The sequence below is a fragment of the Saimiri boliviensis genome, chromosome 7, assembly GCF_048565385.1.
Source record: "Saimiri boliviensis isolate mSaiBol1 chromosome 7, mSaiBol1.pri, whole genome shotgun sequence".
NCBI classification, from domain to species: Eukaryota; Metazoa; Chordata; class Mammalia; order Primates; family Cebidae; genus Saimiri; species Saimiri boliviensis.
Genome location: NC_133455.1, coordinates 31,172,901 through 31,461,258, shown reverse-complemented (window position 1 = coordinate 31,461,258; position 288,358 = coordinate 31,172,901). Strand labels below are relative to the sequence as shown.

The window sequence follows — 288,358 nt, the reverse complement described above, 5'->3', positions numbered from 1 at the left end:
CCTCAACCTCCCTAAGTGCTAGGATTACAGGTAGGTATGAGCCACCACTCTCTTTCTTTCCCTTTCTTTCTTTTATTTTTTATTTTTTGAGATGAGTCTTCTTGCTCTGTCACCCAGGCTGGTGTGCAGTGGTGCGATCTTGGCTCACTGCAGCCTCTGCCTCCTGGATTCAAGTGATTCTCCTGTCTCAGCCTCCTGGATAGCTGGAATTGCAGGTGCATGCCACCATGTCCAGCTAATTTTTGTCTTTAATAGAGATGGGGTTTCCCCATGTTGGCCAGGTGGGTCTTGAACTCCTGACCTCAGGTAATCTACCCACCTCAGCCTCCCAAAATCCTATGATTACAGGTGTAAGCCACTGTGCCCAGCCAACTTCAGGTCTTATTTTTCATATCTTTCTTTTTGCCTGGTTTTCTGGAATATTTCCTAAAATTTGTCATATAGCACTTATATTGAGTGTCAGAGAAAAACTAATAAATGTAGGCCTGGCATCACAGGGAGTTATCTGAAAATCATCACACGTCTGATTGGTGATCAATGTTCTTTAAACTTTGGGAATTGTTGCCTTTCCTAATATGGCAAAGACCTTCATTTCTTTTTCTTTATTTAAATTATAGATTCAAGGGGTGCAAGTTTAGCTTTGTTACATGAGTGTATTGCATATAATGCTGGGATTTGAGCTTCTAGCAAACCCATCACACCAATAGTGAATATGGTACCCAATGGGTCATTTTTCAGACCTTGCCTCACTCCCATTCTCCCCACTTTTGGAGTCTCCAGTGTCTGTTATTTTCTTTCTTTCTTTTTTCTTGTCACACAGCCAGGAGTGCAGCGGCACTATCTCGGCTCACTACAATCTCCACCTTCCAGGTTCAAGCAATTCTCATGCAGTCATCTCTTGATGCATGCAGGTTGATTCCATATCTTTGCTATTGTGAATAGTGCTACAATAAACATGCCAGTGGAGGTTTCCCTTTGATATTAGGTTGGTACAAACGTTTTTTTTTTAATTAATTTTGCACCAACATAATATATTGATTTATTTTGCTTTGAGTGGATATGTGGGAGTAGGATTGCTGGGTTGAATGGTAATTCTATTTTTAGTTTTTTGAGAAATTTCCATACTACTGTTTTCTGCAGTGGCTGTACGAGCTTACATTCCCACCAGTAATATACAAGAGTTTCCTTTTCTCCTCATCCTTGCCAACATCTGCTACTTTTGTCTTTTTAATAAAAGCCACTCTGACTGGTATAAGATTCTATCTCATTGTTGTTTTGATTTACATTTCTCTAATGATTAACGATGTTGAACATTTTTTCAGATGTTTGTTGGCTGCTTGTATCCTCTTTTGGTAAGTACCTGGTCTTATGCTTTGCCCACTTTATTATTATTGATTTTTTTTTTTTTTTTTTTTTTTTTGAGATGGAGTTTTGCTTTTGTTGCCCAGGCTGGAGTGCAATGGCACAATTTCAGCTCACTGCAGCCTCTGCCTCCTGGGTTCAAGCAATTCTCCTGCCTCAGCCTCCTGAGTGGCTGAGATTACAGGTGCCTGCCTAATTTTTTGAATTTTTAGTAGAGGCAGGGTTTCACCATCTTGGCTAGGCTGGTCTTGAACTCCCGGCCTCAGGTAATCTACCTACCTTGGCCTCCCAAAGTGCTGGGACTACAGGTGTGAGCCACTGCACCTGGCCCCACTTTTTTCTTTTTTTCTTTTAAATAGAGATGGCATCTCCCTATGTTGTTCAGGCTGGTCTCAAATTCATGAGCTCAAGGAATCCTCCATTATAGACAACTTGGCCTCCATTACAGACATAAGCCTCCATGCCTGGCCATTTGCTTACTTTTTAATGGGTTTTTTTTTCTTGTTGATTTAGTTAAGTTTCTTATAGATTCTGGATATTAGTCTTTTGTCAGATGCATGGTTTCCAAATATTTTCTCCCAGTCTGAAGGTTGTCTGTTTACTGTGTTCATTGTTTCTTTTGCTAAGCAGAATCTCTTTTCTATTCCTGCACACTCATCTTGAAGGTTTTTTCTACTCCTGCAAATTCATTCTGAATGTTGAGTTTTGCTGTGGGTCTAAGCAGTACCCACGGGTGCTACTGGAAAATCTTATTCTTGAGAAAGAAAGAGGTCAGGAATGGTCACTCACGTTTGTAATCCCAGCACTTTGGGAGGCCAACGTGGATGGATGGCTTGAGCTCAGGAGTTTAAGACCAGCCTGAGCAACATTGTGAAAACCTCTCTACAAAATATACAAAAATTATCCAGGCATGGTGGTGTATGCCTGTAATCCCAGATACTCAGGGGACTGAGGCGTAAGAATCTCTTCAACCTGGGAGGCAAAGGTTGCAGTGAGCTGAGATGCTGCCACTGCATTCCAGCCTGGGCAACAGAGCAACAGAGCGAGACTTTGTCTCAAAACAAAGAAAAAATAAAGAAAGAAAGAATCTAACATAGACTCAGAAAATGGGAAGAAGGAATGTAAAGAGAGTAGATTTTAAAAAAAGATGAATACATGAGTCAAAATACTTTGGATTAAAAAAAAAAACAGAAATTGTACTCAATGAGATAAACAACATTTTTTGCTCATGTAATTTTCAAATCCATCTATCCATTTATTTACCATCTTAACAATACTTACCAAGTACCTACGATTTTCCAGGCCCTGTTTTAGGCTCTTGAGATACATTAGTATACAAAACAAACCAAGATCCCTTCCCTTGTTTGAGCTAATAGTAGAAATACATTTTTTAATTTGACTTTCATATTTCCTGAATGTACATAGTGCACTAATTGTAGACACTTCAACATCTACTCTCCATCTTTGTTTATGGTTTGAAATGTGAATTTGAAGACCCACTAATTACCTCTGCATACCTTTGGTTGTTTAAAAAAAAAGATTAATTATTCTGGAAGCTTGATTTGTATACCACTGGAGGGAGAAAAGGGAGATTAATTCCATCTAAAAGTTCATGACTTTACTATCCTAGGCAAAAAGAGCAAAACTGGGGGAATCACATTACCTGATTTCAAATTATACTACAGAGCTGTAATAAACAAAACAGCATAGTACTGGCATAAAAACAGACACATAGACCAGTGGAACAGAATAGAGAAGCCAGAAATAAATTCATACATCTACAGTGGACTCATTTTTGCCGAAGGTGCCAAGGACATACATAGGGGAAAGGACAGTCTCTTCAATAAATGGTGCTGGAGAAACTGCATAGCCATATGTAAAAGAATGAAACTAGACCCCATCTCTTGCCACATACAAAAATCAAATCAAAATGGATTAAAGACTTAAATCTATAACATGAAACTACTAAAAGAAGATACTGGAAAAACTCTCCAGGACATTGGAGTGAGCAAAAGCTTCTCAAACAACCCCCCACACGAATAGACAGCCAAAACAAAAATGGACAAATGGAATCACATCAAATTGTAAAAACTTCCACCTTTATAATGAAGTGGAAGTAGACAGGATTTGTTATTCGCCCTGCATCCTGATACTAAGAGTGCAAACTAAAGCAAGGGTGGCATCATTATGATTGGGTAAGTGATGTGGTTGATGTGGCAAAGCATAATCTCACGAAGCAGTCCCTGATCAACTTCTTATTTAAAGAACAATAGTCCATGCCAGTCCTAGGGCTGATCGATTTGCACAGCAGCCCCTGCCCCCTGCCCCCCACCCTGGCTGTGATTTATGCATGGCCAAAAGCACATCAGCTAATTCTCTTTGAGCCTAAATGTCTCCCCAGCCTGCCATTTGAAGATGGCTTATGGGCAAAAAGCTCATCTCTGGAATGCTGAAAGAGCTAAATATTTGCCTAGTGGGTGCTGTACCAAAGGCGGCCCTAGCTTTTTCACTTTGATGGTTGCTTCAAGGTAGGATTTTACACAGCTATCTGCTGTATACTTAACCAACGAGACAGACTTGTCAGCCTCAAAAAGGCAGGCCAATTTACACATTCTCTTCACCTCATCAGAATCAATTCTCTATTTCTGATTCCTAAGTCTAATTCTTCCATATTACTCCTCTAAGTTCTGACTGGAGAAGGCTCAAAGAGCTTCAGATAAAATTCAAATTAATATTAAAGCATGGGATTATCTCAGCTCAATTTGAGGAGATCCTTTTTTTTTTTTTTTTTTTTTTAGCAGCTGGTGCTGTGTTTTCATTTGTATATGAAAGTATTCAGTAGAAAATGTCAACCCCACAAATCTAGGGGCAGGGCATAACGTAGATTTAACCAATCGGGAGATATTTCTTATGCCTTCTCTAAGTAACTCACAGATGCCTGACAGCTGCAGCTGTTTGAGCTCCTGCAACGGCACTGCTCTATGACTCAGAGGAATGTTTATGCCAGAGAATGCTGCCACTGCAATACTACCCCTGAGATGCCCCAGGAGAAAATAATTTGGAGCAATGAGTAGGAAAGGCAGGTCTCTGGGAAAATTTAGTCGAACTCAGATCCATAGTTAAATGTAATTAATTAGCAGAATGTGAAGAGGTGGAAAATGCATGGGCTTTGGAGTCAGAAAGACCCAGCCATGACTCTCTGCTCTGGGCACTTTGTATTTAGTTAGTCCATCATTTGTCCACTCTCTCTCATTCCACTAATATTTATTAAGGATCTACTATGGGCCAGACACTGTGCTAGGTGCTTGAGATATGATGATAAGCAGAATCGTCTATGTAATTCGTGGGACCAGTGCAAAAGAAAAATGCAGAACCTCTTGTTCAAAAATCATTACCAGTTTCGAGATGGCAATGGCAGACCATGAAACCAAGCATGTGGCCCTTCTAAGTATAGGGCCCTGTGGGACTGCAGCATATGTCCATGAAGCTGGCCCTGAAGATAAACCTCAGGAAAGAAGAGACTTTGTCTTCATGGAGCTGAGTTTCTGTGGAAGAATTTATTAATCACACTAATCAATGCAAAATTATGACTATGACAAGGGCTGTGAGGACAAGGAGCCTCACAGCATGCTTATGTGAGAGAAGTTAGATCAGTCAAAAAGACCAGGAAAGGCTTCTCCTTAAGAGTGATGCTCGGGATGAGATTTGGAGGATGAATAGGAGCTAACCAGGCAGAAACGAGAGCTAATCTTTGAGGGACTTCATCATTCCAAAGCCCACGGACAGGGGTAAGCCTGCAAAGGAGAAAGAGGAGAAAATGTTTGCGTAGGAAGAAAACCAGGAGAGGGTCATGGAAGGCAAGGGAGGATCGCACTTTGAGAAGCACAGAAGATCCACTCACGTGACCCTGGCAAGTGGATCTCACATACAACACAGAGATACACTCCTACAGGCTTAGTGGAATTCCTGGCATATAGGTCATTTTTGTTTTTATTTTCATTTATTTATTTTATTTTATTTTATATTTTTTGAGACAGGGTCTCACTCTGTCACCCAGGCTGGAGTGCAGTGGCACAATCTCGGCTCACTGCAACCTCCGCCTCCTGAGCTCAAGCGATCCTCCCACCTCAGCCTCCCAAGTAGCTGAGACTACAGGCACACATCATCACACCCAGCTACTTTTTGTATTTTTAGTAGAGATGGGGTTTCACCATGTTGCCCAGGCTGGTCTTGAACTCTTGACCTCAAGGTGATCTCGCCTTGGCATCCGAAAGTGCTGGGATTACAGGCGTGAGCCATCATGCCTGGTCCACATAGGTCATTTTTATTTCTTCCTGGTAATTGTCCTTACTTGAAAGCAAGCTCATCTTTTCCCAACCAGATGATCCAATTCTCAATCTTGGTTCGTATTTCAGAGAGGGAAGTTGAGGCACAGAGAAGCCAAGTCAAAGGTGAAAAAGCTAGGGCTGGCTTTGGTGCAGTACACACGGGACATTCCAGAGATGAGCTTCCTAGCAGGTGGGTAATGATGTTCAAGAGGCACGTGAAGCCACCCAACACCTGCCTTATCACCACGCGCTCTCATTCACTGCACATCCGCCCTGTCCATTCTTCCAGCTCCAGGATGTTGCAGTCTTTTCCACCTGTGGCCTTGGCAGTGCTGTTTCCTCTGCCTGGAGCATTTTTCTTCATGCCCACCCCACATGCTTGACCTTTCTCGATGTTTCCTCATTCTTCTGATTTATTTTAATTCTTCCTTGCCCCATCTAGCTCAAACCAAAATAGATGCTCTGTTTTTCTCTTTAAGTTATCACAAATATAATATGCAATTAAATTACAAATATAAAATGTCATTATTCTTGGTCAGGCATGGTGGCTCACACCTGTAATTCCAGCACTTCAAGAGACCAAGGCGGGCAGATCACTTGATGCCAGGAGTTTGAGATCAGCCTGGCCAACGTGGTGAAACCCTCTCTCTACCAAAAATATAAAAATTAGCCAGGCGTAGTGGCACATGCCTGCAGTCCCAGATAGGAGGCTGAGGCACAAGAATCTTTTGAACCTGAGAGGCAGAGGTTACAGTGAGTCAAGATCATGCCACTGCCCTCCAACCTGGGCAATAGAACAAGACTGTCTCAAAAAAAAAAAAGTCATTATTGTTATAGGTCCTGATTTTTCTTGATACCATTTATCCTACTTATGCATCTACTTGCTAATGAAGGTGCATCGTTTCACTGTGGACTCCCGGCAGGCAGGTACCGTGTCTGTACTCCCACTGCACACCCCTCACCTGGCACACTGAAGTTACGAAATGAGTGAACACAGAGACATGGTCACCACAAAGTCAAGGAAGCCCCAACGATATTCCAGTCTAAGTCTGACTCAGAGAGGAAGATGTTCATGAAGATTAGTGAAGCCTCCATTTATGATAACTTCTGCAGGGGCATCTCAGTTCCACAGATCTCCTAGCAATAGCAACCCACATACGAAAAGGGAAGTTTTCTGCATCTTACATGCAGCCTCTTCATTGAGGTAATGTAATGTGGGGGTGGATGGGTAGATGTGGAGGAGTGTGTGTGTGTAGGGAGAAGAACTTACAATCCATCAAACAGGACACAGTGTCAAGATCAGCACTGTGCTCTGCGATCCCCTGTAACTTACAATTTACCCATCATTCAAGATGAATGCCTGATGAAAGGTGGAAATGGGTAGGGCTGGTATAGGGAATGTAAACACCTGAGACTTAGAAACACGTGGTTGTTCAAGAGTGGTCAGCTTACAGAAATTCATAGCAAATTCTTTTTTTTTTTTTTTTGAGTCAGGGTTTTGCTCTGTTGCCCAGGCTGAAGTGCAGTGGTACAATCATCACTCACCGCAGCCTCAAACTCTTGGGCTCAAGCAATCCTCCTGCCTCAGCTCCCAAGACTACAGATGCACACCACCACGCCTGGCCAAGTTTTTAATTTTTTTTTTTTTGTAGAGATGGGGCCTCTCCATGTTGCCCAGGCTGGTCTCAAATTTCTGGCCTTAAGCAATCCTTTTACCTCAGCCCCTCAAAGTTTTGGGATTACAGATGTAAGCCACCATGCCCAGCCCATGTCAGATTTCTAACAAAGAATGGGAAAAGGAGCAGATTCCAAGTTTTCCACCCCTCTGAGTTCATGCCGACACTGTGTGAGTATTAGGCCTCTTTAGGAATAATACTAAAGAAACAGAAGCTGTTTTTTGCAACCTGCACTCATTGATGCTCTTCAACAAATTTGGAAGTACAGGAATTGGAAATCATGTGGCTAAGATCACGTGGGCAAGGACCCTGGGCATCTGCTTCACTGGTGTGGATTCAGCAGTTCACAAAGTTCCTGGCTAAAAGTAGAGGTTCAGTAGATATTCCTGAGGAAGCATGAACAAGGAGATGGGGAAGTAAGACAGAGAAGGGAAAGAAGCCAATACAGGGTGTGTTTCTGAGCAACTGAGACAATCTTACTGGAGGCTCTGGGAGGCCATATCACACACATCTCAAAACTCTCTCTCTCCCCGAGCAGGGTGGAAGCTAGGGCATTATACTTCATCTCCAATCCACCTGTCCTTCAAGGGCCAAGAAATGAACCTTGGGTGGAGAGTCAGTAAGATCCTGGAGGCCACATACTGGCATGGTCAGTGCCAGGGGACATGGGTGGGGCACCAACAGGGTCTGCCATAGAGGAAGAGAAAAGCAGAGCAAAGGGCAAGAATGAATGAGTTGAGTGTGTGTGCGTGTGTGTGTGTGTGTGTGCATGTGTGTAGAGTAGTGAGATCCATTAAAAAACCGTTTTAAACAATAAATAGAAAAACCTCACAATTAACTCTATATAACTCTTATCTCCATCTGAAACAAGCACTTTTAGATTTATGAATTTATAAAGATTGTTTTTTCTCTTGCATGGATTTTCAAATAGAGCAACACATTACAAAGTGTTTATGAATAAAAATAGTTTTATAGTAGGTATTTTCCTCGAAGGGCTAATAAACATATTCAGCCTCCTTGGTGATCGGGGAAATCCATATCAAAACAATGATTGACTCTTGACCAGGCGCGGTGGATCATGCCTCTAATCTCTGAATTTTGGGAGGCCAAGGTGGGTGGATCACTTTAGGCCAGGAGTTTGAGATTAGCCTGGCCAAAATGGTGAAACCCCTGTCTCTACTAAAAATACAAAAATTAGCCGGGCATGGTGGCACATACCTGTAATCGCAGCTACTTAGGAGGCTGAGGCAGGAGAATCACTTGAAACCAGGAAATGGAGGTTGCAGTGAGCTGAGATGATGCCACTGCACTCCAGCCTGGGAGACGGAGTGAGTCACCATCTCAAAAAGATACAAAAATTTTTTTTAAAAGAGAGAAATAATGATTCTTAGCAGTGGATCACTAAAAGCAAAACAATACAAGACAAACAAACAAAAAATAAGATACCAGCCAGGCACAGTGGCTCATGCCTGTTATCTTAGCACCTTGGGAGCCTGAGGCAGGTGGGTCACCTGAGGTCAAGAGTTCAAAACCAGCCTGGCCAACATGGTGAAACCCTGTCTCTACTAAAAATACAAAAAATTAGCCAGGCACAGTGTTGCACTCCTATAATCCCAGCTACTCAGGGTGTGTTGAAGCAGGACAATCACATGAACCTGGGAGGCAGAAGTTGCAGTGAGGTGAGATTGTGCTATTGCATTCCAGCCTGGGTGTCAGAGTGAGACTCCATCTCAATAATAATAACAATAAGAAGAAGAAGATACCACTTTGGGAGGGAAATATTGGGGGAAATATTTAAAATATTAATAACATTTTAAGTAATTGTATTATATTGAAAGCAAATCCAAGAAACAAAAATGTTTAGCCTACTCTTTGACAATAAAAGTAATGTTTTGTGGTAGGCTTTATACAAGTGTTTATTATGTCTCCCCTATGTACTCTATAGACACATACACACATACACCCCTCCCAGAATAGCCCCACATTCTCCAGGCTACTCATCAAGCTTGCAGCTGGCAGTTGCGGTCTTACCAAAATACAGTCTTCTGGGATGTCTTGCCAGAAAGAGTAAGGCTGGGGTTGGCTGAGGCAGTTGGAACAGATTCACTCAAGTCAGAGGTCCAAGAGCAGGGAACACACAGACACTGTGTACCTGTGCAGGAAAACTATATCAGCCTGGTGACAAATAAACAAAAACCCTAGAGGCCCAGGTCCTTAGCAGAGCAGATGAGTCCCTTCAAAAGTGGCTCAGCTTCTCTGTTAACCACCCAGGACCCTACCCTTTGCTCTGGCCAAATCAGCCCTCTCACCAGTCCCTGCACACACCATGATGTACACACCTACATGCCTGTGCCCTGGCTGCTTTCTCTCCTCCACATCCCCCCAGCCTCACCTGGAAAACTTGCCTGATCATCCTATTTTCCCCTTCCCATAGGAGGTGGAATCATTGTCCACTCAGCACAGCATTGTATACGTTTTTCCTCCAGAGCACCTACCACCCTGCCCTGGAACCATTGGGTTTCCTATGATGACCCTAGAAACTAGACCATCACTCCTACCCATTGTTGTTTCTTTTTCACCCAGCACAGTAATTGATAAATAGCAGACATTCAAAACCTATTGGTTGGCAAAAACTGCACAGTACATGAAAAATGAAAACACAGGGGAAAAAAAATCACTTAGTGACATCGTGGGATAATTGAATCCGGTATCTCAGTAATACACAACCAACTTTAACAGAATTAAGTATAAGCCTAGGTCATGCTCAGATGTCACCCAGAGGGTTCTAGTTACAAGAAAGATAAAAAGAACTATGATAATAATTTTGCCTAATTTTATCTCTCCTTTCCATGAGCTCAAACCTAGTAATATACACGATTTTGATGTTAATTTTCTTCTTTCTTCCCTTTTTATGCTTTACTTTCTCTCCAGGTTATTCATAAATGAATTGACTGTGTATTTAACTATAAATTTTTATTAAGCCCCTAGCATTTGATTAGCCCTGTTAATTACAGAAATTACATTGTAATTATAATAATTCTGCTGGTGCATGATAGAGCCAAGATTCTAATTTGAGGATTATAGAAATTGCATTGTAATTTGTAATTTCTTTATTTTTTCAGATGGAGTCAACCACGTTGGAATGCAGTGGTGTGGTCTCGGCTTAGTATAACCTCTGCCTCCTGGGTTCAAGTGATTCACCTGCCTCAGCCTCCCAAGTAGCTAGAATTACAGGCACAGACCACCACGCCAGGCTAACTTTTGTATTTTTAGTAGAGATGAGGTTTCAAGTTGGCCAGGTGGGTCTTGAACTCCTGACCTCAGGTGTTCTGCCCATCTTTGCCTCCCAATGTTCTGGGATTACAGACATGAGTCGGCCGACCTTGTAATTTCTGTAACACTCAGATTTAGAATCTTGGCTCCATCACTTAACAGCTGAATGAACTTTCAGGAAAATGCTTGACCTCTCTGGCCCACAGTTTCCTTATCTATAAAATGAGCATGCATTTAATGATACCTTCATCAGGGGTTTATTGTGAGGATTAAATAAAGCTGCTGAGCATTGCCATCAGCATGAAAACATTCTCTAGAATCTTCTATGTAAAAACAAAACAAAGCCTGTCTTGAGTGTGCCTTTGAGCTGCCTCTCCTTTACCCATGACTGTGTCTTGAGTCACTGGAAGCTGATACCTCCACTTCCTCAGTCTCTCCTCAAGTCACTCCAGTTTCCTTTCCTTTCCTCCCGTCCACTAGGACCCACGAAAGTCACCGGTGACGTCCATCATGCCAAATTCAGCGGTCATTTCTCAGGTGTTGTTCTTATCCCTCGATAGCTTTTCGCACCTTTGGCCTTCTTTCTTTTAAAATCTTTCTTCTCTTCAGCTTCCCTGCCATCATATTCTACCTGTTTTCTTTTTAGCTCGAAAGCCTCTACTCCTCAGCGCCCTTTTACCACCTATGGTCTGCCTGTAAATTTGGAGTCTCAGAGTTTGTTCCTGGGCCTGCTCTATCCTGTAGCAGAATTTTAGGACATCTCATCTGGACCCATGGTTCAGTTGATATTCTTTCAAATCAATACCTCCTGCCCTGAACTCTTCCCTGGATGAACTCTAGATTCATATAGCCTCTACCTACTTAATCTCTCCACATGGATGTCTGTACCAGGCATCTCAAACCGCATGGCCAAAACAGAACTTTTTACTTTTTTTTCCCCCTAAATCTGTTCCCTTTTCTGTCTCCGCCATCTCAATAAATGGCAATATGACACATCCAGAGAATTATGCTAAAAATTTATGAGATCCTTGTTTTCTTCTTTTCCCCAACCTCCCTACATTAATTCATCAGCAAACCCTGTCAATTTTAATCTCCAAAGCATATCCCAAATCTATACACATCTCTCCCCTTGTCACCAGTATCATTCAGGCCAGCTAGACAAATGTAAAACCTTAACTGATCTCCCTGATTCTACTACCACCTGCCCCATAAACCCAATCTCCTCACAGCAACTAGAAAGTTTTTTTAAAAAAGTAAACAAACCAAAAAACCAAGGTCTTGCCTAATCTGGAATAAAGTAGCATAATCATGGCTCACTGCAGCCTCAACCTCCCAGGTTCAAGCAATCCTCTCACCTCAGCCTCCCCGGTAGCTGGTTTTTTTTTTTTTTTTTTTTTTTTTTTGGTAGAGATGGGATTTCACCATGTTGCCCAGGCTGGTCTCAAACTCTTGAGCTCAAGCCATGTTTCTACCTTGGCCTCCCAAAATTCCAGAATTACAGACATGAACTACCGCACCAAGCCCAGAGAGTCTTAAAAAAAAAAAAATTCCATTTGTCTCAGTTTGTGCTTTTATGACAGATTTCCATAAAACGGTGGCTTACAAGCAACATAAATTTATTTCTCACAGTTCTGACGGTGGAGAAGTTCAAGATCAAGGTGCTTGGCCAATCCAGTATTAGGTGAAAATCCAATTCCTGGTTTTACAGATGGCCATCTTCTTGAATCTTCACATGTTGGAGCACAGGAGAGCAAGCTCTGCTGTCTCTTGACATAAGGGCACTAATCCCATTCATGAGGCTCTATCCTCATGACCTAATCACCCGTGAAAGACACACCTCCTAACACCATTGCACTGGAGATTAGGATTTCAAAATATGAATTTTGGGGAGACATAAACATTCAGTTCGTAACACTACTCCTCTCCTTAAAACCTTCCCATGACTTTACCTTACACTTAGAATAGACTCCAAAATCTTTCCTGAACTTCAGAGTACTGCAGGATCTAACCTCCGCCCATCACTCCAACCTCATTCTGTAACTCCCTGTCTTCCACTAAACTCCAGTCACACCAACTTCCTCCAGTAACTCAAACTTGTTCCCATTTAGGGACTTGGCATTATCTGTTCCCTCTTCCTCTGCCAGAAGCAGTCTTCTATTTGATCTTTGCCTAGAGGTGTAAAGTGTGAAAAAGATGTAACAATAATAAATCCAGAAGGTGGAGGTTCCATACATACCCATCTCTGCACAGAGTTGCATTTAAAGAAGCAAAAGTTGGCCAGGAGCGGTGGCTCACGCCTGCAACATCAGCACTTTGGGAGGCTGAGGCAGGCAAATCACTTGAGGCCAGGAATTCATTTGAGACCAGCCTGGCCAACACAGCGAAACCCCATCTCTTCTGAAAATACAAAAATTAGCTGGGCGTGATGGCACACACCTGTAGTCCCAGCTGCTTGGGAGGCTGAGGCATAAGAATCACTTGAACCTGGGAGGCGGAGGTTGCAGTGAGCTGAGATTGCATCACTGCACTCCAGCCTGGGTGACAGAATGAGACTCTGTTTCAAAAACAAAACAAAACAAGAAGCAAAAGTCAACAGAAAAAAATTATAAAAGGCTTCCACTTTTGGTTACATCTCTCAAAGAAATTTCAAAAGAACCCAAATGCGGACGGGTGTGGTGGCACATGCCTGTAATCCCAGCACTTTGGGAGGCCAAGGCGGGTGGATCACAGGGTCAGGAGTTCAAGATCAGCCTGGTCAACATGGTGAAGCCGTGTCTCAAAAAAAAAAAAAAAAAAAAAAAAGTAAAATTTTAAAAAAAAGAACCCAAATGCATATTTCACTGCAGCACTTATTAAAATCCTCTCTTCTGTCTAATCTGCTTTCTTTGCACTCTGCAGTTGCAAACCTTTCTCCAGCAACTCCAAATCTCTCTCTAACATTCATTCCCAGAATGTTTTCCTATCACTCTAGCTCCTGCCACCTCCTTCCCCAACTTCTTCTTTAGGCTAACCTAGCTTTCCTTCCATAAGCAAGAATGGAAAGAGGTTTGAGTGCAGGGCGAATTCCCTTTGACAGGCCAGAGAGGAAAGGAAACTATGGATACTTGTACTTGGCTTCTTCTTGGGTCCCGTCGCAAGGATGTTTGGCAACCTATAGGAAAGAATGTGTCATAGTCAAATGAAGGGGAGACAACCAAATTAGGAGTGGAAAGTCACATGAAAGGAATAGCAGCAGGTGGGTTTGCCAGGGTGGAGGGGAGGAAGGGATGACTCCACAACCTGATTGTAACTTAAAATACCATCTCTATTCTATCGATATGTCTGTTAGATGTTACGCAGGTGGTAGAATTTTCACAGTGGCAAAATTAATTCTTTCCATGATTATAAGGTTACTTGATATCTTTGGAGCAAATGTTATTGTTTACATTTTTAAGGGTCACATGTGAAAATGAATTACTGGATAATCAAATTGAGAACAAACACATTACCAGATTTTGCTCAAAATGCATGAACAAACTTATTGTTGTGAGGGGCAGATAAGGTGAGAGACCAGGGTGTTAGAGACTTGTTTTCTCTGAGGTTTAGGATATAGGTGTGCAGCCTGACAATCTAGAGTCAAATCTCACCTCCACCTTACTTCCAAGCTCTGTGACCTTGGGCAAACTACTTAAAAGTTTTTTTCTGAATTTCCTATCCAGAAAATGAGAACATTAATAGTACCACATACGATTGCTGTACTTGAAAAATTATTGTACTAGTGATATTATTACATTAGCCTTGAGATGAAGAGTTAAGAATGGTTTCCTTCTTATATTAAACCTTTTGATGATATAGAGCTTAAGCATTTTAATTAAATCTAAATGGGGTGAGGCAAAAACCAAACCAAAACAAAACAAAGGGGTTGGGAGAAATTTTCATGTGACTGAGTTGTTAATAGCTGGGATAACAGAATCATAATATATTACAAGCAAAGAGGGCACTGCAGATTTTTGGCCAGGTATTCACTGAAACCATTAGCACTTCATATGTCAGAAGTTAAAACCTAACCTCATGAGTGAGGCCGTTTGAGCCTATATTTATAACTGCTCTGAAAGTCTGGTGCTGAGATGAAAGATCCTTACTCATTTGGGATCTTAGTCAAGTTCAGGCAAATGGAAGGAAAGGGAAGAAGACTCTAGTTAACTGGTGCTAATCTAAGACAGGACTTGAGATCGATGTCTTAACTTGCCACAGATATGTTTTCCAGAGTGACTACCAAGTAATGTTGAACTTGGAGGGAGGTATTGTCCAACAAATTATAGTGTGGCTTTTTTTTTTTTTTAAGAATGCTTTTTCTCTTATTATTTTAAATTTATTCTGCTGTCTCTGTCATGGAAAGGCTTGAAGGCTTGAATGTTCCTGAATTGCTTATCTGCAAGGAAAACTGGCTTTGGGCATGTGTTCTTGATAATGCTAGTTTTCCTTTTGCTCTGAGGACAAAGTCGGCTAAAACCAAGTGTAACTGGAGTTATTAAGATTTTTTTTACTGTACCTGTCACCGGCTAACTCAGATGCCCACTCCAAGCATGTCACTAGTCCTGTCTTATGTTCCCTTAGGCAGACCATTATAAATGCCACAGAAAAACAGGGCTATACATGAGTTTTGGAACACTGAGGCTTTTAAAGAGAAAGGCAAAACAAGAGAATGAAGAGACCCGCATTCACCTGCCTTTTGGTTGGGGTTTCACAGTTGCATCAGACTCTGGGCACTTGAAACCCTTCACTGTCATCTGCAATAGGATAAGGCAAGGAGAGGTTCTTTGTTCAGGGTTCAAGTTGTCTCTCGTGACCATCCCAAAATAACTCTGAAGTGTAATACAGTAGGGCCTCACATAACTAAACCCACAAGTCTCGGACCTGTCATCATTGTCAACCCAGTTATTCTCTCCTTCCCTCTTAGGCAAGCAAGGCACTTGGATAATTTTTTCTGTCAACACTCAAAGTTGCATAAACCTCTTATTTTTACTTTTCTAAACCCACTGGGAGTCTCCTTGCCAGTTATAGGGAAATGCACAGAAGGTGGGCGTATCAAGCTTCTTCCAAATAAGCTTTCCTAGTGGCTTATGCTGTTCTTCACTTGGATTTGAACCCGATCAGGCCAATCTTCCCAGCTGCTTTCCTTTCACCAAAGGATCTTAGTTTTGTAATTTGTCAGACTTTGCAAGAATCATGATATTCTCAATCAGTCCTTTATTCACAGGCATGTGTGCCACTGTTCAGTGTGTATTTATTCCATTAGCCAAGTTATTGCGCTGAGTTGAACTTTAAAGAAATCTGATCGTTTCCTTGGTCTCTATTTTGGAAGATGTTAGAGCTTTATCCTTGGTGACAGCATGTAAACAATATTTAAACAAGACTAACAAAGAGAAAGTGTTGAGATAGGAAGGTAAAACTGCAAATGTTTGTTTCGAGTGACATCAAGATGCAGCAGAGGAGATAAAACAGGACGTTTTTAAATGCGGCAGTTTCTAGAGTTACAGCAACACAGAAAACAGCACATCAAATAGATGTGTATAGAATGGTGTGAAATTGACATAGAAAGGAAGGAAATACACCACTGACATTGAATGCATGGGTAATGGAATTTCAGATAATTTATTTTTTTCTTTTCTATATTGCATGGGATTTTTAAATTTCTATAGCTTTTCTATATCTTACCTACATCTACATTTTTTTTTTTTTTTTGAGATGGAGTCTTTCACCATCACCCAGGCTGGAGTGCAATGGCACAATCTCAGCTCAATACAACCTCTGCCTCCTGGGTTCACGCGATTCTCCTATCTCAGCCTCCTGAGTAGCTGGGATTACAGGCGCACACCACCACACCTGGCTAATTTTTTTGTATTTTTAGTTGAGACAGGGTTTCACCATGCTGGCCATACTGGTCTCGAACTCCTGACTTCCTTATCCATCTGCCTCAGCCTCCCAAACTGCTGGGATTACAGGCATGAGCCACCATACCTGGCTTTACATCTATATAATTTTACATAATCTTTGCTATCTTTTGCAAGTGCTTTTTGTAGAATAAATTCCTAGAAGAAGTGTTTGTATAAAGTTTTTAAAAGAGCATAAGCCATTTTTACTTAAGAAATATATAAAATTTAAATAATATTACATAGATACAACTTTCAAAACTTTTCATTTTCCTTTTAAAATTACTTTTTTCAGTTTCTTTTTATCCTGGTCACAAATGGTACATGGTATAAAAAATAAAAACTGTTACTACAGTAAGTAATCCTCTATATTATTATTAACTGTAGTAATAATTTTATGGTTTCTATTATAATACTGGATATCATAATACTGTTATATTATGGGATGGTATTATAATGTGTTCTGCAATTTGCTAATTTCCCTCGATGTATCTCAAACATATTACTCCATGTCAATATGTATAATTCTTATCATTTTGATGGTTATATGTTCCTTTGTTTAGGAGAGGAGAGTTCCTTTTTTTTTTTTTTGAGATGGAGTTTTGCTCTTGTTACCCAGGCTGGAGTGCAATGGCGCGATCTCGGCTCACCGCAACCTCCGCCTCCTGGGTTCAGGCAATTCTCCTGCCTCAGCCTCCTGAGTAACTGCGATTACAGGCACGTGCCACCATGCCCAGCTAATTTTTTGTATTTTTAGTAGAGACGGGGTTTCACCATGTTGATCAGGATGGTCTCGATCTCTTGACCTCGTGATCCACCCGCCTTGGCCTCCCAAAGTGCTGGGATTACAGGCTTGAGCCACCGCGCCCGGCTAGGAGAGGAGAGTTCTTTTTCTTTTTTTTAAATAATTAATTTTAATTTTAATTTTTTTTTAAGAAAGGGGCTCACTCTGTTGCCCAGGCTGGAGTGTGGTGGTGCTATCACAGCTCACTGTAGCCTCAAGATCCCAGGCTCAAATGATCCTCCTACCTCAGCCTCCCAGGTAGCTGGGGCAACAGGCATGTGCCAGCTCACCCAGCTAATTTTCATATTTCTTTGTAGAAAAGGGATATCACCATGTTATCGAGGCTGGTCTTGAATTCCTGAGCTCAAGAGATCCTCCTGCCTTGGCCTTTTAAAGTGCTGGGATTACAGGCGTGAGCCACCATGCCCACACATATGCTCCTTTGTATGTGCCATTTTAATGTATAGCAAATATGTATAATATATTTAATCAGACTCTCATTACTGAACTTAATTTTGGCTTTTTTTAAAAAGTAATTGCTAACAGTATCACAATGAACATCTTTTTACATAACTTTACCACTTTGTGCACAGAGATTTGTAAAGTAAATTTTAGAAATGGAAATGGAAGTTTCCAAATCAGGCTGGAGAATGGGTTAAACCTTTCCAACTTATCATGACCACATGATAGTTTGCACATCCTATAAATATCTGTATATCTTGCAGACTGCGTTGTCTGAAGAGACTGTGTTTTGTTGGAAAAATGCAAAGTATGATTTATTTTCAGTTTCTTCACCAGTAGATGGCACCTAGTCTTCCTTTATGGTGCACTGAGATCCCCCCTAACTTCATTGCATTCCCTACATGTCACTGAGCCTGCACTAACACGGCAATGACTACATCACATACAAATGCTCCTCTCTCATTCCCCTTATCCCATGTTTGTATTGTTCTAGTTCCAGGATGCTGATACTTTAAGCCCGAGGCTCTAACTTGAGCAGGAAGAGTTTATTTTGGGATGAAGAATCTTCCCCCATAGGAGGGCCTCTCAACCAGTGTCTCTCTTTCTCTGTCTGTAGAAACCGGGAAATTCTAGAGGAGAAGATCGGTTTTCTGGATCCGCAGAATTACTTCTTTCTCTTAAAAATATCAGACTCACATGTTGACTGAATTAAATCAGTTCACAGAGGGGATTGCGGAGTTGCAAGGACATTAAAGTTTTGCATTGAGAGTGGCTTTAGTCAATTATATTAAGAAAATGACCCTTGACTATGTGAAGTCGATGGGATGAATATATGTATAATGTCCATTTCATTACAACTATAAATGTGCATATTTAAAATGGTCATGGAGGAAGGAAGGAACTGCAAAATAAGTGACAAAAATGTGATGACACATCAGTTTGTTTTGTGTTGTGCTCTTTGTGCAGGTGTCAGTTTTCTTTAAAAAATAATCAGAAAGGCTGAGTGTAAGAGTTTAATATTCTTTATTTTTTATCTTATTTATTAATTTTTGAGACAGGGTCTAGCTTTGTTACCCAGGCTGGAGTGCAGTGGTTCAATCATAGCTCACTGCAGCCTCAACCTTCTGGGCACAAGCAAAGCCCCTGCCTCAGCTTCCCAAGTAGTTGGGATTAAAAGTGCATGCCACTATGTCCAGCTAATTTTTTTTTTTTTTTTTTTAATGCAGAGACAGTACATGCTATGTTGCTCAGGCTGGTCCTGAATTCCCAGGCTCAAGTGATCCTCCCACTTCAGCCTCCCAAAGGGCTGGGATTACAGGCATGAGCTATCACACCCAGCCTGCCCTTTCTATAAATATGGTTATATCCTGACAGAGTTCTTGTCTCAAAGAACAATTCAAGCATGTGAGAGGTTTTCTCGGAGCAGATAAGAAAGATGAGCTTTTGGGTTTGGTAGGAAAGGAAAAAATAACAAATGTATATACATTTGGCCAATTATGCCATGTAGCACTGTGAAAATTCTTTGGGTCCTCTGAGGAAGATTTTATGCTAACACATATGGGATTTGCGTATCATCACCATAGCCTGCAAAAGTATAGTTCTTTTTTAAAAAAAAAAACAGATCTGGCCAGGCACAGTGGCTCACACGTGAAATTCCAACACTTTGGGAGGCCGAGGAGGGCAGATTACTTGAGGTCAAGAGTTCGAGATCAGCCTGGTCAATGTGGTGAAACCCTGTGTCTACAAAAATTAGCCGGGCGTGGTGATGTGTGCCTGTCTGTAATCCCAGCCACACGGGAGGCTGAGGCAGGAGAATTGCTTGAACTTGGGACGTGAGTTTTCACTACTCCAGCCTGGGCAACAGAGAGAGACTCCATCTCAAAAAAAAAAAAAAAAAAAAAAAATTCCTATCTTCTTTCCCTTTCAACCAGAAACAGCATTTAATGCTAGAGTATTATAGCAGAATATTTAATAAACATTAGGTGATATGAACCAATAAAACACAAAATGTCTTTATTTTTATTCTCATTTGGGTTGACCCTGTGCCCCAAAAACATTATGATATTGATATTGGGGGAAAAAATAAGTGGTGAATTTTCCATTTAAGAAGTTAAATAATACAGGATTATTTGCTGTCTTATTTATGCAAACACTTTTTTAATGGTTTTTTTTTTTCATGTTTTCTTTTTTAGTTACAACTTTGGGTTTTAAAAAATCTGCTTGTTCAGTCTGTCTTATAAAATACCAAAATTTCATCTTATTCTACCTTGAGATTTTAAATGAAAGACATATGATAACTTTGGTAGGAAATGGGAAATAAAACTGATTTTTGGATGACTTATAAACAGAATATGATACAATGCTCAGCTTGGTATTAGGCTGTTTAAAAATAACCATAAAACTGTTCCGTGCAGAATTCCTTTTACATCAGCTTTCTTGGTGTATTTAATGATCATAGTTTTAGATCATTAGCTACTTGACAAACAAGCTGAAGTGTCAACGAGCAGCTACATTGAAGAATAGGCCTTTTGAAATTATAAAGTTATTGAGTTTGATGGTGTTATATTTATAGTGGCCTTTCGGAAATACCCCTATTGCATAAAGCATCTGTGGGAATCATTCCTCTGGACCAATCAGCTACAGCTATTCAGTTCTTAAAAGTCTAAAATGGATAAAGGATTTAATAGACATTTCTCCAAAGGAGACATAAAAATGGCCAACAGGTATTTGAAAAGGTGCTCAACATCACTAATCAAAACCACTATATTATCTCAAACCAGTTAGGATGGGCTATCATAAAAAAGAAAACAAATGTTCGTGAGGATGTGTAGGAAAGGGAACCCTTTTACACTGCTAGTGGGAATACAGATTGGTGCAGCGATGTAAAAAACAGAATAAAGGTTCCTAAAGAAACAAAAAATAGTACTACCACATGACCTAGCAATCCCCCTTTTGGGTATGTACCCCCAGAAAATAAAATCACCACCCCGTAAAGACATCCGCACTGCCATGTTTATTGTAGCATTATTCACAATAGTAAAAAAGACAAACGACCTAAGAGTCCTTCGACAAATGAATGGGTAAAAACACTGCAGTAAATCTATACAGGGTGATATGATTCAGCCTTAAAGAAAGAAAGATATCCTGCCATTTGCCATAACATGGATGAATCTGGAGTGAAATTCCAGATGCTAATTAAAATAAACCAGACACAGAAAAAAAAATTTTTAAGCATATAGGAAGATAAGAGAATAAGCACTGTTATCGGGGAAGGACAGTGGTTACCGACGGAGTAAGGGAAGAAATAGGGACATGTAGGTCAAAGGGTATGAAGCTGCAAATGTGTAGGCTAATAAGTCAAGAGAGCTAATGTGCAATATGTGGAATATAGTTAATAACGTTGTATTTAGGATTTTTGCTAAATGAGCAGATGTTACCTGCTCTTGCCACACACACAAAAATGGGTAATTACGTGAGATGATGGATATGTTAATTTGCTTCACTATGTAACCATTTTACTATCTATATGTATCTTATGACATCATGTTGTATACCTTAAATACATAGAATAAAATTTATTTCTTAAAAAAATCCGTCTGTTGAGACCTGTGGTTGCAACTCTGGGCGGCATGTTTTCTCCAGTTTAGGAGAATATTTATTTAAAAATAGTGTGCCAGAGCCCCACCCCACCCCACGCCAATTCAATCAGAATATGGGCTTGGGCAAGGCGGTAAAGCCTCAACATGGGTGTTTAGTAAGTTTCCCTGGAGATTCTGACGTGTAACAGGGTTGCAAATGACCTGTCTCATTTTAAAAGAAATTTCCCATTTTGTATTCCATGAGCAACTTCAGAGCATCTGGTTCAAATCTGAGGTTTTTTTCCTTCTCTTCCTCAGGAGAGGGCAACTGGACTGTGTAATGATATAAACAAGACAGCTGAGAAGAAAAGAGTCTGGCATGTAAAAGTCTGAAGATACCCACTCAAATTAATTAAAGAAAGTAAACTCTTCTTGCCAAGAGTGCCTTGCTGCTATTGTGTAAGACGTCATCCTTGCCAGTGCTTTTTTTCTCCTTTCAGAGCCAGTTTCTTAAGAAAAGACGAAGCAGGGCATTTGGCTTTCTCCAGTCTCCAGCCCCATCACCCATTTCTCGAGCCCTAATGATGGTCTGAGCCATTGAAACTTCCACACAGAGGGCATTTGCCATCAAATGGAGTTCTCCTACTTTAGGAACTGGGCAGCTCTCATGGCTGAGCATGGGAAATGGTGCACTGCAGGGCTAAGGAGTGGGCATTGGAGACAGACAACCCAGGTTCAGATTCTGATTACTTCTGAAACATTTATATATTGGGGCAAATTACCCAATTTCTCTGAAACATGTTTTTGCCATCTATGAAAACATGATGTTAATTTTTCAGTGCTGTTGTACGGATACAATGGAATTATGTATGCAGAATGGAAGCATTAAATAATATATGCAAAATGCTCAGGAGAGCACTGGACTCATTGTAAGTAGCCAAGAAATAATAGACGCTACTATTTTAACTATCTTTAGCCTCCTCCACTTAACTGAATGACAAAATTAACCACCTCCCTTTACTCTCTCTAAAAAAATACACTGACTGATGTGTCTAGCATTCTGGACTACTCTTAAGTGTACTGGCTTTCTTCTACCAGTTGAGTCAGTTATAGGCTTATCAAGAGTATTATTTGTTCCCAAACCTGTTTATGCTAGTTATTTTTGTTGCTGGAATTTAATTAAATACTAAGTAAACAGATGAAATATGAATGTCAAGAGTTGTTTCTACAAAAACTAGGTCGAGACCGGGCGCAGTCGTTCACACCTGTAATCTCAGCACTTCGGGTGGCTGAGGCGGGTGGATCACTTGAGGTCAGACATTCAAGATCAACCTGGCCAACATGATGAAACATCATCTCTACTAAAAATATAAAAATTAGCCGGGCATGGTGGCAGGCACCTGTAATCCCAGCTACAAGGAAGGCTGAGACAGGAGAGTTGCTTGAACCTGTGAGGTGGAGGTTGCAGTAAGCTGAGATCATGCCAGCCTGGATGACAAGAATGAAACTCCACCTTAGGAAAAAGAACAGAAAAGAAAAGTAGATTGGATGCATAAATGTATTCAAACTGCAAAAGTAAATGTCAAAGTAGGTGTGATAAAACAACCAGCTGTAACAGATGTTTTTGATTAGCCCACTATCTTATCATATTGAATAAAAGGGCTTTGACGAAATTATTCTTTTCCGAAGATTTCAGACTAAGAGAAAGAGAGAAAATGTGATTTTGTTTCCATAGGACAATCTGTCTCCAGTCATAACTGGCATGGGATGGACAAGAAGATTTTTTCCTTGCTTTGGTAATTTTAGTACCAAAAAGTTTAAATACAAGAATAATATTATGACACTGTATTCTCTGATTATAATGATTCATCATCCATCTTCAACAACTATCAACTCATAGCCAATTTTGTTTAATTTGTAATCTGCCAAGTTCCCCGCTTCTCATATTATTTTGAAGAAAATATTACATTATGAAAATTGCTTTTTTATACTTAAAATAATTAATTTGTTGTTCCAATTTAAAATGCTGGTAAAGTGTAACATAAATGTGGAAAAGTGTGTGTATATGAGTATAGTTTGATTAATTCTTACAAACACAATAACTGATGTAACCAGCATCTAGAGAAACAGAATATTATAACTTAAAATAGCTAAAGTTAGCTTTGCCCATTTTGTTCTTCATAAGATAGAATCATACAGTATGTTCTTTCTGTGTCTGGCAACTTTTCCTTAGCATTAGTTTTGTGAGATTCATCCATGTCATTCATTCTCATTGATATTTAATATTCTTTTATGGGAATACACCACAGTTTATCCATAATATGACATGATAAAATTGTATTGTTTTCAGTTATTGATATCATGAATAATGCTGTTATTTGTCTTATCATGAGCATAAGAATGTATTTCTATTCGGTATAAACCCGGAAGTAGAACTGCTATGTCACATTGAGGTTTTTGTAAATGCTGTCAAGAATTTTTTCAAGTTGGTTGTCCTAGTTTCAGTTTAAAAATATTTGCTCTGTGTTGTTAGCCTGAAAGGTTCAGACAGCCCATCCACATAGCCCTTAGGATTAGAAGGATCTGTGTGGAAAAGTTCTTAATCCCACATAGGAAGGTGTAAGAGGTGTCATGGTATCTTTGATACCATCTCTGGACCTTCTCCCTCTTCAGGATCTCTCTGGAAAAAAATTAGAATTCCCTTATTAGGATTATAGAACAGACCCAAACTTCGTGAGACATGGCCAAGGTCCTGTGTGGAGGGCTCAAGATGACATGCAAAGTGTAGAATATTTAACATGCTATTGGAGATTTAGGTCATTTACACAGAAATCATTTGGATATGACTCTGTAGATCTTCTACTTGAAAAAGTATGCTTGGAAATATGTCTACTTCTCAAATATCTGTGAATTCTATCTATTCTCAAATATCTGTGAATCAAAGTCAACTGCAAACCAGTTTGCTCATTTGCTTGCGTTTTGTGTTTCTTCAGCTCTTAAGATATGTGCCTAGGTTTTGGGGAGGAAGGCAGCAAATCACACTGCCATGTGTGTACCTTTGCAACAATCTTGCATGTTCTTCACATGTACCCCAAAACATAAAATACAATTAAAAAAAAAAGATATGTGCCTAGGTTTGTCATTTACAGCAAAGACTTTTCAACTTGACAGAATTTGAGTATACAGAAATTGTTTTCCATTAAAATTGAAACACCTTAAACTCAGTGGGGGCCTAAGATATGAAAATGCTTTTCTATTTTGCTTGATGAACACTAAGGACAATAGAACTTTCAGGAATACCTTAAATGACACCTATGATTTCTTCATACTTGTGGTCCTAACTCATAAAATCATTCTATTGATACATCTTTGAAAATTAAAACACTAAGACTCTTATTTGTGGTCCCTTCCCCTCCATAATCAATAGATTTATGCTCCGAAAGCCCACTGCAGCCTTTGCTAACTGATCACTACGCTTTCCTTAGCCCAAGCATAATCCAGAATCCTTAAAGTCGTGTTGCAGGAGATCTGGGAAAAACTTTGTTACATTATTTGCCGTGCTAAGGGAGTAATAATCAACTCAGGTTGAAAGAAATATATTTTCAAAGGAAAGATGTCCACCTACGTTTATTTGAGGAAGTATAGTTTAATTGTTAAGGCCATGGATTCTGGAAAACATACCTCTTTTCAAATACTGGTTCTATCTCTTACTAACTGTGTGAGATTTGAAAAATTATTTAACTTCCTTGGACCTCAGTTTCCTCATCTTAAAATGAAGAAAACAATGGTATCCATCTCATAGTGTTTTATGAGTATTATATAAGGTACTACATGAAAAATGCTTAGCAGGATGCTGAGGACACTGTAAATGTTTACTAAATGATGATGATCAGCCCAGCATGTGGCTCATGCCTGTAATCTAAGTAGTGTGGGAGGCTGAGCCAGGCAGATCACTTGAGCCCAGGAGTTCAAAACCAGTCTGGGCAACATAGTGAGACCCCCATCTCTATAAATAAATAAACAAAGAAACGAAGTAATTTTTATTGTCTTAAAATCAAATTTTTTAAAATTTAAACTTTTATTTTAGGTTCAACAGTATATGCGAAGGTTTGTTACATAGATAGACTTGTGTCGTGGGGGTTCGTTGTATAGATTATTTCATCACCCAGGTATTAAGCCTGGTACTCAATAGTTATCTTTGTTGCTCCTCTCCCTCCTCCCACTCCACCCGCAAGATGACCCCAGTATATGTTGTTTCCTTCCTTCTTCTTCCTTTTTTTTTTTTTTTTTTTTTTTTTTGAGACAGAGTCTTGCTCTGTTGCCCAGGCAGGAGTGCAGTGGTGTGATCTTGGCTGATTGCAACCCCTGCCTCTCAGTTCAAGCAATTCTTCTGCCTCAGCCTCCCAAGTAGCTGGGATTACAGGCACCCACCACCAAACCCAGCTAATTTTTTTTTTTGCATTTTTAGCAAAGACGGGGTTCTACCATGTTGACCAGGCTGGTTTCAAACTCCTGACCTCAGGTGATCTGCCTGCCTCAGCCACCCAAAGTGCTGGGATTACAGGTATGCGCCACCGCACCTTGCCTGTTGTTCCATTCTTTGTGTTCATAAGTTCTCATCATTTAGCTCCCACTTACAAGTGAGAATATGTAGTATTTGGTTTTCTGTTTCTGTGTTAGTTTGCTAAAGTTCATGGCCTCCAGTTCTATCCATGCTGCTGCAAAAGATATGATCTCTTCTTTTTCATGGCTGCATAGTATTCTATGGTGTAAATGTATCATGTTTATCCAGTTCATCACTTATGGGCATTTAGGTTGATTCCACGTCTTTGCTATTGTGAATAGTGCTGCAGCAAACACTCATGTGTGTGTGTCTTTATGGTAGAATGATTTATATTCCTCTGGGTGTATGCCCACTATGGGATTGCTGGGTCAAACGGTAGTTCCACTTTTAGCTTTTTGAGGAATCACCATACTGCTTTCCACAATGGTCGAATTTACACTCCTACCAAAGGTGTTCCCTTTTCTCCACAATCTTGCCAGCATATTATTTTTTGACTTTTTAGTGATAGTTGTTTTGACTGGTGGTATTAATTTGCATTTCAGAGATGATCAGTGATCTTGAGCTTTATTTCATATGCTTGTTGGCCGTATGTTCATCTTCTTTTGCAAAGTGTCTGTTCATGTCCTTTGCCCACTTTTTAATGCGGAAGTTTGTTTTCTTTTGTAAATTTGTTTAAGTTTCTTATAGATGCTGAATATTAGACCTTTGTCAGATGCATAGTTGGCAAATAATACATAGATTAAAATGATGATTTCCTTGAATATTCTGGAAGACAGCTGAGGGAGGAAGAACACCTTCAACCATGAGGCAAAATAAGAGCACTGTAGGACAGCAGCAACAGCCAGGGCAGCTGGGCAGGCCTGGGGTCTGCAGAACAAAGGCACAGGGCAGAAAATAAATCAGAGCCCCAGAATCGCATCGTGCAGGCTACAAATAGCAGCTGCAGCTGCAGACCAAGGGCTGGTCTTTACATGTCCATGGTGCAAAAGGACTCCTGGTGAGAAACTGATCTTTTCCGTCACACCCACACAGAGTCGGCAATCACACTAGAGTAAACTCTGAATACTAAGGAGACATTTTTAGTACAGAATAGCAAACTGCTTGATAATACAGACTGGATGGGAGATGGAGCATGGTGAATTCTATATACTGATTAGATGATTCTGCATGTACCATACATAATTCTGGATCCTTAGGCTGCCAATAACATCTCCTTCCATCTGTAGAACACTTACCATGTTCAGACACTGTGTCAAGGACTTCACATGTATTAGTTCATTTAATCCTCCCATGCTTCTGTGAGACAGATATGATTATTGTCCCAATCTAGATCTTAGAGGAGGGCTAGCAAGGGTTAGAGAAACTAAGGCTCAGAGAGGTTAAATAATTTGCCCAAGATCACAAGATTCTGGGTGGAGAGCTGCAGTATAAACCAACTCTGTCTGAATCCATCATCTTATCTCTTAAACACTTTGCTGTGCTGCCTTGCAATTATGATGATATCTTACTCACAAATTATTTTATGTGCTTATTTCTTATTGCCTCAAATAGTCCCCTGTGGGGAGGGGCAGGGTGCTGCACTCACTTGTTTTGTATCTCCAAGATTTCAACACATAGCAGAAGGTGAGCAGATACTTACTGATACATTCTGAACAAAGTTATGATGGGATAGGAGAGGGGGACGAATTGGCCAGGTCCCAGTGATATAACCTCAAGGTCACTTAAAAAACTCTCAACCCAGCTACAAATTATGTTTACTGTAAATCGTGAACCAGAACGATGATTAAGACAAGATCCTGGCTCAAGAACACAATAGTTTAGACTAGGTATTGCAAATTCAACTGTTCATCTGGCTAGGCAGTTAACGTGAACAAGTGAAGGAACTCCAGAAGCAAACTAGGATGCCCCCTATTGAGTTCCAGCTTATTGTTTCTACCCAAATTCAATACTGCTAGGAGAAGCCAGAAATTTATATTTTATATAACTTTCATATCTTTATGTGAAACAAGTGTGTGGGTCAAATAAAACTTATTTGCAAACTGGATTTAGCTCATTGGCTACTAACTTGAGACCTCTGTTTTAAACAATACATGTACACGTAAAGACAATAGAAGGTAGACAAGATTAATTAATGGACAAGGAGGATACATAAAGTTTCCAGGGATGTCAGAGACTATTTTCAGCTAGAGCATTAGAGAAGACTTTGTGAAGAAAGTCACCTTTGAGTTTCTTCTACTAAAGTGAATCAGCTTTGCAATGACTGTGATAGGAGGGAATGCTATTCAGCTGTAAGCAATGACAGGCGCAAAGACCCACAGGTGGAAAGTCTTGAGTCAAGCTCAGGGAACTCTGAATTACACTGAACTTTGATTTTTATGTTTTGTTTTGTTTTGTTTTTTTGGTTTCTTACTAAAGGCAAATGTATTGTAACATGATTTACGTTCATCAGAATTAGGAAAATGTTTGGTTTTTCCAGTAAGCACTATAAGCAAAGAGTAGAAGATAATGAAGGATGAAACTTGTTAGGGTCTATCAATTAAAGGAGATTTTAAAGCAAAGGAACTGTCACTACTTGTAGCCTACTGCATGGTGTGTGATAGGACATGAAGCTTAAAAGAACATCTGAGTCTTGGAAGGGATCCAGCAAAGGCACCAGGACTAATTTGGGAGATGAAGGGTATGTCTTATGAGGAGAGGCTTAGAGGGCTTAGCATGCTTTAGCTTTAAAATAAGGTGGGTGAGCAGAGTTCTATTGATAGCCTGCAAGTCTTCCAGTATGAACTTGTATTTGGTGTGAGATGAAACCCTAAGTTACACAAAGGAATTTCAAGATGGCAGTTTTCTTTCTTTTTCAAGAATGATGAGCCCAGGAACTTTTTATGCAAAAAGTTTTAAAAGATGAAATGTATTTTGATAAAGGATTTGGGGGAATAATTTCAGTTCATTATCATACATTCACTCATGTGCTGAATTTAAGAATCGATTATCCATAATTTCAATTTATATCATAGTAGATAGAAATATCATTGTCCTGGTAGCTGCAAGTGAACATAAATCAAATTCACACACACACACAAACACACACACACACACACACACTCTTGTACAGAGAGAGAGAGGGAGAGAACTCAGCCATTACTTAGCACAACCATGCTAAAATTCACAAATTCATCAAATCTTTGTTTTGTTTTGTTTTGTTTTGTTGAGATGAAGTCTCGCTCTGTCACCCAGGCCAGAGTGCAGCGGCACAATCTTGGCTCACTGCAACCTCCACCTCCTGAGTTTAAGAAATTCTCCTGCCTCAGCTTCCCAAGTAGCGGAATTACAGGTGTGCGCTATCATGCCCAGCTAATTTTTATATTTTTAGTAGAGACCAGGTTTTGCCAATGTTGGCCAGGCTGGTCTCCAACTCCTGAACTCAGGTGATCTGCCTGCCTCGGCCTCCAGAGGCAGTGCTGGGATTACAGGCGTGAGCCACATTCCCCAAATCTTTACCACTTGTAATTTCTTGTGTCATACAGAATGAGACAGCTCACGGGAGGGAGAACTGGTGGCCCTAAGAACATGGGTAATAATTCTATGGAGTCATCCTTCACACTTTAAATTACTTGACAACCTGCTTTGTTTTAGATTTTGACTACTTTTATTTTGGCTCCTGGATCTCTGCTTTTCATGACTTAGTTAAAACTCAAAAAGCCCCACAAAATATGCATAGGAAAAAACTGAAAAGACATATAACAATTTTAGTGATTATTAGTATCTCTAATATTTAATATATAGAAAATCAGGTTCAGAAGTAGAGGTTCAGGATCAAGGTCAGATGTGAGTCCTGAGAGTCATTCACACACTAATAGCTGAGAATGTGAGAGGGGATTAGCTCACTGAGGGAGAGGATGCACACAGACAGCAGAGAGCCAAGAGATGAATCTTGGGGAAAGTCTCCTGCAAGGGCCCAGGCAAATGAAGAGAGGGACAGTAAGGGACAGTTGGGGTCTATGCACTGCAATTTAGATCCAGGAGCCCCTTCCTCCTGGTCACCATCTTCTTCCAGATAGACATTGTATTAGTCTATTCTCATGCTGCTAATAAAGATATACCCAAGATTGGGTAACATTATTTATTTATTTGTTGTTGTCTCCAGATTTCTCTCTCTCTCTCTCTTTCTCTCTCTCTCTCTCTCTCTCTCCATATATAAATATATATATATATATATATATATATATATATATTGCATTTTTAGGTTCTGGGTACATGTAAAGAACATGTAGGATTGTTGCATAGGTACATACGTGGCAATGTGGTTTGCTCCCTCCATCCCCATCACCTATATCTGGCCTTTCTCCCAATGTTATCCCTCCCCAAATCCCTGCCCCCCCACTGTCCCTCCCCTACTCCTCTCCCTACAGACCTCAGTGTGTGATGCTCCCCTCCCTGTGTCCATATGTTCTCATTGTTCAACACCCACCTATGAGCGAGAACATGTGGTGTTTGATTTTCTGTTCTTGTGTCAGTTTGCTGAGAATAATGGTTTCCAGGTTCATCTATGTCCCTACAAATGACACAAACTCATTGTTTTTTATGGCTGCATAGTATTCTATGGTGTATATGTCCCACATTTTCCTTGTCCAGTCTATCATTGGTGGGCATTTGGGTTGTTTCCAAGTGTTTGCTATTGTAAACAGTGCTGCAATGAACATACATGTGCATGTGTCCTTATAATAGAACAATTTATAATCCTTTGGATATACACCCAGTAATGGGATTGCTGGGTCAAATGGAATTTCTATTTCTAGGTCCCTGAGGAATCGCTGCACTGTCTTCCACAATTTAACTAATTTACACTCCCACCAACAGTGTAAAGTGTTCCTATTTCTCCGCATTCTCTCCAGCATCTGTTGTCTCCAGATTTTTTAATCATTGCCATTCTAATTGGTGTGAGATGGTATCTCAGTGCAGTTTTGATTTGCATTTCTCTAATGACCAGTGGTGATGAGCATTTTTTCGTATGTTTGTTGGCTTCATATATGTCTTCTTTTGAAAATTGTCTGTTCATATCCTTAGCCCACTTTTGAATGGGTTTGTTTATTTTTTTTCTTGTAAATCTGTTTTAGTTCTTTGTAGATTTTGGATATAAGTCCTTTGTCAGATGGGTAGATTGCAAAAATTTTTCCCAAGTCTGTTGGTTCCCGGTTCACTCTAATGATTGTTTCTTTTGCTGTGCAGAAGCTCTGGAGTTTAATTAGATCCCATTCATCTATTTTGGCTTTTGTTGCCAATGCTTTTGGTGTTTTAGTCAGGAAGTCCTTGCCTATGCCTGTGTCCTGAATGGTTTTGCCTAGGTTTTCTTCTAAGGTTTTCATGGTGTTAGGTCTTATGTTTAAGTCTTTAATCCATCTGGAGTTAATTTTAGTGTAAGGTGTCAGGAAGGGGTCCAGTTTCTGCTTTCTGCATGTGGCTAGCCCGTTTTCCCAACACCATTTATTAAACAGGGAATCCTTTCCCCATTGCTTGTTTTTGTCAGGTTTGTCAAAGATCAGATGGTTGTAGATGTGTGGTGTTGCCTGCGAGGCCTCTGTTCTGTTCCATTGGTCTATAGCTCTGTTTTGGTGCCGGTACCATGCTGTTTCGATTATTGTAAGCTTGTAGTATAATTTGAAGTCAGGTAGCGTGATGCCTCCAGCTTTGTTCTTTTTGCTTAGAATTGACTTGTCTATGTGGGCTCTCTTTTGGTTCCATATGAACTTTAAGGTGGTTTTTTCCAGTTCTGTGAAGAAGGTCATTGGTAGCTTGATGGGGCTAGCATTGAATCTATAGATTACTTTGGGCAGTATGGCCATTTTCACAATATTGATTCTTCCTAACAATTAGCATGGAATGTTTTTCCATCTGTTTGTGTCCTCTCTTACTTCCTTGAGCAATGGTTTGTAGTTCTCCTTGAGGAGGAGGTCCTTCACATCCTTTGTTAGTTGTATTCCTAGGTATTTTATTTTCTTTGTAGCAATTGTCCATGGCAGTTGATTTGGCTCTCTTTAAGTCTGTTATTGGTGTATAGGAATGCTTGTAATTTTTGCACATTGATTTTGTATCCTGACTTTGCTGAAGTTGCTTATCAGTTTAATAGGATTTGGGGCTGAGATGATAGGGTCTTCAAAATATACAGTCATGTCATCTGCAAATAGGGACAATTTGACTTCCTCCTTTCCTAATTGAATACACTTTATTTCGTTTTCTTGCCTGATTGCTCTGGCTAGAACTTCCAATACTATATTGAATAGGAGTGGTGAGAGAGGGCATCCTTGTCTAGTGCCAGATTTCAAAGGGAATACTTCCAGTTTTTGCCCATTCAGTATAATAATGACTGTGGGTTTGTCATAAATAGCTTTTATTATTTTGAGATACGTTCCGTTGATACCTAGTTTATTGAGAGTTTTTAGCATAAAGGCTGTTGAATTTTGTTGAAGGCTTTCTCTGCATCTATTGAGATAATCATGTGGTTTTTGTCTTTGGTTCTGTTTATGTGGTGAATTGCGTATGTTGAACTAGACTTGCATCCCCGGAATGAAGCCTACTTGATCATGATGGATAAGCTTTTTGACGTGCTGTTGCAATTGGTTTGCCAGTATTTTATTGAAGATTTCTACATGTATGTTCATTATAAATATTGGCCCAAAGTTTCCTTTCCTCATTGAGTCTCTGCAGGGTTTTGGTATCAGGATGATCTTGGTCTCATAAAAAGATTTGGGGAGGATTCCCTCCTTTTGGATTGTTTGGAATAGTTTCAGGAGTGGTACCAGCTCCTCTTTGTATGTCTGGTAGAATTCGGCTGTGAACCCATCTGGAGCTGGGTTTTTTTTCTATTGGTAAGCTATTAATTGCTGTCTCAACTTCAGCCCTTGTTATTGGTCTATTCAGGGTTTCGACTTCTTCGTGGTTTAGGCTTGGGAGGGTGTAAGTGTCCAGGAAGTTATCCATTTCTTCCAGGTTTACCGGTTTATGTGCATAGAGTTGTTTGTAGTAATCTCTGATGGCGGTTTGTATTTCTGTGCAATCTGTGGTGATATCCCCGCTATCGTTTTTTATTGCAGCTATTTGATTATTCTTTCTTTTCTTTTTTATTAATCTGGCTAGTGATCTATTTTATTGATCTTTTCAAAAAAAACCAGCTCCTGTATTTATTGAGTTTTTGAAGGTTTTTTTGTGTCTCTATCTCCTTCAGTTCTGCTCTGATCTTAGCTACTTCTTGTCTTCTTCTAGCATTTAAGTTTTTTTTATCTTGCTCCTCTAGCTCTTTCAATTTTGATGATAGGGTGTCAATTTTAGATCTTTCCTTGCTTCTCATGTGGGCATTTATTGCTATAAACTTTTCTCTAGACACTGCTTTAAATGTGTCCCAGAGATTCTGGTATGTTGTGTCTTTGTTCTCATTGGTTTCAAAGAACACCTTTATTTCTGCCTTCATTTCATTGTTTATCCAGTCAACATTCAGGAGCCAGTTGTTCAGTTTCCATGAAGTTGTTTCTGAATTCTGAGTTCTAATTTGATTGCACTGTGGTCTGAGAGACTGTTATGATTTCCATTCTTTTACATTTGCTGAGGAGTGATTTATTTCCAATTATGTGGTCAATTTTAGAGTAGGTGTGATGTGGTGCTAAGAAGAATGTATATTCTGTGGATTTGGGGTGGAGAGTTCTGTAAATGTCTATTAGGTTTGCTCGGTCCAGGTCTGAGTTCATGTCCTGGATATCCTTGTTAATTTTCTGTCTCATTGATCTGTCTAATATTGACAGTGGAGTGTTAAAGTCTCCCACTATTATTGCGTGGGAGTCTAAGTCTCTTTGTAGGTCATTAAGAACTTACTTTATGTATCTCAGTGCTCCTGTATTAGGCATGTATATATTTAGGATTGTTAGCTCTTCCTGTTGCATTGATCCTTTTACCATTATGTAATGCCCTTCTTTGTCTCTTTTGATCTTTGTTTAAAGTCTATTTTATCAGAGACTAGGATTGCAACTCCTGCTTTTTTTTGCTCTCCATTTGCTTGGTAGAACTTCCTCCATCCCTTTATTTTGAGCCTATGTGTATCTTTGCATGTGAGATGGGTTTCCTGGATACAGCACACTGATGGGTTTTGACTTTTATCCAATTTGCCAGTCTGTCTTTTGACTGGGGCATTTAGCCCATTCACATTTAAGGTTAATATTGTTATGTGTGAATTTGATCCTGATATTTTGATGCTAGGTAGTTGTTTTGCCCATTAATTGATACAGTTTCTTCATTGCGTTGATGCTCTTTACCATTTGGTACCTTTTTGGAGTGGCTGGTACTAGTTGTTCCTTTCTATGTTTAGTGCTTCTTTCAGGAGCTCTTGTAAAGCAGGCCTGGTGGTAATGAAATCTCTGAGCAGTTGCTTGTTCATAAAGGATTTTATTTATCCTTTGCTTATGAAGCTTAGTTTGGCTGGATATGAAATTCTAGGTTGAAAGTTCTTTTCTTTAAGAATGTTGAATATTGGCCCCCACTCTCTTCTGGCTTGTAGGGTTTCTGCTGAGAGATTTGCTGTGAGTCTGATGGGCTTCCCTTTGTGGGTAAACTGACCTTTCTCTCTGGCTGCCCTTAGCATTTTTTTCCTTCATTTCAACCCTGGTGAATCTGACTATTATGTGCCTTAGGGTTGCTTTTCTTGAGGAATACCTTTCTGGTGTTCTCTGTATTTCCTGGACTTGAATGTTGGCCTGCCTTGCTAGGTTGGGGAAGTTCTCCTGGATAATATCCTGAAGAATGTTTTCCAGCTTGGATTCATTCTCTCCATCACATTCAGGCACACCTATCAAATGTAGATTAGGTCTTTTCACATAATCCCATATTTCTTGGAGGCTTTGTCCATTTCTTTTTACTCTTTTTTCTCTAATCTTGCCTTCTCATTTTATTTCATTTAGTTGATCTTCAATCTCTGATATCCTTTCTTCTGCTTGGTTGATTTAGCTATTGAAACTTGTGTATGCTTCGCAAAGTTCTCATATTGTGTTTTTCAGCTCCATCAGTTCATTTATATTCCTCTCTAAGCTGTTTATTCTCATTAGCATTTCGTCAAACTGTTTTTCAAGGTTCTTAGTTTCTTTGCATTGGGCTAGAACATGATCTTTTAGCTCAGAAAGCTTGTTATTACCCACCTTCTGAAGCCTGTTTCTGTCAATTCATCAGACTGATTCTCCATCCAGCCTTATTCCCTTGCTGGCAAGGAGTTGTGGTCTCTTGGAGGAGGAGAGGCATTCCGGTTTTGGGTGTTTTCATCCTTTTTGCACTGGTTTCTTCCCATCTTTGTGGATTTATCTACCTGTGGTCTTTGTGGTTGGTGATTTTCAGATGGAGTCTCTGAGTGGACATCCTTTTTGTTGCTGATAAAGTTATTTTTCTCTGTTTCTTAGTTTTCCTTCTAACAGTCAGGCCCCCTCTGTTGTAGGACTGCTGGAGGTCCACTCCAGACCCTGCTTACCTGGGGATCACCTGCAGTGGCTGCAGAACAGTAAAGGTTGCTGCCAGTTTCTTCTTCTGTTATCTTTGTCCCAGAAGGATACCTGCCAGATGTCAGCCTGAGCTCTCCTTTATGAGGTGTCTCTTTGGTTATATGGGGGTTGGGGAGCTGCTTAAGGGGACAGTCTGTCCTTTATAGGAGCGCAAGTGCTGAACTGTGAGCTCCATTGTTCTTTGCAGAGCTGCTGGGCAGGTATGTTTAAGTCTGCTGCAGTGGAACTCATAACCGCCTTTTTTTCCCGGGTGCTCTGTCCCAGGAAGGTGGGGCTTTATTTATAAGTATCTGTCATTCTGCTGCCTTTTTTGAGAGATGCTCTACCCAGCCTAGTCACAATCTGCCAGCAGAGGCATTGCTGAGCTGCTGGGGGCTCTGCCCAGCTGCTGCGTGAACTTCCTTGCAGTTTTGTTTATAGTAGTATAGTTAGAACTGCCTCAGTAATGGCAGTCTGCCTTAATAATGGCAGACTATCTCTCTAATGGCAGACTGCCTCAGTCATGGTGGACTGCCTTGGTAATGGCAGACGCCCTTCCCCCCACAGAGTTGGACCATCCTGAGTACAGCTGTACTTGCTGTGAAACTCTAAATCCAGAGTATTTCAGATTGCTGGTCTTTGTGGGGGTGGGACCAGCCAAGCCAGATCACCTGGCTCCCTGTTTCAGCCCCCTTTTCTTCAGTTGAACGGATAACTCTGGCTCCCAGGCGTTCCAGTTGCCAGTTGAAACGGCGCCCGGATTTGTGTGAGTTTTTGTGCAGAGACCCACTATGCTAGCTGAAACAGTCACACAGGAGATTTGTGGTGCTTTTCCACCTAGGAATCTCCTGGTCTGTGGGCAGTAAAAATTCGTTTGGAAATGCGGTGATTACCCACCCTCTGTGTTTTCGCTGGGAACTGCAATCCAGAGCTGTTCCTATTCGGCCATCTTGGATCCCTAATCCAAGAGTGGGGAACTTATAAGGGAAAGAGGTTTAATGGACTCAGAGTTCCACATGGCTGAGGAGGCCTCACAATCATGGCAGAAGGCAAAGGAGAAACAAAATCACATACATTTACATAGAGAGCGTGTGCAAGGGAACTCCCCTTTATAAAACCATCAGATCTCTTGAGACCTTTTTTTTTTTTAATTGCATTTTAGGTTTTGGGGTACATGTGATGAACATGCAAGATTGTTGCATAGGTACACACATGGCAGTGTGGTTTGCTGCCTTCTGTCCCCTCACCTGTATCTGTCATTTCTCCCCATGCTATCTCTTCCCACCTCCCCACCCCCCACCCCTCCCCCATTTCCCCCCAACGGACCCCAGTGTGTAGTGCTCCCCTCCCTGTGTTTATGTGTTCTCATTGTTCAACACCCGCCTATGAGTGAGAATATACGGTGTTTGATTTTCTGCTCTTGTGTCCGTTTGCTGAGAATGATGGTTTCCAGGTTCATCCATGTCCCTACAAAGGACGTGAACTCATTGTTTTTGATGGCTGCATAATATTCCACGGTGTATATGTACCACATTTTCCCTATCCAGTCTATCATCGTTGGGCATTTGGGTTGGTTCCAGGTCTTTGCTATTGTAAACAGTGTTGCAATGAACATTCGTGTGCACGTGTCCTTGTAGTAGAATGATTTATAATCCTTTGGATATATACCCAGTAATGGGATTGCTGGGTCAAATGGGATTTCTATTTTTAGGTCCTTGAGGAATCGCCACACTGTCTTCCACAATGGTTGAATTAATTTACATTCCCACCAACAGTGTAAAAGTGTTCCTATTTCTCCACATCCTCTCCAGCATCTGTTGTTTCCCGATTTTTTAATGATCACCATTCTAACTGGTGTGAGATGGTATCTCAATGTGGTTTTGATTTGCATTTCTCTGATGACCAGTGATGATGAGCATTTTTTCATATGTTTGTTGGCCTCCTGTATGTCTTCTTTTGTAAAGTATCTGTTCATATCCTTCACCCATTTTTGAATGGGCTTATTTGTTTTTTTCTTGTAGATCTGCTTTAGTTCTTTGTAAATTCTGGATATCAGCCCCTTGTCAGATGGGTAGGCTGCAAAAATTTTTTCCCATTCTGTTGGTTGCCGATTCACTCTACTGACTGTTTCTTTTGCCGTGCAGAAGCTGTGGAGTTTGATTAGGTCCCATTTGTCTATTTTGGCTTTTGTTGCCATTGCTTTTGGCGTTTTGGTCATGAAGTCCTTGCCTACACCTATGTCCTGAATGGTTTTGCCTAGATTTTCTTCTAAGGTTTTTATGGTAGTAGGTCTGATGTTTAAGTCTTTAATCCATCTGGAGTTAATTTTGGTGTAAGGTGTCAGGAAGGGGTCCTGTTTCTGCTTTCTGCACATGGCTAGCCAGTTTTCCCAATACCATTTATTAAACAGGGAGTCCTTTCCCCATTGCTTGTTTTTGTCAGGTTTGTCAGAGATCAGATGGTTGTGGGTATGTTGTATTTCCTCTGAGGCCTCTGTTCTGTTCCATTGGTCTATATCTCTGTTTTGGTACCAGTACCATGCTGTTTTGATTACTGTAGCCTTGTAGTATAGTTTGAAGTCTGGTAGTGTGATGCCTCCTGCTTTGTTCTTTTTGCTTAGAATTGACTTGGCTATGCGGGCTCTCTTTTGGTTCCATATGAAGTTTAAGGTGTTTTTTTCCTGTTCTGTGAAGAAGGTCATTGGTAGCATGATGGGAATAGCATTGAATCTGTAAATTACTTTGGGCAGTATGGCCATTTTCACGATGTTGATTCTTCCTAACTATGAACATGGAATGTTTCTCCATCTGTTTGTATCCTCTCTTATTTCATTGAGCAATGGCTTGTAGTTCTCCTTGAAGAGGTCCTTTACGTTCCTTGTTAGTTGTATTCCTAGGTACTTTATTCTCTTTGTAGCAATTGTGAATGGCAGTTCGTTCTTGATTTGGCTCTCTTGAAGTCTATTACTGGTGTATAGGAATGCTTGTGATTTTTGCACGTTGATTTTGTATCCTGAGACTTTGCTGAAGTTGTTTATCAGTTTCAGGAGATTTTGGGCTGAGATGATGGGGTCTTCCAGATATACAATCATGTCATCTGCAAATAGAGACAATTTGATTTCCTCCTTTCCAATTTGGATACCCTTTATTTCTTTTTCTTGCCTGATTGCTCTGGCTAGAACTTCCAGTACTATATTGAATAGGAGTGGTGAGAGAGGGCATCCTTGTCTAGTGCCAGATTTCAAAGGGAATGCTTCCAGTTTTTGCCCATTCAGTATGATATTGGCTGTTGGTTTGTCGTAAATAGCTTTTATTGTTTTGAGATACATTCCATCAATACCTAGTTTATTGAGGGTTTTTAGCATAAAGGGTTGTTGAATTTTGTCGAAAGCCTTCTCTGCATCAATTGAGATAATCATGTGGTTTTTGTCTTTGGTTCTGTTTATGTGATGAATTACGTTTATGGACTTGCGTATGTTGAACCAGCCTTGCATCCCCGGGATGAATCCTACTTGATCATGGTGGATGAGCTTTTTGATATGCTGTTGCAATCGGTTTGCCAGTATTTTATTGAAGATTTTTGCATCTATGTTCATCATGGATATTGGCCTGAAATTTTCTTTTCTTGTTGAGTCTCTGCCGGGTTTTGGTATCAGGATGATGTTTGTCTCGTAAAATGATTTGGGAAGGATTCCCTCTTTTTGGATTGTCTGGAATAGTTTCAGAAGGAATGGTATCAGCTCCTCTTTGTATGTCTGGTAGAATTCGGCTGTGAACCCATCTGGACCTGGGCTTTTTTTGGGTGGTAGGCTCTTTATTGCTGCCTCGACTTCAGACCATGTTATTGGTCTATTCAGGGTTTCGGCTTCTTCCAGGTTTAGGCTTGGGAGGATGCAGGTGTCCAGGAATTTATCCATTTCTTCCAGGTTTACTAGTTTATGTGCATAGAGTTGTTTGTAATAATCTCTGATGATGGTTTGGATTTCTGTGGAATCTGTGGTGATATCCCCTTTATCATTTTTTATTGCATCAATTTGGTTATTCTCTCTTTTCTTTTTTATTAATCTGGATAGTGGTCTGTCTATTTTGTTGATCTTTTCAAAAAACCAGCTCCTGGATTTATTGATTTTTTGAAGAGTTTTTTGTGTCTCTATTTCCTTCAGTTCTGCTCTGATCTTAGTTATTTCCTGTCTTCTGCTAGGTTTTGAGTTTTTTTTTATCTTGCTCCTCTAGCTCTTTCAATTTTGATGATAGGGTGTCAATTTTAGATCTCTCCTTTCTTCTCATGTGGGCACTCATTGCTATATATTTTCCTCTAGAGACTGCTTTAAATGTGTCCCAGAGATTCTGGTATGTTGTGTCTTCGTTCTCATTGGTTTCGAAGAACATCTTTATTTCTGCCTTCATTTCATTGTTTATCCAGTCAACATTCAAGAGCAAGTTGTTCAGTTTCCATGAAGCTGTGCAGTTCTGAGTTAGTTTCTGCATTCTGAGTTCTAACTCGATTGCACTGTGGTCTGAGAGACTGTTTGTTATGATTTCTGTTCTTTTGCATTTGCTGAGGAGTGATTTATTGCCAATTATGTGGTCAATTTTAGAGTAGGTGTGATGTGGTGCTGAGAAGAATGTATATTCTGTGGATTTGGGGTGGAGAGTTCTGTAAATGTCTATTAGGTTTGCTTGTTCCAGGTCTGTATTCAGGTCCTGGATATCCTTGTTGATTTTCTGTCTGGTTGATCTGTCTAATATTGACAATGGGGTGTTAAAGTCCCCCACTATTATTGTGTGGGAGTCTAAGTCTCTTTGTAAGTCATTAAGAACTTGCCTTATGTATCTGGGTGCTCCTGTATTGGGTGCGTATATATTTAGGATCGTTAGCTCTTCTTGTTGCAGTGATCCTTTTACCATTATGTAATGTCCTTCTTTGTCTCTTTTGATCTTTGTTGCTTTAAAGTCTATTTTATCAGAGATGAGAATTGCAACTCCTGCCTTTTTTTGCTCTCCATTTGCTTGGTAGATCTTCCTCCATCCCTTTATTTTGAGCCTTTGTGTATCCTTGCATGTAAGATGGGTTTCCTGGATACAGCACACTGATGGGTTTTGGCTTTTTATCCAATTTGCCAGTCTGTGTCTTTTGATTGGGGCATTTAGTCCATTGACATTTAGGGATAGTATTGTTATGTGTGAATTTGATGCTGTCATTTTGATGCTACCTGGCTGTTTTGTTGGTTAGTTGATGCAGATTCTTGATTGTGTTGATGCTTTTTTACCATTTGGTGTGTTTTTGGAGTGGCTGGTACTGGTTGTTCCTTTATATGTGTAGAGTCTCTTTCAGGAGTTCTTGTAGAGCAGGTTTGGTGGTGATGAAATCTCTGAGTGCTTGCTTGTTCACAAAGGATTTTATTTTTCCTTCACTTATGAAGCTTAGTTTGGCTGGATAGGAGATTCTGGGTTGAAAGTTCTTTTCTTTAAGGATGTTGAATATTGGCCCCCAATCTCTTCTGGCTTGTAGGGTTTCTGCTGAGAGATCTGCTGTGAGTCTAATGGGCTTCCCTTTGTGGGTAACCCGACCTTTCTCTCTGGCTGCCCTTAGCATTTTCTCTTTCATTTCAACCCTGGTGAATCTGACGATTATGTGCCTTGGGGTTGCTCTTCTTGAGGAATATCTTTGTGGTGTTCTCTGTATTTCCTGGATTTGAATATTGGTCTGCCTTGCTAGGTTGGGGAAGTTTTCCTGGATAGTATCCTGAAGAGTATTTTCCAGCTTGGATTCATTCTCTTCATCACATTCAGGTACACCTATCAGACGTAGATTAGGTCTTTTCACATAGTCCCACATTTCTTGAAGATTTTGTTCATTCCTTTTTGCACTTTTTTCTCTGTTCTTGCCTTCTCTTTTTATTTCATTGAGTTGATCTTCGACCTCTGATATCCTTTCTTCTGCTTGGTCAATTCGGCTGTTGAAGCTTGTGCATGCTTCACGAAGTTCTCGTGTTGCGTTTTTCAGCTCCATCAATTCACTTATACTCCTCTCTATGCTGTCCATTCTCGTCAGCAGTTCGTCCAATCTTTTTTCAAGGTTCCTATTTTCTTTGCGTTCGGTTAGAACATGTTCTTTTAGCTCACTGTAGTTTCTTACTACCCACCTTCTGAAGTCTGATTCTGTCATTTCATCACCCTCCTTCTCCATCCGGTCTGGTTCCCTTGCTGGTGAGGAGTTGTGATCCCTTTTAGGAGGAGAGGTGTTCTGGTTTTGGGAGTTTTCATCCTTTTTGCGCTGGTTTCTCCCCATTTTTGTGGGTTTATCCACCTGTTGTCTGTCTCTGTCCCAGGGAGTTGGAGCTTTATGAGTTTCCCTTGCACTACTGCCTTTTTTGATTTTTCTTTCAGGTCTGACCTGCCCAGCTAGCAGCACGCCTAGCCACTGCCTGCCTGCAGGGGCTTTGCTGAGCTGCTGTGGGCTCCGCCCAGCTGCCCTGAGCTCTTCCCTGCAGTCCTTTTTATATGGGCGTAGTTAGAACTGTCTCAGCAATGGTGGCCCCGCCTCTGTTATGGCGGACTCTCTGTTGTGGCAGGTTGCCTCGGCAATGGCAGCCTGCCTCCATAGCGGTGGAGAGTCTCAGTAATGGCGGAAGCCCCTCCCCCACCGAGCCGGACCGTCCTGGTTCAGCTGTGCTTGGTTTGAAGGGCTCAACCCAGAGGGTTTCCAATTACTGTTTTTGTTTTCGTTGTTATTGGGGGTGGAGGGGTGGGACCAACCGAGCCTGATCACCTGGCTCCCTGACTCAGAGTCTTTTCTTTTAAGTTGAACGACCCGGCGTTCCGGTCGCTTGTTGAAAAGGCGCTGGGATCTCCCGTGCTGCAACTCAAGGAGTCGGCTCGGACTGCGGCGCCAGCTCCTGGCAGATGTTTTGCCTAGGAATCTCCTGGCCTGACTCGCTATTTCAGATGAATGGGCAACTCTGCCGTCTCAGGGCTCTGCTCGCCAGCTAAGAGGGCTCCCAGACCAGTGGCTTTTGTACGGAGAACCGCAGCAATGGGGAGTGGTCACAGCAGCCGTGCGGGCGGAATCAGCCCCGCGAGGGCCAAAACAGCCGCACCGTCTGGGACAGCAACGCTGGCGACCCCTCTGCCTGGGTATCTCCTGGTCTGTGGGCAATAAGAGTTCGTCTGGAAATGCGGCATCCACTCACCCTCTGCACTTTCACTGGGAGCTGAAGTCCTGAGCTGTTCTTAGGCGGCCATCTTCCCAGCATTCCAATCCTCGAGACCTTTTTTTTGTTGTTTTGTTTTGAGACAGAGTTTCGCTCTTGTTACCCAGGCTGGAGTGCAATGGTGCGATCTCAGCTCACCGCAACCTCCGCCTCCTGGGTTCAAGCAATTCTCCTTCCTCAGCCTCCCGAGTAGCAGGGACTACAGGCATGCGCCACCATGCCCAGCTAATTTTTGTATTTTTAATAGAGATAGGGTTTCACCTTGTTGACCAGGATGGTCTTGATCTCTTGACCTCATGATCCACCCGCCTCGGCCTCCCAAAGTGCTGGGATTATAGGCATGAGCCACTGCACCCAGCCTAGATCTCTTGAGACTTATTCAGTGTCATGAGAACAGCACAGGAAAGACCCATGACCATGATTCAATTACCTCCTACTGGGTCCCTCCCACTACATTTAGGGATTATGGGAACTATAATTCAAGATGAGATTTGGGGGGTGACACAGCCAAACCATATCAGTTGTCTGAACAGAAGTGTTAAGCTATTTTGTTCACATATTTCCTGCTATGAACTGAACTATATTCCCTCCCCAAATTATTATATTGAAGCCCTGCCCTCCAATGTGATGGTATTGGAAATGGGGCCTTTGGGAGGTAATTAGGTTTAAGAGGTCATGAGAGTCTGGCCCTCATGTTGGAATTAATGCCCTTTGAGGAAGATACCCTAGAGTGCTTGCTTCCTGTTTCTCTCCACCGTGGTGAGGACTTAGTGAGAAGGCAGAGGTCTACCGGCCAGGAAATGGACCTTCACCAGAACCCGAACATGATAGCACCCTGATCTCAGACTTCCAGCCTCCAGAACTGTGAAAACTAAATTTGTGTTGTTTAAGCCTCCCAGTCTATGCTATTTTGTTATGACATCCCACACTGAATAATAACACCTAAAATTTTGGAGGTAATTTTTCACACACTTCCAAATTAATATTCAAAATTTTCTAAAACAAGTTTAAATAGTTGCAAAGGCTATAATTTCCAACATTCTATAAAAGTTGATATTAAAAATCAAAATACAACTATATGTATTTTAAATCTCTCCCATGCAATAAAAATGTCACAGTAATTTTTTGCCTTAAAAGTTAAAAAAGCTTTTCATATTATATTTCTCTGTTTCAAAAGATAAACAAATAAAAATTTTAAAAACCTTTGTTCTGTGACTGCAAGGATTTAAAGTATTTTTTAAATGTATTTGACATTAAGTTATTGATATGAATATTATTTTTACACAATCCATTAAGGCAACATAAAAGATGACACTGACTGATAAATCACTAAGAAGAACAAAATAATATTTTATTAGAAATGTATCCTTGAGGCAGAAAATGATTTTTTCCAAACAGTTTATTTATTCACGGTCGAATATTACTTATTGTCAGAAAGCTACAGAGTTCAGTATCAATAGCAGACAAAATAGATTTTATTTCAAGAGATGAAAACAACAATATAAAATGAGTCAATCAAAAATGTGTAATAATTATAAACACATACACACCAAACAGCAGTGCCCAAAATACATAAAGCAAACATTGACAGGATTGAAGGGAGAAATAGACCACTTTACAATAACAGTTAAGGACTTCAACACCCCACTTTCAATAATCTATAAAATATCTAGACAGAAGATCAGCAAGAAAATAGAGAACTTCAACAACATGATAAACCAACTAGCCTTACCAGACATACGTAGAATTCTCTACTCAACAGCATCAGAATACACAATCTTCTCAGTGCACATTGAACACTCTTCAGGGTAGATGATATGTTAGATCAGAAAACAAGTCTCAATACATTTCTAAAAATTTCAATCATACATATCTTCTCTGACTACAATGGAATAAAGCTAGGAATCAATAACAGAAGAAAAACTATAAAATTCACAAATATATGGAAATCAAGCCACATGCTCTTAAGCAACCAAAAGGTCAAAAAAGAAATCACCAGGAAAATCAGAAAATACTAAGAAATGAATGAAAACAAAATTACAACATACCAAAAGTAAAAAGCATACTGTATGGAATCTGGTGAAAACAGTGTGAAGGGGAAAATGTATAGCAATAAACACCTACATTAAAAAAGAATGATCTCAAATTAATAACTGTACACCTTAAGAAACTAGAAAAAAAATAGCAAAATCAATCCAAATCTCGCATAAAGAAATAATAAAGAAGATTAGGGCAGACATAAATGAAATAGAGAATAGAAGAACAATAGTCAATAAAACTAAAAGTTAGTTCTTTGAAAAGTTCAACAAAAGTGACCTACCTTTAGCTAAACTAACAAAGAATAAGAGAAGAGGCACATAGGTAAACTCAGAAATAAACGCGGGCACATTACTGATCTTATAGAAATAAATAGGATTATAAGAGAATGCTGTGAACAAAAGTATAATAAAAAATAGCATACCCTAGAAGAAATGCAAAAATTCCCAGAAATATTCAAATTATCAAAACAGACTCAAGAAGAAATAGAAAATCTGAACAGCTATAACAAGTAAAGAGGTGGTATCAATAATCAAAACTTCCCCCCAAAAAAAGAACCAGATGGCCACTGGTGAATTCTACTAAACACTTTGATTCATAAAATTTTAAATTCTGATAAAGCCAAATTTATTGATTTTTCTTTTGTTGCTCATGCTTTTGTTGTCATATATAAGAATCCATTGCCAAATGCAAGATCCTGAACATTTGCCCCTATGTTTCCTTCTAAAATTTTTACGATTTTAGCTCTTATAAGTTAGGTTGTTGGTGTATCTTGAATGAATCTTTGTAATCAAGTTCTGGCCTATGGGATGTAGTAGATGTGTGTGGTACTTCAAACAAGTCTCTTTAAAATGAAGAAAGTGAGGGATTTTTTTTTCTTCTTTTCGGCTGCCTGGAATAGGAATGTAATGGCTAGAGTATCTGCAGCTATTTTAGACTTTGAGGTTTACCAGGAGGATGGTAGAGCAGGAAGAAGTAGTCTGGTTTCCTGGAGATACTGTGAAGCCACTGTATGACTCTAAGCCCTTTGCTTTTGGACTTGCTTTATGTGAGGCAGAAATAGTTCTATCTTGATTCAACTGCTAGTATTTTGTGGTTTTGTGTTGTATTTAAACAAACCTGATCCTCAATAATAAAATAAGGAAAATCCAATAAAGCATTTAGCAAAAGAAACAAAAACCTGTTGACCATCCCTGTCTTTCCTGAGAGTACAGCTAAGGCATCTGCAACCTTCTAGATGAATGTATAAGATCTGAAATAGGGGTTATGTATTCCTAAAACAATATAGCCCTAGGAAAATTACCAATGTCTACTTATTATCCTAATTTAAAATTTTACCTTAACTACCTGATACACTGTGCAATCATTTGTCCTAGAATTTGTCTGTACTTCCAATTCCCATAATCATGTTTTGCCTTTTCATAATTAATTCCTTTATTACCAAAAACTTCCCCAGGTCATAAAATACTTTCTATGTGGATTGCAATATTTCCTGGCATATGTTCATGTCAGTAAGATGATCAGTGTATTAAAAAACCCAATGGGGTTTCTGCAGAAGCCAGTGATGGCATGGCACCTCTTTTGTGGCATGTGTGAAATCTGCCCTTCGCTATAAACATTCTTATGCAACATGACACTCTGCCCTATGTCCATCTCATATGTGGTATTCAGTGTGCTGGGAATGCTGAAAAAACAACTCTCTCTTAGAAATTTCCCAAATAGAATCACAATGTTAAACCTATCAGGAGCCTCCAAGATCATTTTTTTAAGCCCCTCATTTTACACAAAAAGAAACTGAGGCCCAGAAAGTCCACCTGATTTTCTTAAAGCAACTAAGATGGTTAATGATAGATCCAGAAATAGAACCCAAGGGACTGACTTCAGATTCTAGGTTCTCTCATTTGTTTCATCTATTAATTGATATTCCTAGAGCAGACTTAGCAGCAAAGGAACATTTTTTAAAAGTACAACGATGTGCTCAGTATGTGGTTAAGGAGAGGCTTTCTTTATAAAAAGTGTTCATTACCATCTTGACTGGCTTCCTCCCCCTCCCTGCCACATAACTAAACCATGATGCTATTAAGTTCTAAGTCGAGTTTCCACCCTTATATGAAAAGTCAGCTTGGCACAGAGTTTGGTAGAGCTAAGTCTGACCAGCTGCACTCTCAGCCACAAGGGAAATTAGACGAGACAGTGTGGCTGCTTCAATACAAATCAATCAAAGCTTTTTTGAAAATTATCTCGAAAATACACACCAATAAAGGCATGTGGGTGGTTGTGTTTTCATATAAACTCAGGTTAGTCCTAGTGCATGTGAACAAAGAAAGTAAGCCGTCTTCTTCAGGTTAACGACTTGGTAGTTCCTATTTCTCTATAAGTTCCATGAACATTTTGTGAGAAAGTGACTGCATCTACTACAGTGTTTCAACATCTTAAGTTAGATTTGTGTGCCCTCTATTTACCATCTGGAATCAAAACAATAGCTACTAGTCTATTTGACTTTCTTTGCCCAGGACCCATATATTTTTATTTTATTTTTACTTTTTGTAGAGACAGGGTCTTGCTTTGTTGCCCAGGCTGGTCTGAAACTCCTGGCTTCAAGTGATCTTCCCACCTTGGCCTCCCAAAGTGCTGGGATTACAGGCCCAAGCCACCCAGCCTCCATATATATTTTTAAGTGTATAATTCAGTGGTTTTTAATATATTTACAAAGTTGTACAACCATCACCACTAACTCACCCCAGAACATTTTTACCGTGACCAAAAGAAACCCCATATCCACTGGCAGTCACTCCCAATTCTACCTCCCTCAGGCCCCTGGCAAACACTGATATACTTTCTCACCACATGAATTTGCCTATCCTGGACATTTCATATAAGTGGAATTGTACAATGTGTGACATTTATTTATTTTGAGATGGAGTTTCACTCTTGTTGCCCAGACTGGAGTGCAATGGCTCAGTCTTAGCTCACTGCAACCTCTGCCTCCCGGGTTCAAGCGATTCTCCTACCTCAGCCTCCCGAGTAGCTAGGATTACAAGCGCCTGCCAGCGCTTTCTTTCACTTAGTGTAACGTTCTTGAGCTTCATCCATGTTGTAGCATGCATCACCGCCTCATTCTTTTATATGTCCTATAATTTTGAAAAATGATGTTTTTGAAAAAAAAAAAAGGCAAATGCAGAGTATCCCTTAAAAGAAATATTTGCTATTCTTAGAGAAGAACATGAGACAAGCTATTCAACATAGAGATTTGGCTTGAAAAACTAATACTGACATATCACTAAGAAATAAGAAAAAAAATGAAATAATTAAGGACTGATTAAAATGTAAAGCTAATTGGAGCATTAACATGATTACCTGAATACAGAGACTTTTCTGTCTAATCTTAGTGAAAATTGAGGTATCAGTTGGATTGGCATATTAATGATTTTTGATTTGATTTTTTTTTTATCATCCAGCAAACTTTTTGCACTCCTGAGTCAGCACATGCATCTGTCAGAGAGAGAAGAGCAAGACAGAGCACGAGGCTGCAGCTGAATTTAGAAAGTTAGAGGTGTTCTCATCAGCCACATGAGATGGGCAGGAGATTCCTTCCAGTAGGCGAGAGAGCAGAGTGCAGACAACAGATGTGAGAAAGGTCCCCATAGCTGTCAAGTTCCTGCATCTTTGTGCTGAAGAAAGGGAGGTGCCATCATGATTGATGTTCAGAGGCAGTATAAAAGCACTGGGTTTCTCCCCAACTGCTTGTCACATTGACCTGCACTGTCTCTCGCCTGCCTGTGGGGTTTCTGTCAACTAGTCGTGGAGGGGAGAAAACTCTTTAAAGAATAACATCTTATTGTGGCCATGCCAGAACCCACTAAGAAAGAGGGTAAGACTTATCCGGAAATCTTTTTGTTGTACTCTTTAATAAAGTGTGTTTATTTTGGTATTTATCTTCAAACAAATAACCGATTTCTTAAATAGATGAGAAAATAATCAAATCACTATGATTTAAGGAAAAGATCTTTTAGAGTAAACAGATCAGCGGAAAGTTACAGAGAGAGTATAATGAATTGAAAAGTTTCTGATAGTTTCTAAACAGAATTTAGAAGCTATTGGACACGATAGTTTCTAAAGGAATGTTGAGTAAAATTATCAACTGATAATTCTATCATTCAATTGTAAAGAATCCTTAAAGCATAATTTAAGGATGTTAATTGCTGACAGTAAACAGATTAGATTTTCATGAGATTTTCTTGGTTTAATCACAACTCTTTTCAGCATGTATTTGCAATTTGCAGAGAGTTGAAAACTTAAAATATTTTCTCAAATGATCAAGATTCCAAAAAAGAATCTGTGACATTATTTTCAGATTTGCTACATTTTTTTGAATGGAAAGATATTTAAAATATACAGTGAAGGTTTTTGTTGTTGTTGTTCTTATCAATGCCTTTGGAAGCTCATTATTAAATTCTTGCATTAAAAAAAAAAAACCAAACACCTAGTAAAAAAGGATGTCTCTGAATATCATGAAAAGATTGTTCTTTCATGAGTTTTATTGTAGAGAATTTCATAATATGTAGCCTTTTAAGAATAGTTAAGCTGAAAGTATAAACATATCCTTCCTTAGAAGGATAAACATATCCTATCCTTAGAAGAAGAAATATTTTCTCTAACAAAGTTTCTCCTTTCTATAAAAACCAATTAGTATATTAAAACTACTAATTGGTAACAGAAGTAAATTGGAATTAGTAATAATGAAAATAAATAATTAAAAAGTACAAATTAATAGTATGCATACATTGAGTTTTTTAATAATATCTTTTAAAAATATTATTTCATTTATATTAGTCTTCATTAGTGCTTACTGAATCTTTGTTTTTTCCTTCTGCAAATAAAAAGAAAAAGAAAGCAGGAAACATAAAAATAGTCATACTTTTCATTTTTTAATTCTTAAAAATGCTTTAACCATTATTTTGAGGAATCTTGAAAAAGATGTTACATGTTGAACGCAAAGTTGAAATACTAACCAAATTATCAAAAGTCTTTTAAATATATTTTCTTTATATAATTAAGTAACCAGTGTTGACAGGCTGTGGTGATCAGTTTACAGGTTGGCCTTACTTAGTGGCAGAGGGCATTGATGGATGAAGTCTTCCACTCAAAATAACCACACCAAACGCATGCATTAATATGGGAACTTAATCCTGACTGTCAGGCAGAGAGTCCAACCCCTGCTGAAGTATCTTATTTGTAATGCAAATGATTTACGTGTGTATTAAGTGTCCTTTTTATCTGCTCTGACACTTTAACCTCTCCGAAGTGTACCCAGATGAAATGCATTCTACCATGTTTCCAAACTGGAAAAAGAATATTGTTTTAATTATCTTGAATTTAGTGAATGATTTTGCATTTGTTGTTTTAAAGCCTAATTGAAAATGAGAAGAAAGCTGAAAAACCAATAAATAAGGTGACAGGCCTTAAGAGCCAATAAAACTAATTAAATTATTCTGATTGCTAGAGGCGATGAAGTTTACTTTTCATTTGACAACTGAGTCTGATTCACTGTGCTTTTACAAGGAATGAAATTGTAGAACTGCAAAGAGTAAAATACATCTTTAACTTCGGCCCCCAAGCCCCCAATACATATATATATATATATTTTTCCTGAATAAATCAGCAAGGATACTAAAGACTCCGTGATCTTCTTTTGCTATAAAAGCACGTTACTATTCTGTGCAGGAGTGCCTCTACCCAGGACAGTAATTTTACACCCACAAATTCTTTGGTTAGTTTAAATTTGGATGATGGGGAGTGGGGCAAAATGAGTTACTGATATATTTAAAATCCACTGAGGAAGTACAGAGATTTTTTTGGTTCCCTTACCAGCAGAACTGATTATTAAAGGAACTGTACCTTGAAGAGCTTTCCTTAGTGAAATAATTGCATTTTCATATTGTTTACATCAAAAGAGTAAGGGGTAGGGCAAGTCATGAACTATTCTGGTCCTTTCTTCTTCTCCTAACTGTGATTTCATTTTCACTGGGATTAGTTTGATTGCATAGAAGCATCCCTCTGAAAAACAAAACATGGCCTTGAACCAGTGCTTCTGAGTCATTTCAAACTCTGCAGAAACCCTCCCAAAGAACAGGCTCCTCCAGCCCATATGGGTCTTCTGAACTCTTCCCACAGCTTAGAAAGCCATGCCCAGGAAGGACATGACCACTTGCTGTGAATCTTGGTAGGACACATGGGCTGGTTTGGCCCTCCTAGGATCCAGGAGGATCTAGCGACTCCTCAAAAGAGGCTGAGTTTTCAGCACCTAAAGGTACAAAAAATGTCTCACTCAATTACCTCCCAACCTATCATTTTCTTCTTGGATCTTAGGAGTTTTCTTCTTGGATCTTGGGAAAGCTGGTTCTTCTAAGGAGGAGGAGGAAGGACAGATGTAACTTTGGATCTCGAGGAGGAAGTTCAATGGAAGTCATTAGTCAACAGTTCTTGTTTAGACTCTTGGAAATATGCTGGGTGTCTCAGTGACCCCTTTTGGAGAAAGCAAGTATTATTCTTAAGGAGTAACCACTTTCATATATTATGCATTCTTTGGAAACTATGTTATTTGTACTGTCAGTTCCAGATAAAAAAAACTTACCTTATCCCACTTTGGATTCTTGCAGACCCTAAGGCCTAGCACACATAAGTTATTCTGATAAAATTGGGAGGATGTTGTAGGAAGCTTCAGATTTGTGGGGATCTCCCAGGATGCCTTTAATACGTTCATTTTTGTAACAGTTATTAATTGAGTACAAGTAAGTGCCCTTCAGTTAATTGTCCCTCGTTCCTAGTGTGTAAAGAAATCAGAAATCACCTTTTTTTTTTTTTTTTTTTTTCAAGATAGTATCTCACTCTGTGACACAGGCTGGAGTACAATGGCGTAATCTCCACTCACTGCAACCTCTGCCTCCCAGGTTCAAGTGATTCTTTTGCCTCAGCCTCCTGAGTAGCTGGGATTACAGGTGCCCACCACCTTCCCTGGCTACTTTTTATATTTTTAGTAGATACGGAGTTTTGCCATGTTGGCCAGGCTGGTCTCAAACTGCTGACCTCAGGTGATTTGCTCACCTTGGCCTCCCAAAGTACTGGGATTATAGGCGTGAGCCACTGTGCCTGGCCAAGAAATCACCTTTCACTGGAAATTTCACTTTTCCAGTCAAAAATAAGTTTTATCGACATAAAACTAGACAATTGCCATAGCCTTTCTTCTGTGGCAGAATATCTGTTCATTAAAAAAATACCATGAATGGCTGTTAAACACATAAATATAATTTTTCTCAGAATTTTACCTCTGGATTATGTAATGATTAAAACCATAAAGCCTAGTTCTTTTACATCCTGGAACAACTGCTAACTGTCAGATTCTTTTTTTTGTCACCCAGGCTGGAGTGCAGTAGTGCAATCATGGCTCACTGCAAACTCTGCCTTCCAGGCTCAACCGATCCTCCCACCTCAACCTCCCCAGTAGCTGTGACTTCAGATGCATGCCATTATGCCCAGCTAATTTTTATATTTTTAGTAGAGATGGGGGTCTCACTATGTCGTCCAGGCTGGTCTTGAACTCCTGGGCTCAAAAGATCCACTGGTCTCTGCCTTCTAAAGTGCTGAGACTACAGGTGTGAGCCACTGTGCCTGGCCTATTACTGTCAGATTCTATAAAACCCAGAAAAATTCTCTTCTAAAACACTGAGTTGAGGTCTTAACATGAATTTCACATTTGTTTCTGATTTATCAGACACTATCATATTTAATGTACTTTACTTGTCCAAAAAGGCAGAAGTTCCTCTTTGGTGCCTGTGTGTCACTCAAAAAAAATCTCAGGAGAGTCACAGTCATTTTCTCATTTTCCATGTAAGATCCCTTCTTGAAAACTCAAACATATGGCCAAACACAGGTTCCTTTATGACCATAATTTTAAGGTGCCATTCTGATAACTTCAGGAATCAAAGGCATGGCTTTGTTGCTATAGATATTCTTTGGCTGTATCAGCATACAATATTCATCTTAGCTATCTTGGTCTACATTTTAGTAGGAATAGATGGGATCATGGTTCTAAAAAAAAAAAAAAAAAAAAAAAAAAAAAAGAACAGCTTTTTTTGTGGGGTGAGGGGCGGTGGTCCGTAAGGGTTTTTGACATTTCTGTATCTTTTTTGCCTTGGGTCTCTAGAGATTTCATGACATTTAAAGTTCTGCTGAGCCCAAAACCTACCTGAATGTAGAGCAGCGTTCATCACCTCTTGCCTATTTCTAAGCATTTGTCAGGGCTTAGTCATCCATCAGAAAAGGAGCTCCCTTGATGGGAAACCTCCTTCTCATATTTATTCTTTGACCTTCAGTTTCTACCTGCATGAGAGCGAATGGCCTATTTCAAAACACCAAAATAAATTTGTCTTTGGAAAGTCATCTTGTATATAAATATCATCCTTACCTCAAATTGGAGAAAAGTTAATAATTTATGCAGAAAAGGTAAGAGAAAGGAATACGGAAGGAGGAAGGAGATATTTTATCAAGGGCAATTGCTTCCCTTTTGACTTCAACTGGTTCATCAAGGACAAGTTGAAGATTTGGATGGAAAATAAAGAAGCTATATGAATGAATGCCATCATATTTTTCTCTCCTGAAAAAAGCCGTCACGCTATGCTGAAGATTCATGGCATATATTTGAGCTCTGTGTTGTTAAGAGGGAATACTGTAGGGCAAATGCATGCTAGAGGGGCTTAATACTTGGCAGAATCCTTCTTTTTCAGTAGCCTGCTTTTATGACTGCTCCGACTGCACCTGTTAGGAAGATAAATAAAGGACTGGCCAATTCTTTCCTCTGAAGCGCCCTAAATATAACGCTTTAAAAAGACTTTGGAAAAACAAGTTGTATCCTTACTTCTCACCCAGCAAATCTAAAGAAATTCCCTCTTGTTCCCAGGCCTTTCAAACAGTGAGGTCAGGGGTCAGGGAGTTTGTGGAATGATAAAGGTGGAAGTTAGGCTCACAAGCTGGTCTGGGAACCCAGGAGAGTGGAAAACATGAAGCACTTACAATCCTTTATGCTCTCAACGACTCACTTTATTTTAGCCATGAGACACAGCCTTGAAACTCTTTTTTGAGGCTCTGTATACACACACAATTATTTACAGAAATTTCAAAGTATCCCTGAATCAAATATGAATGTTGAAGTCAATTACCCAGGCTGAAGTTGCTTTTAAAAAATGCTTGGACATAAAAGCAAATAAATAAATGGTCTCTTTAAAAACTTGAATAAATACAAAATGATGTTTTTGCAATACTTTTGTAAACAAATAAATTTTATGTGGTCATGAGAGGAGATTGCCATGAAATTATCACTATTGTTTTTCCAGCCCAAGGAAGCTTTTTTGTTACTTTTGTTTACAATTATTGCAATTGTTTTATTTAAAAATTCTTTTTAGGATGTTTACGGACACATAGAAAAATTTTTATTATAATTAATAATGACTATTTTAATCTTCACTGCTCCTGAATTAGTCTATGAAAACTATATTAAGAGACACAAAATACTCTTGGTAGCCAATATCTTCTGGGGTAATTCTAAACTTCATCTCTGACATACTTAAGTGTGTTAGATGACAAAGAACAGGATTAAAGTTCTAGCAATCAAAAATAAGTACGGAAATTTCAATTTCATGTGTGTACCTGAGAGCATGAGGCCACGTCCTCTTTGTTCTTATTCCATGTTAGTGCTTGATGGAAACAGATGTCTTTTCTGGAATCCCTGGTTTGTTCAGAGTACTGCATCCTGGGGAAACTCAATAAATACACAGAAAAGTAGTAGCTGAATTACAGTGTTCTGAGTTAGGTTAATCATGCAGTAGCTATTGTTTATTCAAAAGGGGTTTCCTAATATTTGAGAGCATAGCAATTAAGGAAAATGAAACTGTGAAAAAGAAGAAAAGACTCTGTCACCTAGTTTCCTACATGTATGCAAATTATGTCATAACCAGATAAGAAGGGGGCTTCTGTCTCTGCAGCTTTTTACAAAGACGTCCCCCAAAATCAAAATGATGATACTGTTTTGTCATAATTCTATTCTGTGTGGATAGGCTAAGTTTTAATTTACAAAGAGTACATTTGTTTTAGACAGCCCAAAGGTAGACCACAGGCCAAATTTCAGGATGTTCCCATTCATGGGACAGAGTATTATAGGCTTTAATGTACAGTTCCAGAATAAACTTTTAGGTCCCATCAGATTGGGGTGTGAATTGATTGATTTGGCAGAGGCAAAGACCAGGATCATTCAATCTCACACTTATTTCTCTTTCTAAAATGAGTTCACAAGAAGCTATCTGTAATCTGACTTTCATTATGCCTTTCAAGTCTAAATCCACTTTGATAAGACTTGCCCTTTTATACTCCCTTAGGAATTCTTTTTAGGCCAATTTGGCACATCAGGGCAGCATCTAAAATTACGTTAACAATATGTCAGATGTTAGATCTTATGATCTTGCTCTATTCATTTTTTGATGTGTATTTAGCTATTTTGTCTAAATATCATTCTTTTCTAAAATTGTCCAAATCTTTCTCTAAATAATTTCAGATCTCTTTATAAATTACTCAATTACAGTATAATACTCTTTATAAATTACTTTGCTTGCAACCGGTAATAGAATTTGCCTTCCAAAAATTTTCATGAATGTTAGAAGAGAATGCTCTGCTTATGACTAAAAATTCGTCCACTTATGCAATTCTACATTTTGTCATGTTTAGAGTTAGATGCCTTTAGAATTGTTATGCAGGTAGTAGGTATTTTGGCTTTTTCTTTATGCATCTTAAATTATACTCATTATTAAACATGGTGAGATAAACAAATTATACTATTCATAGAACATTCTAGACAGCTCAAATTCCAGCTGCACCATAAACTGAATTACTTATACTTTGTATGCCTCTATTTTCTCCTTTGTATGTAAATAAAACGGTATCAACTCACTGGATCTCAGTAAGAATTAACTGAAATAAATCAGGTAAAGGGCTTATTTTATCTTATTTTTTATTTGAGTCAGAGTCTCACTCTGTCGCCCAGGCCAGAATGCAGTGTTGTGATCTCAGCTCACTGCAACCTCTGCCTCCTGGGTTCAAGCAATTCTCCTACCTCAGCCTCCTGAGTAGCTGAGTTACAGGTGCCTGCCACCACACCTGGCTAATTTTTGTGTTTTTTTTTTCTTTTTTTTTTTTTTTTTTTTTTTGGTAGAGATAGGGTTTCACCATGTTGGCCAGGCTGGTCTCAAACTCCTGACCTCCAGTGATCTGCCTGCCTCGGCCTCCCAAAGTGCTGGGATTATAGGCATGAGCCACCACGCCTGGACAGGTAACATGCTTAGAACAGGGCCTAACATATGGAAAGATCTCAAGCATTTTCCTCCTAAAGCAGTAAACTCAGAAATCTTGTCTGGCATAAGGTATTAAATGCCTCATATTTCATTTAAACTTTGATGACATTTCCCTCAATAGAAGGGATGTAACAACCACTGCTCACCTCCTCACCTAGTGTAATATTTATAATACATGCCAAGAAAGCTGCTATGATAGTCAGAACCATCATTGCTACTACCATATTTCCTTCTTTTACTTGTAGTGAAACATCTTCACTTTCACCCATAGAAGCTCAGATCAAATATAAGGTCTGTACTCCATGACGTCTGTTGTGTTCTTACCGAAATGAGCCATGTCCAGTTTGGGGGTCTCTAGTTGTCAGCATAAGGTGATAACAGTTGGGTTGTTTCTTCACTGTTCCATTGCGGGGGCATGGCCTCTCCCACTTAAAGAGTTGCCTTACACAGTTAACAATAACTGTTATCTGTCACCAAGAGTTATAAGGCTTAAATCTGTGGGACATTAAGATTTCTCTCCCTATCAGGGGTGCTCTTTGGTGGGTAGGGTCTTCCTCAGCCCGCGATTTTCCTGAGATAACTACATAAAGAACTCTCCATGACCACATATGAATGTGGTGGGTGACTGATTGAGTGCCACTGTGTTTACTGCAGTGGAATTTTATTTTTATGGCCCCACCTGGCATCAGGACTCTTCTTCTATTTTTAAAAAGTCACCCAGGCTCGGCGCGGTGGCTCATGCCTTTGATCCTAGCGCTTTGGGAGGCAGAGGCGGGCAGATTCCCTGAGCTCTGGAGTTCAAGACCAGCCTGGGCAACACAGCGAAACCCTGTCTCTACTAAAATACAAAAAATTAGCCAGGCATGGTGGCAGGTGCCTGTAGTCCCAGCTACTTGGGAGGCTGAGGCAGGAGAACTGCTTGAACCCGGGAGGTGGAGGTTGCAGTGAGCTGAGATCATGCCACTGCACTCCAATCTAGGTGACACAGCACGACTCTGTCTCAAAAAAAAAAAAAAAAAAGTCACCCAATGTGAGGCATGAGGCTTGGAGCAAAGCCTTTAAGAGATTTATCCTATAACCTGATAGCCACATAAATAAGTGATACATGGTCAGGTACAGTGGCTCATGCCTGTAATCCCAGCACTTTGGGAGGCCAAGGCCAGAGACTTCCTTGAGCCAGGAGTTCGAGGCAAGCCTGAGCAACATGGTGAAACCTTGTCTCTACAAAAAATACAAAAATTATCCGGGTGTGGTGGTGCACACCTGTAGTCCCAGCTACTTGGGAGGCTGAGGCAGGAGGATCGCTTGAGCCCAGAAGATCAAGGCTCCAGTGAGCCATGATCATGCCACTGCACTCCTGCTTGAGTAGCAGAGCAAGACTCTGTCTCAAAATAAGTGATGCAAGATCCCCAGAAAAGGCACCGTAAAGTAGGAAATTGTTAACAGTTCAGATCACTTTTGCAATAATTTCCTTTTGACCTATCCTAAAATTTTAAACTCCTTCAATTTGAATAAAGCTTCCCCTGCAAAACATACCCTCATCTATGCCATTCCAACCCCACGTGATTCGTTAAAACATGATGAGTAATGAGGAAGTCAAGTCCTCACATCTTAGCAATTTTCCCCCAGCCCCATGTTATCAATGAGAAGCTCTTTGTTGCTATGTAGTAAGGACCATATTTTAATCTTCTTCCTGTGTGAAATGACATCCTGAGTTGAAACCTGCGTAATTAGAAGGACAAAAGAATGAATTGACTAGGGGAGGGAAAAAAAAACCCCGTAGATTCAGGGAAATTCCAAAAGTTGAACCAATGAGTCATTGAAAATTTACATAACCAACGTACAATTAGACTTCATCTATTCAGAACCTTAGAGTATAGTATAGTCTTCGGCAACTTTTGACCACAGTAAATAAATACAGATTAAATTGATTGAATCATTCTGAAGAGCTGGATTCTCTGCACAGCTAAAGGTTAATTTTGTTATATAACCTCAGAACCTTATTTTTTTCAACCAGTTTGAATAGAAACATTCTTAAAATGTAATACATTACTCCCTGCTTTAAAAAATAACAGTGGATATAATTTGTCTTAAATTATAGATATCAGTTATTAGTAGCATGTGACACCCTGAGAGCCCAAATTGTTTGCTTTTTTGTTAAATGGGTTCATATTGATTTGTATTTTGAATTTCTGCCCAATTTTTCATAGCTTTCCTACTTTATCCCTCACTAGAAGTGTGCTGTCTTCTTTAGTACTCTTGTCAGTCAGCATATGAAGTTGTTCCCCTCACTCCCCTTTGTCTTTTTTATATACTCCATTCCAGGTAGTTCATCTGGCTGAGTAGGGTTTAGCACCATCTAAGGCACAACATTTAAGAAGGCACTCACTTTCTGGCTCATGAAAATGCAGGGTCAGCACCTTAAGCGAGTGCCTCCTTAAATTTTGCTCCTCAGACACCCTGCTTACCTTTCCCAAGTCCCAGCCCCTGGGCTTATTGAGGAGGTAGGGCCTTCTTCCAGGAGGAAAACACAGAAACTCTTAGTGCATGGAAGTAGGAGCTTGAGATAAATGCATTTAGCTCTTCAAATGCCCTTTGATTTGGGTGGTCAGAAGCCGTTAGGTAAGTTGCTAGATAGCTGAATTCTACATAGGGGGAGGTGTTACTAGATACTACTGCCCTTTTGTCTCTATTACGGTGCACTTAGGAAAATAAGTTATTGCCCTCAAAATCAATATGTGGTTTTTATTTTGACTGACTCATTCATTTTATCAAAGCTGCAGATGTATATGATGCATATGACATGAGTTTGTTTTAAAAATAACATGCACAAAATCTTTTTCCAAAGAGATTTGCAATAAATTCAAAACCAGTAGTTCAAAACTTTTGGTCTCAGATCCATTTTCACCCTTAATAATTATTGAATAAACTAAAAAGCATTTGTTTATGTGCATAAGTAGTGTATTATACACACTAATTTTAATTTTTAATACAGTAAATATTATATTAGTGTGTCATAATATTTCCTTCAACATAAGGGATATGTTTTGCTTTTTTGAGAAGTAAATATTATATTAGTGTGTCATATAATATTTACTGTATTTAAAGTTAAAATTGGCCAGGTGCAGTGGCTCACGCCTGTAATCCCAGCACTCAGGGAGGCTGAGGCAGGCGTATCACCTGAGGTCAGGAGTTCGAGGCCAGCCTGGCCAACATGGTGAAACCCTGTCTCTACTAAAAATACAAAAAAATTAGTTCGGCATGGTGGTGGATGCCTGTAATTCCAGCTACTTAAGAAGCTGAGGCAGGAGAATCTCTTGAACCTGGGAAGCAGAGGTTGCAGTGAGCCAAGATTACACCATTGCGCTCCAGCCTGGGCAACAAGAACAAAAGTCCATTAAAAAAAATAAAATTGATAATGTTCAAAACACAAGAACACAACCAGGCATGGTGGCTTATGCCTGTGATCCAAGCACTTTGAAAGGCTGAGATGGGCCAATCACTGAGCCCAGGAGTTCAAGACGAGCCTGGGCAACACGGCGAAATCTCATCTCTACTAAAAATACAAAAACTAGTCCAACATGGTGCATGCCTGTAGACCCAGCTACTCAGGAGGCTGAGCTGGGAGGATCATCTGAGCCTCTGGAGATTGAGGCAGCAGTGAGCCAAGATCATACCACGACACTCCAGCCTGGGTGATGGAATGAAATCCTTTTTCTCAAAAAAGACACACACACACACACACACACACAAATACACAAACAATTCTATTAGCTGTCAGAACATTGATATCATTACACATTAGGTACTCTCTGGAAAACTGGACTATTTGTTAAAGAATATGAGTGAAAAAGGCAAATAATGTCTTAGCATTACTATTATGAAAATCATTTTGACCTGGTAGACTCCCTACCTAGGGATCTCCTAAAGATCCCAGACCATACTTTGAGAACCATGATTGTAAATCAATTTAGAATTACTTTTGTGTATGTGTGTAGAGAAAGGGTCTGACTACATTGCCCAGTCTGGTCTTGAACTCCTGAGATCTCCACCCACCCCAGGTGGGATTACAGGCATGAGCCACCACGCCCAGCCTACCTCTTTAAAAAGTCTGTAATTCTCTTACATCCCAAAGTATAAAATATCGAGACCCATAATGCCTATAATGAATAGAGTGGGGAACAAATTAAACAAGTAACTTTGAAAATGTTGGATTAAACGTTGATTTATGCTCACATTCTGCATCTTGGATACATAAGCAATTTGGGCAATAAAAATACACTGTCATTTATATTTGCTGATTTTGGGGGGTACACTTTTTATTTTGAGATGGGTCTCTCTCTGTCACTCAGGCTGGAGTGCAGTGGTGCAATCCTGGCTCACTGCAACCTTTGCCTACCCAGCACAAACAATTCTCCCATCTCAGCCTCCAAAGTAGCTGGAACCACAGGCACGCATCACCATGCCCAAAAAATTGTTTGTATTTTTGGTAGAAACACAGTTTTGCCATGTTGCCCAGGCTGGCTGTGATCAGATCAAGTGATCTGATCCACCCCTCAAAGTGCTGAGATTACAGGCAAGAGCCACCACACCTGGACATGGGGTACAATTATGATTAACAGAATCAAACATTTCTAAGCATTATGAACGTCTCCATGACAGAAATATTCTATGCTATGGCAGCTTCCACTGTGCTCATGTCTGGGCAGATGAGGTGCAGGTTGCAGTATGCATATAGTGTCAGATCCCACCACCAAGAGGGGAGACGCCTGACAGTGTTGATTACATATTTAATATAAAAAGAAAAGATAATTTGCTATACCACCAAAAGTGACAGTACAGGAGTTGGCCAGGTGAAACCTTCCTTATTCATCATGGTGTTTAAAAAAACATAAAGCCTTCACATGTTTCATTTCAGAGCTAGAATTTTACTTTGATAATAAGATATAATAATTAAGAATAGCATACAATTTTCTCCTATGCCTCAAATTTCCAAAGCACGGTTTTAGAATATTTTTATTTTTTTAAAATTTCCTCCAAGAAAGTGATGGAAAGCTACAAAAACAGATGTAGAATCATAACATTTAATGATAATTGTTATTGTGTGTTCTTTTTTATACCTATGTAATATATTCATGTGATATCATTGTGCTCTCCATGCTATAAAAAAGCTAAATTAAACTGCACCTAAGGGCAGATAAGACAGTTTAAGAAGGTCAAATAATATAATATTTGAGACAGCCCACAGGAAGGAGAGAACCAATTGTTTATTTATTTATTTATTTATTTATTTTTAGTGTAGACATGCAGACATCTAAATAGAGACAGGTTAACGAATTTTAAGACGTAAGATTTCTTTTTCCCCTTTAAGTTACTGGCCATAAAATCCTTGACCATTGAAAACAGAAATGGACTCCACTGAGAGGGCCAGACCATTTATGGAGTCACTGGGTTCCCAGTGTTTCCGCAGCAGCACAAAAGCCACATAATGGGGCTGTCTATTTCATAGCTGCCACCAGCGCCCGTCAATTAGAAAGCCCTGGCACAGGCTGTGCAGGCATGCCATTGGTGGCATACCTGTGCTTTTTACAGTAGGTGACCATAGGAAAAATCCACCATAAATAGATCCACCCCTTTGAAAGCATTTCAGTGCTGCAGAGGGAGAGAAAGTCTATATTTGTTAATTAGAAAGGATCAAGGAACAGCCGCCCTTGTCTAGGAAAGAAGGGGCTAACCTCAGTTGTTGGTTCACGATCTAGTTCATTTTTAGGTTGTCCATTAAAATATTTCCTTGGGCCTATTTTTTTTTTCAAAAAGTATTCTTGCTTTTTCTTTTTATTCAAAAAGTTTTAAAACATGCTTCTTTAGTCCCCCCTGTTGGCATGTTTGCTAATAAAGATGCCGTGTGGGAGGACAGAGAGAGGAGAACAAAAAAACAACGGTATTTATGCAGCAGGAACGTTCCACAGAACTTTGCCCTTTGGCTTTTGAATAAGCAGAAGCACAGCAGGACTTCACCTCAATAAATACCCATTTGCTTGTTTAAGATTTAGAGAGTTTATCAAAGGTAGGTCCCTCCTGACCATTGGGACACAGCTAACCTAGTTGACAACAGTTGGCGCGATTGAGTGAGTGTTATTTGCTAAGAAACTGGCGTGACAGGTTCCTCAACACAAATTTGCTTTGCTGTCCTTGGGAGCCCCGATTTTAAAAGAGGGCGATTCCTTAGAAAGGCTAGGGGTGTAATATTCCCGAGAGCCAAAACTCTAGCCCTGATTGCTCTCCTGCCCTTGTTAAGAAATGGAAGACATGTGTTGACAGTAAGAAGAAGTCTAAATGATGGAGTTTGGGTGAATGCCTCTGGAGCCTTAGCCAGTGGGAGGGAAACCAATGAAAGACATAGTGTTCCCTGTGGGTAACACAGACCAAGAAAGCTGTCCACGGACTGCCAGGGGAAGGTTATGGATTTCTTGGCAGCAAGGAGAAGGGGCTTTTGTGCAGGGAGGAACAGCCTGCCAGTCAACTATATTTATGGAGCACCTGCTGTGTGGAATCTGAAAAGGAGAAGGAGAAGGGCCTTGTCCTCAAGAAGCTTGTGATCAAAGGGAGAAGAAAAGTCCCCATCTACTGTAAACCCTTTAGCATTCCCACTCACATTTGAAAAGGGAGAGGAACGGGTGATATTTAGTGGGTGTGCTGAGCCTTGTTACCGAAGTAGGGTGTAGACCAGCAGTATCACCTAAGAGCCTTTTAGAAATCTTTTTATTTTTAAAATTAAAAAAAAAATTTCTGGAGAGGGGGTCTTGCTCTGTCACCCTGGCTAGAGTACAGTGGCACAATCTTGGCTCACTGCAGCCTCCACCTCATGGGGTCAAGTGATCCTCCCACCTCAGCCTCCCAAGTCGCTGGGACTACAGGGAAGCACCAGCTAATTAAAAAAAATTTTTTTAAAAAGATGGGATTTCATTATGTTGCCCAGGTAAGTCTCAAACACCTGGGCTCAAGCAATCCTCCCAGCTTGACCTCCCAAGCTACTATGCAGCCTTGAAATGCAGAATCATGAACCTTTCTACTGCAGACCCCAAGAGTCAGAATCTGCAGTTTGATCAGATCCCTAAGTAATTAATATACATACTTCAGTTTGAGACATTCTAAAGGATTTCTGGAAGTAGTGAGTCTTGAATGTTTTAAGAGAGCAGATTGACTTAGTTCAGAGGCTCAATTGATACTAAAGGGAAACTCAGTTACCTGTGAGTTTCTTAAACACTGGTATCTTACCGCATTGTAACCACTTTTATAACCCCTTTGACCTTGTTAAATCTATAATGGGAGTTCAAGGTGGCAAGGGTGCTCCTGCCGATGGTCCCTATTCAGTGAGCTACTGTGGAAATTACTGTTAATGAATGAATGTTATAGAGGCAGCCAATGAATTTTAGGAACACGTAAATGATTTTTAGAGAAGTGGGCAAAGCAGGGCACGGCAGAACCTGTCAGAGACAAACATATGAGTTAGAGTGAGAGAGATGGATGAGCACTTCCTTCCAGGTAAATGGGGACACCCTGGGGGCTCTGAGATTTACCTGCAATACTTCATTTTCCATTTAAGTCATGTGCTGCTTGGCCTTTACCACTCCTTGGTTTCCCAGTTTCTAGATTAAAGACAACTGGAATTCTCTGTTTCAAATGCTCTGAAAAGGACTGAGGTTCTATTTTCTATTATCATTTCTGTCTCATCATGATTGATTGATTGAATCGTTGATTGATCTACTTATCTGCAGTATACAAAGTATAATGCGTATAAATTGCATCCACCTCAATTACTATTCCCACTTCACAATAGGGGTATGAGGGACCCACCTCTTCTGTTCAGTCCCCAGATGTTTCATCAGTCCCCACCCCAAATGCAAACATGTTTTAACACATGCAGCCCACAGACCTAGAAATAAGACATATCCTTAGTAGGCAGCATGTAGAGGAAGACATAAGTGTCTTTTTCATAGGTGTGTCAGAGTAAAAATGATGATCATAATGATAAAAACCACAAAAAGATAAAGCCTGTGTGACATTTGCCATGTTCTCTGCCCGTTAATGCATTCATTCCTGCCAATGACCCCTGAGTTAGACTGTGCCATTATTTCCATTTCATATTTAAGGAAATTGATGTGCACTCCACTCCTACAAATACGGAGGGCAACATCCATATGAAGTTATGTGGCCTTGAGATTAAGACCAATCAATTCAGAGGGGAAAATGGTGTACTTGCTCTGAGAAGCCCATCAGCCCTCTTCTGCCTTGGTCAACATAAGTAGCAGGGAAAGGAAGTGCAGACCCGGGCTGCAGAGCCCAGGCTCTGAGTCAAGCAAGCCTGGAGTAGAGCCTGGCTCCACCCTTCCTGGGCTGTGGGATCTCAAAGAGCCTCAGTTCCCACTTGCAAAATGGAGATAATCATAGTACTGATTTCATAGAGTTGTAAGGATTATAAGGATTCATATCCACTAGGTCCTACATGCAGTGGATCCTAATAAGGGGTTGCAATTTATTTACTCCTTTGCAGGTGATAAAGTAATGGGGTTTCTGTGATTTTGAGAAGGAAAATTTCTGGATCTGCCTATTTACCAGGCCTGTACACATTTTCCTTGCATACATTTGCTACTTCCTGCAACCATCCTACGACGGTCCTAGCATTAATGTCCTATAATGTTTCTGCCATTCTCTCTGATACAGTCGGCTATTCATGACCAATGTCTTGTGGATTCAGTGGAAGTTGAATTAAGTCCTTTAAATTGTCATTTTGATTTCTTGTCTGTTACATAGCCCAAGAGGGCTATAGACAAAATGGAAATGGAGACTGTGCATTCAGGGAACATTTATAGTTTCAGTGCCCAAGATGAGCCTCTTTTACTTATTTGATTATAATTCACCATTGGCCTTAGTTAGATTTTAAGCAACTATGGTTACTTTTTAAAAAATGGAAACTGGTTACATAGATGATGGACAAGTATGATCAATTTAATAGTTCATATCCAACCACCAAAAGAAGATCAATTTAATAGTTCATATCCAACCTCCTTAATTCTCTTGTATCATTTCTCTATGTGTTTTATGTGTTTTCAGCAATAAAAGGAGATACCAGGGAGATAAGAAAGGAAGGAAGGATCCCTGGCTTTGTTTAGATGGGGAGAAACATAAACATAAATATACAGAGACTATCAGAAAATAATTAAGTCATCGTGAAAACAGAATGTGTTATGATGTGGTCCAGAATGCAAAACAGTAAGGAGGAAGAACAGAATAACATAATCAGCTCTGAGAGTCTTGAGGAAAATGTTGGCAATGAAGATAAAGATTGCCAAATGATAATAACGGTAACAGTTAATTCTGTGAATTATAGAGCTCTTTCTACATGGCAGGAACTACCCTATGTATTGTACATAGGATTGGTACCGTAAGAGGTTATTTATTTTGTTATTCTTATTTCACTGAAGAATCTGAGGCTGTTAGAGATTAAGGAATCGTCCATGTTTGCACAAAGAATAAGGCATAGAGTCAGGATTCCAACCTAAGTCTGACTCCATCACATGTTCAGAAAAAGCAGGAAGTCTGCTGGGGAGAACAGTGGCAGAAAGGTCAGAAGGTGAACAGAAATGGCTCTAGAATGGAAGGGCCATTGGAACGAAGTAAAAGGGGAGAGAAGGAAGTGACCACCAACAACGACTTTGAATGCAAACCTGGGGAGTGTAGACCTAACCAAATAGTAATAGAAACCTTTCAAGTAGAATAATGGGATGAAACATGGTTGTAGGATAAATAAACTCTGCAGCTGTGAGGAAAGGAGACTGGAGGGATGATAAATTTTTCTGTAGTCAGAGCCAGGAAGAAGTCCTCGGGCAGGGCATGGCAATGGCCCAGTCTGAAAGATAGAGTGTCAAAGAAATTGGCCTCTTGCTCTCAGTATTCTGATATCTGTGTGCTGCAACAACTTATTCAAAGCCAAGAGGGCAATATTGGATTTCCATTTCTGCATTCAGATCTCTGAAAATAAAATGCTTTGACTGACAGTTTTGTGCTTTGGTTGATGATTACACAGGTGATTCTTTCCATGACATAGTGAAGAAACAAAAACATTTCTGACAATGCCATCCAAGGGACATTTGTGTTTTCACTGTATCTGCAAATTATATCACATCCTGCCATGTTTTCTTCTGCCTATCTATATAAGGTTACTTTTTTTGTCCTTTGATTATATATATATTTTCTTCCTCACTAGTAAATAGTAATATACTTATTTATGACCATCTGAATAAAAAGTTTTCTTTTGTTTTGTTTTGTTTTTGAGATGGAGTCTCACTCTGTTGCCCAGGCTGGAGTGCAGTGGCTCGATCACAGCTCACTGCAACCTCCGCCTCCCAGGTTCAAGCAATTCTCCTGCCTCAGCCTCCTGAGTAGCTGGGATTACAGGCGCGTGCCACCACATCCGGCTAATTTTTGCATTTTTAGTACAGACAGGGTTTCACCATGTTGGTCAGGCTGATCTCGAACTCCTGACCTTGTGATCCGCCCATCTCAGCCTCCCAAAGTGCTGGGATTACAGCCGTGAGCCACTGCACCTGGCCTAAAAAGTTTTTTAAAAACACATTGGAGTGTATACCAGTCACAAAATGAGAGATGGAAAAAGACATTCTTGCATCCTGGCAGGCCTGCATTACTCTTTTCTTGATTTCTGTTATGGTGAAATCCATTCATTTTCCTATGCCCATTCCAGCCTCCCTTGACTAGAACAGGGCAGTTGGCCTACACACAGTGCTCGTTCCGCCAAACTGCTCGTTTTGAGCCTCATTCTCCCTACTCAACGAGAGTCACTTATAGAAAAAAAAAATATGGAAATCCCATACACTGACAATGGCTCTCAGGATTCCACAATGTCCCTATAATACGAAAACTTTGCTATCTTTATATTTTATTTAGTAATCAAGCAGAAAATAATTTTAAAAGTGATCACCTTCATTAACTGCTTCTTCTTGTCCTGGAGATGAAGCAGCTGGTTCATGAGTGGGTGATACTCACATGTCACTAATTCCCAGTTCTGAGCATCCACAGATATTTGGCATGGGAAATGCTATGCTTTTTGTTCATGAGGATGCCTGTAGCTACTTGGAAATAGTATATTCTTTAACAGAAGTTTCTTTGTCAGACTTCATAGCCAGCGTGCTCTGTAGTAACCAGACATCCAAAGCTGAGTAAACCAAAACCTCAAAACCAGAGCTTGGAAAATTTTGAATAAGTGTAGGTGGGAATACTCCAAATACATATGCTTCCAGAAATGACTGCGAGAGGGCCTAATTCTGTTTCACAGTAAATTGCACCTTCCTTGTAAAATAACAACAACAAAGTGCTGCAAAGCCAGAGGACTTTGAGGTCATCTTGGTTCAGAAAGTGTCTCATGCAGCTGAACAGTGTTGGAGACGCAGGGGTGCTCTTGCTTTCTGGGAAAAGGGGTCTCATTTCTGCACTGACCTTACCTTAGACTCTATGGGATATGCTCGCCATATACTTGCTACCCACTGTGTTTCACTTCATCATAACAGTAGTCCTGCCCATGTATGATTGGTGTTCCAGCCATTTCTCTAGAGGCAGGAAAACAGGCTCAGCACAGTTAAATGCCCAGCCTGCCTCTGGAGGGGGTAACTAAATGGCAAGGACACTTGGATCCCCATTCTACCTTTATCTTTCCATCACTACACCATGCCACCTCCTGGAAATCTATATATAATACCACGCACAAATGGCAGCGTGTCTTGGGCCTCTTGATGCAGCAGGGTGTGTGTGTGTGTGTATGAAAGAGAGAGAGAGAGAGAGAGAGAGAGAGAGAGAGAGAGAGAGAGAGAGGTGTTTTCCTGCTCTATCCTTCTTGTGAGTACACAGAGGTGAGATGGGGCTGTGGGAAACAGTTCTTCTCTGTAAATGAGCCTAACGCTTCCATGATTCTTTCCATTTCTAGAAAATGAAGTACCAACCCCAGCCCCGCCCCCAGAAGGTAAGTAAAAACACTGGTTCACACACATTTGCGCTGCAAATACAGAACATCCATCCCAGCATGATTTGGCCTCCAGGGGTGCTGTGAGCTGTGAGCGTTAACCTAACTTCTACTGAGAAGCTGGATAGTGACCATTGTGATAAGTTGGTATTAACAAAAATAATACATTGTGTTTATACAATCCTCTTGTGTTAATCTAATTTGGATGGCACTTCATATATACTGGGGGAGAAATCTTATGAAACCTTTCAAGTTATGTAGAAGTTATTATGTCCTAATTTTACAGTGTGGAGGCTGAGCCTCCATCCAAGGGGCTGAAGAATTTGTAAGGCTTTTTCTCATATAATAAAGATCAAACAAACCCACATCTTCTTTATGAGAGTGGGGAGTGGATCCATCTCTACCCTGGAAGATCAGCTGTCCCTTCTCAACTTGAAATATGTCACTATTTGAGCACCTCCAGAAACTCCCTAGGGACTTTCCAGAAAGGTTTGGTGGCCTCTGAGGTTCAATATGGGACGAACTTCTTGAGTTCTTAGTACCATATTGTCCACCAGCTGGCAACAGAAAACGAGTACAGAGATCCAGTGAGACCCTTGGCAGGCAGGGCAGTCCCCTGTGACACACAATACGTGAAGCTTGCTTTTATGTCCACGTATACCTGAAGAAGAGAAGAGGACTGGAAGACTGAAAGCTCAACATAGCTTAAATTCCCAACCTGTCTCTTCGGAGTCATTTATCTGCCAAATAGCCCCAAGAAGGAAGCAAACAAAATCATGTGCATTTTCCTATAAAGACTCCAAAGTGGCCTCTCTCATCCCTCTTTCTTCTCGAAAAGGGTGAGAAACTGAATAATTCTATAATTATTCACTAGGTATTTACCCTGTACACAACTCTGACCTAACCCTTCAGAAGGATTCAGAAATACCTACCATACACATATAGATAGCTAGGTGCAAGCATATTATACCAGATGCAGTGGGGAACTCTACACAAAAAACATTTTCCCGTATTCAAGTTTGTTTGCAGCCAAGTGGAAACTAGAATACAGCCTGGGGAACAATGAAATAAAATGCAACCACAACGTTAAAACATTAGGCAATATTATAAGACCACCATCCCCCACCCCTTCACCAAGCAGTATGTGATTATTTGTGGGTTGCTTAAACTGGCATGTGGTATGAAGCCAGCAGGCCACTGCAAACCTGGTCCAGCTTAGGTGAAAGCAGTAAGGTCTCAGTTCCTAATCATCTTTTCACACAAAAACTGATGATGCAATTATAAAGCTTTCCTCCCTGGAAGTCATTTTTTCTTTTTTCTTTCTTTTCTTTCTCTTTTTTGAGACAGGGTCTTGCTCTGGAGTGCTGTGGCACCATCACAGCTCACCACAGCCTCAAATTCCTGGGCTCAAGCAGAGAGTGCTTTTCAGGAGGGCAGTTTGAGAAATCTATCTGCTCACAAGAGGTCCTTTGTCTAGCTAAGAATACATCACACACTCAAACCCTAAAGAGTATAGAAAGGTATTACTATGTGCCAAAACAAACAAAACTGGCTCAGAGCCACATGAGTTCCAACAGGGGCAAGCTCAGATTTATTTCCTTTAGATGTTGATCTTGAAACTAGTGTAGATGTTGACATGCTTCTTAGGATCTTCCTCTTCCTTGGTATGTTTTCTCCTTGCCCGTAACAAATCTACTTTGACCAGCATTGATTACACTGAGAACCTACTACTGGCTATTACAAGCAGACCTTTCCCTTCTGTTTTTCAGATTAGTTGCTGCCACTGAGCCTCTATTGTTTCCTTTTTATGCCATATTTCATATTCATTGCACAATATTGACTTCCTCTTGCTCAAATGTCTCCTTCCAAACTCTGCTAAAATTGTCCTTCTTAGTTAACTGAGATTCGAATCTCTATTTATCAGCCCAAAAAAAGAGAATTCGTTATTGAAACAATTCTTTTCTTACATATACCACAAGTCAGATACCATTTGCAGATCTAAACTAACATGATTCCAAACACAGAGAAATGCAAACTAGATGGTCTCAACTGATAGAATCTGATGTTACTGCTCGTGTTTTGCATTTATTGCCACTAAACCCAATCCAGAAGAGTCACATGGACACTGAAACATTTTCTTTGAAACAACACACACTGCACACAATTACATAGTTAGAATCATTACATGGGGCAAACTGACTTTTCCTTAAAAAGTCAGTCCCTTGTTGAGGTCTAAAATAAAGTGGCTCACATTTTTTTTGCTCAATTCTACTCCAGCATGTTATATAACATGATCCAAGCATAGCTGAGTGTATTTTAACAAAATCTGTATTGAGTGTTCTTATGTGTACTTTTCCAAAAATGATGAGATTGTTTTTCACTAAAAGTTTAGTGTGACTCTAAATTATAATTTCTAAACTTATAATTCGTGTAGAGCACGAGTATTCAGTATCATTTATGATCTGTTCTGTTGTCGTTTATTTCTTCCCTCCCCCTCTCTACCTCGTTGCTCATCACACAATAAAATGCTTTAAGACACTTTAAAAAATATGCTTGTACTTTCTACACAGAACCAAGTAAAGAGAAGGAGGCCAGAACTACACCAGCAAAAGGTGAGTTGGAGGGAGGGAGAGTGAGGCTGAATTCAACAAGCTTAGAAGCAGAAAGAGGTCAGTAATGACGCTGTGGTGGTCCCATAGAATTTCTCTGCATTATCTTTCATCAATGTGGTTTAGAGATCTGCCTTTGCATCTTATCTGCAAGACCAGTATAATGACAAATGGTGCATTGCTAAGTTTCCATTACACGTATTTCTAAAAGAAAAACAACAATGATAAAAATATCACAAGCATTTGTTGAGATGCCAGAAAATTAATTGGTAGTTTCCAAGTTTCAGTGTGCATGCTAAGAAAAAGACGTGTTTGTTATCTTCTTGGGAGTATATTAATTGGGAAAATTATCTGAATTAACTAGATTTTTTAATATAGAATATTTTCATGTTATTGTGTGAACTGTTCCAGGTTTCGCTAGTAATTTTGAAGGCTAGCATCTCACTTTGTAACACTGACTATGTATTTGTGTAGATTTATGTAATGATTTACACAGATTCACAGTATAACATTAAGCAAACATTATGCTGCTCCTTCTTGAATTGGAAACTAATTTATTCCTATAATATTATCTTATTTTTACTTTATATAGAGATAGTCTCATTTTAGAAAATAATTTTGCTCATATACTTCTGTTACTCCATGAAATACTAATTCCTTTGTCTCACCATGGAGGAAATGATTATCATTACTGACCATCTGTCTTAAGCTAAGAAGCATTAGTCTTCCACGGGCGGAAGTTTTCATGAAGGTAGATTAGACAGTTTTGCTTTATATGTTTGTACTGTCGTTTTAAAAGTAAGCCTTTTATTTGTATAATGAATAACAAAGTCTAAATTTTGGAATCATTATTTTCTGACTGCAACAAGAAGTTTCTCTTTTTCATGGACACTGCTCAAAAGCATGTTAAGTATCCCTTTGTTCTTGCTGTATCATATTTATCATATTTCATCATCTAATTTCTATGATATTCTTGTCTCCTACATTAACAAAATACTTTTTTCTTTCAGTACATTGGATTACTTTTCTTCAGCTAACTTGAACTTATGCTCTCATAATGAATGCATAATGTTAGTATACTCACTTTGTCCTTGACCTTCAGTGGCTCCCATGGAGAGTAACATGAATACTAATCCTGGCCACGTGGGCCCCAGTTTGAAGGTTATTTGCTTATGGAATGCAGACAGTGCAGCCTCCTAGAACTCCTTCCATGGGATGGTTTCAAGGAGGTTTGGACATCCTGGCTGAAATTATTGTAACATTATTCTCTACAAAGCCATGGCATACACCTCTGTTTCCAAATTTAGAGAGGTGTTTGGGCCAGGCTGCAAGGCTCAACAAACAGAGCAAATGATGTAATCCCAGAAAGCAAGCTGTCAAAGTTTAAACAAAGCCAGTGCCTGACCCTTAATCTCGAAAGTCACCATATTATACTTGTATGTTTAAATGAGAAAATGCCTTTCCTTAAAGCCAACCACCCAACTAACCAATAAAAACTATTTTATTTATGGAGAATACAGCATGAAAGAGCAAGGCTAGATGATGCGGGCATTTTGAAATTAGTAGCATTTTTCTGACATTTGCAGAAGATAAGCAAGACCATGATCACATGCAGTCACATGCCCAGGTAGATAAACTGCCACGTGTGTGTGTATATGTACATATACAGGCAAATACCTGTATGTGTATGTATTTGTCTTACATGCCTAGGAAGCAAATCAATTCAGAATAGAAAGTCACATCCCTAAATAAAGAAGGAAATGGATGGAAGTTTATTATAAATATACAATCCTCTTCAACTATTACCCACTTTCATCAAGAACAGAGAAATTGCAAATAAAATACTTAAGCAAAAAGTGGACAAAAAGTATTAATTACTTCTACACGTATATTCCTGGTTGAGAAAGGAGCACTGCACAGGCATAAACAGGATTGATGGGTGCAACGTACTATTTCTCCAGCGTGAACTAGAACTCCCCTGCTCTCCCTCCCTCCTCCAACTACCAGTGTATCTTAATTATTTTTAATCATTCAATTCAGGTTTCACTCCTTTGTACACCTTTCCCCTGACCACCCTGGCTCACTTTTAACTCCCCTTCTTTCTCCTGATTTCTCTTGGACCTATAGCCTCCTTCATTTAATCACTCGTGTCACCATGTAATCACGCATTAATGGTTGACTCCTTTCCCTAACAGGTTGTAAGCCTCTTGACATTGGCCCCCTCATCTTATTCCCTCCAGCATCTGGCAGAGAGCTGCACATAGTAATCATCTAATAAAATACTTGCAAAATGAATGAGCAGTTGAATGGCATACCTGGTGACCATTCAGTGGTAATCTGGATAGATTTTTTTTTCCCATTCAACATGTGTGCTGGGTAGGACGAACATCCCATGTACATTCGTAGTCACTGAGGGTCTGGAATGAGACACTGCTGCAGAACAGATGGATGATTTCCACTGTAAGACCAACTTGCCTAAAGCTACTGAAAGTGGTCATGGCTGGATTTTAGTACATTTTCAGCACTTTAACTGGTCCTCTATTTAATTAGTTGACATATATTCAATTAACTGCTCCAAATCTGTCCCTTTTAGGAATATTATTCATCACAATGCAGCCTTAACATCATTCCCAGATTGATTGAATCATTCTGCAACAGCTTAGAAACTTTCTAAAAATGTTTTTTGAAGCCACAGAGAGTTGTTTGATTCTGATGTTAATCTTAGAAGTAGTGTTTGTGGTTAGATTTGCCTGACTTTTTCAGATTTACTAAAAGTCTCTGTCTGGAAAGCAGCCGATTTCTCAGCAAAGGGTTTTATTATTGGTTGTTTGATGCTTGCTTGTTTGCATGTGGCTATCTATCCAGCTATCTTGTTCCTTAATACTGACCACTTTGTCCTGGGACCTGGGCAAAGTCTCCTGAAACCGAAACAAGAGAGATGACAATAAAGAAATGTGTTTAGCCAAACAGCAATAGCAGAAATTAGATGTGCAAATCCCTTTCAGGGTAATCATACTAGGAGGCAATGCCCTTATAAAAATAATGCTGCCCTGGCTTAGAATTCTTTCACAATAATTATATGTAGCAAATCAATGGAATGCTAAGTATAGGTTCTTTTCTGTATGTTCAGTGGGGTCAAAGATCCACCTTTTATTCTAGCACATATTTATTCAGCAAGATTTGCTGAGTATTGGTTACATGCCAGGTACAGATCTGGGCACTGGTTCCTGTCCTCCTGGAGCCAAGTTACACTTTAGGGGAAGAACAACCATCGACAGAGGAAGGCAGATTTAAGTTTTGGAAGCAGACAAGAGTCACAGAGGGCCATGTGTAGAGAATAACGTGGGTGATCAAGTGGGATCATACTTTTTTTTCCATCAACTAAGATCCAACATCCTATGTCTGAACATAGGGTAATTAGAGTAGGTTTCTGCTGTGCCTCAACAGCTGGCCCTGTGGAAACCTCTGAAACTGGTTTTGTGGCTGGTCCCAAAAGTGACAGCAGCATTAGAAACAGGGACCACTTTAAAGACCATTACTCATTTCCATGCCTAAGTACTGATATTTTGTTTTTACATCGTATTAGTTTAGAGTCTGTATCTTTTTTTTTTTTTTGTAAGCTCAATTGGTAAAGTTACTGACTTTTTTATTACTGCTTTTGATAATCACTAAAAGGTAAATAAAAACTTATTTTCTTTTCCCAGGCATTCACCATATAAACTATCGTGAATGAACCCTATGTGTATTAAATATCTTACATAACCTGAGATGAAGTCTTCCTTTCGTATGAATGTGATTGGCAGATGAGGAAGTGAATCAGAAGCAGCTCCAACACACTTTCTCCTGAGATTTTAAGTTAAAAGAATTTATTTTTTTTTAATTTAGGTTATTTTAAATCTGCAGTAATATTACTCTGGCGCTTTTTACTAGCATGCTAAAGTATTTTTGTACAATTTACCTTTAGGTGTCAGACAATCAACCATCTACTAAAATTTCTCCAGGCTTGATCTTTGTATTCTAATTACATCACTTCTTTGTAATGAACTTTGTTAAAAATTAGTATCACCACACTTTTCGATTAGAAGACACAGCCATTATGAGGCAAGATTGATTTGGGGAAGAAAAAATTCATTAAATGAACCTATTTATTGTAGGATAAATCATGGTTTTATAAGCATCAAAGTGTGAAGGCATGTATCATCTCATTAAGGAAATGCAATAAATTAACCGAATGCCTCAAAACATAATGAATTAATGTTAGCTATTGTTATTGTCTCCCATATTTTATTGCTGTTGTTATTTTGGTCACAAACACCAGTATGTACTACAACTGATTACTCTGCTTGAGGAATTCATGAATTTGTCTCAATCAAACAAGGTATTGTATCAGCATTTAACTATTTGTTTACAAATCACATATATTTGAATTTTATACGCTTTTGGTCTTTATTCTTAAATCGCAACAATTTTCTCAAGTTCATATTGCTTGAATAATTTTAAAAGGCAATTTAAAATCAGCCATAGGTAGGAGTTATTTTATGCTCAATAGAGTTTGGATAATTACAAGAATTTACACATTCTACTATCTCTGGAGGTTTTTATTCAGTTACAAGTCTCTCACTCTCATTCCGAAGTATTTATGTGTACTCCCCTAAAATCCCAGGCTTGTAATATAAGACTGGATTCTTTCCCTACTTTCTAGGAGTTCTTCTCTGGGAACTTCAGTTGTTTAAATAATCATTTTTACTGTCTTACAAATGCTATTTTCCCATGACTTACAGATGAATAAAATTCTGCTTTGGTAAATTGTTCTTCTAGGTTGCTAGGGGAGATAGCCCTCCTGCTCTGAGTCTGTGGTTTCCCTGTATGTCATATTCCAAAAAGTCAAAATCTGATGTTTATGTATTCATCATCACCACTTTTAAATAGAAAAACAATGAAATATGACTTACATACTATATTTTTTGTTTCGTTTGAAAATGTTGTTTGTAAGATGCTACATCTTTCATATACATATTGTTGAACTGGACACAACCAGAAAGATCTGGATATTTCATTTGCCTCCTAGCAATAGAACCTAGTTTCTACGGCAAATAAGAACAGCCAAACATTTCAGTCTCATCTAACTCAACCAAATCCAACCAGGCAATTTTTTGAGAATTTAAGGTCAGAATCCCAACATCTTAACTACATTTCCCAATGTAAAACAAAGTGCCAGGACCAAAGCAACTTTTAAAAGAAAGGAAATTGACTGGGTGAGATGGCTCACGCCTGTAATTCCAGCATTTGGGGAGGCAGAGGTGGGCAGATTGCTTGAGCTCAGGAGTTTGAGACCAGCTTGGCCAACATGGTGAAACCCCATCTCTACTAAAAATACAAAAATTAGCAGAGCGTGGTGGCAAGCACCTGTATTTCCAGCTACTTGGGAGACTGAGGCAGAATTGCTTGAACCTGGGAGGTGGAGGTTGCAGTGAGTCAAGATGGCGCCACTGCACTCCAGCCTGGGCGACAGAGCTAGACTCAGTCTAAAAAAGAAATAATTAATTAATAAAAATAAAAGAAAGGAAACAGTAAACTTTGCTCATGTTGATTATGTTTTCTAGCACTTCCTCAAATTCAAAAATTTATGTGCAATAAATCAAAGCTTGCCAATTGAAAAGTCATTGCTCTTTGCAATTACTGCTGGGTGATCTAGAGGAAGACTTTCATGATGCTGTAAAGCACTGCATTAATATGTGTTCCTTCGTAGTCTAAAATGATTGTGCATGTCTTCCAAATAGTCTTAACATTTAGCAGACTTTAAAACTACTCGCCTTTCAAATTTTTGCTGAAAAACTGCTGGCTGAGCATGGTACCTCCTCAAGCCTGTAAACCCAGCACTTTGGGAAGCTGAGGCAGGAGGATTGCTTGAGCTCAGAAGTTTGGCCTGTCCAATATGGTGAAACTCTGTTTCTACTAAAAATACAAAAATTAGCTAGGTGTGGTTGCACATGTCCATAGTCCCAGCTATTCAGGAGGCTGAGGCACAAAAATTGCTTGAACCTGGGAGGTAGAGGTTGCAGTGAGCTGAGATTGCACCACTGCACTCCAGCCTGGGCAACAGATGGAGACTCTGTCTCAAAAAACAAACAAAAAAATCCAGACTGCCATCATTACATAGTCTATGCATGTAATGAACCATCACATGTACCTCATAAATATATATATTATTATGTATCAATCAATTTTTTAAAAACAAGATTGGCATTAGGAGAAATACCTAATGTAGATGATGGGCTGATGGATGCAGCCAAGCACCACGGGCATGTGCATATGTAAATAACAAACCTGCCCGTTCCACACATGTACCCCAGAACTTCAAGTATAATAGTCATTTAAAAAATGAAAAACAGAACTAAAAAAAAAAGACAATTTTCCTTCACTTTAATTTCATGAAACTATGGAAATACTCTTCTCAATCATTTCATGTTCTAAATCATTAACTCAAGGTTTCATTACGCTCGGCACACGAACAAAAAGTAAACCACCACAAAACCTTTATAAAGTGTTCATTCGACCCAAAATGTTTCAAGCTTCTAGTTTACATATAATAAAGAAAGCTCCTTTCTAGGATATGATTGAATTTTAACTTCATTTCTGTTAATTCTTACAGGACTTTAAATCAAGATTCTTATACACTTCAGTAAGTAAAAGCCTTTGAATAGGTGACAAGAATAAAGTACTAAATACTGAATTAAACTTATGGCAAATAATAATATTGGAAAATTACAAGGTATTTTATTTTATTTTATTTTATTTTATTTTATTTATTTATTTTTGAGACGGAGTTTCGCTCTTGTTACCCAGGCTGGAGTGCAATGGCGCAACCTCAGCTCACCGCAACCTCCGCCTCCTGGGTTCAAGCATTTCTCCTGCCTCAGCCTCCTGAGTAGCTGGGATTACAGGCACATGCCACCATGCCCAGCTAATTTTTTGTATTTTCAGTAGAGACGGGGTTTCACCATGTTGACCAGGATGGTCTCGATCTCTTGACCTTGTGATCCACCTGCCTCGGCCTCTCAAAGTTCTGGGATTACAGGCTTGAGCCACCATGCCCGGCCAAGGTATTTTATTTTTGATAATGTAAAATTTTAAATATTTCACAGTCTCCTGAAATACAGAATTCTTTAATAGCTCAGAAATACCTACGCTGGGCAAATGCACAATTTTGTGGAATGTGAATATATGTACATTATTTCAGAAGAAAAAATTCAAAATGAACTAAGTTTGGGAGGTGCTAATGACCATATCATTTCTTATCACCCCCATTTCCAGGACATATTATTTGCACATTCAGAGCTTTCAGATGTCCTGCAGTAAACACGTGAACACAAAACAGTAATATACAAGCATTTAACTCCAGCCTAACATTTTTCAAGCCTCTTTGACCACAGAGAGCTTCCTGTTAAAAATCTAAAATCCCACATTACCCAGTGAATCACCAATTGGATTCTGAAGTAATGATATTAATATATCGTATTAATACATTATAAATACATAATATTAGTTATTTTATTAAAAAGTAATAAAACATATCCCTGGGCCAGGCGTGGTGGCTCATGCCTGTAATCCCAGCACTTTGGGAGGCTAAGGTGGATGGATCACAAGGTCAGGAGTTCGAGACCAGCCTGTCAAAGATGGTGAAACCCCATCTCTACTAAAAATACAAAAATTAACCAGACGCAGTGGTGGGTGCCTGCAAACCCAGCTACTTGGGAGGCTGAGGCAGGAGAATCGCTTGAACCTGGGAGGTGGAGGTCGCAGTGAGCCAAGATCACGCCACTGTACTCTAGCCTGGGTGACAGGGCACGACTCAGTCTCACAGAAAAAAAAAGAAAAGAAAAAAACCATATCTCTGTTTGACAATTTGGGACAAAACATTTCAGGCCAGTAGGCAATACTTGTAGTAAATATTCTAACATTATATTAAAATGTACTATTTTATGTCTTTTTGTCAGTTTTTCTTTAAAGCACTTTTTAACATTCCTGTGCATGTGTTTTGCGTAGCCTATTTTTTACAGCCATATACATTTACATTTTGAAATCCACATTCTAGTTTGCTTTTGTTTTTCTATTTAGAGTCAGGGTCTTATCGTGTCATCGAGGCTGGAGTACAGTGGCACATGATCATGGCTCACTGCAGCCTCCAACTCCTTGACTTCAAGTAACCCTTTGGCCTCAGCTTCCCAAGTGGTTGAGACTACAGGCACACACCACCAAGCCTGGCTAATTTAAAAGATTATTATTATTATTATTTTGCAGAGAGTCTTGTTATGTTGCCCAGGCTGTAAATTCACAAATATTCTACTATTTTAAGTATAAAGATTTTATTATTTATAAAAACACTAGTTTATGCTTTGGGAAGAGCAGAGCAGAGGTTCAGATCACACCAAATGCCTTTTTAAGGATGTAAAATGTAAACTTTGGCTGTTCACAGACCTCAGTGATGTGAGTACTGTTGCTCAGGAGTAACAAGTTACTAAAATGCAGAAGGAATGGGTAGTATTTCTTGCTTCTCATGATGAATGTTTCTGTATGTTAATGGCTTGTTGGGTAACTACTAAGGTACTAGAACTGATAAATGTGTACAGGGTCCTTTGCAATAAAGCTGGTTATGACTTGATCCAGGTGTTTAACAATTGGGGCTGGTAAGTCCATACATCATTGGGATAGAATGTGGGCTTTTTCAAGGATGAAGATATAAGTCTTAACCACAGTGTAACTTATAGTTTCCTTTAAAAAAAATTTAAAAATTTTAAGAAAGTAAACCTGGCAGCTATAGAATATACTATGTGCATTTATAATAGCTGTATTATATATTATAGTGTTAACATTTTAAAATTAAATTGTTTTACATTCACAAATGATGGGGAGTCTTATCATTAAGGTGTGTGTAATTTAGAGTCCAGCTGGTTTTATTCTAACTGGACTGTACTTGTTTTCATAGTGGTAAAATGCTACTCACACTTATACCTTGCGTAAGTCCTCATTCTACCACATATTAACCCTCTAGCTGAGAATACAAACACTAACTGGGGAGATGGGCTGTAGAATAAAACACAAGTTATTCACACCAGCATCATCTGTTACTAACATTCTTATTTAGTTAGCGCAGCTTTTCATTGTGCTGCGATTGATCTCATAACTAGGTTGAGTTTTCCTCCTCTGCTAACAGGAAACAAGAACTAATGCCAAAGTTCTTTTTCTTATGGCATTTGTATCATGAAAAGCACAAAGCTCCTGCCCACTGAACCTTTGCCAATTATGACAGTGCTGGGTTAGGTTGCATCTGGTTACCGTCCTGGAAAAAATCACCTTTATAGAGATAGTCTTCCAAGCGGTTTTAAAATTTGTCCTTCTACTGAAGTTTGTAGGTCAATTATGTATGCTGACTAAATTGTTTATCCAAAACAAATAAATCAAATGTGGACTTTGAAGTTCAGATGTTTTCCAAAGGGGAAATATTCTGCACATAAACACTAAAAGACATATTTTGAATTTCATAAATGCACATGGGTAAATATTAATTATACAGCATTGTCCAACACCAATATTATGTTAAAAAAGCTTATAAAGTTAATTGATTTATATTAATTTATCTTGACTTTTGTTTCTTAGATACTGAAGAGCAATTAATCACAATGTTTTCTGGGTGGAAATGAGTTCTCAGACAGTACATATATAGGCTTTTATGTCTGTGTCCAAACGAATGTGATATATGAATAATGTCTGTCATTCACTTTAGTTACAAAATCAGGACTTGAAAACCACCTCCATTATTGATTTCATCAAGGTTTGATTTTTAGCATTCATTTTTTTCCTGACCTAAAACAGTCACATAAAACACTTGCAGTGTTCCATTTTTAAATCTACGCTTCCATTTGGATTACATTACTTTATCAACTTTTTATTTATTTGTTTTTCTTTCTTTGCCTGAAATACTCAGGTTTAACTTTTCAGGTACCACGTCTTCTAAGGCTTGCTCAGCAGTTGAAAGTGTATTGTGTGGTTTCTCCTCTTCTTTTTCAGATTTCTCTTTTCTCAGGTTACTTGGGATGAAGTCCTTTTCTCCTTGACTTTTTACTCCTATTTCTTGTTTCAGATGAAGAGGAAGTCTCCCCGCCTAGCGCCTTGCCTCCAGGTTAGGATAATTTCTACCCTTCTCCCTGCTTTTAAATTATGCACTGAAAGTAAAGGAAAAGAAAAGGCAGAGAGCCTCCTCGCTGAGTCAGTACACAGCAGGGGAACCAGGTTTTGCCTGTGCTGGCACCAAGAAGGAAATGTTAGCTTTAATGACAGGTTTTTGTTTTACATGAGAAACTTCTTAGAGACATTCTTTGAGAAATAAATAAGATTGGTAAATCTTGGGTATAAATGCTAGGAGTCAACATATTTGTCTTCCATTTCTCACTCCATAACCATCCTTTTCCCCTGTTCTTTAAACTTAGGTATTTGAATTTTAAAATTTTTCTTTTCTTTTCTTTTCTTTTCTTTTTTTTTTTCTTTTTTTCTTTTTTTTTTTTTTGAGACTGAGTCTCACTCTGTTGCCCATGCTGGAGTGCAGTGGGGCGATCTTGGCTCACTACAACCTGCGCCTCCCAAGTTCAAGTGATTCTCGTGCCTCAGTCTCCAGAGTAGCTGGGATTACAGGTGCACGCCACCATGCTGGGCTAATTTTTATATTTTTAGTAGAAACATGGTTTCACCATGTTGGCCAGGCTGGTCTTGAACTCCTGACCTCAAATGATCCACCTGCCTTGGCTTCCCAAAGTGCTGGGATTCCAGGCATGAGCCACCATGCCTGGCCGGGATTTTTAAATGTTTCTATCATTTTAAAATAAGACATACACTTTTATAGATGCTTTCATAGTTGAGCTCTACCGATTTTCCATCCAAGCCAACTTATAGGGTTTTTTTCCTTCCTATCACCAGAGGAGACAGGGTTTAGGGGACTCCAAGAAGGTTGAAGTCAGCACTCAATTTTTATCACTTTTCCACCCCTCTACATCACCCAAATTACACTTTCCTTTCAGGTTTGGGTAGTCGGGCTCTGGAGAGAAAAGATTCAGGTGAGCACAAGCCCAGACAAGGCATCCTGACCTCATCCTAATACAATCACTAATGACCTCATTTCTTGAAGCTGTATTGACTCTAATCCTTGTCTTATTCAGTTTGCAGTTTGTATAGCAATCTTTCATTACGTTTCCTCTTACAAGAAAACTAATGTATTGAGAAACAATTAATTTTGCATGATATACACTCATTCAAGGATCTAGCCACATAGACCACAGGTTTGTTCTATCATTTTTAATAATTAGCAAATACACAGAGCTCAATCTTCATAACTTTGGGTGCCAAAGTAAGATGATAATTCACATTCTTATAGAACTTTAAACACAGATAATAAAACACTTTCAAATGCATCCTGTCAGCTGTAGCTCCTGTTCTGTGAAGTTATTCATTCATTCAATAAATTTTCACTGAGGACTTAATATGATCCTATAATGGGCCTCTTACGGCCAACTACTCCTAGAGGCACTGCAGGTATAGAAGTGAACAAAACAATAGAAACACTTATCCTCACGTTGTAGATGTGAAAGATCACTTTTGTTCCTATTAATATCACAAACACAAACAACATAAAATTTTAACATTAACTTGGGTGTTTAAAAATGTGTAATCATATGACTGTGATAGTCACATGATTGTGAAAATGCTTAACTTCACTGTGAAAATGGTCTACTACAGATAGAAATATCAAGCATGACTGGTACATGAAAAATAAGGTAATTAAATGTGCATTTTCCTTCTTTTCAAGAAACATTAACAAGCAGAGAGTTGGCAACCTATGCATTTTTTTTTCCAGTTATTAAGTGGCTGAACCTGAACTCTGCATTCGGCTCAGAGACAGAGGATATCTCTACAGTTCTCTCTACTATCCTAGAATTGGAATTGATTACAGAGTAAACTAAGCACCAGAGTGCAAACTAGAAGATGCAAAAGAAACTCTATTTCCAGCTTGTCTCACTTCATGGGAAAGCCTGAAACCGTTTCTTTTTCTTTCCAGTTCTCTGTTTTGTTTTGTTTCCCCTTGCAGCACAATGCTAGTATCCTTGCAATTTGTAGCACAGGTCATGATCTATTACTTCCTTGTCAAACTATGGCCACATCTGTATAACCCTAATAAAACTCTCTTACAAAAGCAAGGAATTTAGAAATACCAGGCCAGGCTTGGCTCTCTGACCCATCAGTTTACTCTCCAGTGGACCCATCCCTTTAGTCTTTTCCAATGTAGTTGTATCAATGTGGCCTTGTAGTCAGTCACCTAGAAAAACACCAAGAGTACTGCTTTAATACACTGACCACCATTGTTTACCTGTTAAGGGACAGGCAGGATGGAGAAACAAAGGAACTATGGCCACTAACAAAGAGAGAATAACAGCTTACTTGGAAAATTCCACTATAGCTAGGAATTACAAAATGCTCTTTGCCCCATCATGGAAGAGATACCCCTGAAGAATGGGAATCAGTTCCCCTCTACTGATGGCTGCTGGGGGTGGAAAGAATGATGTTGTATTTATCTAGGTTTAATATACAAAGAAAAGCTACAGCGTTGGTGAGAACAACAAATCCAGGTAAGACTGCCTAAGAAAAGCCTGGCCCTGAAATGATCCTTTTCCTCCTTTCTGCTCATCAGAATGGTCCCTTGGTGAATCACCTGCTGGGGAGGAACAAGACAAGCAGAATGCCAACTCCCAAGTGTCCGTCTTGTTTGTTGAAAAACCTCAAGGAGGAACAGTGAAAGTTGGTGAGTGCCTAGCATTCAATCCTACCTTTTTTAAAAAAATTAAGGTGAGCCAGGCATGGTGCCTCACTCCTGTAATCCCAGAACTTTAGGAGGCCAAGGCAGGTACATCACTTGAGTTCAAGAGTTCGAGACCAGCCTGGACAACATGGTGAAACCCAGTCTCTACTAAAAAGACAAAAATTAGCCGGGTGTGATGGCAGATGCCCGTAATCTCAGTGATGGGAGGTGGAAGTTGCAGTGAACTGTGATTATGCCACTGTACTCCAGCTTAGGCAACAGAGCAAGACTCTGTTTCAAAAAAAAAAAAAAAAATTGAGGTGAAATTCACTTATAACATTAACCATTTTAAAGTAAACAATTCAGTGGCTATTAGTACATTTGCAATGTTGTACACCCACCACTTCTATCTACTTCTAAAACATTTTCATCACCCAAAAAGACCCTATATCCCATTAAGCAGTTATTCCTTATTGCCCTCTCCCCCTGGGCCCTGGAAACCATTAATCTGCTTTGTCTCTTTGGATATTTCATATTAATGGAACCAGATAATGCAAGACCTTTTGTGTCTCGCTTCTTTCACTTAGCATAATGTTTCCAAAGTTCATCCACATTGTAGCATGTATCAGTATTTCATTCCTTTTCATGGCTAGATAATATTCTACCCTTTACAACCTGAAAAAATGAGTCACAGCTATGATTTCAGTAACCTTCAGCACATAGGAATCCAGTGCCTGGATCCCAGAGCCAGGTGGCTTGGGTTCCAATCTTGATCTGCTTCCTGCTAACTATTGCCCTTGGAAAGACAGTTTAACCTCTTTATGCCTTCGTTTGCCCATCTGTAAAATGGTGACAATAATGGGACCTAGCTGTCCTAGCTGTGAAGTACTTTGAACAGTGCCTGACACACCATAATGCTCTGAGCCAGTGTCTGCTGTCATTATCACAACTCACTCCATAAGGTGATTCCAAATCTACACACGTGCTAGGTCATAGTTCATAATACCTGAGACAGCTGATCAGACAAATAGTCCAACTCCTCAAATATTCAAATTCAAAAATATTGATTATATACCTCCTGCTTTAGGCATTGAATAAAACATGTGATCACTCAGAATTTATAGTCTGAGAGGAGCAGACAACAAAATTAAACAAATAGTCACAAATGCCAAGTGCTATGAAGAAAGGATGATGAGCTGGAGGAGAATGTGAGGGTTGAAGAATTTTAACCAATAAATATCTATAAGGGATATAGTATGATCTGAACTAGTCTTTGACACTTATCAATATTGTACAAATGAGTACATGGCTAACTATATTCCAGAATTACTTCTTTCCAGGCTAGAATGTCAAAATACAGGGCATGTGAACAGAAATGTTGGTTCCCTTCGTGTTCCTGTAAGACACTGAAATGCTGGGCTGGCAGCTGGACTACAGTGTCATGTCCTCAGGGTCTAAATCACTCCATACAAACAGATTGGCAGGTGTACTTCAAGATCAGTCTGATTTAGTCACATTCCTATAATTTCAGCCTTCTCATCACCTTGCCTAATAAAAAGAGTGAAAAAATCAAATTTTTTCATTTTATTTCACATATATATCCATATGTATGAAAAATTTCATATATATATCATATGTATCCATATATATGAAATAAATCTAAATATAAAATTATCCATATATAAAAATTACTTCCACTGGTTTCCCTATTACTTTTTCTACTCTATAAACCCCCAAAGCAGAACAAGTTGGAATAGCCTAAGGACCTCTAGAGCATTCATAAAAAATCAGGACCAATTCATTGCACAATTCCAAGGGCACCACTCACACCATATTCTGCAGTGCAGTCCCGTGTCAACGTCTTCCAGTTGAAAGCAAAACAAATGACACTTCTTAAAGACCAAGCTGAATCACCTGTACTTCTTCTAGGTGAAAATATCACCTTCATAGCCAAAGTCAAGGCTGAAGATCTTCTGAGAAAACCCACTGTCAAATGGTTCAAAGGAAAATGGATGGATCTGGCCAGCAAAGCTGGGAAGCACCTTCAGCTGAAGGAAACCTTCGAGAGGCAAACTCGGGTAAGGCCCTAAACTCCCAGCACAAGGGTTCAGCTAGCTCGTTCCTTCTGTGTGAGTAAATGATCATTTTCAGGTTCAGCTTTGAGAGACTTCAGTTCCAGAAAATTCTCTGGAGTACCATTCCTAGTGTCTACACTCTATTGCAATCACCCTACTGTGTCCAGGGGCTGCAGGACACATCTGCCCTCCTATACTGAGAACGTTGTACAGAATTCCCAGAGACAGACACAGCTTTAAGCCAATGCTGAGAAATTTGGAAAATAAACCGAAATATGTGTGTCTGGATGCGTTTCATTGCAGATGTACACATTTGAGATGCAGATCATCAAGGCCAAAGAAAACTATGCAGGAAATTACAGATGCGAGGTCACCTATAAGGATAAGTTTGACACCTGTTCATTTGATCTTGAAGTGCACGGTAAGAGAGCCTTCTTGCCTAGATAAATATAAATTTTTAATGGGGTGTGAGGAAATGGAGAAGTTCATTTCATACTACTACATTTTGGGGGAAGTTCTCCTTCAAAACTGTGTGTTTCTGTTTGTTGTAGACTCAGCAACCCTGCTGAATTAAATTGTAATGGGACAATTTATAATAAAAGTGGAATGGGGGGGATTTTATCACTAAATACCTCTTGTCCATGCTATCTATATTCCTTCAATCTCCCAGATAAAAGATGATATCAGTTTTTGCTGCTACAGAATGTATGTTTCATGGGGTCCACTTTCCCAGTCAGGTTTGGGGATAAGGTAATACGCTATGAGAGCTCAGGATACCCAGCTGTAAGGGAGAATTTCTCTTACAAAGACTAATGTCAGATATGGCAGTTCTTCATCCATATGTTCTGTGTACAAGAAGAGTAAAGACAGAAGGTCTAAATGCATACATTTAGGTTGGGAAAAAAACCTCACTTGTATAAGTATACAAAGGAAAAGTTTATTTGGCAGCAAATATTATAAACTTAAGGTGAATGTCAAGTGTGATGTAGTTGCAAAAGACAAAGCAAATGTAATTTTATTTTATTTTATTTATTTTGAGACAGAGTCTCACTCTGTCACTCAGGCTAGAGGGTAGTGGCATAGTCATGGTTCATTGCAACTTTCGCCTCCTGGGTTCAAGCAATTCTCGTGCCTCAGCCTCCCAAATAGCTGGGACACCCGGTTAATTTGGGGGCGGGGGTGGTATTTTTAGGAGAGATGGTGTTTCACCATGCTGGCCAGGCTGGTCTCAAACTCCTGTCCTCAAGTGATCCACCCACCTTGGCCTCCCAAAGGGCTGAGATTACAGGCGTGAGCCACTGTGCCTGGCCATGAATGTAATTTTAAACTGGGCTAATCCAAGTGCTATAGGATCTAAGTTTAGAAAATTATACTTCTCTCTACAACATGCTACATGTTCTACATTTGGAGTGATGTCTTTAGCTGTGGGCACTATACCTCTGTCTGATCCCCTTCTGAAGTAGGGTAAACAGGAAAAGGAAGAATCCAAAAACCACACTCTACCCAGCTTGAGCGTGTGGGCGAAGGAAGTCAGGCATACATGGCTTGCTGCAAAGAGGGGAAGGTCTGTCACACAGAACAAGGAAAACAAAGAAAATGCCCTTTTCCATGCACAAGAAGCATTTAGTTTATAATCAAAAGGCAGAAATGATGAGGAGGTGAATTTTGTCTTAACGTTAGGATGAGCTCTTTGGTTAAAGCTATGTAGAAAGGCTGTGAGTCTCACTCAGAGTGATGTCAAGCAGAGGCTGGATGGCCATGGGTCGGCTGCTGTGGATACTTCTGTATTAGGGAATCTGGAGTCCTGGGCGGCACTACACCCTGGCTGGGCATCTCTAGAAGATCATCTGGAGGGCTTTTTAAGAACACTGATTTCTGGATGCTCCTCCCTGATCTCTGGCAGAGAGGATTAAGAAACTGATACATTTTTAAGTCCCTCAGGTGATTCTAGTGAGAAGGCAAGTAGAATGACACCTGGAGAAGGTGATCCCTAGGTCCCTTAATTGGTTATTCATAAGAGAGGGTGAGGTATGATGAGGCCTTGGCAGCACAGCCATTCAGGAGAAAAGCATCCCCCCTTCACCTGACATTCTTCCATCTAAAGAATTCTCACAGCCTGTAAAGGAACTGGATACAAACTACCTTCTAAATGGGTATTTATGTTACTGTTTTCTTTCCTTTCAAAGAATCTACTGGGACTACTCCAAGCATTGACATCAGATCTGCTTTCAAGAGAAGGTAACTCCAAAAGGAAAATCTAGTTAGCTTTTGTATAACACAGAGGTGGAGGACTTTCAAAAACACTTCCCTTCCCCTGTATTCCATATCCCAAATACGAACAACCCTTTTCACCACAGTCAAACGCACCAGGTATTTAAAAGTTCATGTTCTAGAAAAACCATGGGTTTAAGGCCCAATCAAGCATATACTGACCTTTTTTTTTTTTAGAATATTCTTGTTATAATGAATTTCCTATTTATGAGGTTTCACAGTTACCCTCGAAAAACACTTTCAATTTATTCATATGTGGCTTCTTCCTTAATGCATGGGCAAAAGAGATATGCAAAGAGACTCATTTCATTGGTTAAGTAATAGCAGAAAACTGTTATTTATATTGCCTTTCATCCAGAAATCACTTAGGGAGCTACAGAATCATGTGTCCAAGAAAACCACAACTACGTAGCTACTTACTGAAGTTAGTACCATATAATATTGGATTATCCTAAATGAAACTGGCATTAAGAACACTACAGAAAGGCCAAATGTAGATATCTATTTAATATATTTTTGCAATTATCAAGGCTAAAAAATCAGGGGAGGTCAAGGAAAAAATTTTTAAAAACTTTTGGTCTCTGAGAAATATAACCAGCCCCTTCCTGTCATTATGTTATTCTCTATAGTTAATTATTCCATAATATAAATTCTTTAATGAGAGCAAATGTTTTGTTCTTTCTAAGACTGAATCCATATACAGTTTCATTAAATAAGGAAAGTCACTCCAAACTATTATAAAACAATAATTTAGCCTATTAATGAGGCATATTTTCCTCTTCTATTACAAATAAATCAAAACTTTAATTACTTTTAAGAGTATTAGATTTTTTTAATTTAAAAAAAAAGTCGTTAGGCCGGGCGCGGTGGCTCAAGCCTGTAATCCCAGCACTTTGGGAGGCTGAGGCGGGTGGATCACGAGGTCGAGAGATCGAGACCATCCTGGTCAACATGGTGAAACCCCGTCTCTACTAAAAATACAAAAAATTAGCTGGGCATGGTGGCGCTTGCCTGTAATCCCAGCTACTCAGGAGGCTGAGACAGGAGAATTGCCTGAGCCCAGGAGGCGGAGGTTGCGGTGAGCCGAGGTCGCGCCATTGCACTCCAGCCTGGGTAACAAGAGCGAAACTCCGTCTCAAAAAAAAAAAAAAAACAAAAAAAAAAAAAAACAAAAAGTCGTAACTTTCAAATCCTATTACTTTCCTTCCACTTTCCCTTCATCCCATGCTTAATAGGCGCATAGGTCTAAAACTATGCTCATACTGTTTACAGGTATATTTTAAGAGAGGGAGACATGATCTACTAAGTTTCCAGCTTTAAAAGAACATAAATGTATTTACTTCCAAAGGCCTGCAAATACCCGCAGAAATTTTGAAAACACATTATTGAGTTTCTTATGACTTACATGTTATACACACTGTTTTTAAACCCACAGACTCTTTCCTTAGAAACCATAACTAACATTTGTAAAGAGCAGGAAACAAAATCTTCATTAAAAAAATAAACATGTAAGTAATTATATAGTACCATTTAAATGTTAACTCTATAGCTTCTAGTTAGAGTTTATATGACATCACAATGGTGGCTGCATGCCTAATTTAAGATGCATTTCTCTATGGGAAAGCACTTTTTAAAAACTGCTCGTAAAAGTTTCATTAACAATTTAAGACAATTTTTTAAAAAACCCATTTAAGAAGCTGTAAATATTAATAAGAATATTAGAATGATAATTATCACCCTTTAAGAGAGAAAGGAATGCATCTTTTAAAAAGTTCCGTGTTAGCTCCTTTTTTATTGTTGCCATGTTTGTATCACATTATCTGATTCATCTGTTTATGGACACAAAGAGGTTACCTTTGAATATAAGGCTTTGTACTTATATATCTGACATTGGTACACTTCGTCCTCCAAGCCAATCTCTGTCTCCCATGAATAACAGAGATAAGCAAAAGTTCTTTGCTTTTCACAGAGGTATGTTTAGAGCCCCCAACTTGCAAAAACAAAGTGCTTTGTATTGCTTGGCTTAAGTGCATTTGTGTTACCTGGTTTTAACACAAATCCAAGCAGTTTTATATATGCAATCTACAAAAATGTGTCTTCTGAAATCACAGAGTAACACAAGCTCCTCGTTTACTTTTCCACAAGTACATACTCCAAAAACGTAACATGTCACTTGTGTGAAAAGAAATAGTTTGTGTTGATTTAGTCCTTGTGTGCTGGTACAAAATTGCATATACGTTATATGTAGAGTGCTTGGGGGAAATGATTGTGTATGTCTTTGCATTAAACCCAGATTTGCTTTTCTTTTGTTAATGACAGTGGAGAAGGTCAAGAGGATGCAGGGGAACTTGACTTTAGTGGTCTCCTGAAACGTAGGTGAGAACCAAGTGATGGAGTGAGACAGTGTGGCCTGGAAGTCTTTCAGACACCCACTCGCAGAAGTCAAGTTTAAAGTGAATGTTTTTCAAAGAACTTTTCATTTTCGAAAATGTGTTTTGCTTATAGAATATAACAGAGTTGACTAAGAAAGAGAGAAACAGCTGCATGCTAATCTTTTAAAGACTTTAACGGATGCTTTTAAACTTTCTTTTTAAATGTTTCATGACTCTTTACCTATTTTTTGAAATGGGGATGAAGAGATTTGAAAACTAAGACTATGACTCCTTCTCATGACTGAATAAATACGTCTTCATTCTCTTACCTTTGATATTTGATCAAAAAATCAGTTTTACAATTTTGGTAGAAGTCTGAAGACATATACACATTGTAAGAGACAGACCCACTTTAATATATTATTTATGAGGTGCTGTATTTCTGCAAGTCTAAGATACCACTGATTTGAAGATATACCAGTACTTTATAAATCACTAAGCAATAAAAAATTATTCCAAATACACGCCATTGATTATAAGATACATTGTCATTTGAGAGGTCTTCAAAATGCCTCAAAAATGTGTTTTAGAAGTGATAAATGGAAACAAAAGTTTAGTATTATCACACACTCACATTTCCTTTTCATTGTTCTCTCCTGCAATAAAATTCATAGAATTTCATTATGGATACTTAGAACATAACCATTTTATGGGATTTCTCCCCATATATATTTCTATAACTGCTATACTCTTTATGAGGATTGCCAGTGTATATATACTATATTATATGCATGTTATAGATATCTAGATATTTACCATGGTGCAGAGGCAACAAAAGAAACACTTTTTTTCCGGGATTATGTTTTATCTAGCAAATTTGTAAATAAACAGGGTAAAACTATAATTCCAAATTAATTGTATATAATATCAGTTTTCATTTAGCTTTCTAGGTTTTAAAAATTACTTTTAGTGCGTTCTATGGTTATTAAAAGACTACAAGTACAAATGTGCTTCATAGCAAATTACAAACACTTGAAATAAACTAGGATTGTGTTTAGTCACTGTTCAGTCAGATAGCTTTTTCAAGTCCCTGTGAATGAAAAATTTATCCCTACCCCCAACATGTAGGTTGAGAACAGAAATATTATATTAACGGTGTGACTTATTAATTACTGAGGGATATTAGCCCATAAATAGACCCATTAGTCTCAATAACCCATTAGTCTCAATAGTATTGATTAATTCCCCAAATGCATTTAAAGCGATAGTACATGAAGTGCGTTTAAGTGAGCCTCCCATTTCCTCACTCTACAGGTAAGAAACCAAGGTCCAGAGATAAGAAGTGACTTAACCCAAGTCACACAGGAGTTAGAGGCAGGCCAGGACCCAAATCCAAGTTTCCCTTTTATGAGACAGCTCATTTCCTGCAACTCCATATTAAAGATATCACTCTGAATCTGCCTTAGAAGCTAGTGCTTCAGTTTATAATACAAATTGACACTTTAGGATGACAAGGGAGCTTTTTATTCTCCCTGCAATCATTTACTCAATCAAGAAAATACTAAACACGGTCTTTGTGTAGAATATAAAGCTAGTGATGTGAAGAAAAGAAATCCAGTGCCTGGCACATAGAAAACAAAAGATACACATTTGTAGCAGGAAAAACAGGCAAAAACATGGGCTTGAGTCTCAACTCTACCATTTATTAATTATGTGACTTGTTCAAATATTTGACCCCTGTGAGACTTGGTTTTCACATCTGTAAATGTGAAGAATAAATGCTACTTAATAAAATTATTGTACAAATTAAATTAAGTGTAAGTTTGGCTCGCAGTAGGTGGCAAATAAGTATTTACTTCCTCTAATGAAATGTGTCATTTTCTCTCAAATAGCTGATATTCATAAGGACACAAAATACACACACACACATACACACACACACACACACACACAACAAAAATATGATACAGTACATTAGGCACCATGCTCTGATTACAAAGGAAAAAGAAAAAATAACAGATTTTCAACCAGTAATTCCAGAATAAAAGAAATCTAATTACATGGTCAAAATGACAAAATTTTAAAATCACTTAATGGGCAGCCAACTTGTCTCCAGTTCTCATTTTCTTTTATCCCTTACTTAAGATTTTCATTCATAATTAGATTGTTGTTAATATATGGCTACGTTATGTTTATTTAGTATACTATACTAATCCACTAATGTAACTTTAGAAGTCATTGTGTTTTCCTACTAATTTGTGAGTTGCATGTGTTTTCATTATGGTAATGACACATGGTTACCGTTTCTACTCTTCCAAGTGTGTGTGCCAAAATCCCCATCAGAAAAAAAAAATTATCACAACCTACATCTTTGTACAATGAAAGATCTTCCTGCTCCGAACAAAGCAGCTTACTTCAAATAGACATTAGCTAAATCAGAGTAAATGTTTTGGGAAGCATCCTGTTACAGGATTTGACCTGTATAATACTTGTAAGTTGTTTTCTACATAAAATTTCTATAACTGCTATACTCTTCACTAGGATCGCTAAGTTACTGAAATTTTGATGTAGATGAAAGTACCATGAGCATTATACAGGTCTATCACCAGGCTTGGAAAAGAATCAGAAGTGCCTATAAAACTTGGATTTTTTTCCTCACTGTAACTTAACATAGCCATGCGTGCAGACAGGGTCATGTGCAGCCACCATGGTAAGTAACTAAAGATATGTTCCAGGTGCATTAAGGAAATGCTGAAGGTGAGCGCCTTGACCTCACATTTCAGTACAAGATAGATGCTTCTCTTTACAATTTGAGATATAATTAAGTAATGTGAAGACAAAAAGGAAGGAATAGGCAAAAGGTCAGTGGTGTTCTTGCATTAAATTTGATAAGACTAAGCATGTGATAGAGTGGAGTATAACTTGGCATTTTAATGAAAAAAATGGTGAGGACGTTTGGTTTTATAAATCTACCAATAAAACTGACTCAGGACATCACACTAAAAATTTCCATGTTTGTTACTGGTTTCTTTCACATAAATATTCACCTCACGGATCTAGGTAGGGCTCAGTGTTTGACTTGTGACTCTTGTTAGCTATTTTAATTATATCTAGCTTGATATCTTTAAATTCTTCTGCCAAAGTCAGGAGGACACTTGATATGTAATGTATATGTGCAATTCTTTATGGTTCAAATACAAATTTAACATAATCAAGTATGGCATAATTTTATAGTCTGGGGACTATATTTAGGCTGGAATGTGACAAAAATAGAGCATTAATAAACACCCCAGAGAAAATATATACATATAAACATACATATACATCTTTTTTGTGTTTTTCTTTGAGACAGGGTGTCACTTTGTTAACCAGGCTGGAGTGCAGTGGTGCAACCTTGGCTCACTGCAGCCTCGACCTCCTGGGCTCAAGCAATCCTCCCGCTTCAGCCCCACAAGTAGCTGAGACGGCAGGCATATGCCACCATGACCAGCTAATTTTTGTATTTTTTTGTAGATATAAGGTTTCACCATGTTGCCCAGGCTGGTTTCAAACTCCTGAGCCCAAATAATCTTCCCACCTCAACCTCCTAAAAGTGCTGGCTATAATCCCACGTTATAGCTAGTGGATTGAGGTGGATTGAGCCACCTCACCCAGCCTATACACATACATTGTAACCGCAATTCTCCTAGACTTCCTACTAAAATATTTAAAGGATGTATTGAAATGTTTACTGTTTGCAGCAAGTAGGTTTAGTGGATCTGGCAAATTATTACCAATATTCCAATTTCAGGACAATTTTCTTAAGCTTTTCAATTTTCCTATGTTAATAAAGTACATAGCTATCATTTCAGTGAGATAAAGATAATGCTTGTGTCTTGAGTTTTTAAGAGGCATATCGTGCTAATGGTGTTGTCCAGTCCTTCCCATCAAGATTACTAGAGAGACCAGTGATCTTTCACTTCCCTCTGATTTCCAGGAGATCTGCCTCAATGTCCCCCTAATCCACTGGGCAAAAAGACTTACATGACAATGTAAAATGGAAGATAGATATTTAGATTATCATCCTTGCCTAATGCCACCCTAAGCTCAGTTAATGTTTATAATCTCCTCCCCTCCCCTGTATATTTTATCCATGATTACAACCCAGTATTTCCTTCTCAAAGTATATATGAGTATAAAAATGACACTCTGGGTGGCATGGTGGACAGCCACTTTTTCCATGTTAGCCAGGCTGGTCTGGAACTCCTGACCTCAAGTGAGGTGGGCAGCTCACTTGAGGTCAGGAGTTCCAGACCAGCCTGGCTAACATGGCAAAATCCCGTCTCTGCTAAAAATACAACAATTAGCTGGATGTGGTGGCACACACCTGCAATCCTAGCTACTCAGGAGGCTGAGGCAGGGGAATTGTTAGAACCCAGGAACAGAGGTGACAGTGAGCCGAGATCACACTACTGCATTCCAGCTTGGGCAACAGAGTAAGACTCCATCTCAAAAACAAAAAAAGAAGGAGAAGAAGAAGGCACTCCAAAACAGGTATAATAAATATGACAGTGCAAACCTATGTAACCCATCATTTCCTAACATGATAGCATGAATTCATTTTCACATTAATATATAAGATGTATTGACCAGTTTTCCAGAAAATCATATCCAAACCAGCATTACTCATGGTAAGTAGTCATTGTAACATTTCCAAACTAACCTGATAAAAATAGTCATGTAAACTTAAACAAAATCAGGATTATTTAGCCAGTGAAGGAAACAAATTTGCCTACATTAAGTGTCTTTTCCAAAAGAGTGTTTATTTCTGAGTTTTGTTTTTATTTTAAGCTTTTAAAAGAAAAAAATATAAGATTCAAGATTTACACATCTTCCTTTCTTTTAAACTACTCACGGTAGTTTCAAATTTTTGTGTTTCTTAAAAAAAAAAAAAAACATAAAAAATCATTAATGTACATAGTACTAATATGGTAGGGAAAATGCTATTTGCAAAATCCAAAGGTTTAAAATAATGTATTTGTACTGTCTCCATATTTAGCTAGGGTGTGTACATCAAAGAAAACAGAGAGATCATTTTTATTTCATAGGCCAAATCTAAACCTTTTAGTTCTAATTCAATTTTCAATAATTCAATATCCATATCCTAGATGAAAACTTAAGTTTCTCAAAATCCCATTTTCTAATTAGACTTTAAAGTTAAAAATAAGTAAAATATGTTTTAGGCTATTTCCTAATATCCTCTACTCCCCCTAAAATTGTTTGTATTAACTAGGAAAACAAAAGGTGTTACTATAAGGGCACACATTTGATCTTCTACCACCTGAAACTTTCCCTAAGACTTCCAGCAAGGCAAGACTTAACTTCTGGGCTTCAAGTACTAAAGTTTTAAACACAGGTTTTCACACTGAATTGAAAGAGCAGAATCATACCTCGACCTTCCTTGTCTTTAAGGGCCAGTGCAGCTACTAACTAGACCATGATTCTCCCCGGTTAGGGAAGTGAAGCAACAGGAGGAAGAACCCGAGGTGGACGTGTGGGAGCTGCTGAAGAACGCGAATCCCAGTGAATACGAGAAGATCGCCTTCCAGTATGGAATCACCGACCTGCGCGGCATGCTCAAGCGGCTCAAGCGCATGCGCAGGGTGGAAAAGAAGAGCGCAGGTGAGCGCGCCCGAGGGGCTTGGCAGCCGGGCCGTGGGGCGTGGCAGCGCGTCCGAGAGGCGTGGCAGGGTTCCAAAGACGACCTTGAACTCCAGACAGTTGTTCCTCCAGTCTCCCGCGAGGTTGGGAGTGGCGCTGGGTAGGAGTGAGGGGGTTACGCTTGTCTTGGCGGACAGATTCATGGTCCACGTACAACATAGAAAGGAATAGTAAATTACCCTCACTATTACTGGGAATTTCTCAGCCGCCCTCTTTCTCCAGCCTCCCCGTCCCCACTCGCTGTCAAATTCTTGATTTTTACTTAAGCAGAGTGGACTCGTTCACCATCGTTTTCTTCCACCCATTTAATGGCGTGTGGAGAGTTCACTTTCTCACACCCAATATGGTTACCAGAATGTTTTGTAAAACAACTAAGCAGTTCCGTGGGGGTCTGAAATGGGTCCAGTTTATTGTAGTCTGAAATACCTTTTTAAAAATGGAAAGAAAAAAAAAGAGAGAGAGAAAGGAATACATTTTACACTGACCATTAGCTCTTAGAAGCTTCCTATACTCTGTCATTACTGCTTATGGGTTTTATGACACATCAGGTTAGCAATATATCAATTATTGTTTATTATTTTGTTTATAATGTTCAAATAGAATTTAAAGATATTTACCACCACTTTTTAAAAATCTGCCTTTTGGGAGGCCGAGGCGGGTGGATCACAAGGTCAAGAGATCGAGACCATCCTGGTCAACATGGTGAAACCCTGTCTCTACTAAATATACAAAAAATTAGCTGGGCGTGGTGGGTGTGCCTGTAATCCCAGCTACTTAGGAGGCTGAGGCAGGAGAATTGCCTGAACTCAGGAGGTGGAGGTTGTGGTGAGCCGAGATTGTGCCATTGCACTCCAGCCTGGGTAACAAGAGCAAAACTCCGTCTCAAAAAAAAAAAAAAAAAAAAAAAAAAAAAAAAAAAAAAAAAAAAAAAAAAATCTGCCTTTTATTTCCGAACTTCCTGGAAACTGATTGAGAAATGGCCCCAGATAAATGTGGAAGGGTTTTGTTTGGTTTATGTAGTTCAGCCATTCCCGCTATCCCAAAGCTCCTGAAGTCGTATTTTTGAGAGGTGTGTGAATGCTACAGGGAAGAGCCAGCTGACATCTCTTTTCCCCAAGCTAAACTTTGTTATACTTACCACTTAGCTCTGAATTTATCTCTTAAGGTGTGTGATAGATAGGGTTTTTAAAAGCTAGGGTTTATTTTATCTTATTAAAATATAAGAAAGTGAGCTTGCCTAAACAATAGTATAATAAGATTAGAATGATGGAAATACAAGCATGACAACATGCAGCATTTCTCATTTGTATTTTCCAAACTGCTAAATGAGAATTATTATCTTTTTAAAAGCAGGGGGAAACATGTATTAAATTAAAAAAAGAAGTTTACTACCTTTATTTAGGATCCTTCAAAGACAACTTTTTTTTTTTTTTTAATTGCTGTGTTCTATGTTACTTAAAATATTTGGAAATCCTGCGTTTCTAAATATATGTGCAAGGAGTGTTTTTTAAAAGCCACTATTTGGGTAAGTTACCACAATATAAAAATTGGTAAACCTACTGTTTCAATTAGTCAAAGGCATTCAATTTAATACGAATCACTGAATTTATCTTCTAAATTCTATGATTTAAGAAACTATCTGTGACATAGAAGTAGTGCAAAAATAAGACCAATGTCACTAATAGTAATTGTGCTGGAAGAATAAGCATGTTATTTTATTTTTATTTTTATTTTTTTGAAACAGGATCCCACTCTGTCACCCAGCCTGGAGTGCAGTGGTGTGATCTTGGCTCACTGAAACTTCTGCCTCCCGGGTTCAAGCGATTCTCATACCTCAGCCTCCCGAGTAGCTGGGATTACAGGCATACACTACCACACCCCGATAATTTTTGTATCTTTAGTAGAGACAGGGTTTCCCCATGTTGACCAGGCTGGTCTCGATCGATCACCTGGCCTAAGTGATCTGCTCACCTCGACCTCCCAAAGTGATGGGATTACAGTCGTGAGCCCCCATGCCCAGCCCTAGCATGTTTTTAAAGTTCACTTTCATTTAAACGCTTCATAAAGTTCACTTTTCATTTCACTTTCATTTCATTATAGTGTACATTCCCTAAAGAATTAGGTCATTTTTAAAGCTTCTTCAACGATTCTTTTCCTATGTTTCTTCGAGAAACATGTGGATTATTTTTTCAATTTTTAAACCATCTTATTGAATCTAAGTCAACACAATATTCTAAATATAAAGGATAATTTGAAATGTTTCTGATTTTTTTCTTCTCTGAGATTCATTCTCTCATTTGTTTTTAGGTTCACCTACATGTATTGACTATCTAAATTCGTAGCATATGTATACATATATTAACATACTTTTGCTTTTTCTATTCTATCAGCTTTCGCAAAAATTCTTGATCCTGCATATCAGGTTGACAAAGGAGGCAGAGTGAGGTTTGTTGTGGAGCTGGCAGATCCAAAGCTGGAGGTGAAATGGTTTAAAAATGGTCAAGAAATTCGACCTAGTACAAAGTAAGTGGGCTTTGCAAAAATCAGTGATAGCTATACAGTAAATAAGTCAAATAGTAGTTTGATTTAATTTTCTGAGAATAAAAGGATTTTTAATTATATTTTTATAATACAAAATCATATGGGGGAGAGTAAACATTTAAGTCACATTTTATGTATTATGGAACTATTGTGGTTCATATAAACTAAACTTTATTTAGTGTTTAATTTTATAAAACTATTTTAAGTGTTTTCCACTTATGGTTTTGTGTTGCTACAGGTTAAATGTGATTATTTCAGAGTATTGCCAAATTTCTCCCAATTTTTAAAAATAAAATTGAAAAATAACTTGCAATCCATATTTCATATGCCACCTGAGAATCACATCTTAGATGACTTTTGCTTTTCCAAAATAACAACTATATTTAATAATAGATGAATACCTTCTATTTTCAATTCAGGTACTGTTTTGAGCACTTGCAATATTGCATCTAAAACGAACTCTTTAATGTTGAGATACAACAAAATGCAGGTCTAAGCCTGTGTTTTATTATTTCTTGGCCCTCTCGCAAATGGAGACAGACTAAAGACAGTCTAATCCCTGACGTCTGATGGTTTCTCCAGTTTATTATAAAACTACTTTACAGAGATTTTCCTCAGCCTGAGAGATTTTCAACTCCAATATATTTTTTTAAGTTAACAGGAGCCACGTGTACATTTATAAAAGACGTTAATCCCGGAAAGCTGTTACTTCTGGAGTACAATTAGGTGGTTTCCAATTTCTTAATGTGGTCATGCCAATAGAGTGACTTTGTGATGATAGCATTTATATCTGGCGTAAAAAAATCTCTTGAAGACGGTCTGAATTTACCAAAAACAATTTCTATTGGTTATCTTTATGTAGAAAGTATTTTTAAATATCTTGTTCTTAAAGGCTTCAATTTGAGAAATTCTCAAACCAGATTTTTTTTTCTGGTCTATTTCAATTCCATAATGTGCTCCTCCGTAATACAGATCACAGAGACTTCTAGTTTTTTGTTTCCAAATCCTCGCATTCATTCTTAGTAGATGGTAACTGTATGATAGCACCAGTTCTAAGGCTCATTTAAGAGAACATCACCTTCTATAGAACTGCTGTGTCTATTTATGATCAAAATCACATTATTGCTTAAATTGTATAATCATTTATTCACCCAAGGAAATCTACTATATCACTGTGATAGGCAATGAATAGATTTTATTCATATATCATATATGATCATTTATTCATATTCATATATCAATGAATAAGATCAAGTCTCTATCCACCTGTAAAGTACATGAATTGGCCAGTTAAAGAATGCACAGAGTTAAAAAATCTCTCTAACACCCTCAGCCAACTCTATTTTCCAACAGTGGGTTAAAAAATTAAATAGGCAAGTACTGATTTTTATTTGAAATATGTGAGCACTGATTTTTATTTGAAATGAAAACCTTATGTAAAATAAAATTATAATGGAAACTAAATAGTATATATAAATATCCATGTATATTATGTATTATGAAGATAAAAATTGGTTTTTTTGTTTGATGTTAAACTATGTAAGATATGATACCTAAAGAGCAGATCAAAATTTTATCCCTGCTGGGCATGATGGCTCATGCCTGTAATCCCAACACTTCAGGAGGCTGAGGCAGGAACACTTAAATCCAGGAGTTTGAGACCAGCCTGGGCAAGATGGTGAGACTCAGTCTCTACAAAAAAAATAAATTAGCTGGGCCTAGTGGCCCACACCTGTGGTCCCAGCACATGGGAGGCTGAGGCAGGAGGATCACATGAGCCCAGAAGGTCAAGGCTGCAGTTAGCTAGCTGAATGAATACAGTTTGCACCACTGTATTCATGCCTGTGCAACAGAGCAAGACCCTGTCACAAGATAAAAAAATAATAGATCCCTGACTTTCAAACATTACCAAATTATAAACCAAATTTGCTGGCAATAAAGAATAAAATCACATTCGCAAACTCTGTTTATTTTCCTCCTATTCGAAACAGATACATCTTTGAACACAAAGGATGCCAGAGAATCATGTTTATCAATAACTGTCAGATGACAGATGATTCGGAGTATTACGTGACAGCTGGCGATGAGAAATGTTCAACTGAGCTCTTCGTAAGAGGTAAAAATGAAATTTCTTACTGTGGTCACCAGGAGCTGTTGGCTCCTTCTCCCAGGGATAATGATCAAAGTGAAAGTAACTGAGACTCCTCTACACTGGCAGCTATTGTGGATCCTAAGAGTCTTCTGGTTTGTTGAAGACTAGAACAGCAAAGGGGAGAAAGAAAACCTGTTGAGTACAAATGCCTCATGGTTTTGACTCAAGCCAAGCACTATTTTGCAAATATAATTATTCTAGTTATAGCTTTGAAACCCAACAGATTTTACTAGATAATCTTTGTTTCACATACTTAGTTGATTACAAATAGGTTTCTTCTGAAACCAGCTTCATTAATAAGTGATTGGCCCCAAGCACACTGAAAATCATTAGGTACTAAGACATTGTGAAAAGAGCTGGAGGGTGTGAATGAAGCCATGTTTTACTTATTTTCTTTACGAGGCCTTCTGATTACAGACAATTCTGAAATCTCTATCATCTATCTGGAACTAGGATCAAAGATTTGAGTTTTGTATATTCTCCTTCATCAGAAATGTCTAGCACTTAGTATCTTCTTTGCTAAAAGAATAATATTTGATATATGTTTTGTTTGTTCTTGAGAACAATAATTTATTTGACTTGAAGAATTATGAAAAAATTGGAAAAATTTACCCAGGGTTCCTAGCTATTTATTTTGTCAAGAACAGACATTTTAAGAAAAAAACTCACAGCCAGGCACAGTGGCTCATGTCTGTAATACCAGCACTTTGGGAGGCTGAGGCAGGTGATCACTTGAGGTCAGGAGTTCGAGACCAGCCTGGCTAACATAGTGATATCCCGTTTCTACTAAAAATACAAAAATTATCCAGGTGTGGTGGCATGCACCTGTAATCCCAGCTACTCGGGAGGCTGAGGCAGGAGAATCACTTGAACCCAGGAGGTGGAGGTCGTATTGAGCCAAGATCATGCCACTACACCCCAGCCTGCGCGACAGAGCGAGACTCTGTCTCAAAACAATAACAAAAACACAAAACTCACTGTTAGCACCATGTCAACTATAGATGTTGCTTTCTTACCATTGGTTTTTCATCTGTTAACAAATCAGGGCTCATGGGATAGGCTTTGGATATTTAATGATTCTGATTTCCCCTTTTTGTGTACTAGAACCTCCAATTATGGTGACCAAACAGCTGGAAGATACAACCGCTTATTGTGGGGAAAGAGTGGAATTAGAATGTGAGGTGTCTGAAGATGATGCCAATGTAAAATGGTAAATAGCCTTAATGAAGTCTGTCCATTTTTAATGGACAAAATTTGTACCTTCATAGTTTATAGAACAGGAAGTATGAATAGCTTTTAAACCTTTGAAAAGAATCTCCACCTCATTAGTAGAGATGACTAAAAGTATACTAAGATTCTGGGATTTTTCCACTTGTGAGACTGAAAAAAAAAACAACAGAAACCTATGTGGGTAAGCGTAGGGAAATGCGCACTTACTATTAAGTAGATGACTCAAGTTTACCCAAGTATGTATTTTTTAATTTAACCCCTAGTCATTTTATTTTCATAGTACCTCAGGGGGAAAAATTTACACTGAGAATCCCCAATTGCTTTTAGAAATAAGAGTTTATTTGTTTTGCTCAGGTGGAGAGTGTTTTCTCAGTTTCCTTGTGAGTAACCTTAAAATTAAAAACTAGAAATTTTAAATCTTAAAGTGAAATGTTATGTTGAAAGGTATAGTAAATTGCAAAGCAGTATTTGTAGTAATTGTTAACAGTGTAGATTGTCCATTCTACTAGAGAATCATAGTTATCTTTAAAATGCATTAAGTGATATTCTTACTAGCGTGCTTCAAGAGCCTAAATGTGGGTAATAGCCACTCTTAGCAGTTGCACCTGATTCATTTTGAGTGCGAACAGGTGGCTCATGTTCTTTTAGCACAATTTTGTAGACAATATTTGTTACATTATGAATCTATTGATGGATACAGAGATTGATTCATACATTTTTTAATTTAACAAAGAGTTCTTGGGTGTCTCATATCGGCCAGAAATTTTTCAGGACATTGCAATAAACAAGGATGACAAGGTATTTTTCCTGAAGGATTATAAACCTTTTCTATATTTCATTTTAATTCAGGTTTAAGAATGGTGAAGAGATTATCCCTGGTCCAAAATCAAGATACCGAATTAGAGTCGAGGGTAAAAAACACATCTTGGTCATAGAAGGAGCAACAAAGGCTGACTCGGCAGAATATTCAGCAATGACAACAGGAGGACAATCATCTTGTAAACTTAGTGTTGACTGTAAGTAAGACTTCTTTAGATGTCTTCTAAGTGGGCTTACTAATGATGTGGTGTTTAGAAAAGTTTCAATATATTTGATTTCTACTTACAATGATTTTAAGTATGTAAAATGTATTTCATTCTAGCTAAGTGTGTGTATCAGATCAATCAGGGTGTTTGAGGAAGGAACCACAAGTGAATTTAATAGTAGAGTACCAATATTAAGAAGGATGTATAAAAATCACCTTCCAGAGGCTGGGCGTGGTGGCTCACACCTGTAATCCAAGCACTTTGGAGGCCAAGGCGGGTGGATCACCTGAGGTCGGGAGTTCAAGACCAGTCTGACCAACATGGTGAAACCCCATCTAAAAAAAAAAAAAAAAAATCACCTGCCCGAAAAAGTTATAATCCCAAGACCACATAAATAGGGGGTAAATACTTAGATATGATATCATATCCTGATAATGTTTGCTATCTATTTATCAAATAAACATTCAAAACTCTGTGATTACATTTAGTCTGAGAAGAAAGTAATTTAAACCAAGGAGACTCAATTGAGAAGATTGTAAGAGCTAATTTGCTAGTAGACTTCAGAGGCATGAGAGAATTCATGTACTTCCCTCAATGCCCTCTACTACTAGTCAGTTAGCAATGGCAAAATCTCTTCCAGTTTGCCATAAAAATTAAAACAGCAAATATCACAAAAAGAACAGAAATCTTACTTCCTTATTTGTTGCTTAGTCCAGTTGCAGTTCATATAATCATTGAATTATTCAGGAGCAATCCCAATACATTCCTTATTCTTTATGGAACTGTGGCCATTTTAGTTTAACATCAAGAAGTCTTTCAGCCATAAACAGATCCTTATCTGACGTGTATCCATTTAAAGCAATTACAACCAGTTCTGCTATGATGTAACGTGCATTTCTAAAAGTAATTATGCTGTGCAAAGTCATGGAATAAAAACCACAGGGTTTACAGGGGAAATGGGATTATGAGTACAACACTCAAGAATTTTGTATTAGTCAGTTCTCATGCTGTTAATAAAGACATACCCAAAACTGGGTAATTTATAAAGGAAAGAAATTCAATTGACTGACAGGTCTGCATGGCTGGGGAGGCCTCAGGAAACTTATAATCATGGCAGAAGGGAAAGCAAACATGTCCTTCTTAACATGGCAGCAGCAAGGAGAAGTGCTGAGCAAAAGGAGGAAAAGTCCCTTATAAAACCGTCAGATCTCACGAGAACTCACTCATTATCACAAGAACAGCAGGGTGGGGGTAACCGGCCCCATGATTCAATCACCTTTCACCAGGTCCCTCCCATGACACATAAGGATTATGGGAACTACAATTCAAGATGAGATTTGGATGGGGGTACAGCCAAACCATATCAGTCAGTGACATCTTTTAAATATAAAACTTAATTAAAAGTAGTAGCACAGTTGTACACGTGCTAAATGGTTAATAAATATGATACATATGGTACTTAACATTGAAAAAGACCCGAAATTTGCTTATGGAAGTAGTGCTGGAAGTGTTATGGCTTGTGAGCTATTGCGAAGCAGTAGAAAGAGGATTACTCAAAATCAAATGGGTAGTTGTAACTTCAGCTGTAAATGGGTGTGGCTTATATCACATGGGAGGAACTGAGATAGCTGATAGATGTTTGAGGTATGAGTCTGTGGATTTTGTGCATTCCTTACTGGCTTATTTCAGCTAGATGCAGTTTTCTGCACTCACCTAGTTTTTCTGAGGAATAAAATTGTTCATAATCAAATGTGAAATTATCCCCTAATAAATTAATTGCATTGGTACAACTTCTCACTTTCGAAACAAGCATAGTAACAGATCTCACTATACCATTGTGAAATGCCACCATCTTGGCCTGTCGGAAGTTTGGGCTTGGCATTTGTGTTGATCTATCATTTCTATAGTGAAACCTCTGAAGATTTTGACACCTCTGACTGATCAGACTGTAAATCTTGGAAAAGAAATCTGCCTGAAGTGTGAAATCTCTGAAAACATAACAGGAAAATGGACTAAAAATGGCCTACCTGTTCAGGAGAGTGATCGTCTAAAGGTGGTTCACAAGGGAAGGTAAGCAAGCCAGGTGACCTGCAAGTGAGGTTTGGTCCCATCTCTACTTTCTCCATCTTCTAAATTACGTATTTGGTGAGGATGTTTGAAGGGTAGCCACAGGGAGATCATCAAATAGATCAGATTTGGTGATCCTATATGATCACCAAATAAGTGATCAGATATGATCACCTACAATCTGATCCAAATCAAATCATCCACATCTGAAACTATCACACATACTAGCAAGAAGGTGTGATTTCTCTGTTGTACAGCATGTCCTACTCCTAATCCTGTATCTGTACCTCACATTACGGTGCTTTGTCTAATCCATTGACTCTTTTTCCATCTAAACATGAAGTTAGAGGCCAGGCACCATAGCTCATGTCTGTAATCTCAACAGTTTGGGAGGCTGAGGCAGACAGATCACTTGAGCTTGGGAGTTCAAGAGTTCCTGGGCTACATGGCAAACCTTTTCTCTACAAAAAACACAAAAATTAGCCAGGCATAGTGGCATGTACCTATAGTCCCAACTACTTGGGAGGTGGAAGGATGGCTTGAGCCCAGTAGGGGGAGGTTGAAGTGAGCTATGATGCCACTGGACTCCAGCCTGGAGAACAGAATGAGACCCTGTCTCTAATATAAAGAATAAACATGATGTTAGAGGAAAAATATGAATTCTAATTGAGGACCTTATCTAATGGATTAACTGTCTCTAACCCATAAGTGTCACAATGCTTTCCCATAAATCTTTGTGTAGGAGACATAATATCCTAGAATCTGGCAAAGATCTAAGGCAAGAGTTTAATTCTAAATTCATGGACTTTTAGGATATCATAAATGGTTCTTTAGGAAGACCCGTAACTCCTGTGAAATTGTGAGAAAATTCTGTGCATACAAAAATACATACTTTTTACATAGAAAGGATTCATAGCGTCCATTAGATATTCACTGGTTTGTGACCCCAATAAAGTTAAGAACTTTTGTTCTTAGGGTTTGGCATATAAAACCATAATCAAGGTTATTCTTGGCAATCTCTTGAATCTTAAAGTATAGCATTACTGATATGTTCTATTTTAGCCTTTTTAAAGCAACGAGATGAAAAAAGAATAGACTCTAAATACACAATAAACAGATTATATTTGTGGAGATAATTCCATGTAGTCCAAAATAAAGATTTAATTTAATTTAGAACAATAAATAGGATAATTAAGGCTTTTTTTTTTTTTTTTTTTTTTTTTTTTTTTTTTTTTTTTTGAGACGGAGTTTCGCTCTTGTTACCCAGGCTGGAGTGCAATGGCACGATCTCGGCTCACCGCAACCTCCGCCTCCCAGGTTCAGGCAATTCTCCTGCCTCAGCCTCCCGAGTAGCTGGGATTACAGGCACGTGCCACCATGCCCAGCTAATTTTTTGTATGTTTAGTAGAGACGGGGTTTCACCATGTTGACCAGGATGGTCTCGATCTCTTGACCTCGTGATCCACCCGCCTCGGCCTCCCAAAGTGCTGGGATTACAGGCTTGAGCCACTGCGCCCGGCCTATCCTTTCTCCTTTTCTCTCTCTTTCTTTCTCTCCCCTCTTTCTCTCTTTCTCCCTCTCCCTCCCCCTCTCTCCTGCATTAAAGAAGTTAATCAGATAAAGGCCAAGTGTCTTTTCAGTTTAGGTCATATATAATTTAAATCTTTTTAGTCTTAGAAATTCGTTTTCCTTGTTTCCTTAGAATCCACAAGTTAGTGATAGCCAATGCCCTCACTGAAGATGAAGGTGATTATGTATTTGCACCTGATGCCTACAGTGTTACTCTGCCTGCCAAAGTTCATGTTATTGGTGAGTAAATAAGTCATTGCATAGTTGTGTTCTTTTTTGTTTGCTTTTGCTTCTCATGGAGTTATAATATATTCAAAACTAAATGACATGTAAGGAAAAATACATCAATTGATATTAATCACCAATCAGAATGATTGGTGATTAATACCAACACCTTACAATAAAATTGTTTTGCAAGGTTCCAGGCACCAACTATCTTGACCCCTCCTATATTCTTTTTGATAAGATAAAATAGTGATTACTACCATGATACTATCCAAACATTAGTTGGAGATATTCACACAGAAATGACTGTCTGATAACAAAGACCATGCTTAATATTCTAGATCCTCCTAAGATCATCCTGGATGGTCTTGATGCTGACAATACAGTGACAGTGATTGCAGGAAGCAAGCTTCGTCTTGAGATCCCTATCAGCGGAGAACCACCTCCTAAAGCCATTTGGAGCCGGGCAGATAAGGTTTGTTTTATGCATGCACACACTCACATGAACACACACATATGCATAGACACTGCCTGTCCTACCCCTTGCCCTCCATTAGTCGGATGAAGGGAGAAAATGAATAAATGTACAGCAGTACAGTACAGATGTAATTTCTTTGAAAAAGAAAGATGACTGGTTTTCAGGCAAATCTGATCATTAATTTACTTCTCAAATTTCTATTATATAGCAAAGCATATTTTTATGCACAGTGAACAAAGCCTCATTTTTATTCTAATGGTAATTGGGGAGATGAAAAAGAAATAGACAATGAATTACTAAATAAATAAATGAACAAAGATACATTGAATAGCAATGAATACCAGAAGATAATAAAAGAGAATGATATGATAGCAAGTGACTGCATAGTCAATGGCAGCCTCTGTGAAGAACAAGGAACTCATTATGTGAAGATCAAAGAGAAGAGATTTCCAGGTGGAGGCAAATTACAAGTGACAAAGCCAAGGGGAGAGAATGAGCCTGATGTGTTGGAGGAACAGAAGGAAAGCCAGCAGGGCAGGGGCAAAGTGAATGATGGGGAGAAAGACAAGTGAGAGTGGAATGGTAGAGTAGTGCCAGCTCAAGTGTGACCCTGTGGCTTTCTACAAAAATAAAAACAAAAACAAAGTTTTGCATGTAAAAAGAAGACATGAGACTGGGCACCGTGGCTCACGCCTATAATCCCAGCACTTTGGGAGGCCGAGGTGGGCAGATCACCTGATGTCGGGAGTTCCAGACCAGGCTGAGCCTACATGGTGAAGCCTTGTCTCTACTAAAAATACAAAAATATTAGCCAGATATGGTGGTGCATGCCTATAATGCTGGCTACTTGGGAGGCTGAGGCAGGAGAATCGCTTGAACCCAGGAGATGGAGGTTGCAGGGAGCCGAGATCACGCCACTGCACTCCAGCTGGGCAACAGAGTGAGACTCTATCTCAAAAAAAAAAAAAACCTTAAAAATATAAAATAAAAAACAGAATGAGACTTCTACTTTCAGCCAGAATTGAATAACAGGGACTAGATTTACCTACTCACTTCAAATAACTCCCAAAATAGACATACTATATGAACAATGGTTTTCAAGACATTGGACATCAGATAGTGAAAGACAGTGACTATGAAATATGATAAACAAATGAAGTGAGCCCTATAATTGCCTCAAGTTTATTGCCATAGAAGAGTATCCAGGCAGTGGCACAAGGAAGAAAACCCTGGACAGAACCCAGTGCACTCCCTAAATTTAGAACTCCCATTGTACAAGGAGACCAAGGCAGCTGGAGTTCATAAGATACTATATACACTGGAGGAGAGGGCAGAGCAAGTGCCCCCTGGAGCTCTGCGGAGGATCTCAAGTATTCAGCAAAGATCAGTGCACATTTATGAGGAAATTACCTAAGATCTAAGAAAGAACCATCTGAAAGGATTAAAGAGGACTGACACAGACACAAGGCCAGTAGTAGTGCCTGTTCCCCTAGCTAGATGTGAAAACCTCATCACTCACAGTACATTGAGTAGAGTACTCAGGAAGGGCTTGCCTGGATGGCAGGAACAATTAACCCTAGACTGAGCACTGTCATGGACCCACCTAAAAGTCATAAAAACATTCAATCAATTTCCAAACAATTTAATTGCATTTCAGACCAAAACTGAAGATTTATATAGGAATACAAAAATATCAACCACCCAACATGGCAAAATTAGCAATATCTTACCATCAAGTCAAACATTATGGTAGAGAAATAAGCAGGAAAACACAGCTCGAAATGAGGAGAAAAGTCAGTTACAGCAAACTCAGAACTCACATGTAAATTAGATTTAGCAGTCAAGCATATGCAAATAATTGTTTTAACTGTATATTCCGTATGTTCAAAAAGTTAGGTAGAGAAATGTTGGTCTCTCCATCTGAATTAAACAGAGAAAGTTAAGTGAAAAAAGTGTTCAAGTGGAAAAACATAAAAAGATCCAAATCAAATCACCTACAGATGAAAACAATAAAATGTCTCAGATAAAAAATATGGTAGATGGAATTAACGGCTAATTAGACATTGCAGGTGAATTTGAAGACATAGCAATAGAAATGATCCAAAACGAAAAACAAGAGAAAAAGTCAAAAAAAATTTAAAGAATCAGATTTCCAATTTTCATTCTGGCATGTAATTGGCTCAGAAGTTGCCACTCTATCTAAACAACAACCAAAAAGCTGGACAAACTGAAAAATCAGCAACTCCTCTTACATATGTCAAATAAGTGAGGATACAGGGCAAACTGCTGAAATATGAGAGTGAAGTCACACATTGAAAGTTTTCAGAGTGAAAACCCATCAACTTAGAATTCTATACCCTCTGAAATTATCTTTCAATTATCTTTCAAAAGTGAAGGAGAAATAAAGACTTTCACAGACAAACAAAAATTTAGGAAATTTGTTGCCAATGGATCTGTCTTGCAAAAAGCGTTAAAAGATGCACCCAACAACAGAGCCTCAAAATATATGAGACAAAACTGATAGAATGGCAATGAAAAATAAATGCATCCACTATTATAGTTAGAGACTTTGACATTCCTCTATCAGAAGTAGAGATTCAGCAGACAGAGAATCAGTAAGGGCGTAGCTGAACTCAACAGCACTATCAATCAATTGTACATAACTAACATCTATAGACTACTTCATCCAATAGCAGCAGATTACACAGTCTTTTCAAGCACACATAGCATATTCACCAAAATAGACCACATTCTAAGCCATAAAAACACCTTAATAAATTTTTAAAAATAGAAATCATACAATATCTGCTTTCAGAGACAATGGAATTAAACCAAAAATAAATAAATTACAGAAGTGAAACTAAAAATAGATGAATAACAGAAAAATAGCTGAAAATCCCTCAAATTCTTGAAGATTAAACAACATACTTCAAAAAAGACATCTTAAAAGAAAATTTAAAATATATTGAATTAAATGAAAACGAAAATACAACATATCAAAATTTTTAGGACGCAGTAAAAGCAGTGTTTAGAGGGTAATTAAGGCCGGGCACGGTGGATCACGAGGTCAAGAGATCGATAACATCCTGGTCAACATGGTGAAACCCCGTCTCTACTAAAAATACAAAAATTAGCTGGGCATAGTGGCGCATGCCTGTAGTCCCAGCTACTCGGGAGGCTGAGGCAGGAGAATTGCTTGAACCCAGGAGGCGGAGGTTGCAGTGAGCCGAGATCGCGCCATTGCACTCCAGCCTGGGTAACAAGAGCGAAACTCCATCTCAAAAAAAAAAAAAAAAAAAGAATGAAAGAGGGAAATTTATAGCAATGACTGAATATATTTCCTAAAAATAGGAAAGACATAAAACTAGTAATCAAAGTTTCCATCTTAGAAAACAAGAGAAATAAGAGTAAATTAAATTCAAAGTAAACAGATAAAAGACATGATGCAAATTAGAGCAGAAATAAATGAAATTTAAAACAGGAAATTAATAGAGAAAATTAACAAAAGTTGGTTCTTTGTAAATATCAATAAAATGTATAAGCCTCTAGCCAGGCTAACTAGGAAAAGAAGAGTCAAGACTAATTAACAGAAATGAAAGAGGGACATTACTACAAATCCCATTAACATTAAAAAGATAGTTAAGGGATATTATGAACAACTCTATGCCCATAAATTTCACACTCTAGTTGAAATAGACCTCCCCTTGAAAGATACAATCTTCCAAAATTCACACAAGAAGAAACAGGCAATCAGAAAAGGATTATATCTCTTAAACAAATTGAATCAATAATTAATAACCTTCTAAAACAGCAGGTAACAGGTTGCAATGAGTTTGTTGGTAAATTCTACCAAACATTTAAGGAAGAATTTGTGCCTTAATCTCTTTCAGAATACTTCCTAATTCAATCTATGAGATCAGCTTTATCCTAATACCAAAATCAGAAAATTTCAGACCAATATCTCTCATAAACATAGATGCAAAAATCCCAAATAAAACATTAGCAAATCAAACCTAACAATGTATAAAAAGAATTCTACACCAAAACCAAGTGGAACTTATTCTAGGTATGCAAGGCTAGCTCAAAATTTGAAAATCAATTAATGTAATCCACCACATCAACAGGCTAAAGGAGAAAAATCACATGATTCCATCAATGGATGAATAAAGAATCTTTGAAAAAATGCATGATGAGGACTCTAAGTAAAATAGAAATAGAGGGAAATTTCTTCAATTTGATTTTTTAAAATCTACCCCAAAAAAAACAAAAACAAAAAAAACCAACAGCTAAAGTTACACTTAACAATGAGAAACCTGACACTTTCTCACCAACATCAGAAATAAAGCAAGAGTGTTCCCCTCTCATTACTGCTTTTTAACATTGTATTGGAAGGCTTAGCTAATGCAATAAAAGAAGAAAAGAAGGTACGCAGATTGGGAAGGAAGAAATAAAATGGTCTTAGTTCACAGATAACATGTCTGTCTATGTAGAAAATCTAAAAGAATAGATACAAAAAATTCCTAAAATTAATAATTTATAGCAAGGTTGCAGGATAATACAATGTCCCCATACAAAAGCCAATTGTTTTCCTTTATACTAGCAGTAAACAAGTGGAATTTAAAATTAAAAACATATTACCGTTTATATTCATACCCCCCAAAATAAAATACTTAGGTATAAATCTAATAGGTATAAAATCTATACGAGGAAAACTATAAGACTCTGAAGAAAGAAATCAAAGAAAAAATAAATAAGAGATACTCCATGTTCGTTGATAGGAAGATGAAATATTGTCAAGATGTCCCAACTTAATCTAGAGATTCAATGCAATTCCAATCAAAATCCAAGCATGTTATTTTATGGATATCAACAAACTGATTCCGAATTTTATATGGAGAGATGAAACACCCAGAATAGCCAACTCAATATTGAAGGATAAGAACAAACTCAGAGCACTGATAATACCCAATTCCATGACTTATTATAAAGCTTCCATAATTGAGACAGCATGATATTGACAAAAGTACAGAAAAATTGAACAGTAGAACAAAATACAAAGCCCAGAAATAGACTCACATAAGTAGAGTCAACTGGTCTTTGACAAAAGAACCAAAGGCAATACAATGAAGCAAAGATAGTCTTTTCAACAAATAATTCTGGAACAACTGAAAATGAATGCCAATACAGACTGTATACCCTTCACAAGAATGAACTGAAAGTGGATCATAGACCTAAAAGTAAAATGTTAAACTATAAAATTCCTAGAAGATGGCATAGGTGAAAACCTAGATGACCTTGATTATGGTGATGATCCTTTAGATACAACACCAAAGGCACAATTAGTGGAAAATACAACTGATAAGCTGAACTTCATTAAAATTAAAATCATCTGCTCTGCAAAAGACAATGTCAAGAGAATAAGGAAAGCCATAGACTTGGAAAATAGTTACGGAAGACACACCTGATAAAGAATCATTATACAAAATATACAAAAAACTCTTAAAACTCAGCAATAAGAAAATGAACAACCTGATTAAAAATGGGCAAAAACCTGAAAAAAACACCTCTCACCAAAGAAGATATATAAATGAAAAGTAAGCATATGAAAAGATATTCAACATTATATGTTATTAGGGAATTACAAATTAAAGCAACAATGTCATTCATGTATTAGAATGGCCAAAATTCAAAACACCGAGAACATCAAATGCTTGGAAGGATGTGAAACAACAGGAACTCTCATTCATTGCTGATGGGAATGCAAAATAATACCGCTGTTTTGGGAAACAGTCTGACAGTTTATTACAAAACTAAACACACTCTTACCATACAATTCAGCAATTGTGCTCCTTGGTATTTACTCAGATGAGTTGAAAACTTGTGCCCACACAAAACCCTGCACACAAATGTTTATAGCAGTGTTTTTTAGAATTGCCAAGACCTAGAAGCAACCAAGCTATCTTTCAGTAGGTGAATGAATACATAAAATGCAGTACATCCAGATAATGGAATACTATTCAGCACTAAAAAGAAATAAGCTATGAAGCCAAGAAAAGACATGAAGGAGCCTTAAACACATATTACTAAGTGAAAGAAGACTGTCAGAAAAGATTACAGACTCCCTAATTCCAACTACATGGCATTCTGGAAAAAGCAAAATTATGGAGGCAGTAAAACAATGAGTGGTTGCCAGGGGCTAGGGGGAAGAGAGGGATGAATAGGTGAAGCACAGAGGATTTTTAGAGCAGTGAAGTCTTCTGTATGATACTGTAATTGTGCATACATGTCATACATGTGTCAAAGCCCATAGAATGTGCAATGCCAAAAGTGAACTCTAATGGAAACTATGAATTTTGGGTGATAATAATGTGTCAACATGGGTTCATCAGTTGTAACAAATGTACACCATGGTGAAGGATGTTAATAATGGGAGAGGTTATGCATTGTAGGGATGTGTGACAGATGGAAACTCTCTGTACTTTCCACTCAATTTTGTTGTGAACCTAAAATTGCTTTAAAAAATAAAGTTTATTAATGAAAACAAAAAAAGTTGGGGAAGGAGTATTTCCTCCTCTTCCATTTTCTGGGAACAAAAAAGAGTATCACTGAGCTATGGAGAACTTCAAACAGGCAAATATATGTCCCCAGTGACAGGACAGAACTGGAGTCCCCAAGAAGGACAAAAAAATATTTAACTAACAATGGCCACAAAGTTTCCAAATTTGGTAAAAACTATGAACGTACAGATGCAAAAAGCTCACTAAACCCTAAGCACAAGAAGCATTTAAAAAGCTACACCAAGACCCATCACAAATCAAATACTCAAAATGAGTGGTTAAGAAAAACATTAAAAGCAGATAGAGAAAAATGTCACATTAAATAAAGAGGAACAAAGGCAAAGACGGCAGCATATTTCTCTGTAAGTATGACAAATGAGAAAACAGTAGCAACATCTTTAAAGTACTGAAAGAAAAAAACTGTCAACCTAGGATTCTATACTCAATAGAAATAAATTTAAGAAATGAAGGCAAAGTAAAATTATTTTCAGATATAAAAGAATTGAGAGAATTTATCACTAGCTGACCTGCACTACAAGAAATGTTAAAGGGAATCCTTAAAGTTAGAAGGAAAGTGATGCCAGCTGGAAATATTTTCACAAAGGAACAAAGAACACCAGAAATAGTAACTACATGGATAAACATAGAAGATGTTTTTCTTAGTATTTAAGTATCTTAAAAAGAAAACTGTTTAAACAAAAATTATGACAAAAATTATGACAAAAACCCTATGTATTATAGGGTTTTTAACATAGGTATACATAAAATTTATGACAACAAATATACAAGTTCAGTAGGGAAGAAATAGAAGAATTAGGAAAGGTAAAAATAGAACTGAGCTACTGTAAATTTATTCTATAGCTACATCTTGACTTTTGACAGAGTTACATCAAATAAACCCATAATAAGTTGAAAATATCATAAGTCGAAAAGGCAGCTGGGTGCAGTGGCTAACACCTATAATCCCAGCACTTTGGGAGGTTGAAGCAGGCAGATCACCTGAGGCCAGGAGTTCAAGATCAGCCTGGCCAACAGATGGGTGAAATCCCATCTCTACCAAAAATACAAAAAAATTAGCCTGGTGTGGTGGTGCACACCTGTAGTCCCAGCTATTGGGAGGCTGAGGTGGGAGAATTCTTGAACCTAGGAGGCGGAGGTTGCATTGAGCCAAGACCCTGCCACTGCACTCCAGCCTGAGTGACAGAGCAAGGCCTCATTTCAAAACAGAAAAAAAAAAAAAGCATTTAATACACCTAACCTACTGAACATCGTAGCTTAGCCTGGCCTACCTAAACATGCTCAAAACACTTACATTAGCCTACAGTCAGACAAATCACCAAATCACCTAGCAACACAGTATATTACAGAGATCAGTTGTTCACCATCATGATCATATGGCTAACTGGGAGCTGAGGCTCTCTGCTGTCACCCACTATCATGAAAGTATCATACTGCATATCGCTAACCTGAAAAAAGATCAATATCCAGAATTCAAAGTACGATTTCTACTGAATGCATATTGCTTTCAAACCATCACAAAGTCAAAAAATTGTATGTTAAAATCATTGTAAGTCAGGGATTGTTTGTAATATACATGAAGTATTATATCACTTGAATGTAGATTGTGAAAAGTTAAAGAAGTTTGCTACAAACCCTAAAGAAGCCACTAAAAAAAAAAAAACAAAAACAAAAAAAACAAAAAAACAACAACAACAAAAAACAAAGAGTTACAGCTAACAAATCAACAAAGAAAATAAAATGGAATCATAAAAATATTTAACCCAAAAGAAGGTAGAAAAAGGGGCACAAAGAACAGATGGGACAAGTTGGAAATAAATAGCAATAAGATAGAATTTCAAAGAGAAATCAATGAATTTGAGGTTTCAATATTCTTCTCTTAATAGTTAATAGAAGAAGAAGACAGAAAATCAGTAAGAATTAGAAGACTTGAACAATACTACAAGCCATTTTGAACTGATTGACATTTATAGAACTCTCCACTGCACAAAACAAAATGGGTATTATTTTAAATTGCACATGGAAAATTTAACAAGATAGACCATATTCTGAACCAAAAATAATTTTCAATAAATATAAAAAGATTTAAGACATGCAACATATGTTTTCTGGCCACAATGGAATTAATTAGAAATCAATAATAGATCAGTGATGAGATCTTTAGTCAAAAAAAAAAAAAAGAAATCAATAATAGATATCTGGAAAATTCCCAAATATTTGGAATCTAAACAACACATGTCTAAGTACCTCATGGATCAAAGACAATATACGGTAAATTAGAAAATATTTATGACACATCCCATAATAGACTTGCAGAATACTGCTAAATCAGTACTGAATTTCTCCATAACAATTAAAATAAATTTGTAATTAAAAACACTTGTGAAGAAAATTTTAGGTCTAGGTGACTTTACTAGACAGTTCTAACATTTATCAAGAAACAATACCAAATTCTACAAAAACTCTACCACAAAATTGAAAAAGAGAGACTATTTACCAACTCATTCTTTAAGACCAGTGTTACCCTTATAGTAAAACCTGACACAGACATTTCAGGAAGAGAAAACGACAAACTAGTATCATTCTTGAACATGGATTTAAAATTTCTAAGCAAAATTTAGCAAATCAAATCCAACAATATGTAAAAAGAATATATCATAACAAAGGAAGGTTTATCTCAGAAATCCAAAAGTTGGTTTAATATTTGAAAATAAATTAATATGTCATGATATTAACAAGCAGAAAAAAAATACAGCCCTCTCAATAGACACAGCAAAAACATTCAGCAAAATCCAGGATCTGTTCCTAATATAAATCTCTGAACAAACTCAGAAGTAAAAAGATCCTCCTTAACATGATAAAAGTCACCCATGAAAAATTTACAACTACTATCCTACTTAATAGTACAAAACTGAATGATTTTCCTCTAAGATCAGAAAGAAGAGAGATATATCCACTCTCACTGCTTCTATTCGACATCATACTTAAGCTTCTAGCCAGAGCAACCAGACAAGAAAAAGAAATAAAAGACATTCCTATTCAAAAGGGAGAACTAAAACTGTCTTTATTTGCAAATGGCATGATTACCAACGTAAAAAATCCAGTGTAACAGCAACAATTAAAAAACTACCATAACAAGTGTTCATAATAGCTTTATTTGTAATATCCAAAAGCTGAAAATAACTCAAATATCCATAAACAGGTGAATGGATAAGTAAATTGTAATATATTTATACAAAGGACTACTACTCAGCAATAAAAAGAAATGAATTGCTGATATACACAAAAACATGGATGAATCTTAAAATAATTATGCTAAGTGAAAGAAGGTATACTAAAAAAAGTATTTTTCATGTCATTTTTAAAAAACCTTAAAAATGACAATGCCAAGTTCTGACAAGGACATGAAACAATGAAATGTACATACGTCACTTTTCCAAAGTAGATGTACCAGCAAAACAGTAATCCTTTTTGGAAAATAGTTTGGTGGTTTTTATAAAGTTGAATATGTTCTTACTATACATTTCTATGATGCTATATCTAGTTTTTCACCCAAGAAAAATGAAGACATGTCCACACAAAAACCTGTATATGATGTTTTAGCACCTTTGTTCGTACTTGTCAAAACCCAGAAACAACCCAAAAAGTCCAATTGTACAAACATACAGTTGGTACATACATGAACTAACTACACATGGAATATACAATGGAATACTACTCAGCAATAAAAAGGAATGTACTAGTTATACATGCAGCAACAAGGAGGGATCTAAAAAGTATCATGCTAAGAAAAAAGCCAAATGCAAAAAGCTACATACTGTTGGATTCCAGTTATAGGGCATTTGGGAAAAAGAAAAACTAAGGACAGGTATTAGACCAGTGGTGCCAGGGAGCAGAGTGTAGGGTATAATTTAATTGCCAAGGAGCTTGGAGCCATGATTGAAGGTGATGGAAATGGTTTCTATCTTGAGTGTGGTGGTAATTATACAATTGCATAAATCTGTCAAAATTCGTAGAAGTATACTGCTAAAAAGTGTGAATTTTGCTCTATGTAAATTACAATGTACAAGCAAACCAGCAAAACAAAATACAAAAAACTGAAGAGGATAGTGTAACACAACTCTATATAATTTTTTTTCTCACATTAAAAAGAAAGGAGATGGATTTGCTTTGGGGGTGAGAAAAAGGAGAAATAAATAAAAACAAAAGAGAACATCCATTATAATCTTACTTTAGAATTTGGCTAATATAGGGAAATTTTGTTCTATTACAAAATAGAAGAATTAGGACAATTATTTCAGGTATTCTTACTGTGATCACAATCTTAGGCTATTGAAGACTTATGAGTCCTAATACAGACACAAAAGAGAAGAGAGTTTACCTAGTAGTTAGTGGCAAATAACCCAGATTCTAAATTACTTTGACCTTCTCTGTTTTTCCTCTTTGTGTATTGGCTATTGATTGTCTTATAGAATATACAACTTGGGAATCAGAAAAATGTAATCCTGCTTTAAACTTAAGATTTAAGAAAGAAGAAAAAGCGAAAAATAGAAGAAGAAAATAAATGAAAGAAAATATAATAGGAGGCTCAACCTCACTCTATCTTTACTTTGGGAATTAGATGTTCATTCTTACATGTTTTTACTAGAAGAAGAAAATGGAAAATTGGCCTTGCAGCTTTCTTCAATCCTCTTCAGTATTTTAAAATTTTCCAAACATCTAAGAAAATGAAGAAGTCATTATTTAGTTTCTGATAGGAGTTTGAGGGTTTCTACTTTCACACACAGGGACTCCTCTCCTAGAATGACACTTCTGCACTTGTATTTTTAGTCCTCCAATTTTCTCTTGGAAAAGTTGGTGGCTAGCGGGCTTTGGGATCAAATCCCAATTCTGCTACTTCCTAGCTGTGTGACCTTGAGCAAGTTAAGTCTCAGTTTCTTTATGTGTAAGATGCTATAATAATACCTTGTCATTAGAGTTGGGGGAGAATTAAACTGAGAAAAATATATATTAGGCCTGAACACTATATAGTTACAATATATAGTCTGCTAAATACACTATATAATCTATACACTATATCATCTGTTAAATTGCTCAATTTATAAGACATTCTGAATAGCCATTGTTGTTGTATAAATCATGCCACATTTTGTTTCTCTCCTTCTTAGGCTATAATGGAGGGCAGTGGTCGAATAAGGGCAGAATCTTACCCCGATAGCAGCACTCTGGTCATTGATGTAGCTGAAAGGGATGACTCTGGTGTTTACCACATCAATCTGAAAAACGAAGCTGGAGAGGCACATGCAAGCATCAAGATTAAAGTTGTGGGTAAGTCCTCCAGGTAAACAAACTTCTGGAATCCAGCTCACATGTCGAGATTCAGAGTAGACTTTCCTTCTTTGTCCTTCCCTTCCGTTTCCTTCCTTTTTCTTTCCTTTGTCTACTTTTTTCTTGCCTAGAGGACTTCTCATTGGAGGAAGAGTAGCTAAGGTGAGCCATTAGGGGTTACTGACAATTAGCTCTCCAAAGTCATATTCCCTTTTGGTGCCCTTTAAACATCACCGAAACATAACTACTAAATAACGTCTCATGTCACAGTCATTACAGAGAGGTAAGATCTGCTTTGGTCCTTAGACAACTATCTAAGTGCATTTTTCCTAAGCCCAAAACTAAGAAAAATGAGTCTAGCAGATGACTACTGTTCCAAGGTCTGATGTTCTCCTCTTCTCACTTTAGTTTATCCTTAAATGACATATTTCAAATTGACCAAAAACTAAGGTCATTTTTATCAGACACCGAACTATATTTGCAAGATATTGTGACTTGTCATTTCTGACTTGGATTTCTACCAGCCAACATCTTGAGTATTTCAACTGATGTAAAATTTCTTAATACAGTTCTATTGGAAGTTCATGTTGTGCTTAAAAACAACAACAACCATGTTCAACATTTAGACAATAATTTCTTGGTTAACATTTTCAAGGTAAGGACTGAGAGTCTTAGGTTTCATCTGGGGCTTATTCTGTAATGTTGGGACATGGTTTAAGGGATTTGGAGACATTGTTATTTTTATTTGAGGCAAGGGGCAGGCTCATCTTCCCTTATGCCATATTGAGCAAAAAGTTTTGCCCAAATTAGTTACTAACTTGTATTAATCTGTTTTCACGCTGCTAATAAAGACCTATTAGAGACAGGGAAATTTATGAAGAAAAAGAGGTTTAAGGGACTCACAATTACTTGTGGCTGGGGAGGCCTCACAATCACAGTGAAAGGTAAAAGGCATGGCTTGCATGGCAGCAGACAAGAGAGAGAGAATGAGAACCAAGCCAAAGGGGTTTCCCCTTATAAAACCATCAAATCTCATGAGATTTATTCACTACCATGAGAACACTATGTGGGAAATTGCCCCCCTGATTCAATTCTCTCCCACCAAGTCCCTCTCACAACACATGGGAATTACGGGAGCTACAATTCAAGATGAGATTTGGGTGGAGAAACAGCTAAACCACATTATTCCACCCCTGGCCCCTCCCAAATCTCATATCCTCACATTTCGAAACCAATCATGCCTTCCCAACAGTCCCCCAAAGCCTTAACTCATTTCAGCATTAACTCAAAAGGCCATAGTCCAAAGTTTCATCCAAGACAAGGCAAGTCCTTTCCAACAATGACACTGTAAAAGCGAAAGGAAGTTAGTTACTTCCTGGATACAATAGGGGTGCAGGCATTGGATAAATACCCCCATTCAAAATGGGAGAAATGGTCCAAAATGAAGGGGCTAAAGGCTCTGTGCAAGCCTGAAATCCAGTGGGGCAGTCAAATCCTAAAGCTCCAAAATGATCTCCTTTGACTCCATGTCTCACATCTAGGTAATGCTAATGTAAGAGGTGGGTTCTCATGGTCTTGCGCAGCTCCACTCCTGTGGCTTTGCAGGGTGCTGCTTCCCTCCTGGCTGCTTTCACAGGTGTTGAGTGTCTGCAGCTTTTCCAGGTGCATGGTGCAAATTATTGGTGGATCTACCATTCTGTGGTCTGGAGGATGGTGGCCCTCCTTCACATAGCTCCACTAGGCAGTGCCCCAGTGGGGACTCTATGTGGGGGCTTCAACCCCACATTTCTCTTTCACACTGCCCTAGTAGAGGTTCCCCACAAGGGCTCCTTCCCTGCAGCAAACATCTGCCTGGACATCCAGGCATTGCCATACATCCTTTGAAATCTAGGGAGAGGTTCCCAAACCTCAATTCTTGACTTCTCTGTACTCACAGGCTCAACACCAGGTGGAAGCTGAGAAGGCTTAGGGCTTGCACCATCCGAAGTCATAGCCTAGCCCATTTTATCCATGGCTAAAGTGGCTGGGATGCAGGGCACCAAGTCCCTAGGCTGCACCCAGCAGGGGACTCTGGGCCTGGCCCAGAAAACCACATTTTTCCTCCTAGGCCTTGGGACCTGTGATGGGAGGGGCTGCTGCAAAGCTCTCTCACAGGTCCTGGGGACATTTTCCCCATTGTCTTGGGGATTAACATTTGGTTCCTCCTTACTTATGCAAATTTCTGCAGCCTGCTTGAATTTCTCTTCAGAAAATGAGCTTTTCTTTTCTATTGCATCTTCAGTCTGCAAATTTTCTAAACTTTTATGCTCTGTTTCCCTTTAACTGAATGCTTTTAACAGCACCCAAATCACCTCTTAAATGCTTTGCTGCTTAGAAATTTCTTCTACCAGACATTTGTTCTACCAGTCTCTTTGTTAAAACATAGTAAGAGTCACCTTTACTCCAGTTCCCAAGAAGTTCCTCATCTTCATCTGAGACCACCTCAGCATCGATTTCATTGTCCATATCATTATCAGCATTTTGGTCAAAGCCATTTAACAAGTCTCTAGGAAATTCCAAACTTACCCATATTTTCCTGTCTTCTTCTGAGTCCTCCAAAGTGTTCCAATCTCTGCCTATTACCCAGTTCCAAAGTCACTTCCACATTTTGGGGTGTCTTTACAGCCGTGCCCCACTCTACCAGTACCAATTTACTGGATTAGTCTGTTTTAATGATGCTGGTAAAGATAACCCCAAGACTGGGTAATTTATAAAGAAAAAGGAGTTTAATGGACTCACAGTTCCTTGTAACTGGGGAGGCCTCACAGTCATGGTGGAATGTGAAAGCCATGTCTTACGTGGCAGCAGACAAGAGAGAAACAATGAGAACCAAGCCAAAGTGGTTTCCCCTTACAAAACCATCAGATCCCTTGAGACTCACTCACCACCACGAGAACAGTATGGGAGAAACTGCCACTATGATACAGTTCTCTCCCACTGGGTCCCTCACACAACATGTGGGAGTTATGGGAGCTACAATTCAAGATTAGATTTGGGTGGGGACACAGCCAAACCATATCATAAGTGTAATTCAATAAACACGGAAAAGTACTGACATAACAGTTTCTATGATTATCACCAAGCAACATATTTTTCTCTTTTTTTGTACTCCCTCTTCCTTATTTTATCCAATTTTTTGTTTACTACAGACCTCCCTGATCCTCCAGTGGCACCAAATGTGACGGAAGTGGGAGATGACTGGTGTATCATGAACTGGGAGCCTCCTGCCTACGATGGAGGGTCTCCAATCCTAGGTGACTACATGTTGGTTAGTCTGTGTAACTGCTAGTACAGTTGTGTCCTCTTTACACAGCTTAGTACAGAGCACATTTTAAAATATTACATTTAGAAGAAAACCTATTTCACTGTGAGTTCATGCATTCAAAATGAAATATGTATGTTGAGATGCTCTGCAATTACTTGAGATTTAAACAGCTCTGATGAGTATCATCTGATTTCTGGTTTTCTTTTTTGTTTGTTTGTTTGACATTTATACACACTAATTTTGAAGTAACTATAAGCCTAATTTCCACTATCTTAGCCAGTGAATGTCTGATTCTACAGGATTTTGACTATGAAGAAATTTCTTTTAGAATTAAATGCTTAGGCTGAGTGTGGTGGCTCACACCTGTAATCCTAGCATTTTGGGAGGCCTAGGTGGGCAGATCACTTGAAGCCAGGAATTCGAGACCAGCCTGGTCAACAAGGTGAAACCCCACTTCTACTAAAAACACAAAAATTAGCCGGGCATGGTTGTGTGCACCTGTAGTCCCAGCTACTTGCTACTCAGGAGGCTGATTTGGGAGGATGACTTGAGCCTGGGGGCATGGAGGTTGCAGTGAGCCAAGATGACGCCACTGCACTCCAGCCTGGGCAACAGAGTGAGAATCTGTCTCAAAAAAAAAAAAAAAAAAAAAAAAGATTTAAATGTTTAGAAAAATTTGCTTCCCCTATGGCATGAGAGTTTTTTCTCTTTGCTAACAATGAGACTCACAAAACGGGTCATTTCCACCTTCTTCTCTTCCTTGCTGGGACTCAGAATCAACTACATTGGCTCTGAATACACTGTTTACTTATAGTGACTAAGCTGCTATGGCTGACTTATCTGTGATCCATTTTTCTTCTCTTTGTGGTACAATTTTAATTTTTCAGTCCCATTATTTTTATCTGTATTTTATAATAATATTTGTATTCTCTTGTAATAGGTAGGTTAAAAATATTTACATACATGCATGACTATTTTACGTAGATTGCTAACAAAAGGCAAAATTTTAAGGACTTCTAATATCTGACAAAGTTTAATTTAGGAGACCTAGATGTAGGGCTTTTGTGTCTATTTTTGTTTGTATCTCAGTTGATTTTATCACAGTTCCTGCACTATAGCTGTGTAGTTAATAGTCTTCATTTTGCATACCTGCAGGATATTTTATTGAGAGGAAGAAGAAACAAAGCTCCAGGTGGATGAGGCTGAATTTTGATCTCTGCAAAGAAACAACTTTTGAGCCCAAGAAGATGATTGAAGGTGTAGCCTACGAGGTCCGCATCTTTGCAGTCAATGCCATCGGCATCTCCAAGCCCAGTATGCCCTCCAAGCCTTTTGTTCCTTTGGGTAAGTCAAGAGAAATGAGTCTTTGTCATAGAAATCAATGTCCCAGAGTATGACTGCTTTCTCTCTGATCCCTAACTGAAACAGGCCTAGATACTTCTTAGAGTGGTAGGTGGGCAGGAGCTTGGAAACACGGACAGTTTTATGTCTAAGAAATTAAAAAGTAGATTTGGTCAAGTTGAATAACTTCATTACCAGAATTCCAGTGCCAACTATGGGTGGCTCTGGTTGCCATTACCCACTGAAAACATGTTGCTGATTCCATGGACACATGACTACCCTCCATTTGCCCTTCTGAAGGTATTAGGCTATTAATATAACCCAACTTCTTAGTGTAAACAGCTGTCACTAAAACAAATTGAGATTAGTTCAACAGGCCACACTTGGAAACTGGTTTCTTTGCTTTATGGTCACATTTTAAATGTTACCTGTTGAATCAAAAAAGTTAATTCGGTGAAGGCAAAAAAAAAAAAAAAAAAAAAAAGAAAACCATATCTCCATTATTTTATGACAATGAGGTATTTTTTTCAATGGAAAGAAAATGTAATACAAGAGTTTGGAAATTAGAGAAGAACAGGAAAATTATTCTAGATTATTAGATCCTTGACTTCTTCAACTTCCTTGGGTCTTCTAGCTTCCACACCAGTTTCTCGATTTGGAAAAAACACCTGAAAGCATTTCCAAAATTCTCACATTGATCAGATCTTTGCCTTGCATACAACCATGCTCAAGGTGTCTTAACTGAATTTCATTAAGATGTAGGGCTTTTGTGTCTATTTTCATTTGTATCTCAGTTGATTTTTACCACGGTTCCTGTACTAGAAGCTGTGTTGTTGATAGTTTATTCTTTTCTGTCTCTTTTATCTTTAAGCTGTAACAAGCCCTCCTACTCTTCTGGCTGTGGACTCTGTCACTGACACGACTGTCACGATGAAGTGGCGCCCCCCAGACCAGATCGGTGCGGCAGGTTTAGATGGCTATGTGCTAGAGTATTGCTTTGAAGGAAGTAAGTACAACCAGTACACAAAATGAATACTGTCGATAGGTGAGATACGTCCCTCCCCTGTCTTTTGCCTCTCTTTCTTGAGAGTGCATCACCTTCCTACTGAAAATAAGATTAAGCCAATATTGTCCTTCTGAGATGTGTAAAAACTAAACCCTTTTTTAATTCTTGGTGCTTATAAATTAATATCTCAAATATACCTTGGCCAGGCTGCCAGATTAGATGCCATAATAGAACTAAGACATGGGAAGACGAGATAGTAACAAAACGTCAGGGACTTCCACTTATTGAACTTGTGGAGTTGAATTGCACCACAGGGAAATAAAAGTCTAGTTACAATGAAGCCAGTTGGAAATTCTAAAACCTATACTGAGCCAAAGTTAACTATCAAAAGAGTGGCCTATTCTGGATAATAAAAAGAGACTACATATTTGGCTAGTGATCATAACCTGACTTCATCTAAAAATAAGAAGAATTAAGAACCGCTCTTAGTTTTAAAGGAAGCAGCATTAAATCCTAGAGCATATAAGAAATAAGTTCAATATGTAGCAGTAACTTTTCTCAGGGGTTGGGGATACAAAAATGTAATCAGTTGGCCGGGGTGGCTGACACCTGTAATTCCAGCACTTTGAGAGGCGAAGGTGGGCAGATCACGAGGTCAGGAGTTCTAGAGCAGCCTGACCAATATAGTGAAACCCCATCTCTACTAAAAAAATTACAAAAATTAGCTGGGCGTGGTGGCACGCTCCTGTAGTCCTAGCTACTGGGGAGATGGAGGCAGGAGAATCACTTGAACCCAGGAGGCAGAGGTTGCAGTGAGCCAAGATCATGCCACTGCACTCCAGCCTGGGCAACAAAGAGAGAGACTCCGTCTCAAAAAAAAAAAATGTAATCAGTTAAATTTAGGAGGGGAACAGAAACAAGGCCATAAATTTTTTAAATCACTGACAGAGATAATAGAAAAATTAAAAAATGACAGAAGAAAATATGGGCCAGAATTATCTGAAAAACAAAAGAATGTGAAATTTACCGAAATCTGTTGTGTTTCTCGGTTTCTTATTTGCGGTAACTAGAAAGAAATGACATTTGAAAATGGCTCTGGACTTGGGCTCCATTCTAGACAATGGTAGGTAAACAATCAACCAGGAAACTTTTTCACATTCCTCAAATAGTAGCCCAAGACTTCACCTCCAAGAAAAATCTTTGGACACCAAACTTTAATATGGATTCTCCAAATGAAGGAAGGAGGTTATGGGGCACATTTGGGAAATCAGGAATGTGAGCACAAATGCACCTCCCCTGGAGGAAACTCACTATGGAGAAGAAACTTCCTATGAAGAGAAAACTGCTGAAAAAGAAATCCCAGGCCCTTGGATTGGGGCACCTGTGGAAATGCTCACCTTTGTTCTGAAGGGAAGAAGACAAAAGAGACCATGAAGTATCCGGATACCCCTCTATCCCTCTAGCACCGTACTCCACACACAGAGTCCTACGCTTGGTTTCTCCAGGATTTGAAAACCACTAACCAAAACCAGTGGAAACATTGTCAGAAACTTCCCAGGGTTAACCCAGCAAGGGAGGGGGGTAGTGTCACTAATACAACAAGTACATTCTTGAGCACTTCAGTTTATTTGTTTTCCATTTTCCCCTTCATTTAAAAAAATCATGAGCACTCCATTCTTTTTTTTTTTTTTTTGTATTGTCCAGCCAGCAGAATATCCCAATCTTATGTGTGATGTGGCTTTTGAACACGAACCTTTTGTTTATGTACGAATCGAGCAAATTCTTTACTCTTTTCTTTCTGATAGGTTTAAAAAGTAAGAAGATACAGCAAAATGATAAATGGCTGTCATTTTGATGTTACCCACCTTAGATAAAATACAACAAAGTGTATTTTACATAATTTTGCGTGTGGTCTGTGTAGATACATATGTATATCCGCGTATACATATGTATATGTACACAGTCATTATTATGTATATATTTTGCCCAGTAACATTTTGGAACAAGCTTTCTATGGAAGTTCTCTCATAACGTGTATCTCTTTCTTCTTGCAGTCTTTTCTTATTTTCTTTATGTGGCTGCCGACCCTTCATTCTCTTTTAATGGCTGTTGTTCTCCAGACTAATTTTCTATAGTGTTTAATGCTTTTAGAGACATCAGGTTTTATTCTGTAAGAGAATTCTTTGTTTGTTAAGATCGTGTGTTGTTTTGGATTCTGCCTTTCTCTTGTTTTTGTTTTATTATTTTTTTAATGCCTGCAGCGTTGTACTCTTCTTTGTTTTCTTTCTGCACTCTAGTTCTTTCCTTTCTTAAAAATTCTCCTCACGCGTTAAATAACTTACATATTCCTTCCCCATCCCCCGGGACACCATCTTCTTTGTCTATGTTTCCCTCAATTAAAGTGGTTTCAATGTGAAGAGATGGGCTACTTTTGTTCCCCTCTGGTCTTGTTTCGTCCTGTTTTCTCTTGAAATTGTCTCTTTTACTAGTTCTTCCTTCTTTTGTATATGTTTTCTCAGTCTCTTATTTTCACTTTCTCATCCACTGTCTCTCGAGTATGAAAATACCAACACAGAAGCTCCCAAGCTGACTGTTTGTTAAAAGATGTATCTCTTTTTCAACATAAGGAAATTTTATTCTCCACATGCCTTCCCAGCTGCCAGGATATTCTAGCTGCCTGCTCCTTCTCCTTGATACTCCTGGTAGGGTTAGAACAAGAGAGAGGCAAAGGTTGTAAGGGACAGCCAGTCCAGTCCCCAATGCCCCCACTCCTCTCCTAATACTGAGAAAGTCATCATCCCAAACCAGTGTTGTACGCCCAAGACCACCCTATGAGCCACCCATGTGGCATGCAGGGACCTGGGCAGGCTCAATGTGTTTTCTTGACACAGAGTTCATTGTCATGGGAACCAGGGCTGCCTCCTGAGCTGCTGGGGCAGCCTCCAATTCTGTTCAGAACTTGGACCCTGGTGAAACAGGACTGGCCTTATCCCAAGGGCCTGCACTCCCAGTCTCAAATGAGGGAGCCCCACTGTGGGAGCACCGTGTTTCCTGGGGACCCAGGAGAATCCTCCTCTGTTGGGGTGGCAGAGATGGGGACAAGGATAGACTGTCTCACTGTGAGCTGCTCCCTGGCAGATTCCAGGACCTGCTCCTCCGTTTTCTTCAGGATCTTGCTTTGTTCTTCTCTATCTCTTCTTTCCACCGCTGGAGGTGTCCCAGCCTCCCTTCTCCTCTTCTCTTCCCTTTTCTCTCCTCTTCTCTGTGGCAGGTGCCTCAGGACAGAAGCCGCAGTCTGCACAGAGCAGGCTGTGCTCTCCTGAGGAACCCCCCTAACACGTTTGGTCTCTTCCGTCACTGCTCTGAGGACAAATCTCTTTGCACACTTTGCATACTTTACTAACAGAGAATGCTGACTGCTGATACGATATTCTTCTGGTGTGAAAGTGGGTGTCTTTAATTAATTTTAATGACGGATTCTCAAAGGTACATCAGCAAAACAGTCTGATGAAAATGGGGAGGCTGCGTTTGATCTGCCAGGTAAAGTATGCTGTGAAGTTCTCAAACTTTCTTACTATATTATAATGTTTCTGGGAATGTTAGATGACCAAGCATGAAGTATACTCAACACACACACACACACACACTCATTCACATCCTTAGAGTTGGGGGAGAGGGAGCAGTGAGTTAATAATGTTAGATTGAAATTTTCTTTCTTCCTGTGGGCAAAATGCACACTAACTTTTAGATGCTGAAACATTTGTAAGCCCTGCTGGATTAAAATTCTCTTGATATTATACACAAAGCTACCAAAAAGTTTTTAAAAATTAGATTTTGGTTGCAAGGATAGAATTGTACCAACTCTTTATGAGGTATCAGCCCATAAAATGTGTTTTCTCTTTGTGATATAAGCTTTTTCTCTTCATGAATGTGAATAAACATGATCAGGTTTTCTATACCCATGTTAGTGTCTCACTATAATAAATCAACCAATATAAAAATATATTGTATGGCTGGACACGGTGGCTCATGCCTGTAATCCCAGCACTTTGGGAAACTGAGGCGGGCGAATCACCTGAGATCGGGAATTTGAGACCAGCCTGACCAACATGGAGAAACCCCAACTCTACTAAAAATAGCTGGGCGTGGTGGTGCATGCCTGTAATCCCATAATCCTAGCTACTCAGGAGGCTGAGGCAGGAGAATCACTTGAACCCAGGAGGTGGAGGTTGCGGTGAGCCAAGATCACACCACTGCACTCCAGCCTGGGTGACACAGACATCGTCTCAAAAAAAAAAAAAAAAAAAAAAAAAAGGAGGGGGCTGGGCACGATGGCTCACACCTGTAATCCCAGCACTGTGGGAGGCCGAGGTGGGTGGATTGCCTGAGCTCAAGAGTTTGAGACCAACCTAGGCAACATGATGAAACCCCATCTGTACTAAAAATACAAGATATTAGCCAGGTGTGGTGGCATGCACTTATAGTCCCAGCTACTCAGAAAGCTGAGGCAGGAGAACTGCTTGAACCTGGGAGGTGGAGGTTGCAGTGAGCTGAGATCTTGCCACTGCACTCCAGCCTGGGTGACAGAGAGACTCAGTCTCAAAAAAATATATATATATGTATATGTATATATATAATATGACTATAAAGGTCAGTGTCTCTCATTCATAAAGATAGCCTTTTCCTGTTTTTCTGAGCTTTAATGTGTACATATGGCTAGCTATCATTATTGCATGAATCATTATAAAACCAAATTGGAGTAAAACTGCTACAAAATTCTTGTGGAGAGTTACTATTATTCAGGATGCTTTCATGCTGAATAAGAAGTTTATCAGAAACAGCAGAATCTGATTGTTTATTTTTCCTATTATTTACATTAGCTATTTTAGGTTTTTTATTTAATATATGAAAAATGTCCACTCATGTAGTATGAGTCCAGACCAAAGTCATAATCTCTCTAAATGATTTATTATGAGTAAAACACTAATTTGGAGTTGACTGTAACGGTTAAGATCATTTTTTTCACTGAACAGTTTTCCTCCTTCTTTTCCTTTTCTTTTACGGACTTCAGCTGAGGACTGGATAGTTGCAAATACAGAGCTGATTGACAAGACGAAGTTCACCATCACAGGTCTGCCGACAGATGCAAGGATCTTTGTACGTGTGAAGGCTGTTAATGCAGCTGGTGCCAGTGAGCCCAAGTACTATTCTCAGCCCATTCTTGTGAAGGAAATCATAGGTAGGTGACAACGCTTTCAAAATTTAGACTCCCTTTTACATTGCTTACCTTTTTCTAATTTCAAACTTTTTTTTTTTTTTTTTTTTTTTTGAGATGCTCTGTTGCCCAGGCTGGAGTGCAATGGTGCGATCTCCACTCATTACAACCTCGGCCTCCCGAGTTCAAGCAATTCTCCTGCCTCAGCCTCCTGAGTAGCTGGGATTACAGGAGCCTGCCACCATGCCTGGCTAATTTTTGTATTTTTAGTAGAGACAGGGTTTCACCATGTTGACCACGATGGTCTCGATCTCTTGACCTTGTGATCTGCCTGCCTCGGCCTCCCAAAGTGCTGGGATTACAGGTGTGAGCCACCACGCCTGGCCCGAACTACTTTCTTTCTCAAAACCTCCTATTTTGTTGTTACTCCTTTGATATTTTGTTAATGCTTCCTATGAGTAAGAACTTAACAAAACAGCTCTCTTCAGGCAATGCAGGAGATCACCTTCAGGTTTCTCTTGGTACTCTGAGGACTGGTTAGTTAACCTCTCCTGGTTCCAGGAGCCAACTCTGGCCGGGCTGCCTAGTCACAGTGGAGATAGTGTGTTTTAATGCAACCATGCAAACAATCCCTGCAGCAACCATGTGCCTCCAACAGATCTGCAGGGTCAAAACCATTTTCATAATATGAATATATTATTTGTGCCTTTCAATATTTTGACATCTGCACTGATAGTATAAAAGTGAAGGTGAGTAAAACTGTTGCTACCTTAGCATGAACCAAGTCATTGCCATGGAACCATATTAGCCAACCTTGCCTTCCTCACCACCATGCACTCAACAGTTGAAATAAAAGGGCCAGTTTGGAAGTCTTCCTTTTTTTTTTTTTTTTGAACAGAGTTTCGATCTTGTTGCCCAGGCTAGAGTGCAATGGGACAATCTCGGCTCACTGCAACCTTTGCCTCCTGGGTTCAAGCGATTCTCCTGCCTCAGCCTTCAAATAGCTGGGATTACAGGCATGCACCACCATGCCTGGCTAATTTTTTTTTTTTTTTTTTGTATTTTTAGTATAGACAGGGTTTCACCATGTTGGTCAGGCTGGTCTCAAACCCCTGACCTCAAGTGATCCAGCTGTCTTGGCCTCCAAAGTGTTGAGATTTCAGTCTTGAGCCACGAAGCCTGGCCCATAGAATGTTCTTAATGAAGCATAAACGTAATTAATTTTGGCTGAGCACAATGGCTTATGCTTGTAATCCCAGCACTTTGGGAGGCCAAGATGGGCAGCTCACTTAAGCCCAGGAGTTCAAGACCAACCTGGGCCATGTGGCAAAATCACATCTCTACTAAAAATATAAAAATTAGCTGGGTGTGGTTTCGCATGCCTGTGGTCCCAGCTATTCAGAAGGCTGAGGTGGGAGAATCACTTGAACCCAGGAGGCAGAGGCTACAGTGAGCCAAGATCGTAACACTGCACTCCAGCCTGGATGACAGAGCAAGACCTTGTCTCAAACAAAACAAAACAAAACAAAAATAAGAGAAATAATAGTAACTTTCATCAAATCTTAGCCCTTGAGTATTTTTTTTTCTAGACTTGTGTGACAATGAAATGCAAAATATGTCTGAAGCACTTAAGCTGCTCACTGCAGTACAATGGTTGTCCCCAGGAAAAGCTCCATACAACTGAGTCGGAGGATGAATAGGTGACTTTTTTCATAGAAGCTCCACTTTTGCTTAAGGAAATAAGTCAGGAGAACTGCTTCAGCCCCGTGAGCCAATGAGCTTTTGACCCCCTGCTCCTGATGGATTTGCAGCAACATGCTCTAGTACCTTCATGGTATTTAATTAATGAGTTTTATTACACAGTTGGTCAGAGTTGCCGGCTGTGTAGTCCACCGTAGTTACACAGGGAGAAAGTTACTGTCAAACTCCAAGAGAGTCACCTAAATAGCTAGCTGAGTGCTAACATTTTGGGTTTTTTTGTTTTTGTTTTTGTTTTTGTTTTTTTCTGGTAAGGAAGAATGGGCAGTCCTCCTCACTAATGTGGTGCCTATAGATCTTTTGTGGAATGTTCACTGCAAATATACTCACTGTTAGAAACCATGAATAACTAGTCAGTCACTGTGGCTCATGCCTGCAATCCCAGCAGTTTGGGAGGCCAAGGTGGGCAGATCATCTAAGGTCACGAGTTTGAGATCTGCCTGTCCAACATGGCAAAACCCCATCTCTACTAAAAGTACAAAAATTAGCCAGGCTTGGTGGCATATGCCTGTAGTCTCAGCTACTTAGAGGCTGAGACACAAGAATCGCTTAGACCCAGGAGGCGGAGGTTGCAGAGAGCAATACCACTGCACTGCAGCCTGGCCGACAGAGACTTTGTCTGGAAAAAAAAAAGAAGCAATTATAAAAAGCATGCATAGTATGTGTAAGGCCCTAAGAGAAAATATGGTGTTTTTGGCTTGGTGCAGGGGCTCACACCTGTAATCCCAGCGCTTTGGGAGGCTGAGGTAGGTGGATCACGAAATCAGGAGTTTGAGACAAGCCTGGCAAATATGGTGAAACCCCATCTTGACTAAAAATACAAAAAATTAGCCAGGCATGGTGGCATGCACCTGTAGTCCAAGCTACTTGGGAGGCCGAGGCAGAAGAATTGCCTGAACCCTGGAGGTGAAGGTTGCAGTGAGCCGAGATCGCACCACTGCACTCCAGTCTGGGCAACAGAGTGAGACTCTGTCCAAAACAACAACAACAGAAAGTTGTAATAAAGCCAAGGATGTGAGGGATAAATTTTGCTGAGTCAAACTGTTAAAATATCTCTGCTTGAAAAAAAAATCTTTTTTGAACCAGTTACCATATATCGTCTGTTAGTGGCACATCTCAGATTTTATTGCAGAGATATGACTGCAAGGGTACACTGGTGAACACCATGGCATTTTGCTTCTGGAAGTCTATTTTCAGGACACCATACTGATTGCAAAATTGTGCTATTTTACCCTCACTCAGAACCTCCAAAGATTCGCATCCCAAGACACCTGAAGCAAACCTATATCCGCAGAGTTGGAGAAGCTGTCAATCTGGTTATACCTTTCCAGGTGAGAATTCAGGGGTGGCTCATTTTCTCTTTTCAGGGTGGGGTTTATAGGAATTCGGGAGATGTATTCTAGCATATAAGTTCATCATGATTCAGGATTTCCTCAGAGGAAGAGGAGATAAACAAAGAATGAAAGAGAGTTGGAGAATAATTTAGCAATCCCCTGCAATCAAAATAGAGAAATCTGGCCAGGTGTGGTGGCTCACACCTGTAATCCCAGCACTTTGGGAGGCTGAGGGAGGTGGATCATGAGGTCAGGAGATTGAGACCATCCTGGCCAACATGGCGAAACCCCATCTCTAAAAATAATAAAAAAATTAGTTGGGCGTGGTGGGACATGTCTATAGTTCCAGCTACTCCGGAGGCTGAGGCAGGGGAATTGCTTGAACCCATGAGACAGAGGTTGTAGTGAACTGAGATCGTGCCATTGCAGTCCAGTCTGGCAACAGAACAAGACTCCATCTCAAAGGAAGAAAAAGAGAGAGAAAACTATAGAAACCATTATAGATTTTCTTTCTGCATGAGACACATGAGTTACAGTCTTTTCTGAAGCTCAGGGACTACAATGGGCAGGGAAGAAAGAAACATCAAGAAGACACCAAATGAGGAAATGCTTGAAGATTCTTTTGGTCCTATGTATATTTGTAAAACTCATCATTTTAAGTGGAGCTCTCAGTGTAACATTCAGGAAAACAGTATGTGCTTAGTTCCCACAATGACCCCAAACCAAGATAATTTCAATAAGGGGACAACTGAAATCTGAAATCACGATGCCACTACCTGAAATATATGAACTATATTAAATCATTGTTCCAGCAAAAGAATCTGTTCTTCACAAAATTAACGAGTCTTCACTTACAATAGTCAATTTTGGTCTTATACAAATACATACACACACCCTGCACCTCCCAAATCTTACTCTCCAGCTCCCTATTCATATGACACTTCCAGACAGTGGAACAGTGACTTCCAGTCAATAGAACTTTTTTCAGTGATAGAAATGTTCTATATCAGCACTATCCAATATGGTAGCCACTAGCCACATGTGGCTATTGAGCACTTGAAATGGGTGACTAGGAGCTAGTGTGACTGGAGAAATACATTTTTAATTTTCTTTTATTTTAATTAATTTAAATTTATATAGCCCTGCGTCCCTTGTGGCTATTGTATCAGACAGTTTGGCTTTAGAATGTAGATCTCTACATACATTTGACACACACGCACGCACGCACGCACGCACGCACGCACGCACAGAGAGAACTCTGTTCAAACCCAGGCTCCCATGAAACCAAACTAAAGGGATAGCCAATTGAGGCCATCCTCATTGCACTCCGGGCGCAAACCTAAGGAGAGGCATTGTGTGCTACATCCCCCTGGCATGCAATCAGAATGGAAGCCAAGAAGGGAGTGAAGTGGAACACAGTCAAGGAGGAAGCGGGTAGCTTGGCAAGGTTCTTTGCCCTTTTCTTCTCCTGCAGCATCAAATAAAACCTTAAGTGGCGACAAGCAGGCACTGGGGACCCAGCCCCAACCCTGCACTGGGGCTGCTGAATCAGCTCTCAAGTCTCTACACTGTTCCTGCCACCACAGCTAATCCCAGTTCCCAGATCTTGGGGTCTGTGTGTTCAGCTTCTGTCACTGAGTCTGAGAGAGAAAAGAGCATGAGAACACGGACCTCACAGATCTGACATCCCAGAGACTCTCAGCCCCCAGGAAGGAATGATGAGACCAGAGTGTGACGTTTGTATATTTGTATAACCTCTAGAGTTTCCAAATATGTTCTCATTTGATCCTCAGAAATGTCCTGTGAGGCAGGAAGGCCAGATTTTTCCTTGCCTTACTTAAGAAGGGAAGAAACTGACAGAGAAGTTAAGTGACTTGCCCAACGTCACACTGCAAGTCAATGGTAGGGAAAAGAACAGAATCCATGGCCCTGTCACTTAATTCAGTGCTTTTTTTTTTTTTTTTTTTTCATTCCATATGTCATTAGAGAACCCACGATTTTCCCCAGTGGCTAAGAGCAAGTTGTATACTTACGGAAATAAGAGCTTGAACTGTTTTTCCCTGCCTTCAACAATGTTGTTCTCTGCTTCCTATGTGCAAGTCCAGCACCCTCAGCCACTCTTCAGGCTCTGGGAGCAGGGGTTGGTGTGTAACTCTACATCTCTTATTATAATCTAGCCACGTTCAGAGACCACAGGAAAGCTGTGCCTTAGCTGACAGAATTCATGCTTGGTTCCTGTCGGCCAGGGTGAGCCTGGGTGAAATTCCTTTGTAATAGAAATGAAAACTCGGACGGGGCGCAGTGGCTCACGCCTATAATCCCAGCACTTTGGGAGGCCGAGATGGGTGGATCACGAGGTCAAGAGATCGAGACCATCCTGGTCAACATGGTGAAACCCCGTCTCTACTAAAAATACAACAATTAGCTGGGCATGGTGGCGCACGCCTGTAGTCCCAGCTACTCGGGAGGCTGAGACAGGAGAATTGCTTGAACCCAGGAGACGGAGGATGCAGTGAGCCGAGATCGCGCCATTGCATTCCAGCCTGGGTAACAAGAGCGAAACTCCACCTCAAAAAAAAAGGAAATGAAAACTCAGGTTCATGAGTGGGATTGTGATTTCTTGAATTCTGCTTTTACAGTTTTGACAGCTAGAGGAAACAGAGATCAAATTCTAGACAAATCTAAAATGAGCAGCATGGGACAGTACAATAATAATCATTAACATTTAGATGATATTGGCTGGGCACGGTGGTTCACTCCTGTAATCCCAGCACTTTGGAAGGCTGAGGTGGGTGGATCACATGAGATCAGGAGTTCGAGACAATCCTGGCCAACATGACGAAACCCCTTTTCTACTAACAACTACAAAATTTAGCCAGGCCTGGTAGTAGGTGTCTGTAATTCCAGCTACTCAGGAGGCTGAGACAAGAGAATCCCTTGAACCCAGGAGGCAGAGGCTGCAGTGAGCCCAAGTTGTGCCACTGTACTCCAGTCTGGGCAACAAGAGCCAAACTCTGTCTAAACAAACAAAAAAAACTACTCAGATGTCACTAATTAAAGAAAAAACTTATGTATTGGGCAGAAGCTTTCTCAGGACTTCAATCTTTATAATTATATATATATTATAAATAAAGATAATATTTAGCTGGGCATGGTGGCGCGTGCCTGTAATCCCAGCTACTCAGGAGGCTGAGACAGGAGAATTGCCTGAACCCAGGAGGCGGAGGTTGCGGTGAGCCGAGATCGCGCCATTGCACTCCAGCCTGGGTAACAAGAGTGAAACTCCGTCTCAAAAAAAAAAAAAAAAAAAAAAAGATAATATTAGAATATTATCTTTAATCTTTATAAAGAACAGTAAAACTGAATTCTTTGATAATATTCTAATATTATCTTTATTATATAGAGATATATATATATATATAAATTAAATATACATTATTCCTGTTGAGGCATGGAAAGCTTAGTAAGTAACTTGCCAAAGGTCACACAGATGTTAAGAGGTCAGGAGCGAGATACAGATTCCAGAGTCCCAGAGACCATGCCCTTAACCATTATCCAGCGTTATGTAGGCTTTGGAGCCTAGGAGACCCAGCTGGGAGACCTGGTTCCAGTGCTTACTTAACTGCAAAACCTTGCACATTATTTAACTTCTCTATCCAAAATATCAGGATAATGATACTAAGCTTGATGTGAAGATTCAGGAAAATAATCAATGTTATATATCTAAGGTAGTGCCTTGCACATAGAATGCAGATTACAACTTTGCTGCTGTAACTGCTCACAACCAGACTGGAAGGGTGGTGTTTTCTAACCCTGTCTAGAATGGGTTAAGCCATTGTCATGCTCATAATGCCGGAGAAACATCTTGAGACAATGTTATTTACTCCCTCTACTTTTGCCATCTTTCTTTTTAGGGAAAACCAAGACCAGAATTAACTTGGAAGAAGGATGGTGCAGATATTGATAAGAATCAAATAAACATTCGCAACTCTGAGACTGATACAATCATATTTATTAGAAAAGCAGAGAGGAGCCATTCTGGGAAATATGATCTGCAAGTCAAAGTGGAAAAATTCACGGAGAGCGCATCGATTGACATCCAGATCGTTGGTAGGTTTGGGCAAAGGAGCCAGAACGTTCTGTCAAAGCAGAAAAGGGATAAATTCTCCCTGTCCCCAAGGCAAGAGCAGGAGTTTTGTTAGGCTGGCTCTACATAAAAGTCCTTTTTTTAGATTTGTTTTTAAAAATAGATAAATTAGGCCAGGCATGGTGGCTCATGATTATAATCTCAGCACTTTAGGAGGCCAAGGTAAGCAGATCATTTGAGGTCAGGAGTTTAAGACCAGCCTGGCCAATATTGTGAAACCCCATCTCTACTAAAAATAAAAAAATTAGCTGGATGTGGTAGTCCACACACCTGTAATCCCAGCTACTCTGGAAACTGAGGCAGGAGAATCACTTGAACCTAGGAGGTGGAGGTTGCAGTGTGCTGAGATCATACCACTGCACCCCAGCCTGGGTGACAGAGCAAGACTCTGTCAAAAAACAACAACAACAACAACAAAATACTGATAGAAGATTTGTTACTGTTTCAGAATGATTTCTCACCAACTAAAAGGACTAATCATGGGAGATTTAAGGCATATATGTTCAAGAAAATTGATGAATATAGTTTTTAATGAAATCCTTCTGTACTATTCTACAACCCAGCTCTCTCTTACTCTTAGTTTCTCATCTCCCTGATGATGAAATTATTTCTTATGTTGGATTCTTGCATTCTAGACATTATAGATTCTAGTCATAGTTTAATATGTTTCTTACCACACCTAAAATTTACTAATAAAATTTTCACGGAGAATGAAGAATTTTTATTAAATATTAATATAAGGAAGATGTACCTAATCAAAGTTGAACAGTAAAACACTGAATTTTTTGATCCTGTAGGAGTGGTTAGACACTTACGTGCCCAAAGAATAAATAAGGTTGGTTCTTACTTCTGTCCAGAGTCAGGGGAATAGAGGGAGGACCCCTTATGGATGGACCCCCATCACTTAAATTATTCTGTAATTTTTGCAATGTCAAGAAATACATTTAAGGCCAGGTGCGGTGGCTCACATCTGTAATACCAGCACTTTGGGAGGCTGAGGTGGGCAGATCACTTGAGGCCAGGAGTTTGAGACAAGCCTGGACAACATGGCAAAAACCTGTCTATACTAAAACTATAAAAATTACCTGGGCATTGTAGCACACACCTGTGGTCCCAGCTACATGGGAGACTGAGGCATGAAATCACTTGAACCTGGGAGGCGGAGGTTGCTGTGAGCCAAGTTGCACCACTGCACTCAGCCTGGGTGACAGAGCCAGACTCTATCTCAAAAAATAAAAATAAAAAATAAAAGAAATTTAAGAGCAGAGCTAGAAAAAGCCTTGTTTCCAATCATTGTTATCATTGTATTTCAGTAAATTTGCTGAAATTCAGTAAATTTGCTTCTCTAATCAGAGGGACAACTTCCTGTAACAGCCTTCTCACCCCTGCTTAGTTGAAAGGCCATTCCCTTTCAACTAAGCACTCCTTTCCCACTGGCTAGGCCTTTTTTAGTTTTGTTAAGTCAAAGGGAGTGTTGAGGCTTATCTATGTCCTTGGATCTGGCCTGGATCCATTCTACTGGAAGGCAGAGGGTCTCAGAAGCCCCCATGGTATGGTCTAGAAGAGTTATGCCTCCTGTAACACAGGAAAGGGCCTTTTAAAATATCCTTATGAAACAAAGTGTAGACTGGCAAAGAAAGTGACCTTGCAGTGACACCATGAATTTATCCTGTAGACCGTCCAGGTCCACCCCAAACTGTGAAGATTGAGGATGTCTGGGGAGAAAACGTCGCTCTCTCATGGACTCCACCAAAGGATGATGGAAATGCTGCTATCACAGGGTATACCATCCAGAAGGCTGACAAGAAGAGCATGGTAAGGTCTGGCTTTCTCTGATTCAGCAACAGCAAAAGCACATTTCAACAGAGGTAAAGAAGGAGGCACGAGGGCCTCGCTTGTGAGGGGCCCACTGGGGCTGTGGAGAAGTAACGTGATGTAGCAGAAAAGAAAAGACCTGTGGAGCCACGGAGTTGGACTTAAACCCCAGCATTGCTACTTAAGACCACACGTATAAGGATAATCACTTGGCCTCTTTGATCTCTATTTTCGTCATCTATAAAATGAGAGCGCAGATATGCACCTTGCTCGATTTTTACAAAACTAAGATGATATAAAGCAACTCATGCAATGCTCAGTAGAATTCACTTAAATTCCCACAGCCATTCATACCTTCCAGAAACATTGTTTTCATTATGTTTAACACATATTCTTTTTTTTTTTCATTCTTTTACTGTATGTTCAGTGCTATTCTAGCGACTAAATCAAATTTTAAAAAGCTCTTATTCTTGAGGCACTCACAATCTAAGCAAGAAGAAAGATATCAAACCAAGTGATAACACACTGTAATAAATATCCAAATAAATGTTTGCCTACCCTGCTTTGGGAATGAAGGAAGGCACAACTACATTTGTCTAGTGTCTCTAAAATATCCAAAATTTATAGAAAATGATGGCCCCTAAAATTTTCAATGAAAATATTTACATCTTAATGACGTGTCTTTTTGTCAGCAAGTGCATTTTCTTAACTAATGCTACTAAAAATATGTGGTGCAGTGTGGTTTTCTACTGCAAGATAAACTTTGAAACCACTGTATTTCTTGGTCTGATGAAAAAAATTGAAAAAAAAATTTAATGTGGCTATAACTTCTCATTCATCCATTCACTCAGTATTTAATAAGTGTTTTGTGCACAGTACTTACTCTATGCCAGGTACAATGGTAGGCAGTGGGAATAGGAGAAGTTAGAAGAAAAGTCAGGTTTTACATCCCAGAGTGCCTATTTCAGTGGGGTACGTAGACAGTAAACAAGTAAAATAGTAAATACAGAAGACGATTTAAGGTGGTAAGTGCTATGGGAAAAAATTAGGCAAGTTAAGGTGATAGAGTGTGACCAAAGGGATGGAGGTTGGATGGTGGAAAGGAAAACAGGTAGGGAGGAGGTGATATCTGAGCAGAGACTTGAAAGAATTAAAGTTGGCCAGGTGTGGTGGCTCATACCTGTAATCCTAACACCTTGGGAGGCTGAGGCAGATGGATTACTTGAGGTCAGGAGTTTGAGACCAGCCTGGCCAATATGGTGAAACCTGTCCCTACTAAATGTATAAAAATTAGCCAGATGTGGTGGTGTGCTACTTGGGAGACTGAGGCAGGAGAATTGCTTGAACCTGGAAGGCAGAGGTTGTGATAAGCTAAGATTGTGCCAATGCACGCCAGCCAAAATGGCAGAGCAAGACTCCATCGCAAAAAAAAAAGAACCAAAGTTAGTAATATCAGCTGGGAGCAGTAATCCCAGCACATTGGAAGGCTGAGGCAGGAGGATTGCTTAAACCCAGGAGTTTGAGATTGAGACCAGCCTGGACAACATAGGAAGACCTCTTCTCTACAAAAAATAAGTTATCTGGGTGTGGTAACACATGCCTGTAATCTCAGTTACTCGGGAGGCTGAGGTGAAAGGGTCCCGTGAGCCCGGGAGGTCAAGACTGTAGTGAATGAACCAAGATCATATCACTGCACTCCAGCCTGGGTGACAGAGCAAGACCCTGTCTCAAAAAGACCAAAATATGTAATAATACTAATGTTAAGTAAATGTACTTTATTCTACAAAAGATACCTAGACAGACAAATAGGTAGGTAGATAGGTAGATAAATAGATGACAGACACCTAAAGGTTATGAAAAAATATAAACATAGTAGTTGACAACTAGGGTATATGAATCTAATGTGTAAATGAAGATTAAATTACATAGTCAATTGCAAATAAGTTGTAAAATATTAAACAAATAAAATATACATGGTCCCAACACATTGTAACAATATATTGTTATTACTCTTCACGTAAATATGAGTGGTCTTTTTTTCTTTTTGTTAATAGAATATCCTTGTTATTTATTCCAGTCAACAGTTGGAAAAATTATATACTTTTAGGTGATTTTCCTCCAGTTATTTTTTTTTCTTTTAGGAATGGTTCACTGTCATTGAGCATTATCACCGAACCAATGCCACCATTACTGAACTGGTCATAGGGAATGAGTATTACTTCCGGGTCTTTTCTGAAAACATGTGCGGCCTCAGTGAGGATGCCACCATGACTAAAGAGAGTGCTGTGATCGCCAAGGACGGTGAGTTGGGAATGGACTGACATTTGAAAACCTTGGTTGACAGTGACTACACAGAGAACACTGGAAGAAAAGATGTGGTGAAAGGGAATAAAAAATGGTAAATGTACATTTTTAAATTATGGTCATTGAGTTCAAGTAAATTTTTAATTTTATGGGTTTAATTTAAGTGAAATTATATTATTATTGCATTTTTTAAAAATATAAGCTTTAATTTATTCCATCTTCTAGGCAGTGGATCTATAAATGGCTAATACTCCAGAGATAGGAAAAAGTAGACCTTTACTTCTAGAGTTTCTGTTACTTTTGTTCTTGGACACCTTCAGTGTAGCTACATATGGAATCCACTCTACAATAAAAGGAGAAACTGAATTCCATCCTTATCCTCCCATTTCATCGTAAACCACTCTTTATAAAACCTTCCTTGTGAATTTTCACATTAGAACAAATTTCTGATCAAAATACTCAGAAAGACACCAAAGTCTTCTCAATATCTGATTCAGTTTCAGATGGCCACTCTGGCTTTCTGTCCCTCGGATGATTGGCCATACATTTGTACCCCTCACTATGTTTGCCACGTGGCATATGCTCATCTTTTTCCATGTTTTTCTAAGTTTAGGGAAGTTTTAATAGTAAGTAAAGTATACCACCAATAATACATTCTCAAGCCAATTTACATACTCTAACATATTTGTAATGCTTGTTTTTAAGGTAAAATCTACAAAAATCCAGTGTATGAAGACTTTGATTTCTCAGAGGCACCCATGTTTACTCAGCCTTTGGTTAACACCTATGCCATAGCTGGTTACAATGCCACCCTGAACTGCAGTGTGAGAGGAAATCCTAAGGTACTATGTTCTTCTATGACATCGGTTAAAGTCCCTCCCTTGTATTTGCTGTGTTATAATGTAAGTAATAATATAAACAAACCTTCTAGCTGCTACTTGTGTCTTCCCAGGTTGGGGGATTAGAGGGTGGTAGTGGTGGTAGATAATTAGGCATACTACTCAGATGTAGTAGGAAAAAATGCTTACATTTCTTTACTAACTAAGGGATTCCTTCAAAAGAAAAAGCAAACCACCTATTTAAAAAGAACATCTCCTGTGTAAGGAGACAGAAGTCTAATAATATTATTTCACTTGGAAAATTAGGTGGTAATGTCAAGAGTTCTGTGATAGGTTAAAGTAAACAACAATTACACTATAATGTAAGACAGAATATAAATGTGCTTTGATAAGGGTGCACTGTGCTAAGAAGGGAACTATCACATCCAATTGAAGAGATTAGAAAGGTTTTAAGGTTTCATGTTGGCATTTGAAAAGAATAAGGAATTAATGAATCACCCATAGAGATATACATATCCCTGGGTGCACTGAGAGAAAGTACCCTAGAATAGGGAAAATTTGTGAACATTTTTTTTTTCTGTGTAGACCTTGATCAGAAATAGGGAGGTCGGCCAGGCGCAGTGACTGATGCCTGTAATATCAGCACTTTGGGAGGCTGATGGGCAGATAACTTGAGGTCAGGAGTTCGAGACCAGCCTGGGCAACATGGTCTCTACTAAAAATACAAAAATTAGCTAGGCATGGTGGCACACACCTGTAATCTCAGCTACTCAGGAGGCTGAGGCAGGAGAATCACTTGAACCTGGGAGGAAGAGGTTGCAGTGAGCCAAGGTAGCACCACTGCACTCCAACCTGTGTGACAAAGCAAAACTGGGTCTCAAAAAAAAAGAAAGAAAGAAAGTCAAAGGAAGAAGCCAGACTGAGGATGGGAGAGAGATGCTGAATTAATGTTTAATTGGAAGTGATGTTGGTACATCCAAGTGGGAATGATGAGGAAGAGATGGAAAGGTTCACCCAGAGCTTAGGAGAAAGGCCAGGGCTGTTACTTCTGGTTTGGGAGTCCCAGGCATGGAGATACTATATTCTACCCCTTGCCAAATATTTAGAACGGAATATCATTGAAGAGAGGATAGTGAGTGAAAAGCCAGTGACCAAGGTGTGAGCCTCAATGAACGCTCCCATTTGAAGGGCGGAAGGAGGAAGAAGACTGTGTGAAGGAGACAGAGGTTCCATCTCTAGGTTCTGAGCAAGACAGAATAATAGAAGAGGTGGAAGAGAGAATGCAGAGGGTGCATATTTACAAAAGAAGGGAGAAGATAATATGAGAATGAAGAGTCACTAATATCAAATGTAATTCACAGATCAAGGAGAATCAAGTCATCTTCCTGGGTGATTGGGTCATTACTGATCTTGCATTATCCGGTTGGAGTAGATCCATTGTCACTGGATAATGAATACAGACGTCAGAGGAAAGATTAAGTAATGAGGAGGCAGGTGCAGTTCATAAAGAATTTAAACAGAGTATCAGGAGAAGGAAGTGAGGAAAATCAAATAGTCATGACACCTAATGGGGATTCTCTGAAAAAATTCCCAGCAAATACGCACGTTCCACAATGAGTTAACATCATGAACCTATGATGAAATTGTTTTTTAATTTGCAAATATTTAATTGACAAATAAAGGTCATATACATTAAAGCCAAACAATATGATGATTTGATATGTGCACACATTGTGTAATGATTATTACAATCAAATTCATACATTCATCACCACCGATGCTGTACCTTCAATGCCAGAACTTGTTCATCCTGTAACTGAAAGTTTGTATTTGTGTAGATCAAATTGAAATGCAACTGAATCCATTTGAGAAGACTGCCATAGCATTGCCTCTGAACAAATGAGGCCTTGTCAGAACTGCTCATTTGCCTCTTTGCCAACCACTAAGTAGAGTTTAATGTGAGAAACAATGCCCAAGTAGAAGTCTATCCTCAGATGCACTTTCTTTTTAAGCCACGCTTTAAAATTCTGTCCCTGGCTCTTGACGGTCTGTTAATATGCCAAGTACAGATATGTTTTGACCTAATTTTCTTCGATTTGAACTTCAGCCTAAAATAACCTGGATGAAAAACAAAGTTGCTATTGTGGATGACCCAAGATACAGGATGTTCAGCAACCAGGGAGTCTGTACCCTGGAAATTCGCAAGCCCAGCCCCTATGATGGAGGCACTTACTGCTGCAAAGCAGTCAATGACCTTGGGACAGTGGAGATTGAATGCAAACTGGAGGTGAAAGGTATGACATCCAATATCTCATGTATAGACTAAAACTAAAGAAAATTGTTGAATTTTTGTTCTTAATGCAAAATCCAAACTGCTTGCCAAAATGCTGCAGCAAGGGTGGGAGACGGGGGTGGAGGCAAGGGAAGCAGGGAGGGAATTCAGGGAGACAAGACATTTTTACATTCTGCATTCACTTCACTTTATTTTTGGAAGACTACTTGATTATTTAAGTTAACTTATTTTTATCTTACATGATTCACGTTAACTAAGAGACTGTTAATTTCAGTGGAATGTTAGTACGTGTACAGCATGGTAAGAAAGAATATAGTCAACGGGCTATCACTTTGGTGGCATAATCCATCTATAAATAGAAGCCTAGTGTAAAACACCATCTATTGAAATGGCAATTGAGAAATGTGCACTATTTTTTATTTTATTTTTAATTAGTTTACTATTTTGTAAAGTTTATTATTTTCTGACATTTTTATAGTTTTGCTAATTAAGTGTTTGATATTACACATATAGAATATAGCATACACATATTATAACAGGATGCTTTTCAAAACTCTAAGTAGAGAACTTCCATTTATAGGTATACATTTCACTGACACTAGTTTTCAGAAGTGTGGCAACTAATGTAAACCAAGAAAACACATAAGGATTTATGTGGTTGAAAAGTCTCAGCATAACCTGCCATCTTAACCAATTTTCATATTAATCAACTACCATTTTTACACTGACATTTTTCTTTATAAGCAGAACCTATTCTGGGACACCATGAAAACCCCTTCAAAGAGTCACCATTGTGAGATAATACGTGACATGATCCTAGTGTGTTTTCTCTCATTCTTAACTGTATTATATTGCCATTCTGTAATAACCAAAAATCTTTTTTTCCAACATCTCTATAATGAAGAAATTATGATCTAAAACTCAGAAAGTAAATATCTATTTTAGAAAATCATAGTAAATGTCTGAGTATTTATGGTTTTTTTTTTTAAGAGTCTTTTAGACCTAAATCTAGTATAAATATGATGGAGAAACTTCTTCAACAAAATAACTTTCTCATATATGTGTATATAACATATTTTTTTAACTATTTTTTTTTTTAGACAGAGTCTCACTCTGTTGCTCGGGCTGGAGTGCAATGGTGCAATCTCAGCTCACTGCAACCTCTACCTCCTGGGTTCAAGCAATTCTTGTGCCTCAGCCTCCTAAGTAGCTGGGATTATAGGCATGCACCAGCACACCCAGCTAATTTTTGTATTTTCAGTAAAGACGGGGTTTTGTTATCTTGGTCAGGCTGGTCTCAAACTCCTGGCATCTGGCAATTCACCTGCCTTGGCCTCCCAAAATGCTGGGATTATAGGCATGAGCCACTGTGCCCAGCCACTTTCCTCTTACAACTTTTTTAAGCTATACTCTTTCTTTTATAATTCATAATTGAAAGAAAAAAGATTTTATTTTTTTCTCACAAATATAAGGCATATAATATTCTTAGAAAATTTCAAGCCTTACTATTGAGATAATCCTTACAAATTTAAACATTGTTTTTAACTGCTCTTTTGGCTTTAAATGATTAGTAAGGTCACAATTGCAAATCATCTGGTTTCTAAACTGCTAGCCTTATTAGTTCCATGGTATTGTTGATGCTTTTGTTTCAATATCCCCCCAAAAAACAAAAACTTTTTAAAAAAATACCACTTATTTATGCTTTGAAACTAGCTGAATGTTGTTAATGACATAAAATGATGCTTTAACAAATGGAACAATATTTGGGGTCCTCTTTAAAAGCGAATACTGTTGAATAGTATTATACATATACATGGTATATTCTTTTTAGTGATAATATAGTAAATTGTACAGTAATTGAATTTGATAAAAAGAATAACGTATTCTAGTACATAAGTTCATAATAAAGTATTCACTGTGATATATTGATAAAACCTTTTGGTCCTAAAAGTAAAGCTGAAATTATTATTTATCATCAGATTGTTATCTGATAATAGGTAACTTGAATCAAGTTAAGCTGTGAAAAAAGGTAAGAATGTCAATTGAGAATAAATAAATACTGGTACAAATATTCTGATTCTACAGTGATATATCAAGGAGTAAATACCCCTGGACAACCAGTCTTCCTGGAGGGGCAGCAACAGGTTTAAAAAGTTTATATCCCACTGGATATTCTACTTTCCGTTCCATTCCTCTTACATGAAAACGCACTTTGCATGTAAAGCTTGACTTTCTCATTTGCTTTTCACTGTATCTCTTAGCAGCTCATGGCATACAGTGTTTATGCCATGAACAAGGAAGGCCAAATTATTCAAGGATATTAAGTAATGTAGAAAGTAAATTTTGTCAGAAAACTACTTTCTATACCACTTGTCCCCATAAATAAAGCTGGAAAGCTACATTTGAAGATGATCTCATTTTATGTAATAAGACTATCAAAACTTGGAAATCAATATTTCTTTAATATTTTCATTTTGTAAACATAGAAAGGCTTTTTAAAAGATAGTTTACACCATAGTTTCCTTACATTCATAATGTGATTTAGAAAACTGAACATTTTAAGCATTTAAAAAAAATGTTCTGAGCATTTCTAATAAAGAGGATACAAAAATAGATCCAATATTTAGAGGCCGGGCATGGTGGCTCTCACCTGTAATCCCAGCACTTTGGGAGGCTGAGGTAGATGGATGGCTTGAGCCCAGGAGTTCAAGACCAGATTGGGCAACACGGCAAACTCCCATCTCTACAAAAAGTACAAAAATTAGCCAGCTGTGGTGGTGCATGCCTGTAGTCCTAGCTACTTGGAGAGCTGAGGCAGGAGGACTGCTCGGACACAGAAGGTCAAGGAGGCTTCAGTGAGCCGAGATCTCCAGCCTAGGTGACAAAATGAGACTTTGTCTTAAAAAAATAAAAAATAAAAAAATCGGGAAACTTACATATTTAAAATATTCCCATTACAAATTCACCAGTAGAATATCTGTAACCCATCTACCTGTTGAAGACTTTGGACATTTTCATGGGGACTCAAATTATTTCATAGTTTATGAACTTAAAAGGAAAGAAAATTCTAGGCTCTATTACAAAATGTATTAAGCAATAAATGAGTGCTATCATATATGTGTGATTCACTCCCATTTGGAATTGCAAATTAAGAGTTATTTGCAGCTGGGTACACAATCTAATGAAAACCCTAATGATATAGACCTATGCCTGAGTTTACAAAATTTGTTTTGTGAATTTCCAAAGATAATATCAGCTTTCAATAGGAAAAATGTAAGGTTCTTTCTTGAAAACTTTGTAGTTTGTATATAGAGTAGCTTTGTGACATAAGGTTAAGTTTTGTGTCTATTTAGATCAGTCATAGATATTTCATTCAGAATACAATATTATAGAATACACTAGTCTAATATTTGTACTTGATAATTTTGCCTTTTAGAATTTCAACATATATATATGTACACTAACACTTTGTCTATTGTCTATGTTTTTCTTTTGTTGAAAAACACAATATATATATGTTGTAGGGTTTTGGTTTTTGTTTTAAGCTAATGGTTTGGAAGCTCTCACCATAGATATTCACTATACAATCAGATTGGCTTTGCCACCTATTCAGGCAAAGTGGTTGTGCATATTAATAAATGTTTTACATATTAATGATCCTTTTGACGTGACTGGATCCTCACCCTTTATTTCATGTGCTTCTATTTTCCTACATCTTTCACATGACTAAGGATTAATGAAATCACCTCATCATAATCATGACCATAATTTCATCCAACAAGTACTCAACTTTGGTGTTAGCACTTTATTAATGCTTACAACTTCTCACTCTCCCTCTTTCTCTCTTTTCCTTAGTTGTTGCACAATAAGGATTTTTGAATGTATAATATCATCTAAGGTAAGCTTTCATATGGTTTTGGCATATGAAGCTTATGACTGTCATAAGCCATACCAAGCCTGTGGAGTATGGCATGATTTTCATTATGTAATCCAATGAAAATAGACTTATTTTAAATCGCTAACTTTGTAGTTTTAATTTGTATTTCACTATCCTGAAATTAACAGCTAGTACTTATCCATCACAGCAATCTCCTGTTGACATGAAGCAAGTTGTTGAATGCAGTAGAGCATGAATCAAAGCATTTAATGTAGACAAAAACGAGTGATACCCAAGCATCCTGAATTATTTGCATCAAGGAATGGACATGTACATAAGTGGCATCATTTCTACCAATATGTGACTTGAGTTGTTTTTTTTAAAAAAAGGAGAATGACTTTCTCAAATTTGCATTAAAGAAGTTTTTAAGAATGTTCAAATGGCATGCTGCTTTGTCTGGACGTGAATTTATTAGCAAGTAGTGAAGCACTTCACTAAAGGACCATGAATTTTTGTGGTTTCATGGATTCTCTCTTGAAGGGTACTTTTATTTTTTTAATATAATTCAGAAACTCAGAAGGTAGGTATGAAATATTGGTAGGTGTTTCTCTCACCTTCAGAAAGTATTGGACCAGTCTTATTATTATAATTTTAACAAAATATTTCCAATGTCCTTTTTGTGCTTTTGACATGCATAAATGGCCAAAGTTAAAGGGAGTAGTTTTTTTCTTTTCCAATGTGCTTGAATCAGAACTCTCTGTGCTTAATTATAAAGAACATTAACAAACTGGAAGCAGATCTTCCCACTGATCCATAATGTGATATGCATGTATTCTGCTATTCAGTCAGAACATTTAAATCATCTATGAGGAATCACAAAACCTCTCAAAGAGCAATAAATATTTTCCAACCACTTGGGAATTTAAATGAAGATTGAACAATAGTAGGGGGAAAACTGCTATGGGTCTGCTGGAAACTTGCTTTTCCTTCTAGATGCCAAGTGCTTTAAATTCTAAATGTACTAAAACCAGGAGAAGATTTCCAAGTAGAGACTGAATGAATCTTTGTAACTAACAGGAACATAATTAGCCACATTTCTAGCAGCTAGTCAAGAAGTATTGTTTCAGTGATTTTTCATGTAGATGGTTTTTATTTGTCTCTTTTCCTTTTTGTCCTTGCTAGGTGGGCTCTCCTTCTGCAGGCTCCTCTTGCAAGGCGTACCTCCAAACATAATTGATTCATATTTGCGAGACTTACACTCAAGCAATCCCGAGGAATACTGAGGGCCTGGCCACTGCCTCTCTGCACTCTGCTGCTTTGAAATCTGGTTGAAATGAGAACGCATTTTCTGTTTTTCCATCAGGCCCCTAAGTGTGGTCTTTTTCTTTCCTCCTTATGTTGAAGAGAAAAAATAAAAATGTTTGCCCAGATTGCTTAATTAAAAATTGCAAACAAAATCTCATTTGAGGTCAGCACTTTGGTCATTATGATCTGTGCTTTGTCATTGTATTATACTTGACAAAAATGCAAGCCATAGAATAAGCAAAAGCAGTCATTTTAGTTTAATAGTAGGCTATAAATGCTGTTTTCCCCCTCAGTGCCAAAAACGTAATACAATACACCATGATTGAATCTTGAAAACCCATCTTTCTCTTGATCCAATAGATTTTTCTAAGCAAAGCAGAGTTGTTTATTTCTGCTTCGAAGGACAAACCCAGGTCTGTCCTTCCTGAGTGTCTAGCAAGGCATCTTGGCCAGAGCTGCCAAAGCATCTGCCAGAACAGCTCGTCACAGTGACAGAGGGTGTTGCAGACAACAGACCTGTTATAGAGTTAGGGTTTGCTGATGGTGTCCATTCAATTTGATGAAAACCTTTTTAAAAAAAATCTACAGCCCTGCTTAACAACAGGATCTGTGCCCTTTTTTCTTATTTGAATTTAAAAGCCTTCTTAAAAGAAGGCTTAATGAATGTTCTCATCTGGATTAATATCAAAATAGAAAAAAAAAACACCAATTTTAAGAGGCATTGGAACAAGGTAATATGCCTTTAACCATTAATTTTTATAATAGATTCTGAAATACTATTCAGCTCAACAAATTAGTTATTGAATTCTGCACATACCACTGTAATGGATTAAGCTTGCAACTTGATAAATAAGTTACTTCAGGCTGGGTGCGGTGGCTCATGTCTGTAATCTCAGCACTTTGGGAGGTCAAGGCAGGCAGATCACTTGAGTGCAGGAGTTTAAGGCTAGCCTGGGCAAGATGGCAAAACCCTGTCTCAACAAAGAGTTAGCCAGGTGTGACAGTGCGTGCCTGTAGTCCCAGCTACTCAGAAGGATGATACATGAGAAGCACTTTAATCCTGGAGGTGGAGGTTGCAGTAAGCTGAGATCACACCACTATACTCCAGCCTGGACACAGAGCCAGTCCCTATCTTAAAAAAAAAAAAAAAAAAAAAAAAAAAAAAAAAAAGAGGTATTCATGCCTTCAAAGAATTTATAAGACTAGTACACAAAAGGGAACACATAAACAGGGCAGGATGCAGGTATAAGAAAGCACTTCAACAATGCAGAAGTTAGTGAGGTTTATGTAGTGTGGTTTATGTATTTGTTATTATCAATGTGGGTATCATACTAGACTGGAGTACAGGACTTACCGTATTACTTAATTTTCCTAAATCAAATTAAATGTAACTCTGAGTTCTCCACTAGCTAGGAAGATTGAGAAATTCACTCTGTCCTGTTTGGGGATTCAGATTCCAGAGTCAGCAGGAATCTTTCTTGGTGCCCAGAAAATGGAGAGAAGGAAAGGCCTCTGGTCTTCAATCTACAGTGGTGACTGTAGAGATGTCTATCATTGTATTACACTTTACAAAAAAGTCACCCATAGAATAAGCAAAAGCAGGCCAGGCGCGGTGGCTCAAGCCTGTAATCCCAGCACTTTGGGAGGCCGAGGTAGGTGGATCACGAGGTCAAGAGATGGAGACCATCCTGGTCAACATGGTGAAACCCCGTCTCTACTAAAAATACAAAAAATTAGCTGGGCATGGTGATGCACACCTGTAATCCCAGCTACTCAGGAGGCTGAGGCAGGAGAATTGCTTGAACCCAGGAGGCAGAAGTTGTGGTGAGCCAAGATCGCGCCATTGCACTCCAGCCTGGGTAACAAGAGCGAAACTCCGTCTCAAAAAAAAAAAAAAAAAAAAAAAAGAATAAGCAAAAGCAGTTATTTTAGTTTAATGGTCCAACCCTATATGGTTCACTCAAGGACAGGTGACTCTGAAACTTTCCTGACAATGGACCTGCAATCTTTCAGTCTTCAAGGCTATCGCTTGGCTATTATATTAGACAGGGTTCTTCGGAGAAACAACCAATTGGAGAGGAAGGAAACAAGAGAGACGGAAGGAAGGAAAGGTGAGGGAATGGAAAGGAAACGGAAAAGAGGAATGAAAAAGAAAAATCTAGAAAGAGATGAATTATAAGGTATTCGTCATGGAATTATGGAGGCTGAGAAATCCCATGATTTGCTGCCCACAAAACCTAGGAAGGCTGGAGGTGTAGTTGAAGGCCTGAGAGCCAGAGAGCTCAGAGTGGTGTCTCCCCTCAAGCCTCCTAAGATGGTGTGCTTCTGTCCCTCAATACTCAGCTGACCACCTGGGAGCTCCTTAGAAATGAAAACTCTCGACAGACTGGACAAAGAAAATGTACATATACACCATGGAATACTACACAGCCATAAAAAACGACAAGTTCACGTCCTTTGTAGTAACTTGGATGAATCTGGAAACCATCATTCTCAGCAAACTGACACAAGAACAGAAAACCAAACACCACATGTTCTCACTTATAGATGGGTGTTGAACAATGAGAACACGTGGACTCAGGGAGAGGAGCATCACACATTGGGGTCAGTTGGGGGGCTAGGGGAGGGACAGTGGGCAGTGGGGAGGGTGGGGAGGGATAACGTGGGGAGAAATGCTGGATATAGATGAAGGGGGAATGGGGGCAGCAAACCACCTGGTTATGTATGCGCCTATGCAACACCCCTGCATGATCTGTACCTGTACCCCAGAAACTATTGTACAATTAAAAAAAAATGAAAACTCTCGAGTCCAGCCCCAGATCCTTAAGTTCAGCGTCTGCATTGTAACAGGCTCCCCAGTGATTCGCGTGCTTGTTTATGTTGGAGAGGCCATGCCCCAAACTCTGTCTGTCTTGTTCCTTGCATGGTTATTATTTAGAGGCATTGTCTCTTAGCTGTCCCAGAGGAAAAACGTCCTGATAAATATATCCTTTCTCAGGTATTCCTGATAATGAACTAGCCTAATGTCTAGATGGAACTTGAACTGTTACTCCTAAAAGCCCTAACTCAAAAGCTAACTCACTGTGGGATTTTAGGCAAACTGGGTTCCTGAAAAAGGAGTCTTTGAGGAAGGATGTTTCCTCTAGTGTTTCTCAAATCATACCAGAGAAAGCATTTTAGAGCAGTAGGATATAAACTCCGAAAAAGATTATTAAAAAAAGATGATGATTAAAGGATGTAAACAAGATCCAATGCTAAGAAATGTGTCTCTGAAGGAAATCAATTTTCTTAACCCTAAATTGCTTTTGCAATTTCAGATAAAGGGCACAATTACAACATCTCAGGGATTGTATTGTGAAATTTTGTTTTCTGATCCTGTCCAGGAAATTACGCATTTTTAGAGAGGAGAGCAAAGGTTTTAGTCAATCTGTTATTGAATACTGCCTATCTATCCATGAATTTTGTAAAGTACCATAGTTCCATAAAATTTAGACTTTAGAGTCTCAAAGTACAAAACCATAAAAATACAAAACTCAAACAAGTGAAGCAAGTATTATACCATAAAACTATACTAACGACAAATACTCCAGCTTATAGGTCTAAAGCTCAGAATTCTAAACACACAGATAGCTTGATGCTTCATGATAAAATTCTATTGCAATGCAAGCCTAGACAAGTGATTTTTTTTTTTTTTTTTGAGACAGGTTCTCACTCTGTTGCCCAGGCTGGAGTGCAGTGGCATGATCTGGGCTCACTGCACCCTCCGTCTCCTGGGTTCAAGAGATTCTCCTGCCTCAGCTTCCTGAGTAGCTGGGATTGCAGGCGTGTGCCACCACGCATGGCTAATTTTTGTATTTTTAATAGATACTGGGCTTCACCATGTTGGCCAGGCTGGTCTCAAACTCCTGGCTTCAAGTGATCCACCTGGTTCAGCCTCTCAAAGTGCTGGGATTACAGGTGTGAGCCACCACACCTGGCCTTTAGCCAGGTGATTTCTTACTGCAACCCATTCTTTCTTTCAAACCAGTGAAAGTCCATGGACTTTTAACTGGTTATTTCATACACAACAGTACCTAATCTGCCTGTATGACACTGTTTAACATTTTTCTGGAAAATTGACCTAGAGATTGAGAATGTTAAGGAAGATTTTAAATATCACTAAAAGTTATGCAAAAGAACTAGTAGTAAAATCAAGAGCCTAAAGCAAATGTTCTTTCTTCTTTGGGAAAGGAATTCAATTTAGTTAAACCATCAAATAAACATTTATGCATCCCTATTGTGCTTTGGAAATGTGAGAAGTTACCATAGGAGGATGCTGTGTACAAGGGATTTTTGGTACTATTTTTGCAACTTCCTGTGTGTCTGTAATTATTTTTAAATAATTTTCTTTGAATTATGGACGTCTACCAGATGCCAGGCATTGAGGAACACACTCAGTGCAGGGACGGTCTGACACTTTATGAGCTGGGTGGGGAGGCTAATCAATACATGAGTAACTGAACAAAGATAGCCTGCATAACAGTGTACAAAGTGCTCTGGTTGTGTAGGAGCAGGAGGATTAAACTGGAAGAATCTGAGAGGTCATTTTCGAGAAGGTGGAATTTAAGCTGAGTCTTGAGTGATGGGCAGTGTGATAGGGATAATAAGGGATGGAGGGTACTCCCTAACAGGGAACGAATGAGAGTGGGTTTGGGGACTGCCAATGGGCTCAGGCAGCTGGAGCATGAGACAGGGAGAAGAATGGGGGAAGAGATATCAGGGAGGTAAGACTAGGAGGGTAGAGTGGGCCTTCAAATGCCAAGTGAGGGAGGTTGGACTTTCTCAAAGGCTTCTGAACAAGGGAATATATCTTACTTAGTTTTAGTAAATTTAGTGCAATAATTGTTGTCATAATATTTAGAATGGACTGGAATGGCACAAAACCAACATGATATATAGAAATTTGACTGTTCCATATTGATAAAAGTACCCACTGAAGTCCTACATTTAATACATGTAAGTTAATAGGTGGCATTTTACAGTCATTGGGAACATCAGCTCTGAAATCAGACTGCATGGGCTTGAATCCTGGCTTTACCGTTCCGCTAGCTGTGCAGTCATGGGTCCGTTTTTGGACCTCACCGTGCTTCAATGTCCTCTTCTGCAAAATAGGGAGAACAACGGTCTATTTCACAGAGTTTTTGTGAGGAGTAACTGGGATAACTCCTGATGTTTAGAACAGGGCTTAGCATAGGATAGAAACTCATCAATGTAAGCTACCAGTTTAAGTCAAGAAAAGGGGGAAACATTGTATATATCAATCACTACATAACAAACCGTGAACATGGAAGGGGGCCATGATGCAAGAAATAAAATTAGGAAATCTCTGATATACTTTTTTGACATTAGAGTATGTTAGAGGGCTAAGGTCAAAGAAATAAATATGCCTTAGTATGTCTTGAATTAATTTGAAATTTTCTAAAATTCAGCAAAGCAGCACAGGGAAAAATCACCTTAGAGAATGATGAGTACTTAAAAAAATGGTTTTTATATTTACACTTTCACTATTTTTAAATTATGACATTTCATATTTGTAGAATATACAAATATTTATGCCACCTATATCTATTTAGATGTATGTAGATATGGATGTACATATATGTAAATAGTATATATGTAGATATATATCATATATATGCTTGGCATAGGATAATCTATATATATGTAGATATATATAGATAGAGATGGCATAAATAATAGTAAAATGAACACATTACTACTACTCAGTTAAAAAACTGTGATTGAGACAGCTTGATGGCCCCCTGCAATACTCACTGCCTCACTTTTCAATAATAATAGAACTGTTTTTGGCCAATTGTGGTGGCTCACACCTGTAATCTCAGCACTTTGGGAGGCCAAGGCAGGATTATCATTTGAGATCAGGCATTTGAGACCAGCCTGGCCAACATGGTGAAAACCCAACCCTACTAAAAATACAAAAATTAGCTGGGTGTGGTGGTACGTACTTGTAGTCTCAGCTACTCAAGAAGCTGAGGCAGGTGAATCACTTGAACCTGGAAGGAGGTTGACGTGTGTTCAGATTGTGCCACTGCACTCCAGCCTGGGCGACAGGTCAAGACTCTGTCTCTAAATAAATAAATAACAGAAATTTTAGCTGGGCAGATGGCTGTCTGGCTAAAGATTGCATTTGCAGGCTCTTTTGCAGTTAGGCATAGTAGCCATGTGGCCAGGTTCTGGCCAGTGGAATGAGAGCAGAAGTGATGTGTGCAACCTTTGGTCATGGCCTTCAAAAGAAAGAAGCATAGCAGCCCCTTCTCTTTTTCTCTTTCGAATTTGTTGGGAGTCACGGCCAGCAACTTTTGACCACAAGGACACGGACATCCTAACGGTGGCAGACCAATAAAATGAAAGAAATCTGTGTCTGACATCATCGAGCTGCCATGCAGTCCTACCATGCCTATCCAGACATCGATATGGGAAAAATCCACTTTTATTTCCTTTAGGCTGCTGTATTTGCCTAGTTGCATTCTAAAACAATTACCTATACCTTTGAAACCTGCCATGTGCCCCTCTATAATTGCATTTCCCTTCCTCTCTATCAGGAGTAACCACTAGCAGGATTATACTTACAATTCTTTTTCTTTCCTCATAGCTTTGCCACATGGGAACTGTGAAATGCAGTTGCATGTTTTCGAACATTATATATGTAAAATAATACTGCATGCATTTTTGTCTATGACCTGCTGATATGGACGGAATGGTATCCTGCCCTTACTCCACCCCCATTCATATGTTGAAGCCCTAATCCTCCACAGTGTGATGGTATTTGGAGATGGAGCCTTTAGGATATTGGATATCACAAGGGTGGGGCCTTCATGGGGGATAAGTGCTTCTATAAGGACTTTATAAGGAGACACCAGAGAGCTTCCTCTCTCTCTCTCTCTGTGACATGTGAGAACATAGAAGGTGGCCATCTGCAAGCCAGGAAGAGATCCTCACTAAGAAACACACTTTGACTTTGGACTTCCCAGCCTATAGAACTGTGAGAAATAAAGTCCCATTGTCTAAGCTATTCAGTCTATGGTATTTTGTTATGACAACCCAAGCTGACGAATATATCTGCTTTTTTTTTCACTCAGTGTATGCTTGTGCAATTCATTCATGTTCATAAGTGTACCTATAGTTCGTTAATTTTTTTACTGCTATATTAAACTTGCTACATATTAAATTACTTGAAAATACCAGTTTACTTACCCATTCAGCATTAGCGGACATATAAGTTATTTACAGCTTTTGGTACAACAAAGGTGTCATGAATATTTTTATACCTATCTCCTACGATACCTGTGTAAGAATTTCTTTAGGATATATTCTCGGATCAGAATTGTGGTATCGGAGCATATACGTGTTCAACTTTATCAGAAAATACCAGGTTGTTTTTCAAGTGGTTGCAACCATCTGTTCTTCCTAGCTAACACTTCCACTCAGGTAGGGCACATTAATTAAGTTCTGGCCAATGAGATGTAGGATACAACAGTCCCCTTATCTCCAGGGGATATATTCCGAGACCCCCAATTGTTGCCTGAAACTATGGATAGTACAGCACTCTATATATACCATGTTGTTTCTATTGGATAACCAAGATGGCTAACAAATGACTAACGGATAGGTGGCATATATAGTGGGATACACTGGACAAACAGATGATGTATGTCCTGAGTGGGGAAGGGTGGGACTGTGTGAGATTTCATCACACTACTCAGAATGGCATGCAATTTAAAACTCATACATTGTTTATTTCTGGAAGTTTCCATTTAATATTTTTGGACTATGGTTGACTCTGGGTACTAAAACTGCAGTAAGTGAAACCAGGGACAAAGAGGGACTACGGAGAAGTACTGTTTGGGACTTTTGGAGAGGCACCCCAGTTTGCTCACCAGCCGGTGGTATCTACCTTTTTTTTCTCCTCTCCTCTTCCTACTTCCTGCTGCTTGAAATGCAAATAGGATGACTGGAGCTTCACCAGCCATTCTGAACCATGAGATGACCTTATAGATACAAGTCAGAGAGGATACTGGAGCAGAGAGACAGAAGAGCCTGAGTTCCTGATGACCATGGAAACATCTTACCAATCCTGGAGTGCCAATTCTGTATTTCTTTTATGTGAGAGAGAAACATTTTCTTTACATTACCGTGTTCCAGGGTTTCTGCTATAGAAACTGAACACAGCCCCGTTGATTATTTTTGTTTCTGATTGATTTTTAGGAGTTCTTTACATAATCTGGGTACTAGTCGTTGTGGGTTTTATTTGAAGGAAATGCCTTTCCCCAGTTTATGGCTTGCCTTTTCATTCTCTTTATGATGTCTTTTGATGTACATTAGAAATTATTTTTAATACAGTAAAATTTGCTAATCTGAAAAAGGATTTTTCCTTGGACAATTCATGACATTGGTAAATCAAAAAGTAGGTACTGTCAAGTTCACTGCACGTAAGCCGGCATCGTTAAAAGTGGATCTCCATCATTCCATTTCCTTTCCTGCATTTGTCAGCATCACTTTTCACATTAAAGGTGAGGAGACACATATTCCTAAAACATACATGCTTCGTCTGTAGACATCCTCATTGCTCTAAGGCAGTGGTTGCCACTTCTTTCCTTAAAGGGCCTAGTAGGACATATGCCAGGCTTTGCCAGCCGTATGGTCTCTGTCACAACTGAATTCTGCTGCCTCTGTAGCATGAAGGCAGCCAAACAACATGGAAGGAATAGACATGGCTTTATTTGAGGCACTGAACTTTGAATTTCATATAATTTCACATCACAAAATAGTATTCTTTTGATTTTTTCCCCATCATTTAAAAATGTAAAAACCGTACTTAGCTGGACGGCTGTAGGAAAACAGGTGGTGGTCTGGGCCTGGCCCACAGGGAGCAGTTTGTGGACCCCTGCTGCACTTGCTGACAGAGGTTGCGCCACGCAAGTGTCTTGGAAGCAATTTCTGGCTTGTCCTAGACCTTAGAAAGTGCGTACAGATCAGAACCATGAAGCGAAGAGCAAAGCAAGTGACGGGCCTGTCTCAGGTTGTGCAACAGAACATGTTTATGATAGATGTCCCCTGTCCAAGTGAGTGCATTGTGAGATAAGGGGCCAGTGACCCACCAATGCGTAGCAAGCCGGCCTGTTCTCCGGTGCAGGGGGAGGACACGCCTGGGTTCCTGCCCTCAATTCCAGGGAAGATCGTGTGTAAAAATACCCAATCCTGTTGGTATCCAATGCGCTGGAAAAAAAAAAAAATAGGTATTGGGGTTACAGCCATTCAGTCTCCTTGTTAGATAGTGTTTCTAAGCCCTGATTTTCAGTTTCAAAACCTTGGTCTCTGAATCCGCAGCGAGGGGGTCTCTAGAGCGAATACATGGCAGGGCCGCCTTCCTCCGCGCAGGAAGGGAGAATTGTGTTTACCAAGCAGGTGACACCAGACCTGCAAAACCGTGTTCCCACACGAAAACCCCCAGGCTCCGCGGGCAGCCAGCGTGGTCCTGCAGTGGCTGACCCAGGGCGACCGGAGTAGTGTTCCCACCTCTAGGAGAGGAGCCGGCCCTGTCGCGGCGCACCCTGCGAGAACACCCCATCAGGGCGTAATCCGACGCCCGCCCTGGGTGAACGAATCAGACCCCAGGGGCAGTGCGGCCGGGCCCTGGGGAGTCAGGGACCTCGATCGCCAAGAGCAAGCTGCCGTTGGCTGGCGCCGAGGGTGACCCGCGAGCGCCGCGCCCGCCTCCCCGCCCCCAGCCGGACCCCTCCCCGAGGCCCCGCCCCACCCGCGAGACGCACCCGCGGCCCCACCGCTGAGGGGGCGGGGGCCCGGGGACCCGGGACCCGGGCAGCTCGGCCTGACCTCGACCTCGCCGCTCGGGCCCGACCGGCGCAGGCCCGGGCCGCGAGCCCCTCCCTCCACCTCTCCCCGCCCCCAGCGCCCGGCGCGGGCTGCGCTAGGTGGCGTCGGCGGGTCCCCGCAGGCGGCCATGGCGGCAGGCGCCGGGGCCAAGCCCGCGCCGCGCTGGCTGAGGGCGCTGGGCGAGCCGCTGAGCGCCGCGCAGCTGCGGCGGCTGGAGGAGCACCGCTACAGCGCGGCGGGCGTCTCGCTGCTCGAGCCGCCGCTGCAGCTCTACTGGACCTGGCTGCTCCAGTGGATCCCGCTCTGGATGGCCCCCAACTCCATCACCCTGCTCGGGCTCGCCGTCAACATGCTCACCACGCTCGTGCTCATCTCCTACTGCCCCACGGCCACCGAGGAGGTAGGGCTGGCGGCTCGCCCGAGCCCGGCCCCAGATGCGCCGCGGGCGGGGCGCTGGGGAGAGGGCAGAGCCACGCGCGGCTGAGCCTCTCGCGGGCCCCGGAGGGGCGGACTGGCCGCTGCCCCGTGCGGTGTCCGCCCCGCGCCGCCTGGAGACTGTCACGCCGCTATCCCATTCCCGTGACCATCTCGAGCCTCCCCCGGGCAGCGGAGGGGTTGTCAAGGTCACTACCCCGGTCCTAAGTCCGCGCAGGGGCTGGAGGGCGCCTGCCCAGGCGCTACCCCATGCGGCGCCAACCTGTGGGATGGACCTGTGGTCGGGTGCTTTGCACACTGGGGACTGAACGCCTCCATCTCAGTCCTGCCCGGCACAGGGACTTGTACCAAGCCCGAGACGCTCTTTGAATACTTTCGTAACCTATTCGTTTCTGGAAGGTTGAGCTAGTGGTTCTGAAATGACTGGTAGCACTGATCAAAGATAAGTTACTTTTAAGAGGTAACTTCCTCTTTGCTTCATCGACTTTTTCAAGAAAAACAGACTGGAATGTATTCAAGGCGATATATATATATATATAATCTTAACCTAGGGATCAAAAAACCCCCAACATTTTATTAGCAATAATTATATATGACCTTTGCCCAAAATAAGGAGTAAATATGGGGTTTGGGCTGAGAGTGGAGGGTTAGGGGACAGAGTGGAGTTCATTCCCATCTATAGTTTATACTGCGTGGGATAAATATTACATGGCACATTTTGTGACAGTCTTTGTATTCTTTGCTCCAAATAGTGAAGTCCCTTTATAATCATTTAAGTATAGGCCTTGTGGAGGACTAATGGAGGTTAAGTTTGGATTAACGGAAATATTTCATGCCCTCCACGCATGCATCCATTTTGTTGTTGTTGTTGTTGTCTCTGATGACAGAGACAGGGTTTTGCTCTGTCATCCAGGCTGGAGTGCAGTGGCTCTATCTAGGCTCACCGCAACTTCTGCCTTCAGGGTTCAAACGATTCTTCTGCCTCAGCCTTCCCAAGTAGCTGGGATTATAGGCGAGGGCCACCATGGCCAACTAATTTTTCTATTTTTAGTTGATACGGGGGTTTCACCATGTTGGCCAGGCTCATGCATCCTTTTAAAAAAAATATTTGATTGAGCCTACATTTTAAAATATCTTGTCAATTGATCAATATGCTTATTATGTATTTCTTTTATTTTTTTCTTTTTCTTTTCTTTTTTTCTTTTTTTTTTTTTTTTTTGAGACAGAGGCTTGCTCTGTCGCCCAGGCTGTAGTGCTTTGTGGTGGTCTCAGCTCACTGCAACCTCTGCTTCCTGGGTTCAAGCAGTTCCCTTGCCTCAGCATCCTGAGTAGCTGGGACTACAGGTGATTGCCACCATGCCTGGCTAGTTTTTATATTTTTAGTAGAGATGGGGTTTCACCATGTTGGCCAGGCTGGTCTTGAACTCCTGACCTCAAGTGATCTGCCTGCCTCAGCCTCCCAAAATTCTGGGATTACAGATGTGAGCCACTGCACCAGGCTTATGTATTTTTTATAGACATTCCCATTGTCATTTGCCATTGGTATTCACTTACATATTACATATGAAAAAGTAAGCTGCTTTAGTTTTTGGTTGTTTTGCTGCCTGTTTCTGGAATTTCCCAGAGGGAGTGTATCAGAATGAAAGGATTGCTGGGTTGAAAGTGGAGGTCCTGGTTTCTAACTAGCTCTTCCACAACAGACCTGCTGGGTCTGTGTTCCCATATGTAAAATAGAAAATAATGCCTGCCAAAACAACTTGACAAGGATGCAGTGAGGACCAAATGCTATATAGGCAGATAAATGTAGAAGATTGTAATGTGCCTAACAAATTAAAAATATTACTCAACACATTAAAAATATTACTGTTGTTAGACAACATCCTGAAAACACATAATAAAGTTTAGTTTTGATAGGGTCCACATTCACAGCATTTGGATGTTTCTGATATTGGCCAGTTAAGTGTGGGACTCTTCAATGTTATTATTAACTTAAGCATTTGTTGAGCACTTAGAAAGAACAACGCATACAAAAAGTCAAGAGCTTCTGCTTAGGAAGGTAAAGGGAGGCTTGGTGGAAGAGGTACATTTATGATTCATTCGTTTTTAGGCTTAGCCTCATGGGAAAAAAAAGGGGTAGAGGGTGAGGATTGAAGGCATTTAAAAAATAAAGTGCAAAATCAAATAGCCCAGGAAGGGGAAATGAGAGTTAAAATAAAAACAAGAGTTTCTGAAATTATGTTTTTAGAACCTGCATATGCTTCTAAGTGACTGATGCAGGGGGGGAAATGCCATTACCAGATCCACATTGCTTGTTTGGTAAAAGCCCAGCAATAGTGTGAAGAGCATAGCAGTTTCTGGCTATTTTCCCTTAAGGTCATAGAACTAGTAAATGAGTGGATCAGGTAGGATTCAGATATAAGTTGGTATGACTTCAAAAATAAAAATATCTAATGTTTTATATAATACAAGTATATTAAGTGCTTTCACATCCATGGTTGCATTTGCATCTTGTATCAACCCAAAGAGATTGGCAGGTTTTCCCCTCCTGCAATGGCCTTCCTACCATCTCAGTGTTTCTTCTATTCATCTATCCTAAAGTCACAGTAGTATGTGTTTTCCTAAGAGGAAATTGAAGCCCAGAGATGTTAAGTGACTTTAACCTGGCTTGGGACTTGTTTTTTGATTCTCAGACATAAGAGTTCTTAGTGCTTTTTCAGATTTGACAGATTGCTTCCAGAAAGGGTCAGAAAAAATACATAAGGTTTTTGGATTTAGATGCTTGAGCTTATCTACACATATGGGCTTTAATACTGACTGCATTAATAATAACATTTGATACGTTTTTAACTACCATGCTAATTTCTAGAACATGACTGGGGATGAAGGGCAACTAACAGAAAAAAAGTTGTGATTTATATGTAGCTTCTGCAAACTGCTTTTCAAGTCATCATTTCCGTTAAGGAACTTTCTACTCCAGCCAAATTGAACTCTGTACTATAGCAAGGATTTCTCTCCTTCTTGTCCCTCTCTTTAAATAATTTGTCCCTCTGTTTAAATAACTCCTTTTTAAATAACTCCTATTTTAAACAGAGAATAAACCATTTCTTAAGGTTGCCCTTGTACTGCATATTACCTTTGTATTACATATGGAAGAGTTATTTTGGGGAGGAATAATAGGAAAAAAAAAAAAAAAGGAAATAACCTGTAGATTCCTACTCAGATTTTTTTTTTAATAGATTTGGTTTCTTTGAGATCTAGTATATTTCCTTTTTAATCACTCTTTTATTCCCTCTTTTTCTAAACCAGCTCAGCAACTTTTCAAGCATCGTTTATTAAGGCAGGACTCTTGTAAGGGAGTGACCTCTCTCATTAAAACAAAACATAAACTCTAGATTTCCAGGAGACAGAAGCAGGGAGGGACTTAGGGTCAGGCAAGCCAGGTCTCAAAATTTAAGGAGGCCTTTGCAGGACCATGAGAACGAATGCCTCCTTAACTTCTGCAGCCATTTGGTGCCTTCTTGCCTCACCCCCTAGACCCCGGCCATCTAGAAGGAACTTCTTCAGATATTGTGGAGGTAGCTTCCTTTGATTCCTATGGCTTCACTATGCTGAATTCCTAAAGAATAAAACTGTTTCTCCTTTCAAATTCTGGTTCAAATATGGATAAAACATGGCATTGTGGTATATAGAAAAAGCTTTAAATTTTCCTCCTGGTGTATTTGATTGGGGTATAAGGCTACAACCAGACCACTTGGGTTTTGTGAAGTTAAAGAACAGAACAGAAGCAACCCAGTACAATTGAAGTTGATGATAGATTTGGCCTCAGGAGAATTCTCTTCACACCCCTCTCTCTTTTTGTTCTCCTTAGCACAGTGATAGGCTGGCATTTTCAACAAGAACGAATTAAAGAAGAAAACCAAAATGATCCACATTAATATAAAAACAAAAGCCACCTTTCAAAGTACAGATTTCTTAAGTTATGAGAAAATCCTGTTGGCTCCGAAGTGCTGGTTTAACTGCATTTGTATGTGGTATCTGTCTGGTTTCCTTTGCCATAGCTAATAATCTGCCTAATTTCCTAAAAATGGGTGTGCTCTTCTCAAATGCTGGTTCCTCAACTGAGCCAAGACCAAAGGTCTGGATCGAAACCAGTAAACCCCTAGGGCTTTCCTGATTGGCATGGCAGAGAATGGTCTTACCATTTCTGACCACCAAGGCTCCTCTGGAGCCTCCCCAGGCCTCAGGTGGGAACTCTCCCTCTGTAAACAAGGAAATGCTCTGTGCATTACAGGCTCCCAGTGAACAATATCATAACCACATCATAGGCATACAGTGGGTTAGAGCAATTGCAGGAATGGAGCAACCAGTCATTTCTGCTTCTTATGTTTTCCAGAGTCAGTTAGCAGTCTATTAGAAACTCCATAAATTCTCTTTTGAAAATCATAGAATCTCTTGTGACCCCTGGAATAATGACAAAAAAATCTAGAGTCACCTGTCTGGGTACAAAGTCTACCTTTAACAGCACATTAGCATTTACATTTTTTCACATATGCACAATATGTCTTTTAATTTCCTTTCATCCTACCTCTTAGAAGTGCAGTTTCTATTTTTATGAAGAAAGAAGTCAATCAATGTTTTCATAATTGAAATCTTCTTGTTACCAGCTGACCTAATAGTTATTGGTTATCTAATTCCCTTCTGCATAGATGTCAATTCATCCAAGGCCATTTCAAGCAAAGAGGTTTTTGTTTTGTTTTCAGTATAAACATTCACTTAATGAACACTGTATAGTTCCAGTATTTTCTAGTTTGGGAATTTTTGCTTTTATATATTATCTATACTAGCTTTTATTTACTATTTTTCTTTATGTCAACTTTAAGCAACTCTCCTTTAAAATCTTAGACTCTTACTCTGACTTAATATTTATAAAATCATATATATGACGTGCTATTTTTCTTTCTTTCTTTTTTTTTTTTTTGAAACAGAGTTTCACTCTTGTTGCCCAGGCTAACATGCAAAGGCGCGATCTCAGCTCACTGCAACTTCTGCCTCCTGAGTTCAAGCGATTCTCCTGCTTCAGCAGCCCAAGCTGCTGGGATTACAGGTGTGCATGACCATGCCTGGCTAATTTTGTGTTTTTAGTAGAGATGGGGTTTCACTATGTTGGTCAGGCTGGGCTGGAAATCCTGACCTCAGGTGATCCACCCACGTTAGCCTCCCAAACTGCTGGCATTACATGTGTGAGTCACCACACCCAGCCTTATTTTTCAAAATACATTAAATTTTTTCAAAATATATTAAAATAAATATTCAAATGAAAACTTTACCTACAGATCACCTAAAATTATCTAATGGAGTATCAGTGATAACAGTAACAGTAACAAATACTGAGCTCCTTCCATATGCCCAGCACTTTTATAAACATTTTACATGCAATATTTTATTTAATTTTCACAATGAGAGAGGAACAATGATTATTCCCATTTTTCAAATAAAAAGACTAAGACACTGAAAATAATTCATCCAACTCACTTAGCCAGTAAGTAGCTGAGCAAATGTGGGTGCAAGCAGAATCTAGAGTCCTGTAGTCCTAGCTACTGAGGAGGCTAAGGTGGGAGGATTGCATGAGCCCAGGGGTCTGAGGTTATAGCATGTGCCTCTGCACTCCAGCCTGGGTGACAGAATGAGACCTTGTGTCTTTAAAAAAAAAAAAAAGAGTCTTTTCTATAATTGTACCGGTTTTGGAAAGGAACATCTGGAAGGAAGTTGTTCTGCTGTGCCTGGCCAAATAAATCCCAGCCTGTTTGCAGGGATAACAAGTTAGAAAGAAAGTGAGAAAATGCAAACTATTTAATATCTTCCAGCTAGAAATGGAGGTAGTGACCGAAGGGAAAGGAGAAGATAGGTCTGGCTCCTGAGGGCTTGGGAAGACTGGGAAAACTTGAAAAGATTTGGGAAGAATTGGAAAAGGAGTAAACCAGATATTGGAAGATCATTTCCTGTGGCTCACTGCCACTTGAAACTGAATTGTGTGAGGGGGAAAGTGCTTCTCAGCAGGTTTGATCTAATAGAGAGTTTTTGAGAATTCAGGTGAAGGGTTCCATTCAGTCTGTGTGGCCTGTGGCAGGATAAATCTCATCAAAGGGCAAGTCTGAACACCTGATCGAGTTCCTGGTCCCAGCCTAAGTGCTTGCCTTGATGTAAATTATCACTCATCCATATGTTTCACTTTCATCTTTAATAAAAAGAAAATGATAATAACTGCCCTGTCTCTGTCGATTTCTGTATGAAATAAAATAAGATATTAGAAATGCCCTTTGTCAACCAGGACTGTGGCCTATAATCTTAGCACTTTGGGAGGCTGAGGCAGGTGGATCACTTGAGGTCAGGAGTTGGGCCCTGGGGAATATGGCGAAATGCGGTCTAAATACAAAAATACAAAAATTTAGCCAGGCGTGGTGGTGCACGCCTATAACTCCAGTTACTTGGGAGGCTAAGGGGGAGAATTGCTTGGATTTAGGAGGTGGAGGTTGCAGTGAGCCAAGATCCTCCACTGCACTCCAGCCTGGGTAACAGAGCAAGACCCTGTCTCAAGAACAAAAAAAAGGAAAAAAAAAGGAAAGAAAAGAAATGCCCTTTGTTATACTGCTTAAGATCACATTACCTTTGCAATATTATCTCTTATAAATTATCTATTCCAGGAACATGGATATAGTTGCTGACTCCAGTAAACCTTTCACTTTCAGCCAGAAACCTTGGTTTCTCCCTGGACTTCCTCTCTTCCCTGTTTAAACTCCCAATCTCTCCCTGTTTAAACTGTAAATTTTAATGCCTCTAGTATCCTAATGAAGTAGTTTTAAATGGTGAACAGTCTTTATTTCCCTTTTCTAAATGAAGAGCAAGTTACAGTTTGGGGCAGAGTCACTTCCAGTTGTGGTGTAAGGGTTAATCAAATTTATTTCAGTATGAATTTATGTTAATACCTAACCATTAGACCTGCTTGCAGCTAGTTTCTCAGATCAGAGGTGAGAATTAAGCTTTTAATGTTGACTTTTAGAGTTCTTCTTGAGAAGCTCCAGATTTTCAGTATAAGGAGTTACATAGAGAAATGGAAGATCCCTCTGACATTTTGTCATTATGAATTTTAATAATTTCAGCTTCCAATTTTACATGTTTGACATGTAACTTTGCTTTTCTTTGATCATCAAAATTAAAAACAATTTCTCATAGTAGAAAAAATGGGTAAGAATTTGCTAGTTTGATATGGTCAATTAATTTTTGACAAGGGCACCAGTAAGACACAATGGGGAAAGGATAGTCTCTTCAATAAATGATGCTGGGAAAATGATTTCCATATGCCAAAAGAATGAAATTGAACCTTATGTTATACCATATATAAATATAAACTCAAAATGGATAAAATACCTAAATATAAGAACAAAAACTATAAAACTATACCAAAGGAAATGAAATCACCACCTTAAAAAGATATTTGCATTCCCATGTTCATTGTAGCATTATTCCCAATTTCCAAAATACAGAAACAGCCTAAGTGTTGACATATGAATGGATAAAGAAACAGAAACTTTTGTATACACAATGGAATATTATTGAGCCCTAAAAAAAGAAGCAAATCTTGCCAAATGCCACAATATGATTGAGCCTGGAAGACATTATGCTAAGTGAAACAAGCCAGACATAGAAAGAGAAATATTGTGTGATCTTGATCTCACTTATACATGGAATCTGAAAAAAAATTCAGAGATGGAGAATAAAACTGGTTATCAGGGGCAGAGGGGATAAAGGGAAAGAAATGGGAAGAGGCAGGTCAAAGGACACAACATTACAGCTTGGGAAGATGAGCCCGGTCTAGAGATCTAATGTACAACCTGAGGGGTATAGATTTAAAAAATTGAACTGTAAAATGAATAAATTTTAGCTGCTCTTGTCACAAAAACAAAAAAATGGGTAACTATGGATATGATGGATATGTTAATTTGCTGCATTATAATACCGTGTCTATCTAGCTACATATCACTTAACATCATGTTGTATACATAATAAAATGTATCTTTAAAAAAGAATTTACTAGTTTGAAAAGAGTTAACAGAATTGTTCTCTGCAAAACACTTTGGGATTCCTTCAAAAGATTCTAGGTGGGATGTGGTGTTTTTCATTTCTATACTGTCCTGATGATTGCTCAGTTTTCTGTTTACCCTTTCTTAAATTGTTTCATAGTTTCCAACATACACTTTTAAGAACATGCTCATTAGAATTGAATTTGATATTTTATTTATTTTATTTTTTGAAACAGAGTCTTGCTCTGTCACCCAGGCTGGAGTGCAGTGGCACTATCACTGCTCACTGCAGCCTTGACTTCCCCAGGCTAGGGCGATCCTCCCACTTCAGCTCCCTAAGTAGCTGGGACTACAAGCATACACCACTTTACTGGGCTAATTTTTATATTTCTGTAGAGATGGAGTTCACCATGTTGCCCAGCCTGGTGTTGAATTCCTGGGCTTAAGCAATCTGCCCAACCTTGGTCTCTCAAAGTGCTAGGATTATAGGTGTGAGCCACTGCACCTGACCTGTGATTTTTCTCCTTATTTGTTTTCATTGATTTGAATATGATGTGCCTTGGTGGACTTTTAAAAAGCATTTATTCTGTTTGGGGTTTGTTGAGCTTCTTGGACATGTGGGTTTATAGATTTAATCAACATTGGAAATGTTTCATCCTTTATTTATTTTTATATTTTTCATGCCTCATTCGCTCTTTTCTTTTAAGACTCCAGTTGCATATGTGCTAGACTGCTTTGTCCCACTGCTCGCTGATGCACAGTTCAATTATTTTTAGGTCTTTTTCTTTTGTCATTTTGGATAGTTTCCATTGGTAGTCTATTGGTACATGCTCACTGATCTTCTGTGATGTCTAATATGCTGTTAATATCACTCAGTTTATTTTACAATTCAAATATTGTATTTTTCATTTCTAGAGGTTTCACTTGAGTCTTTTCTTCCATTGCTGCTTATAATGTTCATGTTTTCCTCTACTTTCTTGAACGTGTGGAGCATATTTATAGTAATAATTTTGATGTCCTCATTTGCTAATTCTATTATTTCTGTTCATATTGATTCTGATTATATGGATTTTACTCCTAGTTGTTGATTATATTTTCCTACTTCTTTGCATTACTGGTAATTTTTTACTGAGTGCCAAACCTTGTGAATTTTACATTTGGAAATACTAGATTTTTTTCCCCTAAGACATGCTATGTGCCGGCTGCAGTTAAGTTGCCGGGAATTACTTGAATCCTTTTGAGGCTGGATTTTAAGTTTTGTTAGAGAGGCTGTCCAGAGAAGCCTTCAGTCTAGGGTTAATTTATGCCTGCTGCTTCTGAGAACTTTACCTAATGTCGCAAGTGTTAATGAGGCTTTCTGCTTTGCCTGGTGGGAACATGAATGTCCCAGCCTTGTATGAGCTTTGAGAATTGTCTGACCTGTATTGCAGTGCTTCTCTCCCTGGCCTTTGTTAGTTTTGTCTCATTCAGACACAGGTGAGTTCTCAGCCAAAGACTGAGAGATACCCTTCCGTAAAGACTCCACAACTTCTCTCTCTGTGCAACTCTGTCCTCACCGGCACTCTGCTTCACAAATCCTAACTGCCTTGTGCTTCCTGAACTTTGTGTTTTTCTTCAACACAGCAAGATTGCTGGACTCTGTTCTGGTCCCATTCCTGCACTATGGCCTGGAAACTGACTCTGGGAAGTTAGCTGGCGCAGTCGCAGGGCTTATCTCATTTGTTTCCCTTCTCTCAGGAATCACAAGCCTGCACTGCCTATAATGTCTGAAAACTGTTTTTTTCCTATATTTTATTGCCTTTCTAGTTATGTAAGGTGGGAGTAAATCTAGTCCCTGATACTCCATCGTGAATGGAAGCAGAGGTTGGCAACTGGCCCCTAAGGTCTTTTTTTACAGTAAAAATTTAATAAGTAATTTCAAATCTGTGGCATATATGCGTAGTATTATATTAAAACAGCCATGGATGTAGGAATCAAGATCAGGGGCCTAATCCTTGCTCAGTTGTTTAACTTTGTGCTTCTCACATTATGGACTTCTGTGACCCTCTACTTAGATGTCTTAAAGCAGTTAATTTGATTTCTGAATTTAATTCTCATCTGTAGAATGAGGGTTAGGAATGTTCTTTATAACACAAAGTGCAAAGCTTAGGTTGAGCTATTTTCAAAAAGCTTATCACTTAATAATCTTTATTTTATTTACATATTTTATAGGCACCATACTGGGCATACCTTTTATGTGCACTGGGACTTTTTATCTACCAGTCACTGGATGCTATTGATGGAAAACAAGCCAGAAGAACAAATTCTTGTTCTCCTTTAGGGGAACTCTTTGACCATGGTTGCGACTCTCTTTCCACAGGTAAATTATTGAAGATTTTTTTTTTAATGATACCTTAAAAACAAAATGAACTGAGCTGTTTGAATGGTCAGTTTTCTGGATGGATATACATTTGGAAGCAAATAATACAGTTGTTTAAAAAATATGTCCAAGAATTTATTTTGATAAGTGTACCTTATTTTAATGCCATGATTATTTCCTTAAAACACTATATTTGTAAACAGCCTAGGGCAATTATTTTATAAATTATTTTTAATTCTTAATGGTTCTTAAACTTTGTTTCTTTCAGTATTTATGGCAGTGGGAGCTTCAATTGCCGCTCGCTTAGGAACTCATCCTGACTGGTTGTTTTTCTGCTCATTTATTGGGATGTTTGTGTTTTATTGTGCTCATTGGCAGACTTATGTTTCAGGCGTGTTGAGATTTGGAAAGTAAGTATTTTTTTTAAGTTGTACATTTTAAAATATAATTGAATTCATTTTCACAATCTGTTATGTCATTCATCGATAATAAGGAAAACAAAGCTTCAATCAGTAATTTAAATTAATTCATTGGAGTATCTATAAATGTTATACCTTAAGTCTTTGAGGTATTCTGCATGTTATAGTTACATTATTTGATAATAATTTTATTTCTCTTCTCCCCTTCTCCAACTTAATCACTAGCCCAAGTTTACAATAGAGAGGAAAAAAAAGAAAATTAAGGGACCTGAATAATATAGAAAAGGGATATGCAGTACTTAAATAAGCATTTGATTCATATAATAAGATAATGCAGTATGGAGACTAAGGTCCTTTTTTGGTCGAATCTTCATGTGCACAAAAAGGGGACCCTCCTTTGACAACAGTCACCACCAACAGGTAATCGTGAGACTCTCAACTGTGGTAGACAATTGGTGAGACAAGGTAAAAGCACCTTGTGAATGCTAGTGCTAACCATTAGATAGTATTATCTGCCTCTGGTGCATCTTAGAGACCAGGAAATAGTACACAAAGCAGGAATGTTATTCTCTGTTCCTCTTTCTTATATAGCTCCCTCTCGATCTGATCCTTTTAAGAATTTTGTCATTTTTTGTCATCCTTTTAAGAACCAGCTCATTCTTGGCTTTGGCTTCTCATGTCTACTGATTCTTTTTAGCCCCACTTTATTGCTGAAAAGGAGAAACCGTAGCTTTGAAAAAAATCTCTAATGATAAATAACAGAAGAAGCTCAAAACTATGCATCATTAAGCAAAGGGCCAGGCTTCAGGCAGTTGATTCTAAATTATGGCATAATTGTATTTACCACCTATCGAGCACTTACATATTTCAGGCATTGTAAAAAGTGCTTCACATGCATTATCTTATTTATTCCTCACATTTACCCTGTAAGGTGGATATTATCTCCATCTAAAGACATTGGGGCATCCAGGCAGAGATGTAAAGTATGTGGACAGATATAAAAATCTGGAGCTCAGGAAAAAATGTAGATTGGCGATGAGGATTTAGAGGTCATTAGCATATAGAAGGTAGTTTTAAGTATAGATAAAATTCTTCACAGACTATAAAATTCCAGCTGGAATTCTGAAAGCACCATTTAAGATATAGATGAAGAGGCTGTCTAGGAAGGAGCATGAGAAGAGCGCCAGAAAGGTAGGAAAATCAGGAGAGAACATGGAATAGATAAAAGCACAGCAGAGCTTTTCAAGAAAGAGAGTATGATTAGCATCTAAAATACTGTAAAGAAGTTATGCAAGACAATTAATGAAATGTATCCCTTAGATTTGTATCCCTTAATTGAAATTGAAAATTGAGGGTCAATTTACCTTAACAATTTTAGTAGAATAATGGGGCCAAAAGCCAGACTACAGTGGGTTAAACAACAAATATGAAGAGGAGAAATTTACAAATGTTGACTAATTTTCAGTGAGTCTATTCATAGAGCATAGGAAAGAGAGTGACAGCTTCAGTGGAATGCAGACTAGAGGGACTGATGTTGGTTGGTTAGTGGTTTTTTGAGAAATTTAAGCATGTTAATTGGGGGAAAATGTCTATTGAAACTAAAAAACTATAATGACTATTTGTACCTCAATAAAGAAGACTATTGGAATTTTCACTACTTTTTAAGTGAAACTGACCTGGGAATATTTAAATTTACCTTAAATCGTATGGTTGTTTTTATTATAATTTTTCCTTATGTACAAGAGTAGTGAGTAATTGCTGTAAAAAAAAACTTCAGACATTTCAGGAGTACATAAAGTAGAAAATAAAAGTCTTCACCGGGCGCGGTGGCTCAAGCCTGTAATCCCAGCACTTTGGGAGGCTGAGGCGGGTGGATCACAAGGTCAAGAGATCGAGACCATCCTGGTCAACATGATCTCTACTAAAAATACAAAAAATTAGCTGGGCATGGTGGCGCGTGCCTGTAATCCCAGCTACTCAGGAGGCTGAGGCAGGAGAATTGCCTGAACCCAGGAGGCGGAGGTTGCGGTGAGCCGAGATCGCGCCATTGCACTCCAGCCTGGGTAACAAGAGCGAAACTCCGTCTCAAAAAAAAAAAAAAAAGAAAAGAAAAGTCTTCATAACTTAAGTGATAACTATTAGCAATTTGATGTATGGTATATGTTTTTCTCCCTACCTATACTGTTACCTATGAGTGGGCACAAATTGTTCTGTAACCTTTTTAACTTAACAGTGTAGTCAGCTGATAATTCAATAATGGAAATAAAGGTAAAAATAAACTAAGCTTATAGAGATTTTTACATCTTTGCTATTTAATACGTGATTAACCTCCATATTCAGGAATTTTATTTACAAATACCTTATCTATTCTTTGTCCTTCCTCTTTTAGAGTGGATGTAACTGAAATTCAGATAGCTTTAGTGATTGTCTTTGTATTGTCTGCATTTGGAGGAGCAACAATGTGGGACTATACGGTAAATGCGAATATTTAAATTTATATTTAAGTACTTTTAATGTATTTAGAAAAAAGTATTGCATTGTTAATTTTTTTCACAAATCCTTAGCATTGCATTTAATTTTTTTATTGGTCTATTTAATATTTTTTCCATGTCTTAACATTTTTTCTTTTATTTTATAATGTGTATTATCCTATATGCCTTATGGCATTTTCTCCTGTGCATGAATATAACAACCTCATTTCCCTAATACCAAATAAAACAAAAACAACAACAAAAAACCCACATTGGAATAACGTTTTCCAGGGTGAAATAAAATAAATATTTTTTTTTTTTTTTTTTTTTTTTTTTTGAGACGGAGTTTCGCTCTTGTTACCCAGGCTGGAGTGCAATGGCGCGATCTCGGCTCACTGCAACCTCCGCCTCCTGGGTTCAGGCAATTCTCCTGCCTCAGCCTCCTGAGTAGCTGGGATTACAGGCACGCGCCACCATGCCCAGCTAATTTTTTGTATTTTTAGTAGAGACGGGGTTTCACCATGTTGACCAGGATGGTCTCGATCTCTTGACCTCGTGATCCACCCGCCTCGGCCTCCCAAAGTGCTGGGATTACAGGCTTGAGCCACCGCGCCCGGCCAAAATAAATATTTTAAAAATAAATCCAATAAGATATTTTACATTTAAAACTTGTCCCTCAATATTAGGAAAGTAGTTAATTTGCATTTTTATAATCTACTTTGAGGTAAAGATTTCCATATTAAGGAATGTTTTTATTTTCTGCCCAGTTGGTGACCTCAGTATTTTCATAAAAGTTGGCTTTTGGGAGGCCACTGTCATAAATTTAAGCTTTTTGTTTTTTGCAAAAGAACATTTCTGAAGGAACAATTGTCCTGTTATCGCAACCTAAGTCCACCATACTGGCTAACTGACTCACATTTTCTGCTCATAGTGTTAAGAATAACAATAAAGGTATCAAGAGTCAACAACTAACAGTCATTCAATACTTATGTTCCTAAACACTTGCCATCAGTTTTATCTGCCCCTCAGAAGAATTCTATGAAATAGATATTATTATTATTCTGCTTTATAACTCAGTCTTAGGATAATTAAGTAATTTGTCCAAGGACACATGAGAAGTACTGGAGCTAGGAATTAAACAGTCTGATTTCAGACTGTATGTAATCACTAAGCTATCTAGTAAAAATAGTAAATGATACAGAACTAAACACACTTTTACCACATGATCAGCAGTCGCACTCCTTGTTATTTACCTAAATGATTTGAAAACTTAGGTCTACACAAAAACCTGTATGCAAATGTTTATAGCAGCTTTATTCATAATTGCCAAAACTTGAAAGCAACTAAGACATCCTTCAGTAGGTGAATGGATAAATGATGCTAAAAGGAAATGAGCTATCAAGCCATGAAAAGAAGTTATGCAAGGAACTTATGGAGTTCCAAGAAGTTATGGAGGAACCTTAAATGTTTATTACTAAGAGAAAGAAGCCAATCTGAAAAGGCTGCATATTGTGTGATTACAACTGTATGACATTCTTTAAAAATGCAAAATTATAGAGACAGTAAAAAGATAAAGAAGTTACCAGGGGTTGGAGGAGGAAGGGATGAATAGGTGAAGCACAGAGAATTTTTAGGGCGGTAAAACTATTTTGTATGATACTAAATAGTGGCTACATGTCATTATACATTTGTCATAGCACATAGAATGTACAACACCAAGATTGAACTCCAATGTAAACTATGAACTTTGGGTGATAATGATGTGTCAATCTAGGTTCACTAGTTGTAACAAATGTACCACTCTGGTGTAGGATGTTGGCAGGGGAAGGGGTGGCTCTATCCTTTTCCACTCAAATTCTGTTGCAAGCCTAAAACCACTCTTAATGGAGTTAAGTTAAAAAATTAACTCCATTAAAAAGACAGTATGAAGCCAGGAGTTCAAGACCAGCCTGGGCAACATAGCAAGACCTTGTCTCTACAGAAATTCTTTTAAATTTTAGCTGGGCATGGTAGCATGCACCTCTAATCCCAGCTACTTAGGAGGCTGAGGCAGGAGGGTTGATTGAGCCCAGGAATTTGAGGCTGCAGTGAGCCATGATCATGCCACTGACTACACTCCTGCCTGAGCAACAGAGCAAGACCCCTCCTCTTTTTTTTTTTTTAAGAGTTCCCTGTAGCATTTAGTATTGGAATTGCCAATTATCATTTGTCAATACGCTCCGAAATAGACCTTGGGGATGTTTTCAAGTAGTAGTGATACATTCCCCAGTACATTCATGTTCTCTCTCATCATGTAAGAATAAATAGAATCAAAGATATGCCACTATAGGCCCCTATAAGATACCAGAGGGAGGGTATGTGTTTTTTATAGTGACTGTTCAGGTTGTGCCCATAAGAACGTAAATGTATGGGTGGATCACCTGAGGTCAGGAGTTCAAGACCAGCCTGACCAACATGGCAAAATCTCATCTCTACTGAAAATACAAAAATTAGTTGGGTGTGGTGGTAGGCACCTGTAATCCCAGCTCAGGTAGGAGAATCACTTGAACCTAGGGGGCAGAGGTTGCAGTAAGCCGAGATCATGTCACTTCACTCCTGCCCTGGGCGACTCCATCTCAAAAAAAAAAAAAAAAAAAAGAAAGAAAAGAAATGTAGACCTAGAAGCAGTTTGACAACTCTAGTTATTAAGTCAGGCGTGGTTGTCTTAAATTTGGAACTGGATCTTAAAATTGTTTCACTCAATGTTTTGGCAGTATCATAGGAAGAAAACATACCTGCTTATTCTTACCAACAAGAATACTTGGTGTTGATTCAGGTTTTCTAAATTTAATTATTAACCTGTAGTTTCCACAAATTTTGGTATATTATTTCAGTCTGTTTTCTAAACATAGTAGCCTATAGCTTCTGGCAATTCATTGTTACTGTTTTTTAAATCCTTTGCTGCCTTTGGAAGTTTTCTTGAACAGCAATTGACCAACAGGTAAATATATTGCTAGAGATTTAATCCTGGATACTAACTACACAGATTTTTTGCATGCATACACATCATATTCGTTATATTTATGATGCAGATCATGGTGTCTCCATTTCCTGGGATGCTACTTTTTAGAAGCTACTAAATTCAAGTGAGCTATCCTTTTTCATGTTTAAGTCAGATGAAAGCTAGTGAGATTAAACATTTAATCATAGTTACAGATTCATTTTTCACTTATGAATAAAGCAGTTTCCAAAAAAGTCACTTTAGACTGTCCAAAGGTAGTCAGTTATCTCAAATGATTGCTCATGGTTACAGATCGAATTCCCTGTTCTTCTCTTTTCCCCCATCACTACTGCACTTGACTAGTCTGAAGAAAATAATAAAAATTTAGAAACTAAACAAATAAAAAATAAAAAAGTTTTTAAGTTATCACTTTGGACTATATTCCAGAAGTTAAGGTTTGATCACAAGAAAAGCGCAGCTTATTGTACAGGGCTTATCATTATGTTTCTTGATTATTTAATAAAAAAACAAAATTCTGTTGTCTTAATTATTTGTTTCTTTCTTCTACTCCTAAAGATTCCCATTCTAGAAATAAAATTGAAGATCCTTCCAGTTCTTGGAGTACTAGGTGGAGTAATATTTTCCTGTTCAAATTATTTCCATGTTATCCTCCATGGTGGTGTTGGCAAGAATGGATCCACTATAGCAGTAAGGCATTAATGTCATCATTCAGTATTAATTTTATATTATTTTTATATATAAAGTATTAATTTTATTATAAATTTTCCTATCACCAGCTTTAAGATTCAAATATGCCAAAGTTCAAGAATGAGGAAGGAAACTAAGTATCTTGAAGAATTCCATTTAGGCACATAAGTACAGTAGCAGTTTAAAAATAGTCTAGACTGATAAAATATTTTCCTCTTTCTACAGCCTTGCTCTACATAGACTTTTCTGACATCTGGTTTCATTACTGAACATAATTCGGAGTTGCCATTCGTTTTCCTGCATCTTATGCCTTGAACTAATAGGGGATAGGGGGAAGAGTAGGGAATGTATGAGTTTCTAATTGAAGGCAGGAAAGCAGCCAGAGGTCCATGGTTTCACATATAGGGTAATTTATTACTCATCACATAAATTTTATTGAAGTTTCACTGAAATATATTTAAAAGAACTATTGTAATATTTCAAAAGGTAAAATTGTTAACCTTAATTCTTAAGTGGATATACTTTGTGCTGTATTCTTTACACCTTGCTCATGCAAGTATTACATATAAACTTTTGTATTCATTTTTTTAAAAAAACTTCAGTACTTTTAAGCGGGAAAGAGTTGGGATTCCTGCCAACTTTTTAAACAAATACAACAGTTATGTTTTTAAAAAGTCTATTATCATTTTCAAGGTAGTTGAACAGAAGAAGACAAATAACTTATTCCAGTGATACCATCTTATACCAAAACATTGTTAGAATGCCTTTTTAGGGCATTAGATATAGCATTTTTAGAAAAAATGTCTCATTCTTTTAAAAGACTTGTAAATTGACTTTCAAGACAATCTCAAAGGGATCCTCATAATTCATAAATTATCAATATTTATGAATACATTTTATATACATAATTCAAAAACAAAGTATACAATTTGTCTAGAAATATAAGTTCTGATATATTTAGAAAAGTCATTTTTGGGGTGTTTTGTCAGTTGATCTCGATATAGTACTGTGCTCAGGAATACATTTTGCTTGACAGTAGTTGATAACATAGAACATAAGTTGGAACATAAGTTCCACTGAAGAAAACAAGATTTAGTATGATCATTGTCTACTCTAGAGAATATTTTCATAAAAAATAACTGTTAGATGTTTGAAGGATGACTTAAACACAAGTTAGAAAGTGGTTGGTTTCAAACTCTTAAACTGGTGTTTTTCTTTTTTAGTAGCAGATTTTTTTTCTTGAGTAAAATCTAAGAACCATAATATAAAGTGCTATTAGATTTTTATAATTTATTACTGTATAGTATCTTGTGAAAAAATTTTGTATTATGCTATTACTGTAACTTTATAGTAAGTTCTACCCTAAAACATGTACACTTAACAAACAAGAATAAAGCTGTTCTTGTGAACCCATTTAAATTGGTTATAGATTTAATAACCTCAATACCAAATTTATTTCAATATTTTGTTTAGGATAAGCAGTGCTGAAAGGATACTGATTCACATAGATAATTTGTACAGTTTTATGTAAAACTGTACAATCTAGATTATTACATTAAAGAACTTTGCAGTCTGAAAGCAATAAAAAAGGAGGTGGGGATGTTGGTGTAGAAAGAAACTAGGATAGGCTGGGCATGGTGGCTCACGCCTGTAATCCCAACACTTTGGGAAGCTGAGACCGGGAGGATTGCTTGAGCTCAGGAGTTCGAGATTGGCCTGGGCAACATGGGGAAACTCTGTTTCTACTAAAAACACAAATAATAGTAATAATAATAAGAAGAAAATAGGGGAAAGAAAGGAAACCTGGATAGAACTAAGCTCTTCTTAATCAGTGACATTTTGCAGAATTGGCAGAATAAGCTTTATTTCAGTATCTCCACAAAAATATGTTAATTTGGCAATCTACATGTGGATGGCCTTCAACATAGTAAAAGTTGAAGAATAAACTGCATTAATTTTAAGCCAGTTTAAAACGTGTGAATATCATACTGGAATTAGACTTCTGTGGCACTGTATTATGTCTTTCTCACCCTCAGGTTCTAGGAAAGCTTGAAAAGCACAACTAAGGTTTGCATACTCCTGTAGGCCATACACTGCATCACACACTGTTCTTTAGGTCTCTTGCACAAAATAGATGATTAGAAAATATCTGCATTGTAATAAATGCAGTTTTAAAATGTGATACTGATTTTCTGCTTTATCCCTTAGGGCACCAGTGTCTTGTCACCTGGACTTCACATAGGACTAATTATTATACTGGCAATAATGATCTATAAAAAGTCAGCAACTGATCTGTTTGAAAAACATCCTTGTCTTTATACCCTAATGTTTGGATGTGTTTTTGCTAAAGTCTCACAAAAATTAGTGGTAAGAAATTTTTATAATTCATGATATAAATAATGTACTTAGTCCTCAAACACAAAGCTGGAAATTATTTCATACAATGTATAGGTTTTCTTTTGTGGTGTCAAAATCGTAATAATTAGCTATTTGTGCTCCAAGCAAAACTGTGATAGGAGTTATGTTATATTCAGTTAAACTAATTGTTTAGCTGTAGTTATCATTTACAACTTTCTGTTAACAAGGAATTTAAACATTGGAAACTTTAATAAGCTCTCCAGTCATGAATTTGAGAAGGTGTAGAAAAGTATTTTTATATCAAATGTGAGATTAAAAGGTCTGTTTTAATACTGAATTAAAGTTATAATTAATTCTGTCTTAAAAATAAAAGCTAACACATTTAAAACTTAATAATAAAATTATTTTGTTTAATTTTTATAGATAGCTCACATGACCAAAAGTGAACTGCATCTTCAAGACACTGTCTTTTTGGGGCCAGGTCTTTTGTTTTTAGACCAGTACTTCAATAATTTTATAGACGAGTATGTTGTTCTATGGATAGCAATGGTAAGTATTCTGCATTTTATTTATTTTTTAACAAAGCTTAAGAACCGTTTCAGTGAGATACCAGTAGCCTTAAGATCTAGTCTATGCAGGACACAGTGGCTCACACCTGTAATCCCAGCACTTTGGGAGGCTGAGGCAGGTGGATCACTTGAGGTCAGGAGTTCAAGACCAACCTGGCCAACATGGTGAAACCCTATTTTTCTCTACCAAAAAATACAAAAATTAGCCAGGTGTGATGGTGCATGCCTGTAATCCCAGTTACTTGGGAGGCTGAGGCAGGAGAATCATTTGAACCCAAGAGGCAGAGTTTGCAGTGAGCTGTGATCACTCCACTGCACTCCAGCCTGGGTAAGAGCGAGACTCTGTCTCAAAAAAACAAATTAAAAAAATTAAAAAATTAAAAGATCTGGTCTATACAATATATACAATAAATGTTTCTGAGTATTTGAAATTACTTCTCATAAGCTGTGAATAATTTTATTTTGTGGGTAGAAATGGCCACATATCTATAGGCCAGGTTTCCAACAACCTAGATTCTTGGAAACACAACTGTGTACCTAAAAATAGCTGTATTTTTCTCCCCCCAAAAACCACTGCAAAAATGTCAAAAACCACTTTACTTTGCCCAAAGGACTTTCTGACTTTATTTAATCAGGCTTATTAGAATATTCCCACTTTACAGCAGGTAACAGGAAAATTAGATGGGGTTAGTACTAGCAAAGGTAGGCATTTTATTGCATTGAGAATTGTCAGCAATTTGAGGAATTGTCAAGAATTTGAGGAGACAAAACAGAATAGACAGTGCTACTAAGTACAGTATTCTGAGACCATTTTATGCCAAATGTAAGAAACTTTTATATGTGTATGGTCCTTGAAGATAGTGCATAATTTGTATTAATTATAACTCAGTCATAAATCAAATTAAATTCCCTTTGATTATATCCTGCTTAAGGATGTGGATAACGTATGTACTAATTTCTATTCAAAATGACTGTAAAATACAGAATATAGTGCTTGAGAGAGACACGTTAGCCATCCAAGGAAAAGAAAATCATTATTGTAACACTTCAATTACAAAGTTGGATAAATGGAGAATTATTACATTTTTTTTTATATTACTGAGACATATGTTTATGGTTGGTCTTTAATTAATGGTGGCTTTGAATAGTTTTGTTGTATTTCTATCTGTGGATCCCACTGGCCATCACCAAATTCAGAGTGATATATAAATATACAATAACAAAACCCACCAAAACCCTGCGGTGAATCTTTTGATAATTCAAATAATCTCACTATATTTGTTAAGATTTGGATATTTGCGGTGTCTCATGTCTGTAATCCCAGCACTTTGGGAGGCTGAGGCGGGTGGATCACCTGAGGTCAGGAGTTCAAGACCAGCCTGACCAATATGGAGAAACCCTGTTCCTACTAGACAAACAAAAATTAGCTGGGCAAAGTTACACATGCCTGTAGTCCCAGATACTTGGGAGGCTGAGGCAAGAGAATTGCCTGAACCTGGGAGGCGGAGGTTGTAGTGAGCCAAGATCGCACCATTGCACTCCAGCCTGGGCAACAAGAGCAAAACTGTGTCTCAAAAAAAAAAAAAATTGTATCTGTTCTGTGCATCAGTTACAGGAGTACATCTGATGATCTTTCACTAGGTTGTGTAGTATGTTCTTTCTGGAGTAAGTTAATAACAATATTCATTCATAGTCCATTCAAAAGTCTTCCATCCTTCCTATGGTAGCAATGAGGTGTACTTAATTCTTTGAGGGGGACAATGAACATTTTCAGGTAAAATTTTTTTTTAAAATGTTTAAAAACCCAAATACCTTTAATATCCACTATAAATATTTTTTAGGGCTCCAAAACAATCCAGTTTTAAAATAGGGGGTAATTAATCAAAATATCTTAAAACTCAGTATAAGTTTTCTTTTAGTGAACTTAGGTATGTATTACCAAGTGGAATTGTTGAATTAAAATATCAGATGTTAAAAAAAATCAAGCATCTGCCAGGAGCATGGCACACGCCTGTTAGCCCAGCACTTTGGGAGGCCGAGGCGGGTGGATCATGAGGTCAAGAGATTGTGACCATCCTGACCAACATGGTGAAACCCTGTCTCTACTAAAACATAAATTAGCTGGGCATGGTGGTGCGCACCTGTAGTCCCAGCTACTTGGGAGGCTAAGGCAGGAGAATTGCTTGAACCCAGGAGGTGGAGATTGCAGTGAGCCAAGGTTGCGCCCCTGCACTCCAGCCTGGCGCCTGGCGACAGAGTGAGACTCTGTCTCAGAAAAAAAAAAAAAAAATCAAGCATCTGTTGTAACAAGTAATTGGCCTGGTTCACACCCATGATGGAGACTGGTAAACTGAGGAAGTCAAATTCAATTTTTCTTTAAAACACTATGTGGATGACAAAAAAAAAAAAAAAAAAAAAGGCACACACACAATGTGGGGGTAAACATGGTGCTTTTCAAGTAAGTTTTTAAAGTAAATGATATTTTCCCTTCATGGATGAGAATTCCAAGGGCAGAGCTATGAGGCTCCTATTTCACCTACGTTTCATTTTCTGAAGAGAGGCATTTGACTGTTGACTCTGGGCAAAGTTTCTAAATAGAGGCCCTCTTTAAATTTTAACACACAATTTTGTATATGCCTCAAGTATAGTATCTTTTCTAGACCTTTTAACCTGTTACAACTTACCTCAAAGAAATAGAAATGTTTATGATGGAATTAGTTCATTATAAGATGGCTGATAGAAGGAAATTTGTGGCTTCATTGCACAGCAGAAAGTTGAAACAATGTCGAGTCAGGAGACTTGGGTTCTATTACTTTCTAGCTTCTGTATTTTAGTCGTCTTTTTTAGTAGTCTTTTTTTTACTTCTGAGCCTGTGTCTATAACTGTGAAATAACCTGTATTTTCCAGAAGACTACAGTGAGGTCCAAATATGAAATGTATTAATGTGCTTTAAAAGGTAGTATTTTTGGTGAAGAATTTTAGGTTACATTTTGATATCTGAGGGAAAAACAGAACTGTGCTACTTGAGAAAAGATCATAATCCATTTTATATTTTCTTTTTTACTTCTAAAGGTCATTTCTTCATTTGATATGGTGATATACTTTAGTGCTTTGTGCCTGCAAATTTCAAGACACCTTCATCTAAATATATTCAAGACTGCATGTCATCAAGCTCCTGAACAGGTTCACAAGCATATTGACTGACTAATAGCCCAAGGAAAAGAGGAGATGAAGTTAGGGGAATCTATGTGTGAAGGAAATCCCCCTGTGCAGGAGGCTAGTATACTATCAAATAAGGTTATATTTGAATGTAAAACATAAACCCTGCAGATTCCATTGTGTCTATTTCAGTTATGAAGCCCCCACTGTATTTTTTTTTTATCACAGCTGTTCTCAGAATGATACAGTCTACATATTAATTAGAAACTAAAGAAAGAAATTTCAATCCTGAGGACAAGAAAGTGAACCCCTGTAATTCTAAGTAGCAGTTTGTTTCTGAGACTTATCAGACACAGAGTTTTCATGGCCAAAGGATTACATAAATATTTAGAACATAAAGGATTTTAGCCATCTTGAGGGTGCTTACTTTGATTGCTAAAAACTGAAAAGTGAGCTCATAATACTGCTTAAGTACATTGATTATAATATTGTAATCATTGAGTCATGTGATGTTGTAAGAAATTTTTTTATACTAGTCATTTTTCAAAAGAGGCATGTTAATTAGTATGTTATAATGGAAAATACTTGCTTTAGTATACTAGAATTTAAAGGAGCTACAGGAATTTTAAAAATAAACTTTGTATTTAATAAAAGGAATTCGTTGTACCAATTCAGAAAAAACATATGAAGGTAACTTGTTCCTTGATATTTTCAGTTAAAATTTCATTGTCACCAAAAAGTGGATGTTAAATATTCCCTTTTATGAAAAATGAAACAGTAGCTAAAAGTTAGTTGACATGTAAGAAAATTAGTAACTTAGAAAAACATGGTAAAAAATATCTTCCCTTTAGAAAGCCAAAGTTATTTCAAGTACACAGACTCATTTGATGTGATAAGGGATAAAATAAGTAAAAGTTATTCAACCAATAAGTACATTAGGTACTGATTCTTATCTTTCCACTCTAATTTAAATGTATTTAGATTACTCATTATGACTACTACTAGAACTGTCACAAAGATCTGGGGATCCAAATCTTCAGATTCCCATCTGACCCTATTTTTAATTTCATATAATAGTTCAGTAGACTATATGCCATATGATGAAGTAATCAGAAAAAGGAGTTAATGAACATGTGTTACATTTGTTTTAGGCAAGAAAAAGGCATATTGAAGAAAACAGTAAAAGATGGTATTTCTTAAAAGCAAAAAATATATATTTATGTGAATTAAGTATACAGAAAACACTGGAGCACTTATTTTGCCTTTAACTATTTTGGTAAAACTTCCCAAATAAGGATTTTCTTACATGGATGAATAGTACTTAAGATTTACATTCCAATATATACTTTGGCTTAAAAGGAAAATCCTTTACAAAGCTCAAAAATTTCGGAAGTAATGTCAAATATTCGTAAATGGTGGAAGCCTAATTTCTTCCTGTACAAGTAGATTGTCACAGTTATAAAAGTTTGCCTGTATACAACTGTTTTTTTTTTTTAAATTGGAAAACCTTGTAACTAAGAGTAGGTTATAGAGGCAAAAATGAGTGGCAAAACCCCATCTCTACTAAAAATACAAAAATAAGCCAGGGGTGGTGGCAAATGCCTGTACTCTCAGGTACTTGGGAAGCTGAGGCAGGAGAATTGCTTGAACCTGGGAGGCAGAGGTTGCAGCGAGCCAAGATTGTGCCACTGCACTCCAGCCAGGGTGATGGAGTGAGACTCCATCTCAAAAAATAAAGACAGATGTGGTATACTTGAACCATAAGTAGATATGTTAATGATGTGCTCTTAATTTAATGGCAGACTAAGCCCAATTAAGTGACATTTTGATGTCTTTGTGGCAATGACATATTCACAAATCTATGTCTTAAAACTGATACTTATATATTGTTCTATTGCTAGTGATTTCATTTTCAGAGGTGATTTTAGCAATTTATTCCAGAACACAAATTGAAATGCAGCTTATTGTCATTAGAAGTGGCTATATAACTTAAGTATATAGAAAAGGATGTACATGTAAAACAGATTTTGTATTCTTTTTTTTCCCTTAAAGAATAGAACCTTCTATATTTTCTATAGAAGCATTTTCTACCTTTTGGGATTAATACAAATACAATGAAGCCAAACCTAAAATTAAATTGTCTTTATTTAATTGACAGTGTTAAGAGAGAAAAATTCACTATCATTACTAAAGAGCTGAAAACTCAATACATATTCTTTAGGAGTAGTTGCTAACTCACATAACTGTTTAGATTTGACTTAACAGAAACAGAAGTCTTACAATGAAACAGATTTATTATTAAAGATGTTATATTTAAGCTACTAAAGACTTACACTATGCTTCTTAGCTAATATAATTGTATCATATTACTTAGGTTCAAGTTCTTTCTTCAAAGAGTCATCAGAATAACATGGATTGAAGAGACTTCCGAACACTTGCTATCTCTTGCTGCTGCTGTTTCATGGAAGGAGATATTAAACATTTGTTTAATTTTTAGTTAAGTGTTATACCTATTTCAGCAAATAAAATATTTCATTGCTTATATTAATCTTTATTTTTTCAATTTTAATATGATCACTTACAGTTTCCATCATAATTTTTTTCTGCAACATAGCCATTTCTTTTTTAAATTCATTTTGTGCACCAGTAAGTAGATTATCATGATTCTTCTCCAACTCTTCCATACTCTAAAAACACAAAAGACTAGTTAAGCTACAAAGCACCACTTTTTATCTCAAGTTCTAAAGTTGTTCAATTAATTTTCAAAAGTAGTGATTTAAAAATATTCAAATGCTTATTACTTATTTGAAATAAAAAATATTCTAATACATGAATACCAAAATACCTACTATAAAGGAAAAAAAATCAGACGTGAATAAAATATTATGAGAAGTACAATATAGTATATTTTGCCCAAAATGGGTTTCATGAACTGTTAAGGTCAAGATAAAAAAGACTATTAAGCTTTCCAAATATCAAGTAATAATGTACTTATGACTAATAGTGTGCCATTAATTCACTAGAGGGAATAAAATAATCTGTAGTACTACCTCTTTCAAGTTGTAAAAAATAAAAATTACGTTTTACATCTTTATTATTCATTCAACAAATAGTTAATCTAGTGCCTACTATATAAAAGGTTCTATATTAAGTGCTGTGGAGAAATTAAAAATAATAATACATGATTGCTTCCTGATGACAATAAGAAAAAGAAATAGGAACAAAACAAAAATTTTATAATAGGAATAGAAACACAACTTGCTGTGGCTATATAGTGGAAAATGGAGATTAATTCCAATTTAGTTGGCAAAACACTAAGATTTCAATAAAGAATAAGGAGTTAAAAATATTCTAGGGGAAGGGCAGAAGCATGGAAGTGAGTTGAGAGAAAGCAATTATATGGAGGGGTAGGGTAATGGATAAATGTAGTAAATGAAGCTTAAAAAGAGGGTCATGTCATAGGGGGATCTTGAACTTAGAATGGGAGGCTACTGAGAGTTTTCAGGAAGGAAGATATACAGTTTTAAAAGATAATATAACAGATTTAGGAAGGATAGATTGGAGAACAGAGAAATCAGTTAAGAATTTTAATGGTATAAGCAAATAATAATGAGGTCCGAAACTAGGGTAGTAGCAGTGGGAATAAAAAGAACCACTGCAGAGGTAAAAATTACAGGGCCTAGTAATAACTGAATGTAACAGAGAAAGGAGATGGAGGAATTAAAGGTTATACTATAGTTTCTACCCTTAATAGTAACATTTAGTGATAACATTTAGAAGAAATCTTTATCTAGTACTTTATCAAAACTTTGTACCAATTACCAAATGGTTCAATATACTTTTTTTTATACTTGTTGGCATCACAGCAAGCCAACAAGTTTTCCATTTGGAAATACTTTTTAAAATAACGTGTGTGTGTATAATTTTTTTTTTTTTTTTTTTGAGACAGGGTCTCACTGTTGCCCAGGCTGGGAGTACAGTAGTAGGATTTCGGCTCACTGCAACCTTTGCCTCAAGGGCTCAAGCAATCCTCCCACCTTAGCCTCCCAAGTAGCTGGGACTACAAATGAGTGCCATCATGCCCAGCTATTTTTTTCATTTGTTTGGTTTTTAAATAGAGATGGGGTTTTGTCATGTTGCTCAGGCTGGTCTTGAATTCCTGGGCTCAAGTGATGCTTCCACCTTGGCCTCCCGAAGTGTGAGCCACTGTGCTTGGCCATATATATTATTTTGAAATATTTATTTTAAAACAATTTGACTAGTTTACTCAGAGTGTCCCAATTCTTTTAATGTCATTTTAACATGTATTTGAACAAGAGCATTAAAGGAACCACCACTGAAAAAAAGTTTATGTAAGATTCCATTGAGCTTCTGTGAATAGTTACTAAAAAATATATTTCTGCCTGAACAAGAGGGGTACAGACTACAATTTGCTAATATATATGTGTCAGTAGATAATTATCAATCCAGACTTTTAATCCTCAGATGTCTATTATATCAAGTATTTTATGTTGGTATGTAAATTCATTCATTTTTAGTCCCTGTAATGATTCTAAAAGCAAATATGTCATAAAATACTTCTATAATACATTTGAAAACAAGAGACTTCAATAATTTGGGTACTTTCTATTTAACAAACACTGGGGATACAATAACAAGTAAAACACAACCTAAAAATGATTACTATAGACTCTATTTACAGTTAAACAGAGAACTATGACTAAAGTGTTACTAAAGTATGAATTTTATGCATTATAAGTACATTTCTAAGTAAAATTCCCAATTTACCATTTCCTGTCCTGAACAATCTCAACAAAACCATCTGAATCCTAAAGTAAAAATACATCACTTAAATCAGAAACAATGAATTCAAAATGAAAAAGCAGTTAAAAATCTAAAAAAATTTTTCCATAAACTTAGAAATAATTATCTTTTACTTCCGTAAATAAATTATGTTTTATAACAATATATTGTGTTGCCACATACAACAAACCTTTATGAACTGCTCATATAACTGTTTAATTGTTTTCAGTCTCTGGCTCTGAACAATTCTAGATTGTTGAAGAATCTTTTGTTGCTGTCGAAACATATTCTACAAATATAAAAGAAAAAAACTGTAGTAACAATTTGGGTAAAATTTTAAATTTAGAAAAAATAATTCTACATTAAACTTAAAAGAAACTTTTAAAAATCAGAGCTTTAAAAATTTTAACAACTATTATGATCATGTTTAGATAATTTGTGTTCACCACTAATATGCAACAATATATTAATCCTACCAGTTGCTGAAAGGGAAATTTTAACAATAATCAAGACATTCTTGGTGATTTCAATGTCCACACAGATGATCCTTCCAATAATAACGGTCTTTCAGTTCTTTGACCTATTTCCCAATGATTTTGTCCTCCACCCTACTTTAGCCATTGACTTACATACTCCCACCCTAGATTTTGTCATTACCAATAACTCTAACCACTACACAGTATTAATAATGGTAAACTTTTTGAGAGACAGATACTCATCATTCCCCTTTCATAGATGAGTTAACTGAGGCATAATCTGTCCATGGCTTCACAGCTAACAATTGCTCAAACAAGAATTTGATCCCAAACAGTACTGTTTCTGGCATCCGGGATCTAACCATTATATATACTGTTTCTCTATATGTCCTAGTAGTTAACCACTAGCTCTTTACCATTCACCATTCTAACTTACTCTCTTTAGTACTGCAGTTCAATAATATATCTGCACCACAAATCCATCCTATCTGCTTTCCTATCATCCCTACCCCAGTTTCCTTACTGACAGGTAACACAAATCTGCCATTAAGTCAACCATGTTCTGACTACAGATGTCCCTTGGTATCCTGGGGGGACCAGTTCCAGGACGCTCAACCCCTCAGGAGACCAAAATCTGCAGATGCTTGAGTTCCTAATATAAAATGTATCATATTTGCATATAACCAATACACATCCTTCCACATACTTTAAGTCATTTCTCGATCTCTTATAATACATAACACAATGTAAATGCTGTATAGTTGTTACACTGGATTACTTTTCCAGTTTGTATTTTTTACTGTTTTCTTCTTCTTTTTTTTTTTTTTTTTTTAAAGTGTCTGGCTGGAGTGCAGTGGCACCATCTCAGCTCACTGCAACCTTTGCCTCCCAGGTTCAAGCTATTCTCCCACCTCAGCTTCCTAACTGGGATTACAGGCATGCGCCACCACAGCCAGCTAACATGTTTTTAGTAGAGACAGGGTTTCAGCATATTGGTCAGCCTGGTCTCAAACTCCCGACCTCAGGTGATCCACCCACCTCGGCCTCCTAAAGTGCTGGGATTACAGGCATGAGCCACCACACCTGGCCTCTTCCAAATATTTTTCATCCACAATTGGTTGAATACACAGATATGGAACCTACACATACAGAGGGCTAACTATACAATGACTGGTTCAAGAATAGGCAAATGATTCAAACTACATCAGTCATATTTTTCCAGAGGAATTTTCTGCCAGAGGTATTGAAAAAGATTTTCTCAGTCCACTGGGGTTACTAAACTTATAATAAGCCTAGGACTGTAAAAACTATCTTGCTTACTACATCGAGACACCTTACTGAGAACTGATGACAGAACCCAGATGACACTACATGAGCAACCCCTTCCCTGTTCCCATCCACCCATGCCTGAAGCTAAACTGTCCCAACTTCTTTTATATAAACCAATAATCCTTCTTTTGTATGCTGACAAATTTCTGTCACTTGGAAATGCAAGAATCCCAACCAATATAAGAAGCAAAGACCAATGACTTTTATGAGTATGGTATGTGCCTCTACTTTCGTGGTTTACAGTTCAGCAAGACTAAAACACATGGCCAACAATGGTTAATGAAACCTGGCTCAGTTCCACTGGTCACAGTAAAAGGCTAGGTTCTCCATTCCTACTTGAGACTTGGTTATAACAGATTAATTATAAATCTAATCATGATACCAACAAGTATTTTTTCCTCTTGTTCCTCAGCTTTCTGCATATCTAAATCCCACTGCTGAAACAAAGTCAGAAACTGCTGAGAATATTCTTGGTTAAGTTTCTGCCTGTAAAACATAATAATTAATTATTGTATTTCATACCAATGTAAAAAGAATTTAAAACAAAACCAAGTTGACACATTTTTACTATATAAAAGAAGGAAATATCTTATCTGCAGCTTAAGTCTTCTGATGGGAAACCAAGAAGTGAAGTTATGATTTACAATGATTCCAGAAGTATTTTTTTCTAACAAGCTAATAGAAGAAAAGTCCTGTCACAAGCTTTAGCCCTTGAAAACTAAAAGTTTTATTGTATACATAAATTTTCAAAAAGCAATTTATCTTATCTCCAATTTATTTTTCCTTTTTTCTCTACCGAATATAGGTTCTGATAAAACAAATAGATTAAATAAAGTGATTGTATTTACCATATAAGATTTTTAAACAGAAATATTTCACTTAGTTTTTTCCCTGTTTTGGCTTAACAAAGATTTTGTACAAGAGTTAAGTCAGCTAAAACATACAAATTATATACAATATAAGGCTGGTGTTTTTCCATGTTGTTGAACATAATTCACCACCATAAGACTAATGGTTTTTATGACATTTACCTTTTATTCAACTAGTGTATTCTTAGAATGAATATAAATTACTTTTAGGCTGGGCGTGGTGGTGCATGCCTGTAATCCCAACACTTTGGGGGGCTAAAGTGGGAGGACTGCTTGAGCCTAAGAGTTTAAGACCAGCCTGGGCAACATAGCGAGACCTCACCTCAAAAAAAAAAGAAATTAGTTTTATAAACTCAATTCTTACCCAAAAGGAAAAAAGTGATCTTTCCTGATTTTTTAGGAAATATATGTCAATTCTATGAAGGAGTGAGGTTATAGGGCTAAAGGACTATCATACTTAGAGAAAAATCAAGCCAAATACATTTTCATTAGAAACCCCAATAACTAGAATAGTATTTTTCTTTTCTTTTCTTTCTTTTTTTTTTTTTTTTGTAGACAGAGTCTCACTCTGTTGCCCAGGCTGGAGTGCACCAGCATGATCTCGGCTCACTGTAACATCTGCCCCCTGGGTTCAAGCAAGCACACCTGGTTAATTTTTGCATTTTTAGTAGAGATGGGGTTTCACCATGTTGTCCAGGCTAGTCTTGAACTCCTGACCTCAAGTGATCTGCCTGCCTTGGCCTCCCAAAGTGCTGGGATTACAGGCATGAGCCACCGTGCCTGGCCTAGAATTGTATTTTTCATAAGTAATTTACACGAATAAATACTAAGAAATGCAGCTCTTAAAAAAAAAAAAAGCAACCACCTTACCTTTGATCTTGTTGTGTTTTCCAAACATGTTCAATTTTCTGGTTGCTAGTTTTGAGAGAAGCCTTGGTATACATTTCTAGTCTCTTTCTCTTGGCAAGAAGAGCCTTGTTAATGTCAACTAGATTGAAAATAAAAATTCACTAAAATTTAATATTAAAAAAGTATTTTGTTCCCCCATATTCAAGTAAATATGGGTAAGGTTGGTTCAACAATATTAGAAAGACATTTAAACTTAAACTTAGAAATAAGCATAATTTCAAAATGCAGAATTATTTGCTTACTTTTTTTTTTTTTCTGAGAAAACTCTCAATTATTAGTACCCAAATTCTGATTTTCCTAACTGGAGATAATTTAACTTGGGAACAGTAAAAATGAGCTAATAAACAAAACAATGTGTCAAGAGCAGACTTTAATTTCCTCATGAGAAAACACTGTTAATAAAGACTAAATTTAGGCCAGGCAGGGTGGCTCACTGCTGTAATCCCAGCACTTTGGGAGGCTGAGGTGGGCAGATCACGAGGTCAAGAGATGGAGACCATCTGGCCAATATGGCGAAACCCTGTCTCTACTAAAAATACAAAAATTAGCTGGGTGTGGTGCCACGCACCTATAGTCCCAGCTACTCGGGAGGGTGAGGCAGGAGACTTGCTTGAACCTGGGAGGCAGAGGTTACAATGAGCTGAGATCGTGCCACTGCACTCCAGCCTGGTGACAGAGTGAGACTCTGTCTCAAAAAAAAAAAAAAAAAGCTAATTTTATCTAAATTTATACAATATGCCCCAACTGAAAGGGCAGATTTCAATGAATTATTGATATAACTCATTACAGAAAATATGCAAAAGTACTCTATTAAAAAACAGAATCCAAAAAGGATAAAAGTTAAAGAACAAGAAAACTATTTTTAATACAATCAATTATATATATACATTTGTATTTATATTTAAGACATTGGTCGGGGCAGGGGGGGGGTCTCACTGTGTTGACCAAGCTGGTCTTGAACTCCTGGCCTCAACTCCCTGCCTTGGTCTTCCAAAGTGCTAGAATTACAGGTGTGATCCCCTGTGCCTGGCCATCAGTGATACTTTTAAACACATTTTTTACTAAAAGAGACAAAGACCAAGGACAGAAAAATCTTTAAGTAAATTTCTAGATAAATTAACTCAAGATCACTTTATTTTTTCAATGAGAAATAGGTGAATAAGATCACTTTTAAATGCTTTTATGGAGGTCTTTATTGGGCATTTTTACCCACAAGAACTGCATTTCGTAAAATGCTACTTCAAAGAATGCTTTGCTAAACACAAGCTTTTATCTTAGGGATCTACCATAAATCTTTCAGCAATCATGATGGAGCTGTACTATTACATATTTTATACTTTCAGTATTATCTATAATAAATGTATGAAAAAGCACTTTTTCACCACCAGATAGAGCAAAGCTTTCAAAAAAGATTTGATTGTATGAATAATTCATTTAGAGGAGCTAAATATTAACTTTTTTAAGATAACTAATCCCTAGCAAAGCTCATATTACTGATATTTAATATATTATTTAAAACGAGAATTTTTGAACCCAATTATAAAACTCTCACTATCTAGCAAAATTGTCTTTCGTATCAACTATAGTTTATTATTAAGTAAAAAGTTATTTTAGAGGCTTCAATTTATACTGTTCTCCCTAAAGAACACAGGAAAAGTCAGAAAATAACTAAACTGAAAAAATGAAAAACTGATATATATACACAAATATATGTATACATGTATGTGTATAACTTAGTCTGTGAATACAAAGAAGGGTAAAGACTTTCCTGTCCATTTTTGTCCTAAGATTCCATAACCCATTAAATTCACATATGTATAAAATAAAAGCACCATTTACTCTTAACATCATTGAAAAAATTAAGTATGAAAATCTATGATGCTAAATCACAAATACTTATGCAGAAACCTTCATGTGAGAACAAGGCTTAAATAACAATCTTACAGTACATTATTAACATTTCCTATTAAACAAATTATATGGTTTAAAACAATTTTCTTTAAAGACAAGTATCTCCTTAAACATACCTCCAACTCCTTCCAGCATATTCTGTACTTCACCTCTGTAAAGAAATTACATTTTAAAAACATTTAAAGATCCACCAAATGCCATGCTTGTTTTGGAAGAAATATCAGATCCCAGGTATTTTACATATATTACTTGTTAGACAGCCAAAGTAAACTTTTATTGAAGTGTATTATCTAAGAAACAAATTATTTTGAACATGTTACCCCATATCTTCAACTACTCCTGTAGAAGATCTTTTCTTCCTACGTTTCTCAATGACTGTAGTCTTCCCTGTATTGACAATTAAAAAAAAAAAAAAAAAAAAAAAAAAAAACTTTTGAAACTGAATAGGCTATTTTAGTACATTTTAATGAAACATCTTCATTTGGGGATTTTTATGCTTCAAAGCAGACATACAAATGCAACATTCTCTGCAGCTTAGATGAAATTAAATCAGGGCCAGGCGCGGTGGCTCACACCTGTAATCCTAGCACTTTGGGAGGCCAAGGTGGGTGGATCACCTGAGGTCAGGAGTTCAAGACCAGCCTGGCCATCATGGTGAAACCCCATCTTTAAACAAACAAAAAAAGAAATTAAATCAGGATTTAGGTCCATTTTATAGGAACAATTTTTCAATTCTGCCTAGGTTAATGTCACAGTAAGCCACATACTGTATATCGAATATTTTGAAATAACTGCAAAAGCAACAGTTGCCACACAAGCTTCTGTAATTCCAACACTGCAGTATAAGGATCAAATGAGAAAGGCAAAGTACAGTGGCCATCTGTGTCAGCAGGTTCTGAAACCACAAATACCAGGAGAAGATTACACCTGAAAATGCTTTACAAACTAAGTTGTAGGATAGTCTTTAATGGGTTCAAAACAAATGAACTGGAGGACATCACTACTCAACATGAGATGCACTGCACCTTCAATAACATCTTCCTCTGAACCACTCAGATCTTTCTTATCTTCAGTCTCAAAGTCATAGGCTCTGGTAAACTGATCTTCCATGGATGGCTTCCCAGATTTCCTGGAAGGCTTTTTTCTGGAGGACACCATATCTAGCTGCTTCCTGACTTTAAAAAACAAATGTCTTGAACTTTCTGAATCCAAAGGCATCATTTTAATACATTGGTAAACATTTAAATATTAAAGGAGATGAAGAACAAGGATTGCTGAATAAAATTCTAAATTTCCTCATTTTTTGAGGGGCCAAAAATTACGAAAGATAATGACATTTGTTAAAAAATAAAAAATAAATAGGCCGGGCGCAGTAGCTCACATCTGTAATCCCAGCAGTTTGGGAGGCCAAGGCAAGGAGATCACCTGAGGTCAGAAGTTCAGGACCATCCTGGCCAACACGGTGAAACCCAGTCTCTACTGAAAAAAACAAAAAAACAAAATTTTAATCGGGCATGGTGGTGCCTGCGTATAGTCCCAGCTTGTCAGGAGGCTGAGGCAGGAGAATCGCTTGAACCTGGGAGGTAGAGGTTGCAGTGAGCCATGATCGAGCCACTGCACTCATGCCTGGGCAACAAGAGTGAAACTTAGTCTCAAAGAAAAAAAAAAAAAAAGGCCGGGCGCGGTGGCGCACGCCTGTCATCTCAGCACTTCGGGAGGCCAAGGCAGGCGGATCACGAGGTCAGGAGTGAGAACAGCCTGACCAACATGGAGAAACCCCGTCTCTACCAAAAATACAAAATGAGCCGGGCGTGATGGCGCGTGCCTGTAATCCCAGCTACTAGGGAGGCGGAGGCTGCGGTGAGCCGAGATCGCGCCATTGCACTCCAGCCTGGGGAACGAGAGCGAAACTCCGTCTCAAAAAAAAAAAAAAATTGAAGTAAAATTACATTACATTAAATAAACAAATGAATGAGAGCGCAGGACCCCCGCCGCCCCGACGCCGAGCGCGCCGTGCCGGAGAGGCGGTCCCGGCGGCCACGCGGGGAAACCGCGGCCGCCGGAGGGACACGCCGTGAGCACGCATGAAATAAGCTCCTAATAGGGAGGCAGATACACAAGAAAATCGCCCTGCCATTGTTAGGTCCTGGAAAACAACGAACGTTTCGAGGAACCGCGACAGGCGCCCTCGCTGTGGAGCGGGCAGGAGGGAGACGGGCGCCGAGGCGGGGTCCCAGGGCGCAGGGTCCGGGCCCCGCCCGCCTGCCTGCCCCCGGCCCGCTCCCTCAGGGCCCCAGTGAGGCTGGCGGCCTCCTTTCAAGTCCTCGTCAGAGTCCCCAGACACCGCCAGGAGGTAGGATTCACCTCACTGGGCAAGGGCGGCCTCTGGCCTGGACACCTGGAACGGACAAACGCCTCCCCTGCTCACACCTGAAACACACCGCAAGGCCGGACCGGTTACCGGTCTCTCCGACCGGCTTCCCCCTCCGCTCCGCCACCCGCACACCTCGCCCCAAGCACCCGCTAGCCGCGACGCTTCTGAGGCAAGCCGAGATTCGCGCTGAAGAAACGCCCGTCTGGCCTCAGCTGGGCACGTCGCTGATTGGCTGGACGCAGCGCGCAGGCGTAAACTGGGGGCCGAGGCTCCACCCCCAAGGGGCGATTGCGCGCCGAAATCGCTTGCCTGTGATGCTTTGGCCGCCGCGGCTGGCTCGAGGACACTTGCGGCCTGGTGCCTTCCAGTGTTTTAAGTGTTCAGTGTTTATCATCTTGAAAATTGCGGCTGGGTGCGGTGGCTCACGCCTGCAATCCCAGCACTTTGGGAGGCCAAGGTGGGCGGATCACCTGAAGTCAGCAGTTCTAGAACAGCCCGGCCAGCACGGTGAAACCCCGTCTCTACTAAAAATACAAAAATTAGCCGGGCGCGCTGGCGGGTGCCTGTCGTCCCGGCTACTGGGGAAGCTGAGGCCCCAGAATCACTTGAACCTGGGAGGCAGAGGTTGCAAAGTAAGCAAGATCACGCCATTGCACATCTCTTGTAAAAATTTAAATATAACTGGTAATACACTGGTAAAAATTCAGGTATCAAAGGAGATATCAAACAAAGATTGTTGAATAAAATTCTGTTTCCTCATTTATTTGGAGCGCCAGAAGTTAAGAAAGAACATAATGATATTTATTTTAAAATAATAATAAAAATAAATAGGCCTGGTGCAATGGCTCATGCCTGTAATCCCAGCACTTTGGGAGGCCGAGGTAGGGAGATCATCTGAGGTCAGGAGTTGAAGACCAGCCTGGACAACATGGTGAAACCCTGTCTCTACTGAAAAAAAAAAAAAAAAAAAAAAAAAAAATTAGGTGTGTTGGTGCATGCCTGTAGTCCCAGCTAGTCGGGAGGCTGAGGCAGGAGAACCGCTTGAACCCAGAGGGCAGAGGTTGCTTGAGCTGAGATCGCACCACTGCACTCCAGCCTAGGCGACAAGAGTGAAACTTCGTCTCAAATTAAAAAAAAAAAAAAAAAAAAAAAAAAGGGCCAGGTGGCACCATGGCTCATGCCTATAATCCCAGCACTTTAAGGGGCCAAGGCAGGCAGATCATCTGAGGGGACAGAGTGAGACCCCGTGTCAAAAAAAAAAAAAAAAGAGAGAAAATTGCAGAATAGTATGTAAATTATGAAACATCACGAACATACCAGCTAATTTATAAAGTAAAGCTTTACCAACATTCGCTGAATATCCTCAGGCAGGCCCTTCCATCTGACCCCCACCTGGACCCTCACCTTTCCCCATTCAGGGATATAAGAAAATTAACCTAAATTTATGTAAATCATTCACCCTCCCTCATTTTCTAAGTTTTATTACCACATGAAAATCTGTCGTTGAACATGGCTTAGTTTCATTCACGTTTGTCATTATAAAAAATTGCCCCATAAGAGTATTCTGACATTTTTTAAAACTCAATATTATGCCACTGAGGAAATCTGTATTATTACATGTAATAATGTTCATTTTCACTACTCTGTGAATACTCCATGGTGAGACTGTTTCACAGTTTATTCATTGATTTTCTTGTCATAGATATCTTGGGTATTTCCTGAAAAGGGCTTATATGAACAACGTTACTGTGAATATTCAAATCTCTTGCATACCTGCTGGAGTTTCTACAGAGCACAATATCTAGGAGGGAAATTGCTAGGTGATTTTCAGTTAAACCAAATAATTGTTTCACAATTATACTCCCACCCACTGAATGAGTTCCCTTTGTTACATACATTCATCTTCACTCAGTGTAGTCAGATTTTATAGTTTTGCCATTCTAGTGGATGTAAAATGATATTTCTTTTGGGTCTTTTATATTCATTCCTCCAGTCACTCATAAGATTCAGCTCTTTTAATCCTTATTGGCCATGTGCATTTCCTTTTTCTTAAAATATCTATTTGGGTTTCTTGCCTGTTTTTAAATTGGTGTTACATGTTTCTTTTTCTTGTTTTCTTTTTCTTTTTCTTTTTTTTTTTCCGAAGGAGTCTTGCCCTGTCACCCAGGATGGAATACAGTGGTGCAATCTCAGCTCACTGCAACCTCCGCCTCCCAGGTTCAAGCAATTCTTCTGCTTTAGCCTGAGTAGCTAGGATTACAGAAGCCACCGCCCCCACACACACACCCTCCTGCCCGCCCTACAATACCCAGCTAACTTTTTTATGGCTAATTAAATTTTTTTATTCTTAGTAGAGATGGGGTTTCACCATGTAGGCTTAGGCTGATACTTAACTCCTGACCTCAAGTGATCCTCCCACCTCAGCCTCCCAAAGTGCTGGGATTAAGGCATGAGCCACCACACCCAGCACAAGTTTATTATTCTTTTTGTAGGCCTTTATATATACTGGTTATTAATATTTGTGGTTTGTTTTTCTGTGTCTTTTCAAAGAAATGTATCTTTACTTTGAAGTCATAAAAATATTCCCCTATAGTTTCTGTAAAAGTTTTAAGGTTTTTTCATTTTTAAGACTTCATTCCTCTAAAATTGATTTTTGTGCATGGTATCAGATGGGATCCAGTTACTTTTCCCCCCATGTGGAAACCAAGTGTTGTATGATCATTTATTGAAAAATGTGCACTCTCCCTAGATCACCTATATCATATGTCAAGTTTTCCTGTGTTCTTTAGTCAGCTTCCTGGCCTGTTCCACTAGTTAGTCTGCCTACCCCTGTGCCACAACCACAGTTTTCATCACTCCAGCTTTATTAAACGTTTGGTATCTATAGGACAAATATAAGACCTTATTTTTTTCTTCATAAGTATCCTGTATATTCTTGAACTTTTGCTTTTTAAGTAATTTTAGAATCGCTCTTCCAACATCCATTAAAAGAAACTTGCTGGATTTGTACTGGAATTTCACAGAATCTATAAATCAATTTAAAGAGAACTAACTCTTCCTATTCTTGAACATAGTATATTGTCAATTTATTTAGAATGTATTTAATATCAATTAATCTTTTTATCTATGTAAGTTTTACATGTTGTACTTATAAATAACATATTTTGTTGCCATTTTGTTCTAATTGCCACTGATATGTAAAAATGTAATTGCTTTCTGATATTCTTATATTTAGTAGCTTGTTATACTCATTACTCCTAATAATTTAGTAGAAACTGGGATTTTATAATCATATCATCTGTGAATAATGACATTTTGTTTTTTCCTTTTCACTCCTTAGTTTTTTTTTCCTTTTCTGAATGCACTGACTGGGATCTTTAGTACAAAGATGAATAGAGGCACTGATACAGACATTCTTGTCTTCTTCCCTATCTTAAAGGGCATGCTTCTAAAGTTTCTATTAATAACAATGATACCATATGTAGCTTTTTGGTAGTTGTACTTTTTGAAAATTTATCTTCAATTCTAAACTCTTAGTTTGCTAAGTCTTTTTTTTATTCCTTTCTTGTTTTTGTCTTGTTTTAAATCACGAACGAGTGTTGCAATGATTAAAGTCTTTTTCTATTGTTGTATCCGAGTGAGTTAAGGAATGCGCCACACTCTGAGATTGAATTATGAGTCCTTTATTATGCCGGTGACAGAAAGGTGGCTAACGCCCCAACTTCTCTTGGCCCCTAAGAAAAAGATGGTCTTTTATACTCTAGTTTTAAAAGGGAGGGGAACCTAACGGAAGCAAATTTTTCACAAAAGCAGAGTAAGTAAAAAGTTAAAAGATAAACTAGTACATGAGAAATTAAATAGTGCCAGGTGTGCAGGGTAAAGCTGTCATGAAAGACATACAACTTATAGATCTAACAGGGCTCTGGGCACTCGACAGCACCTGCATTTGCAGACTCTGCTGGTACCACTTAACTTGGCCTCCTATCCACAAATGCATTCCTGGAGGTGCCCAGTGTCAGCCTGCCCCCAGCTACATACTATAGTTACATACTAATGGTGGGAAAATAACTAAAATGAAGAAGCTAAGATGGAGTCTGTCCCGCTCAGGAAGCTAACATAAAGCCTGAACAGCTTTTAGTCTGAGAAAGAGAGAGTTTTAGCTGGCAAAAAGCAGGTTATCACACTATAGCTATCAAAATGATCATATGGATTTTTTCCTTTGTTAAAGTGGTAAATAAGATTTGCATATTTTTTTCTAATGGCAAACTGAAATTCTATTCCTGTGATTAAACCTGAGCTGATCATGCTGTGTTGTCTTTAAGCACAAGGTTTGTTCAGCATTTTGTGTCCATTTTTGTGACTGAGACTGGTAATCATCCTTTATCTTACTGTCTTTACCTAGTTTGGAATTCAGGTTATACACATGGCTTGCCCCCTTCTCCTTTAAGTCTTTGTGCAAATGCAACTATTCATCTCAATGCAGCTTTCTCCACCTCACTTTTAGATATTGTAATTGGAAAGTCTGCACCTTATTTCTTCCCTTTCCTTACTCCCCTTCCCCAGATACATTTCTCCTGTCTTCCTCTGTTCCTGCCTCTGTTCCTATGCCTCAAGAGAAAATTACTTAATAGGGCAAATTTATACCACTTTAAATTTATGAGTTCCAGTCTCAAATGGGCCCTTAACATTGGGATTAAGGGCCCAACAATTCTCCCATTTCCCTCTGGCCAAGTCATTCTCAATTACCATTTTAAGCCTTTTCTACTCTACTCATCCTTCAACACTGTTACCTCCTTTTTCAACTCCCCCTTCACACTCGGTATTTGACCCTTTTTCTATTTATTTTTCTTAGGATGTAGTTCAGACATAAAACCCCAAAACTTCTGCCATGAAACCTACAACCTGGCCAGGCGCAGTGGCTCATGCCTATAATCCCAGCACTTTGAGAGGCTGAGGCAGGTGGATCACCTGAGGTCAGGAGTTCAAGACCAACCTGACCAACATGGAGAAACCCTGTCTCTACTAAAACTAAAAAATTATCGACTGGATTGGTGGTGCATGCCTGTAATCCCAGTTACTCGGGGGGCTGGGGCAGGAAAATCACTTGAATCTGGGAGGCGGGGGTTGCAGTAAGTCGAGATCATGCCATTGCACTCCAGCCTGGGCAAGAAATGCGAAACTATCTCAAAAAAATGAAAGGAGCCGGGCACGGTGGCTCAAGCCTGTAATCCCAGCACTTTGGGAGGCTGAGGCGGGTAGATCACGAGGTCAAAAGATAAGAGACTATCCTGGTCAATATGGTGAAACCCCGTCTCTACTAAAAGTGCAAAAAATTAGCTGGGCATGGTTGCACGTGCCTGTAATCCCAGCTACTCAGGAGGTTGAGGCAGAATTGCCTGAACCCGGGAGGCGGAGGTTGCGGTGAGCCGAGATCGCGCCATTGCACTCCAGCCTGGGTAACAAGAGGGAAACTCCGTCTCAAAAAAAAAAAAAAAAAAAAGAAAGGAAAGGAAGGAAGAAAAGGAAGGGAAAGAAAAAGAAATGAAAAGAAAGAAAGAAAGAGGGAAAGCAAGCAAGCAGGCAGGAAGGCCTGCATTTGTGTCTGTCCTTCCCCCTGTTAGACTAGGGGAGATGTCCCTCCTGTGTTCTCGGTTCCATGGCCTCTTTATCTTCCAGGAATCTTAACTACCCATACTTCTCTCTGTCCTATATCTTCAGCCTCTCTTTCTCTGCTCCATCTCTCCCATTCACCTTTACAAATACTCAGATCTCTCACAACTTAAGAAAAAAAAAAAAGGAAAACCTGGGCCTTATTTCCAAAACAACTACTCTTCCCCTATCTCTTCCTCTTGCAACCAGAGTTCTAAGAAAGAATTATCTTAAGACTGTTGCCTCAATTTCTTCACCTCCCACATACTCTTCTTTTGTTGTTGACACAAAGTCTCACTCTGCTGCCCAGCTGGTGTGCAATGATGCAATCTTAGTTCACTGCAACCTCTACCTCCTAGGTTCAAGCAATTCTCCTGCCTCAGCGACTGGTAGCTGGGATTATAGGCGTGCGCCACCATGCCCAGCTAATTTTTGTCTTGAACTGACCTCAAGTGATCCACCCACCTGAACCTCCCAAAATGCTGTGATTACAATTTGGTGTGAGCCAGCAGCATTTGTGAGCCACCAAACCAAACTCCATGTATTCTTTAAGCCACTCTAAACCAACTTTGGCCCTCACCACTCATCCAAAATGGTTCTTGCTCTAAAGTCACCAGCAATCCCATCTTGTTAAATCAAATGGACATTCTCTGGTCATCTCACTGGACTCTTAGCAGCAGTCAGCCCTGTTGACCACTCTGGTTTTTCTCCCTCCTTCCAATCTTCCTTTGGTTTGCACAGTTTACACAGTCTCCTGTTACCATTCTAGCAACTTCTGAGGATCTTAGCTAGCTCCTTCTCATTCAAAGAACTCATACTTGTTGGAGTTGCCCAAAGCTTGGTTTTACCCAGTTTTCTCAATTGATACTCTTTCTCTTAGTGTTCTCACATATGTACATAGCTTCAAATGTCAGTTTCTCAACGTGCAGTTCATAGACCAGCCAGTATCGGGATTACCTGACACAGTGGGGAGGGGTGGAAGGTGTTAGAATGCAGATGTCCAGGCTTCTACCGAGTTAACTCTGTGCAGGGTTATCTGGGAAATCTGCATTTTAAAGAATGCAATGTGGCTGACGGACTATGAGGCCAAGAATGAGGCTAGCAAGAGAGGACAAGCAAGATTCCAGTTGGGACCAATTTATGCACCATTTATGGTGCATGTATTTTGTGGCAGGTACTGTACTAATGCTTTACAAACATTTTTTTTTAATCCTTTCAGTAATGAAAAATTTACAAGTTTCACTGTATTCTGTATAAACACATTTGATTTTTAGAGTTGTCTTCAAGCATGGTGACTTGCCTTCACCTTGAATAATCCAGGAATTTGGTCTTCTACATGCACCAATTTCTAATCTGTGAAGCTGGAAGGTGATGTTTTTGTCAGCCCAGCACCCCCTCCCTCCTTCCTTCGGTAAAAATCTCCATCCCTCTGGCTACAGAGGTAGGCACAGAGCCCAGAATGAGCCAATCACAGTAACTCATCTCCCGCTGGGTTTTCTATATTGAAGCTGGAGAGGAAGCTTCCTCGCCTCTCTGGAGGATGTGAGCCAGGAGCTGCCATGTCCTCATCAAGGAGAGAAAAGCTGCTGTGCAGAGAGGCACAGATGGATGGTGCTGAGCAACAGTTCCTCCTGTACCCCTGTCTTTCCTTAAGAAGCTTGAGTTAGATTTGTCCCTTGCAATCCAAGTTTATTTAGTAGCTAAAAATTAATTTTGTAGAGATTTGGGTGGAAAAGCTGTCTCTGTCACTTAATAGTGAGACCTGAGGTGAGGCACTAAACCTAGTTAGGCCCCAGTTCCATTACTGATAAATGGGGATATGGTGTGGATGAAATGAGGTTAAGAACATAAAGCACTTAGCACATAGAATGTGTGCAGTAAGATGTAGCTGTTATCAGGGCAAGTGAGAGAATAGCAGTTACACTGACAAGAAGCCCCTTCACATCCATTTAACCACCACAGCTCTGTACTCATGTCACCATAAAGCCTGGGATTTCCCTTAAAAGATATCACAAAGAAAAACAGATAAAGAAGAGAGTGAACAAATGTGTCAAAGTCTTGGTAACTGTTGGGCAGATGAGAATTTGTCTGCTGGTCTTTTAAAAAATTTTCATGGTCTTTTTTAAAGAAAGATCTGTTGAGATTATCATGCAGTTTCTCTTTTGGTCCTGCTGATGTGGTGAATTGATTTTCAAGTGTTGGGCCAAATTTGCATTCCTGGAGTAGGCATGGCTTACTGTGAAGTATTGTTTTTTTGGGAATAACTGAATTTGGCTTGCTAGTGTTTTGTTTGAGATTCTTTTGCAGTAGACTGCCCATGGTTTTTGTTTTGTGATATCTGAGCCAGCTTTTAGTGTTGGGATTGTGTTGCAAGGGATGAGTTGGATGATACTGTGTTTTCCTTGTTTATGCTCTCTGGAAGAATTTGTGTGGGATTGGTGCTGTTTCTTCCTTAGAAGTTTTGACCTAAGTAGCAATTACACTTAGTTTAAATCTTTGATCTGTTAGTTGTTATTTGTATACTTTTTGGCATATGGAGAAAGACTTTATAAAATGAAAACTTTTTCCAGGTGCAGTGACTCACACCTGTAATCCCAGCACCATGCAAGGCCAAGGCAGGAGTATTGGTTGAGCCCAGGAGTTCAAGACAGCCTGGATAACATAGTGAGACCTTGTCTCTACAAAAAAAAATAAACTTAGTCAGGTGTGGTGGAGCACACCTGTAGTTAGAGCTGCTCAGGAGGCTAGGTGAGAGGACTGCTAGAGCCTGGGAGGTGGAGGCTGCAGTGAGCTGAGATCACACCACTGCTCTCCAGGCCTGGTGCGACAAAGTGAGATCCTGTCTCAAAAGAAAAAAACAAACAAAAAAGCACTTTCGAAGACATAAGGCAGATTAAAAATTCTCTTTTTAATTAGAAAATGTGTCACTTTCTTAGCTAAGAGCAACGCAATCATTTCACCCTAATAACTAGACTAGGAGCCTCACCTCTGGCCTGGACAACAATCCTTTACTCAAAACTTTCATCATTACCATCATCACCACTGACGTTTAGCAGGCAGGACTATTTGCCAGACACTGGACTGGGTGTGTTGCACATGTCATTTCCTTTAATTATCACCATAAGCCTCTGTGGTAGGTACCAGTATTGCCTCCCACACTTCGGCAGAGAAAGCTAAATCACAGCAAGCAGTGTCCAGGATCCAGGACTTGAACTCCTGTAGTCTGACTGCAGGGTGTGCTCTTCACCCACATGTGCCACAGTCCTGGGGAGCCAACATGGGTTGGTGGGGACAGAAAAGAGGGACAACCTGGGTTCCCACCGTACCTCTGCCTGTAACTGGTTGCAACACCTTGAGCAAGTCATGTAATCCCCCTGTCCTTGGTGTCCTTGCCGATAAAAAGCAAGGTTTAATCCAGATAGTTGTTTTGAAACTCTGCCTGAAGCGGCTGAGAGCTAACGGCAACACCTTGAGAATCGGGCAGGAGGAGCAGCTTTCCTTCTTCTGTATCACAGAATGCTGTGTTTAATGTTTTTATCTCTCCAAAATTTATATTGAAACTTAATTAGCAATTTAAAAGTATTATAAGATGGGGCTTTCAGAGGGTGATTAAGTCATGGGAACAGAGCCCTCATGAATTCAATTAGATGCCTTTATTAAAGGGCTTGACAGAGGCAGCATGTACCTTCTTGCCCTTCTGCTCTGTGGGGATACAGCATTCAAGAAGCCAGCTTAGAAGCAGAAAGCAGCCCTCATCAGACAACCAAACGCGCTAGCCAATTGATCTTGGACTCTCAGCCTCCAGAACTATAAGAAAACTAATTTCTGTTCTTTGTAAATTACCCAGTCTGAGATATTTTGTTACAGCAGCACAAAAAGACTAAAACACATAGTGACCTTCTATAGGATTTCATTTGAACTAATGATTCTGAATATCTGACTGCTCATCAACTTCTAAGGTTCCTCTATGCTAATGATTCTACTGAATCACAGAATCATTAGAATGAGTCTATGAATGGCCTACAATTGTATTGTCCATCCCATTGTCAAGCTCCTAATTAGTTATGGACTATATTTATCTAACCACAGAAATAGTCCTTATAGCCAAATAGTCATTTCTCTAACTCTTCTAAATTATCAGCTTTTATAATGATACCCAGATATCATCCCAAATTTTTGCATGATAAATTCCATTTAGAACCTATTTTCCCCCATAAAGCAACATTATTCTGCATAATACTAATCTTTCCTTACTTTCTACTGAATTTTAGAAATGTTCAGTGTAGAATCTGATATACGGTAAAGGTACTCAATTGACTGCTGAATCTGGGTAACAGTAAACTCTATCCTCAAAGATTTAAAAATCAAAGTGTCAGACAAAAATTTAACTCTTTATGAGATTTCAGTTTTTAAAATACACAACTCTTACAGCACAAACACAGTATTTACATTTCAAGTTCTTTGTACAAAAGATGTATGCCATTTTGAAAGAATACTATTGAGAACATGATCTAAAATACCTGTTAGAGCTCAAAAGAAGCTCTTGGAATCTGGTCTCCACAAATCCATTGTATTGTGACATAAATAAAATATGGCTAGACACCAAGGTTTAACCATATATAAAAATGCTAATTCTCGACTGGGTGCAGTGACTCATGCCTGTAACCCCAGCACTTTGGGAGGCAGAGGTGGGTGGACCACCTGAAGTCAGGAGTTCAAAAACAGCCTGACCTATATGGTGAAACCCCGTTTCTACTAAAAATTCAAAAATTAGCTGGGTGTGGTGGCGTGCACCTGTAGTCCCAGCTACTCGGGAGGCTGAGACGGGAGAACTGCTTGAATCCAGGAGGCAGAGGTTGCAGTGAGCTGAGATTACACCACTGTACTCTAGCCTGACAGAGCGAGAATCCATCTCAAAAAAGAAAAGAAAACAAAACAAAACAAAAAACTAATTCTCAGTGATTGGCAAATGATGGCCTGAGGGTCAAATCTGGCTGGTGGCCTGTTTTTGTACAGCTGCAAAGCTAAACACTATTTTTACATTTTTAGAGGGCTGTTTGAAAAAAGCAAACTAAACAACAAAGAAGAATATATGACAAAGACATAGGCGGCCTGTAATAATTTACTATCCAGCCTTATACAGAGAAGTTTGCTGGCCTCTGCTCTATCTAAAACCAGCTAAGAGAGACAGCTACTGGAATATACCCATGAGTATCAAACAAGACAACACTGTACCGTGCCAGTGCCATCAGTACTACTCATTTCTAAAATGAGGCACTTCTGTTTGAATATGTACATTTCCAAAACATAACTATATCTGGTAAGTAGCACTGTTACTTAACTCTAGCCCTTTGAAATTAAACCTGCACATGAAATCATAGTATTTGCAGGGACTGAAGGCAATTACAAAGAATTTCTTATGTCAATCACTGAGCTCTTCAGTAGTTATTAGTGGTTTAAGACCATTTACAGTCTTAAACATTAATAAAACTCATAATTTAGGTATTGTCAGTGAGATGATATTGCTGCATTATTTAAATAACATCTATAAAAATAGGTTTAGACATCCCAATTCATTATACTCAGAAGCATGAATAACTAGTTAACTTAGTAACTACTTATTTTAAAATAGGAAATGAAAAAAAAAGTGCAAAACTTTAGCAAAAGGCTTTGGAATGCAAAGACTGGGACCTCTCAGCAATCATTCCCAGCTGGCACAGGCCTCTTGTATTAGTCTGCAATGATTGCTGTGGGAAATTAGCAGCTGTCTCTTGTCAGTGAGCCTTTTTATAAAAAGGATGACAGGTCCATGAGCAGATTCTTTAAAAGTAAAACCGGTTCAGAGCTGCTCAACACACAACTTTTCAGTGGGTTGGTTAAATAATTCCTGGTCAGTGGGCTATATTCATGCCACAAAACAGCATGATACTGGATGTTTTCCTTCTTTGGGCCAAACTGTTAAGCATCACATCACAAAGCTATCTCTGTGAAGCTGAGTTTTAAAATGCTCAGTAAATGCTGAGGTAGATGGTTTTCAAATGAAGATCTTCTATACTCTGATTCGATCAGGACTAGCTTCTTTGTGTATCCTCCTTCTGGGAAATATCTTCCGCTTAAGTGCAATTAACTAAATGATGAAAGACAGAAAATGCATTTTAATTCCCATGTTGATGAAAGAGGAAAGAGTATAAGTGCATTAAACTTTCTAAAAGCCATATAACCTTAATCATTTCCACAATCTCATACATAAAAAACAGACAATAAACAAGTCTCCATCATTCCTCTTCCAAAACAAAAACAAACATTAGTTTCATTTAGCTTTGTAGGGTCAATACGCCTAGATATGGGCCCACAAAGAGACCCAAAAGGATTAAAATTATTTTGGCCCATGCTTCATTTTTCTAAAACCTACAACTACAGACTTTAACACAGCTATTACCAAGGCATATTTATTTTCAAGATGTTCATTTGTCAAGTCTTTCTACTGAAGGAAACTGGCTCTATTTAGCCATAACACACTGTCTCTGGGTTTGAAAATGACTACATTTCTAAGATAGGATTAAAAATAAACCACATACCTATATTGAAAATCCTACCAGCATTTCTCCCTGCTACTTAATCACAAACACTGGAGAACACAGGCAACACCCAATTTAAAAATGGATTGTAACATAAAAGTTCGTTTTTAAATTAGTAGCTTAGAACTTGAATACTTTTTTCTCATAAAGAGTTTAGCCATAACACATCTGAAACAGAAAACCACATCAACATTATAATAAAATTTCAATTAAAAAATGTGTAGTTTCTTTTTTTTTCCTTTTTGAGACAGAGTCTTACTCACTCTGTCTCCCAGGCTGGAGTGCAGTGGCACGATCTCAGCTCACCGCAACCTCCACCTCCCAGGTTCAAGAGATTCTCTTGCCTCAGCCTCCTGAGTAGCTGAAAATACAGGTGCCCATGACCATGCCTGGCTAATTTTTTATTTTTGGTAAAGATGAGGTTTCACCATGTTGGCCAGGCTGGTTTTAAATTCCTGATCTCAAGGAATCCACCTGCCACAGCTTCCCAAAGTGCTGGGATTACAGGCACGAGCCACCATGCCCAGCCTAAAATGTGTTCTTTATATTCTCCGTCTGGGATCTTTATGTTTACCCTGTCTTACCTCTCCCCAACCATTTAGGACTGGCTTGTTCCTTCATCCTTAGGTGGAATCAGGGCTTTGTCCAAACATAAGCCACAGTTTGAATGATCAGCTGGGATTTGGGAGGGGAGGAAGAGGCAGCATTGGCTGGTTTGTTTGTGAGGGTGGTAGGTATGCAGGAGGAAGGGGTGTGACTCCAGTAGGTAGAGAGCAGGGTGCTGGGATTCAACCTGCCCTTCCCTTCTCCTGCCTCTCTAGTTCCCTATTGTCTGCTGTTACAGATGACACACAGGAACAACTGACACTCCTTTTCCTTTCCACTACCACCGGCTGCCCCTTTCAGTCAGGGCTCCATTACTTCCCCATCCTAAGTCAGCACAGTAGACTCACAGGTTCCTCACTAGACCTCTGTTCTAAAAGCAGGTACAGCCTTTCTGAGATTTTTCCTAAGACTTTTACCTGCCAGGAACAATGGTAACAAACATCAAGAATAAGATGTACACTCCCTGGGAAGTAGATGAAGGTTCAGTTGCTGTCCTGTTCACCTGTCCAGTCTCTGTTTCCTAAATTTCCTTCCATCTGCAGCAAGAAGCCCATTCGTTTATCCTAAAGCTCTCAGTACTTAGTACTTTTGATTGTAAATGTATATCATTTTCTAAAACATTCAGATGCTAATATACTGAGAAATATTGTTTAATACCCACATAAAAATATATAAAACTTACCTGCTCAGCAAAAAATGAGAATATAGTAAACATAATCAATGTTGCTAGTACACAATGGGTCCAAAACTTCAGTTTGTCTCGATATGCCCTCCTGTGCAGAGAGAAGAAAGCAACTATGTACTTCTGTATATGGTTTCACTACCATTAGTTAAGTATTATTTATATACTACCTGCAATTCTAAAATGCTCACACAATATACATTTTCATCATGAGTTCAGATTTTTAATTATGTCATAGTAAACACTATACTTGAATTAGTAAAGTTATCCAAGGAGGGGAGAGGACTTCAAAAGAAAATTACTTCTGGCACTTAAACAAAACCACTCTTTCATTTGTATTCATTCATATTCATTTATTCACTCGGTTACTTGATAAGTACTTCCGTGGATACAGAGAGATGAACAAGATGAAGTCCCTGCTTTAGGTGTTCAGAAACCTGAGGCATTGCTGACATGTTGACTGATGACTTGCCATCACATAAGACAGAAATATGCATTATCAAAAGCAAAGTCTTGTGGAAAAACTTAGAGAAATGAGGACAGCACCACAGAGATAGTGGCATTTCCTGTAAGCCTTGAGGGGAAAGAAAGCGTATGGCTGAGAAAGGGAAGGAGCAGTAGAGTGGCACAGTGGCCAGCTGGGCCCTGCAGGACTGAGTGGAGTGAATCCAAGCAGCAGCTTGGGGGGAACTGAGCCAGGTGAGGACGAGAGGGTACGAACTGCAGCTGCTCTGCAAAACCACACTGTGGGATCTGGACAGAACACTCTAGTGGGAAAGTGGATGAAATGGTGAAGTGGGGGTGTATGTGACATAATCAGGGTAAACATGGTGGCCATTTGAAGGATGAACAAACAAGGAAGGCAGGTAGTTTAGTTTTAGTCCAGAAAAGCAGCACTGACAAAAGAAATAAGCAACGGAAGAGACATTCCTGAGGTAGAATCAACTAGACCTGGGGCCAACAGAATACTGGGGATAAAGAGAGGTGGTACAGCAGTTTCCTTATCTGTAATTTGGAAATAGTGAACAGTTGGTTACAAAGATTAAATAAAAATGCTTACCACAAGGTTTAGAAGATATGCTAGTAACTACCAAATTCTGGCCTCTGTGCCGAGACACAGATTCTCATTTTCCACTGTTTGGACGTGGGTGTCTCTACCTCAAGTCACACATCCAAAACAGCACTCTCCACACACAGTTCTTCCCCCTGTATTTCCCACATCTGTTAATAGGATCATAAGCAGCTGTCAATTCTAATGTCTAGTGTCATTCAGAATCAATGTGGATTCTTAAAGAGCTAAGCAGCCACAGACTACAGACAGCTAACATGTTGCCCCAGCAGCCAGAGAACCCATCCACTGAGCGCCTGCTATGTACTAGGGAGGCACTGTGGACTCAGCAGTAAGACACCATCTGTGACCTAGAAGAGGGCTCACAGTCTACCAGGAGAGACAAACACAACCAGAGAGATGGCTGTACAGTGCTATATCCCAAAAGGAATGGGCTTCTGTAAAGTCAGTGCAGAAAAACAGGGAAAGATGGCAGGGAACATGAACTCATGGAAGAAAAGAGAAAAGAGTTTCTAGGAAGCAGGGCCAGCAGTGAGAGACGACACACAGAACTGAGCAGAATGAGGAGCGAGCAGCCCACAGGGCAGGGGAATGACTGCAAGACCACCCACACCTGATTCATACCATTTGTACAGCACAGAAATCAAGGTCCTTTCAAGTAACTCTTAAGCCTACTCCTTTCTTATTCAAATGGACCCTTGGGGGTAAATTTAGTCACAAATTGGATTTGGGGAGTTAACACTTAGAACCATCTAAAGATCTTTTTCCTCTGAGCTAAGGGAAAGTGAAAATGGTGAGAAGTCATTCCTTGCTACTTCTGGGAGACAAGATCCATGATTCAGTAATTCTCCTTATGAAAATAAAAACATAAAGATAGCAGCAATATACATTCTAACTGTCTCATTTGCCCAACTCCAAGACACCAAGGAGTTCTAGTGCCAGGGTCTGCCAATCTCCCCTCTAAAGTGTCTCCCAATTCGTCCTCTACCGCTTTCTCTTTATTACCTAGGCAGTATCCTTGGTTTTCACCTGACTGACTGTTTTTAGGACTATTGAAATGCTTATTATTTGTCTCCCTGCCTCCAGTTCCCAGACAACCCTGCCCCACTTTAAATAACTTCTTTACTACTCCAACCTCCATACTAGTATTACTTATCTCAAATCATGAAGTCTGATCATGACAAACATCTAAAAAAATCTGTCCTGGGGGTCCATTATCAAAAGAAAAAAGTCTAATTCAAATACAGCCTTTCACAATCTCTCTTTTTCCTCAACAAAGAACTGTCTTATACCTCTGTGCCTTTGCATATGCCATTTCTTCTACCAGGAATGCTCTTTCTTACCTGGAAAAGTAATTTTCACAATTCAAAACCAAGTCCAAATGTCACCTTCCCCTAAGAGAATCAGCTGGTCCCTCCTCTGTACACCAACTGCACTGAACTCTTACTACTGCCCACAATATACTTTATCACTATTTGCCTGGTAGCTGTCTCCCTGGATAGACTGTGAGCATCTCAAAGCCTGGTTCCACATGCCTTTTATCTTAATATTCCTAGCACCTGGCACAGAGAGGGAAGCAAAGTGTCAAAAATCTTCCTAAACCAAAAGATATAATTATCTTTATAATTAAATGTTGGCAATGGCAGTAGAATGAAAGATGAAGCAAACTTATAAAGCAGCTTTGGAATATAGTGGAATGTGCAGAGGGTTGGGAGTTCAGGCTGGATCGGCCACTTGCCAGCTACTTCAGCTGGAGCAAGTTACTCAACTCATATTACTGTGTTCTCATCTGTAATATGGCAATAACAATACTTTTAATTGCAGAGAGTAAATATCTTGCCCAGCACAGTGTCTGGCATACAACAGGTTCTCAGGAAAAAGGGTAGCTACTCTGATGGCAGTGATGATGATGAAGACGACTTAGCAGGTCTTGTAGGCCAGAACCAGGGGATGGACTGCCCAGGTTCCTATGTGGACTTCCACATTCAGAAGCTGAGATGCCTTATGCAAGTTACTTCCTGTTGCTGTGCTGAGGATAAAATGAACCTACTACAGAGTTGTTAGAAGAGTTAGATAAGAATATGCATGAAAAGCTTTTAGTCAAGTACCATGTTACAGTTAAGTTCAAAAAACAAAGATCTTAGGTACTTGTTACTTAAACACTCAATATTGCTCATGATTATTCCCACAGTAGATATTCAATAAATTAGCTGATTTAACAAATACAAGAATGAAAATTAGGGCCAGGCGTGGTGGCTCACACCTGTAATCCCAGCTGTGCTGAGGATAAAATGAACCTACTACAGAGTTGTTAGAAGAGTTAGATAAGAATATGCATGAAAAGCTTTTAGTCAAGTACCATGTTACAGTTAAGTTCAAAAAACAAAGATCTTAGGTACTTGTTACTTAAACACTCAATATTGCTCATGATTATTCCCACAGTAGATATTCAATAAATTAGCTGATTTAACAAATACAAGAATGAAAATTAGGGCCAGGCGTGGTGGCTCACACCTGTAATCCCAGCACTTTGGGAGGCCAAGGTGGGAGGATCGCTTGAGCCGAGGAGTTCGAGACCAGCCTGGCCAACACAGTGAAACCCCACCTCTACTAAAAATAACAAAAATTAGCTGGATGTGATGGCACAGGCCTGTAATCCCAGCTACGAGAATCACTTGAACCCAGAAGGTAGAGGTTGCAGTGAGCAGACATCACGCTACTGCACTCCAGCCTGGGTGACAGAGCAAGATTCTGTCTCAAAACAAAACAAAACAAACCACTTAACTCAATCCTTTACTCATTATAAAGTTTCCCAGTTGTTTATAAAGGCTAACCAGATAGTCTGGTTGTTGAAGTAGTGAATGAAATGGCTCCTAATACCTTTCCAGGTTTATACTCCACTGTTTCAGTGTATGAATTCTCCAACTAAGCCAGGCTAGCCACCTAATTGCCCTGGTCATTCTCACCTCCAAGCTTTTGCTCACTGTTCCCTTCTTAACCACTTTCTGAGATTCTGCCTTCGGGACTTAGTTTAATTCATTTTCCCCAAAGTCTCTGACTATCAACTCAGCACATACAACCTCATGTACCTCTCATTTTATACTCAACAATCCCTTCACTTACACATTGGTGAACAAACAGTTCAATAAATTAATGAAGTTCCAATTAGACTGAAAGAATCCAGTTTCACATTTTTTTCAAATTTCTTAAAATGCAAATGTCTTTTTAATATTAAACTCAATAAAAATTATAACTATACAAAGAAATTACAGAGCAAATAACACATTAAAGAAATTTCATCAAAAAACATTTCATCACTAACATATAGATATATGTGCATGTATCTATACACCCACATGCATATATGAAACATGAGAATTTACCATTCCTGCAGCTCATGCATATGAAGGAAACGATTTCGATACTCTCTTGGCAGCTCAAACTGGGAAGGTATGGGGAACATGGATTCATAGAAGTCCCTGAGAACAGCCTTCACTGTCTGGGCATCTTTATGATTGTGGTCAATATTGTCATTTAAGCAAACAAACTTCCTGAAATAACAGAGAGCCAGGGTTATTGGTTACATATGGATAATCCTGACCTAACAAAACAAGGAATGTGAATTTCAAATTTATTTTAAATGGACATGTCCTAAGTTGGTACATTTGCTAATATGAATCTCTAGGGGAATGATGCTCTATAAAATTTTTCTCTAGATATTCCTCACCTATAAAACAAGAGAACTAGGGTAGATGGCCTTTTAGCTATGGGATTAAATTAATTTAGTGACTTCCATTTAGACTATCCTGATATAATGGTTCAATAAATGTAGTTAACTGACTAGAATATTTTGTTAACAGCTAGAAAAACAATCAGTGGCCAGGTACCATTGCTCTTGCCTGTAATCCCAGCACTTTGGGAGGCAGAGGCAGGCAGATCACCTGAGGTCAGGAGTTTGAGAACAATGTGACCAACATGGCAAAACCCCATCTCTACTACGAATACAAAAATTAGCTGGAACTATAGGGTGCGCCTATAGTTCCAACTATTTGGGAAGCTGAGGCAGGAGAACTGCTTGAACCCAGGAGGCAGAGGCTGCAGTGAGGGAGGGAAAAAAAGACAATAATAAGTACCTAAAACCAAGTTCTCTGAAGGCCATGTGTGGTGGCTCATGCCTGTAATCCTAGCACTTTGGGATATCAAAGTAGGCTGATCACTTGATGTCAGGAATTTGAGACCAGTCATGGCGAAACCCTATCTCTACTAAAAATACACAAATTAGCCGGGCATGGTTGCACACACCTGTAATCCCAGCTACTCGGGAGGCTGAGGCACGAGAATTGCTTGAACTCGGGAGGCACAAGTTGCAATGAGCTGAGATTGCACTACTGCACTCCAGCCTGGGTGATAGAGTGAGACTCTGTCTCAAAAAAAATTAAAAAATAAAAAATAAAAACCAAGTTCTCTGAACTGATAGTTATATTAAAAGAAAAATTATGTAAATAATTAGAGAGAGAGAGAGAGAGAGAGAGCCGTACAGCTAAAGATTCTATGAATTTGATAATTTCTGCATGTCTCTAACCAACCTGTAAGATGCTTAGAGACTGGCAAAAAAGCAGATTGCAGTGGTTCTTCCTTGCTTGTTTCAAGTTCCTTTCAAGGCAAAGGTTATTAAACTGAAGGCCCATTAAAATGGCTTGTAAGGATACCAACACTTTTGAAGTAGATTTGCCAAAATTAAAAAAAAAATTAAACCTGATAAAGCCTTCAGATCCAACTACCAATTTATGGGAAATACAAGAGACATAGAAACATGTTAAATAACTAGGATTCAATCTGAGAAGGACAAAGTGTAAAATAGTTATAGAATCTATAATCAGATTTCTTCATATACACATGCAAAAAATTATATGGGTAAAGAAAGAGAGATGGAGGAAAAATCCATAGATTTAACTTCAAACCAACAAACTTAAAAACCAAAAAAATACACAAGTCTTTATGAAAGTTAAAAGGAGTGGAAGGTGTACGTTGACAAAGTAGTTGGTCATATTAAGGAATCATTATTGATTTTTTTTTTAGGGTGATAATGGTATTGTGTTTATATTTTTAAGAATCCTTATATTTTAGGAATAATACAACAATGTAGAGCTAAAATGATACAATGTTTGAGATTCACTTAAAATTAATCAGGAAGCAGTGATGGAGTGGGTGTGTTTAGATAAAACAAGGTCAAATATAAATGGAAGTAAACAAATATAAAATGGAAGTAAATAAGAAAGAAGACAAGTGGTGGGTATGTGAAAGAAAGCTCATTCATCTTTCTCTAAACCTGGAGACTGCTTTAAATTAAAGGATACTAAAGAGCTATGTTAACCTAATATAACACATGAGTCTTGACTGTATCTGGGATTAAAAACAAACAAGAGAGGCAGACAACAGCTATCAAGGGCAACTAGAGGCAACTAGGGAAATCTGAAGATAGGCTATTGGATGGTATTATTTAATCATTGTTTTTTTTTTTTTTTTTTTTTTTTTTTTTTTTTTTTTTTGAGACGGAGTTTCGCTCTTGTTACCCAGGCTGGAGTGCAATGGCACGATCTCGGCTCACCACAACCTCCGCCTCCTGGGTTCAGGCAATTCTCCTGCCTCAGCCTCCTGAGTAGCTGGGATTACAGGCACCCGCCACCATGCCCAGCTAATTTTTTGTACTTTTAGTAGAGACAGGGTTTCACCATGTTGACCAGGATGGTCTCGATCTCTTGACCTCGTGATCCACCCGCCTCGGCCTCCCAAAGTGCTGGGATTACAGGCTTGAGCCACCGCGCCCAGCCTATTTAATCATTGTTAAAGTTCTTAAATGTGTTAATGATCTGTGATCTGACAATGAAGCTACCACAAGCAGAGCTAAGAAAGTCAGAGAAAAACAAACCCTGGATATTGTCTATCCCAGACTTTCTATTAAAGGGATGAATATGTCCTTAAAGCTTAAGTCAGTTTGAAGTCTAGTTTTCCATGCGTGACTTAAATGAGCCTTCATCAAAGTAAAACAAACAAGGGTTAATGATAAAATCTGTTCAGGTACACAAGAGGCAGCTGGGCCTGGCACACTATGAAAAAAGCCTGGCTTGCCATGAGTCTTTTTACTAAAACCCTGTCCTTTTAAGTACCATGAAAATGTCTATGAATACTCTAACCCAATAACTTTCAAACTGGCACAAAGACATAAAAGTATAGGCTACAACTAAAAACTGCAAATTCTCACATTATTACTATTCATGACTCAGAGAGCTCATCAAGAGAATGGGAAGAATTCTGTGCTCCCATCAAAACTGGTTCTTAAAAGCTGAAGTTATTTTAAAAAATTAAAACAGTACACTTCAAGTGGAGGGAACAGCATATGCAAAGAGGGCTGTACACTGGGTAATTATTATTGCAGCTTATGGTTTGCTTGGCTTGCGGGAAATATTTTTTAAAAAATCAAGTATTTTACTGGATTTGAAGACACTAGGTAAGCGTTAAAGATATTTTTATTTCTCTCAAAATTCCAATTTCTTTATCTTCCAAAGAACAAGAGGATTTGTAGAAAAAAATACAATGGCTTTAAAATGTCTCTAAGGTTCACATCTCTGATCACTTATAATTTTAAAATCCTAACTTCAGTGAGGTAAAACTAAAGACCTCCAAACGCATTTTAAAAACTCAGAAATCAAAAATACTCAATTTTAGCTGGGTACAGCAGCTCATGCCTGTGGTTCCAGCTATTCAGGAGGCTGAGGTGGGAAGAATGCTTGAGCCCAGGAGGTCCAGGCTACAGAGCCGTGTTTGCATCACTGCACTCCAGCTTGGCCAACAGAGTGAGATCCTGTCTCAAAAAAATCTGGTTTATATGCCAGTGTCTTTATTTTCCAAAGAAGTTGATGAAACACCTATTTCCCACTAAAGTTAAAAACTAAAAAATGCATACTTTTAGCACATTTTATCAAACTTGCTAAAGTAACAGTTAAGGAGCTGGTAAAGAAACTGTTAAGGCTTAGGTAAACCTGAAAATTTATTCATCCCCCCAAAATGGCCGGAGCATACCAGATTAATGTTTACATTTATGGTAGCATTCCTTTTTCCTCAAAAGCTAATCTGAACTTTACTTTGAATTGCCAAGATAAATCTAACCATCTAAACAACTGTTCTGGAAGCACCTTTTTAGAAATGCCATAATTTTTAAAAAGCATTTCTAGAATGTCTTAGCTGCCTGGCTTCACTTCCCCACAATAGAATCTGACCCTGGGTCTCCCTGAACAGCTTGCTATTAATAGAACCCAGTTCTTAGAAGTCCAGGCTCTTCCCTCTGCATAAGGGACCCTACCTCAACTTGCAACTCCCATCTCTCAGTCAACGCCCAGCTCCAACACTACCTCCACTGTTAAGCCTTTCTGTCTGTTCCATACAGAAATAAGCTACTCTCTTCTCTCCAGTCCCACTGCCTTTTATTCAGGTTTATTTGCATAATTAAAAATTATATATATAAATCAGTACCTAGGGTTTTTTCTTATGTCATCCAACTGGCCAACCACATGAGAAACATTGGTACGAATCATTTTAAAAGCGATTTCTTCTTCTCCCATGATTTCAAACCTAATTATCAAAACATATTTGAAGAATGTAAAAATGAAATTTCAATAGAAAAGACATTTTTTAAAACTTCAGTGGACTCAACATCCACAGAATAACTTAAATTTTTAACACTAATACAACAAATAAATTTTAGAAGAATGCTTAATAGACAAATACTGTAGAATTATGAAAAAGTCAAACCTTTGTAATTACTCTTACACTAAACAAAGGGGATGTGTGTGTACTACTTACCTATATTTGTTTTTATCCTTATATGCTTTGTGGATTTTGTCAGTTACTGGTTTACAGTTTGTCACTAGACTTTTAGTGACCGGTGGCTATGAGAAAATACAAGTAGATCAGATATCACTTCAGAGCTGAAACTAGGGCAATTTAGCCTACATAATCTAAATTCTGATTTTTAAAACTTTGATTCTGTTCTCTCTGGAGGTAAGAAAAATACCAACTCTGATTACATATACATCTTTTTCATCTTTAAGAACATATTGGCAAACAATTACTACCATTTATATAATAGAGAGTTTATAATGCATTTTTCACAAACCTGAAGTATTTTATCCTATTGGATCATGCCAAAAACCCAAAAGAAACTGCTGAAGTACATAAACGAGCTGCTCTTCTGTTACCAGTCTGACTTATGTATCAGCTCTATGTGAGGCTTCTGGTGAATTCCCTACCTGTAACACCTTTTTTTTTTTTTTTTTTTTGAGATGGGGTCTCGCTCTGTCACCCAGGCAGGAGTGCAGTGGCGTGATCTCAGCTAACTGCAACCTCCACCTCCCAGGTTCAAGTGATTCTCTTACCTCAGCCTCCCAAGTAGTTGGGATTACAGGTGCCTAACATCATACCTGACTTATCTTTTTATTTTTAATAGAGATGGGGTTTCACCATGTAGCCAAGCTGGTCTTTTTTAGTATAGACGGGATTTTGCTATGTTGGCCAGGCTGCTCTTAAACTTCTCAGCTCAGGTGATCCACCCACCTCAGCCTCCCAGAGTACTGAGATTACAGGCATGTGCCACCATACTCAGCCCTAGCCTCATTCTCGACCTACTGTTTCCTATCTGCTAACCCCACTAGAGCAAGTTCCTTTAGGACTGACACCAAGTCTTACTCCTCTGTTTACCTCAACTTTTATCAATTTGCTAGTAAGTCTTAGCACATTCAGAGAATTGGCTTTTAAGTGGCACATATCTATATAATAACCCATGCTATATGCTAAACTAACCTAGTAATTGGCAACACTCATACTGTGTGCTCTGATGGCTGCTATGCTGACTTCTTTAACCAATGGCTGCCACTTGTCACACTGTGTCTCCTGATGAGGGAGCCTTCAGTGGGCTCTCTGGGAACATGAGTGAGGAACACAGTCCTTGACATGCACAATGTATGATAAATGAGTGGTTTTCTTCCTTCAGAAATCAGGAATCAGATTTTTAAGTGATTTTATTACTCTTCACTACAGTCATTTACAAGTGTCTTATCTGCAGTCATTTCAAGACACATGGCTTGAAAATTGGCAAGACAGTAATTTTTTTAAAATACCATTTTATTCTGATTATGAAAGCAAAATCTACTTATTATAGAAAATATGAAAAACTCTAGTGTACAAAAAGGATACAAAAAACTACCTATGATTTAACCTACTGTCATTTCTGTTGTCTTTTGGGATATGTTATATGTGTACTTGGGGGGGTTTTATAGTTCAATGTGTACTGTCTATATGGTAGTACCCATTATTTTCCCCACCTCATTTTATTATGTAAAAATTTTTCCATTGATCAGTAAAAAATTACAGAAAGTATCAGGTTAAAGGCTGTATTATATTAATTTCATCAGTTCTATAATTTTCTTCACATTTTAACTTCTCTGAAGCTGAAATGTCTCTTACAATCTAGTCTTCTAATTATCTCAGCCAAATGACATTCCAGCGTAGCTGTGTGTAAATCACCCACTGCCCCTGCTGGTAAAATGGAGTAAGTGCCAGCACTAAAGCAATTCAGCTTTGATGAACGATGACATTACATGTGACGAATAGTTCCTTGATTGACGTTAAACCTCAGGATTGTTCTCTCTGGCCAATGAGAATATTCTGAAGCTATTTTCTGTCATCCTTAGTGAAGAGTACATCTACTTATGGAATATAAGCAACAAATCTAAATTACACATCTGTGAGGTGAACAGTAAGATTCCAAAGCAAGCGATGAATGATTCCAGAGTAACTGTGCTACTATTTTGCAACAAAGACATACAAACATAGAGCCTACTTCTAGTTCTGAAGTGCTACACAGAAATGCTGTTAACACTTGATAAGGATGTACTTTCTTTTTTTTTTTTTTTTGGTTTATAGAAGGATGTACTTTCTGCTGTATGTAAAAGTAACCCATTCCACTTACCAGATTGGGATCATAATATGCTTCCTGAGTTGGTGGAATATTATTTAGCTGAGTGATATCAGCAGGAAGCATTTTTGAGCAATTTATTAGCATGTGTTCCAGACCTGTCAAATCCTAACAAAGAAAAAGAAGAAGATAAACCTGTTATGTGCATTGTAAGTAATGATTGTGGTTTTAAAAATAAAAATTACATGAAAGCCTCCAAAAATGGCTTAAACGCTATCTTCAAAGAGAGTTTGACTACATGATTCTGAAGATAAAGGCACTCTAAGAAGGGCAGAATGAGACACAAATATTTCATCTTCATCTCAAAGAACATTCTGGCCTCTGAGATCCCCATTTAAACGAGGTGGTCCAGGGCTCAGGAGAAATCATGCCCTGAAGCCAGATTCATCTGGGCACCTTCCATTAGTGAGTTTCCTACTCCTGGGACTAGAGGATGCCATGGAGAAGGGGCCTGGCTGAAATCTCCATTTAGCCACGCCTGAAGTCCTTGAATGAATGTATCACAAGAATCTCATATGCAGGCATGGTCTGGCTCTTCTCCAGACAATACAAGATCAATCCTTACTGAAAACCTACAAAAAGTAATTTCATAAAATATGAACCTCAAATTTGGTTATAATTCTGGCACTAAAACAGACTAGCTATGAGCACCCACATTAAATATTAAGAATTATTTTTATTTGCAACAAACTAAAATACGTAGGAGAAAAAGAGGCATAGTCAGAATTAAAGTTTTCTTTCTTTTTTTTTTGTCTGAAATGGAGTCTCACTCTGTCACCCAGGCTGGAGTGCAGTGGTGCAAACTTGGCTCACTACAACCTCTGCCTCCCGGGTTCAAGCGATTCTCTTGTCTCAGACTCCCAAGTAGCTGGGATTACAGGCGCCACACCTGGCTGATTTTTTGTATTTTCAGTAGAGACAGGGTTTTGCCACGTTGCCCAGGCTGGTCTCGAACTCCTGAACTCAGGCAATCCACCTGCTTTGGCCTCCCAAAGTGCTGGGATTACAGGCATGAGCCACCATGCCCAGCCAGAATTAAAATTTTCATTTAAAATGTCAAAAAGTTTAGAATAAGACAATACAACACCTGCAGACTTAATGGCAGTTCGTGAATTCTGGTAGCCAGTGTTCGGATTTCTCTGTCAGACAAGACACCAGATTGGTCTGTATCAACTTCATCAAAGACTTGAGATATATTCAATGGCTGAACTGCACTCATGAGATAATAAAAGTAAGAGAAGGCAAATTGCATATCCTCAGAATGGCGCACTTTGTGAAATGATGTCTTGTCAAATTCTTCAGGGAACCTGTCCAAATATAACATATTACGAACTCTGGATATTCAAAGTACGTATGATATCTAACATTTGCAGAGATGTATTTTTTCCTTCCCACTTATTCAGATAATATTAATCATCAAATATTAGAGCCACAAATTCAGCATGGTAAATATGCAAATTTCAAGTAGTCTTAGTTCTGAACACAAGCAAACAACTCAAACACAAGCAAGACTTACATATCTTGCAGTTCTTGCATAACAATCCGGTCAATCATGTGAGGCATGTGAGCGGGGACTTTCCGCGATGTGAATCCAAACTTGCTATTTAGGATTTTATTTACATATCTGAGGGAATCTGCAAATGTATCTTTTAGTTGCCTCCCAGTATTTTTGCTATCAGTAAAGTATGCCAATTGTGTCTTCAATGACTCTTCTTCCTGAAGAGAGAATTACACATGTAACTCAGCATTATGTTTAGTGCACAAGTGTACTTCGTTACAAGACATTTTATATAATGCAGTAATAACTAGTCACTAACTCTCCATTAGGAGCAAATGAAATGCATGTTAATAGGTCACTTTAGGGATCTAAACTGGATTTAGCAGGACTAAACTGGATTTCAGTGCAAGTATCACCCATATTGGTTGAGAATAACAGCTGTATGACGGATATCTATATAATAACAGTCACAGGGTATTCTTCAAGGACTGGCAATTGACCATGAGATTTCAAAGCCAATTCAATGTAACATTTAGAAAATTTATTTACATATCAATTTAATGGTACTTTCAATATCAAGCTATTTCTGCAGGTGATATCAAATCTGCAAGTCCTTGAATTTTAAGCACATGGACTAGAAACGAATTTGGTTTCATCATATAATAGTTTTAATATTATAAAATCAAAACCTGTAAGTGGCAGAACTAAATAGGCAAAGAAAATTGGCAAAGCATTCAAACACTTTACAGAAATATTTTTGCTTCTTGAGCTGATAAAAATGTAAGGAGACTGATAATAAATGGTGTTGGTTACACTGCAATGTAACAAGCACTCCTGTTTGTGGAAATACGAAGTGGTGCAACACTTCAGAAACACGTATTTACAGTTCATAGCTGTTAACCTAGTAGTTCTACCTGGAGAAATAAAACTCACTCGAGTGTAAGATACATGTACAAGAGTATTCACTGCAACACTATTTGTAATCATGAAACATTGGAAATAACTAACTTGCAGCTATTCAAAAGAATAATGGTATGGCATGGGTAGTTTGCCCACACAGTACTACATCAAAAGGCAACTGAAGGGAAATATATGTAAATTTATACTACACATATATTTCTATATATATAACTATATGTACATATACGTATGTTTGCATAGGTATAGAGTAATACTGGAAGAATACCTATCAAACTATTAACAGCAATTATCTCCAAGAGGTAGCCTGAAGAAGGAAGAACTTTCCTTTTTTTACCATACACTTTTGAATTGCTTTCAGTTTTTACCACTAGCCTATAATGTTTTTGTGAATTTTTTAAAAAAAGTTAAGGGGGAAACTGAGGAAATAAACATAGTCAAGAACACTGTAGTCCTTCACTATACAATCTGTAAATGCCTCATGTGCAAGGCACAAGATACTTCCCAAATTGCTGAGGGCATAGTTCCTCCTTCACCCTTTTTTCTCCCAGTCCAACATCCACTCGTGGTTGTGTGCTTTCACTACCCAGCCCAAACTGTATGATTTTTCTCTTGGTCTGTCAACTCCCACCCCTTTGAAGGTCAGTCCACAGGGCACTTCCTCCCGTATACCTTCCCTAGTATTTTTAGGCAGAGCTAAGGAGTCAGTCTTCCCTCTGGACTTCTTGCTCATACCTCAACAAAGACATATCTCTTTGCTACAGTTATCTCCCCCAAATTTGTCTTCTCTACCGGTCTCCGAGTTTCCACGAGCAGTGGCTATGTTCCCGTCATCTTGCGTTCCCCAGTGGTAAGCACCATAAGAGCACTGAGTAGAGGTACAGTTGACACCACAGCATAGTGAGGTTACAGTACAGGGGGACGAGCACTCCAATCTGAGGCTTGGTTCACACTGACTTGCTGTTGTAATGTTGGGGAAGCTAATGAACTTAATTCAACGTTCAGGTGTTTTTCATGAGTAAAGCTGGAAAGATAACCAGATCTGAAATGTCAAGTAAAGACAACATGCCACTTCCGGCTCTCCTTCCCTTAAGTATGCCCCTGGCTAAATCCCTTACTCATTCACACTTGGGCTGTTTCCTAAACTGCAAAATGGGGATAACAATAATACCATCATATGGCATTTTTTATTATTAGGGTTAGTGGGTAAATTAAATGAAACCATGTAAGAAAACCATTTAGCTCCATGGCTGGCACAGGGAAGCACTGGATAAACAGTAGCTATAATGATATTATCACTTACAAGATTATTTACTTTTCCTGAGCATAAGAAAGAATGAGGCTGGATGCAACTTACGTCAAGAAGATCTTGGAAATACTTTTGTTTCTCCCATGGCAAAAAGCCCAAGTAACTATCTGTGTAATGCTGCAGCTTTCTTCCAGGTAACACTTCAATAACGCCTAAGTGGTTTTCAGCATTTTCCTCCATTCTGGTCTCTTTTTCTTTTTCTATGGTTTTCTTTTCTTTTGTCATCTGGCTTTCCAGTGGAACAATCAGAGGTGAGGGCTTTTCTTTTGTCACATTTCCACCTCCTGATTTTTGGATATGAGTTTCTGACCCAAATCTTGCTTTGGTCTCCAAGTCCAGGGGTGGATTCTGACTCTGGTCATGACCATTCACTTTTACACTCACTGCAGGAAAAGTCAACCTCTGTAATCTTTCAGACACTCCTAGGCTATTTGGCAAGATGCTTTTATGAACCTGTTTTTCTTGTGGAGCTACCAAACTGTCATTTGTTTCATCTGTTATTATGGCTTGATTTTTTACTTTAGCAGGCTGTGAGTTCATCAGAAATGATCTCAGCAAGGCTGACTTGGACAAATTGTATCCTTTTAAAGTGATGTCTCCATGTTCCAGTTGCAAATCCAAGTTATTGAGACTCAACTGGGCCTCTTTTGGAAGGAGTGAAATATTTACCAGGGGAATTTTTACCTCCTCCTGGGATCTCCTTGTTGAGTTAACATCATGTCTCTTAAACTTTGGGAAGCGTTTTTCTTTGGGAATATCCTCAAAAAGGATTTCCGCCTCTGGAACGTGTGTTATGGGGCTAACCAAATTTTCATAAGCCTTCTGAATCGTAGAATTCAGTTTTGATCCCTCCCTTGTGTCCACCTCCACTGTTATCTGGATTTTGAACTCTTCATCATTTGTATTTTGAAACGTGAGATTAAAATGTATTGTGGTGGCATTCATTCCGCTGTGCATTATGAGGTGGATGGTTTTCCACTTGTTGGCAATAGAAGCATGTCGAATTATTGGATTGTCACTATAGGCACCTTCAACTCCTCTTTTGGCTATTTCTGCAAAGCTGAAATAAGGCAGGCATTCACCTTTTGGAATAATATAGTGACTCTGGTTTGGGAGAAGAGTCACTTTATACAATTCATGAAAATGATCTAGAGGAAAAAACAGAAATGATTTTTTTTAAAGTAGGCATTTTTCCTCCATTTTCCTTTAATTCTTTAGGTCTGAGTTTTCACTTTCTTAAAAAAAAATAGGGAACACTTCACAATTTGCATGTCATTCTTGTGCAGGGGCCATGCTACTGCTGAAACTGTTCTAATTTTAGTATGTGTGCTGCCAAAGTAAGCACCGAGTTTCCACTTTCTAAGAGTGACTTTAATTTCAAAATAATCATATACTCTGATACAACAGTTACTGATGTAAGCCTCATTTCACTGAGGCAGTCACAATAAATTACCATGAAATGGTGATCTTGACTCACTATACAAACATGGCATGATTCTTAACAATAAATTACAATAATCAATTTCCATCTTTTTGTCCATTTGAAAAAAAACTTTCTGCCAAAACAACCTCCATTAATATGCTATCAACAAAATGCAATATTCAAGCCATCTTTATTTAATAAATTATTGATATCCTTTTTTGTTTCCAAATTAAAATCTCACCACATGTTTTCAGCTAAGGTAAATCTTAGTCCAAACAAAACAAAACAAAAAACCAGACTGCAACAATAACAGGAAAAGATCATCTTTAGTGATTTATGTTGTTCTCTTACTTTTAACTTACAACCAGTTTGAATGTAAGGCTGGAAAAGGGATATACAGAGAATAATTATATAACAAAATAACAAAAGCCATTCAAAACTCTCTCTACCTGTCAAGGATTTTTTATCCTCCTATTCTTAATATGTTTGTTTGGCAGTAAACATACCTTGCCCACAGTCACCAGCATCAAACCCACAGGACAAGACATTGCATGCTTGGTCACAGAACTTATCAGCGAGCCAGGAATTAGCACATCCCTGATTACAGTAAGAGACACTGTTTATTCCTCCACCAAACTGCCAGGGCTGTCCAACTCCAATACTCCCGGTACCGCCACCTCCTGCAATATAGCGACTCCCTCCACTGTTACCTGTAGAGGGGAGGAGGAAGAGGGAATCTTGCTGTAATTATGATTTTGAAAAAGAAAGTTCCAGACCGGGCATGGTGGCTCATGCTTGCACTAGGAGGCTGAGGTGGCTGGATCATCTGAGGTCAGGAGTTTGAGACCAGCCTGGCCAACATAGTAAAACCCCATCTCTACTAAAAAATACAAAAATTAGCTGGGCGTGGTGGCGAGCACCTGTAATCCCAACTACTAGGGAGGCTGAGGCAGGAGACTCACTTGAACCCAGGAGGTGGAGGTTGCAGTAAGCTAAGATCGCACCACTGCACTCCAGCCTGGACAACAAGAGTGAAACTCCGTCTCAAACAAACAAACATAACGAAAAAGACAGTTCCTTATTTCATACTAACGTAAGGTTCACCTCATTCTTTAGTAGACGATCTCATATACCTTAAGAAGAAAATAAGCTGAAAAGGAAGTCACTCGACAGAAGCATGATGAACAGGCCTTGGCATTTTGTAGCTGTGGAACCTACAAGTATAGTACAAGCCTTACATTTGCTGAAGGGGCATGTGCTGACAGAAATGTCCGAGGAGCACAAAAAACAAGAAGAGATTATTTCAAGTTTGTGAACTGCCAAAAACACGTGGGTATCATGCTTGCTACCCCTCGTTATCAAATGCTAACATTCTAGTAGAGACTGACTTGTCTGGTCTACACAGATCTACTTTGAATATCTGTATTCTTTCTCTGCAGCTAAAGTGAATCCAACACATCTGACTGAAATACAACTTGAAGCTTTGTTTCCTCCAATATTCAAACACTTCCAAATCCATATAGAAATGAGAATGATAACATTTGTGTACATACTCTCTCAGGTGACAAAGAAAATTCAAGTGAATATGATGAATAATGCTCTATAAATTTAATGCTTCATAAATTGAAAGGCAGTAAGCAAATGTAACAAATTACTATTATTGACAAGTCAAAACATAAGTATGTGAAGGAGGGAGAAGAGTTGCTGAAGAGAGAAAATACTCATTTCTTTTGCAACTCTTTAGTCATTCTGTGACCTATCACAATCTGCTGCTGAAAGCTACCAGCAGTGCGCTCCCATAAGAACCAGTTAGAGTGATTCTTGCTCTTGGGTTTATATAATGACGTATATTCCAGATTTTTATATTTTAAATTAGAAGACATTTTCAAGTGTATTTTCTCATGTTCAATGCCCTCAACAATGAATAATATGAATAAATTGGGCCACATGGGAGCACTAATTACCACCTCCAAAGAGTCTACTGATTTCTGGTTTTTTTTTTTTTTTTTTTTTTGAGACAGGGTATCATTCTGCCACCCAGGCTGGAGTGCAGTGGTACAATCACAGCTCACTGCAGTCTCAAACTCCTAGGCTCGAACAATTCTCCTGCCTCAGCCTCCCAAGTAGCTAGGACTACAGGTGTGCGCCACCACATTTGGCTAATTTTTTCTTGAGAGAGATGGGGTCTTAATATGCTGCCTAGGCTAGTCTTGAACTCCTGGCCTCAAGCAATCCTCCCAGCTCAGCTTTGCAAAGGACTGGATTATAAGCATAAGCCACCATGCTCAGCATTACTGATTGTTTATTAATACATAAAGAATGTTTGGTTAAGTCTATAGTACATGTTTAATAATGACTAAGAAGAAACAAAATCTATTAAATGAACGAATTACAGTTTAATACATCCTTACCAGAGCAATCCCCACCATCCCAATCGCAGGCTGAATTATTACAAGCCTTGTCACAATAGCCATCTTTAATCCAGGAACCTGGGCAGCCCTCAGCACAGTTTGGCACAGGCCATGTCAAATAAACCTAAGATAAAAACAAAGAGAAAATAAACGACTTCTGGCTTCTGATGTTTTATTCTTAAGATTCCCTTTATAAAAAGAAATTGACTCTCTAAAAAGGTTAATATTTTCCAAGGGTGGAGTGTTCACAAATTCACAATTGCTTTAAGCTTGCCTGTACTTATAGTCATTGTTTAGATCTTGCTGTGCTGACAGTTCTTACTGAACATATTTACTTTTTTTCTATTACTCAAGGGAAGCAGATAAGGATTCAACTCATGGATTAGTCTCCCGCAACATGCTTTGATAATCTACTATGAAATAAAGTAGCACCAAGCCAGACTTAACTGCAAGTACCAAAGCATGTCAAAGCTGGTGGGAAGTATGCAAGGTTACTGCTTTTCTGTAATGACAATCAGTAGCTCATCAGTGTATTTGGGCATGATCTTGTCTCAAGGCTGAGAGACAATATCCTCTCTCTTCATGCATAAGGCCCCATGATACATTAACCAGCACAGCATTCTGAGCTGTGCATTCACCTGCTCTCAAAATCAGTGATAGGGCACATGGTTTCTTTTTAAATCAAAATCATTGAAAAAAAATACACTCCTCTTTAAAAATCTCTGTGCCTTTGCATGTTCTAATTGGAATTTTTTTTCACCTAAACTCTTACTTGTTCTTCATAGTACGTGACAATTCAGATGGGCGTTCTTCCCTTTCCCATCTGATTTAAGCCTCCTATGCTCACACTCTTCAGCAGCAAGGCACACCTGTCACCAGGAAAAGCACTGCACAGTCACTGATCTTGTGTTTGTCCCTCTGTTAAGGCACAAGCCCAACTTTGAGCCCTACAATCTGATACAGAGGAGATAAGTCAATAAGGGAAAAGGACAATGAGCTCGGTCAAGTAGCATAAACAGTAACAGAGAAAGTAGTTTTGTGTTACTCGCACTTACAGAGTTTTAGAACTTACAAGTTTACGGTGATAAGTCTAACTTATCACTGAACTCTTTACAAGGGTGTTTGTATTTTCTCCACTATGCAGACAGAAAATAGAGGTAAAGCCACTGCCGAGGGTCATCCTGAAGTGTCGGCCCCCATGTCTGCACTCTTTTTTTTTTTTTTTTTTTTGAGACGGAGTTTCGCTCTTGTTACCCAGGCTGGAGTGCAATGGCATGATCTCGGCTCACCGCAACCTCCGCCTCCTGGGTTCAGGCAATTCTCCTGCCTCAGCCTCCTGAGTAGCTGGGATTACAAGCACGCACCACCATGCCCAGCTAATTTTTTGTATTTTTAGTAGAGACGGGGTTTCACCATGTTGACCAGGATGGTCTCGATCTCTTGACCTCATGATCCACCCGCCTCGGCCTCCCGAAGTGCTGGGATTACAGGCTTGAGCCACCGCGCCCGGCCTGTCTGCACTCTTAATAACTTCTCCATCTCACCTCTCAACAAAGTTAGAGTATGATAGCCTGCCTTAAATGAAATTTCATCTATGGCTTTAAGCACTGACTTAACTTTCTATTTTGCTGACATTCTAAAAATTATTTTGTTTCAGTGATTTTGCTTTTTCTGCTATAATAGTAGTAGAAAATGTAGATGGTTGGGAAAAAAGTGTGGGTCCTGAGTGTCTAAGAATGTCGGAAAGCAAATTTCTAACTGTGGTGTTCTCGCTTCTTCATTGTTAACTTCTGAGCTTAGCACTTGAAAATGATTATTTGCTTATATATATTTTATTTTATTTTTTGAGATCAGGTTCTCACCCTGTCACCCAAGCTGGAGTGCAGTGGTGTGATCGCAGCTCACTGTTGCCTCAACATTCAAGCTAAAGCAATCTCTTCCCATCTTAGCTGGTGACCCCCACTCTCCCTACAACCCCTTACACCCAAGTAGCTGTGACTACATGAGTATTCCACCATGCCCAGATAATTGTTTTACTTTTTGTAGAGATAGGGGTCTCGCTTTCCCAAGCTGGCCACAAACTCCTAGGGTCAAGTGATCCACCTGCCTCAGCTTCCCAAAGTCCTGGGATTACAGGTGTGAGCCACCATGCCTGACCTGTTTGATATTTGACTATAGTAGTATGTGCACTGATTTTCTGATTTGCTAACTGACTTCCACACTAGACATCTCCCCTCCTCTTAGGCACTCACCTTCTGGCCTTTGGAGTGACTGTAAAAATCATCTGGCCAGACATCCTTCCCAAACATGACATCATCATTTAGGTAAATAAACTTCTGGGACAGCCCTTCGATGCGATGAATGTGACTTTCAATAGCAGGTGAACTAAAGGTAGGCAAGTGGCTCAAATTTCGAAAAACATCCTTTTAACAACAACAAACAGAAAAAGAGAGTGAATGAGAACTGCTTTGGCTTGGTTTAGTTTTTAAAAGGAAGGAAGGGAAGGCAATGAAGAGTTAAAGAAAGGTAGAAATGGAGGTAGAAGAAAAAAAAGAATGAAATTATAGAAATTCTCGTACCACACTAAAAGAGAACTGTAAACCACAGTCTCGTGATATTTGGAAAGTCTTGTACCTGGTGTGTTACTATTGTCACTCGAGGATTGTCAAGGTTCAGCCAGGATGGAATCTGCCCGTTGGTGACAATGAAAATATTCCGGACCCACGGAGCATGCCTCTCGATAGATCTCAATGAATACCTCAGTTCTTCATTATCTTCAAAACGACTAGCAGAAATGTCTTCATCCTGCTTAGACTGAGAAAAACACTTGGCACGTGAAGATGTGAAATACCCCTTAAGTCATACCTCCTCCTCTTTGTCCTTTCCCTCTGCCCTGTCTGCTCTCAAAATGGAGTCCTAATTTTATACATTACAAAAAAGGCAAAAAATTCAATATATATTTTTTAAACCCAAAATTCAAAGATACAGCATTTCTCTAACACACTTTATAGAAAAGTTTCTTGGTCTGATTCTAGGTCACTTCAATTAATACCAAACCAATGGCAGTGACTGGAAAATCGGAAAATTTCCAATCAACTCACTTCTCTGTAAGTCCTCTTCCCTCTTCTAATACAGTAACTTAAAAATTGTTAACATCTTAACTCTTGATTTGGGTTGTAAAAGAATCTGTGCATCCCTTACCTGGCTGATGGCACTCAGATCCCATAATAAATATGCAGGACTTATGGTCAGTTCTTTTCCATCGATGGTCATGTTCTTCTTAGTTTGCTTATTCAATTCTTGAAAATCCTTAGGGTTATTCAATTTTAGAAGTGCTACACTGGCCTCTGAATACAACTGCAACTATCAAATAACAAACACATGAAGTCTTAGTGTCAAGGACGAGGCACTTTTAAATTCCCAATTTGCTCTTTAATCTTTGTTTTTCGTTTTTTGTTTTTTTTTTTTTTTTTCGTGTGTGACAGAGTCTCATTCTGTTGGCCAGGCTGGAGTGCAGTGGTGCAATCTCGGCTCACCACAACCTCCACCTCCCAGGTTCAAGCGATTCTCCTGCCTCAGCCTCCTGAGTAGCTGGGACTACAGGCATGCATCACCATGCCCGGCTAAAATTTTTGCACTTTTAGTAGAGACGGGGTTTTGCCATGTTGGCCAGTCTGGTCTCCAACTCCTGACCTCAGGTGATCTACCTGCCTGAGCCTCCCAAAGTGCTGAGATTACAGGTGTGAGCCACCACACCCGGCCTGCTCTTTAATCTTGAAATGGTAAGACAATATGAAAACACAACAAAATGACCTACACAGACCAGGTGCATTTCCCAAATGAATGTAACAAACCAGGCATCTAAAACCAAGAAGGAGTGGTGAAGGCAGTGGCAATCTGGACACCTCAGAGCCACCTGAAAGCTGCAACCACTCAATGCCACCAAGTGCTGCCAGATCTCCTGAGAGGCAACAACCCCCAAGTGTTGTATGAAATCTCCCCAATTTTTCAATGGTGGTCCAAATGATTTTTGAATGCTTTGCATTCAAACAAAATACACCTACTGGCCAACAGTTTTGTGACTCTTCTTCTAGAATATTACCAATCTGCTTATACTGGGCAAAAAACCTGCAATGTAACTAACCTTGCTGGCATTGGTGACAAGCACATCTGCTAGTGGGGTGTCTCAACAGCTTTTACGCCACATGCCTAGGAGAAGCATCTTTGGCAGGACTACCTGAAGTGCTTCCATGGGAAAACTACCTTTTGGGGCAATCATAAATCTAAGAGTGAACATCATAAACATCAAGTTCTACAAACAGGCCTTGCCATCCCTACCAAAGTCCACACAACTCTTTATCTGTTTTCTGTTCTGACTCTGTATCACATAACTTCCTATGAAGAGGATTTCATAGCTCAGGAAAAGGGGAGAGGCCTGAAAAAATATAGGACAGTAAAATCCTTCTGCTAAACTGGTGCTTCTAAAAGAGCTTATGGTCTTCTTTCTCAATCTATAAAACAGAAGCAAACACAATTATGAGCTCATTCTTAGCTCTTCTATTTGCTGCATGACTATTCTTAGCTCATTTTCTAAGCAGTTTCCTGAGCTTATGTAGTAGTCCAAAACACCAGAGGTTGGAGTTAGAAATTACATTTATATCTTTTCCCCTTATTATATAGGCCATTAACTCTTCTCACGGATTTGGTGCAGGTGCGTGTGTGGGCACCTGCATATGCATATAACTGTCTTCTTGACTCATCACTTTCTTTTACCTCCTTTACTCAGTGAGTACCTGGCACATATTTAGCACTCACTAAGTTGGTTCTCACTGTGTCACCATCAAGCCTCAGCATATGTGCCATGTTGGGAGGCAGGTCACACAGAAGGATTAGTAGTCTGCCTGGGCCCGTCCACTTTCTAGCATCTCCTGTCCCCTTCCTCCCTCTCACAGCACCCCAAAGCATTTCTGAGGGTTCCCTGGAGAGAAAAAGTCACTATTATAGAAAAGAATAATCTATTTATTTATATTTTTTTAGGTGGAGTCTCACTCTATCACCCAGGCTGGAGTGCAGTGACGTGATCTCGGTTCACTGAAACCTCTGTCTCCTGGGTTCAAATGATTCTCTTGCCTCAGCCTCCTGAATAGCTGGGATTACAGACATGCACCACCATGCTCAGTTAATTTTTTTGTATTTTTAGTAGAGGCAGGGTTTCAGCACATTGGCCAGGCTGGTCTCAAACTCCTGACCTCAAATGATCCACCTGACTTGGCCTCCCAAAGTGCTGGGATTACAGGCATGAGTCACTGTGCCTGGCTCCCATCTCTCATTTCTTGAGGGACATCAGTGTCTGGTTCAATCACAGCTTCGTTATTAATTTCTAGATCACTTTCCTCATTTAATGGTTTGTCTGTCTTTATGTTTTCCTCCACCTTCTTACTGTTTTTCTTCCTTGATATTTTCTTCTGATTTATAATAGCTTTCTGAGTAGCAGGTGGTACTTCACCCCCCATGCTCTCCACCCTCTCCTTCAGGAAGCACATTTCCTCGGTGTGCAGAATGCTTGCATCCTGCTTATACATTTTCACGAAGTCCCAAAGCTCATTCACTTTGCAAGGGTCCATGATCGAAAGGCAGTGGGCGAAGCTGAAAGTCTGCAGCCCAGTTTCAGGCCCAAGTGCTGGCTTGGTGTAACCTCGAATAAGCCGTTAGGTCTAGTTTTATTTCATAACTTATATAGACCATTTGCTTGATAAGAAGGTATATCACTAAAACTATTCTTACATTAGCAACCTTGCCTAGGGTTGGTTTCTAATTATACATGCATAAAAGAGCAAGAAGAGGTTTTTCTACAGTAACTATAAAATAATTCAAAGAGAGGTCAAAATTAAGGAGGTTAAGCTAATATTTACATGTATGAGAAAGATTTTCTACCACCATAAAAAGGGTGGGGAAGTACCCTCTGACAGCCACTAGGTGGCAGCTCAATCCTGGACATCATCATTACTTCTGCCAGAAGAGAGAGGTGGTGGCGGGAAGAGTAGTTGTAGTTTGTGACAGAGGCTGGAGTTCATGGCTTGGGGCAATTGTGGTCAACTGCCTCCATATATAGCATCTTGCTTTAAATTGTAAGTTTATATAAATTATAAGTTTCTGCAAAAGGGAACAACTTCTATATCCACCCCCTGCAGACCCACAGTGAGCAACATGTAACATGACTAAGAAATAAAGCTTTGTTATTTTTAGCCATTGAGATTCCAGAATGTTTGTTACAGCATCATCATCTAGAATAACATGACTGATACACCTGGTACTGTGGGAGTATAAGGTAAGGGAAGACAGACAGAGGTAGAACTAAATGGTGGTTGAGGCTAGGGCCTCGGTAGGCTACAACAATTGAGCAACTGATGGATCAATTTGAGTCAAGTAAGTACAATACAGATGACGGTCAGGAGAAACAGTGTTGTAGAAAGTAGGAGGTAAAAAATGTTAATTTGGGTATATTTCTAAAGACAAATAACAAACATCAAAATTAAGGGACAAGAAACAAAATTAAGTGGGTTTCAGAATTAGTAGGTCAATGGAGACCAATTTCAATGGCATGACAGGTATGAAAACCAGATTTCAAGTGCTTGATACTTTGCAGTTAAACTTCTAGATACGATATGTACATATGTATGTATATATTGGAAGCAAATCTAACACTTTACATTTTGCACACTGTATAACATGGGACAGGAATGATAAAACAGTCACAGGAGTATTAAATTCAGTATAATCAGCATAACTGACCAAGTCACAAGACATAAGAATTGAAAAAGCAGTGTACATAAATAATCCCAGCACTTTGGGAGGCCAAGGTGGGCAGATCACGAGGTCAGGATATCGAGACTATCCTGGCTAACACGGTGAAATTCCATCTCTACTAAAAATACAAAAAATTAGCCGGGCATAGTGGCATGCACCAGTAGTCCCAACTACTCAGAGGCTGAGGCAGGAGAATTGCTTGAACCTGAAAGGCAGAGGTTGCGGTGAGCCAAGATCAGGCCACTGCACTCCAGCCTGGGTAACAGACTGACTTTGTCTCAAAAAATATGTATATATTTGCTTTTAAATTCTATAAATGAAAACTATCAAGGCAAGATTAGAGTATATTAATATAAAATATATAGAACCACTTTAAGACATTGCTTATTGTGAGAATATTCTAATTAAATAGTCCTACTGTTCTCAGCATTGTAGCTTATATTTAAAAATTGGCTTAAAAAATAATAGTAGCCAACAAATCTTTTGAATGCATGTTTTTAAGTCAACCAAAAATAATGAGTGCAAAAGAGAAAGTATCCTTTTAAGGCAGACAAAGTAGTTGTATTTTAAGATAAGCCTTAGTTAAAAATCATGATATCAACCTGGTCATTTTTTAATGCCAAAAAGAAAAGCTGCATCAAGTTGTCTAAACAATCACATATCTGAAAATACTACCAGAGGATAGAGACCTGGGATGCTGCTAAGCATCCGACAATACATAGGACAGTCCTCTAAGGATAGCAGCATCCAGTCTAAACTGTCAATGGTCCAAAGCAGGCGTCCCCAACTTTTTACACAGGGGGCCAGTTCACTGTCCCTCAGACCGTTGGAGGGCCGCCACATACTGTGCTCCTCTCACTGACCACCAATGAAAGAGGTGCCCCTTCCTGAAGTGCAGCGGGGGTCCGGATAAACGGCCTCAGGGGGCCGTAGTTTGGGGACGCCTGGTCCAAAGGTTGAGAAAACTTGGTCTAGAAGAATATGCAAATCCAAAAGAATAATAAAGGCTTTCCTATTAGAAGTTATGTTCCCAACAACTTTAAAGTGCTTACAAATTCAGAAGGAGTAATCTACTTTCATTCTGGATTCATTTGATTTAAAATCATTAAAAATATTTTAGAGAAAAAAAAACAGATGTCGGCTAATGCCAACTGAAAACCAAATTAGTAGCTTTAAGTGACTCAACAATTCAAAGCTACTAGATCTTACTATGCCCTGTTGGTTTTCTAAAACTTAAACCAGTTCCAGAGTTGGTTGTTTCATCTACTGAAGCATTTTAATTTTAGAAATAAAACAAAAAAAGAAAAAGCTACCACACTTTAAAAGTGCACAAGGTGGTTTCAGAGATGTCTCTAAAAGAAGGTGCATTGGTACAAAATTATGATAATTTACTGTAACCTTAGACAGGCCCTGAACAGAGGTTTGAAGGGGCAAAGTCCATGCAGGAAAACATGCTGTTCCTGCCCTGCCTGCACAAACAACCCGTTCAGTCTTCAAGAACCAGTACAACCTCTTTATCTTTGAAAACTTACTTCCCCCATGTCTCTGACCACACACACCTTTCCTATTTCTGACTGCCAACTCTATATACACACGCTGCTTCCAAAATGTGACTATAAATGCTTGAGGAGAGGGTCTACATCTTCTCTACCTTTTGCACACCCACTCAGCAACTACTATAATTGAAGGAAACCTAACATAAGAATTCACTGTATAACTTGATCAAGACAGTTGCAGGTGGGCGAAAGAAAAAAAAAATTCACTTGACAGCTTTGGGGAGATTTCCCACTTGCTCTAAAATATGTTTAAAAAGAAGTGAACAAAAACAAAAATCAAAAACTAAATGAAAGAACCCACCAGGAATGAAAATGTCTAAGGATACAAAATGATTTAGAGGGATCTGAAAATAAAGACTGATGGGTGATCTGATTTATCAAAAAATGAATTCTGTGTCCATCATACACAAAAATTATACATATAAATTAGGGAGTAATTAATCAGATCATCAAAGGACTCACCTCAAGGTATCTCAAATTAGAAAGCCTCATACAGAAAAGATTGATTTACATCTAAGACCACAGTCAAAAGAAAAGATTTTATAAATTCAAATTCATTATCTTACAAATGAAACTATTTTCAAGTCCCACATTCCTACCTCAGGGGAAAAAAAGAAAAGAAAACAACTTCAGGTTTTGTTCTAAACAGGATAACAGTTGTTGTGTATATACAATAATAAACAAAGACACATTTCTGTGCCTAGAGTGACTCCTATGGATAATCACACTGCTGAAAAAATTCCTCTTTAATAAGTCCAAGACATTGCTGCATATGGCTCATTCCTTGAGCAGCCCTCTAAGTGCCACGTAATCACTAAAAGTAAAAAGGTGAAGAGGGCAGTACCTGTCCTGAGATAACCATGGCCTAGTGAGAATCTGTGGGACAGAGCTGAGCTGAGCCCTGGGTGGCCCTGGGTCCACAGGGCTTGGCAAAGGCCTCCTGGGGGAACCTGGGAGGGCAAAGTGGTTCAACGATTCACGTCTTGAAGTCCAATGCCTAACAGCCCTCTCCTCTGACATGCCATGTACAGCCCTAATGCAACACATCCAAAACTGAGCTCTGGGTCTCCTTCCAAAAAACACTTGCTTCTGCCACTGAAGCTCTGAGTGTGGTTAATGCTATCACTTCCATCTTCATGAGGAAAGTCCACTTCCCCTTTCATTCTCCGCTTCCTCTACCTGAATAGCTTGTAAGTCACCAAGTGATATTGAGTGTCTCTCTTAGATGCTTCTGGAACCATTTTCATCATTGGCATCCCACTGCCAAGACACTTGTCGCAAGGGAATGTCTTGCTGGGCTATGGCAGCAGCAGCTAAACTGGTTTTCCTACCACACTTTTCCTTACTAGTTCCTTAGAAGCAGATCAGCCTGTGTCCTCCCCTTGCCTTCAGGAAAAAGGCTAGGCTTCTTAACAGAGATTTTCTCAACCTGGCCTCAAGCTGTCTTTGCAATCTTATCTTCACTGATATCCCTGCCTGTTCTAGAAACCGTTGCCTTGGTTCCCTGAAAACACCATTTATGTTCAAGCTTTCAGCCCTTTTGCTCAGACTGTTCCCTCTACATGGAATGGTCTCTTCTGCTCCCTTCTCTGCTGGGAGAATGGCTGCTCTCTTTAGGGCTCAGCTGAAATGCTTCTATTACGCAAAGCCTGCCTTACCCCTAAGTACACCTAAAGCCTTGATGTTCTCATGGGACTCTGTATAAACTCTGATTTGGATCTCATCATACACACAAAAGGTGTTTTGTCTGGGAACCCAATGATAGGAAACTTCATTCTCAGAGTACTCATGATACAATACAAGCAGAGCCTAAGGAAAGCAAGCAAGTCACTTCAAGGCCTGGACTCGAATGCTGACACACTACTTCTATTCTTCCTCTTTCTTATTTCCTCTCTAGCCTCTAAAAATCTTACGTCCTAGTCGCTTCAGTTGATCACAGGTGTTGGAATCATGAAAACAACCTTCAAAGAACATTATCTGTGATTAGCCTAATTCTCTGAGAGGTGTTGGCCTCTACAAAGACAACTCTGAAAATCCAAATAAATTTCCAACTGGGTGCATGAACAGTAGAAAGGGGTCTCATCATGCCTGTAGCCTGTTGGTTCTCCCTATCCAATTCAAGTTACTAACCCATTCCACCTTGACCTGCTTATACCACACATGCCACCCAAAAATAGTTTGCTTAAGTGTCAACCATGACTTGGGACTGGCATTCTCTGGCAGCACACACACATGGACCAGTAGACACGTCAGAGCAGTCAGCACTGGTGGACAACTGCAGCAGGCCAAGTGATGTGGGATATTCAAACCATAGTGGAGTGTGGAGAAGTGGAATGAACTTCTTTCTTTTCAGCATTTATTATATTGAAATCATATAAACAGAATCAAGAATGCCATTCTATCTACATAAGCCAAGTTGAACTGGTGGTCAAAAGTACAGATATACATGTGTCTCTAATTCTAGAACGACTAGGAAGCCAAAAAGTCAAATAAACATCGGCTAAAATGAAAGGTAATCTATGGGCCAGGCGCGGTGGCTCAAGCTTGTAATCCCAGCACTTTGGGAGGTCGAGGCGGGTGGATCACGAGGTCGAGAGTTCGAGACCGTCCTGGTCAACATGATGAAACCCCGTCTCTACTAAAAATACAAAAAATTAGCTGGGCATGGTGGCACGTGCCTGTAATCCCAGCTACTCAGGAGGCTGAGGCAGGAGAATTGCCTGAACCTGGGAGGCGGAGGTTGCGGTGAGCCGAGATGATCACGCCATTGCACTCCAGCCCGGGTAACAAGAGCGAAACTCCGTCTCAAAAGAAAAAGAAAGGTAATCTATGGTTTTATCTGCCCAAATCAGCACTAAAAATAACTCAGAGGAAGGAGAGATGTATTATCTATTTTAAAATAACTGCAGTTAACAACAAAATCAACTCTACTATAGTCAGGCATTACCATATTTCAAAGTAAAATAAAGAAAGTTACGAAGGGTCGGGTGTGGTGGCTCACACCTGTAATCCCAGCACTTTGGGAGGTCAAGATGGGTGGATTACCTGAGGTTACGAGTTCAAGACCACCCAGACCAACATGGCGAAACTCCCTCTCTACCCTATGTATGGTACAGAACGGGTTTCGCCATGCTACTTGGAGGCTGAGGCAGGCGATTCCTTTGAACCCCGGAGGCGGAGGTTGCAGTGAGCCCAAATCGCACCACTGCACTCCAGCCTGGTGACAGAGCAAGATTGTTTCAAAAAAAAAAAAAAAAAAAAAAGAAAAGAAAGGAAAAGAAAGTTACAAAGGAAAATACAAAAAAAAAAAAAAAGAAAAAAGAAAAAATCCTAAGTGGTCATTCTCATTATATTACAAGAATAATACAATGTATCATAACGCAGTAAAACACCTGGTCTAGGGTAGGGAGTAAGAAGTTAAAAGAACATGGTTGGGGGAGGGTATAAAAACATGGTTAGTATAAAAACATGGTTAAGACAGGATAAGTAAAAACTCCTCTCTAATCACAGCTCCCCTACCATTACTCCATCTTCACCCTTTTGAGGGACTGTGTTAAGGAACAAAAAACCACAGGGGTGTGGTTCCAAAGACAGAAATTTCCCAGCACCCTGCCTCCATCCACGCCCTTATCCGGGATGTAAAGTTCTTTGTCTGACTTTCACATTGAGCGGTCTAGGTAAAAAATCCAGGTGTGCTTCTTTGTTCAAAAGGCCCCGAAAAGCTCTGGAAAGAAGGGCCTCTGTTGCAGAGCTAGCAGCCAATCCGATATCAAAGTCGAAAATCAATCAATCCCGAGGAAGTTTAAAAGAACTCCTCTCATTGGACGAGAACATGAACCGGGCAGGAGTAACTCCCGGGTTAAAATCCCATTGCTCCTTACCTGTGTGGATATCCCTTCCAGATTCCCCTACCATGGTAGCGTGGGAGCTCTCCCTCTCCCTCTCCTTCTCTCTTTCTCTCTCTCTCTGCCTAATAAATCACTTCTTTGCAAAACTCTTTGGGTCCGCTATATTTATTCGAATTGTAAGCTCACTGCACCTCCAGGGCCCCTTCCCCCATTCTTGGGGCAAGAGAAGTCAAGGACCTGGGCACATGGGGGAAAACATCAGATCGGGGAACTGGAAGCTCTTTGAGATGCCCCCACTGCCCTGCTCCTGCCCCCCATTACATCTTTGGCAAGCACGAGGAGGGAGCTGAGGCCCTGCGCCCCGCCCGGTTACACTTTCATCCTCAAAATTGTTAAATGGGCTGGGCGTGGTGGCTCACACCTATAATCCAGCACTTTGGGAGGCTGAGGTAGGTGGATCATGAGGTCAAGAAATTGAGACCATCCTGGCCAACATGGTGAAGCCCCACCTCTACTAAAAATATAAAAATTAGCTGGGTGTCATGGTGGGCACCTGTAGTCCCAGCTACTCGGGTGGCTGAGGTAGGAAAATCGCTTGAATCCTGAAGGTGGAGGTTGCAGTGAGCCAAGATCACACCACTGCACTCCAGCCTGGTGTCAGGGCAAGACCTTGTCTCCAAAAAAAAAAAAAAAAAAAAATTGTTAAATGACATACTACAGAACTAAGAATCAGTAAGCTAAATCCAGTGGCAGAACTCACAAAGCATTTCTTCATAAAATCAAGAAAACTAGAGCCTCGAAAATTCTGAGACAAGGACTTTAGGCCCTCTATTCTAAGAGACGAAACATTCATGATTTACAACCTGAAACACTTCTGACAGAATAGCAAGCATCTTGAGGTAAGGTCAAATTGAGCATACACCCACATGGATATGTCCTAAGTCAATCAGGCAAGGCTCTGAAAACAATTCATGTAAGGAAAAGGCATGTCCCAGGCCACCCTCCAGAGTCCACCTCAACAAATGGCATCAGTGGTCAAGCCTGAAGAGCTAAAAGTATAAATTTTAAATACATTTGTGCCTCAATTAGCTACTAATGAATGGTTTCTCATTAGCAAATGTTCCCATATATCTGAAGCACACTACCTTTATGAGCGAAAGCTCTGAGTTAACAACAGGCTGTGTGCATGGATGACATTTATGCCTTTCCCTCATCTCCTCCTCCCATTCTTCCATTGTTCACACCCTAAGTTCCATCACGCCTTTGTTTTGTCCACTGCTGCATCCCCAGCTGCTGAAATACCACCTGAGACATTGTAGGAGCTCATCTGTTAAACAAATGAATCCTGCTCTACCCAGCAAACAAGCAAACCAAATAAGACTCTTAGATTTTTGCCCCAATTAAAAGTTAGGAGTGAGGTTCTTCTGGCAGAATAAAATCCCTCTTTGCTTCTTATGTTTATCAGCTAAACTTTGGGAAAAAATGGACCAAAAGAAATGAATTACACATTAAATGAGAATGTGCCAGGCTAATTGCTCTATTTTTCATGTTCTTACCAGTTTGATTTTAGAGGAAAGGTTTTCTGGTAATTTTGTTTTTAGTTGATTTGTTTCCTTGAATGTTGGTGGAAATCCACTCAGGAAAGCCAAATCTTGCATTAGCACTAATCCAGGGACTTCTTTGTCTGTTGTCTAAAATAAGGGGAAAAACACAACTCATTTTCCACATCATGAGGCTAGTGAAAACCTGCAGCTGAGAAAACCAGTAAAGATTTATTGCATCACACATGCTTCAAAATATGACTTTTAGGATTACTTGAATCAATAGTCATTAATATTAGTAAGCTACCCTTAGACAAAAAATAAACATTAAAAAGATTCTCATAGAAAAAGCTTTATTATTCATATTTTTATTCTAGCCTACTGCAAAAATGCAATTAAATTTTAAATAACATACCAAGTAGCCCCTCCATACTGTCTGTCTGTTGTTTCCTTTAAACAGTCCAGAGTGAGCATCTTCAACTGAAATCAAGAATACCATAAACAAGCACATTTTTAATGAATACGTAGCCACAGTGTCTGGCAAAACATTGTGTAAAACATTCTGAGAGCTATTAAAGCAGCATAATATACTGCCAAAAAAAAAAAAGGAAGCTAAAAGGAAACAAAATTAGCCCATTCAACAAAAGGGGAACAATGTAACTCAGTGTACACTGAAATGTTTAGTTTCACAATACCAGAGGTGATTGACACGGGTAGAAGAAACATGGAATGCTTCATGGATGCAGTCAAATTTAAGCTAGAATGCGAAGAAGGAAATGACACGATGATAGAAATCACAGATGTATATGCAAACATGGGGGAATAAAAAGAATTGCTTGACTAGAATAAAACATTTGGGAGTGGTGAGTACCAGGAAACAAGGGTAACCAAAGGGGGCCCTTGAATGCCAGGCAGTGGCATATATGTTAACAGCAGGGAGCTACTATGGATCCTGTGGCTCCTTAAGAGGCAGTTTTTTGGGAGGCTGAGGCAGGTGGATCACAAGGTCTGGAGTTCAAGACCAGCCTGGCCAAGATGCTGAAACCCCAACTCTAATAAAAATACAAAAATTAGCCAGGTGTGGTGGCAGACACCTGTAATGCCAGCTACCTGGGAGGCTGAGGCAGAGAACTGCTTGAACCCGGGAGGTGGAGGTTGCAGTGAGCTGAGATCACGCCACTGCACTCCAGCCTGGGTGACACAGCGAGACTCTGTCTCAAAAAGAAAAAAAGGCACAGTTTTCTCATAATTGAATCCCTAAAATTCACTGGGTGCTGCTGAATGGAGCATCATAAATTGGGGTAGGGATTGGGAGTGACACAGCCCAACTGGGAGAGGGTTAGTGACAGGGCCAAGCGAGATCAGCAACATTCAGGGATTGTGCTGCTGACATTCAGGGACTGTGGAAAACAGGAGAGGTCAAAAAGCTCTAATTCTGATCTTCAAGATAAACAAAGAAGGCAGGTTCTCCAATTTATAGCCTGATGAGATGAGATGTCAATCCTGGGCAAGAGTCTCAAGTGTACTATAAAAATATAGTTGCAGGGCACAGTAGCTCATGCCTGTAATCTCAGCACTTTGGGGGCCTGAGGCAGGTGTTATCACTTCAGCCCAGAAGTTCAAGATCAGCCTGGGCAACACGACAAAATCTCGTCTCTAAAACAAGCAAACAAACAAAAACACAAAAAACTAGCCGAGTGTGGTAGGCTGAGAGGAAAAGATCATCAGAGCCTGGAAGGTTGAGGCTGTGGTGAGCCATGATCATGCCACTGCACTCTAGCCTGGGTGACAGAGTGAGACCCTGTCTCAACAAACAAAACAAAACAATATAGTTGATGAGCACTGGAGAAAAGAAAGCTTTCATAATACACTGCTTATCTTTAAAGGAAGCACTGGGTATTAAGAGTATGAGTTCATTACGATTTTTTTTTTTTTTTTTTTTTTTGAGACGGAGTTTCGCCCTTGTTACCCAGGCTGGAGTGCAATGGCGCGATCTCGGCTCACCGCAACCTCCGCCTCCTGGGCTCAGGCAATTCTCCTGCCTCAGCCTCCTGAGTAGCTGGGATTACAGGCACGTGCCACCATGCCCAGCTAATCTTTTGCACTTTTAGTAGAGACGGGGTTTCACCATGTTGACCAGGATGGTCTCGATCTCTGGACCTCGTGATCCACCCGCCTCGGCCTCCCAAAGTGCTGGGATTACAGGCTTGAGCCACCGCGCCCGGCTTCATTACGATTTTATCAGATAAACTTTTCTCTCTCTCTTTCCATTGATAGGATGGATTCTGCCTAACAGACCTGGTCTATGTATTTGTAATCTCAGCAAAGTAGCTAAGAGCATCTCATGTCATCTTCATGGATATAACAAAGACATACAAGTTTGATGCTCAGTTAGATAGGTTATAACTTAACCAATTCTACCAAAGAGGTATGAATAACAAAGCCGCAATCAACCTAGAGAGAGGTTTAGGAGATTAGTCATAGTTCCTGTCTTACTGAACCCTCTATCAATGTTCTGGAAGTTACAGAAGGCATCCTTGTGAAATGTGTAGATTCATATGAAGATGACAGAGAAGGTATTGTCCTGGATAAGAGACTATGGATCCCCCAAATCTGTGACTACTTGGAGCAATGACTCAAACCTAGCAAAATAAAATCTCCTATGAAGTAAAACCTTTATAACTTGGTACCAAAACCAACTATAAAAGCATAAATGAAAATAGGTATTTGTGCATTACAGCATATACATTTGTTTTTTGTTTTGTTTTTTTTAAGATCAGTTTTACTGAGCAGTGAGTTCAATATGAGTCAACAATGTGCTGTGGCCACACTGAATTTCCATCACATTTTTGTGCTTTTAAACATAAGTACATTGAATAAAAAAGGTGATGATGTTCTCCAATACCAACTCATTAGGAAACCCCTGTTGGGTTGACCTTCAAAACGTCCAGAACCCAACCACTTCCTACCTTCACTGCACCTCCCTGGTCTAAGCAACCTTCCCTCTTGTCTGAATTATCACAACTTTTGCCCCTCCTCAGTCTATTTCCACCAAAGAAGTCAGACTGGTCCGCAGAAACGTAAGTTATCAGATCACATTACATTTCTACTCAAAACCCTCTGGTAAGTCCTCATCCTACTCCAAGTTAAAGCCAGGTCCTTGTAATGGCGACCAAGGCCTATGTCATTTGGTACCCCCCTTACTTCCTCAGGTTCATCTACTGCCTGCCTCTGTCTTGTTCACTCCATTGCAGCCATACTGGTCTCCTTGCTTTTCTTCAAACCTGCCAGATACACTCCTGCCTCAGGGCCTTTGCAATGGCTATTCTACTTACCCAGACCACTCTCTCCAGATACTCATGTTGCTGGCTTTCTCACCTTCACATTTTCACTCAAAAGTCACCTTCTGAGTTAGGAATGTCCCTACCATTCAAAATAGAATTACAACCCCCCTGCTCCAGCTGACACTTCCTCTGCTGCTGCCCCTGCTTGGTTTTTCTCCACAACATTATCTTCTACAAACTATATAATCTACTTATTTATCATGTTTACTGTCTGACTCCCTCCAGCAAGATGTAAACTCAAGGTAAGGGCAGAGATTTTTGGCCATCTGTTAACTGCTATCTCTTCAGCACAGAGAACAGTTCCTCGCACACAGCAGGCACCTAATAAGCACTCGTTAAATGAACAGTCCTGCTCTCCTTGCCAAAACAGAACCACACTAAAACAGAATCTTTGCTTCCCATTGACACATTTTAAAAGTCATCTGAAAAGAGCAGACTGGGACACCAACAAGTCCCTTAGAGACAGCCAAAGAAAGGAAAATAAAATATCCCATGGGAGAGGGATTACATGTGACCATAGGAGGTACAACTTTAACCTATATGAGAAAGAAATAAATCACCACTAGAGGAAATGTGTGTGCTATAAATCAAAGGGGTAAGCCTGACTGGAAAAACTACTTTGCTGAGTAGACCCAGTTCCAGGCTGCAGAGCTAGACTATGTGAGTGGTGATGTACACAGATCAGTTCAGAGTCTATACTGTGAAGGGGGAGACATTTGTACTTGGAAAGATTAACATTTCTTTTCAAACTAAAAATAACTTTTTTTTTTTTTTTTTTTTGGAGATAGGGTCTCACTCTTGCCCAGGCTGGAGATCAGTGGTGCAATCTTGATTCACTGCAGCCTCAATGTCCCAGGCTTAAGCTTAAGATCCTCCCACCTCAGCCTCCCAAGGCACATGCCATCATGCCAGACTAACTTTTGTGGTTTTTTTGGAGAGACAGTGTCTTGCCATGTTACCAAGGCTGGTTCTGAACTCCTGAGGTCAAGCAATCTGCCCACATTGGCCTCCTCAAGTGCTGGGATTGTATCTGTGAGCCACCACACCCAGCCTCAAACTAAAAATAACTTGTTAAGTATCAGGGAGTGAGCACTGCTAGGCACTGATCAGGATATAAACTGGTGAGTGGTCTTCTGTTCAATAAAAAATTCCATAAGAAAAACCATCAACTCCTCCTGTGCAATCAAAACCTAAGTCATGAGTTAGACTGTAAGTATTACAGAAATGTAGAAAAGTAAAAATGAAATCATTGTGAATATATTAGTCTGGGGCTTCATGGAGGAGAGAGGACTTGAGGTGGGGCTGGACGGAGCAGGAGATGAACTGGGAGAGGGAAGGGGACAGGCAGAGAGACACAAGGCCTAGCATCACATGTGTGAAGACACTGACAGCTGCAACATGATGCAGGGAGGGCAGGGATGTGGGGATCAACCGACAAAATCAAGGTAATTAAAGCTGAATCGCAAACATCAGGAAGAGAAGTTTGCATCCATGTGAAAAGCAAACATACACTGCTATATTATTCTCTTCATAAAGGCAGTGAACTCATAAAATCGGGGTTTTCAGATTTATTTGAGACCTGTGTGCCAGACAGTCTGAGATGGATTTTACATAGAACAGCTAGGAGTCTTATTATTGGAGTCTGTGTGAGGGAATTCAGTCTGATGTGGAGGAGGTAAGTAAGGTAAGAACCTAAAAATCATGTGCAAAAAAAAAAAAAAAAAAAAAAAAAAGTCAGTCATAGGATGAAGTTAATTATGAGTTACAGATGTAAAAAGTAAGAAGGGGTCAAAGATGGTTCCAAAGATGGTATGAAACTGACAAAATGGGAGCTAGAGAACTAGACTTGGTGTTAGAAAGGGAACATGACAGCTTTCATTTTACACATAAAAACCACAGACCTTCCAAACAGACAATCCACGCAGAGGAGGAGAGAGACGAGAGGCTAGAGCAAGTTATGCGTTCAGCAGTGCACTGTGAGTCAAGTGAGAGAATGGAATTGCTAAGGATGTGGGTGCGGTTTTATGCCAGGAATTACTATTTTAATTCCATTATCTGTCCAAATCATCTGTTGTCTTATAAACAACAGATATTTGTTTTTTTCACAGTTCTGGTGGCCAAAGTCTGAGATCAGAGTGCCAGCACGCTTGGGCTTTGGTGAGGTCCTCTTCTAAGTTGCAGATGGCATCTTCTCATAAAGTCACATGGTGGAGAGCAGAGAAAGCTCTCTGGAGTCTCTCTTGCTATTATTTATTATTTTGAGGCAAGGCCTCGCTCTATTGTCCAGGTTGGAATAATGCCCAGCCTTGAATTCCTGGGCTCAAGTGATCCTCCTGCCTTAGCCTCCCCAGTAGCTAGGACTATAGGCACATATCACCAAGTCCAGCTGTATTTTTTTGCAGAGACAGGTTCTCACTATGTTGCCTAGGCTGGTCTTGAAGTCCTTAAGCTCAAGCAATCCTACTGCCTTAGTCTCCCCAAATTCCTGGGATTAGAGGCATGAGCCACTATGCCCAGCCTGGAATCTCTTTTATAAGAGTACTAATCCCATCAAATCCTTCACCTCCTAATACATCATGTTGGGGGTTATGATTTCAACATAGAAATTTTGGAGGAAACACAAACATTCAGTTCATATATCTCAGAACGTAAAGAATGAATACTCCAGGTATGTTCTGTCCAAACTGTAGAACACAACCCTGTAGAGGAGTTATGTAGTAGAAAAAAACTGCCTCTAGAATAATTGATAGCCAAGAGAACAAGGTAAATTTAAAATCAGATTGAAGGTCCTCACCACAGCACAGAAGGTATGTGTATTAACACAGAGTAAAACAGATGCAGCAATCCCTTTTTGAGTTTAAGACCAAAATACAATGGCAGCTCTTTGCTTCTCTTTGTGTATTTTTAGAAAAGTTTATCAGACATTTAAGAATAAATCGTTTCTATTACACTCAGAATTTTTTTATTCAAACATCCAATGATAACATGATTTTAAAATATTCATAAGAAGATCTTACCATCCTTAGTACTGTCAAAAACAACAACTGAGACATTGGTAGAAGGGTTTTTCGGTTTTGCAACATTGAACATGTCACTGGCAGAATGAAAAGAAGGATAAAGAGATGGCAGGTCCTTCAGGGTAATGTTGGCTGGCAATGCTGGGTCCAGGACAAGCATTGGCACCTTAATGCAGTGTGTCAGCAAACACTCTAACTGCTTCTCACTAGAAAGAAACACCAACAGCTTACAAAAGCATTCTTGAAATTTAATCAACGATGAGAAGCATGTTATACTACTACATTTTTCAGATTTTTTACAGCCCATAAAAAATCATATTTTAATAAATGAAGACTTTTACCTCATGGATACAAAAATTAAGTTAGCAAGTATGACATAAAATTGTTAAATCCTACTCTAAAGATAGAGGTTTCAGACTCCCATTAATAAAATAAGATTGCCACCAATATTTACTAACTCAAAAGTGCACATGAAATTAAGCACTTCATTAACATCATTTTTAAAAGATTATTCATAATTCCAATAAAGTCAATTATTGGGCAGATGAGGAAAGAGGTAGATCCTGGTTAATAGAGTGTCATGTTACCCCTGATAAAAGTTACCAATTCTAGTTAGAATACAACTAAATAGGCCGGGCGCGGTGGCTCAAGCCTGTAATCCCAGCACTTTGGGAGGCCGAGGCGGGTGGATCACGAGGTCGAGAGATCGAGACCATCCTGGTCAACGTGGTGAAACCCCGTCTCTACTAAAAATACAAAAAATTAGCTGGGCATAGTGGTGCATGCCTGTAATCCCAGCTACTCAGGAGGCTGAGGCAGGAGAATTGCTTGAACCCAGGAGGCGGAGGTTGCGGTGAGCCGAGATCCTGCCATTGCACTCCAGCCTGGGTAACAAGAGCAAAACTCCATCTCAAAAAAAAAAAAAAAAAAAAAAAAAAAGAATACAACTAAATACACTGGATATGACACTACACTGATGTAAGCAAAAGCAACTGTGGCATGGTTCTAACATAAATTTATATGAGCTATTTCTATCTGAATATAAGAAATGCCTACAATAAACATATTACCTGAATAAACGAATGGATGGGCAAAAAACATGGCCAGAAAATTCACAAAGTAGGACCTACAACTAGTTAAACAGCATAAAAAATTGTTCAACTTCCTTAATAAAAAAATGCAAAAGAAAACAATAAGCTCGGCCAAGCAGGATGGCTCACACCTGCAATCCCAGCACTTTGGAGACCAAGGTGGACAGATCACGAGGTCAAGAGTTCGAGACCAGCCTGACCAACATGGTGAAATCCCGTCTCTACAAAAAATACAAAAATTAGTTGAGTATGGAGGCAGATGCCTGTAGTCCCAGCTACCCAGAGGCTGAGGCAGGAGAACTGCTTCAACCCGGAGGCAGAGGTTGGAGTGAGCCAAGATTGTGCCACTGCACTCCAGCCTCGGCAACAGAGCGAGACTCTGTCTCAATAAAGAAAGAAAACAATGAGCTACCACCTTTTATTTACTAAATTAGCACCCCTCAAAAAATGATGACTCAATGTTAGTATGAGTACAGTTAAGTCTACTTCTCTTAAATACTGCTGGTTTCACTCCAAATGACAACTCTTTTGGGAAAGCAAGTTGGTAATACATACATACATGCTTGTCTAATACACATTATATATACATACACACTTATTCAGAACGATAAAAACATGCATAAGCTTCTTCCTCAGTAATCTTACTTTCAGCAATCTAGTCCAAGTAGGGAAGAGAAACAAAACAGGAAAAACAAACCCCCACAGAAAATGCCACAGACCCAAATATAAGTATCATAAAATACTGACAAAAGTGAAATACAGAAATGTCCAACATTTAGTAATTTACAGTAGTCACTTTATAGAATATTATACAACTATTAAAACTGAAAGATATGAAGCATTAAGATAATGCATCAACATGATACATATGTACAATTACGTAAAGTTTAAAAAGTAGGATACAAAGTTGGACACAGATTATAAACTATAACTATTCAAATATGCATGAAAAGGTAATAATAAAAATGATAACAGTTGTTAAATAAGGGTCATAAAATTAGGTGAGGTTTTTCTTTTCACTTTCAATCTTTCTTAATGTTGCACCATTGCTTTTATTTAAATAATTTAAGAATCATTTAAAAAACAGTATTAATGTTAATACAGTTTATATATAATTAACATAAAAAGATGGCTTAGAAGGTACTTCCAGATCTTGAAATTCTCAGGATCTTCTCTATCAATAAGTGCTTTTAAAAGTCTGATGGATAAGTGTGGAAGTGACAATTAATAGATTTCTGCTTGTCAGTGAGGCAGTCTTGTTTTAAGGACCTATCAGAGTCAGGAATGACTCAAGTCAAGATAGGTGTATTTGGTTCTTGCTGTTGGGCTAACTCTCCTTCCTAGGTTCTTAAACATGAAATAAACAACTTCACAGCTTTTAAGGATAAGGATGCATATATTGAACATGTAAGTAAATGATGGACATAAATTTTACAAGTGAAAACACTAGGTAGAAGTTAGAGTGTAAGTGGACCAAGAGAACAAAGCACCAAGACAGATTAATAGGAGGGAATTACAGAGAAGGAAGTTTTGGGAGTCTAACCCTCCCCAATGCAGTGAAGCTTTGGTTAGCAAAATAACCAGAGTTCTCAGTCAACTATGCACTCAGCACTGCAAAATTTTCCATCTAACAGATGTATCTAATTTGGGGTCAAAAACTATATGGGTAATAGAGTAAATACAAAATCCTGTGTATCCCCCCGACAAAAAACAAATGATAATTTGAAATTTCCCTTCAATCCTTCAATTTTTATTCTTCAGAGGAAATCAAAATGCTTACCTCTTCTTAGTTGGTTCTGTCGTATTTCTCCCAAGGATTTCTCTAATAAAAAGCAAATACAGTTGATTACATACATATGGGATAGTGGTAGCCCTAAATGTGAATAAGAGTAACTGACAATGCTTACCACACTTAAAATGCATGAGAAATTCTATGTTCCAGTGAAATACTACCAACAACACTGTCCCTCCCACTGTAACCAAGACAGTTTACTTAAAACATAAACTTTTATATTTTATTAGTAAAATATGGTACTAGACTGTCAGCCATTTCCATGCACTGGGAAAGTCATGTAACCTCTAACAAAGAGAAATGAATTTGCTCCAATATAAGGCAGTCAAAGACCTGTACACTTGACATTCACAAAGTGAACAAGTAGTAGATTCTAAGAAGCACTCCTACGGAATCAAAGGAGAATTACATCAGCCAAGTTCCTACCTCTGATGGCTATCCAGAAGTCCACTGTACCTTTCCCAGATAAAGTAAGTAAAATGACCAATCTCATATTAAATAAAAAGTACCAAAGCTTCTAATTCCATAATCTGTAATTTATTCCTAAAAGGGATAAAGGGAATATAATTTTTACTGCCATTTTCAAATGAAAACAGGTCTGTGGGCCTATTATAGTTTTCAAGCGAAGAATCTGTCTTACTGTGGAGCTATTTCTCATAATAAACAGTTATTTCAAGAAGATACCAAACCCAGGGCTCAAAATGAGTGAGCAGGCACCAGGAGGGAAGGAGATGGATCCTCTGTCTTTAGGTCCCTTGGAGAGCAGGCCATCACTAGAGCACCATATTCATAAAATCACCATCTAACAAAGTGAGGCCAGTATCTGGCAGAAGTGGCTGAGTACTCCTTGGACACCAAGAAACAAGGGCCAGATGGATGACTGCCAAGATCTGATAATGGCATGAACTGAGAGGCAAGTTTGTTTGGATGGCACTGTGAAATAACTTACCTTTCTCTAATGCATGCTTACTTGTACTCATGGGACTGTGTGTTTTGTTTTGTTTTTTTCTTTTTTGAGACAGGGTCTTGCTCTGTCACCCAAGATGAAGGGCAGTGGCACAATAATGGTTCACTGCAGCCTCAACCTCCTGAGCTCAAATGATTCTCCCACCTCAGCCTCCCGAGTAGCTGGGACTACAGGCATGCACCACCACACCCAACACATTTTTTATTTTTTGTAGAGATGAGTTCTCACTATGTTGCCCAGGCTCAAGTGATCCTCCTGCATCTACCTTACAAATTTCTGGGATTACAGATGTGAGCTACCATGCCTGGTCTGTGTTTTGTTTTTTAAAAATCAGTTTTACCAGATCCTTTTGTAATTCATTAGCATGATGACTGGGTTTTCATGCTCATGTGTGAGATTTGCCACTCTCAGACCTTATTACATCACCACATTACCCATCTGATGTGAAAAAAAAAATGAGCTTTACCTCAGTGCTTTCTGCTCCTCCTCCATCTGTTCTCTGACCTGCTGTAGTTCCTTGAGCAGTTCAAGATCTGTGCCATTCACCCAGGTGTAAACAACGTCGATCGGCATGGGCAGACAAAGCCTAGTGCAAACCAACAAATCCTCCAGTTTACATGCATTTTTCAAATGTATTTGGGATTAAGAATATCACAGAGTTTAAACCCAGAGATTATGAAAAAAATCTATGAAAATGTAATCCAACCATGGCATATTATCACAGAATTGCATGGTTTCAAACTGTAGCTGGGGGCTAATATTTGTCAAGTACCTTCTCTGTGAGTTGTATTATGCTAGACACTTAGGTAATTTGCATTACTTCATTCTCACAGCCACTCTGCAAGAAGGTTGATATTAAAGATTTAAAGATTGTTGGTAAGTGAAGTAGAGTGGTCTTGGAAGCCCAGTCTACCTTAAACTGCCTGTTCTCATAATTTAGCAAACAAGGGGGCTGGGATGCAAATGCAGCCAAACATAGAAAATCAATTAGAAGTTTAAAGAACAGCCGGGCGCGGTGGCTCACACCTGTAATCCCAGCACTTTGGGAGGCCGAGGCGGGTGGATCACAAGGTCAAGAGATCAAGACCATCCTGGTCAACATGGTGAAACCCTGTCTCTACTAAAAATACAAAAAATTAGCTGGGCATGGTGGCGCGTGCCTGTAATCTCAGCTACTCAAGGAGGCTGAGGCAGGAGAATTGCCTGAACCCAGGAGGCGGAGGTCGCGGTGAGCCGAGATCACGCCATTGCACTCCAGACTGGGTAACAAGAGCGAAACTCCGTCTCAAAAAAAAAGAAGTTTAAAGAACAGAATTACAGGCTCTGGACAGTAGCTCATGCCTATTACCACGGCACTTTGGGAGGTCAAGGTGGGAGGATCGCTTGAGCTCAGGAGTTTGCCTGGGCAACATAGTGAGACCCTGTCTCTACAGAAAAATTTTAAAATTAGCTGGATATGGTGATGTGCACCTGTAGTCCCAGCTACTCAGAAGGTTGAGGTGGGACTGCAGTGAGCCATGATCTGCACTCCAGCCTGGGAGATGGATCAAGACCTTGTCTCTTAAAAAAAAAAAAAAAAAAAAAAAAGTTATCAAAATTCATGATGAAGACCTAGCCCTACTACTTAATGCTGTAGCTTTCTTGTGCCTTGCTCCCAGCAAGCCCAGACTGTCCCGTCTCATCTCTGCTTTTCCTTTTTTTCATAGCACTATTGCTTTGGTAACACAAATAAGTAACTTGTAACCTATTCTGTTCATTACGTGTGGCCCTCTGCCAGAATGTAAGTTCCAAGAAAGGTGAAAACTTTCCTGCTTTGTTCTCTAAAGTATCTGAGCAATGAGAAGAGTGCCTGGCACATAGGTGCCCAATAAGTATTTGCAGACCTATGAGACACTAGCACGGAAAACCTTCCTGAACTTGTACCATTTCTTCCTGATCATCTTAGCCTCATAATAGTCAGGCAGACTTTAGTTCTTGAATATGTTGTTTAAGCCTCACCGTAGTGATTTTACCCAGGTTTTACTCCTGCCAAAAGCACTCTGCCCCTTTCTCTCACTTACCAAAACCTACTCAGCTTTCAGGGGTCTGCCTAGATGTATGCCATTCTGACTTATGACTCAGGAGTCCATGTGTACATCTGGGTACTGATATTACTCTAGATCAGGGGTGTCCAATCTTTTGGCTTCCCTGGGCAACATGGAGATAACTGTCTTGGGCCACACATAAAATATACTAACACTAAAGATAGCTGACAAGCTTAAAAAAAAAAAAGAAAAGAAAAGAAAAGAAAGAAAAGAAAAAAAATGCAAAAAAAACTCATGTTTTAAGAAAGTTTATGAATTTGTGTTGGGCCACATTCAAAGCTGTCCTTGGCAGCATGTGGCCCGCAGGTTGAACAAATTTGCTTTGAATAGTGCTATTTCAAGTTTGGCACTTTCCAAGAAACTGCATGGCTTTTGCAGTTTTATTTTTAGGCCAAGGACCAGCTTACCCTCCTTTTGTCCTCCTCACACCCCAGGCACAGCCTAGGCTTTTGGTTGCTACCATATTATCTCATGAGAAATAAATGCCTTTTGGTGGATAAATCTTTTGAATTACAGAAGGAAAAAATAAACAAAAAAGACAACAACCTGTAGCTTACAAGAGGTAGGGGAGATAACTGGATGAATGGAGTGTTTATACATTCAATGAATAATCCTTATTGAGCACTCAGTATGTGCTAGGTACTGTTCTAGGTGCCAGGGTTTCAGCAGTAAATAAAACAAAGCCCAAATCTGTGCCTTCACAGAGCTTACATTTCAGAAGGGAGAAAACAGGAAATAAATAAATGGATATAAACTCAGATGATAAATGTTATGGAGAAAGTAAAGCAGCAAATGGGGATAGAAATGGTGTCGATGGGGCGGTGTGGGGTTGGGGGATGCAGTCAGTTTTAAATAGAGAGATCAGAGATGGCCTCAGTAAGAAGGTGACATTTCAGCAAAGATATGAAGGAAGTGAGGAAGCAAGCCAGGTGGGTAACAGGGAGAAGAATGGGCCAGAGAAAGGGAAGATCAAACGCAAATGCCCTGAGGCAGGCCCATATCTTGGTTTTTCAAGGACTCACAGGTCCTCTGTTCCCTGAGAAGAGGGGAGAGAGCAAATGAAAGAGAACAGTTGAAGATCAAGGTCAAAGAGACAACAGAGTTCCCAGAGCTTCATCAGGAAAATAAGGAATACCTTATTCTCCTGCATATGTGATAGCTGAGTGTTTACCAACTGTCTTGTCACGTTTCACCACAGCCTGCAGAATAAAGTCAAAAGTCCTTCATAATCTGCACCTTGAGTTCTGAATGACTCAATTGCACACCCTTACCCAAAGTTGAAATGAACTTGCAGGACTCTGTACCTTTGAACATGCTTTTCCTTCTGCCTAGAACATTCTTTCATGCTTCCTTTAACCACCTCCTCCTTCCTCAATTCCCTCCCTTCCCTCACTCCTCACAAAGAGAATCCATAGCTTAATATGCAGCTTGCACACTACTTTGTACTGTAAGGAATCCTGATCGCACTGTGCTGTGCTATTTCCTATGCATCCCTATCTTCCACTAGATGGCGTTAACTCTTGGGTAGAAATGGTATCATGCATTCTGTGCCCTGCTTCATTATTTCCTCTCTTTCCTACATCTACAGGCTCTCTGTCCCTACTGCAATGATTTGCAAAGGCTTCCTCATCTAGGTTTTTTCTGAATTTATCAATAACTAAATTCCAGTGTTTGTAGAATTTGCTTTTCTCACAAGCTCTCAGGTAATGCTGATGTTGCTGGTCCAGAAACTGCACTTTGAGAACCACTGATTTATTTATATGTAGGTAACATACTTCACTTTTTTCCCCACTAAAATGCAGTTCTATATGAGGTCAATGAGTTCATCTTGTTCACCACTATATACCTACAGCCTAGAATAGTTCCTGATACATGGGTGGGGTTTAATACATATTCGTGGCCTATTAGTTCATTCCTTTATTATATGTATCAGTCGTTCTCATTCATTAAAAAAAAAATCCATCTGCCTCACATTGCCCACATGTAAATTATCCAAGGTCATCTCACTCCCAACCTCCCAGGTGATCTATGCTCAAACAAAAAATAAATTTTAAAAAAGTGCTTAAGTGATGTGTTTTTAAAACACAAGGTGAGAGAGGAGAATTACATTTTAAGTTTTCCTATAAAAGTAATAATCTGCATTTAAATACTTTTAATATATATGTTCAGCTTATTAAAACATACTGTATATTTTACATGATCAATTTAATTCTCTGGTGAAACTAACAAATAGATTGTGTGATCTGCGCAAGGTCAATGAGTCAGTTGTTTTCCTATTATTAGACACGGTCACACTCTGAATCTTTCATTCTAACCACTAGACCACTATCTTGGTTCACAGAAGAGAAGGAAAGCTTTATCTTAGAGTTGAAGACTAAGACTAAGTCACCCATGACTCAGAACCAAAGCAGTGATGACACTGACACGTTTAATCATTCTTCAGTGTAGTGAAAATTAATGCCACTTAACAGTCCCTTGGTTCCACTCTATAAAGTATGCGAGAAAACAGAGAACTTAAATAGTATTTGGTCTTATTTACTTATTTGAGTGGAGTCTCACTTTGTCACCCAGACCGGAGTGCAGTGGTGCAATCTCAGCTCACTGCAACCGCCACCTCCCAGGTTCAAGCAATTACCTCTGCCTCAGCCTCTCAAGTAGCTGAGATTACAGGGGAGTGCCACTGCCCAGCTAATATTTGTATTTTTAGTAGAGATGGGGTTTCACCATGTTGGCCAGGCTGGTCTTGAACTCCTGACCTCAAGTGATTCGTCCACCTTGGCCTCCCATAGTGCTGGGATTACAGGCGTGAGCCACTGTGCCCAGGTTTAAATAGTATTTTAGAACCAAAGAGTCAGAACAGAGTGTAATCTTGATGTAATCTAATACATCTTAATCTAATATACACATTTTAAAGATGGCAAAATTGAGCCCAGATTGATTTAATGCCTCATATTAGGAGCAGTGGATAGAGTTTACATATTCACTTTTACTGACATATGGAATGAGATTTTTTTCAGAGCAAACAACATTAAAAAGATTTATACCGGCCAGGCACAGTGGATCACACCTGTAATCCTAACATTTTGGGAGGCCGAGGTAAGAAGATTGCTGGTGGTCAGAGTTCGAGACCAGCCTGGGCAATACAGCAAGATCCCATCTCTATTAAAATAAATAAATATTAAAAAAAAAAATTTGTACAGAAACTAGCAAAATAATTAAAATATACCAATGTTAGGGTATCTTAAAATATATTAGACCATGTGATATGTGATACATGATCCATTTATTTGTCATCATCAAAATTAGGCAATTTTGAATATACGCCTACATAAAAATCGAACTATATTTTAGTACAACCTTCCAAAATTCTTTAGAAAGAGAACAAGAGTGCTTGATTAAAACTGCTGACCTCAAAATCCACATTTTCTAATAAGCTACTTTTCTTTCTAAAAGTTTGAAGCAGCTGGGCATGGTGACTCATAATCCTAGCACTTTGGAAGGCCAAGATGGGAGGATCTCTTGAGTCTAGGAGTTGAGACCAGCCTGGGGAACATGGTAAGATCCCATCTCTAAAACTAAATAAGTAATTAATTAATTTTTAAAAGGGTTTGAAGCTCCTTTGGGACAGGGATCTATGCATCTGTGCACCATTTGGATGTAGCCCAGCATAAGGCACAGAGCAGGTACTCAATAAATGCCTGATTTTTAAAAGTTCATCAATTTAGAACTTTCCTTAGGGAAATTAACTTGTTAAAGTAAAAATTATGGCTGGCCACGGTGACTCACGCCTGTAATCCCAGCACTTTGGGAGGCTGAGGCGGGCAGATCATGAGGTCAGGATATCGAGGACCAGCCTGGCCAACATGGTGAAACCCTGTCTCTACTAAAGATACCAAAAAATTAGCCTGGCATGGTGACAAACACCTGTAATCCCAGCTACTCGAGAGGCTGAGGCAGGAGAACTGCTTGAACCTGGAAGGTGGAGGTTGCAGTGAGCCGAGGTGGAGAGCACGCCACTGCACTCCAGCCTGGGCAACAAGGCGAGACTCTTTACCAAAAAAAAAAAGTGAAAATTATATTTCATAAAAAAAAAATCCTTTAACACAGTAGTTTTCACAGTGTGGGCACTAGACCAGCAACTTTGGTATCGCCAGGAAGTTTGGTAGAAGTGCAGATTCTCAGAACCCCTCTTAGTCCTACAGACTCAGAAACTCTGGGCTAGGAAGCAACTGCTATTTTCTCCAGCCCTCCACTTTAGCTTGCAGTGGAGGGCTTGAGAAAATAACAGTTTCAGAACTGCTATATTAAGGAATGGTCCTCAAACCTTTACTGTTTGGTCCCTTAAAATCAAAAATTATTATGGACCCCAAAGTACTTTCATTTATAAGGTCATAATTATCCATATTTGCCATATTTGAAAATGGAGCATTTTAAAAATATTAAAATTAATTATCCATATTTGCCATATTTAAAACTGAAACATTTTAAAAATACTTAATTCATTTTAAAATGACAATAGGCCAGGAGCAGTGACTTAAGCCTATAATCTCAGCACTTTGGGAGGCCAAAGTGGGTGGACCACCTTAAGTCAAGAGTTTGAGATCAGCCTGGCCAACATGGTAAAACTCCATCTCTACTAAAAATACAAAAATTAGCTGGGTGTGGTGGCAGACGCCTGCAATCCCAGCTACTGGGGAGGCTGAGGCAGGATAATCGCTTGAACCCAGGAGGTAGAGGTGGCAGTAAGCCAAAACATGCAACTGCACTCCAGCCTGGGCGACAGAGTGCAACTCTGTCTCCAAAAAAATAAAACAAAATAAAGATAAACCCCTTTACATGTTAACATGAATAAATTTTAGAAAGAAATTACTGTATTTTCTAAAACAAAAAAATTAGTGAGAAGACAGAAACAAAAGCCAGAAAGGACCTGTGTGATTCATTTTATTGCAAAAGGGGAAGGAGGGTGTTGAAAAAAAATTGTTCCCATTCTGAGGCCTGTCTTGTGAAGAGGAAAAAAAAATCCCCAAAGACGAGAAATGGTGAAGGCTGCATTCCACAATGGCTGCACCAAGAAGCTTCGTCTTCCAAGAAAAAGACCCACAACCGGCCGGGCGTAGTAGCCAAGCCTGTAATCCTAGCACATTGGGAGGCCAGCATGGGCAGATCACCTGAGGTCAGGAGTTTGAGACCAGACTGACAAACATGGAAAAACTCCATATCTACTAAAAATACAAAAATTAGCCGAGCATGGTGGCAAGAGCCTGTAATCCCAGCTACTCAGGAAGACTAGGCAGGAGAATCACTTGAACCTGGGAGGCAGAAGCTGCGGTAGCTGAGATTAGGCCACTGCACTCCAGCCTGGGCAACAAGAAAGAAACTCTGTCTCAAAACGAAAAAAAAAAAAAAAAAAAGAGAGAGAGAGAGAGAGAGAGAGAGAGAGAGAGACCCACATTATGAGGTATGAGGCTGTTTGCTCCTCCCCCACCAAGAAGCAGCAAGATGTGACCACTGAGGTGAGGTCCAGCCCCAGTTCATAGCACACTGTCAACAGAAATTCTGGCCAGGGTCAGAAACTGGCTGTGTAGTAGCCACCTGGTTTCCTCATCCTACAGGGGGATGAAATTCCCTTTACCTCACAGACCTGGGGAGAGACAAAATACAATCATGCATTTAAGGTACCCAATAAACTACAAGGTGGGATTACTCTCTGTGAATCAGATTTTTTACCCATAAAATATGGTGAACACACTTTCTTCAGATGGGCATATTGTTTTTCTTTCCTTATTTAAAAAAAAAATATTGTATGAATGCTTCATGAATGGGTGCGTTATCCTTGCACAGGGGCCGCACTAATCTTCTCTTTATCGTTCCAATTTTTTTTAAGTATATGTGCTGCTGAAGCAAGCACATCAGATGGGCATACTTTTCAGTAAGTTAAATCATATCTATAACTCAGAAAGGCCCCTTAAACTGTCATGTTTTTAGCATGGATATTTCATGACTCATGATTTAGGTCCAAATAACAGATTTCAAAATTAGATCTCACCGATTCTGAAAGGACTTTCCAGCAATATTGTCTCTATAGGAATCAAACAAAACATGGTATTGATCTCGGCTCCATTCCAGAACCACCTAGAAAAAAGAAAAAGAAACAATGTTTTATTTGCATCAAAGACTGAGTATGAACTTTCATTTCATTTTTATTTCATTAGAATTGCTAGAGAAATGGGTAAAGCAATCAAAATTTATGTATTCACTTACTGCCTACCACATACATTGTAAAAGATCCAGATGAATAAACTATAGTTCCTGACATGGACAAACTAAAAGACTTAGTGTCTCACCATGCTTGAAATGGGGTAACGGAATCAAAGAGGTTTAAAAGGATATGGTATTTGAAATGGGTCTTGAAGAAAGAGTTCGCCAGGTAGGGAAAAAAGGACAGGGCCAGGTGGTTGGAAGAGCATGCTCAAAGGTGGAGAAGCGGCAAGGGCAAATTGCTTCCGGGCAACTGTGTGGCTGACTTTGTCCGAAACACAGGCAGGTAACTGTTGAGAAATGGGTCTAGGAAAGAAAGCTCGGCCCTAAACGTGACATGGCTTCTGTGCCTTGGGAGCACTGAAGGATGTTAAGGCAATTACAGAATCGATCTCAAGTTTAGGAAAGACTCTTAGAACATTTAGAAACACAAGCAGAAACAGAAGGGACTGACAAGATACGGGCGGGGATAAGGAAAAACCTTATCACCTGTGAGGTTTCAGCTAACGACCTTGCTAAATATTTCAGGAGAAAATGGAAAGCTTAGATAGAAGTTCCCTCACGTTTGTACCCTAAATCTATAAACCTACTCATATACATGCCCCATTTTCTTCTTCACTCCTCTTATCATAGAGGAAGTGTCCCTCTGCCTTGCAGACATCCAATCTCTATTTGCTCTGGATCTCATCACCTTGTGTGTTCTCAAGACCTTGCTGCTTCTCTTTTCCTTTCAATAGGATTATTCCCATCAGCAAGCAAACATGTTCCAGTATCTTGGGAACACCTTCCCACCACTCCATATCCATTCCAGCCAGTCCCTCCACTCCACGTTCTCTGTCCCTTTCTCCTGCTTTCCCATTCACCCTTCAGCTCACTCCAGTATCATTTATGCTCTCACAACTTTAGTGGCCTTACTAAGGCCCCCACATTGTCAAACTCAACATCGTTTTCCTCATCTCTTACTCAAGTATTCATAGCAGATGCCCAGTTCCTCCTTGTGGAAATGCTTTCTTGGTTTTCCTCCTGTTGCCCTGGTGGCTCCTTCACCATCTCCTTTGCCAGTTCGTTCTCTTCTAACTAATCTTTCTGTGTGTCCTTTCCTTCTATTCCCCATGCCCTCCTTCCTGCCCAGGCTTCCTCCAGCATCCTATTCCACAGCCCCTAAGAAGTGGCCCTGCTAAATTCAGATGGTCTATGGGACCCAGGCATTTAGCATTCATTCCAGCCTCGGAAAGGTAAGATATGCCAACCTTGAAGGGAGATATCATGGAAGCTGCACCTACCACTTCTGTTTTCATTAGCCAGAACTTACACAAAATATATTACAAAAAGTTAAAATATATCAAAACTTGTACATACAAACACAGACTGTACATAGTACCATTTGCAATTGATACATAAACATAAAAATGCAGCAATAAATCATAACTGAATAAAATCAACTGTAATATATACTACATACTATAATAATTTCGTACGTACCTCCTGTTACTATTACAGCAAGCTCATGTATTACAAGTATCCATAGTGACCCTAATCGTCTCCATGTGAGCAGTCTGTCTCTCTAAATTGCATATTGTGATAAAAACTGATCTCTCATGTTTATTTTGTATTTTTCATATTTAGTGCAATATCGTAAACTGTGAAGAACACCATGGGACTCTTAAAAAAATGCCACTAGTGCTGATAGAAGTGCTGTCAAGAAGCAGAAGAAAGTTATGACATTACAAGAAAAGGTTGAATGGTTTGATATGTATCACAGACTGAGGTCTGTAGCAGTGGTTGCTGGCCATTTCAAGACAAATGAATTTAGCTAAGGATCACTGTGCCAAAAAAAAAAAGAAAAAAGATAGCAAAGAAAATTTATGAAGCTATCATTGCAGCTATACCAGCAGGTTTGAAAACTTTTTTTTTTTTTTTTTTTTGCGAAATGCCTTTTTATCTTGTACTGAAAGTGTGCTTTAACATGGGTACAGAATTGCTACAAGAAACACATAGCTATAGACTAACATAATGCAAGAAAAAGCAAAGTTGTTAGATAACCCTTTAAGCAAAAGGACAATAAGGGTCTACAGCAGGGGAATGTAATGCCAGCAAAGAATGGTTTGATAATTTTAGAAAGAGATTTGACTTAAAAATGTCAAGATAATAGGAGAAGCACCTTCTGTAGACCAAAAGGCAGCAGATCAGTTCCCAAAGAAAATCACTGAGAAAGGATATCTGCCTGAACATGTCTTTAAGACAGATGAAACTTAATTATGTGAAAAAATGTGACAAATAACATATTAGTAAGGAAGAGAAGTGAGCATTTAAAGCAGGAAGGGAAGGGACAGGCTGACTCTACTGTTTTGTGCAAATGCCGTTGGGCTTTCCTTATCGGTAATGCTGCTGAACCCCAAGGCTTGATGGAAAAAGATTAACACCAACAGTCAGTCTTTTGGTGTACAACAAGAAGACCTGAACAAGAGCTCTTTTACTGGATCCGTTCTTCGATGCATTGACTCTGAAGTCAGGAAGTACCTTGCCAGTAAAGTTCTTTCGACTGGACAATGCCCGTGGCCGCACAGAACCCCATGAGTTCAATACCAAAGGCACTGAAGCCGTCTGCTTGCCCCAGAACACAGCATCTCTAATTAGCCTATAAATGGGAGGTGGGGGGGAAGATCTTTAATGCTTATGACACATGGTACTCTATGGAAAGAACTGTCAACACTGTGGAAAAGAACCCCAATAAAGAGAACTTTCGGTTTTAGTTTTGTCCTGTTAGTTTTGTTTCCATATACTTGCACTTGTACTTTAGTTTGCTGGACACTGGTCCAAAACCCAAACATTCCCTGACAGGGCTTATAGGGTTTTTATTTTGCTCTTGAGAAATTAATGAGAAGCAGAATGGGATCCTAAAATGCTAAAGCATGCAATCATGGCCCCCCTCCTGAGACCCTGCCAGCTAGCTATGTGTTCAAAAAATTATGGTCTTCGGTCAGGTGTGGTGGCTCACACCTGTAGTCCTAGCACTTTAGGAGGCTGAGTTAGGAGGATTGCTTGACCCCAGGAGCTCAAGACCAGCCTGGGTAACACAGTGAAACCTCGTCTCTATTTTTCCCCTATTATAAAAAAATTAAATTAAAAAAATTATGGTCTTCTCTTGTGAACAGTTTTAAATCAATGGATAGAGAACATCAAAACTAATTTGGATGGCCATCCTGGAGATCTTTTGAGTCCGCAAACTTCTCTTTTTTAGAACAAAATTAGGGCTGGGCGGAGTGGGGTGGCTGATGCCTGCAATCCCAGCACTTAGGGAGGATATGGCGGGAGGATCACTTGAGATTAGCCTAGCCAACATGGTGAAACCTTGTCTCTATTAAAAAATACAACAACAACAACAACAAAATCAGCCAGGTGTGGTGGCAGGTGCCTCTAATCCCAGCTACTCAGGAAGCTAAGGTAGGAGAATCGCTTGAATCTGGAAGGCGAGGTTACAGTGAGCCGAGATGGCCGAGATCGCACCACTGTGCTCTAACCTAAATCACAGAGTAAGGCTCTTCCTTAAGCCTTAAACTGGAAAAATCTCCAGGCCTGTGCCCAAGAACCTAATGAGCCAGTTTACAACTATTACAATAGACTCCAGGTTGTATTTAAAGAAAATGCTGGATTACCTACAGCTGCTGAATCTACTCAAGTAGCCTTTTATTCCATGTTAGTGAACAGCTTTCCTTGAGAACTCTCCCAGCTTGTCAAAAGAGCCCAAACAGACTGGGAAACTATGCACACTTCTGATCTAGTTAATTTGGCAAATCAGCTTGCCAGCACCCTTGAGGACAATACTAAAACGAAAACCACTAAAATCTTTAATCTCCAGTTACAGCAGATGGAGACTCCCAGACATAACACTTGGAGGAGACCTCCTGGGCTAAGCCACTACACAAAAGAAGCCACGCCTTTGGAAAAGAATGCTAAAAAAGACGGAATCTCTCCTATCAACTTTAATGAATCTCCAGGGAATTAGGCTGCGTTTAAAAAAAAAAAAAAAAAAAGCCAGTCTCAAAAGTCTATATACTGTATGATTCTATTGGGGCTGAGAAAGTGATACCCTAAAGACAGGCACTTTAACATGCCCAGTTAAACAGCCTTAGAAGCTGCCTCAGAATCAGGGTCCCTCTAATCTTGTCTCCCCTCCAACAAGGGAAAAAGAAAAGATAAATTTACCATGTTCCTAGATTACAAAAGGTCTTCTTAGTTTCTGAAAACAAAATTTGTTTTGCACTAAAAGAAAGACAGGCGTCCCCAAACTTTTTAAACAGGGGGCCAGTTCACTGTCCCTCAGACCGTTGGAGGGCCGCCACATACTGTGCTCCTCTCACTGACCACCAATGAAAGAGGTGCCCCTTCCTGAAGTGCAGCGAGGGGCCGGATAAATGGCCTCAGGGGGCCGCATGCGTGGGCCGTAGTTTGGGGACGCCTGGACTAAGATATATTAAAGATATTTCAAGCTTTATCTTTTCTACTAAACCTCCTCCTCCTATGATACTAATCAGGAAGTGAAATCTGCTCATCGCCAGGAGCATTTCTAATCACATTTGATTAAAGACACCCATTTTCCCAATGCAAGTGGCTTAGTGCAATAAAGCACAACTTTAAAAAATTAAGAGCTGAATGATTATTAACACTGGGATGATTTCTTCTCTTTACATAAATTAAAGGCAATGATTCAAACTGAAGATGGACGACTACTATAGTCAAACATTAATTAAACTCAGACTCTTTTCTAGACCATGCCTACCCTCTTTGCATCCTTTATGGCAAAAGACACCCAACATACATTTGTTTTGTGTACAAAACAAATCTACAACATAGATTTTAAGGAAGACAAAATACAAGTCAGGGCTCTGAGCTGACATTGCTTTAAGGATTAATCATTTATTTTTATGAAATGATGGAGGACTACTTACTGTGTAGCTTTTAAATGAGTACAGATTATATAATAAACACTGTTAGGTAAGAGGAATAATCATGACAGACTTTTCCACAGAGAGAGCGCTAAGATTTTTAAGGAAATAAAGGAGTGCTGGAAAAGGAAAGATTCATTTGCCACTTGGGGAGTAGGGAAGAAACTTGTAGTAAAAGTCAGAATTAATTGTAATTAATTGTATTAAACGTCAGGCATGGTGGCTCATGTCCGTAATATCAGCACTTTGGGAGGGCAAGGCGGGAGGATCCCTTGAACCTGGAAGTTTGAGACCAGTCTGGGCAATATAGTAAGACCGCATCTCTAAAAAACAAAAAAACAACAAAAAAAAAACAACAACAAAAAAAACACTTTAAAAAGTTAGCCAAGCGTGGTGGCACACACTGGCAGGAGAGTTGCTTGAGCCCAGGAGCTGGAGGTTTCGGTGAGCCAAGATCAGCATCACTGCACTACAGCCTGGGTGACAGAGTTACACTGTCTCAAAAAGAAAAAAAATATATATATAGATACATATTGTTTTGACAATGCACTCTACTATATAAATGTCATATCTAAAAGAAAACAAAAAGAACCCTTAGCAATCACACTTGGCTAAAAGGAAAAGACAGAGAGAGGAAAAAAAATAAGAACCAACGAACTACCAAAACTACTTTCAAAAAGTATACAAACCAAATTTTTGGATAAATTTACGTTGCTTGTTTTATAGCTCAGCATTTTCAGAATCACCGAACTCTACAGGAAGAACTTTATATCCAGTGCCCTACTCTGCAGCCAATGTTTGAGTTCTTGTCATAATGTCCTGGCAAACCGTTATTCTACCTATGAGGGTAGACCTGCACTGTCCAACATGTTATCTGGCCGCAAGTCATTATTTAAAACATAAGCTAAATAAAATAAGAAATTCACTACCTTAATTACCTAGCCACATTTCAAGCACTCAATAGCTACGTGCAGTTAGTTGTTACCATAATGGGCCAAACAGAAATACAGATTTTGGAGGGCACTGAGTTTGATTAGGATGCAGCTATTCAAACCTTAAAGACTGTCACAAAAGTACACCAGGTGGCAAGTCAGAACACCTGGACCTAAGCTCCAGTTTTGTGGTTTTAGGTAAGTCAACTTAATCCTAAATTTCAACCGTAAAATTTAAATAAAACTATCTTCTCCCCTAAGGGGTTGCTAGAAAATTCAAGTGAGCTGATATATTAACATATTAAAATACTCTGACAACTACAAAGTACTATAGGATGAATATAGAATGTATAAGGTATTAAAATTATAATTAGGATGTATAAGGTATTAACACTGAAGTTATTACACCCCACAAGGGGCTCACAGACTACTGAGAAAACAAATATGAAGCAAATAATTAAAATACATCACGTGAAAAAAAAATGAACAAAAAAAGGTTTAACTTGGTATATACTTTTACTATAATTAATAAACCAGAAGTCAAACTAGTCAAATTAAGATTCTTTTTAAATTTTATTTTTGCAAAATTGCCATTAAAAAGTATACTGAAATGAAGTTTTTTTGTTTTTGTTTTTGTTTTTTGAGACGGAGTTTTGCTCTTGTTACCCAGGCTGGAGTGCAATGGCGCGATCTCGGCTCACTGCAACCTCCGCCTCCTGGGTTCAGGCAATTCTCCTGCCTCAACCTCTTGAGTAGCTGGGATTATAGGCGCGCGCCACCATGCCCAGCTAATTTTTTGTATTTTTAGTAGAGACGGGGTTTCACCATGTTGACCAGGATGGTCTCGATCTCTTGATCTCATGATCCACCCGCCTCAGCTTCCCAAAGTGCTGGGATTACAGGCTTGGGCCACCGCGCCCGGCCTGAAATGAAGTTTTGCACAATATCTGTTTGTGAAACTTACTCTATTTACCTCCACTAACAAATGAATTTTATCTCATACGTTACCTAGATAAAAATATTTTTAAAATACATCAAGAAGAGCCCTTTTAAAAATTGAATTTGAAATGCCAGAAAGTCATAAAAGGTGAAAAGAATGGTTTGTTTTTGTTTTAACACAGGGTCTCAATCTGTCACCCAGGATGGCGTCATCAAAGTTCACTACAGCCTCAACCTCTAGGGCTCAAGCAATCCTCCTATCTCAGCCTCCTGAGTAGCTGGGACTACAGGTGCACATCACTATACCTGAATAATTTTTGTATTTTTTGAAGAGACATGGTCACCACATTGCCCAGGTTGGTCTCAAACTCCTTGGCTCAAATGATCTGCCTGCTTCTGTCTCCCAAAATGCTGGGATTCAGGCCTAAGCCAGGCCAAGAATATTATTTTTCAAAAAAATAGCTGCCAGGCCATTTTTTAAAATAGTTTCTTTCCTGAGGGGCAATTGGCAATATGTACCAAAGGAACAAAGAAATAAATGCTCATGCCTTTGGATCTGGTTAATTCCACTACTAGAAACCTATGCCAAGAAAATTATCATAGATCCACTCAAAGGCTTCTGTACAATAATCAACATTATAACCTACAAAAAAAATAAAATAATCTAATTTTTATGTTTAATGATCTAAAAATTAAACAGGAAATTGAGTAAATAATTATGGTACATTCACATAAATATAATAAAGCTATTAAAATCATATTTTCAAGCAATCATTTAAAACATAATAACTTAATTCTCTCAGTCAGTAAATATTTTGTGGCATCATTCTAGACTCTGGGGACATAGCAATGACCAAAACAAAGTTTCTTCCTTTGTTGAGCATTACAAAGTAGTCAAGGGATAAAGTGTTTGATAAAATACTATGTAAAAAAAATAACAATCATAAATCAGTCTGGAGCCTGACATCAGCAAAATGGTAGAACAGGCTACCACAATTTTTCTTTCCCCATGTAAACACAGACAAGCCCAAACTGCCAGAACAACAACAAAAAACAAAAAGACAAATATTGTATGATTCCATTATATAAATTATCCAGAATAGGCAAATCTATAGATACAGAAAGTAGATTAGAGGCAACCAGAAACTAAAGGAAGATATGAATGAGGAATTTAATGGTTACAAAGTTCCTGTTTGGGGTGATGAAAAAGTTTTGGAAATAGTGGTGATGGTTGCATAACTTTGTAAATGTAACTAACACCACTGAATTACACAATTAAAAATAGCTAAAATGGCATATTTTATGTTATATATGTTTAACCACAATAATTTAAAAGAAAAGTAAATCACTACAATACCCTCCCCCCCAAAAATAAAGGAACATTATGAACAACTCTACCTCCATAGATTTTATAATTAGATTAAATAGGCCAATTCCTTGAAAGATACAATCCAAAACTCAAGGAGAAATAAGTCATCTGAATAGGGCTATATCCATTAAAAATTTTGAATCAATAATTAATAACCTTCCAAAATAGAAAGCCCAGACCCAGATGGTTTCACTCAGACCCAGATGGTTTTACTCAGATCACCTGAGGTAAGGGGTTCGAGACCAGCCTGGCCAACATGATGAAACCCCAAATCTGCTAAAAATACAAAAATTAGCCGGGTGTGGTGGCACACACCTCTAGTCCCGGCTACTTGGGAGGCTAAGGCATGGCAGCACCACTGTACTCCAGCCTAGGCGTCAGGGTAAGACTCTCTCTCAAAAAACAAACATACAAACAAAAACAAAGTTAATATACAAAAGTCAAAATGATAATTAGAATTTGAACAATTAGAATTTGAAACTAAAAAATACAATTTAGGCTAGCACCCCCAGCTAAAAAAGAAAAGAAATGCACAGGCATGACTCTTAACGAAATATGTATGAATATATATATATCTTTGTGAAGAAAACTATAGAAAGTCAATGAAAATAATCAAAGAAGATCCAAATAAAATTCCATGTTCATAGATAGGAAGGCTCTATACTAAGATGTCAGTTCTCCCCAATTTGATCTACAGATTCAGTGCAAACTCAATTAAAAACCCAACCCAGCAAGTTATTTTGTAGACATAGACTAACTGACTCTAAAGTTACATGGCTGGGGTGGTGGCTTATTCCTGTAATCACACCACTTTGAGAGGCCAAGGTGGGAGGACTGCTTGAGCCCGGGAGTTGAAGACCAGCCTGGGCAACAAAGTAAAACCCCATCCTTACAAAAAAAAAAAGCTGGGCATAGTGGCATGTACCTGCAGACCCAGCTACTCAAGAGGCTGGGGTGAGAGGATCACTTGAACTCAGTCGTGTTTGTGCCACTGCACTCCAGCCTAGATGACAGAGCAAGACCCTGTCTCCAAAACGAAAGAAAGAAAATCTAGGTGATCTTGGATTTGATGGTAACTTTTTGAATATAACACCAAAACTACAATCCATAGGTGAGAAAAAGACTGATCAGTTGTACTAATTAAAAACTGCTCTGCTCTGGGAGACTGTTAAAAGAATGAAAAGATAATTATTGACTGAGAAAAATACTTGTAAAACACATATCTGATAAGAGACTGGTATCCAAAATATACAAAGAACTCTTAAAATTCAACAATAAGGAAACAAAAAACCCAACTAAAAACTGGGCAAGGCCTGGCGCAGTGGCTCACGCCTGTAATCCCAGCACTTTAGCAGGTCAAGGTGGGTGGATCATGAGGTCAGGAGATGGAGACCATTCTGGCTAACACAGTGAAACCCCGTCTCTACTAAAAATGCAAAAAATTAGCCAGGCATGGCAGCACATGCCTGTAATCTCAGCTACTCGGAAGGCTGAGGCAGGAGAACTGCTTGAACTTGGAGGCAGAGGTTGCAGTGAGCCAAAATTGTGGCAACAGGCTGGGAGACAGAGTGAGAATGTGTCTCAAAATTAAAAAAATAAAATAAAATAAAAAACTGGGCAAAAAAATCTGAAGATACCTAACCAAAGAAAACATACAGATGGTAAACAAGTATATAAAATATACTTGTCAACGTCACATGTCATTAGGGAATAACAAATTAAAACAGCAATGAGATACCACTACATAACTAATGGAATGGCTAATATCCGAAACACTCACAACACCAGGCCGGTAAAGATATGAAGCAACAGGAACTCTCATTCACTGCTGGTGGGAATTCAAATGGTACAGCCACTTTGGAAGACAAGTTGGCAGTGTCTCACAAAGCTAAACATAGGTTTATCACAGTCATGCTCCTAAGTATTTACCTAACTGAGTTGAAAAATTAAGTCTATAGAAAAACCTGCACGTTTATAGCAACTTTATTCATAATTGCCCAAAACTGGAAACAACCAAGATGTCTTTCAAAAGGTGAATGGCACCAGACAATGGAATATTATTCGGTGCTACACAGCAAAGAGCCATCAAGCCACAAAAGGACATAGAAGAAACTTAAATGAATATTGCTAAAGGAAAGAAGTAAACTGAAAAGGCTACATATTATGTGAGTCCAAGAAATGACATTCTGGAAAAGGTCCAACTACAGGCACAGCAAAAAGATCAGTGGTTGCCAGTGGGAAGGAAGGAGAAGATGGGAATGAAGAGGTGAAGCACAGAGCAAGAACATTTGTAGGGCAGTGAAACTATTCTGTACAATACCGTAGCGGTAGACAGTACATTATACTTTTGTCAAAACCCACAGAACTGTACAAAACAAAGAATGAATCCTAGTGTAATCTATGCACATTAGTTAATAAAAAATCTGTCAGTATTGATTCACCAACTGTAACAAATGTACCACACAGATGCAAGGTGTTTTTAGGGGAAACAGGCCAGGTATGGTGATTCACATCTGCAATCCCAGTGCTTTGGGAGGCCAAGGCAGAAGAATCCCTTCAGACCAGGAGTTCAATACAGTGAGACCCAGTCTCTACAAAAAGGTGTGGTGTGTGCCTTGTACACCTAGCAACTTGGGAGGCTGAGGGAAGGAAGATCTCTTGAGCCCAGGCATTCAAGGCTGCAGTGAGCTATGACTGTACAACTACACTCCAGCCTGTGCAAGAGCAAGACCCAGTCTCTAAAAATAATAATAAATAAAATAAGCCCATTAAAAAATAGAGAAAACTGTTTGGGAGAGAGGAAGTATATGGGAATTTCTGTACCTTCCACATAATTTTTCTGTAAACCTAAAACTGCTCTAAAATGTAAAGTCTACTCCAATTTCATATACATACACATACATATATAAAAACTAAATCCATATTCTTTCTTGTAAGGTCAAATTTAGAAACTGGTCACCAAGGGTGAGCTTTCCATATTTAAGTAGTAGAAAAAAATATTCCTGCACTCAGCTTGCTTCTAGGTGCCAGGCTTCCAGGGGCCGAAAATACATGGTGAATAAGACAGAAAGGCCCCTGCTCCCACAGAGCCTATATTTTAAAGGAGAGAGATAAGACATCATGTAAGAAATCATACATATCAACATACAATTTCAGATTGATACAAAATATTAAAAAAAAAAAAAAAAAAAAGAAAGGAAAAACAGGGGAATGTGATAAAGGGAAAGAGGCTGCTTTAGGACAGGTGGTGGGGAAGGCCCAAGTGAAGTATTACAGCTGAGACCTATCTGACCAGAAAGCCTGTCACCAGATAATCTGGGGAATGTGCTCCCCTGTTGATGGAACAGCCAGTGCAAAGCTCCTAAGGCAGGAAAAATGTAATGTATTCAAAGAATAAAAAGAAGGTGACTGCACCAGTTCTGAGCCTACACCTCAGAAGGATTTGTGAGTATCCAGCGGATCTCTCAGCCTCTTTGCCTTGAAGAACGCATCCACGTTCGCTAGCTGGTCCCTGGAGGATGAGAGACCCGTGGAGCACAACCAACCATGTCCAACCCCAATCAGTTAACTAATGACCTGCACATCTAGAGAGCAAGTCACTGCCACTGTAAATCAAGGATTGGAAATCTTTCTCTGTAAAAGACCAAACAGTAATATTTATGCTTTGCAGGCCATATAATTTCTGTCTCAGCTATTTAATTCTGCCACTGTAATGTGAAAGCAGCCACAGACAGCATGTAAAAAAATGGACATGGCTGTGTTCCAATGTAACTTGAATTGCAGAAACTGACATTTAAATTTCACATGGGGAGGGATAACATGGGGAGAAATGCCAGATATAAGTGATGGGGAGGAAGGCAGCAAACCACATTGCCACGTCTGTACCTATGCAACAATCTTGCATGTTCTTCACATGTACCCCAAAACCTAAAACGCAGTAAAATATATATATATATATATATATAAAATATAATTTTTTCTTTTTTCTTTTATACTCTATCCCTGTGGATTAGTCTGTTCTCGCATTGCTATTAAGAACTACTAAGACTGGGCAATTTATAAAGAAAAGTGGTTTAACTGACTCACAGTTCTGCAGGATGTACAGGAAGCACTGCTGGGAAGCCTCAGGAAACTTACAATCATGGCAGAAGGCGAAGGGGAAGCTGGCACATCTTACATGGCCAAAGAAAGAGGAAGACAGCAAAGGGGGAGGTGCTACACACAGTTTTTTGTTTTTGTTTTTGTTTATTGTTTTTTGAGATGGAGTCCTGCTGTGTCACCCAGGCTGGAATGCAGTGGCATGATCTCAGCTCACTGCAACCTTCACCTCCTTGGTTCAAGCGATTCTCCTGCCTCAGCCTCTTGAGTAGCTGGAACTACAGGTGCCTGCTACACCTGGCTAAGTTGTGTATTTTTAGTGAGACAGGGTTTCACCATGTTGGCCAGGCTGGTCTTGAACTTCTGACCTCAGGTGATCCACCTGCCTTGGCCTCCCAAAGTGCTGGAATTAAGGCATGAGCCACCATGACCAGTCAGTGCTACACACTTTTAAACAACCAGATCTCGGGCAGGGTATCGTAGCTCACACCTGTAATCCCAGCACTTTGGGAGGCTGAGGCAGGTGGATCACTTGAGGCCAGGAGTTCAAGACCAGCCTGGCCAACGTGGTGAAACCCCGTCTCTACTAAAATAATGCTGGACATGGTGGTGTGCACCCGTAATCCTAGCTACTTGGGAGGCTGGGCTATTATTCAGCCATAAATAAGAATAAAATCCTATAATTTGCAGAAACATGGATGGAACTGGAGGATAAGATGTCAAGTAAAATAAGCCAGGCACAGAAAAACAAATTTCACATGCTCTCACTCATATGCGGAAGCTAAAAAACTGATCTCAGGGAGGTAGAGAATAGAACTCAGGTGGTTACCAGAGGATGGAAAGGGTGGTGGGGAAAAGGGGATGAAGAGTGATTGACTAATAGGTTCAAAAATAGTTAGATAGTCCTAGTGTTAGACAGCGCAATAAGACAACTGTAGTTAAAAATAATGTCTTGTCTATTTCAAAATGGCTAGAAGATCTGGAATGTTCCCAACACAAAGAAATGATACATGGTTAAGGTGATGGATATCCCAATTACCTAGATTTTATTATTCCACTTTTTTTTTTTTTTAAAGACATGGTCTCACTCTGTCACCCTTTATAAAGGGTGGAACAGTGGCACAATCATGTAGCCTCAATCACCTGGGCTCAAGTGATCCTTCTACCTCAGCCTCCAGAGTAGCTGGGACTACAGGCATGCACCACCACACCACGCTAAGTTTTGTAATTTTTTGTAGAGATGGGGTTTTGCCATGTTGCCCACACTGGTCTCGAATGCCTGAGTTCAAGCAATCTGCCCACCTAAGCCTCTCAAAGTGCTGGAATTCAGGTGTGTGTCACAGCATCATTACACATTGTATGCATGCATAAAAATATCATATGTACCCCATAAATGTGCATAACTATTATATAGCCATAATAATTAAAAATTAAAACTAATTAATATTTTAAATAGCTTGCTAGCTGGCCAAGGTGACACATGCCTACCATCCAGCTATGGGGAGGTTGAGGTGGAAGAACCACTTGAGCCTAGGAGTTGGAGACCAGCCTGGGCAACATAGTGAGATCCTATCTCAAAAAAAAAAAAAAAAAATATATATATATATATATATATATATATATATATATATATATATATATAAAGTTTGTGGATTCTGAAGCATTATGCTCAATACGGCATTTTCCCTCTGTCTCCTGCTACCAATTTTCTCCCATCTGCAATTCATCTTCCACATTACCTCCACAGCAACTGTTCTGAGCACAGATTTGATTTCATCACTGTCTTCCTTAAAATCCTTTGATGGTCCCCATTTTCTTCAGGATGAATTCAAATTCCTTAGTACCACCCAGCAGGCAAGTCCTAAAATGGCCCCTGCCTGCCTCTTCAGCTTTATTCCCCTTCCACTCCAAAAATGCTGTAGCCCTTTAGAATTATTCTTGTTCTAACAACGTAATAATGTCTCATATCCATACCTGTACACGAATGGCATATTTCTCTTAAAAAACAAAACAAACAAACAAAAAAACACTCCCCTTCCTTTACTCAGCTATCTCCTTTCAGATCAAGCTCAGGTGTCACACCATCTTGAGAAAGTGTGCCTAGCACCCACACCTACCTCTTCAACTGCATTGACCATGACACGTTTTAAGTTTGCCTATTTGCTTGTCCCATCTTCCTGTCTGAATTATGAGTTCCTCCAGAGCAGAAAGCAACTTAAATATCTTTGTGTCTTTAGTTAGCAGTAGAGAACCTGGCTGATATGGTTTGGCTGTATCCTCACCCAAATCTCATCTTGAATTGTAGAGGGACCTGAAGGGAGGTAACCATTTCATAGGAGTGGGCTCTTCCCATGCTGCTCTCTCATGCTGTAATAGTGAGTAAGTCTCATGAGATCTGATGGTTTTATAAAGGGCAGTTCCCCTGCACATGCTCTCTTGCCTGCTGCCATGTAAGATGTGTCTTTGCTCCTCCTTCCCCTTTCACCATGATTGTAAGGCATCCCCAGCCATATGGAACCGTGAGTCCATTAAACTTCTTTTTCTTTTCTTTTCTTTTCTTTTCTTTTTTTCTTTTTTTTGAGATGAAGTCTCGCTCTTACCCAGGCTAGAGTGCAATGACATGATCTTGGCTCACTGCAACCTCCACCTCCCGGGTTGAAGCAATTCTCCTGCTTCAGCCTCCCAAGTAAGCGGGGATTATAGGTGTCCACTACCATGCTTGGCTAATTTTTGTATTTTAGTAGAGACAGGGTTTTACCATGTTGGCAGGTTGGTCTTGAACTCCTGACTTCAGATGATCCGCCTGCCTTGGCCTCCCAAAGTGCTAGGATTATAGGCATTAGACATCACATCTGGTCTAAACCTCTTTTTCTTTATAAACTACACAGCCTCAGGTATTTCTTCACAGCAGTATGAAAACGGACTAATACCCAGGCCCAGACTGAACACCTCCATAAACCTGTCACATAAACAACTTCTGATAATTTGCATTACAAGCTTTATCCAATTTGGAATTAATAAGAGACAGAAATGAAGTAGAAAATGGAGGAGAAAAAAAGATTTATCAAAGGAAAAAGATAAACTACAATCTTTAAAAAAAAAAAAGCAATTTGGGGAAGTAATTTTAAAGTGAGCAATATGGTTTTTAGTCTGATCGTAGAATGAGTTTCACCGCCTGCATGAGTGTGACCTGGTCTTTCTGAAAGATCACTTTTTCCTGGTTAATTTAGCATGCATATGAATCACACATAGGCTGACTAATCAACTGCTAAAGATTCTGCATCTGTATCACAAGATGAGAACAATCTATCTAAAGAATGGCAGAAATTTTAAAGAGATATATCATGAATATATGTAATCCATTATAGTTACACCTGTTACACTTTAGAAGGAATGAGAGGAAGCCTACAAATATTAGTATACAGTGTAAGCTATATTAAATAAAGCACCTGCTCCCTCTGATTTCATAGCAACCATAACAAAGGCACACTGAGGTAAAGAAATCACTGTGAGTTCTTCTGTTCTGTCTTTAAGGGAAGATTAACAGGCATAAGCCCACAGGGTGGTCTCCTGTCCTGTCTTCATAAGCACTGTGGCCACATGGACAACAATCCTGAGATGGGACAGATGGCACTCAATTAGCTGAATATCTAGCACCAGGCTCTATGCAAGATGTCTTATATACATTAGGCAACTTAGCAACAAAAATAAATTTTGATGCTTGTAAGTATTCATTCAACAAATGTTTGCTGAAGACCTACAAGTAGGGTCTGTGAGAGCAAATGAACTTGTCTATCTGCTTACTTTCATATCCCAAGACGTTAGTGGAGTGCCTGGCATATAACGGAACACGAGCACTGGAGGATTTTGCCTCCTAAACCTCTTGAATCTGTCCATTTCTCTTTCTGTGTCCTTCCACTGACCTAGTCCCAGGCCAGTCCTGCAGACCAACTGCCCTGAAGCCATTCTTACCCCTTCCACTTCTGGATTTCTCAACTTCAGCACTATCGACATTTTGGGCTGGATGATTCTTTGTTGTAGAAGGCTGTCCTGTGCACTACAGGATGTCTGGCAGAATCCCTGGCTTCTATCCTCTAAATGCCAGCAGCAGCAACCCCATGCCATGCCCCAGCTATATTAACCAAAAATGTTTCTAGACATTTGGTCTCCTTGGGGCAAAATCACACCTAGCTAAGAACTACTGTGCTAGAGCTGACTTGACCTTCTCTGCCCTCAGCCTCAGCAATTCTTACCCTTTATAGTTGAACTCAACAGCATCAAGCAAGAAAGCATCTTCTGGCTGGGCACGGTGGCTCACGCCTATAATCCTAGCACTTTGGGAGGCCGAGGTGGGTGGATCATCTGAGGTGAGGAGTTTGAGACCAGCCTGGCCAACACAGGGAAGCCCCGTCTCTACTAAAAATTTTAAAAGGTGGCTGGGCATGGCGGTGCAAGCCTATAATCCCAGCTATTCAGAAGGCTGAAGCAGGAGAACTGCTTGAACCCAGGAAGCAGAGGTTGCAGTGGGCCAAGATCACGGCCACTGTACTCCAGCCTGGGTGACAGAGTGAGAGTTTTTTCTGTCTCAAAAAAAAAAAAAAAAAAAGCAAGCATCTCTTGATCTCCTGCCACCAGACAAGACTGATCTCACTGCTGGTCTCTTCCACAACAATGCTCTATTTCTTTGCAGCATTCCTCACAATTGTAATGAAGTAGCAGTTAACGTTGGACTGCACCACCAGAATATAAGCTCATTGTCAGCAGGAGCCAAGTCTGCTTTGTTCACTGCCGGATCCTCAGGGGCCTGGTACAGTGCTCAAAAAATATCTACTAACTGAATAAATGAGGCAGGCACTCTGCCAGGGCACAGGGATTTGAAGATAAGGAAGATTCCATCTTTGTGAACAGGATGCTGAGCACAGAAACAGCAAATAAGTTTCATCTCCCAGGCAAGCTCAATTAACTGGTACCCAAATTGGGAAGCTGTGCATGTAAAAACAGGTTTCTTCTGAGGCGGCAAAAGACAAGATACCACATTCCGAAGCGAAGTGTTGGGCCAAGATGCAAAGTTGCTTAAGAAACAGCTGCAAGCTCAACCAAACCATGGTAGAAAGGTCCAGGAGGTGGCAGTCAGAGGAGGTCTTCAGAGGCAGCTGGCATTCCGTGACTCCTGCTCTACCTCATTCAAGGGGGAGCAGTGGAAGTCTGTTTCCCACTTCCTTAAGCCCACGAAAAGGGCTCAACAAAATTACCAAGAGCACTCACTATGAGTCCATGAAGTTAGGTGGGTACCATGTCTGTGTCACATCTGAAAAATATAAAGGGCTGACTGGCTAATTGCTCTGAGGACAATAGAGAAGTTGTCACTATGCTAGAATCAGCCCGCCCTCCCCTAGTCTGAACAAAGGATGTGGGTGTCCTGTGTACCAGATGTGGGCCACACACAACAGAGAACCAGCAGAAGGTCACCCTGGGCCTACCCATTGGGCAAAAGAGGCTGAAATGAGAAGCTCCCATTATTATGAGATTCTTAGGAGCTATGGCAGGAATAAGCAACCAAACTGAATGAAGATGCATTTGGTCTCATCAGGGGAAAAGCAAGTGACCACTCCTGAGCCTGGTGGTAGGTGCGGTCTTGGAAGGATGCCCCTTGAAAACACTCAAGCTCTGACACTTGCAAATCCCCGAGGGCTCCTGCACTCATTCGGTAAGAAATTTCCTGTCCTCATTTCATTCCTTTCTTCCATGTGTTCCAACACAGGAAGGATCAGAAACAGGTTGCAGAGCAGAAAGAGAAGCATCAAGTGAGGAAAAGTGAGAAGACACCCACTGTGTCCACCCTCCTTTCCTTAACTGCGGTCTTTCCACCTGCAGCAGGCCTGTACTGGGAGAAGGAACCTAGGCTTTAAGTCTGTTATGCTTTGGGACTGAAGACTCTAATTGCTGAATTCACATTATGTTCTGCAGTGTGAAGTGACCACAGAAGTCTCAGGCCCACCTGAGTTTCCAGGGGTACAAGACATTAGAAAGAGCCAGTGAAAGGTAAGAATAAAGAGACTGACTACACATCCCACAAGGTGGACTTACTCAACATGACAATCACAGCCAGCTGCCTCCCCAGCATCACTTACCTGTTCTTCTTCCATAAAGGAACCCTACCCCCACATAAAAAAAATATTTAGGAGAACAGTCCCCAGATTCAGAGGTAGGTCAGACTGGTCTAAAAGTAACCCCTTTCTCCTTGCAAGAGATTTGCGTAAGAATGACTCTATTAGCATAACTGGGGCCAATGCCAGGAAAGGATTGCTGAGGTCCTGGGTTAAGTTCTTCCTCCCTTTTCTGAGAGTCCTCTCAAAAGCTGGAGGAACACCAAACTCTTAGAGAAATTATTCTGAAAGTATGTCTGGGCTTAGGAAGGGAAAAGCACCGTGATGAACAAGGCTGAGTCTTAGGAAGGTAGGGTGCCAGGTATGCAGTGTAGGCAGCTGGTAGGAAGTGTGGCTCTAGAGCTTCTTAGAGAGGCAGCAGGCAATCTGGAGTCATGGATGTCTGGAAGGGATTTGAAACATGCTATTCCCCATATATAAGAAGAGATGGCCAAGGAGCAAATCCTGGGGAATCCAGCATTTAAGACAGAACAGTGAGTGGGAAAGAACTGGGAGGGCAGTATTACTGAACAAAGAGTGAGAATTTCCAAATGCTTGCAGTGTCAGATGCTGCCAAAATCAGGTTAAGGCCAGGCACAGTGGCTCATGCCTGTCATCCCAGTCCTCTGGGAGGCCGAGGCGGGCAAATCACTTGAGGTCAGGAGTTTGAGACCAGCCTAAGCAACATGGTGAAACACTGTCTCTAGTAAAAATAGAAAAATTAGCCAGGTGTTGTCCTGGGTGTCTGTAATCCCAGCTACTTGGGAGGCTGATGCAAGAGAAGCACTTGAACCCGGGACACGGAGGTTACAGTGAGCTAAGATTGCACCACTGCACTTCAGCATAGGCCACAGAACAAGACACCATCTCAAAAAAAAAAAAAAAATCAGGTTAAGTTTTTCTCTCACAATTGATAAAATTCATTAACAAAATTAACAATATTTACATCTCAAGAGAAAGACCAAATGCAATTATCAAATCACCATATTAAGTTAAAGGTATGTATTTGATCATTACTGATTTATACGGGCACACCTGAGCTGTGTTTAACGAAGCTCCATATTAATATATCCATGCAAGAACATAAGTTTCACAGATAGATTAATTAACCAGATATTAAAAATAGGAACAACCTACTTTACATCTTCTAGAGCAAGGTGAAGGGCTAACAGCTATCACAGACACAAGGCTAACATTAAAGTCAGGGAAAGGATATGGGTTTTGACACAAGTCAGAGTCTTGAAGACATGTGCTGTTCTGGCCCATCTGTGGATAACAGCCTGGTGATTGTCTTCTGGTGCTCTCCTCCCAGTTCATGTGGTTTAGTTGAAACTGACAGCCCCACCCACTCCCCTGTTTCTGGAGATGATCCCAGTGGTTAACAAGGGTATAACAAGGGCACTCATTCCTCTAGCTAGGCAGGCAGCCCTGGGTCTAGCTGGCACTAATGAGAAAAGCTATCTTTCTGCTGCAGTTACTGAACTGGTAGAACAGAAGCTGGGATTGCCAGCAGCAATCTTTGTTCTCATATAAGGAGAGCTTGCCTGAGAAGCAAACTAAAAGAGAGGAAGGCAAAAAGTGAGGAACAGGGACAAAAACAGATTCCTGATGATGTCACTTGAGCACCTCGATCCAATCATGCTGGAAATTTCACTATATATATATATATATATATATATATATATGTATTCTTTTTTAATCTTTTTATTTTGTTTTGAGACAGGGCCTCATTCTGTTGTCCATGCTAGAGTACAGTGGCACAATCAATCTTGGCTCACTTCAACCTCCATCTCCCAGGTTCAAGCAATTCTCCTGCCTCAGCCTCCCAAGTAGCTGGGTCTACAGGCACACACCACCATGCCTGGCAAATTTTTTGTATTTTTAGTAGAGATGGAGTTTCACCATGTTGGCCAGGCTAGTCTTGAACTCGCCTTGGCCTCCTCAAGTGCTGGGATTACACACGTGAGCCACTACACCTGGATGCATCCTTCATTTTTCAATTATACCAATTAATTTCTTTTCTTAAGCCAGGTCTAAGTTGGGAGTCTGTCACTTGCAACCTAGTGCTGTTAACTAATCTCAGCAGCAATGTTAAACCACTAGTAATTAAAAAAGAAAAAGTGAGATCACAAACTTTTCTAACATTACCAACTTTATACTAAAATTACTCCCACCACTGCCTAAAATAATCTTTCCTTGTCTCTCCTCTGCTTAGACTCCTACTTGTCCATGAAGCCTCCCTAAAGCTCATGCCTCCTTGTAAAGACCTCAGAACTGCCTCTAGGATGTCTCAACCCAAAATGTTCTTCTGTCTTCTGACTTGCTAAGCAACTGCTGTGTATCAACTCAGGCATTCAATTGCCTATTCCCCTGTGTTGTTATTCTGTCCTCATATCTTGGCCTTATCTCATAGCCAAAGGCATGAGCTATAATTCTTTGTATCTCTGAGAGTATCTTCACTGTATATTCTAAGGACAGTATCTTCCACTGTACATTCTAACAGGCCTCAGGCTTTTAGAGAAAATTACCAGAGCAGGAATGACTTTCTGAGCATGAAAATATTCAAGTTATAATCAGATCAATCACATTTGAGGAATAAAAGGGGAACTATAAACAAACACTGCATCAGAGCAAAAAATTTACCTTTACTTTACATGAATTTGAAAGGATGTTGGTTAATTCATCCATCCATTCATTCATGCATCCATCAAGTATTTATTCAGCATCTACTGGGTACCAATCACTTTCTAGGTGCTAAGAATACAGCAGCGAATAAGACAAGTCCCTACTTTGATAGTTAGCTAGACTATGTATCTCTCTCAAGCCACCCCCAAAGAAAGAGACCTTTTAAAAAAGCTCCATGTGGCCACTGGTATTTTCTCTCTAGTATAAAATCTACTATATTATAATTAATGCTTCTTATGTGAAGCATCCAATAAATGTATATTCACAAAACATTAAAGCTAAAATGAGGCTCTTAGAAATACAGTCTCATGCAAATACGTACGGCATACTTGGGGGGGCGGGGGAGAAATTACAGTCTTGCAGTTTTTAAAGACTTTTAAACAATGAAACTTTTCCCGCTCCCTGGAAAAGAAGTCCAAGCAAAATAGACAAGAGGGGATACTCCCAACTCATGAAGCAGCTAGGGGTAACTCAGTTTGGAAACCACTGAGGATCATAATTTGTGCTGCACCAAGGAGCAGGCCGGAGACTGTCCCCACTCCCAGGCCAGGCCTCTTTCTAATTCATTTATTTGTTGCCTTTGGCCAAGAACACACTCAAATATATTTGTTTAATAAGTGAACTAATTAAATACAAACATGATTGAAATAGGGCAAGTATGAGACACTGGTCACCACTGAGGTTGAACATAACTTGAACTAGAACCAGCTTTCAATTCTCCTTTTCACAGAAAATAAGTCATTGATTCAAAATGGCGACAGAAAGCAGGCAAGCAAAAGGGAGCAGAGAGGTCAAGGAAAAATTGCTATTCATTATGAGTAGATTCTATGTGAACCTATTTTGCTTCCTTATTTAATTCTTGGATATTTCTTTCCATACTTAGTGGACAAAGGAAGTGATATGTTATACATACACCATACCCCCCCATACACATATACAGTGATCTACAATCCTCTATTAACAATCCTGAAATCCAAAAAGCTCTAAATACTGGAGGGGCTTTTAACTTTTTGCTTCTGATTTTTAATTTTTTTTTCTGATTTTTTTTTTTTTTTTTTTTTTTTTTTGGCAAAACAGACCAGTACTAACTAGAGATCTTTTTGTACTTTATGTGGCAACTAAACTTGACCTGACCTGAACTTACTTGTTGGCAAAAGTTGACCTAAACTGACCTGAGGCTATGTATAGTCTGTATTTTCCTGAGTGTGAGGAGTTGTGGACTTTTATATAAATGGTTCGATTGAATAACGATGGCCCTGAAATAATAAGTTTAAACTCAAAAGCATGTTTTAAAATCTATACAGCAGTAACTAACAGAGAACAAATGATTTAAAAATCAGAAGTTCCTAAGTTAAAAAGAATCTTAAGAGCAGTCCATCTAGTAACCACATTTGTGGCGCTAACTTACAGCAGACTGATACCTGCTACCTACACCCCAAGGCAATGCATTTTTGTGACCACTAGTCTCCATTCTGAGGGCTCTCCCTGTAGGAATGTCACCTTGCTTTTGTTTCTTGTTGTTGTTGTTGTTGTTTAATAATTTTATTTTTTTTTTTTCGAGATGGAGTTTCGCTCTTGTTACCCAGGCTGGAGTGCAATGGCGCGATCTCGGCTCACCGCAACCTCCGCCTCCTGGGTTCAGGCAATTCTCCTGCCTCAGCCTCCTGAGTAGCTGGGATTACAGGCACGCAGCACCACCATGCCCAGCTAATTTTTTGTATTTTTAGTAGAGACGGGGTTTCACCATGTTGATCAGGATGGTCTCGATCTCTCGACCTCGTGATCCACCCTCCTCGGCCTCCCAAAGTGCTGGGATTACAGGCTTGAGCCACCGCGCCCGGCCTGTTGTTGTTTTTGAGACAGGGTCTCCCAGGCTAAAGCGGGCGGCACAATCTTAGGCACTGCAGCCTAAAACTCCTGGGCTCAAGCAACATTCCTGCCTCAGCCTCCTGAGTAGCTGGGACTACAGGCATGTGCCACCACACCTAGCTATTTTTTTAGATTTTTTCTTTATTTATGTATTTATTTTTGAGACAAGGTTTCACTCTGTCACCCAGACTGAAGTGCAATGGTGCAATCTTGGCTCATGCAGCCTTAACCACCAGGGCTCAAGCGATCCTCCCACCTCGGTCTCCCAAGCAGCTGGGACTACTCTAATTACTACTCTTCTTTTTTTTGTAGAGACAGGGTTTCACCATGTTGCCCAGGCAAGCCTCAAACTCCTAAGCTAAAGCAATTTTCCTGCCTTGGCCTGTCAAAGTGCTGGGATTACAGGCGTGGGCCACCACACCCAGCCTTTATTTTTATTTTTTTGTAGAGACAGAATTTCCTTTGTTTCCCAGGCTAGTCTCCACTTTTTGGCTTCAAGCAATCCTCCCACCTTCCTCCCAAAGTGCTGGGATTACAGGCGTGAGCCACCTCATCCAGCTTGTTTTTGTTTGATCAGAGTTCCCAAAGGTTCTCCAGAAAGTACTTCACTCAACTTAAAGGGAAAACAAACAAAAATAAAACGTTTTAAATACTTCCTTCCCTCAATTCTACTTCTCTTTCTCAAAGTTTGGATGAGTATAGAAAAGACTTATCAAAACACAGCATCAAATACCTCTTATATTGAGAAGGGGAGAAGATAATGTATTTATAGTTAACAAAGATCTTCTGAAGGCTGCGTGTGATGGTTCATACTGGTAATCTCAGCACTTTGGGAGGCCGAGGCAGGCGCATCAGCTGAGGTCCAGAGTTCGAGACCAGTCTGACCAATATGGTGAAACCCCATCTCTACTAAAAATACAAAAAAATCAGTCAGGCATGGTGGCAAACTCCTGTAATCTCAGCTTCTCATGAGGATGGGGCAGGGAGAATTGTTTGAACCCTGGAGGTGGAGGTTGCAGTGAGCCAAGATCGCCCCACTGCACTCCAGCCTGGGCAACAGAGTGAGACTCCATCTCAAAACAAAAAATAATGATCTTCTTAGTCCAAAAGGATTTAAAATTAGTGAGATTAACAAGTTGGTAACATTAACTGTATGATCAAAGTATTCTGATTCAAGGATATGTTTCAAAATAAGGTTTAAGAACATAAAATCAATAGTTGATAATATAATAGCAGCAGTAGCCATGACCATTTAATGAGGGTCTGTTATGTGGGAGGAACTGTGTGAGGTGCTTTACATACAGATCTTATTTAATCCTCATCATCAACCCTGCAAGGAAGGTATTCTTGCCTCCATTTCGAAGATGAGGAAGCTCAGAGAGGTTAAATATCCTTCCCAAGATCAGACAAAGGGACAGTCTGGGCTGTTTGGGAAACCATAAAAAGGTGTGCTTAAGAGCATAGCTTGGGCCGGGCATGGTGACTCAAGCCTGTAATCCCAGCACTTTGGGTGGCCAAGGCGGGTGTATCACGAGGCCAAGAGATCGAGACCATCCTGGCCAACATGGTGAAACCCCTGTCTCTACTAAAAATACAAAAATCAGCTGGGCGTGGTGGTGTGCGCCTGTAGTCCCAGCTACTCAGGCGGCTGAGGCAGGAGAATTGCTTGAACCCGTGTGGCGGACGTTGCAGTGAGCCAAGATTGTGCCACTGCATTCCAGCCTGGCACCTGGCGACAAAGTGAGACTGTCTCAAAAAAAAAAAAAAAAAAAAAGAGCACAGCTTGGAGCCAGACTGCTTTGGTTTGAAGCCCAGCTCTGCTACGAATTAGCTAGATTAAGTTATGCAAATGTCTCCATTTCATCACTTATAAAATCAGAATAATAATATTACCTATTTTACAGGGTTGATGTTGTGAGGATTAAATTAGTTAATATATATAAAGCAATTAGGAGAGTTCCAGACACCTGTTAAGGGCAATACAAGTATTAGCTATTATTATGATCATTATTAACCGGAGCCAGCATTCAAACCCAAATCTGCCTAACCGTGCAGCTCCTATTTTCCACTATGCTTCAAAAGTTAACCACAGGCCAGTTGCCTGCACCTCTCATGACACCTGTTGGCATTGTCTGCTTTTCATTTCTCTTGTCTGTTCCAAACCTTATGATCTGTGGCCATTTCAAGACTGCAACAAAATGTCTCTCTTTTGGTAAACAGCCAGGCATTGAATGAAAGCAAAAAGAAAAGGATATCAAATAAAAATTTCCGGCCAGGTACAGTGGCTCACGCCTGTAATCCCAACTTTGGGAGGCTGAGGCAGGCAGATCACTTGAGGTCAGGAGTTTGAGACCAACCTGGCCAACATGGTGAAACCCCATCTCTACTAAAAATACAAAAATTAGCTGGGCATACTGGTATGTGCCTGTAGTCCCAGCTACTTGGGAGGCTGAGGCAGGAGAATTTCTTGAACCTGGGAGCTGGAGGTTGCAGTGAGCCGAGATCAAGCCACTGCACTCCAGTTTGGGTGACAGAGCAAGACTGTGTCTCAAAAACATAAAAAGAAATAAAAAATCCTAACAACTGATGCCTTTAAGTCACCTTCACACTGGGACTTAATAAACAGCTAATTCAAAATAATCAAGGCCAAAAAAAAAAAAAAAAAACATACAAAAGCAACAAAGGCACCTAACTACACAGGGACATTAAGTTGCACCACGTGAAACAAAGACCACCAAGTGCTATAATATTAAGTACATATGCCACACTTAACAAGTCTGGAGCTTTTTCACCCTTATGGTAAGACATTTTTTCACAGCTTCTAAATGCTCAGAATTCATGCCATATAATTTAGTCATTAAACACAGACTTGGACTGCAGACTCTGGTAGTACCTGGCACTGTGATTGGGCCACGGTTACAGTATTTAAACAGATTGTAAGCTTCTCTTATGGAGCTTACAATCCAGCATGGGTAAAGACTTCAAGCAAATGTATATTACGGCATTCCTAAAAACTACTCTGCTAATTTTAAAACCTTTTGTAACCTCCGACCAAAAAAGAAAAAAAAAATTAAAACCAAGTGACAGATTTCAAACCACCTGAAAAGACAGGTTTTCTCTCAGTTGCTAAAAGTGGCATTCTTTGGGCCAGGCGCGGTACGTCATGCCTGTAACCCCAGCACTTTGGGAGGCCAAGAAGGGAGGATCGCTTGAGGCCAGGAGTACCAACCTGGGCAACACAGGGAGACCTCCGTCTCTACTTAAAAAAAAAAAAAAAGATAGGAAGGGAGCAATATCTAAAATCACATACATGCACTCTTACGGTTCTGACTTGCTCATAGTCTCTGCACACGTTTGTGATAACGAATACTGTATTTGGCGGGGCGCGGTGGCTCACGCCTATAATCCCAGCACTCTGGGACGCGGAGGCAGAAGGGATCGCCTGAGCTCCGGAGTTCGAGACCAGCCTGGGTAACAAGGCAAAACCCCGTCTCCAATAATAAAAAAAATACATACAGCATCGCGGGGCACAGCGAGCGCAGCGCAGGGTCGAGGCGCCCGGTCCAAGCGGAGACGCCGCTACTCACCTCTCCGAACTGGAAGGCGGAGACGATGGTGACAACGACGCCCACGAAGCAGACGTAGAGCCCATACCTGTGGGACAGGCAGGTATAGGTCTGTCTCTGAAGAAGCTTGAGCAGCATCACCCCGGCCGCCGCCACGCCACGCCCGGAGGAGCCAGAGCCGCCGCCTCAGCGAGCCGCCATTCAGGGGCCCCGGTCGGGCCGCCGCGCGCAGGTCACAGCCACCTGGCGCCGCTCATTGCAGCTCCCGCGACGGACGCCCGCTCGGCTCAGCGCCGCGGCCGCCGCTTCCGGGAGCCGGGAGCCCACGCCCTCGGCGCGGCGGAGGCGGACCCGCGGCCGGCTAAGCGGCCGGCGCCGCCCGGGTCTGGCCGGGCGAGAGGCGGCGGCCGCAGCGGCGGCGGGGGTTCTGCAGCGCCACCTGGAGGACGGAGGGGCATAGGGCAGGCGCGTGCCCTCTCCATCTGCGCGTGCGCAGCGTGCCCGGAGTGCTGGGCTGGGCGGAGCTGGGCTGGGCGGAGCTGGGCTGGGCGGAGCTGCGCTGAGCTGCGCCGAGCTGGGATCCACTTACCCGGTTGGGCAGGTGACCAAGAGAAAACTGCCCCTGCGTCGAGACTGTGCTGGCATGGGCGGTTCTATAATACCATGAATATTTTTGTGCATAAAACCTCTGCGTTTACAGTAACTGGGAAATCGTGGTTTTGCAGAGCGCTAAAAGGAGATGCTCTATGTGGCTCCTTTCCCCCCATCCCCCAACAATATTGTTTGACAGAGGAAACCTTTGGGTTAAATCGGCCAAAACGGAATTTCATTCATTCATTTATTCATTAAATATGTAGTTTGTGCCTGGTGCCTAGCATAGTGCTTCGTCTCAGGTATTCAAAAATGAACTAGACCTGGCCACTGTTCTTAGAGAGTCTAGTTGGGGAGATAAACGTGTAAACCACTAAATACAAGAGTTGTTACGATAGAAATCATGCGAGAACTGGAAGGGAACCAGGTCGGGGGTGGCCGGGTAATCTGACTTTGACAAAAGCTTTTGCCCACGAGATCCTCTCCTTGGTGCCTCTGGTTTTTGTTTTTTTTTTTTTTTTTTTTTTTTTTTTGTTTTTTTTTTTTATGTGCACCCAATGAATTCATCTCTTTATTGCATATTGCTTTTTTAAAAAAATGTACAGTCTCATAACACATAGGTGCCTGTGTTTTAGGAGAGAGAGAGAGAGATCTTTTTCTTAATCCCAATACACCCTAGTTAATGGGATTTTTTTCTTAGTCACACTGGGAAACAATACACTTATCTAATGTTGCCATCATTAAAAGCCTTTTAAAAAATATCTTGGGGCCGGGCGCTGTGGCTCAAGCCTGTAATCCCAGCACTTTGGGAGGCCAAGGCGGGTGGATCACGAGGTCAAGAGATCGAGACCATCCTGGTCAACATGGTGACACGCCGTCTCTACTAAAAATACAAAAACATTAGCTTGGCGTGGTGA

General features: G+C 39.3%; 4 protein-coding genes, 2 long non-coding RNA genes, 2 other non-coding genes and 1 pseudogene across 22 annotated transcripts; 3 read left to right on the top strand and 6 right to left on the bottom strand.

Annotated features, from left to right (window-relative positions):
• The first annotated feature begins 48,417 nt into the window (after window positions 1-48,417).
• MYBPC1 (myosin binding protein C1) lies at window positions 48,418-149,878 on the top strand. Of its 8 annotated transcripts, none has more exons than XM_039471863.2 (32): window positions 48,418-48,563; window positions 68,087-68,122; window positions 70,693-70,734; window positions 80,873-80,911; window positions 81,804-81,839; window positions 83,468-83,578; window positions 85,505-85,653; window positions 85,954-86,071; window positions 87,837-87,888; window positions 90,241-90,297; window positions 95,788-95,954; window positions 98,384-98,516; window positions 100,526-100,650; window positions 101,791-101,896; window positions 102,766-102,932; window positions 104,849-105,011; window positions 106,711-106,817; window positions 107,144-107,277; window positions 119,024-119,183; window positions 122,372-122,476; window positions 123,643-123,831; window positions 124,700-124,834; window positions 129,906-130,073; window positions 133,050-133,138; window positions 137,056-137,251; window positions 138,964-139,103; window positions 141,245-141,404; window positions 142,113-142,249; window positions 144,354-144,540; window positions 146,625-146,683; window positions 148,395-148,437; window positions 149,599-149,878. In XM_039471863.2, exons 1-31 carry the CDS (start codon window positions 48,539-48,541, stop codon window positions 148,416-148,418), a joined length of 3,516 nt encoding a protein of 1,171 aa, XP_039327797.1. In that variant the 5' UTR covers window positions 48,418-48,538; the 3' UTR covers window positions 148,419-148,437; window positions 149,599-149,878. The 8 variants fall into 8 exon arrangements, with proteins under 8 accessions (XP_039327797.1, XP_074258437.1, XP_039327799.1 ...); XM_074402336.1 differs by lacking the exon at window positions 149,599-149,878 and adding an exon at window positions 148,625-148,850; XM_039471865.2 differs by lacking the exon at window positions 146,625-146,683.
• Window positions 49,472-72,064, bottom strand: LOC104651658 (uncharacterized). Of its 2 annotated transcripts, none has more exons than XR_012518354.1 (3): window positions 71,816-72,064; window positions 54,395-57,810; window positions 49,472-51,217 (listed from the first exon to the last, which is right to left on the bottom strand). It is a non-coding gene; the product is annotated as an uncharacterized LOC104651658 (long non-coding RNA). The 2 variants fall into 2 exon arrangements; XR_012518353.1 differs by having other exon boundaries at window positions 54,395-54,506.
• An 8,601-nt stretch (window positions 149,879-158,479) lies between the features above and the next one.
• On the bottom strand, window positions 158,480-160,332 carry LOC120364998 (uncharacterized). The gene is made up of 2 exons (XR_005580064.2): window positions 159,973-160,332; window positions 158,480-158,997 (listed from the first exon to the last, which is right to left on the bottom strand). It is a non-coding gene; the product is annotated as an uncharacterized LOC120364998 (long non-coding RNA).
• Window positions 159,547-185,693, top strand: CHPT1 (choline phosphotransferase 1). 3 transcript variants are annotated; one of them, XR_005580063.2, is made up of 9 exons: window positions 159,550-160,015; window positions 170,340-170,487; window positions 170,756-170,897; window positions 173,296-173,380; window positions 176,934-177,065; window positions 179,274-179,432; window positions 179,847-179,972; window positions 183,065-183,268; window positions 185,526-185,693. XR_005580063.2 is itself a non-coding variant. In XM_039472216.2 (9 exons), the coding sequence occupies exons 1-9, from the start codon at window positions 159,743-159,745 to the stop codon at window positions 185,568-185,570; spliced, it is 1,221 nt and encodes a 406-aa protein (XP_039328150.1). In that variant the 5' UTR covers window positions 159,550-159,742; the 3' UTR covers window positions 185,571-185,693. The 3 variants fall into 3 exon arrangements, 2 of the variants coding, with proteins under 2 accessions (XP_074258439.1, XP_039328150.1); XM_039472216.2 differs by having other exon boundaries at window positions 183,065-183,175; XM_074402338.1 differs by lacking the exon at window positions 176,934-177,065 and having other exon boundaries at window positions 159,547-160,015; window positions 183,065-183,175.
• SYCP3 (synaptonemal complex protein 3) lies at window positions 185,279-196,794 on the bottom strand. 4 transcript variants are annotated; one of them, XM_074402340.1, is made up of 9 exons: window positions 194,830-196,794; window positions 194,474-194,619; window positions 193,769-193,835; window positions 193,565-193,599; window positions 191,499-191,616; window positions 190,146-190,245; window positions 188,145-188,243; window positions 185,734-185,838; window positions 185,279-185,605 (listed from the first exon to the last, which is right to left on the bottom strand). In XM_074402340.1, coding segments are annotated over exons 1-9 (726 nt in total). In that variant the 5' UTR covers window positions 194,832-196,794; the 3' UTR covers window positions 185,279-185,551. The 4 variants fall into 4 exon arrangements, with proteins under 4 accessions (XP_074258441.1, XP_003929661.2, XP_074258442.1 ...); XM_003929612.4 differs by having other exon boundaries at window positions 194,474-194,623; window positions 195,879-196,794; XM_074402341.1 differs by having other exon boundaries at window positions 195,879-196,794.
• A 7,565-nt stretch (window positions 196,795-204,359) lies between these two features.
• GNPTAB (N-acetylglucosamine-1-phosphate transferase subunits alpha and beta) lies at window positions 204,360-287,259 on the bottom strand. 2 transcript variants are annotated; one of them, XM_003929613.3, is made up of 21 exons: window positions 286,872-287,259; window positions 260,089-260,174; window positions 252,425-252,544; window positions 250,980-251,021; window positions 248,109-248,314; window positions 242,163-242,227; window positions 241,763-241,897; window positions 231,197-231,358; window positions 230,630-230,809; window positions 230,248-230,418; window positions 227,996-228,119; window positions 226,091-226,294; window positions 224,210-225,309; window positions 221,953-222,152; window positions 221,524-221,743; window positions 220,431-220,544; window positions 218,267-218,352; window positions 217,937-218,035; window positions 213,790-213,957; window positions 209,338-209,428; window positions 204,360-207,598 (listed from the first exon to the last, which is right to left on the bottom strand). In XM_003929613.3, exons 1-21 carry the CDS (start codon window positions 286,986-286,988, stop codon window positions 207,521-207,523), a joined length of 3,768 nt encoding a protein of 1,255 aa, XP_003929662.1. In that variant the 5' UTR covers window positions 286,989-287,259; the 3' UTR covers window positions 204,360-207,520. The 2 variants fall into 2 exon arrangements, with proteins under 2 accessions (XP_003929662.1, XP_074258436.1); XM_074402335.1 differs by lacking the exon at window positions 204,360-207,598 and adding an exon at window positions 207,610-208,217 and having other exon boundaries at window positions 286,872-287,222.
• On the bottom strand, window positions 225,404-225,506 carry LOC120365164 (U6 spliceosomal RNA). Its single transcript, XR_005580178.1, has one exon. It is a non-coding gene; the product is annotated as a U6 spliceosomal RNA (small nuclear RNA).
• Window positions 252,302-252,402, top strand: LOC120365208 (small nucleolar RNA U13). The gene has a single exon (XR_005580215.2). It is a non-coding gene; the product is annotated as a small nucleolar RNA U13 (small nucleolar RNA).
• LOC120365156 (U6 spliceosomal RNA) lies at window positions 259,835-259,950 on the bottom strand (annotated as a pseudogene).
• Window positions 287,260-288,358: the final 1,099 nt, after the last annotated feature.

What these genes read in the sequence shown, in the direction of transcription:
- MYBPC1 (XM_039471862.2), top strand. Translation starts at nt 48,539, where the DNA reads ATGCCAGAACCCACTAAGAAAGAGG. An exon ending in TCTGGAGAGAAAAGATTCAG is followed by an intron (nt 81,840 to 83,467) that starts GTGAGCACAAGC and finishes TCTGCTCATCAG; the next exon opens with AATGGTCCCTTGGTGAATCA. An exon ending in CCTTCGAGAGGCAAACTCGG is followed by an intron (nt 85,654 to 85,953) that starts GTAAGGCCCTAA and finishes GTTTCATTGCAG; the next exon opens with ATGTACACATTTGAGATGCA.
- CHPT1 (XM_039472216.2), top strand. Translation starts at nt 159,743, where the DNA reads ATGGCGGCAGGCGCCGGGGCCAAGCCCGCGCCGCGCTGGCTGAGGGCG. An exon ending in GCCCCACGGCCACCGAGGAG is followed by an intron (nt 160,016 to 170,339) that starts GTAGGGCTGGCG and finishes CATATTTTATAG; the next exon opens with GCACCATACTGGGCATACCT. An exon ending in AAGTCTCACAAAAATTAGTG is followed by an intron (nt 179,433 to 179,846) that starts GTAAGAAATTTT and finishes TAATTTTTATAG; the next exon opens with ATAGCTCACATGACCAAAAG.
- SYCP3 (XM_074402339.1), bottom strand. Translation starts at nt 194,669, where the DNA reads ATGATGCCTTTGGATTCAGAAAGTTCAAGACATTTGTTTTTTAAAGTC. An exon ending in AGAGGAAGATGTTATTGAAG is followed by an intron (nt 193,836 to 194,473) that starts GTGCAGTGCATC and finishes TTGTCAATACAG; the next exon opens with GGAAGACTACAGTCATTGAG. An exon ending in GGAGTAGTTGAAGATATGGG is followed by an intron (nt 193,600 to 193,768) that starts GTAACATGTTCA and finishes ATTTCTTTACAG; the next exon opens with AGGTGAAGTACAGAATATGC.
- GNPTAB (XM_003929613.3), bottom strand. Translation starts at nt 286,988, where the DNA reads ATGCTGCTCAAGCTTCTTCAGAGACAGACCTATACCTGCCTGTCCCAC. An exon ending in CAGTATGGAGGGGCTACTTG is followed by an intron (nt 241,898 to 242,162) that starts GTATGTTATTTA and finishes CCCTTATTTTAG; the next exon opens with ACAACAGACAAAGAAGTCCC. An exon ending in TTTCCTCTAAAATCAAACTG is followed by an intron (nt 231,359 to 241,762) that starts GTAAGAACATGA and finishes GTTATTTGATAG; the next exon opens with TTGCAGTTGTATTCAGAGGC.